This window comes from Colossoma macropomum, unplaced genomic scaffold (assembly GCF_904425465.1).
Source record: "Colossoma macropomum unplaced genomic scaffold, Colossoma_macropomum, whole genome shotgun sequence".
NCBI lineage: Eukaryota > Metazoa > Chordata > Actinopteri > Characiformes > Serrasalmidae > Colossoma > Colossoma macropomum.
The window spans coordinates 16,175,283-16,428,970 of NW_023494802.1; the positions used below are offsets into that span (position 1 = coordinate 16,175,283).

Consider the following 253,688-nt stretch of genomic DNA (forward strand, 5'->3'; position numbering starts at 1 on the left):
CACATGCATGTGCCCTCACATTGACCACTGCCTGTCTTGCTGCCTTTGCCTCTGACCATCACTCCAGAGTAAACCACACCTAAGGCCTATGGCAATGATACAGGCCTTTAAAACGTCCCTAATATTTTTAATTTATTCATTCAGTATTGTTCAGCACGCTGGATTTAAACTAAAACAATAACTATAAACCCAGTACGCAAGCTTTAATCGGAGACTATTTTCATAGTGCCCCCATTTCAGTGAAGCAGGAGAAGAAGAAGGAAGCAAGATCAATTCTGCTTATTGCTCTTCACAGCATCCTTCATAACAAAGACATCAGACAGAGCAATGTGCCCTGTCATTAAATGAAAAAGCTAAAAGAATAAAAGCCTATGTGAAAAATAGGGCATAGTACAGGGTGATTCAAAAAGATTAATCCTATCCCAAAATGATTTATTTCACTGGTAAATCATTACAGATCAATGCAGTAAACTGTAAATGGTTTAAATGAGCATAAAGTTTATTATGTAATTGTACAAGTTCTCAGTATGAACCTCCTCCAGCTGTACAGACAACATCAACACCATAGTCAAATTCATCCCATACTGGATTGAGCATGTTGGGTGTCGCTGCACTCACGACTCTTTCAGTGCGATTTTGGAGATCATCCAGTGTTGTGGAACCAACGACGAACGCTCTGAGCTGTTGGAGCTTCACTGCCCACGAAAATCACACTGCACAGTTATGATGGATTCACTCTTATTGAAGTGGAGAACGCAGAACGCTTTCTGCTCAGGGGTCTCATCTCCTCTCAGACTGAAGGGAGCTATCTTTCAGTGAGAGTCAGAAACTCTATGTCCCCCTCTTTCAATTGGTATGTGATTGGTTCCTAGGCGCCTCATGGTTGTTAAAATATGGCGCTTTGAAATCAGATTTATCTTTTTGAATCACCCTGTATTTTTAGTATGTGCAATAAACTATGTTATTTACTTCACACTGCAGGGTAAATTGGATTTGTTGATTTTTGACCAACTGTGCAAATTTCAGGTTACAAGTGACCAAATCTGATTTGAATGGTTGGACTGTAGTCACACTTGCTTGCATATTAACACTGATTGCCATAGTAATGACCCACTTGTGCATGTGCTGACCAGGTAGTGGCAAAACTTGGCAAACTTAATGACAATAACTAGCAAACTACTGTTTCACGACAATATTTCAATACTACAGCATGAACAGAACATGACATTAGTGTAGGCTGACCTGGTCAACAGACTGCTAACGAGCTGCTGGTTGTAGCAGTAATATTCAGAGACAGGCTTCAAGTACAAATCCTTTAATGAAGCAGTCACTGCAAACTACAGAAAGTAAAAAATATGTTTACTAAACAGCAGTTAAAAGCTTCTGCTCTCTGTGTTTGAGCTGTAATATGTGAATACGCACCGCTGACTTGACATGAACGTCAATGCCAAGAAAAAAAAAAAGAACTCTGATCTAACCGGTCAAACTGAGTTTCATATCCAGAAACTTGATTTGAATCAGATTCAAAACCACTTATAAATGTGACTTGAATCTGATGGGAAAAAGTCAGATTTCATGTGACGTTTTGCTGTTCAGGCTGCAGAAAATCTGTCCTGCTCAAATCAGATACGCCGAAAATAAAACCGATCTGAGCAGCCTGTCTGAATATATTCATCAAAGATGCCTGAGCAAGAATTGTGATGTTTATGTAGACCGTGCAGACAAGGGAGAGTTGATCCTTAATCAAGTAAATGACCACTGATGGTCCACTACATTTCTCTTATAAAAATGATGCATTACTGGCGCCATGTCCAAACTGAACCTTTGATTAAAGCCTCAAACTGCAGATGTATTATTTAGTTATTAATCTTATTATCCAGTAACTACTATACATTTACAGTAGAAATATGTAAATTAGTTCATTATAAGAATGAGGAATTTAAATGTGAGCCCACATACAGGTGCTTGGGGTAAAGGGGTTAAATAGCCACATTTATCAATAGGTTATTTTGCATTGCACCTTAATTTACAATTAAGGGTTATAAAAACAGAGCTATACAAATATTTGATTAATTATCATTAATAAAGTCAATACTTTTATTGTTTTATTGTTTGTTTACATTTTGTGACGTCCAACCTAGAGTGAGTTAACTCTTAACCTGAAAAGGGCAGCAATTTACTTATAGCGCTGTACCAGTGTGAGCAGATAGTGAACGAAAGAACATTTATGGCTGAAAGTTTAAAAAAGAAGTCTGGAAACATTTTCTTAAAATAAATAATACAGTCACACACAACATCTAAAAGTCTGCACAACGTTACCTTCGGCCACCACTTGGATGTATTTAGCAGGTTCCTTCAAAAACGTTCAGCAGCTCATCTTGTCTCAGCCTTACATACATTACCTAGACTATGTACAACTGGCTAATTAGCTTAAAGTACAACTCATTTTAAAGACAGTTTTCATGTGTAAGAAAATGACACCCGATCATCCTGGAAACAAATATAGCTCATCGAGTGAACTACCACATTAAAATGTGAAAGTGTTTAAAAAATGTTGTATACTGCTTATTATAACTCTTAATTTCAGCTATAGCTTATTACTTACTGCAGCTCAAAATTACAGGCAGGCTTAAATAAAGCGCCATGTGTTTTTATCATAGGGGAAATTTAGCTCTTGGTGAACACGACCTCAGTCTGTCAGAACATTGCTAAACATTTTGTTACAGCTCTTCACATTTACAGGCTGATTAATCGATTAATAGTTGATTATCAAGTTGATTATCACATGAATGACTGCATATCAAAATATGCTTTATTTTGCAGCCCTAGTTATAAGTGCAGAGTGTTGGTAGAAAACACTGTAGAGAGGTACAAGAGGACTTTATATCACTGCTGTCTGAACAAAACAAAATCTCCAAAATGGTAACTTTACAGGAGAAGGACAAAACATACTTTACTTTTAATGTAAGTCAATGGAACCAGACTTTTTTCCAAGTAATACTGGGCCGTTTCTTTTGGTCCAGTCATCATGAACTTCGCTCACAATGTAAACGACAACAGGCATTTTCGAATTGTGTCAAAAACTGAAAAACAACAAAAATGAAGGTACAAGGTTTTGCTATGACAACCGTGATATGAAGTTTCATAACTGGCATCGACAGCTCTAAAATGGACAGGAAAAACACTGAGAAGGTGAGAAGAGTCTCCATGGAGACGGTCACTATTCTGGAAAGTGAGCTGCCCAAATGCAATGACAGTTTCTCAGTGTGTTCTGCTAGTGGATACTAATCATTCAATCTTGAGAATGCTCTGGAGGATGAGATTTTGAATGAGAAAGACAAGCAGGGAAGGAAAATGTGAGACTTTACATAGGCCCACCATTCAAGGGGCTTGACCAATAATACCGGATAAGAGGACACGCTCAGTCAGTTTAATGTGCCAATATAGCTACGAACCCACAGGTTCAGACTTCTATCACTCACTCCTAACCCAACAACAACACAATCCTTTTGCGTTTTCATAGAGCCGCTGAGCAACAAGCCTTAGGATGTGGACATTTGTGAATGTTAATGGGTTAAGCTGATGGCACATTTGGAAAAGAGGGCATATTTACAGCACAAATCTCATTTATATTTACGGTATTTAACAGACGCTCTTATCCAGAGCGACTTACAATTTGATCATTTTACACAGGTAGGCGAAGGCAGTGTTAGGAGTCTTGCCCAAGGACTCTTACTGGTATAGTGCAGGGTGCCTGCCCAGATGGGGGACTGAACCCCAGTCCACAGCATAGAAGGCAGAGGTGTTACGCACTACACTATACCAAACACAAGGCCCGCTGGCCAGATCAGGCCCGTGGCACAATCCTATTAGGCCCAAAAATTATTTTAATTTTCTAGTAATATTAGCCTGTTTCACTATGAGCTGCACTACAATCCCCAGCATGCACTGCAATGTAATTTGCGCTGGCACCAATCCCCAAAAACAATCTATGGGACAGCAGTTTTCTCCCTAATTTCACACGTCATATTACCAAACACACCAGCTGCGTTTCAGCTGCAGGTCAACCACCATAAAGACTATGAATATTATAAACATTATAAACACTATAAACACTCAGCAGCTCAGAAACTGGTCAAGAATTAATGAACTTGCAGCAGAAAAATGTCAGGTGTCCAGATAGAGGACACAGGTAGGTTTAAAAGACCTACATCCTGGGGGCATTTAAAGAGACTTATATCTGTATCTAATGTAACCTAAATATATCAATAAAGTAATATTGGAAGGTTTATTATAAGCAGCTATATTTTGCTGTTGATGTTTAGGCATATTAAAATATAAATGCTTTCCGGTCTTTGACTTTGTTGGGATTTTTAATATGGCCCTTTCAAGTTTGACACCCCTGGTTTAGATGAGCCCAGCTGGACATGAATGACCACTGTGAGAGAGAATTCAACAAGAAGAAAACCTTCAGCACTGTAAATGTTTATTCAGCGTTGGGGATGTTGCTGTGTGTGTTCCACAAGGTCACACCAGGCCCTGAAAAACGCAGAGCATCCTGCACCTGTCACGACACACCGAGCGAGCGAACAGCGGACACCCAAGCGCCCTCAGACCAGCAGCGCACCAGCAACGCACCGAGAAACCACCCCTGAGAGCACGAGCCCTGGCTTAGCAGCAGCGGGGCGCGTCACATTACGCACGTGCTACACCTGGAAAATAAAACACACGCGCACACGCGCGCGCGCGCGCTGCAGGCGAACGTCAACATCTGCTGTGCGCACTCACCGCAGTGTCAGCTGCACGCGCGCTGCGCGATTCTGACGATGCACAAAATGCATGAAGCCGGACTGCAGCGCTGCGTGCATGTTAAAGATGGCAGGGCCAGCGGTGTGTCCTTCGCGCCAGTCCTTCGCGTGCCCTACACGCGGAGAGATGACCGTGGCATCCTTCCCCCTGACGACGTCGCTCGTTGTCAGAGCCTGATCGAGGCTCCTTCAGCGCTTCCTCATCGCCGCCGCGGTCCTCTCCCACCCCCCGAGCAGCGGCTCGCCGCCGGTTGGCTGATGAGAGAGTACGGGCCAGTGCAGCAATATGAGGGAGGGATGCTGGCCGGCGCGTGAGATCTGGCCAGAGGGCCGCGTGAGGAAGAGAGACGACAGAGATGAAAGCAGCTGCGTAACGCTACGTTGGATCTTCTTAAAGGGGAAGGCAGCGCTCAGGACTGGAAGGCGAGAGAGAGAGCGAGGGAGAGCGAGAGAGAGAGAGAGAGAGAGAGAGCGAGAGAGAGAGAGGGAGAGAGAGAGAGAGAGAGGGAGAGAGCGAGAGAGATAGAGAGAGGGAGAGAGAGAGAGAGCGAGAGAGAGAGAGAGAGAGAGAGCGAGAGAGAGGGAGGGAGAGAGACTTTGACTTTAAAACCCCTTTAATCAACCATTGTCCACAGCGTAAGAGTATCACAACCAACTCGAAATAAAATCACAAATAGAACAAAGAAGAAAAAAAAGCAAATAAAACAAAAACCAGCTCAGCGGAGCTGCAGAGATCAGTTCACACATTCAACACAAACCCACTGAGTTCATCAGGTTCACAAAGCAACCCCCCTCCCCCCCATTCAGCAAAAAAATAGTCCACATTGTCAATAAGAGTGTAGTAGGTAAAATCAACAAGGAGTCTTTTCAAGATCAATCCTCTGACCATCAGTACTGGGTCAGTACCCCCACGGTTCTCTATTCTATTCCTCCTAGTACACCAGATCGCTAACTTAGCAGCACCATACAAAAAATTCAAAAGAACTACCATGTTTCTTTTTGAAACGGTGTACTTTGGACCATAAATAAATAGAACATTGTCAAAAAAGCCTAAAAACTTCAAACCCCATTCCTTAATTAAACCCATAATGGGGCCCAAGCGTGCACAGTGAAGAAAAACATGAAAAACTGTTTCTGACGTCCCACAGAAAGGACACCCATCTCCCACTAATGGATCAATCCGCGCCGCGTGCCTGTTTGTAGCTAAAATCCCGTGTACAATCCTCCATTGGAGGTCACCCACCCTCTTCTCGATGGGTCTTTTGTACAGGGACCGCCAGCTACCTTTCGGGGAAGAGCCAGCCTGAACAACCTCTGTCCATTTAGACTCTCGCACGTCTCTCAAGCTGTGAAAGTGCAGTACTTTAGTACATGCAATGTACAAAGCCCTCTTGGTGAGAGAGCTAAAGAGACCAAGAGTCAGTGTTCCCAAAGACAAGAGCTTCCCCTGACCCTCCTGCCAGTTTTGCATCTCCGAATCTCTCAAATCTATCTCCAGTTCAGGAAACACAGGCTCTTCACTCTGGCACTGGTCTACAGGGGTCATGTCCAGGTAGTCCCGCACAGGAGAAGACAGATCAGACTTCAGCCGATTCAGCATCTGTAGCGCCAGTCGCACTGACCTGAAGCCACCCATCTCCGCCAGCTGTGCTGCTGACACCCAGTCCACACCTCTCCGTAAGTGGCGGACTTTGGAGATGCCTCTTTCCAGCAGGGCCACTCTCAGAGCCCCTGAAACCTGGCTCAGCGCTGGAAACACTGGGTTAAAAAACAGAGGCTCTTCAAAAATCCACATAGACGGTGTAGCACCACTGTCCCTAGAAAATGAGAAGAGCTGCCATGCCTCCACAGCAGCTGAGTAAAAAGCAGTCAGTCCACCTAAATCCACTGCTCTCAAAGAAAGAGAGAACAGGTGTCTGTCCAGGCCCAGTCTTCCAGCAGCCCTCAGGAGAGCACAGGCAACATCCATCCAGCTGTGACGGCCATGATACAGCAACCGCTGCACCGCCTGCAGACGCAGAACAGCCACTCTGGACCGAATGTCTATTAGTCCCTGTCCTCCCTCCTGCACAGGAAGATACAGGACTGCAGCTCTCAGCCAGTGCTGTCCATTCCAGAAAAAGCTTAACAGTTCCTTCTGAACATCATGGATCAGTTGTCTTGGTGGATTAAGAACAGTGAGCTTGTGCCACAAAGCAGATGCAATGAGGTTGTTTGCGACCAGGACTCGACCCCTATAGGATAGCCGGGGTAGCATCCAAGACCATTTTGACAACCTGGCACGGACTTTCTCCACTAGCCCTTCCCAGTTCCTAGCCTTTGCTTCATCAGTGCCCAACCATACCCCTAAAAACTTTTGCCCTGTCCTACTCCACTGAACCCCACCTGGAAGTGAAGGTAATGTAAAATTCCTACTACTAGCACCACACCAAAGAGCCTCTGTTTTCTCCCAGTTTAGTTTTGCTGAAGTAGCTAAACTATAAATATTTAAAACATTTTTCAGGGATACAACATCTTGCTCGTGGCGTATTATTACAGTAATGTCATCTGCATATGCAGAGACCTTAATTAGACTATCATTAATCTGTAGACCTGCCAGACTTTTCCGAAATAAACTGAGTAAGGGCTCAACTGCAACTGAGTACAGCTGTCCAGACAATGGGCAGCCCTGCCTAATCCCCCTGCGCACTAGAACAGGGACACTCAAACCCCCTCTCACCTTAATTAGACAAGAGGCGCCTGTGTACAACAACCTGACCCAAGACATAAAAACATTCCCAAACCCGAAAGCCGTCAGAGTGTCGAACAGATAGTTATGATCTACATGATCAAAAGCCTTCTCTTGATCAAGGGAGACTAAACCAAACTCCAATTCAGACATTTTACCATAATCAAATAAATCTCTGATTAAAAACAGATTATCATAAATAGATCTTTCTGGTACACAGTAGGACTGATCTTCATTTACCAGCATTCCCAGAACTCTTTTTAGTCTATTTGCAATACAGCGTGACAGAATCTTATAATCTGAGCATAGAAGTGACACTGGTCTCCAATTCTTCAGGAGACAGAGGTCTCCCTTCTTTGGTATGAGAGATAAAACGGCACGCTGACAGCTTTTCGGAAGCACACCAGCATTAAAACTAGCCAGCAGAACTTCAAACAAGTCCCTCCCGATGATCCCCCAGAACGCCTTATAAAAGTCAACTGGCAAACCATCCACACCAGGCGCTCGCCCAGAAGTGAGCTGAGAAACAGCCTTGGTGACTTCATCAAAGGTCAATGGACTGTCCATTTCCTGCTTGTGTTGTTCATCCAGCTGAGGCAGATCTTCAAGCAGGGCCTGGGAACACTGCTGATCCAGGGCACTGGCCGCAAACAGTTCAGAGTAAAACTGTACAGCCAGCTTCCTCACCTCAACTGGGTCTGTTGTGACTGTACCGTCATCTCTACGAACTGACAGCAATGTCTTATTGTGGGTGGAAGACTTTTCCAAGTTAAAAAAGAAAGCCGTGGGAGCGTCCATATCCTTCACAGACAGGAACCTGGATCTGACCAAAGCTCCCTTTGCCTTCTCATACAAAATGTCACTCAGCTCCTGTAACTTCATTGTGAGCTCTGTCCGCAAATCAGAAACATTTTGATTTATCATTTCATTGTGTATCCGTGTAATGTCTTTTTCCAAAGCACCAACTGCATTCCTCAGTTTGGAAGTAGAATAAGCTGTAAAATCTTGACAGAATACCTTAATCTGAGCCTTCCCCACTTCCCACCATTGCATTAGACTCTCAAACTCTTGTTTTTTTCCAACCCATTCCCCCCAAAAAAGTTTAAAATTTTCACAAAAACCTTTATCTTGTAAAAGTACCTTATTGAAATACCACATACAACTTCCAAAAGTGTGAAATGTAAAAGAAAATTCCACGGTACACAAGTGGTGATCCGAGAAAGAAGTGGGCTGAATACTAGACTGACTTACCATATTCCGCGCACCCTTCGAGACATAAAATCTATCCAAGCGCGCTGCATAAACTCCCCCTTCAACAATTTTAACCCAAGAATACTGTTTCACAGAAGGGTATTTTTCCCGCCATACATCTATTAAATCAAAATGGGACACAATGTTAGCTAGAGTAAGAGCAGATTGAGGGTGTGGCTCTTCTCCATTTCTGTCTTTAACAAAGTCTAAAGTGCAGTTCCAATCCCCTCCCAACACCACAGTGTCTTCTGGGGGGAGTGACTGCAACAACTGGTTCAGTCTAATAAACAGCTCATTTCTATCTGGTCCCCTGTTTGGGGCATACACATTTATAAAAACAAAGACATGGTCACAGACCTTTGCTTTTAGCATTAGTAGGCGTCCCGCTACAACCTCCTTAACAGACAGTACATTAACCATAGCTGATCGTGAGAACAGGATGGCAACACCAGCACTAACATTTGAACCGTGACTCAGAAAAAACTCCCCCTCCCACCATAAACCCCATTCAGAAGCTGTATTATCATCACTGTGAGTTTCTTGTAAAAAACACACATTTAACTTTTTTAAACTACAAAGTTCAGAAAAGAGGGCCTGTTTACGTCTGTCCCTGAACCCATTAACATTTAAGGAGCCTACCCTAAAAACCCCCATATAGACAGGGAAAAGTGAGAGAAAGCAGTAAAGCAGAAAACAGGCTGAGAAAGCAGGAAAAACCTTCCCCCTACGTGCACTGTGCTCATACATTGTCCTGGTCTAAAACGGGTTGCACGCCCATCTTTACACATTTTGCCTTTCTGATTGCGGTTATATGCTTTTTTAAACGGAACCGCTTCTGCTTTGGGAGAATGTCATAACCAACACTCTTCTGCACCTTCAATGCCGAACACACAAATCTATCCAAATCAGGGAAAAAGTCTCTTACATCTACAGACTTACCTTTGGTTTCATCTAAGAAAGAGTTAATCTGATCAACAGAGTATAATATCTCACTGCTGTACTGACTTCCTCCCACATCAGACACCTCAGACATCCTGTCCTCCTCCATACCCTCCTCCTGAGACACAAGTAAACCTGACTGAGCATCACTCACTGGCTCAGATTCCTGCTCTTCAGCACTGCTCCCCCCTACCTTCAATCCAACCTGCACCTGAGCACCATCTTCTCTGCACACCTGATCACCAGCCTCACCAGTTACCAGAGCACCCACTTTGCCCCACACCTGAATACTAGCCTCTCCGCTCACTTGAGCACCATTCTGAAACCCACAATCTGAACTTTCACCTGTTCCTCTGCTTGAGTGAGCACTAAACTCGTCACTCACCTGAGCACCCACCTGACCCCTGACCCCATCATCAACCACCCTTTCACCATGGTCAGCCTGCTGCTGAACACCCACATCATCTGAAAACTTGTTCATTAAGCGCTCACTCACCTCCTGTCCACGCTCTGCTCCTGACGCTGCAGTAGTGGATGAACCCTCACCTGGCTCCTCAGGAGCGGTACTCTCAGTACCCCCCTCCGGGGCCCCACTCGTTTCTGCTGCAGTGGAGGCCCGGTTCTCCTGCGCGCTCCTGCGCTCATTTAACGGACACTCAAACCGTTTATGCTTAACGCTCCCGCACTTAAAGCACTTCAGATCGTCCGTGCTGGCGTACACCATATATGACCCGTCGCCATGAGACACACGGAACGCGGCCTCGAGCGTTTTATCCGCGCTATTCAGGAACATAAACACCTGCCTCCTGAAGGACAGGACATGCTTCAGTGCCACGTTCTTACAGCCCAGCGGAATCGACCTAATCTCACTCGCTAACTTTCCAAAGCGATTCAGCTCCTTGGCGATCAGTTCATTTGAGATGAAAGGAGGAATATTGGAGACGGTGACCTTCGTTGCCGGCGTCACTAACGGAGACACCGGCACAAAAGTCTCCAACACCCAGATTCCCCCTTCCACCAGTTCATTCACTAAGCGCGCCTCCTTCACAAACACCACTACTGCTTTATTCATTCTAGATGCAGAGCAGATTTGGTCGTAACCAACTTTCTCCCCCACCGCGAGCAGCACGTCCTCGACTGCTGCTTCAGCCGGCGGGACACACCTGAACCCGTTCGAGCGGGAGAGAGACGGCGTCCCCCCCGAAAGGCGAGACGCCATGACCCACCCACTCGCCGCCCTTGGCGGTTAAAACGGCCTACAGTGAAGAGTGACCAGTCAGAAATATAGAAAACCCTCAAAACCAGGGAAAACTAGGAAAAAGAAGAGGCACACTTCCCTTCACACACACCACCGCTCACTCACACGCACTCGCCAACGCTCCGCCCACTCCCAGCATGCAGCAGAGAGAGAGAGAGAGAGAGAGAGAGAGAGAGAGAGAGAGAGAGAGAGAGAGCGAGAGAGAGAGAGGGAGAGAGAGAGAGAAATAGAGAGAGGGAGAGAGAGAGAGAGAGAGAGAGCGAGAGAGATAGAGAGAGGGAGAGAGAGAGCGAGAGAGAGGGAGGGAGAGAGAGAGAGAGAGAGAGTCTAAATACTATACTGTTCAATAAGAGTTAATCTCTGCACATTTACAGTGAAAACCTCACACATTATTTTTAATAATACCATTGAAATCTTAATCTTGTTAGGGAATAAAAGCATTGCCTGTAATGACTGTTGAAAAATTACTGATCCCACTGTGAAAAAATGGTTGCATTCCCTCGTAAACGTTTGCGCAAAAATTACGGAGCCCCGCTGGAGACATCCTGTATAAATATTAACGCGTGGGAACGAGATCCTAATGCGTGGATTAGGATTAGCATTAAAAAGGTTTAAGCATTTGATTTTGCTCAAAGGCTCCATACCAACCCATTCATTTTGGACTTGCTCGGGAGCGCCCTCTAGAGTTTGAGAAACCTGGAGGACATTGCAGAGTGGTAATCCTCTCTACAAGTTCTCTGCTATTGTAACTGAGAAACTTTGTATGTCGTGTTGCAAACTGTAGCGAGTTCATTTTTAAGGACCCCTAAGACACCCTGGTTTGAAAAAGACCTTGTGTTGTCTCTAAATAATTATGCATTACCTTGAGGCTGCAATGGATTTTGTGAATTTTGTGAATGAATAAAAATAATGCGTGACCTGACTTAGTAAGGCGTGGGAACAAGATTACGGCTTACTAAGTCATGGCCATGCATTAGGATCTCATTCCCACGCCTTACTAGGTCGTAGCCACAAATTATTTTTATTTATACAGGACGTCACCAGCGGGGCTCCGTACAAAATCCATTGCAGCTTCAAGGTAATGCATAAATATTTAGAGACAAGGCGAGGTCTTTTTTTCAAACCACGGCGTTTTAGGGGTCCTTAAAAATGAACTCACTACAGTTTGCGACACAACATACAATGTTTCTCAGTTACAATAGCAGAGAAAGAGGAGAATTACCACTCTGCAATGTCCTCCGGGTTTCTCAAACGCTAGAGGGCGCTCCCGAGCGAGTCCAAAATGAATGGCATCAAAAACGACAGCATAAAACATTTTAACACTGTTGTTATATTTTTAAGAGCTTTTAAACTCGAGTTGTAGGAGCCTCATGTACGTCCATGATGTCTGTGAGCCTGAACAGCCAATGAGCTGCTCCGCTCGCCAATCAATCAGCACTCAGTAGCAGTCATGCCAGTGTTCTGTCGCCCAAAACCTGTTTGCTGTAGAAAAAAGGAAACAGGTAAAATTCCTTTGCTTTTTAGTGAAATACATCCTTCTACTTTTTGTTTTTAGCCGTTGAGCGCCTTTTACTCCCATTCATTAAGGACTCACTCGCGGGCGCCCTCTGCTGTTTAGCAGTCTTGTTTTTTATATAATGGGGGAAATAGGAAGTGGCCAGGCTCCTCATAAACCGGCTCTGACAATAACATTAATGGATTTCGTTTGTAATGAATGATAAAGTTTATTGCTGACAGTTTCTGGATTGTAATGACATCATAAACAGTCTTAAGAATCTTAGCAAAATTTGTTTATGCTAGCTAACTAGCCAAATGTTAGCTGAAACAACACCACCAGCTTACGTTAGCCTATCTGACTAGGTTAGCTAGCTAGCTAACTCGTTAGGATAATGTTAGCAGGATGCTAGCGAGACTGCTAACTGAAAGTACTTAAACTGTTTGTGGCCAAAACAATCTGCGCTGCACTTTTCCAAGCTAAATACACTAAATTCGACCTACCTTTGTAGTTCCGCTTGTGTTCTGGTATCACTCACTGTCTCTCGTGTGAAACTACGAATCCACTCTTCTGTGTTACAAACATTCGAGACACCTTGACTGCTCTTTTCCTCACCTGACAGTTTCATTTTAGGGGAGTAAATAAATCATTATTTCATAATTTAAGATTTAACTTTAATAATCTCAAAATTACATTGACAAAGTCAGTTTTTGAATAAAATTTGGGGGTATGAATGCATATTTGCTCTTGTTTACAAAAGTGGGCTGCTCCACCTGCTCCTCAAACACCTAAACTGAAAATAACAGTTTTTCCCATTTACAGTTATTTTAATCTGCTACTGTTTGTTTCTCTCTATGATAGGACTATGGATAGGTGGAAAGATTGAAAAAGACTGAAAAGACAATTGTGTTTGAAACGGTCCCCTAATCACTATACCTGTTTAACACTAATAGGGAACTGAATCTGTGAAGGTAGTAAAGGATTTCAGACACTGCGTGAAATGACTGTAAATGTTGGAAATGAATGACACTTTTTATATTTTATTTTTTCCAACATGTTCAACTCAATTTCACTAAATTGCACAGGAAAATGCTATTTTTATAGCCAGGCATGACTAGGGATGTTCAAACTTTATGTCTTGTAATGCTCTCATATATGCACTAGACCCTCACACCGGCTAATGTCATTTTACATTTGACTTCTCAAACTAGATGAAATTAATACTCTCCTATTGTTTGTTTTCTCTCTTTGATAGGAGTGTGTATAGGTGGAAAGATGGTGATGGTAGTCCTCAAAAAGTCAAACTGCCTCCACTAATGTGCACCAACATAAGATTCTAGTCACTGGATTCACTGTGTACACCAGTTTAACGCACAGCAGCTTGTATCACATAACCCACCAGTAGCCATCACGGACGAATCCAGCAGTCCTGTCTCTGTAATGTAATACACTATTGCCTGACTGATTGTATTAAATGCTGGGTGGTGCGACACACGCGGCCTATTTGATACCCACACAAGGACCATTTAGAGTGATTTAGTCTGGTAAGAGACTCTGTGAATAGGTTTTATTTAAAAATAGCTTATCTGGGTTCACTTGAAAAAGCTGTGAAGCGCTTCTGGTTGATCAGTAGATGTATCTGAATTCTGTAAAAGTAGACATCACACTCTTAATGTAATAACACAGCTGAATGGGCTGGAGATGAGGCTGAAATCAGAAGCATGCACTGCATGACAGCTATGGACAGATAGACCCCAGCGAGGTTTGAGCCCCTGCCTCTTTGCTCTTAGACAGTACAAGTGCCCACTTAGTTGCTGTATATACCAATCAGGCATAACATTATGACCACCTATGTTTTTACGCTCATTGTCCATTTTATCAGCTCCACTTACTATATAGGTGCACTTTGTAGTTCTACAGTTACAGACTGTAGTCCATCTGTTTCTCTGCATACTTTGTTAGCCCCCTTTTACCCTGTTCTTCAGTGGTCAGGACCCCCATGGACCCTCACAGAGCAGGTACTATTTGGGTGGTGGATCATTCTCAGCACTGCAGTAACACTGATGTGGTGGTGGTGTGTTAGTGTGTGTTGTGCTGGTACGAGTGGATCAGACACAGCAGTGCTGCTGGAGTTTTTAAACACCTCAGTGTCACTGCTGGACTGAGAATAGTCCACCAACCAAAAATATCCAGCCAACACCGTCCTGAGGGCAGCGTCCTGTGACCACTGATGAAGGACTAGAGGATGACCAACACAAACTGTGCAGCAGCAGATGAGCTATCCTCTCTGACTTTCCATCTACAAGGTGGACTGGTAAGGTAGGAGTGTCCAATAGAGTGGACGGTGAGTGGGCACAGTGTGTAAAAACTCTAGCAGCACTGCTGTGTCTGATCCACTCGTACCAGCACAACACAAGGAGGTGGTCATAATGCCTGATCGGTGTATAAAAACCAGCCATTTTATTTACCTGGTACACCTAACTTGTATCTAACCCCATGTGTCTAACACAAGGCCCGGCCCGCAAAAGTTTTTTAATTTTCTGTTAATATTAGCCTGTTTCACAATGCGCTGCACTACAGTTCCCAGCATGCACTGCAATGTAATGTGCACTCTGACTGACAGCAGTTACATCTCAAATCTACAAAGTTCTAGAAGGGTGTAATATAACTGTGGGCCCACCGGTGGGTCCTGGCCATTAAAGGGGTTAAAATGTGCAGGGCAGGGTGAACTCTAGGACCAGGGTTGGGCACAACAGTTACAACTGATTTTACATAAACAGAACCTAACAGCAGTCTATTATCATGTGGAACCCTTTTGTGCAAACTTACATTTGTAGTTTCTGCTCAGGCTAATTAAAGGTATCTCGGAGATTTAGCAAGTATTTAAAATATTGTATGGAATGGATCATTTTTTACAGAGGAATGTTTAAGTGACTGCTGAGTCCAGTTCAGTTTCTGCTGTATTGATATTTCTTGGACAGTTACTACCTCAAATACTGCTCAGGCACCACTGACAGTTACTGTTCCAAATGTCAATCCAGCGCATATGACAGTAAAATTATAGTGTGCAAATACAGCTCAGCAGACTGGGTCTGATGGGTCTGACCACAGGGGTAGCTTTAATCACCAGCTCCACCAGTTTCATAATAGATGAATGGCTTGCTGGGTCTGCTGGGGCCAATGACATTAATAGAGATGACTCTAAACTGGTACTAAACAAACATGTGCACAGGTTTTAGCACAACAGTTCATGTGGCCAGACTAACTGGTCAGGTTCTTCTAGCCATTTGGTAGCCAATAGCCAATGGGAGATTTCACTTTAACTTACTGCATGTTGCTTTACATACTATTGTACATCAGAGTCAGTTTGGCCAAAATGAAATTTTCTCCTTACCCTAAATCAGGGGTCGGCAACATGTGGCTCCGGAGCTGCTCTTTTACTGCCCTGTTGTGGCTCCATAGGAGGATTAGATTTTTAGGTTAAATTACTGTAAATTAATCCTCCTTTACAGTAAAATAAAGCTCTGCTGATCGTTCAACACAGTTTAACAATAAATGGTCTTAAAGGCTGGAGTTAATGTAGAACTGCTAATTCACCCTTTAACCCTGAAGGTTGGCGCACAGACTGCTGGCCATCATAGCAACGTAGACAACAATCTGGCCTAGCTAGTAGCTAACAAAAAAAACAGAGAGAGATTTAAGACGAACCGATAATTTGGAGACAAACTGACTTATTTGCATTTATAATCACTCCAGCTGGTTTCCTGATACGTTTAATCTGCAACGAGAAACTGTCAAACACTAAAAAGTTTCGACGTCTCATTTGCCAGCCTCTCATTTGAATTGTCCCATTCCACCTTAAATGGTGCAGCAGTTACATTCTGGTGCCTCAGGCACCATTTAAGGTGGAACAGGAAGCTGGCAAATGAGAGCTGACTTAAAAAATCAAATGTTGAGAGATATTTTACAAGGAACTGTTCTACTTTTGAGGAAAAGTTTCCTGCTGGAGATGCGAGAAAAGCAGCTATAGCTGAGCTAAAGCTTAAAGAAGAGCAAAGTACGCCTGCATTTTCGTTCTTTTATATATTTAGTCTATACTAGTACATTAGCACATACTGAGACATATTTACAGCCAAGATGGTAAAATGGACATAAAATGTTGTGGCTCTCAAGGTGGTTAGATTATTGTTAAAAGGACAAAATGACTCTTCTTAACATTTGGGTTGCCAAGCACTATTGTAAGCTTACACATCACCAGGCTAGCATCCATCTTGATGCTGGAATCACTTTCTTTTTCAGCAAATAGTTTGATATCAGTCTGCACAACTCAGATAACACACTGGCAGACTCTGACCTCGAAGACAAGGACATTTTTCTCACCAGGCAAAATACACTGACAAGGAAATCCAGTCTTTGATGCCTCGTGGCTCCAGCGTAAAATTAAAAAAGAAACTTTAGACAGCAAAAATGTTTTGGTTGATCAACTAAATTTGGGATAAGAAGAAACTTGTGTATATAGGATGTTTGGCCAAACTATTCCTTTAAGTAATAAATGGCTCTATAATAAATCACTCAGCACACTATTTGTGTTTACCTTTAATAGGGCAATAGTTGCTCAGTCCAAATGAGTCTGACTCTCCTCTTTTATGGATTTGACATGGATATAGGTCAGAAGGGGGCTCTGAGAGAAGGACAGGAAGGGGAGGATTAGTGTTCACATTCGGTCTTTGCACTTTCATGTGATGGACTTTTTGTGTATGTGCCCTAAGTGTAAGGCTTGGGGCCGTAAGTGTTGCTGTGATGATATGTCAATTGAAATATAATCACTGCATGTCAGCTTAGGTTTTATAATTCACTTCACCAAAAGCCTCAAGCCATTCTGATAGGATGTCACTACCTAGTGCAATTCCCCTCATCACTCAGGGTTACTGTAAGCCAAGGTTGACAAGAAGATGGGTGCAATAGTGGATCAGGCACGTAAAAGTCTGCAGGGGAAAATGTGAATAAGTGCCAAAAAGCTACTCTAACCTGTGAGCACCTGAAGGATGAGTGCTCTCAGAAGAGTCTTCTGCTGAACGGTGCTGGAGTTGGGAAACGAGCCATGCAGGTGTAGTTTGTAAGTGAATCCTCAGCTACAATACTGGAGAACAGTTTTGATCCTGGACTGGTAGCATTGCTAGCACGGCACAAAGAAAGGAATGAAAAGGGAGTTTAGTGCACTTCATTCAACCTTTGTAGAGTTTACTGGGCCTATCAGAAATGACTTGGCACTATTCTAAACATGACTGTGACCATTGTTCTTTCACAGTGAAGGCAGTCGGTGCTCACAGCTGTTCATCCTACTGGAGGATTCCAGGGCAGAATAATAGGAAATCCCACAAACACGGACGCCAGCTCCAAATACTCCTTCAGCCACGTACGAGCCTCATAACAAAAGAGAGATGGAAATATATTAGAGATGGAGATTATGAAATTATTTTAATGTTCATTTCTCTTTCTGACTCATGAACACTTGTAAAAATAAACGCAGAAAGAACGACTTTCGGTTCCCTACAGAATCTTTCAATGAATGTTTGTAAGTGAGACGTCTGAGAGTGAAGAAGCCTTTAAATCTAATGTAAAGGTTCTAATTAACATTTTTTTCGTAGAACCATAAGCCTAAGCCAAGAACATTTAAAAAAAAAAACATTCATTTTAAAAAATTATAGGAGTTTGTACATTAATTTGTATTGTTGAGACTTACTGGAGACGCACAAACGAGAGTGTCAGCACCCAGCCGAGTCAAACTCATTAGTAGCTGTGCACTGGTACACACCCTCATAATCATCGGGACAATTCGAATCTCCAGTGTGCCAGAACCTCTCTTCATGGAGACCGGAAAACCCATTTAGAATCCATCACGTAGCTATGTGACGCAACAGCAGCAGACAGAAGAAGTGCACAAGAGTTCAGTTTGTGTTGTGCTACCCCTGAGACATTTCACAAATCTCTACTGCTAACTAATTGTGGAACTTAAATTAATACATATTTATACTATACTTATTGTCACTGTCATAAGAAATGCTAAAACCTCCAGTTTTTATTTCTTTTACACCATTTTGAGTCAATAGAAATACTGTAAACCCAAAAATCCCAGTGTTTTAAGAACATTTTTCCATCTAGACAGTTAGTATTTTGAAGGCTTTCTTATGATAGCAATATTATGTATTTAAAAGCAGTGTAAAGATTTCTTAAGAAAACATCTCTAAATTGAAGGATAAATGATAAAAAGAGGGGAACACTGCCATAAACATAAATTTTTGTCTCACACATTGCAATTTCCAGTGGCCTCATGCTCCACTGTGACTTTGCCTTGTTATCATTGCAGGCTCTCTTACTATGATGGGGATTTATGCATGCAAAGACACACTATCACAGACATGACTGTCTCATCTCCATAGAAATGCATTACCAATAGAATGGGATACTCTGGAGCAGCAGGACATGAGGCAAAGTTCACCATGCCTAAAGCCAAACATCAGCTAGAGGTGTACAACAACCCACAGCAGTGGGATGTGAAGCAGTGGAACTGCAGTCCCCGGAGTGATAAGGCTCCATCCAATACCATTGGGAACTGGAATGTTGTTTGTGATCCAGTACTAATTATCATATATTAGTACCTGACCTTACTAATGTACTCGTGGCAGAAGGCAATCAAATCTTCACAGCAATGTCCAAACATCTAGTGTGATGGAGTCATGAGTTCTCTGAACAGGGTGGCATTTAGAATGGAAAAAAAGCCAAACTTAAATTCATATGATATTTTTGAATATTCTTTGTTAACACTGTTATTGAGAGCAGAGCTTAATGCAAAGGCAAGCAAGCAAAGTTTATTTATATAGCGCTTTTTACAACAGGTGTTGCCAAAAAAAATCAGCATTAAAGAAAGAAAACCGTGTCCGAGCCCCCATGAGCAAGCCAGTGGCGACAGTGGCAAGGTGAAATGCATTTTTTGATATTTTATTGAAAAAATCAAGATTGCCACATGTATGTCACTGGTGTTTTACACTCTAAAGAGTGGTGTGTTAAATGACACTCTTATCTGTCTTACCTGTTTTAACACATGACTTGAAATAAACTGCACAGGCTTTCAGTGTAGAGATGCACGATGATATCAGAATCATTAGAGGGACCTTGAACCTGTTAGCTAACTGTAGGTTTTCTAGGATAGTTATTCATGTTTGATGCCTATGCTCTGGGTCCATCCCTGTTCAACATGGTGACAGCAGGTTATGGTCGCTAAACTGCTGGCTGTCCAAGTAGCACCCAGAAAAGAAATATATATATATATATATATATATAAATATTTCTTTTCTGGGTGCTACTTGGACAGTCAAGAGCACGGAAGTTCTCAGATCATCATCTCTTAAAGGCTCCCCATTCAAAGAAAAAGCTAAAGGGTGACCAGGCTCTCTCAATAGCAGGCCCACAGCACTGGAACAGCCTTAACAGAATGAGCCACTGACTCAAGTCGCCGAAGAGAGAAAATGATTAGCAGTGAACAGCAGAGGTGTCCAAATGGTAGAACACTCCCTAAAACTGTGACAGCTCACTTCTAATTAACTGTTCAGCAGGTCCATATTCAATATAACCCGAGTCCTGATTACTTAGATGCACCGAATTCCGAATGAATAGTGGATTTCTTTGAACTCTGTTTCATTCGGTTTGACATCCAGGTTGCAGACTGCATCACCGGTCAGTCAGGTTTTGCTGCAGTGGCTCTAAATCCTTACGTTCTGCAAGCTGTTCATGGCACATACCGGTGTTATATCCGATTCCGGTGTCATATCGAATATGTCCTTTGCAGACAAATTGGTCTACTCTTGACGGCAAGCCTGGTCTTTTGAGTTGGGACAGTATCTATCCCTCGCAGGAGGCTGCTGTTCTCATTTCATGCAGTATAGCATGTATTCTGTCAGTCACTGGCAAACGAGGTCTAAGGCCAGGCAGTGGATATACTGGCTAAACCGAATGTTTACTAGCTGCCTTGAGATGCCAGGTGCCACTCAACTGAGACTGTGTCTGTTCCCTGAATGAAACGAAATTTCAGAAAAACTTAAAAAATGTGTTTTACTAACATAATTAATATTAGACTAGTTTGACCGGTTTGCAACGACAGTCCTAAAACCAGGACTGCTGAACGTAAGATCCCTTACACCTAAGGCCGTCACTGTAATTAGAATCATTACTGATTATGCTTTTGATGCGCTCTGCTTCACAGAAACCTAGTGCAGCCCTGAAGAATACCTTGCTCTAAATGAAGCCACCCGCACAGGCTACAATTATGTACTCAGCCTTCGTTTAAACAGCCGAGGTGGAGGCATAGCAACCATTTATACAAGTGCCTTAGGCGTTAATCAGAAAGTAGCCGCTAATTCTTTTCTTTTCAATTTCAGATTGAAACCATTAAGCAAAAAATTCAAAACACACAGTTAACCGCTACAAACCTGCTGCCCTAAAAAGCCTATCCAGATCTTGAGCACAGTGTAACTATAGAGAGAGGCTGGAATCATTTACCTTACTTCAACAAACAGCTGGTTAAAATGGTTTCCTCCTTAAAACCTTCTACTTGCATACAAGATCCAATTCCTACAAGTTTACTCAAAGAAGTTTTCTACCAGAAACAACCCAGCCTCTTTCATCAATAACAAACTCTTCTCTTAACCTGGGCCATATATATATATATATTATATATATATATATATATATATATATATATATATATATATATATATATATATATGTATATATATGTATGTATATATACATTCATATATATATATATATATATATATACACATACATACATACATATATATATATATATATATATATATATATATATATATATAGATATATAGATATAAAACCAAGACTCTACAGGTTGCAGAAAAGCTAATTCATGCTTTTATTACCTTGTGGCTGGATTACTGCAATGCCTTTTGCCTTAACAAGCTTCAGTAAGTCCAGAATGCTGCAGCCAGAGTCCTTACAAGAACTATATTATATTACACCAACCCTAGAATCCCTTTATTGGCTTCCAGTTCAATTCAGAATGAAGTTTCCACTGTGGGTTTTTAAAGCTCTGAATGGCCTTCCCCTCATTTATATATCAGACTTGTTTCAGCTTTATATGCAGTCAAGAGCACTGAAGTTCTCAGATCATCATCTCTTAAAGGCTCCCCATTCAAAGAAAAAGCTAAAGGGTGACCAGGCTCTCTCAATAGCAGGCCCACAGCACTGGAACAGCCTTAACAGTATGAGCCACTGACTCAAGTCGCCGAAGAGTTAACACAGTGCCAGAAAATGATGAACAGTGAACAGCAGAGGTGTCCAAACGGTAGAACACTCCCTAAAACTGTGACAGTTCGCTTCTAATCATCTGTTCAGCAGGTCCATATTCAATATAACCCGAGTCCTGATTACTTAGATGCACTGAATTCCGAATGAATAAGGTGGATTTCTTTAAACTCTGTCTAAGTTTCATTCTGTTTGACATCCAGGTTGCAGATGGCATCACCGGTCAGTCAGGGTTTGCTGCAGTGGCTCTAAATCCTTACGTTCTGCAAGCTGTTCATGGCACTTACCGGTGTTATATCCGATTCAGTCCCCCCCCAAATTCACGTTACCCTTAATAAACTGAAACCTCAGCGCCGCACTCACTGAACATAAATCAATGGCAAGCAACACTGGAACTTTGGAAAGTGGGAAAAATTTTTGAAAAAGGCTGTACGGACGAGAGGTTGACACAGTCAGTCACAATGGCCATTTAACCTCAACCTATTCGGAACCATTTCGCTTTCTGTAGTTGAAGTGTTGCTTGCCGTTCATGTCTGTTCAGTGAGTCGTGCCCGAGAGTCCGAGTTGTGAAGGGAAACGTGAATCAGATGTAACACCAGCAGTTTTATGGAGACTCGCAAGAATCCTCACTTAATCGGTTCAACATCTTTATTACAAACTAAGCTCAGATTAACTGGGTTATTTACAGTTGGTACAGACAGCTGGCATATCGCACCCTTGTCACCTTTGACCTTCATTACAGGCACTTTGACAGTCCAACGAGGTCCTGCAACCAGTGGCCCTACCTTTTCTGAATGCACGCTCCAGTGCGCTATTCCAACAGGACAACGCTCGCCCGCACACTGCTGCCGTCTCAAGAGCTTGTCTTGAAGACACGGATACTGTGCCATGGCCAGCCACATTGCCAGACCTATCCCTGATTAAAAATGTGTGGGATGCTATTGGACGTGCTGTCAACACTTCACCCCTACCGCAAAATCTGCGTGAGAATATTCAAGATGCAGGGGGTGGATTATCACAGACTATCACACGGCTATTTGGACCATCATCATTAGGAATCTCTACAACTCCATGCCGAGACGTGTGGCATGTTGCAAACATGGCGGCCCAGACGCCATACTGAGACACTACTTCTGTATGTGTAGCTCAATTAATATTGCCTAGATCAGTCTAAATTTCTAACCATTTATCATTCCTGGTACCTTTATCTTCCTTCTGAGTAGCATTGCAGTCCGACACTTCCTTCTGAGTGCAACTATTTTTTTGATGATGAGTGTATTGAGCCAGTTCTGCTCATGATTATTCATTTAGCAGAGTATGATGAAATGTTTTGTTGCTTTACACCACCAAACTGAAAAAGCACCACACACCAATCTGTTTTAGTGTCTAACTGTGTTCCAGCTTGGGTCCTCCAGAGTCTATAATATCCACATAAAAGCTATATTCAATACATTTTAAACATTTTTTGTTACATTTTTACATTTTAAATATTTGTTCTATTATATATATATATATATATATATATATATATATATATATATATATATATATATAATATTCATTTTATTCTGAGATAATTTGAAGACAAATTTAACACTTTGACTGTGAGTGAAATCAGAGCTGGATTAACTCGGGCAACAGTCAGATTGACTCTCTACTCTCAAACATTTCATTAACCCCTGATATTTAACTCTTGCAATTGTAACTAGCTGATTTTGCTGTGATCATTTAGATCATTTAGTTAGACAGCACTAGAAAAATCCAGATGTTTATTAGGGACTTGGCGTAATTCTTAACCTCAAGGTCATTAACACAGGCCTGTGTTCTAGAACACATTAACTATTTGGAGATAAAGTACAATCAATTTTTGAGATACAGTACTGATGGGTAACTGTGGGAGTAGTGAGTGGTGGCTCCTCAGTCTTGGCGCTAGAGGGCAGCAAAACTTCATTCTTAAGGAGAAAAGAGAATGCACTTCCACAGATCACCTTCCTGAAATTCATCTTGGTTGTGGTTCCAGATCACCACCGAAAAACATAACCTAACAGAATATATCAAAAACACATAAAACAATGACGGCCTCATTCTAGATTTTCAGTATTTAAAAATGAATATGAGCTCCAGCTGCGTACCTACCTGCACACTCTTAAAATAAAGGTGCAAAATGGTTCTTTAGAGCGGTATCTTTCAATGGATGGTTCTGAAGTTGCCGATTTCTCCTGATATGATGCTGTCCCGACTTGGCTTGGCCTGGCGGTCCCCACCCCAGGAGCCCTTTATTACTTTTCTAAATGTGGAGATCGGCAGTGGAAGACAACTGGTGGAAGTCCAAACCCTATGGGGTGATATTTGTTTCATAATTTGAAAATATATAACAGGAGATCTACAAAAATGATCACAAATAAATAGCATGTGATTCACAAAAGAAAATTAACAAATAAATAAGACAAGTATTTTTCTATTTCACAAATAATTGCTTCACAAATGTTGTTGTCGTTGCTTCCAAAGTGTTTGGCACTCACAAATTTGTTTTCCCAATGAATCGATTGCATTCATTTGTGGATTTTGGAAACGTTTCTACCGCCGACTGCATGCACATCAGTTCACAAATGAGTTATTATTCCCAACAATCAGAATGTTAAAAGACTGTTTAACAAAACAATATAAATGAATATGGTATAATACAATAATCGACTGTCCCAAATGAAGCTTAAGACATGTTTTAACAAATGTATTCTTCAAGCAATTGTTTTGAACAAAACCCCCAAGATTTTATCGTCTGGATAAACTCTCCATAATGAGCTGTGGTGCTGATATATACACAACTGGAAAATGATGCCGGAAGCTGACCAAATCTGATGTGAGCAGTTACGGATATTGTAAGCTCTACATATTTGGTCAGGCAAATATTTGAAGCTCAACAAATCTCATCCTAATATTGTCTGACACTTTGTTTTTCTTTATGAAATGTCTTTACTTAGTGCACAATTTCTATGTATTTGCTGAGAAAAAAACAAAAAAACAATGTAAAATATGCCATCATTTTTGCACAGGCTACATTAAGTTTTACTTTGTCCCCCTAATATGTTAAATTCATAAAATAATCAGTTATTGTGCATTAAAATGTGCAGAAATGTGTTCTCAGTTTAAGATGTGTTAACTTATTTTCACCTAGAAAATCAACAAAACCATGTCATTTGACCAGTAACGGCCAAACTTTGTCATGCGACTGTATGCGATTACCTCACTGTGTTCTAAGAGAGAGTTACCCGTCTGTACTTTGTACACAAATAGAAAAAGATTAAATGCGTTCTCGTCACAGCCTCCTCAAGCCTGTGGGCTGCTATAATGAGCAGCATTGAGGTGTACTCAGTAATGACATTAGCTGGTCAGACTGTGTATATCTGTGTCTGTAGGTCAGAGAAGCCCTGGTTTAAAGATAGCCTGAATCTATATACAGCCTGCTTTAACCTCACAGCATTAAGGCTCAACACACACAGCCATTCATCTCTTTAAGTGGGAGAGAATAAGAATCAACCTCATCAAAGAGAAGGATATTAGAAGGATCAGGTGACGTCCTCAAAAAGCCGAATAAAACATGAAGAACACATGTACCTCATCTGAATTGTTCTGGATGACCCTTAAGAGAATTTTAGGGAGACAAACTTTCTCTGAATAATGTTTTCCGGGTTCAGACACTAGAGGGCGCTCACAAGAGAGTCCAAAATAAATAGGCTCCTATGGAGCTTTTGTGCAAATTGTAATTTGTAAATGGTTAATACTTTTCATACACACAAATTTACTCTTAACAGCATAAAATCGTTCAACACCTTCACTGACATAAATTTGGAATGCTTTATTTTCACTTATAGGACTAATAAAGGTCCCCAGTCATGTTAAAGGGTCCCCTCTAATGTTCACTTGGTGGGCACCTCAGCAATGCCCCTTGGCAAAAATTTTCAGTCACACAAGACTGAGCTCTGAAGGTCTGCTGGCTATCCTGAGCCAAAAGCTCCCAACAAAGTATCAGGTCTTGGGCCAATATTTTACTTTTAAGGCTCAGGTTTGTTTCCAAGTGAGTCATTTTTTTTTCATGTACTAGTTTTGTCTTTATTTGAAAGAATACGTATGTATGTATGTATGTATGTATGTATGTATGTATCTCTAATAACGTTATAGTCTACAGGTGTGTTCAGAATAGCTGCCGAGTTTAAGGACTGGGCGAAGATGCTCCTCAATGAAACGGGGATGAACTTCAATAGTACTATGGATGACTGAACATTGTGTGAAAACCTAGAAGAATATTTATTTTTACATTTTTAGCTGTTTGGCTCGATTTACCCCCATTCCTTGAGGAGCTGCTTTATGGGTACCCTCCGATGTTCTGCCTTCATGCTTTTATTCATGTGATAATGGGAGGAAGAGGATGTGGTCAGCCTCCACTTAAACTGGCTCCACCATTAAGGTCAGTCCCCTTTGATTTTGCAGCTGTGATCCCAGAACTGTATGGTGTCCATAACATCGTGGACTCAAATATCAAATATTACATTTTAGGTTAAAATTCAGTCAAGAAGCTCAGACGGGGTTGTGGTTGGACCTTATAGTAGGACAATAAAGCAAGGGATACCTTCATATCCACACAAAGAATAATCACTAACCCCACCACAAATCCTGTGGGCTGAGCTGCAGAGGAGATTCCACAAGTGAGGACCGAAGACTCCAAGCATCTGGAGAGATCTGGAATAGAATCATAGATCACAGCCAGTGGTGTCTCTGGCACAGAAAGCCTGGTGGGGCAAAATGAACTATGGGAGCAGATGACTTGTCAATGAAACTACACACAAGCCTATACACACAAACACTATCATTGAAATCACACATTCTCAAATTAACATAACGTGGTGAAGGAGTGAGTGGAGATGGGAATATGAATGATATGATAACATTAGATCTCACAAAACCTTGTTATACAGCATCACATTACAAATCCAAAGTTATCTATCAGTAACAATCACTGTCGTCTGCAAATACATATTCAAAGCAACATATCAAAGCAGAGAAACACGCTTTCCAGGCATTAGGAATAACACGACCTGTAATAATGCAGAATGACTCACCAGTGATGGTCACTGCTCGAAAAGAAAAGATGTGCGACAATCTTTCATCTGGGCAAACTTGTCAAAAACTTTCAAAGTCCACCAATCCATGAATGAATTCAACAGTAACAAGAGCAGGCAAGAAAAGCAGGGGAGTGTTTTTAGCTAAACTCAGTTAGCCATGTTTTTCTGTTGAACCTCTCTGCACTGAAGGAGCAGTTTTTGTCCTTTCCAGACTGAAAGATGTTGAAATCCTCTGGCTGGTGTGTCCCAAACGTCTAACCTCTAATTTCTGCTCTAATGGCTGGTACAAAATTATTTTTATTGACTCATTATATTGCCTTGCTATTATGAGTGGCTACCACAACTAATGAGGAACAATGGCTGGCTGTGTAGCAACGTCCACACTGTAAACAACGTTTACTAAACGTCTGGATGTGTCATTTTTTTTACTGGCTGCATTCGGCATTTCTGCCTTCCACCCAATGACAGCTGGGGTAGGCAATGTGTGTGTGTCTACCTTCAGCATGGGGCCAGCGTGACCGGCTCCACAGCTGGTTATTGAAAGCGCGTCGAACATGCGCAGTGTTTAACAGCTCACTCGGTTAGACGAACGCTGACAGTGTCAGTCAGCAAACGAAGACTGCTAGGAGAAATAGGCTGACTGCTGCCATTTACACAACAGGTACAGGAAGATATCTGGAATGTATGGACAGCCCCAGCATTGTCATATGTAATAAACGCGCAACAATGTTAGTTCCGAAAAAAAATATATACATGTATATTAGTTGTTATACTGAATTATTGATCATGTTGTGCGCTGCTCCACAGCGACATCTGGTGCGACCAGGCTCCACCAACCCCTAATGTAGAGAGACCACTGTAAACAGCATAGAAAGAATGGCCCTAATAAAGAAGGTAATGAATAATTCACTTATTCAACGTAACAGTGATTCAGAAAATATATTTTCAAAAGTGCTCTTAGTATTATATATTAAACAATAAAAACAATACAGTATTTATCATACAGGTACAATATATATGAAAGCAGGTGTTCATCACAGGAAAACGTAATGACTAATACAGAACATAAATGAGTTGAGAAATAGAAATTCAGCCGAGCACATAGTGAGGTGCCTGTTTGTTCCACTTTTTATACACAATTTGCAACACATCATTTGAAAAGGGCACGATAAACTGACCATTATAATCTAATAATTATTGTTGGACTGGAAGTCTAAAGAAACAGCCTGTCCAAAATACTGGGAGCACAATTATAGAATCACAGGAGGAACTGGGTGAAACAATATACTGTATCTCCACATCAGCCTAGCTTATCTAGCTGCACTATATGAGCTGAAGTAGCCAATAGCATTGAGTTTTTGTTCACAACCTCCACATATGCATCTCACTCGACAGCACTAGGTGTTATACTGCCTACTCATTAATGCAGGACTCACATGAATTAGTCTTGAGGATTAAATAAATATAGTGCTACTGTTGGGAATCAGAGCCTCATATTTACAAATAATCAATAACTCCATCAGGCACTTACAACAAGTCATTATGAAGCCAAGTCTGGGTTAACCTAGGGCACAAATCCACAGTCAAAAAGTCTGCTTTTTACACTACTCTGCCGAAACTGACTCTCTCAGTCTGATCAGCAGTTCTTAAACAAATAACAAAGTACTTTATCTGAACCATCTGGAATTTGCATATACAACCTGAGAGGGGAAAAAGATTTCACACCACAAAGCAAAACTGTCTTATCAGCTGTTTCCTCAGTGGCATGACGCACATGGTTATTGCCAACGTTTACCACAAGATGGTGCCTGAAGTGCTACAAAATATCACTGTGAACACAAGTCTCATTTCGCACAGGTATTGCATAATGATAAATATCTTAGGTAGAGAGAGAAAGTACCTCATACCAGTCCCTTTAAGGCCCAAAGAGGAATTGCACCCACCCATATACACAACACTCTGTTGTGTATATTTACCATAAACTCAGCAAGGCCAGTTTCAGCAATTCCTTACTGGGACATTAATACTACAATACAGCTTAAACACACCACACAGCTAAAGTGCAAAGGTCTGAATTGGTTGTAGTCTCTGATCACAGTATATGCAGTATTATGCCAGTCAGAGACCACCCTTCCAGTCAAAATGGCCATTAAGCCAAGTTGATTTTTAAACATCAGGGACAAAAAAAGAAGAAAACCTATATTTAACAGCAAATTACACCTAAATATATATAAATATAATATATTTAGTGTGTTAACTCTTTGCCTTTAATACAGACTTGATTTCAGTTTTTTGAAGAAATCTGCAGGGATATTTTCCACACCTCCAAAGTTCAGATTTTTATCAGATTGGCTTGCTCATCTCACAAAGATGAAAGCTGTAACCCATGTGTGGTGTTCAGGTCTGTGGGATCCATTTTCAATGTTGCCCAAAAGTAAAAAATGATGCGATTTATTATTATTAATTATTTCAACCTCAGATTCCTTGGTTTTTGCTCATTTTCTGTGAAGAACACATAAAAAACCCATTTTCAGTGTCTTCACTCTGTTCACCCCCCACACATTTATATTACACATGTGGTGTTGGGTGAACCCGTGGGGAATAGAAGTTGGAGGTGCTGTGTCCTTCACTCTGTTCTCCTCCTACATGGCCTGCTGTTAGTGTGTATGTGTCTGTGTGTGAGGGTGGACAACATAGACAGGCTGCTGATTGGCTAAAGGAGAACCCTACGCTGGACACTTGTGATATTTTAAACATCTGGTATTTTTACAGAAATTGTTATGGCTGTATTGATTTAATAATCAATAATGAGGTGGATCAACACCACACAAGGGTTAGGTACTGTTTATCTGATGGTGACAGTTGTGGTCTACCACTGACATTTACAGCATTTGGCAAACACTCTTATCCAGAGCAACTTACAACTTGATCATTTTACACAGGTAGGTGAAGGTAGTGTTAGGAGTCTTGCCCAAGGACTCTTATTGGAATAGTGTAGGCTGCTTCCCCAGGCGGGTAACTGAATCCTAGTCTACAGCGTAGAAGGCAGTCCAATAGAGTCCAATTAGAGTCCAATAGAGTCCAATTTTTTTTGTGTATCTTTAAATATTTTTTTGCTTTCCAATTCCTTATGCAAGTGGATTATCTCCTTTGTAATCTCCTCAGATATATCACCTGAAAAATATCAAATATATGTTTAATGACTGTTTTGAGTGGATATTAAATAAATGAATGGTGGTCTCTAACCTTTGCACAATACTGTGTGCAGGGAACATACATGTAATTTTTACTTAACATTAATATATATATAAAAATACCAATACACAACAGTTATTGAGCACATGTATGGAGACAACTGTTAATGACCGTCAATAAATATAAAAAAACAAAAAGTGCTGGAAGACAGGAATTGAACAAGATACTCTAATCATCATGATTTTAAGTCTGACAGTTCCACCCTTATCAACTGCACTCTCAAAATAGATGTGTTCAAAACAACAGGTAGGACCTTAACTGGACACGTCTGTTGCTTTAAACACATTAACACAGTGCTGGAAGCTTTTTTATGTGACAAAGGACCGAAATCTCCACACAAGCAGAACCAGCAGTCAGAATTTCCACCACACAGACTTCTAGAGTGTCTGTGGAGTGTCGGGTCAATCACAGTGACGAGATATGCTTGGAGCAAATCGAGAGAGAGTTCCATTAAAGTTGGTTAACAGACAGTATAGAGAGCAAGTGCTCCCTAATTTGTGTGTGTTTAGTATACTAGAAGAGGAGGAAGCACTCTGCCGGTTTCATTTTGGCTACCACATTTGATAAGTATAGCACAGACACCACAGTGACATTTTCAAAGCAGAGATGAAAATGCCAGGGTATATATATATATATATATATATATATATATATATATATATATATATATATATATATATATATTACATCCTGGAGCCATCATAAACACGGCACTGAAAAATATAAACCACATTTTTAAAAGTCTAAGGGGAAAGAAAATTGAATACCGAAGCACAGTAAACGTGCTTTAGTCTGAATTAGCTCTAATATAGAGCACTTCACAATTAGAGCCTTAGTGCAAGGCCTTATAAATCTCATAACACAGAATACGGTCATACTGGTCACTCACAATGCTACCAGGGTGTGCTACCAGTGATCAATACCGTGCGAGAAAACTCATTGCATAAGATTACATGGATGAATTACCTGAATCTAACAATAATACAGAGTAATAGTAAGTTAAACGAGTTGCTTCAGTGTGGGTATAAATATAATATGCAGTAAAGTGATTACAAAAGGAGAGTTCTTTTTTTTTAAATTATAAATAGTTGTTTTGTTTGGTAAACTGCCACGGAATGTTAGAAAACAAACAAACAAACAAACAAACAAACAAACAAAAAACTCTATGTGCCCACATACACGTCCACACAGGATCTGGGAAAAGCTTTTCCCTTGACGTTTAAAGTCTTTAGAGTTGATTTAAAGCGTCCTCTTCACATCCACTGCCATTTCATCTCTCGAATTAGTCCCATGTGAAATAAAAAAAAAAAAAACCAAAAACAAATCTTAACGAAAAACCACAAAGGCTCAGTGCTGGCCTGGAGTCTATAAATAGATCCCCCTCCTCAGAGCTCAGTGTAGATATACATCAGTGCTGAACACGGAAAAAATTCAACGCACAGCAACATCACGTTTTGCAGCCTCCTGTTCAGGGGGATCTTTAGTACTTCTCTGAGCTGCTGTATTGAGGCTCAGGCCTGCTGGACCAGTCTGCGGTAGTGTGGCATGACCTTACTTTCAGGCAGGTAGAGGGCCATCTCTAGAGCCACCAGCACAGTGAACTCGACTGAGATCAGCTCCCGTCGGCTGATACGAAACCTCTCCTCTAGTTTCTGGAAAGAAAAGAACGGAATACAGAAATTAACCCCTTAATTCACGTCCTGAAGCTCAAAAATGGCAACGTCAAAGACGTTTGTGTTCAGAGTTTCGTAAAATAATTCCGTAATGTAGGGCAGAGCAATAAACATATTTTGTTTTTTGCTTGATCATTCAAGTATTTAGGCAAGATTAATTTACAAATCAAAAAGATTCATCCAATTTCAAAGCGCCATATTTTCAAAACCATGAGGCATCTAGGAACCAAATCACATACCGATTGAAAGAGGGGGTCACAGAGTTTCTGACTGTCACTGGAAGATGGCTCCCTTCAGTCTGAGAGGAGATGAGACCCCTGAACAGAAAGCGTTCTGCGTTCTCCACTTCAATAAGAGTGAATCCGTCATAACTGTGTATCATGATTTTAGTGGGCAGTGAACCTCCAACAGCTCAGAGCGTTCGTCGTTGGTTCCACAACACTGGATGATCTCCGAAATCGCACTGAAAGAGCCGTGAGTGCAGCGACACCCGACATGCTCAATCCAGTATGGGATGAATTTGACTATGGTGTTGATGTCTGTACAGCTGGAGGAGGTTCATATTGAGCACTTGTAAAATAACATAATAAACTTTATGCTCATTTAAACCATTTACAGTTTACTGCATTGTTCTGTAATGATTTACAAGAGAAATAAATCATATTGAAATCGGATGAATCTTTTTGGATCACCCTGTTCTTTCCAGAAGAAGCAATCCACGCATCTCAGCTACAAATAAAAATGTAAACATTGTTTCCAGCACCTACTGTTTATGAACAATTTAGCCCAAAGTGGTGTAAGTCGACATGTAGCAACTTCTCCCATAGATGGGATTAGTTGTGATAGACTTAGGGCACTAGTTGTAACAGTCACTAAAATATCTGGTAAATTAAGGCAAAAGATAATTAATTCAATACGATTCTAGGGTTTTAGAACCAGATGAGCTTTCCAACCTCAATACATTATACATTATACAATATATATTCAACAAATTAAATATGTTTAGTTAAAAGAGGCTGCGTTGAATGTGTCAATTGTATTTTTGACCACAAACTCAACACATTTTAGCACAATAAAATTTTAATAAATTTTATTATCATGGCATCTGTAGCACATTTTTGATGAATCTGCATAAAAGCTTGCAAAATACTGACTATGTTGAATTTTTGTGGGAGGATGATGACTTTGATTCAAAACTGTGCTAAAACATCACTGTGTGAAGGCTGTACTTTATCCTGGCTAGCCCACCCTGTCAGTGATTTACATGCTCCAAAATGGTGCTGCATTACAGCCACCAGTGCAACAAATAAAACAGTACAGGAGTGAATTCTGATTAAAACACAACTCAGTAATCAAAAAATGCTTCAGATGAAAAAGATCACTTTTATGGTACAAAAAGATGAACACTGAGAAATATCTTTCCGACTGCTGTGAAAATTCCCAATTAAAGTTACTATTGGAATATGAAAACATGACTAAAATCACTTCAGATGCGTTGCTGCCATCAAGTTGTAAATGAGTTAAGTTTTCATGCAATGGTAAAATGTCTCACTTTCAACATCTGATATGTGTTCAATGTTCTTGCAACTTGCAAATCATTGCAATTGTTTTTTTTTTTTACATAGAAAATATTGAAAATTGTATTGAATACTGACCTCAGAATCCCAAACTGTATTAAACCTGAAGATATGTGTATCATTACACCCACTGTATAGTTTTTTTTTTTCGTGTACTCACATCAATCAGCTGTTTGACCTCTTGTTTCTTGAGATCGCTGCTGATCTTGGCTGCCAGCAGAAGGCACGCGGCTGCTACCAGCTTTCTGTTCTGCTTGTTCAGATGGCCCTGCAGCACCAGCTTCTCAAAGTAGGCGAATGCCATGGCTATAGTGACCGGCTGTAGACTGCACTCCTCCCCCACAACACACATCTCTCTCTTCAGACTGATCATGCAAAAGACAAAGAGAGAAAGACTCAGACAGAGAAAATAAGAAACATTTAAGAGCCAGAGTTAACACAGGTATCAACTTTCAGAGATTTTACTGCAATATAAAATTATGTCCGGTTAACATTTAATATCTTTATATCTACAAAAGGTCTCAAATAAGGAGGAGTTCATTTAAATGCAGTTTTTAGTTCTGCAGGGATTTTCTGATCCCTGTAAAATCTAATTTTGTTTCACTTATAGGGATTCAGGTGGATTTTTTTAGTGAGATATACAGCTCAAAACTCCTCCCGGCTCCCAGCTCCAGTGTCATTAGAAAACTCTGCAACAGCATGTTTACGGTCATTACTTTTCTTTATTCAAATCTTGTTCAAATTCATTTTTTTAATATATAAAAACACATACATTTCTTTAGAACGATATTTAAAAAAAGCATTATTATCATTTAGACTTTCATTCCCATATGCTGTACTTTTACTTGTAACAATTTTAGATATAAGTGACAGAATAACAGCTGATGTTTAATGGCAAACTTATTTTTATATTTCTCTAAAAAAGGTGGTATTAATCATAATATATCAAATAATATTTTTGCACATGTAAAGCCCACACTCAACAATGTGTATATGAAAGAAAAAAAGAAAAACTTAAGTGTTCTATAATGTGGAACTCTTCATATACTGTCAATAAGCATCTATACATTTGTGCTGCAAAGAACTCTTTTCTAGTGAATGTACTGATATCTGCATGAGAGAGAGAGAGAGGGAGAGAGAGATAGAGAGAGAGAGAGAGAGAGAGATAGAGAGAGAAAGGGAACGTGTGTCATCTGTATTATTACATAAAAGCACTGCTGTATACATCCCACTTACACACGTGTCCAGCTTTGATGATGGGCGCTCATTCATGTGCGATCACCAAAGGATTCTTTATAACAATCTAGTAACTGTTCTCTATAAACAGCAAAGTCCCACATACCGTGTAAAACGTCTGACTGGTCAAAATCAACCCAAAGACACTGATTTTTCCACAAAGGAATTTAATTAAAAGTGTCTCGCTTGTCAAAATGCTGAAACAGAAGTACTCAAAGCCTTGTACCACAGATGATTATCAACAACCAAAGCGACTGGTTAGATTAAAAAAGGTTAGGCGAGGTGAAAGTGAAATCAAGTATGTTGTTCACTGAATCAATTATCCTCAAAAACATGAAAATGGCAGCCAGCCCAACCAGGCAAGTGATTTTCAATGCCGCTGTCCCCACTTGACATTTTACTTGCCCTAGTCGAATCAGGCAATTATTAATGCTGAACACTGCATGATACTAATACTTAATACTGACTGACGAAAGATCAATTCAACCATCACTCAATCAGGGTTTTGCAGCTCAGATCAAAATGATGGACAGTGGAAAAATGTCAAAATACGCTGTAACCTAGTGACAACATGTAAAGCCAAAGTGACTTGAATTTTTTGTCTTTTCCATTTGATTCAAAATCAAGGTCAGCTTAACTTGCTAGGCACTTTTATACATGCCACAGCGCAGAGTATCATGCAGTTCACCTCTCTGGAGGCATCTGCACTCACGCTGTGTTTCTCCACTCATTTATTTTCTTCTTTAATTTGTCATCTAAAGCTGGAGAAGGTGGGATAGTTTTACTCTAAAAAATGAAAACTCTCAGCATTCCTTATTTAGAACCTCTAAAGGATCAATCTGCAGACCTTTCGGACATGTTTTCATGAGCTCTAATCTAAAAAAATAAATCAACTAAAAAAAAGTATACTCTTCTCTGACTAAGTCTCTGACAGGAGCTTCATTAAAACATTTTAAGCAAAAACATTAGACAAAAAACATAATTACAGAGAACTGAACACAGAAGATCATTTGATCTATGCCAGTTGGCTACACCTTCATCTTTAAGCATGATAAGCACCCAAAGAGAAGCATATGTACATATATAAATACAGGTGAAAACGTAGAAAAATCTTACCAGTATGAAACAAATCTAATGAATACATTTAGAACAAGTAAACTAAAGATCAACCCTCACCCACTGATGGGTTTGCAGCTCAAATCAAAAGGATGGAAAGTGAAAATGTGTGAAAATACACTATAACCTAGTGACACCATGTAAAGCCAAAGTGCCTTGAGTTTCAGTTATCTTAACCGTTTTAAAAACAATCTTAATTCACAGCAGTTAAGAAGAAAGTACTCTGATCCGGAAAGCTCACCCCTCTGACGTAAAGATCTAGAACTACAGGGAAAAGTTTTCTGCCACAACACTAAGGACCACCGGGTTGGTGTAACGAGGCAGGTTGACGCACAGATACAACTTCAAATCAGTGCATCACTTCTACTAACTGCTGATCTGTGTTTTTGCTGTATATCAGAAGTAGAGTGGTGCCCTTCCTGTGTGCTTTGTGTGGATGTGTGTGGCCTACCTCCTGATCTTGCTGAGTGTGAGCTTGATGTGAGGAAACTTGTCCTTAAAGGTCTCGTTCATGTCTTTCTTCAGATCTGACGGCTTCACATACTCTATCACTGTAGTCTGAAAGAGAGAGTGAAAGTTAGAGAGGAAGTAAAGTGTCTGAGTTAAACACAAATAGAAAAATATTAAATACGTTCTCGTCACAGCCTCCACAAACCTGCTATACTATAACGAGCAGTATTAGGGTGTGCTCAGTGATGACGTTAACTGGTGTATATATCTGTGTCTGTAGGTCAGAGAAGCCCTGGCTAAAATATAGCCTGAATCTATATGCAGCTCAACCTCACAGCATGGAGGCTAAACAACAGAGCAGAGAGATGGAGCGGTAGGGTTAGTACAAGAGAACGGATCAACCCGAATATGACCCCCTCAAAGACACCAAAACAAACCAGTCACAGACTGCTGTCAAGGTCTAATTCCTTACTAACGCCAACGTAGAGAAAGACAGACAGGAAGCCTGGAGAGTGTCGGAGCAGAATGACTGACGATGCTCTGCCCACAAATGTTTTTTCCCCCCCAGTGGTTGCAAGGTTGAATAAGCTTTACAGAACATGGCCAAAAGTCCTATTCAGCACAATGACAAATTGTAGAGCACTTTGTTTGGAGTCCCTGCATAACACTGAACTAGAGCTGGGCGATATGGCCAAAAATGATCAAGATAAAACATTTCATATCAGTTGATATCAATACATTTCGCAATAAATGTCAAATCTTTATTTCTTGCAAGGTTGAAGGCTGAATTTTGCTTCTGAGTGGTCAGTTATCCTTTATGGTCAGAATGTGACAAACACTCACCGAACAGTGGAACATTTCACAGATCTGTCATGGGACAGTGGGAGAAATTTTCGGGTCAGCTGTTTTTACCAGCCTGAAAAGCACGGCCACAGTTTTTGGAATATTCATAATTTAAGAAAGAAAACAGATTATTTTAGCTGTCTGGTGACGAGCGCTCGGCTATCTGGTTACAAGCGCTAAACTGTTTAGTTTCTCAACAACGTCAGCTTAATAAGAACAGCAAACATTATCTGGCTCGGTACGTCAGTGATGGATCACACCGCCTTACTGTCGTCACTCCCACCACATCCATGTCAGAGCATATCACAGTATTCAGACACCAGCTAGCGACGCCTGGGTTTCTCTATTCTATCGTAGTAGTTTGAGGGGTGAACTGCAGTATATCTGACGCTCACTGTGTAAAAGCATTAACTGCAGTGTGGATCTCTAACACCCGACAAAGAGAGTCCTTTTTAGGTACGTTTAAACTGAAATCGGTTTTGTCTTGTTTGACAGTAGCATCGACAGTAACATCGATTCGCCATGCTGTGTGAACGACAGAGCACTGCTTCAAGTTAGCCAGCTGCTAAAAACAGCTAGCCTGGGAAGCTAACCTTCTCCCACTCTCTAATGGTACACATACAGCATCCTCAAGTTTTTTTTTTTGTTTAAATCAGGTCTGTAACTCTCATGAACCCATTTCTTTGTTTTACTTTTGCTGCTTGGGAATGCACTAACACTAAAATATGACTGAGCGCTTTAGTTGTGTGGAGCAGATGTGATTTTACATTGCTAAAGCTTGTTAGGATGCTAGGAAAGAGGTGAATTTGCTCTGGGCCAGTATAGTTACACCACTTATCACTCATACTTGATCACAGGAGAAGAGATCGCCGGTCACTCCACTCAGACAGGGAATATATAACTCCACCAATTGAGACGTTGCCAAAGTGTATTTGGCGACTCATTTTACTTGTCACCCCCTCCCTCTCTAATCACGTAGAAAAACTCGGAAGTGCGCCCTCTCGTGGCAACAGCAGAGTAGTGTCACTTGCCTTGCAGTAGAAAATACCACCAGGGCAGTCACTAAACATAGAAGTATGAGAATTCTCTATTATATCGAAGATTTCTTATATTTCTATCGAGGAAAGTTATATCGCGATAATTATTTAACGTTAACGTTTTATCGCCCAGCCCTACATTGAGCTTACAGTCTTAAATGATACCCTTCTGAGCTACCATCCTAATGTTAACTCGCTTACATCATAAAAAAAAAAAAATCCAACCTTTTTTCAACTGTGACTGTTCAAAGACAAAAGAAATATCATTTGAAATTAATAACACACTATGAATCTCAGCTCTTTGCTACAGTCTATCATTAAACTGAATAACATTTTTTGCCAGCATTCTGCTGGTCCAACCTTGCAACTCACTATGAAAGATGTGTAGCTGGAGCATGAACAGATAAACTGATCAGGTATAGTAAGAGTGGCTCTTTCAAGTAATTCAACCAAAAATGCTACGTTCATTTAGCCTCCATAGCAGGTCCTTCTCATAGAAATTGGAGCACCAAATGTTTACATGTTGACCAGTTCCTTTAATGAGTACACTGATAAGAAAATTACAGTCCAGTACCAATAATCCGTACGCCCTATTACAGTCCATATTTACAGTTTAGCATCTATAGAAATACCACATTAAAAAGCTCAGACATCCTTATTTCATATTGCGTACATGCCATCATTTATATCTCTTTTTAATCCCCAAATCCTTCCCTCTCAATTACCATGTAGGAGGCAAAGATCAGCACTCTCTTGTGCTTCCCACAAGGCCACTGCGGGTCACTTAGCAGGTTGGGATCGTAATCAGTGTCATCCAGACCTGGAAAAAAAACAACAAAAACAAATTTATCTTTATTGCATTTAATAAGTTGCCCACACACTGAAGCTAATGTAACTTCATCCAGTAAAACGGAATGGATTTTCTTCTGTTGGAGAGCAAGCAAATGTCCCCACAACACAGGACTTTTTCACAAATTTTGTCCCCACACAGAAAGACGAGTTAAAGTACCTGTAATTTAAGTGTACCTGGCTCCGAGACCCTCCCTTATACTGCATTTCACTTAGAAATATGGACAGTATGGAAGCAAAATGTGTTGATTTCCGATTCAAGTTGACTTTAACAAGAGAATCATTAACAGACTTAGGCTTCAAATAAGTTCAAAAGATGCTCAGTCTAAGAAATTCATCTCTTCATGCAAATCCAAAAATGGAAAGATGTCTCCAGCAGGTCTCTGTTCTCTCTGGCCAAAACCCTCTTGGTTGACGACAACATTACATCTGACACTTCACTAAGGCATGAGGTTTGATTTCACCTGCCTCTCTCTCCAACTCTCAGCTATATTCAGAGATTGATCAGAGAATATCTCTCTTTTCCAGCTTTGTAGTGATTTGCAGAACCCTCTCCTTCTAAGGGGACAAGCAGACTCAAACCATGCCAGCAAAAATGTCCCCCAAAGCATTACAGAGCCACTGGTCAAGCCTGTACCGTTCTTTTGATGTACGCCACACATGCACTCGCCCACCTGTGGAGAATACTGAAAGATGACTCATCTGACCACTACTTTCCACATCTCTGTAGACCTATGTCTGCGGTTTTTGCCCAACTGAACTCTCAAAAGTGCATTCATGTTTGTAATGAGGAGTTTCCATGCTGTAACCTTTCCATTATATCCTTCTCTATATAGCTGTGGACAAACTGTTTTTGCTGACACAGTCTGATCACATCCTTCACTGACATTCTCAGTCAGCTGAGAAACAGTTGCTCTTTTATTTTTCATTACATCTTAAACAAAAGCCCACGCATTACGACCCCTGAACATACTCTCCCAACCAACCCTATTTGCTAATGTTTTTCCAGTGCAGTCTCTTTAGTCACTGTTCCTATTGCAACACTAGCCAGTTGAGCAGTCTTTGTAACTGAGGCTCCTGCCAATAGGCCCCAATAATGAACCTTCTTTCAAAGTCATTTAGATCTTTTCCACTTGATTTAAAATCAAGGTCAGCTTAACTGGTTAAGCATTTTTATACACACAGCATGACAGGATGTTAATTGCTAAACTGTATCATGCAGTTCACCTCTCTGGAGGCATCTGCACTTGCGCTATCTTTCTCCATTCATTTATTCAGGTTTTCTTCTTTAATTTGTCAGTCGTCTAAAGCTGGAGAAGGTGGGATAGTTTTACTTTAAAAAAGAAAACTCTCAGCAATGCTTCTTTAGAACATCTACAGGATCAATCTGCAGACTTTTCAGACATGCTTTCATAAGATCTAATCTAAAAAAATAAATCTAAGGAATATACTTTAGATTAAGTAAACTATAGTATAATCTTTATTTAAAGTACATGCTTTCTGTGCCTATTAGGCTTCACAAGGACTTTTTTAACATCTGGTCTAGTAAGTATGTATGATGTAGAACAATAAATCAACTTTGCAAAAGTGCTGTGCACTGTTAGAAATAAAGGTTCTGTGCAGGTTAATTTTTTGTTCATCAAGGTACAAACAATGTAAATGTTCCCTCAAAAGGTACAACAGTGGTTTTAAGGTCCAACTATGCACCTTAAGTAAGTTTTTCCAGGTGAAAAGTTTGTATTTGTACCTTTTCAAAATCTAATGATTTAAAACAGAACAATAAAATAAAAAGCCTGGAGACGAGACGGGGTGTGTGGAGTCAGTACAGCTTAGAAAATATAATTTCAGTGGATTATGGTACAGTTATGGTTCAGTTATGCTCCCTGACTAAAGGTACTGATACATCCCCTTGAGGGAACCACCTTATTGACAAGAGGGGGACTGCCCCAGTGACAGTTTACTACCTTTATTTCTGAGAGTGTGTGATGTGTCACAGTTGCCAAACAGCACAACAAGGTTTACCATCTTAATCTTTTTAAATCTCTTAGTCACACAAAGCCACTTATTAAAAATCAAATAAATGGTTAGAAATTTGTTTATTAAGGTCTGTTCTGTTTACCCTTTTTGGATTGGTAAAATCCAGGACTTAAGTTTGTTTGTCTTCATCAACCTTTGCAGAACACTTGCCAATTTTCTAACATGAAATTCTTTTCTTGAGAAAATTATCTTCAGGCAAATTGCAGCAGCGTTTGGAATGCAGAAAACATCTCAGACCGTAAATGGTTTGCTTTACATGGATCAAAAACGCTCCTATTTTGGCTCTAAATTGGATATGTTTATCAAGAATCTTTGGAACAGTCCAGAATCACTATAGATATAATACAAAACAACATCTTAGTCATGCCTGACTATGGTTTATGTGTGTAGTAAATGTGCATAATACTGAATGCTTATACATATGTGTACTGAATGTACACAGTAATGAACATAATATAATACATACATAATAATGGATCATTCTCAGCACTGCAGTAACACTGATGTGGTGGTGGTGTGTTAGTGTGTGTTGTGCTGGTACGAGTGGATCAGACACAGCAGTGCTGCTGGGGTTTTTAAACACCTCAGTGTCACTGCTGGACTGAGAACTGAAGACATCCAGCCAACAGTATCCTGTGGGCAGTGTCCTGTGACCACTGATGAAGGACTAGAGGATGACCAACACAAACTGTGCAGCAGCAGATGAGCTATCGTCTCTGACTTTCCATCTACAAGGTGGACTGACAAGGTAGGAGTGTCTAATAGAGTGGACAGTGAGTGGACACAGTGTTTAAAAACTCCAGCAGTACTGCTGTGTCTGATCCACTCGCACCAGCACAACACACACTAACACACCACCACCACATCAGTGTTACTGCACTGCTGAGAATGATCCACCAACCAAATAGTACCTGCTCTGTGAGGGTCCATGGGGTCCTGACCACTGAAGAACAGGGTAAAAGGGGGCTAACAAAGTATGCAGAGAAACAGATGGACTACAGTCTGTAACTGTAGAACTACAAAGCGCACCTATATAGTAAGTGGAGCTGATAAAATGGACAATGAGCGTGGAAACAAGGAGGTGGTCATAATGTTATGCCTGATCAGTGTATATATATGCATAAGCTGAATGTGTAGTACTAAATACACTGTGCTTATACGTTTGCATGTACTGAATGCACTATGCTAAGCTTTCCCTTTTTCATTCAAATACTTTATTTGGGTATTTGCTCTGCCTCCAAATATACACTTCACTGACCCTAACGCACACACACACACACACACACACACACACACACACACAGAGCCGTCACGTGTTTTTCTTAATGAAGGGCTGCTAAATCTGGGAAAAGGACGCAGAGAGCGATAAGAGCTGTGTCAATGACACACACACTCTCACATAGACACATACAGGAAACACAAGGACAGATTGATACGCACACAAATGCTGCTCTGCTTGAAGTGCTATATTAATGACCAGCTGTAGCAGGTTCCTTGCCACTTCCCTCCCCATTCAGTGAGTCACACAACACACTGGGACCTATTTTAAGCTTCCTTAGTGTGTCCCTTTTGTTTGTCTCGAAGTGTGTGTATGTGCTTGAGCACAAGGAAACAGGCTTCATTTGATGCTTTGGACTCACAAAATAATAGGGCACCAAGATGACCATTATTAGAGTTCATGAAGGATCAAGGGACTGCATGTATAGCCATGTTAGCTTTGGTCACAGGTAGATAAAAATCTGATAAATCCAGCACAAGCCAGGACCACACAGTGACAAAGGTGTTCTTTATAAAGAGCATGACCGTATTTGTTTGACGGAGATATAGATGCGTACTACCCTGGTCCAAGGCAAAGTGCTGTTGTAGTGAGAACAAAGTGGTTGCACAATATAGAAAAAGTAGCATATTACATTTACATACCTACATACTGTGATTTGCCTTAGAGTATATTAAAAATACACTGTTGAAGATTTTATGTAACGTGACTAACCTGCATTATTTTAAACAAAATTTAGATTCATTCCTCATCTCATTCCTGACCTGAATCCTTCTAGACACCATAGAATTGCATTTGGATCATCTGTGATTGGTCAGGACGCTCACAGCTAGGCCTGTCACAATTATTACAAAATCACCTGATCACAGTTATCTGAGATTATTACAATTATTTTCCATAGACATTATGTTTTATGATTATGTTGCATCACAAGCAGGATGTGAATTGGGTGTTTTCATCAGTTTGGTTGAGACAAATAACCACAAAAAAGAATGCAAGAAACACATTCACTGATATGCATCAGTTAACTTGGTCCTATAATACGTTTGCAGGGTTGAGACGAGTGATGTTTGTTTATTTGTTCGCTAAGTAGCTAATTCTAATGATGTTAGCACATAAAGAATGAATATTTTTTTTTGAGAACTATGTAAGCTTTGCTTGACTGACTACACAATTCTTTGTAACTCCAGGCATTTGCATATCAAATTCATGTTAATACAACATATTAACTATAAGGAATTTCATGTTAATACAACATATTAACCATAAGGGATGTGACTGAAAAGGCAGAGACAGTGTGGCTCTATCAGGCTTGTACCTGCATAACACACTATGGCTGTGTTTACATGCAAAGGCTTTTGCCAATCCGATTAAATACATTCCGATTATAGATTAAGACTGAGGTGTTTATGCTCACTCTACTCAACAATCTGATGGAAAATCTCTGTTTACATGCTCACAACAAGTAATCTGATCCAAAACGAACCACTTAGTGTAGATGTTACCATGACATCGAGCATCACGTGAGTCCAGTCAGAGTGAGATGAGCAGCAGTGAGCAGTGCTTGTGTTTTTAACTGCTTTAAAATGATGTCAGACTCAGGAAAACGTCCTTCACATGTCCTTATTAAAGAAGGCCGAGAGGAAGACGTCGTGTTCTGAGACACGTAAGCTGGACGTCCGTCCCACCGCGGTCTTTTAAAGATCAGAGCATAAACTTTGTCTCCTCTGCAGACCAGTTTCTGCTCCGCCATGTTGAACGTTATAAACTTTCACTATGACGTGACGAACATGATCAGAACATACTTAAAACTTCAGATTGGGAATCTAATCTGATACAGAAATTTACATGGTTGTTATTCTTCTATTTATGGGATTATTTACAGGATTAATCACCTCGTTCAATCGGACAGAAATTCCGAATGACCTCAATCGGATGTATTCTATTCTGATTGAGCTATTAGTCTGAAAATTAACGGATTAGTAGGCTCTCTTTAACGTGGCTTAAGTTAGAGCAAAAACATGGAAAAGTGTAGTGTGCACCCAGGACTGGGTTGAGAAACACTGGGCTGCAGGAATTATGTGCATTGTGTATTGCCTTCTACAATATCAGTAAAAGGCCAATATTGTGAGAACAATTAAAAACCAACATAATGGGCAGCTCTATCCAGTTCCAGAGCTACTGAAGAGCGACATATGTACACGTGTTAATGTGTGTGTCGTACCCAGGTCGAAGCCTACAGTGCTGTTGAGGCGTGATGGAGGGAAGCTGTGTGGGATGCTGTTTCTGGAGTAGGGGATCTGTAGAGCAATCTCTGGTGGCTTCTCACGAACTAAAGCATTAGTGGGGTACAGGAACTGGGCATAGGATACCGTCTAAATGGATAAATAAATAGAATTAAAAAATAAACAAACAAACAAATAAATAATTCACACACATGTATATTAAATCACTGAATCCCCAAAATCAACCAACCACTGTCAGTCTTTCATTTTTATACATTAAGATGTCACCAGGAGCTTTCTAAGGCCCATCAAACATCAGTGAAATAAGCCTTTCAGCACTCAGCAGGCTGTCAATCAAACATGTCACTCGACGCTACCACCACCGTGCCGGCTATGACAGCTCCACTGACGTCTGGATTAATCCAGTGATTGGCTGAGCTCTTACCCTGCCGTACATGCCCAACTCAACACCCTCCAGCCCAGGAAACATGTCCAGTGTGGAAATCCCTCCGGACGAGTGCCTCCGCCTTTGGGTGTTCAGCGCTGGGTCACTGAGAGAGAGAGACACAGATAGAGAGAGAGAAAGAGAGAAAGAGAAAGAGAGAAAGAGAGAAAGAGAGAAAGAGAGAAAGAGAGAGAGAGAGAGAGAGAGAGAGAGAGAGAGAGAGAGAGAGAGAGAGAGGGGGGGGGCAAGAAAGAAAGAGAAAAAGAAAGAAAGTACAAAGGAAAGAAGGGTGTGGGAAAAATACAGAGAGATATAGACAGAAAGAGGGTGAGAGGAAGAGAGAAAGAGAGAAAGAAAGAAAGGAAGAAAGAAAAAGAAAGAAAGAAAGAAAAAGAGAAAAAAGATAAAAAATGAGAGAAAGAGAGAGAGAGAGAGAGAGAGAGAGAGAGAGAGAGAGAGAGAGAGAGAGAGAGAGAGAGGGAGGGGGATAGAGAAAGACAGACAGAGAGGGCAAGGGCAAGAAAGAAAGAAAGAAAGAAAGAAAGAAAGAAAGGTGAGGGAGGAAGAGATAGACAGAAAAAGGATGACAGACATAGTGAGAGGAAGAAAAACAGAGAAAGACAGACAGAGGTTTAGAGAGAAAGAAAGTGAAAGAAGAAGGAGAGAAGGAGAGAGACAGAGAGAGAGGGAGAGAGAGATAAAGAGAGAAAAAGAAAATTACATTGAGAGACAGACAGAGAGACAGACAGAGAGACAGAGAGAGAGAGAGACTCTAGTTTTCCTGTGTGCTCAGTCAGTAATTAGCTTTATCATTCTCAGAAGGAGAAAACTCCCTGAAAAAAGCTGATTATCTCTACATCTGGCTTAACTTAGTCACACGTAAAACACGGCAGCAGGAGCAGAGGAGCTCTTTATAGACCAGATCATCATAAATTCTGCATGAGAGCGAGAGAGATTATCTATTGTATAGTGTTGCAACAGAGATGAAAGATGAGAGATGAGAGAGGACAGAGTGAAGAAAGAGAGGACAGTAGCAGTTCAGAACAGAAGCTGGTCTTTTGAAGCCCCTTGGCTGAAAAAGCCGACAGGCTTCCATTGATAACATTCATTCCAGTACAGCCTCAGCGAGCTCACCTAACGCACCCTGCTTCAATAGGCTCATTCAGACAGACACGCACACATTTCAGTAGGGCTCACCTATCACGCAGCACCTTCTACGTCTAGAGTCTCTAAATAATTCGCTCCTTGCTGCTTGTCTCTTCGCTCAGACTGAGTTCTCTGTCCTACTGGGGGCTGTACAGCCTCCACAGGCTACAGACAGCAGCTCTTCACACACTGACAGATGGGCATAGAAACTGACCTGAATCAGTCTGTCTAACACTGAGGCTGTCTTGACCCCACACACAACACACAAACACACACAAGCGGTTTTATTGTAAGCCAGGACGTGATGCATATTAGAGACGTGAATTTCTAGGCACCACATGATTCTATTTGATTTAGCTTCAGGGGGCCAGGATGCGTTTATAAAACAGCTTTTGATGTACCCTGACGCATCTGCATTTTGGAAATCCACTGACCCCTTAAATGGCCAGGGCTCACCCGCAGGCCCAAAGTTTTGTTACACACTTCTATAACCTAAGAGCAGCTCAGCCAGTTTGCATTGAAGTCTCTGTAGTTACTAAATACTAAGCCTTAATATGTATTAAGCCTGAGATTTTAAGGGGTTAAGTACATTACGTTTTTTATACATCACAACTTATGCAGCAGACATATCACTGCTGTCGGAAGAAAACCTTGCATCTCCATTTTTGTCATTTTTTAGTTTTTGACATGATTCAGAAATGCCTGTTGCCCTTTACGTTGTCTGTAAAATTCATGATGAATGGACCAAAAGAAACGGCCCAAAATGACCTGGAATAAAGTCTGGTTCCATTGACTTACATTAAAAGTAAAGTAGGTTTTTTCCTTCTCCTGTAAAGTTACCATTTTGGAGATACGAGGTTTTCTTCCGACAACAGCGAGATATATTTTACGATATAACATTAACTGATTCAATGATGTTTACTCTAGTTTAGGGCCGTTTTACCTCATCCAGACCAAATTTGTGACCAAATTTGTGACGGCAAACATGCGCGCATTAGTCAGATCCCGCACGCTTTTTTTTTCTCTCCTTCAAGCCGGGCTGTTCCAAAGTATCCTACTTTGTAAAGTCTCTGGGCGTTTATTTTACAGAAGTGGCAACGCAGACCTATATTAAAATCCAGTTAAGATGTTTTTGAGAGAGAGAGAGAATTGTGATGCATCTAAGTATTGATTATTTTTTATTATGTATGTCAGACAAAAACCTAGCAGACCATTTCTACTAGTTTATCCAACATGAAACTTTCACACAATTCTCACATTCTTTCACACATTTCAATTATATTTAAATATGTTTAAAAAAAAAAATGAAATAAAATTAAACAAAAAACAAAAATGAAGACAAGGTTTTGTTCAGACAGCAATGATAGCACATTGTATGATATTAACGTATGTATTACAAATACACAGTAGAGTTTAAAAGTCTGACACCATGATCTTTTTTTTTATTTATTTTTTTTTTACTTTTTTTTTTTTCAAACCTGGAAATAAACAGAAGGTTTCAAAATGTTAAAAAATTAAAACAAAGACAAGTAAAATGAGATATTTCTAGGTCATTATTTAAATTTAAGCAAATTAGTCTTATGCCTTCCAGCGAAACATGTGTTCAAATGACCCACCATGAGTGTGTTTACATGCACTCAATAACCTAAACATAATCGGATTTCTGCAGTTATCTGATTATTCAAATGGTCATGTAAACAGCACACTCGGATCTAGAAATCCGATTAAGAAATCCGTTAAACATAGCTGGACTTTAGTTTAGTAATCAGATTTCAGTGCATGTAAACTCTTACTCTGATTTCTTTCATATTTCTCAGTCTGCGCATGCGCAAAACAGACTGAAAATAAGCAAACAGCGTTGACGTCAGACTCAGCAAAACACTTTTGGAGCGATAATGAAACCAACTACATTCTCGACAAAATGAAGGATTTAAATATTCTTCATCTTCAAGTGATGTGATGGTTTTTAAAAAAGTCATGAAGTCTGAGTTCGTTACGTTTACGTCACGTCTTCTTCTGTGAGTTTATTGGCTGGTTGTATCCGATTACTGTCTGACTCATGTAGATCCAGAGTTTCCACATTATCTGATTATCTAAAGTGCATGTAAACATGTTGAATGTATTACTGACAAAATCTGATTTTCTGCAGTTATCAGATTATTAAATGCATGTAAACTCACTCAGTGCACTCAGATCTACTTATCAGAGGCTTTTGGGCAAACTATGTATACTGTTAATTAAAGCAAAAGGGGCACATAGAGGTCAAAATTAGAAGCCATAAAAAACAAAACCCTAATCTCAGTTAAAAAAAGAATTATGGATTTTCTCCTTTCGGATTAAAGAAATTAACATGCCATTTTTGTACAAAAGCAAGTTCCATTTTGTTGGTCCTGATGTTGTAGGTTAGCCCTGTTAAGTTCCTGGGAAGTCAGGACATTTTTGAGAGGATATTATTTTTCTGAAAGTCGGGAGATTTCTGTCCTCAAAAATGTACCAAAACAGACACACACACACACAAAAATGTATGACACCATCATCACCACAGACTTGTCCATCCCCCATCCATCTCTACCCTTTTATCAGACCTCAAGAGAGAAGAAAAACCTCTCGCTCGTTTACGTAACGTAACATAGCTGTGCAATTTCCTCTCTTTCTGCATGTCCGAATAAAGGATGGAGAAAAATGAACAGATGTACTTCGCTTCCTAGAGCCTGTTCCCTCCCTCGCCTGAGCTTTACTGAGCAGATCTGGCAGGATGAGTGGAGCAAAGGGTGGGAATGGGCAGGGAGGTCGCAGGCCAGGTCATGCCCATCTGGGCTCGGAACTGTGGGAAACATTCCTGCCTGACTCATTCGTCCAGTTTGGCTACTGAATCCCAAGAGGAAAGCCCTGATATCCTGCTCAACACAGGATTCACATTCTAATTCTTGCTCTCTGTGTTTATGTGGCGTCTGGCCGCTGTTGTTTATATACAGAAAATGTTGAGAGAAAAGTTTTAGAGAGGAAAGATAATAGTTGTGCAGAATGTGGAAAAGACAGACTGACTAACCGACAATGTGGGACTATAGGACACTAAGAAAAGTGACAAGAGGAGGGAGGATTTATAACAACATCAGTCAGCTTGGTAGAAGCGCTTGGCTGAAAGGTCCTGGGAAGTGTCTGTGTAAAGTGCTGTGGATCTTGGTTCAGGGCATCTACAGGTTTATGCAAATGAAAGACTTTTCAAGATCTTTTAAAGCCAGTTGTAATGAAATTTTGAAATCAGTAGCAAAAAAAGATGGATTCTTGGCTGCCGTTTCACATGTATAATAAATAATGTTAAGGAAAGTAAAATCAGTGGTAAAATTTGTGGTTAAATAGGGAACATTGTTTTGCCAATGTAATAAACTGCAGACGAACAGATGACCTCAGGCAGAAAATATAAAAATGTAAGACTTTTAAACTAATGACCTTCTAACTACCTGCATTTAATGACAAATGGACCAACACAAAGGGTCTTAAATTGCAGAATCAGCACAGGGTCTTCTACTAGGTTTATGTGTTTCCTCCTCACATAAAATCAAAATTTTAGATTTTTGTTACAGCAGAGATATTTTGTTTGTATGCGTGTATTTGGTACCTTATGTGGAAGCTCTCTCCATATGGCAGCACAGAAAATGCAGCACACAGTGATCTCTTAGCACAGATAAGCACAATCCTGCAACAGACAAAGGCACACATTAGAAAACACATACTCAACTTTTTCTCTTTCAGGGTCAGAAAAACGTTTGTGCACAAGCGCAGAGATAAAACATGTCTTGATGTGACCGTAATATACTAACAATGTGTGACATTAACGTTCGATTTACTAAGACTGCAGCTTATCATGTAGCCTCACCCATCTGCTAGGTGTGGGTGATAGGAACTTAAATTTATATTACGGTATTTTTTTTACTATTCAGACAATGACGATACAAAAAAAAGTGGGCGGCACGGTGGCGCAGTGGGTAGCGCTGTCGCCTCACAGCAAGAATGGCCTGGGTTTGATTCCTGGCCGGGTGACCAGGGTCATTTCTGTGTGGAATTTGCACGTTCTCCCCGTGTCTGCGTGGGTTTCCTCCGGGTACTCCGGTTTCCTCTCACAGTCCAAAAACATGCAGTCAGGCCAATAGGACATGCTAAAATTGCCCCTAGGTGTATGTATGTCTGTCTGTCTGTCTGCCCTGTGATGGACTGGCGACCGGTCCAGGGTGTATCCTGCCTTCCGCCCAATGACAGCTGGGATAGGCTCCAGCACCCCACCGTGACCCAGAATGATAAGCAGTTTAGATGATTGTAGCACGGCGTGTGCTACCCCGGGCTCAAGGAGGACGCTGGAGGCAGGGTTTAGGGTTGCAGCAGCCATCTCTTTAATTCCTCGCTCGCTGCTCCGCCTCCTCGTCACCGCCCCCAGCTGGCGGCTCAGCCGCCCGGGTCGAAGGTGAGGTGTAGTGGAGCGGCCTCGCTGCGTAACAGGGGGCGGGGCCCAGGTGGCGGAGCTCGGGACTCGCTTCTTCCCCTGGTGCCTCTCGTTACCGGCACCGTCGTTGTCTTCCTCCTCCCGCCGTCACTCGCGCCACTCTGAAATACTTGGGCTTTTTGCTCCGCCCCCTCCACACTCGTGGCTCTCTTCCTGCCGTCCTGGCCGAGGTTCGTCGCCGCTGGGTGTTCGGGCCCCGCCTTCCCGCCGACTCTCGCGGCCGTCATAATCGGGGCCCGGGGTGCGGGCGCATGCCACACCCTGGTGCCTCTCGTTACCGGCACCGTCGTCGTCTTCCTCCTCCCGCCGTCACTCGCGCCACTCTGAAGAGCTCGGGCTTTTCGCTCCGCCCCCTCCACACTCGCGGCTCTCTTCCTGCCGCCCTGACCGAGGTTCGTCGCCGCTCTCTCGCGGCCGTCATCGTCGGGGCCCGGGGGGCGGGCGCATGCCACAATGATGTATGTATGTACAATGTGAAAAAAGTTACAATAGTAACAGTAAAAATAACAAAAATAAAATAATAATGCTAGCACCATTATTATTGCTACTGCCGCCTCCATTATTATTACTATTATTATTATTATTATTATTATTATTATTATTATTATTATTATTGCAGCAATAGCAACTGTGTAAATACTACCACACTCCAGTAGCTTCTTCAGTATAGAAGCAGTTTTAAGCCATTCTCTCCTGCATCCTCTCCTCATGTTTGTCTTTACCTTATCAGTCCTCCTTAGCTTCATTCTGCACCTTGTATTTGTGTTTGCCATATCTAAAAAAGATAACAAGCCTGGAATGGTGGGCTAAGTTTATCACATGAAGTTTACTCTGTGCCCGTTGGACGCGTTTATGAGCTGACTGGTTCATCTTCGTCGTGCTTAACAGGCTTGACACGACTGCTCAATCAGAAGGCTGTCCAGGGTTAAAAAAAAAAAAGCACTGTGTTCATTTGTGACAAATTTGACCATTTATTCATTTGCTTAAAGAATATCTGTAGAACTTTCTTGCTGCCCCACTCAGCAGTACAAACGTGTGGAAGACCAGCGCATGTGAGCTCAAGCAGTCTTCAATACCCAAAATGTGACTAAACGTACACGTCACGGAGAGTAGTCCAATCAAACAACCAAACAAACAAACAAACAAACAAACAAACAAACAAACAAACATGTTCCTTGCCACTGTTTAATTTTATGTACACTGCACTTTAAATGTAGCTGGATTTGTCAGGCAAACGGCAAATCTGGCAACCCAGAACGACAGGATGAATCTGTTTTGTCCAACACACAGCCAGGTCCTTGCTCAACAGAGATAACCAAGAGTTCAAATGGAAAGCCTCGCAAAAAAGTACAAATAATGTGCAAACACGCAGCGTTACGGGCAAAACTGAACTTGTTCATGATGCTTCGTGCACGTGGCTCACACCAAACAACACTCACTTTATACGCACGCCTGTGTTAACCTGTACTGATTAACATAGGAGCGACTGTAAGCAGCAGTCAGTGGTGCAGTTTTGTCTACATCACCATTTTGTTTGTGCTGTTTGTGGTTCACTGTGTTTGGGCTAATCACAGTAACCACGGTACCGCAAAATTCATATCAGGAGAGAACATAATACCAGTATTCACTTTTACAGCGACATACCGCCCACCTCTCCCACCTACTGTTCACTTGTGAGATCAGAGTTCTTTAATAGTACTACCAAAATACTCCACACGGGTGTCTACTTCAGCTAAGAAAGCAGAATTTGACTACAGGCACACACTGCAGCCGCATCACAACACATTTTTCACTGTGTCTTCTCACAAAACACTTCTGGTCATAAGAGTTTAAACAGGTTTTCTGATGTAAACATTCTTTCAGCGTGTGTCCTAAGCTCACTCCTCCATCTAACCGCTATGTCTGTCATCGCTAACGTCTCTCAACACGTCTTTTCAGATTCTAGTCTTGCGGGGCCAGGCGCGGTCACTTAAAGAGGACACTTTTGGGAACAGCTTGTTAAACTGTTAGTGCTGGACCTTCTCTAATCCTATACCCTCTTAATGCCCAACTAAAAACACAAGCAAAACAAGCTAGTGAAAAGCTATAATTAGCTATACACTGTTCAAGATTAGTGTTTCAGCTACACTGAGTTTTTTCTGCGGTGTTCTCAGGGCACAAAAATCTCAGATGTGCTCAGTTCTACGAAAACACTTCAAATATTTTGTTTGGAGACAGTCACTTAGCTATCTGATGTCTTCTAAAGCTAAAAAGCTAAAAAAACTATTTTGCAATTCTTAGGTTCTTAGGGGAACTTACATCACATCCATGGGCTACGATATGGGCTAACAACAGCTTGTTATGGACTAACGATAAGCTTGTTTTCCATCTGAAAACGTTGACGAGTTCACCATCGCCCTCTACTTTGAGCTCCACTTTCACATTCCCACGCACATTTATCCCAAATGTTCTAATGGTTGTCCACAAATGTACTCATTACAAGATCACATCTGGCCCACGAGATGATTGAGGCCCTAATGCAAATTTAAGTCTAGTTTCAAAAGGAAAATCAACACAAAACTAACCGCCGCAGGTTTCGCTCATAACACGCCGGGCAGAGTGCGTCCAATGTGCGCCTGTTTTAGTGGTAGGCAAAAGATGATGCTGGCACACACTGACAGATACACTTAAATTTACATTTATAGAGTGAGAGTAAATTTAAATTTAGATGCCAAAGCCGTAGATCATGAAGCTACTGCAGTGCAAGCTAAGCTAAAATTAGCGCCTGGATGCTATTGTGCTAACAAAAACAAATCTTCAAAGCTTTGACAACAAACCACGTTATTTACAGCTATACTTGTTCACACAACACGTTTTCAGCAAATTAGAAGCCAAATATGTAATATACTTCAGGAAAAACGTTGTACATCAGTAAAATAGATTTGACGAGGCTGAAGTTGGCTTCCTATTAGCCAGCTTCTTGTTCGAATTTTCCCGTTCCACCTTAAACGGTGCAGCAGGTACATTCTGACGCCTCAGGCGAAATATGGCTCATGTGTTTCACGTCATTGATCAGCTCTTGGGATCGGCTAAGTTAGAGAGATATCGGCTGATCGCATATTTGGGCTGAAAATCGGCCAATTCCGATCAATCCTTCCATCTCTAACCACAAGATACGTATTGCCACTCAATGGTAAGACTATGGTTATGTTTCTTTGCTTCAGCAGTCTGCACAGGCTGCTCAGTGGTGGTTCTGTGGAGATGCTGACCATTGATGAATGGTAGTAGAGGCTTTTGTTAGTCTGACAAAGGGCACCTATTTGGTAAGTGGATCTGATAAAATGGACAGTGAGTGTAGATACAAGGTGTACCTAGTACAGTGGCTTCTGAGCGCACATTAGTGAACATTAATTAAATACGTTACATCAACACTGCTGCTGTTTTTCAGTGTGTGTGTCTTAGCAGGAATCCAAAAGAACCCACAAATCTGAAATATGTACATTTAAAGTGTCAATATCATAGAAAACGAAATTTCTCTCCTTTTTCATAATACAGAAATACAGGGCAGCCAATCAGAGCCCTCTCTGCATAGGAGTCTCTATAATTTTCATGACTCTCCATTGCTATGAGTAATAACACTTATGGCTGGCAATAATTTAGCATCAAATCTCTTTGTGTGTTTATTTTCTCCAAAAACATCCCCGTAAACTCACTCTTAGGTCCACAATGCCTGCAGCGCAGTGCTGATGTGCTCTGTTTGTTTGTGGCTGGCAAGCAGCCTCAGCTGCAAGACAGGAGGAAGGAGGGGAAAGGGTTTGGGACAGATGTCGAGGGTTTGAGTCGGGGGGATTTGAGGGTTTGTGTTATGCTTCTTATCCCCTGAGCTCTGCGGTTCCTCCAGCCATGGAACGACAGCTATGTTTATTAAAGGCTTATTATAAACAGTCCCACACTGTTACTGACACTTTCCACTGCTTTTTCCCAAGCTTTGGCTTTTTTTTGCACAGGCTGTCATACTCCGGCTAGTGGAGGAAAGGGAAATGAGTGATTGGAGAGGCTGATTAGATATTTTCCACTGGCTGGTGGCCAAATCTTGACCTAAACCTAACTCTGAGTGACTTGATTTTCTAATAACAAACCATTTTTATATAGTTTATAGCTGCTCACCCAGCAAAAGCTAATATGATCCCAAAGCCAACTGCAACAGGTTTGATTATATTTCCCAGTCAGGGCATTCTTAGGGATATGTTGTGTGTGTGTGTGTGTGTGTGTGTGTGTGTGTGTGTGTGTGTGTGTGTGTGTGTGTGTGTGTGTGTGTTTGCGCGCATGATATAAAGAGAGAGGGTCAGGTGCAGAAGCCTGATTGAGATCAGTTCTCGCATAGCTCACTGAAAACGAGTGCGCAGGTGCAGTGCTGTGTGTGTTTATGTGGGAACCACGGAAACATGAGCAATTTCTGTGGTAGGAAGTTGGGAAACGTGTGTGTGTGCACGAGTCAATGAGAAAGATGTGGAGTTAAAGGTAAATCATATGGTCACTCTAATGAACACAGGTGATCTTCAGGGCTGTGAGAGTGAGAATACCAGCCCATCTGTGAAGCAGGAGGACTGTTTTGCCCTGTTAGCTGCGCCGGTTGTGTAGGCCCTGGTTATGTCAATGACCATGCTAGCATTTAAGGAAGAACATGAAAGTTGAAAGAGTTGAAAGGCCTTAAAATGGATAAGAAGGTTGCTTTGCTTGACATGTGGATAACATTAACTTAACATTAATTAACATTAATTAACTAGGTCAGTACTATTTTGTCCCATTTGCCAATGTTTGTGGTTAACTTCACAGTAGCAACTGTAGTACGTTTGCTAACCCACAACCTAGTTAACGTTACATTACTTACGCTGTTGTTTGCTCTAATGTTATATCATGGCAATTGACTGTACAACATTTGTGAAGGGTTTTATGGCCACAAAAAAGTGGGGAAGAGCTTCTGAAGGAGCACCGCAGGGAGGGGTGTATGTGTTTTGCTGCATCTTTAAATGTGGCCTCCAGCCCCAGGCTCGATCGGTATTGGCTATCGGTAGATTGTAATGAACGACGATCGGTATCGGCCCCAAAAACATTCATCGGTCCATTTCTACTTTTGATTATGCTAAAAGTGGGCATAAACTGTAGTCATGAAGGGGCAAACCTGATTAGCAGTGATGTTCAGATGTGTCACACTGTTCAGATGTTCTTCAGTGGGTATCATGGATCTTAATGGGTGCCAGGAAAACATTCCCCACTCATCACGCTGCCACCACCGGTCTGTACTGTTCACACCAAACAGGATGGCTTCACTGACTCAGGTTACTTGCACCAAATTCTGATCCTTATATCAGCATGTTGCAAAATGAACCTGGTTTTGTCCTACCACGCAACTGAGACGTTATACTCTTTGTGGGCTGTTGTGTTGGTGACTCTGGCCATTCTCCTTTGATCCTTTTCATCCACAAGCATGTTCATCCACCTGATCTCCAATCACTTACCAGTTTTTTGATTTTTACACTTGATTTTTATACTTGATTAAATTTCGAAGCCAAAGGCAAAAAGGCCAGAACGACAACAGTTTTGGAGATGCTAGAACAAACACGACTCGCATCACTATCATGCAACGTTTAAAGTCAGTAGGTTATTCATTTGGCCCATTCCACTGGTCAGCTGAACACTGACTGATGCTTGAAACACTAGCATGCCTGACTACACACACAGCAGTCACACAACGTATGACAGGAGCCAGAATCTGTGAGGATATCCAGACATATCCAGTAATATTTTTTTAACACACTAAAAAAAATCAAATGTTATAGGGCTCTAGTGCTGCACTGATAATGATACTGTATTGGTGCCAATACTGGCACTTAAATACAGTATCAGCATTTTCAGCAGAGGACACTGAAACCCTGAATCAATATGTGCCTGACAGGGTCATGCATGTGTGCCAGTAGATGGACCCTGATATATACTCTATATATATATATTATATATATATATATATATAGATATATATTCTTTCTAAGAGGTATATTAGGTTCACTGGCATGTCACCAATAAGCACAAATAACCTGAAATAAATACACAATGCAAAACATGCAAACATGCATTGCTCCTTTCCCTGCCTAGCAAGGTCAGGCAAGTCAGGTATCCTTCAGCAATCCATCATCTCTAGCTGTGTAGTCAGCTGCAATCTGAGTTAATGTTAGTCCAGGTTGTTGCCGAGGGAGCAAACACCGGAGAGATAGATGGAAGGAACAGATGGTCACCTGGGGTAACGAGCCTTTAGCCTAGAGTTTGCCTTTAGCATAGCAACTCCTAGCAACTTCTGTATCCTTTAACACCACCTGCAGGGCGTCACCATTGGACAACTACACCAGACAACATCCATGGCTCATCATCTGCTACTGACAGCATGAAGAGCTGTAATATTTACTGAACTCCAACACCATCTGATGCTTGCAGATGTCAGAGACTGTACAGAACACACGTATGAGACAAACATTACTTCAGAAATTTGGATGTTAAACAACATTTAGGACTGTTTTTGCTGGGCCCATAGAAACTGTTGTGTGCTTATGCATTTGTACCACAGCTTAGTCAATATCTTGTTCAGTGCTGTTCTCACTATTTCGCACTGTAAAACTACTGAATTTACTTCAGTTGTTAAATATGGCTCTTATTAAAAGTAAAGGGGCTATTCCAGGGGTCGGCAACCCAAATGTTAAGAAGAGCCATTTTGTCCCTTCAACAAAAATCAAACTACTTTGGGAGCCACAACATTTTATGCCCATCTTACCATCTTGTCTGTAAATATGTCTCAGTATGTGCTAATGTACTAGTGTAGGCTAACAGATTTAACATAAACGAAAACGCAGACTTACTTTGCTCTGCTTTAAACTCTAGCTCAGCTATAGCTGCTTCTCTCGCATCTGTCTCAACGTTTTGTATGAGGCTGAAGTCACTTCTCATTCGCCAGCTTCTTGTTCAAATTTTCCCGTTCCACCTTAAATGATGTCTGAGGCACCAGAATGTAACTGCTGCGCCATTTAAGGTGGAACGGAAACATTAGAATGAAAAACCGACTTCAGCTTTGCGACTTTTTAGTGTTTGACAGTTTCTCATTGCAGATTAAATGTATCAGGAAACTAGCTGGAGTGATTATGAACGCAAATAAGTCAAATGGTCTCCGAATTATCGATGTTCGTCTTAATTCTTTCTCTTTGCTGTTTCATTAGCTACTGGTTAGGTGAGATTGTTGTCGTTGCTATGGTGACCAGCAATCTTCAGGGTTAAAGGTTGATGAATTAGCAGACATAGCCTACATTAACTTGGGCGTTTAAAACCATTTATTGTTAAAACTGTGTTAGAATGATCAGCAGAGCTTTATATTTTTACCTAAAAATCTAATTCTGCTGTGGAGCTGCAACAGGACAGTAAAGAGCTGCATGTTGTCGACCCCTGGGCTATACTACATTATACCAAGTAAGTTCTAGGACTCCACAGGCATTGTCCCAGTGCTGTTGCATGGATAAATATACACCATGCATACACATACAAGTACAGGGGTAACAGAAAGAGCTGTCTGCGCTGTGAGAACCTGCTGCAGAAAAGCACCAGACAGGATAAGGCTCATTTTAAGCACAGGTGGGTATCATCAATTCTGTCTGTCTGCACACAGACCTCTCATCTATTACACTTATGCAACAATAGCAACAACAACAAGGGCAATCCAGCAGATACACAGAACAGAAAGACAGACAGATAGGGCTGGGCGATAAAACGATAAGTATCGCGATATAACTTTTCCTCGATAGAGCGATACAACATGTTCGATAAATGTTCGATATAATACACCCTTCTCACACTTCCACGTTTTAGCGCAAGGAAAGCGACACTACTCTGCTGTCGCCAGGAGAGGGCGCACACTCGGATTTTTCGACTTGATTAGAGAGGGAGGGGGCCACGAGTAAAAAAAGGGTCGCCAAATATACTTTAGCAACGGTTGAAACACGGAGTTATACATTCCCTGTTTGAGTGGAGCGACCGGCGATCTGCTCTCCTGTGACCGAGTGTGAGTGACGAGGTCAGTGGCGTATCTGTACTGTCCTACAGCGAACTCACCTCTTTACTAACATCGTAACAAGCTTTAGCAGCGTTAAATCACGTCTGCAGCGCCGTGTTACAGCGCCAAACCGTCATATTTTAGTATTAGTGCATTCCTAAGCAACGAAAGTGAAAGAAAGACGTGGATTCATGAAAATTACAGCCCTGATTTAAGTGAAAGTAAACTGAGGAAGCTGTGAGGCATTGGGAAGAGAGAGAGCGCTGTCTTTCCAGGTTAACTGTTTTTAGCTGCTGGCTAATTGCAGCAGTGCTTCGTCACAACACGGTGAACTGATGATACTGTAGATCAAACAAGACACAAAAGCACCGCTCTCAGTTTAAACATACCTAAAAGGAGGACTCTGTGACTGGTGTGAGAGATTCACACTGCAGATAATGCTTTTACACAGCGAGCGTCAGATATACTGCGGTTCACCCCTTAAACTACTGCGATAGCATAGAGAAACCCAGCCGTCTAGCTGGTGTCTGAATACTGTGATCTGCTCTGACATGGATGTGGTAGGAGTGACCGCAGTGACCTACCGAACCGAGTTGACGTTGTTGAGAAACTAAAGAGTTTAGCGCTGTTGTTGGCCACTTGTTTAGCATTTGTACCGGGGTAGCCGAGCGCTCGTCACCAGACAGCTAAAAATAATCTGTTTTCTTTCTTAAATTATGACTATTACAAAAATTGCAGCTGTGCTTTTCAAGCTGATAAAAACAGCTCAGAAACTTTCTCCCACTCTCCCAAGACAGATTTGTGAAATGTTCCACTGTTTGCCGAGTGTTTGTCATGATCGGACCATAAGTGATAGTTTAAAACCACAATTAACCACCCAGGAGCAAAATCAGCCTTCAAACTTGTAAGAAATAATGATTGGACATTTATCGCGATATGTATCGATATCGAACGATACGAATTTTGTTTATCGTGATAACATTTTTGGCCATATCGCCCAGCTCTACAGACAGAAGAAGAAAAGGCACTCAGCCTCTTAGTTGTTTACATTGAATCAGTGTGGGAAAATCAGTCATGTTTATACACACCCATACTCTTTCATGCCCACACAAAGAGAGTAATATATAGCCTCTAATAAGTGGTTCTATTACGACTCAGCCTAAGGCTGTTATCACGGGCACGAAACCCACAATAAAGAGGATTAAGCAATAACAAACACGCAATAACAAACACTTGCACACACCTGCTGCCTCTGGTGTCATACTGTCTCATGTTCTTAATGAAATGGACTTTCTTCAGGGAGCGCGGCCGAGGAGAACCAGACAGGTTGCGGGTCCTGGCAGAGAGACAGACAGAGAGAATTGTTAATATAAAACATCAAAATAAACATTTTTTATGGACAAAATAAAGATGTCAAGTTTAGAAAATGACCACACACATATTGATAGTATCTTTCACATCAGTTGACTGATTGCAACGCTGCGTTCGTAATCAGAGCCAGCTCAATTATCTGCGCTGTGGAGAAGCATTAAAATCAAGCTGACCAATCTGAACTCTAAAGTCATGGATGCAGTCCAAACAAATGTGCGTCACAATGGCAGCAAAACAGCTCATCTTGCTTGTGCTACAGCACAAAAGTGTAAAAAAAGCAACAGGTTCACTATGAAAAGCAGAGGGTAAAACAAATACAGTGTGATTCAAAAAGATTCATCCAATTTCAAAATAATTTATTTAACTTGTAAATCATTACAGAACAATGCAGTAAACTGTAAATGGTTTAAATGAGCATAAAGTTTATTATGGAATTTTACAAGTGCTCAATATGAACCTCCTCCAGCTGTACGGACAATATCGTCATGGTCAAATTCATCTGAAACCCGATTGAGCATGTTGGGTCTCTCTGCACTCACGGCTCTTTCAGTGCAATTTCAGAGATCATCCAGTGTTGTTGGGAGTGGCACATAAACAGAATCCTTAACGCACCCCACAAAAGCCACAGGGCGTGAGATCTGGTGACGCTGGTGACCTTTTTCTTGGAACTGTTGGTACCAACGACGAATGCTCTGAGCTGTTGGAGGTTCACTGACATACTGCCAGTCAGAAACTCTATGACTCCCTCTTTCAATTGGATTGTGATTGGTTCCTAGGCGCCTCTCGGTTGTAAAAAATATGGCGCTTTGAAATCGGATGAATCTTCTTGAATCACTCTGTATATTGTGGACTACCATATATACCATATATATCATAAATCTTGCTGTATCTCAGTCTGTTCATGCCTGGCCTTTTTTGTTGAGTATTATTTACCCTTTGTGTGCCTTTTAGTTGCAGTGCTTAAAATAACAATGATAAATTTGTAATAGGTAATAGACATATAAAAGCCTCCCATGTTTTTGTTATGTGCATTGGATTTCTCCCTTACTTTAGACAGAACTGGAGGATACATCTTCTGTGCTTTTATAACTCTTGTTCACTCATCTATTTTACATGATGGTCTTTAATTGCTGTCTCTCTGGGACCAGGACTCTGCTGCAGTTATGAATGAAGGGTAATGGCTAGAGAAGTGGTTTCCTCTTCCCTGTGGGCATCTCTCATTATGACTAATGAAGCTGCCACTGACCAGCTCCACACCAGCTCGTCAATCATGGCTGTAACAGACACTGGGTGCATATGCAAGCTGGCCAGCACAGACATATTTGTGACTCTTCCTTTCATCGTATGGCTTTGTGTCTGCCAACGTAATTATTATTGCATTAAGTCAGTGTTTCCCAGACCTGTTCCTGGACTCCCTATGCACTGCACATTTAAACGTACTTACTGCCCCCAACACACGATTCAACATTAGCCAATGAAGTGCTTCAAGAGGTTGAAATGGGTCTGTTAGAGAGCAAAGGGAGTGCAATAAAATGAGCAATGCAGGATTACACTGACATGTTTAACCTCAGAGAGTTTAGCAAAAGCCATCAGCTCAACATATTGAGGCACAACTGACAACCAACAGATATTAAATAAATATTTTTGCTTTTATTTATTTATGATTCTTCATATTGTTCATTTTTGTGAAGGATAGAGTTTATATTTGTATCTTATTTTTTTAATTAATTACTTGCTTCTAATTAATTGTTGTGAATTAATTAATTAATTCATTCATTCATTCTCTTCTTGTTACTTCTTGAGTGCCGTGCTCTCCCTTTGCTGCTGTAGCACTGAGAACCTCCCCACTGTGGGACTAATAAAGGATTCCTTTCTTAAGGTTCTACATATTTATTAGTGCCTCACTATACATTACGTCTTGTTTCAAGGAGACCTGGAGTTTGCTAGCACTGTCCAGCGTAGTCTGCCCAGTTACTGCTACTGCTGGTATCTGTAGTGTTTTACCTGTAAATCGCTCTTCAGACTCAATGTAGTTTGGAGATAAACAAATTCACAGAATCACAGTATTTGGAAATAACTTTGGTTTTACCATAAGAGAGCCATCGACAGAACTTGGCATTTAAAAGTTGTATATGAAAGACAGCTACAGTCAAAGAGTCACAGCGACAGCAAATGAGCAGATGGGCTTCAGGTTGGAACTACGGATGTCTGAAATGTTCAAACTAGTTTAATTGGATTTAGTGTGGTGCAGTTTGTAAAACAGTGAATAAAAATCATTGTAGTAGTTTATCATACATGCATGTTGCTGTTGTCGGAAGAAAACCTTGTATCTCCAAAATGGTAACTTGACAGGAGAAGGAAAAAACATACTTTATTTTTAATGTAAGTCAGTGCAACCTGACCCTTTTCCAAGTCAGTTTAGGTCATTTCTTTTACTCCACTCATCATGAAATTTACATACAATATAAAGGGTAACAGGTATTTTCATATTATGTTAAAAACCGAAAAACATCAAAAATGGAGATACGAGCTTTTCTTCCGACAACAGCGATGCATATGTTGTAAATAAAACCATTTCAGATGCTTATTGTGGTGACAGTATTGTGTATTGTGTTAACAGTAGCTTTAATTTTTAACGGACCTTTCATTCAGGTGAAAATCTCAGTCCCTTCACTTTTAATAAGAACCACATTTAAAAACTAAAGTAAATTATTCTTATTACACAAAACAAAAAAAACAGGACAGAAAAACATATAGATAAACCTATGGTGTAGTTCCTGCGGTGGTTTCTCTGGGTCTGGCAAAAATGGTACTAAATGTTTTACATCATCTGATGCTGCTGACCGATGGAGGCATCTTCTAAAGTTCGCTCCCTCGATAACAAACTGGACTAGCTTTACCTCAGACTGTAATGGACTACACACTGGGAGATGAGGGACTGCTGTGTTTTTCGTTTTTACTGAAACGTGACTAAAACATCCCTGACTCAGCAATTTAGCTGAATAGAACAACCTTTTTTGGCACTGTTTTTATGTTATCTGCGCTTATTTGTGGTACAAAACACTTAAAGATAAACTCAGTATACCAGATGCACTGATACATCACCCACCACTACTCTAATCTTTTAATGGTCTTATGTTATTATACCACTCTTTACAGCAGGGTGAGAAACAGAGGGCCAGAGCCCAGCACAGTTTGGTAATTTCCCTGCCCCAGTTAAACCTGGCAATTAACTGAAGTGCTTAAGCAGCTGTTTCTGAGCAGAAAAATCCAAAAAGTGTGCTGATCCCAGCTCTTCAGGACAAGAGCTCCTCACCCCTTCTTTACATAGACTACAACATTAGCAGTCACCAACTGCTCACCTTTATTTCTATAGCAATGCCGTACTTTTAGATCCTTAACAGATTTTTACCGGTGATAATTTTCAGTCATGGCTGGGAACATATGATGAATGATACCACATCAGTCCACATTAGGAGGTCAAACCCCAAACCAAGCACCTAAATCTGGCAATTTTCTGTTCCTATTATAATTTGTCTCCACTCTTATGTAACAGTAGGCCTACATGTGCAGACTGCTGTGGGCTGCATTGAAGGTTGCAAAAGGTTAAAGAGTAGATGACTGTTCTTAGAAATGGCCTTTTCAAAGCCCACACAAAATTCTGTTCTGTGTTTAATCATTGTGTCATCTCCCGTGCTGTTGCCCGTCTCGCTGTAACAGGAGTTGCACAACATGTTACCCTGCCTGTCTCTGCTTCTCTATGAGAGATTTACAGATTTTAGCTAGATGCTTTGGCTGGGGAACCAGGGCGAGACCACCTTCTGTTCCATATGAGAAAGTGTTACACAACCGTGCTTTGCAGGTCTAGCACAAACAAACCCTCCACGCAATCCCCCTCCAGACAGGCCCTTTATCTGCTCTGCTTTTCGAGCCACCGGCGACCTGATGCCTTGTGCAGGAATTTAAATTACCACTATCCAAACCAGACAGGCAGAGAGCACATGTCTGGACAGAGGGAGGGGGAGACCCAAATGCATTCTGAAAGGTTTTCTCGTCAGAAACGTGTCAAACCTAAGACAAACTTTGTTTTCCTCTTATTCTTAAATGCTATTTAGATAATTCCTTCTCTGTTTATCTGTCTTGCTTAGTCCTGTTGCCTCCTTAATACCCCAGTCCTGGTCTTTCTTTAAATTCCTCAGTCCTTTTACTTTCACAATGAGCAAATGAGACAAAAAAGAAAAAGAAAAAGAAAATGCACTGGAATCAATGACTGTAAATGTCAATGTCATTTGAAATGTCAAATCATTACGGTTAAAATAATCAAATGAATGTGAACATTTGGCTTTTCTATTTTTCTCTCTCAATGCAGTTTGTAACCACAAACACTGAGTTATATTCAAAAGCTGGAGAAACTATTTTTGGACCGTAAGATCAGACAGTCAGTTTGTCTTCCATTTTCTGAAGTGCACGTCATGGTTTTCTCAAAAGATAAAGAAAACCACAGACATGTCCAGTGCTTGAATCTCAGAATAGATCTCTCTATAAAAAGAATGTGTTTCCAATAGAGCAATTCTAACCAGACTGTTAGAGATGAACACAGGGCTGAGCTAGAGGAAGGATTAATGCACTATCCCAGCATGGACAGAATCTCTCTCTCTCTCTCTTTTTATAATCTCTAGTCCAGTGGATCTCTGTGCCTCAGGACATTGAGTGAGTGACGGCTCCCGGCCAGCAGATGAGGCTGGACATAGGCAGGCCTTAGGCACGTCACTGGGCTTTGGGCTAAATACCCCGTAGTAATCCGCCCCCGGCTGGACCACGAACGGTATTAGAGCGCTTGGCCTGCCGGCCCAAGGGACATATGGCCTGATTCCATGGTTGAAGTGCCCTGGAGCACACAAGCACCTCACTGAGGGATTCTGACAGGCATTTAGACTGGACTACCAGTGTCACAAGGTCAAAATAACAGTGTGGAAGAGAAGAATTCTTAGAAGTTGCGGTTACTGTCAGTGCTAAAAAAGCACTGTAATTTTATATTAATGCATCTCTTACAGAATTTTTTGAAAAGAGAAGAAATGTCTGCCAAAAGTGCAAATTCTAAACGTTCAATCTACGCCACATCTGTGCCTGCACGTATAAGATATTAGGAATGTGAGATTTTATTATGATCTCAATTTGATGAACAGTTATGGATGTGTAGTCATTGTAAAAGCAGTAGAGCTGCCACTGATCTGATATTAGGCATCAGTATCAGGCAGATAATCAACAGAAAATGCTGTATTTTGGATCAGAGGGAAAAACAATTAATCTAATTCTATCCTGTAACATGCTGCCTGAAATAACACACACATTGTATAATGTCTTGTTGTTTAGGGCTGAGTATGAAAACTCAATACTTTTGTGGTACCTACCAAATTACTTCAATACTATCAAAAAGCTCAATGTGACTTAGTACCAGGTATTCAGTTCAGGTATCAACATCCATGAGCCAATAAGTATGCTTGTTCAAAAATCTAGACAATCTAGGTGATTGGCTGTTACGTTATAATCTGTAACAGGTGTGTAAAGATTTTACGATCCGATAAATTTTACGATACAACAGATATTGTAATATTTGCATCATAACATGAAACATTTTTGATACAGAACTAGAAAAGAAATGTTAACTTCAATGCTTATTTTTGTATTTATTTATTTTTTGGTCATTTCCAAAAGATTTTATTCGTAATTTCCACTGTTGTCTCTAAAAGATAACAGTGATTCTTGAAGAGACAACTGGCACAAGTAGTTTTCTCTAAGAATATAAACCAAAGTGGAATATTCATATAAAATATTAAATAAAATAAAAAAAATGTAAACTATTAAACTACGAAGCTACATCTCAATATACAAGTTCATTTACAATCAGATCTTGTTGGGATCTTTCGTTCTTGCTGAAATGGGTAAGAGGGGATTTTCTAACGTTGCTCAATCATTTCCAGCAAACTGTGGAATCTAAAACTGAATAGAGGTGGACTCCATAACCAAATAGAACTGGACTTAACAACTGCATAAATTTGCTAATTGGTACCTGTTAACACCCCTAGCAAGTTATTTGTTTTGGCTTTTCAGCTGCTTGAATCCTGAAGGGAGAAGTAGCTGCTGAGACTCATGTCTTCTCCACAAGACCAAAGATGGCTTCCTACTTCTTATTCTTATTATTACTTCCAGCTTCTTATTACAATTAGCTGTTCTATTTAAGGTGCAACAGAAAACCTGAATATAAAGCTGGCTAATTTTAGCTTTGCATTTTCCCCTTGTTGCGGTAACTGACACATTTGGGTGATGTCTCCACGAATGAGTTAGCGCATTTGAGGTGTTTGTTCAGTCTACCACTCTTCGCTCATTATTACTGTAATCAACTGAGAAACTTCACCATTTTAAACAGCTTGGCTAATCAACCATTCAAGGTAGGCTAACCAAATTAGTTTTTTTCCAGTTTTGAGAGCTGCACAGAGGTTTTTTTTACCACACTGATGGTATCACGAATTTTACAGCATGAAATCTAACCATGTTCGATTCACAATACATACTGTCTTGAGACCCCAGTATAGAAAAACTGAATGTGTATTGTGACACCCTTAATCTGTAAGCATGTTATTATGTATATGTCAGTGCTTGAAATATGTCCACTTCCAACACTTTACACTTATTTCTGCTTGAAGTCACTCCCACTTTGGGTTTGTAATACAAACAAAGGTATCGTTCAGTAATCATTATCGCAGTCAAGTTATCAGTACTGATTTTAGTATAGAAACATTTTGAATAATACTCAGCCCTAATGTTGGTAGTTGTGTGTTTCTTCCTGTGAAGCTTCCTGTGAAGAGTGTTGGAGTAGTTTGTGCATGATATCCTACTTTTAGACGCTCATATTAAGTGAACAGCTTGAATTTCAAAGAGCTCATTTTAAAGAAGAAAGATTGAAACAGCTTATACTCCGAATTTCATAAAAAATGGGGTAATGGGACATGTCTAAAAAGCAGTCCTCATAAAAACAGCCGTGTTTGACATTTTGTTGCATTGGAACAAATGTAAAAAAGCCAGACGTGCAGATTCTCCTAAATTCAGAGATGTACAATTCTACCCACTCCCTAGGTCTCCCCTAATTACACGATACTACCATCGCTAGGAGGGTGATGGCTACTACATGCCCACTCTGAGTCATGTGAAGCCAGCCAAAACATCCTTTCAAATCATTACCGATATCTAAACCGATACTGTTGTCTACCGATGACTAAAACCAATGACATTAACCCAACGTCACTAGGCGGCTCATCACACACGGAGGAGAACGCTAACTGCCAGTTCACAATCATGCTGAGGGATGACGGGGGCGGAGGGAGGGCCATCCTACCCACCCAGAGAGAGCAAGGCCAACTGTGCTCCCTTGGACTCCTGGCCACAGATGTATGCAATTCATTGTTTACCTATTTAATTAATCAAGTATACAACTGCACAGAAAAACAGTACAAGCGAGTAACAATAATACATGTAGACCTCTAAGGGTTAAAACACTTGACACATAATATCTGGGGCTTTACTGGAGGACAAGCGGTGGGTGATGCACCATTAAAAAGGCACAAGTGTTTTCTGAGGGTTTGGTTATTTTTGTGGCACTGTCTCTTGGCTGAAGTGTGCAACAGCAGGGCTAAAAATACAGATGCAGGCATTTATCTTTGTACATTATATTCTCCTGAGCTAATAGTGCTGCACATGGACTTGAAACTCAACTGCAATGGTTCTAGTACTACACTTGAACTCAAATGGCAAAAGTGGCCACATGTTTGATCTCCAAAGAGGGAAATGCATTTTTTTAGCCATAATAGCCAAAAGTAATTTCAATTATGTACGTGTATTATACAGACGCACACATTTAAAGTTGGTTTGATTCAGTTTCCCATGTTGTGAGATACTCCAGTCATTTTGCTATATAGTATTCAATAGTATTAACATGTAATAACGCAAAGATGTGTAATTACGTAGTGAGTTATGCAATGAATTACTTTTACCTTCTGTATGAAAAGGTTAGAGTCTGTGGTTCCCTATCATTTCCATTGGTTTAGATTAAAACAAAAATACAAAAATCTGGTAAAATAAATGTTTTTTTTTATGCAAAATAAGAATGCACCCTAAAGAAAAACATACTTTTTTCAAATAACTTCTGCTTATAATCACAAATGTTATATCAACGGAACATTTAGAATCCACACTTCTGACAAAATTTCTAAGCCACAAGTGAGAAATAAATACCTAATTATACCTCCAATGTAGGGCTGAACGATTACTGAGAAAATATCTAATTGCGATGATACCGAATAATATTGTGACTGCAATTTAAATTGCAATATTTTATAAATTGATTTGCACTCTTATTAGGCTCAATTTCCCCTCTAAAAACTGGTGATGATGGTTCTTCAAGGGTTCTTTAGTAAAGACAATGGTTCTGTATAGAACTAAACACTCCACAACCCATGTGCATGCTTAAAAGTTCTTTGCATGGTAAAATGGTTCATTAGATTTGTGGAGAATGTGTTGTATATGGTTCTGTGTAACATGTTCTGAAAAGGGTTCTATATAGCACCAAAAAGTTCTTCTATTGTTACAAGCTTGACATCCTAACAATAGCAGAACCCTTTTTGGTGCTACATAGAACTGTATACAACACATTCTCCATCATTTATTTGATTATACTTCATTTTTAATATGACTTTTGGCATCTTTTAGCTATATCTTAGCTAATGTTTTTACTTTTATCTCTATTTTTATCTCTATTTTTTATCATTCTTCTTATTCATTTTATTTCTTTTATTAGCATTCTTTTTATTTATTTTATTATTGTCAGTTTATTGTCTTACATCTATTTCTTTTATTTCATTATGTTTTTTTATTTATTTTATCCCTATCTGCTCTGTTACTTGATAAGTTGTTATATTGTAATTTTAATAGTTTATTGATTTAACAGTTTACTGGTACCTTCTTATTATTAAATTTTACTTTTACGATTTTTATTATTAAATTATAGCATTTGCTAATTTTTTTACTGTACAACTTCTCAGTCCCGGATTCCTGTATTACTCAGCTACATTGTAAATGAGGGTCTCCCTCAATGTATTCCGAGTTTAAATATAGGTTGATTGATTGATTGATTGGTTGATTCTGAGGAACTATTTCACCATTGCAAAGAACCACTTAAGCATGAAAATGGTTCGTTTAGTGTTTATGGTTCTATATAGAAACACTGCCTTTTCTAAATAACCATCTTTTTTAAGAACCTGATGGTCTTTTTTTTTAAGAGTGTAGGCTTTAATTAAAAAAATTGCAGCTCTTGCGATTTGAAAATGCAATTTCAATATAAAAAGGATTAATCTTTCAGCCCTACACCAATGCATCACAAACACACATTCAAAGACCCTTTAAATAGAAGGCAACCATTGGCGTACAAATCTTTAATTGCACGTCATGCCACTCTTCCATCTGACCTTTGCTCTAGCCGCTTACTGCATTGTCTTAATCGGTCATTAAGGGTGGCAATTTGCTCTAATTCACACTGTTGTAAACACCAGCCTATTTAAAGCACCCGACTGGAAGAAAGTGTGACGTGAGTAGGAGAAGAGGTGAACTATGCATAGCCAGAACAGTTAGACCAGAACAGCTAAGGTCCAACACTGCAGTCCTCCACTTTGACCAAGCACACTTTGAGTCTCAGGTACAAACTCAGGTTGTACTATGGACTTGACTGATACAAGGCCATGACTAAGTCCTGTAGCATGTCCAGAACTGCCTATTTAGCAAACACTTCTCATTCTCTCTGAAACACCGACATAGAAAAGGTCACAAGTTATCAGTCTTACACATCACATGTTCTTCAGCTCTGAGGAAGTGATGCTCATTTGCGTAAGAGTAAACATCTGAAGTAGTGGTGAAACACTGAAGATGTTGGGAATGTATACTGCCTTTAACTTTATTACTGATTAATAGAACATAGAGCGAGCAGCATTAACCAGGTCAGCCCAATTTTTGGAACTGTAGCCAAGAGAACTCTTGGTTTCCTAGGCCAATCAATCACCAAGGTCCTTTGTTCACTATTGATGCTGTTGATGTGGCGGAAGGAGAAAGAAAGGGGATGTACTTTAATACAGATTAGCAGAAGCTGAAACATTGCTACATACCTAGGGAGAGCCTATACCAGCAGTGGTTGTCATTGCTTTACCCAGTGTTTCTGCTATACATCTTTTGTAGCTGCTTCAGCATTTTATTGTGGTTGGGGGCGAAGGGGGTCCTGGGGCTCTTGCCTGCCACCACTGCTGAAAAACATGCTAGAGGAAACACTGTTACCTTTCTTTTCTTTTTTTTTTTTATTTCTACATTCTTACTGTGATTCTGAGAAGTGTATGTGGGAGGAACCACAGCGATAGTGTGCAAGTTAAAGATTAAAGAAAAGAACAGTCAAATAAAAGAATAGCATAATGGTGCAGTTCAGCAAAAGCTGTGGTTGTAGTATATTGCTATTTTTAATTTTATCATGAAACTGTAATTAATCTAGTTAGAAATAATCGAACAGTCACACTGACTTTACTGCATGAGGCTGTAGTGTCTGTGGACGCTCAACACGAGGCCTTTTTATCTAAGGTCATTTCAGCTGCCGTCAAAATCAGCTAATGTATGAGAGTTGAGACAGTGTTTTGTCTGATTTGTGAAACCTGATGCTGTGGTCTGAAGTCCCAAAATGTACAAGGTACATAGAAATCTTTTGTACAAACATGATATCTGCTGGCTGTAACACCACACATTGCCCACCCCCCAGACTTCCCCTCCACACACCATCACCAGGCATTGGCCTAGCTATCACTACAGATTATATTAGTAACTGCATTATTTACCAATATTTTTGATAATTAATCAAGTAATCAGAAGTTTTTTGTTAAATACTTCATTGGAAGAGGACAAAATAGAAAGCCCTTCTGTGGCAAAAATGTGAACGTACACCAAGATCATACATTTTTTTATTTTATAAATCAAGTAATCAAGTTTAAGTGCCTAATCGTGACAGCTCTAGCACCATCCACAGCTACTGCCACTGTAAGTGAAAGAACTAATGGTATTCAGTCCCAAATCAATCACTAGTATTACGTGCACAACCTCACATCTGAAGCTGTTTCCCTATGCTAGCGACTTCCACTAACGTTCGAGGGGTAATATGTTCAGGCCTGCAGATGTGACTGTGTGTTTTGTGTGCTTTGATCTCTCCAGGCATTTGGTGTGAGGGTGTGTGCAAGCCTGTATGTAGAAAATGCCAAACGTCAACTATTCACACACTGCTGACTTATCGTCCACTTCCTAGTTTTGTGATGAAGCGAAGCAGATGTGCGTGCGTGCGGGTGTCAACGCCAATAATGACCACACCCATGCTATAGAAGGAAAGGGGAAGAGAAGGAAAAAGACCACCCGCTGCTCAACAAAAAGCAGACATCAGGCCCTCATCAGCCTCAGCCATACAGGATAAACATTACCATAAGTATGGCTCTCTCAGTTCCTTCTGTCAGATAATGTGATTTAATGTGAAGTTTACCATGTTTCGCCCAAAGAATGGCCAAGTTTGGGCAAACGCAACCCGTGTCATGATGACGTCGTCTGAGTTCCTGAGAGGATCAGGGACAGAGGGAGCTTTTTTGTGCTCTTTGCAGGACATTTAACCCTTGTGTGGTGTTGGGGTCTGTGGGACCCATTTTAAATGTTTGCCAAAAGAAAAAAATATGCAATTTATAATGATTTCAACCTCAGATTTCTTGGTCTTCGCTCATTTTCTGTGAAGAACATATAAAATAACACATTTTCAGTGACTTCACTCTGTTCACCCCCCCACACATCTATATTACACGTGGTGTTGGGTGAACTTGCGGGGAGTAAAAGTGTGGAGGTGCTGTGTCCTTCACTCTGTTCTCCTCCTACATGACCTGCTGTTAGTGTGTGTGTGTGTGTGTGTGTTTGAATATTTGTGTGTATGTGTGAGAGTGGATAACATCGACAGGCTGCTGACTGGCTACAGCTGCTAAAAGAGAACCCTACGCTGGACACTTGTGATATTGTAAACATCTGGTATTTTTACATAAATTGTTATGGTTGTATTGATTTTCAAAAACAATAATGCAGTGGGTCCAGCAGACCACTGAGTAACACACACATCAACACCACACAAGAGTTAAACAGAGGAATATGTGGGAGCAGACTGAGACTGAGCTTTTGCTTCTGCTGACGATTTTAATATGACTCTTCAGTCATAATCAGATGCGGTTTAAGGTCTCAATCATCTGCAAGCAAGTCTACTGGCAGCTGTTTGTGCAAACAAGGCGTCCTTACTGAAAAGAGGCTTTGAGCAGCCTAAAGAAAACCACACAAACATGCCGATTCACATGCAACCGAGCAGAAACTGCACCAAATCAACTGTTTCAAGCTGTGTTTGGTATTTTACAACTAAAAGGCATCAAAAACATAACATAAAGCAGTATAAATCAGATGTAAAACACTGCAGCCTGTGTGTCACACCCTCCAGTGTGATTCAGCGTGAGCTGCTGCCTCGCCAACCACCATGTTCAAGCTGAATTTGTTTCATGGTGCAGACGTGGATAAACGTCGCCTAAAAGTACATTCAAGAAAAAAAGTACTGTTTCTTCAGTGGATGAACTATTCAAATAGAAGTATTACAACACTTTGGGTTGGAGTGAAACAGTATTAGGCCAACAACTCAAGTTCCGTAGAACTGCAGTGGCACTTCTGAGGACACACTCTCAGAAATAAAGGTAGTAAACTGTCACTGGGGCAGTTCCCCTCTCGTCACTGGGGTGGTCCCCTCAAGGGTACATCTCAGTACCTTTAGTCAGGGAACATAACTGTACCATAATCCACTGAAATGATATTGTACCGAAGTTGTATTGACTCCACACACCCCGTCTCGCCTCCAGGCTTTTTATTTTATTGTTCTCTTTTAAATCATTCGGTTATGAAAAAGGTACAAATACGAACTTTTCACCTGGAAAAACATACTTAAGGTTCACAATCAGACCTTAAAACCACTGTTGTGCCTTTGAGGGAACATTTACACTGTTTGTACCTTGATGAACCAAAAATGAACCTGCACAGAACCTTTATTTCTATCTGTGCACCCAGCACCTTGTCTACCAACCCAGAGACTGAAGTTTGTCCAGGTAGTCTATATTCTTTTCTTTTTTTTGGATCCTGTTTGATCCAAAATGAAATGCTAAAGCTGGACAGTGAGATCTGTGTGCATCAGCAAAACAGTCCAGATGATGAACCAGCACAGCAGAATAAAATTAAACCCAAAAAAGGGGGAACTAAACGAGAACTTGAGTGAAAAGTACTTATTTCCTCACAAATGAACCTGAGTTTAGGTAAATGAATTATGAGAAGACCCTCAAAAGTACAACCCCTTCAGAAAGTGAAGCTGCTGAAATAACGTTACATGGAGCTGAGGAGAAGTTAACAAGCCACTACCCGCCTCTGACTATAAACAAAAGACAGATTCATCCATACGGAATAAGGAAGTGAGCGCAAAACAGAGCAAAGTCTCATTTTACAACATGAGTTTTTAGTTAAAAAGATTAACTCGGTACAGAAAACAGACCCTGACTGCCAAACATCTCCGGCTGACGCGCTTCTTCTGCCACAAAATTACTTTTGAATGGGAACCGTTGACACGTAGCGAACTGCGCTTAACCTCAAGCCCGAACATCTCCAACTCGCCCCCAAACACTGAGGCGCAGTCTGCGTTTGTTACCCACCTCGGTCTGGAGTCCAGAGAGGAGCCGCAGCTCTGCACGGAGAGCAGTGTGGGGGACTTGCGCGGTCCGAGCGGAGTGGGCTGGAGGCTGGACGGGGACAGGAGGTTCCCCTGCGACGAGAAAGAGCCGCTTTCCCGCTCGGAAAACACCTCATGTTCGTAGTCCGAGTCAGACGGCAGCACGAGGATGGGCGGCACGGTGAGGAGCCCGAGCGCGCTGGAGGGGCTGAGGCCGCCGCAGCTTCCCGAGGGAGAGAGGCTGGGGAAGGTACCGCAGCTGCTCGCCGTCGGAGAGAGTTCACCCGCGGCGGAGCCCAGGTCGCTGGCCTCGAGCTCGGGTCCGCTGAGGGCCGCGTCGTTCAGCTGCAGCACCGGCCGACCGTCGAGGGAGATGTTGGTGAGAAACAGCAGCGCTGCTCTTCTCCTCCGGGAGTCTCGGCTCTTTTTCGCGGGCTCTCTGTGAAGTTTGCCCGGGCAGCCGCTCAGCGTGCTCTGCGTACTGCACGCAGCAGCCGCCATTCTCAACTGAGGGATGCAAGACTTACACTCAGCGCCTTCTACTCCAGCGCCAGCGACCTGGACACACCCACTGCGGTCTGATTGGCGCTCGGTTTCTGATTAGGGTAAATAGGCGGGGAATGCGCGGAGCTGATTGGTCAGGAAACAGTGAGGCGTCACAAAAACAACATCAGAGGCTTTCCAGGGGATCTCTGAGGTGCAGTGGCAGTTACTTTGGCGCCGTTTGTGCAGCAAGATTTCTATGTTTGTTGATTAAACGTTATAAAAAGGCTTGACTGGACAGACCAGGAGCACAGAGTAAGGTCTGTATGTGCAATACATTAGTGTAGCATCCTAATACAACAAGCTATAATGCTTGATTTTATGTCCTTCATAAATACACTGTTCTGTATTTTCTGTTACTTCTGTTCTTATTAATATAATTTTCACAGCATTATTCTATCTGGAGAGAATGAGCAGAACAGTGCTTAACAAAATGTTAACAGTTATGTTTTTTAAATGTTATTGAGCATATTTAGCTGCTAAATGGAGGTTTGGTAATTAAATGAATGCTACTGTGCATTTATTTCTTCCTTCAGTCTGAAGCAGAGCATTGTAATGTCAGAGCACATTTGCTTAGAAATCACTAAGCTATAATTGATATTTTTGAGAACACTTTTAAAATTTCATGCATGTAGATCACACTTGGCATAGCCTTAATCTTAAGATATACTAGACCATGTGTGGTTGCTCTCCAAAAGTTAACATGGTATTAGAAAATTGACATATACAATGTGGCCAAAAATATGTGGACAACTGACCATCACACCTATACGAACTTGTTGAACATCCCATTCCAAAACCATGAGCATTAGTACGGAAAAAGTCCTTCCACAAGATTTTGGAGTGTGTCTGGCAGCATTCAGTCAACAGAGTATTTGTGAGATCAGGCAGTGATTTTGGATGAGAAGACCTGGCTTGAGGTCAGGGCTCTGTACACACCACTGGAGTTCCTCCACACCAAACTCGTCCCACTTGTCTTCATGGAGCTCGCTTTGTGCACAAGGGCTCAGTCATGCTGGAACAGGAAGGTCTTCCCTAAATGGTTGCCGCAAAGTTGGAGGCATATAATTGTCTAAAATGTCTTTGTATGCTGTAGCATTAACATCACCCTTCACTGGAACTAAGGGGTCAAGCCCAAACCCTGAAAAACAGCCCCGGACAATTATCCCTCCTCCACCAAACTTTACTGTTGGCTCTATGCATTCCAGTGGGTCGCGTCCTCCTGGTATCTGCCAAACCCAGATTCGTCCATTAAACTGTCAGATCATCAGTGCATCATGTTTTATCACTCCAGAGAACATGTTTTCACTGCCCCAGAGTCCAGTGATGGCATGTTTTACACCACTACAGACAGTGCTTGGCATTGAACACAGTGATCTTAGGCTTCTGTACAGCTGCTCGGCCATAGGAAGCTGCCAATGCACAGTTCTGGTGCTGATGCTGCTTCCAAAGGCAGTTTGGGACTAAGTAACAAGTGATGCAACAGAGGATAAGCCATTTTTAAATGCTTTGTGCTTAGCACTCGATGGCCCTGTTCTGTGAGTTTGCATGGCCTACTGCTTTGTAGCTGAGGTGTTGTTGCTTCTATTTCATAAATATAGCACTTACTGTTGACTGGGGCAGATCTAGCAGGGCAGAAATTTCACTAATTGACTTGTAGAACGTACCATGTTTAAGGTCACTGACCTATTCAGTAAGACCCATTCTGCTGCCAATGTTAATCTATGGAGGTTATTAGCACTGGGTGTGGCAGAAACATCAATAATTAGCAGGGGTGTCTGCATACTTTTGGCCACATAGTGTAGTACCTATAGTAATCATAAGTCAAGACATTTGTATTTGTGTAGTTTGGACCTTGACTTGCTATTACTAGATAATGCAATGACCCGAATGACTGGCAATCTTCTAACGTAGTATTAGAAGGAGGGGATTTTTAAACACAAACTCAGTACAGGATGCCATATGGTTGTGGACTTAAGAAGGATTTGCAGTAGAAGACAGAAAGACCTGTAATAAAATCATCATTGTCATCAACCTGTGTTTTTATACAATCAGTATCCAGCTCTCCTGAATTCCACAGTGAAACTGTACCAAATCCTACTGTTATCACATAATTCACAATGGCTGGGACTTGGTGAGACTAGATCTTTGATGATATATATTTATCTCTGTATAAATGCACCTCAATGATTGTTCTATTTTTGTGGCTGTAACTAAAACAAAGAGCAACCTTTCAAACTTGTAGCTTTTCCATAATAGTAATGGCTCAAAATAGCAGTGTGGTCAGTTCACGGCTGCCAGCAGGGACTAAACCTGCCTTCAGCTGTTCTATTCAGAGAAGTAAAGAGACAATAAGCCCAGATGTCTTTATGGCATAAATTTGGTTTCTCGCCATATAGTTGCATCAATTCACACCCACTGAAACAGTAACATTTATTGGTATGTTTCACCAGAACAGGCCATCCACAATTGACAATCTCATAAAATCGATTTACAATATTTTCCAGTTGCATATTAGCTCTAGTGTCACATCTTTCCTCTCCAAAAAGGAGTTGCCACCACACGTGGCCTTCAAAATTCTCAGTGTATTTTACCGAGATTTAAATATCACATATGCAGTCAGGGTCATAATCATAAAACTGCCTCTGTTTGGGATTTGACTTTATGTCCAGGGTGAGAGGAGGTACAATAATAATGCTCCCCCTCCCGCTCGAAAAAACCTGACAGGCTGATTACATAAGTCGTGATTAGCCTCGCATATGTAGGTCCCCTTTGATAACCCTCAGGGTCCTTGTGCTCAGTACTCATCAGCCCTGACATGGACCGGAGGCTGCCAGTGGACTGCAGCAAGGTTATGGTGGCACCAGAATGTCAGCAGTGCTGGGCTTTTCATCCTTTTTTCCCTTGTGGACTGCAGCGCTGCACAGCAGGCACAGTCAGCCGGCCCCAGGCTCTAAGAGATTAGTGTGGACTAAGCAAAAACAGCCTCTCTCTCTCTCTCTCTCTCGCTCTCTGTTTTGAACATATGTGCATCAGAAACATTTTGTTACTCTATCACTTCCACAGTGCTTCCTGTTGAAAGTAATGCACTGAATATAGTTGATTGATATGTACATAATTTCCACATTAACAAAATATGTCAACACAATGTTGTCTTTCAGTTCATTCAGTTTTGGTAATAACAGTGCTGATGTAATATATTTTATTCATGTGGAAATGCCGTACACATTTACATCAAGCAAATTCAGTTTTTTACTGTATTCTCCAAAGGCAGGGGTGTCCAATCTTATCCACAAAGGGCCGGTGTGGGTGTGGGTGTTCATTCCAAACAAGTGATTTCACTCGTTTAATGAGTCAGCCTCAGTCTTTTAACAACTGAGCAAAGCTTCTGCTTTGTGCAATGAAAACCTGAAGCCACCCCGGCCCTTTTGCAGACAAGACTGGACACCCCTGTCTAAAGGCTTACTCACACCAAGTTTGATTTTTGCGAACAAAAAAATTCTAATATATAAACATCTATAACACTGTGCGTATAAATACATTTGGCATTTTACTTTATATGCATGGCACCTCATAGGCCTGGCTTTCAACTCACACTCATTTAACTTTGGCAGGCTGACGGTTCTCCACAAGGGGGAGCTTTTAGCACTCAAGCAGCCTTTATTTGTGTCTTTAGAATGGTGGAATCTGCATAAATAATGGTCAGTACTGGCTCAAACATAAACTTCTATGTAGGGCTCAATGGCTGCTAGGGGCGCCCTAACAACTTGGGGTTATTATTGTAGTATTATGTTGTTTAAGATGCTTGAGTGAGGGGAAAAAGCAACTGTTTAATCGTGTCTTCCAAAAGAACGAAAGCATCCAGAGCTGAAAACCAGCAAAGAAAACGAGAAAAGCTTAAAGGTGTATTGGTAGATTAGTTGGTGAAATAGTCAATCTGAAGTCTCGTTCAACTTAGACAGCCTTTCTGACTAATTTTCAGCTTCACGAAAACCTAACAAACCCTGACGCAGTTAATTTATTTTACATAATAATAACTTAAAGACTCCTCATGTTTCACTTAGTACTTTACTACTTTGTACTACCTAAATTTGTAGAAAGTCAATGATTTATAAAGGTAAAAAGCAGCGCCATCACCACTGCCACCAGGGTTAGATCCAACTAAGTTTAAAACTAGCTGGGTACATAACAATAACTAGCTGCGTTCCAAAGCCAAGGCTGCAGCTGAGGTAGTGTGGGTCCTCGGTAGGACTGTCCTATGAAGGCTCCTCCTAAGTAGTCTATTGGTCACACAGATGTAACAGTACTAACGAGGCTACGTCACCAGAGTGGCACGAAACACCTGAGGGAACTGGTGAGAGAAAATGGAGCCTGTTGCATTGTGTTTGTTGCTTTTTCAATTCTTCACGAAATGGAGGAGATGTTCTTATGTAGTACGTTAAACGACATCGCTGCTGTCGGAAGAAAACCTGTCAGAAGAAAACCTCGTATCTCCATTTTTGTCGTTTTTCAGTTTTTGACATAATTTGAAAGTATCTGTTGCTCTTTACATTGTGTGTAAATTTCATGATGAATGGACCAAAAGAAACGGCCCAGAATGACTTGGAAAAAATTCTGGTTCCATTGACTCACATTAAAAGTAAAGTATATTTTTCCTTCTGCTGTAAAGTCACCGTTTTTGGAGATACGAGGTTTTGTTCTGACAACAGCGATACTAAAACTAGTAAATACTTCTAAATAAAATACGATACAACCTACATTTTAAAACAAGTTCTGCTCCAACGGCTTTGTTTTTCGCCATTTTCATGGTACTGTTTTTTTGGTCCCACTTTATATTAAGTGTCTCTAATAAATGTGTAGTTACACATGAATAACCTATGCAACAACAATGTAACTACTGATGATTTAGTCAATGTTACAGATGGATTACAGAAGTACAGCCTATGTAATTACACATGTGTATCAACTTCAGTTTTGCCTCATGTAATTACACAAGTGTATCTTTTAGATACGCTACAGATCAGAAGTCTTTTCCAACAGTAAAAGGAAGCATGTTTTATGTAACATTGCATTTATGTACATAACTGTGTGTAAACAGGGTAAACTAATCACATCACATTGATTAATACCACTCTGTAATTACACTGTACCTATATAACAACTACACAGGAACTTTCCTGTAGTGTAGTGTTAAAGTTACACTTTAAAATAAGTGTAGTTGTTATGTAGATACTGTGTAGTTGTTATGTAGGTACTGTGTAATAATGGAGTGGTAATATAGACACTGCTTTGGGGGAAATGCAACACATAGGTGGACGTCTGCTGTACTGTCACATTACATTACTGGTTTAAAGTTGAAACTGGTTACAGCCCTAGCAACATAAATGACAGCTACATCTTAGGAAAGCTGGCAGATATAGTGTAAGCAAGTTATTACATACTTCCTTTTGCTGCTGGGAAAAAAAGCTTCTGAAAACAATGGCTGTTTCAGTCTGATTACAAATGTAATTACATTTCTGTTATTACCCTTCTGTAATTACATGCGAGAGAATTGGCTGTTACAACTATTAAGATACACTTGTTTAATTACATGAGGCAAAACTGAACTTGATACACATGTGTAATTACATAAGGCATACTTCTGTAATCCATCTGTAACACTGACTTAATCATTAGTAGTTACATTGTTGTTGCATATGTTGTTCACATGTAAGTACACAGTTATTAGAGACACTTAATATAAAGTGGGACCTTTTTTTTCCTGTTTTTTTTGTCCTTCGTGTCATTTGTGTGCAGAGAACTGTGGGTATCCAAAGGCCTGGAAGGATACACACGATGCGTGAAAGTGAAGGACTCTTAGTATACAGCCTAGAAATGCAGCCTACGTTGAAATGTAGCCTGCATTTCTAGGCTGTATACTAAGAGTCCTTTACTGTAGAATGGCCTGCTATGACGTAGCGGCCGAGAAATGCAGCCTAGGCTTTGGAGCGCAGCCACTGTGTTGTAAGACAGACCCTGGACCCAGAACGCTGATAAGGTTATCTGTAATTTAAATTTTAACTTATTAGAACCCTAAAGGAGCACCTGATTATCAGCAATACACAATAAGACAGTACGGTATCAGCTAGCAAGATGGGGGCTTACTAATAAATGGTTATGTGTCAGCTGGCAAAAGATCGCCAACTGTAAGTGTTTCAAAAAATGCATCAGACTAGATGTAATGGCTCCATTATATTAAACATCGCATCTTTTTTTTTGTCTCACAAAATTCATACTTGGTGTGACTGAGCTCTATGTCTCCCTGCTTCTCTGTCTTGTGACGTACGCGCGTTCAAAATGTTCTGCGTGTGATTCCATCACTGTTGCTGTGCTCTCTGTACTGTTCTCTAAGTCTCTCTCTCTCTCTCTTCAAGGCAGATCTCCTTTGTAATTTGGCCACATGCAAGGCCTAATCCACCAACCAGCATGCAAATAACATGCAAATCTGCAGATGCAAATGAACATAGGGCCCCACCCACCGATTGTAAACACTGGCCAAGTATGTGGCATACAGAGGGATGGACATGTTGTTTGACCTTGACTTTAACCTTATAAACTGCTTATTATTCAGTTATTAATCATAACAGTTTAAAATTTAGTAACTACTGTGAATTATCACATTACTGTAAGGGAACTAATGAGAATTATGTAGTTACAGGTGTGAAGAATGAACGTCCAGAACCATCCTCAGAGTTTAAGGAGTTAAAAGGCCATGATGTTTGCGTGATGTTAATTCTGATTCATTCTACGGGGATTCATACATAAAGAGAGGTGGATAAACTGTTTCTCTGATTCTGTCTCTCTGTCTCTCTCTGTCTTTTCTTCTATCTCTCTGTTTCCCCTCTCTGTCCTTCTCTCACTCTCTCTCCCCCTCTCTCTCATGTCTCTCTATCTCTCTTGCTCTCTCCCTTTTTTCTCTCCCTCTCTCCTCTTCTCTAGACATGAGAAACTCTTTTGTCGCCCTCTCCTGTCTTTCTCATGTTTTTCCATCTCTTTCTCTTCTTCTCTCTCTGTCTGTTTCCTCCCTCCTTCTCTTGCTCTCACTTTCTTGTCTCTTTCTCTGTCTCATGTCTCTCTCTTTTATCACCCTCTCCCTCTTTCTGATGTCCCCCCTCTTGTCTCTCTCTCTTTCTGATGTCCCCCTCTCTCGTCTCTCTCTCTTTCTCATGTCCCCCCTCTCTTGTCTCTCTCTTTCTCATGTCCCCGTCTCATCTCTCTCTCTTTCTCATGTCCCCCGTCTCAACTCTTTCTCTTTCTCATGTCCCCCTTTCTTGTCTCTCTCTCTTTCTCATGTCTCTGTTCTTCCCACTGTCCCATTTTTCACATCTCTGTCTGTTTTTCCCTCTCTGTCTTTCTCATGTCTCTGTCTGTTTTTCCCTCTTTCTTTCTCATGTCTCTGTTTTTCCCTCTATCCCTGTCTCTCTTGTCTCTCTCTCTTTCTTATGTCTCTGTCTGTTTCACCCCACCCTCTCTTTCTAATCTCTCTCTCTCTCTCTCTCTCTCTCTCTCTCTCTCTCTCTCTCTCAGAGGTAGTAGTCCTCCTCCTCAATGTCTCCGTCTCCCTCCTCGAAGCCCAGAGCCTCTATATCATGTGTGATGTCACTGATCCGCTGGTTAAAGTCGTGCGAGCCACAGGGCAGAGAGCAGCCGTCGTATCCCCGCACGGCGGTGGCCGAAGTGCTGCTCATGCTGCGTTTGATCCGGCCGAAGCTGTCCGTCAGGATCCCCCCCTCGCGGATGCCAATTCCTTCCAGAAACGTCTCGAAGATCCCCACGTCCTGATCAGGGATAAAGGGCCGCATACCTGCCCACAGACAGAGACAGAGAAAGAGAAAAGAGAGAGCTGGACTGGATAATAATGCTTGCGTAATAATATTTTCGTTACAGTGACGGGTGGCGCTGCGTTTGGCTGGCCGTCCTGGTGTCGCTGTCATTAGGGATGGATTAGAGCCGGAGAGGATCAGTGTGATGAAAATGAGCACAGCGCTGCAAAAATAAGCATTTCTCTGTAACGAGAGTAAGGGAACAATCTGCAATGCGGTTAGAGATTAATACAGATTAGATGTTGACAGCAGGGATTGGTTGTCAACAAACAGGCAAACACACCAACTCACAACTCCACTCTTCTGCGTACATGAGCTCCACACCTGTTCATACAGAAAACAGTGTCTACTAGAAGTGTGTACGTCATTTCCTAGAGGATAAAACACATTATGTCAACATAATCATTGTGGAAAGTAAGAAAAATGAAAGACAGACTGTGTTGATGTAATATATTGTAAGAAAGAATGATGAAGTAATCAATTCAACGCATCACTTTTTTCAGAGTTTAGGATTTTCACAAAAGATAAACACATTTTAATATATTTATGTGATTTTAGCTGCACTTGAAAATGTTTCTATTGGATGTGAAAGGAGTTGTGATTGTGAAGGAGTGTTTATTGTGCTATACCACAGTACTGTGCAAAAGACCACCCTTCATTTAATTAAATTTAAATTCTAGTCATTAAAAGTCTTTCATTTTTTAGAAGTAATTCTGAGTAGAATTGAAGATAATAAACTTGTAGTAGAAAGGAGAAAGTCAAAGGAAATATTGAAGAAAAGTTTAATTTTATTAAAAGACATAAATGGATAAATATAAAAATCATTAAAGGTAATAAGAAGAGAAAATGGCACTGCTAACAACCATGCAAGACCGCCAAAACTGTCAGCAGCTGTCATGAAGCCATGACTGAGAAAATAAGGAAATGTGCAACTCAGACAAACAAGCTGCTGGTGTTCTCTGAACAACAGACCGTCCACCCCAGAGTCCAGACCTCAACATAACATCACTGAATGTTTTTGGGATTACTTTGATGGTGAGGAAAAACTGAAAGAAATTCTCCCAAAAAGAATGAAAACTGTGATAATGCAATGTAGGAGGTGATGAGGCTGGATGCAAGCGTGAGCTGCGGAAACTGAGTAGCAGAGGTTTGTAGAACAGCCAAGTCCATAATGAAACAAAACTGAGGAAAACAGAACCAAACGAGACACAAAACCTACAACAAGATTAGTGACAACAAGCAACAGGGTAACATAGACAGTGCAAAACAAAGAGACTGAGCAAACACAAGCGTATAGATACACTGAGGGGACTAATCAGAGGGCTACAGATTACAGGGAGGTGGAGCAGATGACAAGGGGGCAGGACCAGGGAAGAGACGCTGACCAAAACAACAACAAAAGCACATGGCACAAGAAAACAAAGGCACATGGCAGACGTAAACAAAAACACCTGGCACTGGGAAACTAGAAAACCAAGGCTAAAATTGAAAAGACAGTACGGAACAAGACAGGACATTACAAATAAAGACAAACCGTGAAAAAAATAATATTTTAATGTGTAATTTTGTGTAATTTTCTGTTAAATATATTGTCGCTGTTGTTGAAAATCTTTGATCTTGCCATGGAAGAGATTCAGGAGACCGGGGTTCGCAGAAATAATGATGCTTCTATTAAAAAGAGAGAGCTCAGTATACCTGACTTAGTCTCTCCCCAATCTGAACAGCAGCTCAGGCACACAGTTTTTATGCTATGCAACTGACCCCCCACCCCCAATAGAGTCATACAGAACAGAGTGGGACATTCGAATCCTGTCGTAAATACCTTACTGTGTTCTGCCCCAGCACATCCTCCTCAGGGGGTGTTGTAAGGCCATTTGGTGTAATTGTTCAAACCATGAGAACAGAAATGGAGGTGGCTACTGAAACCCTTCAGCATTAATACTGTTTAACAATGAATAACAATTAAAGCAAAGAAAAATAAACAGAAAACTAGAAAATATATCAAAATAAAACACTGTCCAAAGAAAAACATGTATCTCCATTTTTTTTTTTTTATTTTTACTTTTTTACATCATTTGAGCTCGGCAGCTGCTCTTTACATTGTGTGACAGTTTCATGATGAATGGGTTAATAAAAATGCTCCAAAACTGTCTGGAATAAAATCACTTTACATTACACGGAAAGTAAAGAACATTTCTGGCCTCTCTTGTAAACTTACCATTTTGGAGATGCTCGTTTTTCTTTGGACGATGTGTTCTCCGCTTTCTTTCCTGACAGTGAAAAGTCTCTGAATGAGCACCGTACTGTACTTGCTCTAAAACTAGTCAATTGTAGGTGTGTTATGAGGACATATCAGAATATTTCTAAATCTAATGCATTCTGAATCTTCAGCTGATAAAATAATGGAAAGTGCGTTTGGTCAAATTCACTAATGTTCTAAAAGAAAACAATCAGCTTGTTCGAACTCTGGAGAAAAAGACCCATAATGCATGTGTCCCAGTGAATCGACCTCACCTGAGGAAAGAGCATGTTAGCGCAATTGTTGAATTTCAAAAACTTTGAAATAGGCTTTAAATTAGTGTCTTGGTATGAAACTTGAAAGCAAGTCTCCTGAAAAGAATGGAAGCTGTAATAAAGGCAAAAGGTGGACACACTAAGTACTGAAAAGATTTATATTATATTTATTGTAGGCTTTTATTTAATTATATGCTAAATATGTTTTCTGTTGTTTTTTTTCTGATGCTGAAAAATGAAACTTTTTTACTCAATGTCTGTTTTGACTGGATATTAAACATGGTGGTCTCTGACTTCTGCACAGTGCTTTATATTCATTGCTCCACTTTCCTACTTACGGCTCGAAAGCCCTGCCGCTCTGCCTCATTTCACAGGCAACTGCACAGATCCGCCAGCAGAAAGAGTGCTGACACATCCGCTTGGTTCTGGGTTACGTTTGATGGCGATGTGAGCAGACAGAGGTAGAGGCAGTGCTGTCAGCGTGTTATATAACTGTGTCACTGTACTGCACACTCTTGGCAGTTTCAGTATAGTCTGAATGCCTCGTACTAGAGAACAACACAAATGCCTAAAGGTCTTATGCAGATCCGTGAAAATCTTTTTTTTTTTATGAATCTTTTCATTGGGTATGCAGAGTAAACAGGGACAAACGATGTTAAGCAGAGAAGTAGAGAATGACCTTTCTTTCCTTTTTATAGACCAATGATTTTAAATAAACAAATAAATAAATAAACTAAATCAAACTAAAGTATAAGTGAAATACATAAATGAGCTGTGAAAATCTTTTTGAAATCTAAGAGAATTATACACTCGCCGACCACTGCGGTAGAAAAATCTAGCTTAAAGATTTACTTTCTTGGTGTAAAATTAGAGACTGCAGATCTTTTTCCATGCGCAGTTTGTGTTTATGAATGTTTGTGAATGGTCAGAGTCACTGTAGACTGGTTATTAGCCCTTAGAAACCAAAGCCTGCAGTTTGCGGGCAAAAATGTAGTTGACTTCTAGCCTTCATAACTTCATAACGGTTTAATCTACAGACATGATACACATATCAGACCAGTCAGCAGGCCCGGCCCTTACTAGCTAGTGTGACGTCATCGAGCTGTGATGTCAGCATCTGTGACGGCAGCATCTGTGAGTAATTCAGCTCGGAAAAACACCCAAAATTCTCATGTTATCGCTCTGTTTTTTGGCCTTCATATTTCAGCAAAGGGTTAAAACAGCGACATGATTCACAAATCAGATCACTCACCAGACTCTGACCTCACCATCCAGAGTGATTTCATCCACCTGTGACCGTCCATCAGCCAGCAATCCAGCTCCAAAATCACCCAAAACCCTACTCGCTACTGTTATATCACATCTCTGCTTTTAGCCTTCGTATTGTAAACAAAGGGTTAAAAACGGTGATGATTCACACATCAGAACACTCAGAGGGACCTACCATCACTAGGCAGAGTGAAAGAAACCAGCTCTAACATCCCACAACCCAGAAATACAGCACAAACACACAGCCAGATCACTGTAGAACCTGCTATTAGCTCTCTGATTTAGCCCTTATATGGCAACGAGGGTTAATAAATGATGGTGTAAATGTGGTGGGAGACAAAGGAGACAAAGTAGCAGGACGCAAGATCTATTCAGAGCCAGTCCTGACCTCCATGGGGCCCTAAGAAAAAAATCTAACGGGCTCTCGTACCCGACCCGTGAGCCACGTAAACCATTCGCAATTACCACACAGGCACACCTGACACCCCAGTGCTCCCACCACAATCCTCCCTCCTTTAAACCAGTTGGCTCCATCTGTCGCTCTAAGAATACGTAGATCTATCCAGAATAGAATGAGATACAAACAATATTTATCAATCAACATTTACTCCTCTACTCACAAACCTAAGCGTAGCACCTGAAATATTATACATAATACTATTATTAATTTTATTGGCTGCATCATGTCCTTTTAAAGTGGCTCCCCCAGATTTCCCTTTAGGCTTTGGCTTGGCTGAATACTTGATGGTCATTATTTACTGAGACATGTGCATCCATATTGTCCAGTATGCCTGTCTAATCATCATTTTAGATTCAGTATTTAATCAATAGTCAGTGTCAATCCATTGCTTTCCATTTTGTATTAGTCCAGAACTGTAACTAAACCCTGACTGAGAGACTAGATCAGCAGTGTCAAACTCATTATATTAAAAATATATATAAAAATCTCAGCAAATCTGTGGGCCAGCTGTGTTTTTATTTAATTTTTACTTTATATTTTGCCACGACCCAAACAGGCTATTGTTTATTCAAAATAAGTCAAAACTGCAACAGCAAAATAGGCACTAAATGTTCATTCAAAAATAATTCTAAACAAAAATAAATTGTTTTGGTAGTTTTTTTTTAAACTGCCTATTTGCTTGAACTAGAAACCAGGCATCTTTTCTTTTTGTGTAACCACTGGCCCATAGACTGATGTTGGGCATCGGAGCACACATTATGTTGCACTGCATGCTGGGGACTGTAGTGACATGATTCACAGATCAGATCACTCACCAGACTCTGACCTCACCATCCAGAGTGATTTCATCCACCTGTGACCGTCCATCAGCCAGCAATCCAGCTCCAAAATCACCCAAACCCCACTCGCTACTGTTATATCACATCTCTGCTTTTAGCCTTCGTATTGTAAACAAAGGGTTAAAAACGGTGATGATTCACACATCAGAACTCTCAGAGGAACCTGCCATCACTAGCCAGAGTGAAAGAAACCAGCTCTAACATCCCACAACCCAGAAATACAGCACAAACACACAGACAGATCACTGTAGAACCTGCTATTAGCTCTCTCAGAGAGAAACGAGCTAATAATAATAGAAAATTAAAAGAATTTTGTGGGCCTGATTCGGCCTGCGGGCCTTGTGTTTGACACATGGGGACTAAATAATCATTGTCCTGTTTTAAAATGATGTGGGCCTATGAGGAGTGTGCAATCACACCCATATACTGTCTGGACTGGACTGGTCTCCACAGAGGTTTCTGCTGCAAAGCGCAAGTTTCAGTTTAATTTTTGTGTATGTGCATATGAACACATCATGCGGTTCTCTTTTCTGAGCTGCATTGTGTAAACACAGTTGCCCCTTGGCAGTCATCAAATGTAAAAAATAATTGTATGTTTCTGCAATGTTTTATTTATTTATTTTTTGTGACCAGAATCATAGTTCTACTTCATTCTCTCATTCTTGACACAAGGGGGAGGTGGGGCCCTTGTGTAATTTGCAGAGCCCTACTCAAATGGGCGTAGTGAGCGCATAGGGCTTACCAATTCTAGATTTATTGATGTCCATGTTGAAGGCAGTAAGGAAAACCCAGAAACAAAAGAAAAAACTAGACAAAAACCAACAAAGAAACTAAAGGAACTACCTCACAATGTATGCTAAAACAGAACAAAACAGACTCTAAAATGCTACGATTAAACACACAAAATTAGAATCAGCAAATGCATTATAACAATCAACAGCAAACAAAGAACTGGAGAAACACAAGGGGTGTAAAGAGGGGGAGATAAACAAGAAACACCTGGGAACAATTACAGGGTGAGGCAACAGACACAGGTGAGGGGCATGGCAAAGGGGCGGAACAAGGAAGGAACAGGAAAAGCAACACAAAAACAGAAGCACATGTCCAGAGACATGAGGGAAGGTAAACAAAAGGGAAAAACAGACAAAGACAAGGACAAGGCAAGACAGGATGTTACAGACAGACCACTCAAAGTCAGATCAGTAGGAATCCTGTAGTCAGAAACTGACCAATGATGAAGAGGGTAGAGGGTGGCTATTAAACAGACGACAACAGATGGGCAACAGTCTCTAACTGGACACTGAAGGAGAGGCTATAGGGAGTCAGACTTAAGCATTTTAGACAACACACAGGCAACTTCCAGCAATAAAAAGTTGCCGTAAAGTTATTAGACAGCACCCTGGTGGCCGCAGGTCCCTAAGCAGCCGCTTGTGTCTCTTATTAGGTAGAATCATCTCTATTTCTGGCTGTGTAAACAATCCATAAGACTGCAGAAAGAAGAAGAATTTCACACGATGACACATCTACAGAAGAACCAGGCAGGTGCTCATAAATATTCATCGATCGCATGGGATCTAATCAGTACAAGCTAAGTGCACGTTACTCCCAACCCTGGACAGGATGTCGAGTATGACAGCTCATGAATATTCAAAACGAATGTTCACACATATAGACGTGAGTTCACCGAACGTGAGGCAGATCTGACGGAAAAGGACGGAGGAATGCTGCGAGGTTTAGAGATGAAGAGGAGGCAGATTAAAGTGAGAGGTCTGCAGTGACTCAGGGCTGCTAACTTTATGAATATTCACCACAGATTTTGCACTCACCTAGCAGCAGGAACTTGCGTGAGTCTCCATAGAGCTGGAGCAGGTCTGAGCAGAACTGATGTATGGGAGCGCCCACGCGGTACTCCCTCAGCAAGAGAGCGAACTGCTGGATCTCCTGAGGGGTCAGCTTACTCCGCAACTGAGCACAAACAGGACCACACCAAACAAATACACAGATCAGACATAACATTATGACCATCTCCTTGTTTCTATGTTCATTGTCCATTTTATCAGCTGCACTTACTATATAGGTGCACTTTGTAGTTCTACAGTTACAGACTGTAGTCCATCTGTTTCTCTGCATACTTTGTTAGCCCCCTTTTACCCTGTTCTTCAGTGGTCAGGACCCCCATAGACCCTCACAGAGCATTTGGGTGGAGGATCATTCTCAGCAGTGCAGTAACACTGACGTGGTGGTGGTGTGTTAGTGTGTGTTGCACTGGTCTGAGTGGATCAGACACAGCAGTGCTGCTGGAGTTTTTAAACACCTCAGTGTCACTGCTGGACTGAGACTAGTCCACCAACCAAAAATATCCGGCCAACAGCGTCCTGTGACCACTGATGAAGGACTAGAGGATGACCAACACAAACTGTGCAGCAACAGATGAGCTTTACATCTACAAGGTGGACCGACAAGGTAGGAGTGTCTAATAGAGTGGACAGTGAGTGGACACTGTGTTTAAAAACTCCAGCAGCACTGCTGTGTCTGATCCACTCATACCAGCACAACACACATTAACACACCACCACCATGTCAGTGTTACTGCAGTGCTGAGAATGACCCACCACCCAAATAGTACCTGCTCTGTGAGGGTCCATGGGGGTCCTGACCACTGAAGAACAGGGTAAAAGGGGGCTAACAAAGTATGCAGAGAAACAGATGGACTACAGTCTGTAACTGTAGAACTACAAAGTGCACCTATATAGTAAGTGGAGCTGATAAAATGGACAATGAGCATAGAAACAAGGAGGTGGTCATAATGTTAGGCCTAATCGGTGTATACAAAGCACTACAGAGTGGCTTTAAAGCCAAAATTGTGTGGAAACATGGTTTACAGAACCTCTCAAGCCTCAAATAGTTAAACACATTGGGATGATACAATAAATTTGGCCCGAAAAGGAAAGTATTAAAGGACACATTTAAAGGAAGACTGAAGTTTGATGTACTATATACACTCCACTCCCCCGTCCAAAAAGTGCTTAGTTTCCGTATAAGTTGCAAAAACAGCTTATTTTGAATTGATCATAGCTGTGATGTCACTACCATGAACACATTTACATAGTATTAAACTTTGTGCTGTTTCCAGCTGTTGAAAAACAAAAGAAAATACACACTATATTGCCAAAAGTATGTGGACACCTCACCATCACACCTATATGAGCTTGTTGGACATCCTATTCCAAAATCATGGACATTAATAAGAACTGGCAGCTATAACGGCCTCCAGTCTTCTGGGGAAGCTTTCCATAATATTTTGCAGTGTCTCTGTGGGAATTTGTAGTGTTCCCCAAACCTGGATTCGCCTGTCAAACTGCCAGATAGTGAAGTGTGATTCATCACTGCAGAGAACGTTTCCACAGCTCCACTCTAGCCAACGCTCGGCATTGTGCATAGAGATCTTGGGCTCGTGTGCCATGGAAACCCATTTCATGAAGCTCCAGATGCACAGTTCTTGTGGTGATGTTGCTTCATGATGCAGTTTGAAACTCTGTAGTGAGTGACTCAACAGAGGATAAGCAATTTTTATGTGCTACAAACTTCAGCACTCGGCAACCCCGCTGTGTGAGTTTGCGTGGTCTACCGCTTCCTGGCTGAGCTGTTGTTGCTTCTAGACATTTCCTTTTAACAATAATAGCACTTACAGTTGACGGGGGCAGATCTAGCAGGGCAGAAATTTCACCAATTGACTTGTGGCAAAGATGGCATTCTATGACAGTGCCACGTTTAAAGTCCTAGAGCTCTTCGGTTTGACCCTTTCTACTTCCATTGTTGGTCTATGGAAATTGCATTGCTATATGCTTGATTTTATACACCTGTTAGCAATGAGTGTTCACATACTTTTGACCATATTGTGTATTATTGCAGCCTTCCAAATGATTAGGACATCTGAATTCAGGATTTGAGTCAACTTGAACTCAAAATGTGTCTTTTTTACATTGTTATTTTCATATTTGGCATAATTCACTTTGTAAAAGATAAAATTCTTGTTTTCTCATCATCTTTAATGAAAATGTAGTGACTCTGATTTTTGCTATGTTGCTAGAACCTGCCATGCAGGCAGAAAAAATACCATATTTTATGCAACCAATAATATTGTGTTTCACATCCTTCTGCCACCACTTATCAGTGAGCAAAATGCTCAGCTAGCTCAAAAAACCCTCCCTGATCCCAGGGCACACCTATTTTACACAAGGGGCCATTCACTGAGGCTAACTGGCTAATCGGTCAGTCATGCAAACTTGTCAATGCAAACCAATTTTGAAATGTTTGAACATAATGTACAAAAAATTTGCTCTGTCTAGTTAAAGCTACATTTTTGTTGGTGTTGTTAGCCATGTAGCCTTCAGCATGCTAAGTTGTATCAGTAGTTATTTATAATAGATGGAGTAGTTTGCAATCTAAAGCCCAGCAAACAGAAATGTTATGGTTTTGAAATATCAAACATTTTAACCTTTTTCAACTCCTTGAGACCACCGATGGTTCCAAAATGCACTTCATCATATTCTTCATAACTTTCATATTTCATAAGCTACATTCAAAAGGTGGGGGTCGTATGAGAGCTGTAACTGTCTTCTTTCCAGTCAGATAGATGGTTGATGTAATTTTAAACCCTTATAATAAAAGAAGCTGAACTCAATTTTTTTTCTACTGAAAGTCGACCCATTTTTCCACAAATCTGGGCTATAAACTGTAAACAGATGGCGTCTCTTCAGTGATCTGCTCTGTAAATTTTTTTTATAAACAAATACAAAGAGCGTCTAAGATTTCTGGCTTTCAGCAGTAAATTGTAAGCATATAGCATTATGTGTATGATCAGAAAACACGTGTTCTGTTCTGTTTGAGGGGAACTTTTACAAAAAATAAATAAATAAATAAATAAAATAAAAACAGTTATTTCATGCAGTTACTGAATAATTTGCCTTGTGATTTGGTCATGTAAATTCAGATGGAAAAACCAAAATATACCCTGGTCAATAAAAGTTTACTGTGATGGCATATAAACAGCTTTGTTTGCCATTATTTCTGGGTTTGAATTGAAAAATGTGTCAGTTCGCAATGATTTCTGGGCAAATTCTGCTGTCAAATCAACACTTCACTTAATCCCTCGCCTCGCTCATCTAACACACTTCACTCAAACTAATAAAGTAATGGCAAGGCCCTTAAGACGGTATTGGGGAAACTCCCAGAGGGGCCGTGATGAGGCCAAGTGGACAAGGACATGTTAAAACCAGTACTAAAAGGGTGAGGTGTTTCAATCAGCAGTGTGTCATGTTCTGATTTACTGTTCCCACTGACTTTAACTTGCTCCATCTATACTACCAGCCTGGATTGCTTTTTAAATGAGGCACAATACAGGGCAGCCAATCAGAACTGAGCTCATTTACTATCAGTCTTAAAGCCATAGTAACAAAAACAGCCTGTTTAATTCTAAAGGATAAATAGAGGTTACAAAATAGCCATGCTGATGATTTTGGCACATAAAATTGGACAAAAATAATAAAGATAAAACAAATGGAGAGTATGAGCATTTAAACAAAAGTGTCTTTGTGTGTATGTGTGTGTTCATCTCACCGTAATCATATACTCCTGCATGAGCTGCAGGCTGGCGTTACTGGGCTCTGAGTCGCTGTGTATGGACGCCAGGCTGCGATGGGAGTCCTGATAGGAGAGAGAGGAGTTGTCGCTGTAGTTCTCACTGTAGTAGGGCTCGAAGGTGTCCTGAGAGCCATCGCTATGGAAAAAAGAAACACATGCAAGCAAAGCTGAAACATTATCAAGGGATCTTATCAGACTCTGACCTATACACAAGGGTGCCATTAGAAATCTGAGGATAGCCTGCATGCATAAACAAACGCCAACATGTTTGTCCATTCCATTGTGGGTAGGTACAACACTATTGTCCTAGGTGTTTTTCTATTAACCATTACTGCAGCTAAACAGTGCTTGACCGAAGTATAAAGTATTGAAGTATAAACAGTGGACGAACTGTAAAAAAGGTCAAGTGGGATGGTGAGTTCAAACAACCGAGTGGAAGTACAGGTGGGTGTGATTTTTGTCTTTTTTAAAGGAGGGTGATGGCTTCCCCTTACATCTCCCCTCAAAATGAGCAAAACTACTTTATGCAAATTTACGCTAACCTACCTACCTACCTACCTACCCACCTACCTACCTACCCACCTACCTACCTTCCCACCCACGTTCCTACCTACCTACCTACCTACCTTCATACCCACCTACCTACCCACCTACCTACCGACCTACCTACCCACCTACCTACCTACCTACCTACCCACCTACCCACCTACCTACCGACCTACCTACCCACCTACCTACCTTGCCACCTACCTACCCACCTACCTACCTACTCACCTACCTTCCTACCCACCTACCTACCTACTCACCTACCTTCCTACCCACCTACCTACCTACTCACCTACCTACCTACCCACCTACCTACCTACCTTCCTACCCACCTACCTACCTACCTACCCACCTACCTTCCTTGCCACCTACCTACCCACCTACCTACCTACCTACCTACCTACCTTCCTACCCACCTACCTACCTACCTACCCACCTACCTTCCTTCCCACCTACCTACCTACCTACCCACCTACCTTCCTACCCACCTACCTACCTACCTACCTACACACCTACCTACCTTCCTACCCACCTACCTTCCTTCCCACCTACCTACCTTCCTTCCCACCTACCTACCTACCTACCCACCTACCTTCCTACCCACCTACCTACCTACCTTCCTACCCACCTACCTTCCTTCCCAAATACCTACCTACCTACGTACCCACCTACCTACCTACCTTCCAACCTAGCCACCTACCTACCTACCCACCTACCTTCCTACACACCTACCTACCTACCTACCTACCTACCTACTTACCTACCTACCTTCCTACCCACCTACCTACCTACCCACCTACCTTCCTACCTACCCACCTACCTACCTACACATCTACCTACCTTCCTACCTTTAATTTAATCATTTAATATCATTCTATCTATATATCATTTAAACCTGGCAGCTGCTATTTACATTGTGTGAATGCTTTATGATGAAAGAACCAATAGAAATATTTCAAAATCACTTGGAATAAAATCTCTTTGCCTTAACTTACATTAAAAGTTACCGTTGTAAAGTTATCATTTTGGGAAAACACGTTTTTCTTTGGAAAGTGATGATATTTTTATCATTTCATACATTTTTCTGCTGGCATACTGTTTTTATTATTGAAAAGACTGATTCCAAACATTTGAACGTTAGTGTAACTGAAAGGAAACTTGGTTTAACTTTAGGTTTTTGCAAATTATGATGGTGGAAAAATTCACTTTGAGTACCAGCACTACGTCTTCCTGATAGATATTCTTTGTTTTCTAATGCTTGGCAGCAACAAACTGAGTAAAAGTACAAACACACACATACAAGTCAGTGGAGCATGGTCTGGATATGCCTGTCACTCACTATGAGCTGCAGCAGCTGAAGTCTGTATCATATCCGTACGTCATGTCTGTCAGGCAGCTGTCACCTTGGAAACACAAAGAGACGAGCGATCAGGAAGATGGAAAATCTGCACATTAAACATTACGTGATCATTTCCTTCCTTCTCCTGAGCCTCAACTGATTATATGCTTGTGAGCACATGATACAATGATAAATAATGAAGCCACTCTTGTGGGCCTAATTATAGAAAAAAGTGTTGAGACAGCGTAGAGGTGGCGGGGGGCTCAGATCGTGGTGTGATCAACAGAATGGAACTTGATCCCATTTAGATACTAAAAACATCAAATAAATAATAAATTAAATTAATAGTCATGGTTCTAAAATGTGAACAGCTAAAGCATGATTGAAGCTACTGTAAGATGCTTGATCTCATAATGTATGTAGCATCCTCACCAATCACGAGGCTGATTTCTCTCTTCCTCAGTTTGATTCGAAGGAACATACCTAAGTGTTAGCTAAAGCTAACAATGAGTAAAAGCTAACCTAGCAAGCCTAACTGAGCTATCAACCTGGCTCATCTGGCCTTTAGGTCACGCCAACATTTCCTGGAAGCACATCCAGCAGTAAAGTGAATAAGAAGTTCACCTTCTTTAGAACATCGCTATATAAAAGCTGGGTAATGTTTTAGCGAGCCTTGAAAACAGAATGGTCTACAACACTGCCTGCATGTGTAGAGCCTGCACTGAGTGGCTTATTGCTAAAGGCGTAAACAAAATATTAGTTGCCTTTTTAAACAACAAGAAATCAGAACAACAAGGAATCAAAGCATTACATCAAAACTAAGAGGTGGAAATTAAAATAATAAAATATTTGGAACAAAAATCTGCTGATTCCAATCCGCCAGCTCTGATTGGCCAGTCAGATTAACTTATTAGTTTATCACAACAATGTTGTGTATTTTAACAATAGGTAACACTCTAGAGAAGGTCTAACAATAACAAAAAAAAAAGTTTAACTTAATCACTGTACTGGTATTGAACCTCTGCAAGCACTGTAGTACTACTCTTATTTGGCTGTTAAGTTTTGATCGGAACCAAAGGATTAAATTCTTGAAACAGCCAACAGAAAGTTGTTCAATCAGGATTTTTTTCTCTGTGGTATCTAGGTAGATACAGCTAAGCAAGCCTCTCTATTGGTTAAGACCACAGGAGCTGAACTCAAGGCCTTACCCACTTCGACTCACCACTCGGGTGTGCAGATGGCCACTCAGGGCAGAAGTGGAGGAGAGGACAGCGAGGAATGCACTCACTCTCAACAGGTTAGCCTCAGTGAGCTAATCGGCTAGCCTTTCAAACAAGACCTTTTTTTAAAGAAGCTTTAGCGTAGCTAGTTTTTAATCTCCTCAAACAGATTTTAAATGCTCAGAGACTTTTATTTTGAAAAAACAAACTAAGACAAATATTACAAACAACTGAGAGAAAAAAAAAAATGACTAGGTCTAACGTAAAATGATTTTAAAGAAAAACACTGAGCTGGATTAAAATCGTTTACTAATCTAATTTATTAAGTATAACTAAAGAAAGGAGGGAGGGAAAAATGAATAAATTGGACTGTGAGTGGAAAATGAGCGACGATAAGTGGAATTTTGTCTAACCAAAAAAACACTGAGCAGAACGCCAGTGGACCGCCAGCAGTGGGCCACGACCCTACTGCTATCATGGCCAGCACATCGAATGTTATGATATTTTTAAATGTTAAGCATTTTAAAGTAGTTTACAATGAATTCTAGGCAAGTTCTGATGAAGTCGACACTGGTGTTCTCTCCATCCTTCGCCCCTCTGAGGGCTCATCTAACACCCTTCACCTGAGCTAATAAAGTGATGCAGTAGCCCTTGGGATGGTGATGGTGATTCCACTGAGGGCAACTGATCGGGTTAAGTGGACGAAGCCTTGTTAAAACCGGTATTGAAATGGTGGGCTAATGTGTCAGATTAACGGCTAACAAAATTGACAGTAGAATTAACCAATCACATATTGATTTACAATGAGTGGGAATAAATTTATGAGAAAAAGCCTACTCTAGGCCTTCTGGAAGTCTGAGATACATCACTGACCATATCAGTGGACCGTATCACTGACCAGTGCGTTTCAGTCAGTTGCTAGAAATGTAAAACAGCAGCAGCTCCATGTCAGAGCTGTTTACTAAATGAGTCACTTTAAAACTGCAACATAGAAGGAAAAATATATGCTAATATCTGTAACCAGCTTGAAATATAATATATGGAATTATTTTTTCTTCTGTGTTTAATCTAGAATGCCCAAAGAAACTTCATGCAAATCGTTGTTAGCTTAGCATTAGCAGAAATTTGCACCGTTTCATCGTTTACCGTTCACCACTGATTTCTAGGGCCATTTCAGCTCAAGCACTCACTTCTCTGTAGCCAGTAGTGGTCAGGCATGGTGTAGTGATATCCCGCTCTGTCCACACACTCGATGGTCTGGTGTCCGTAGATGATTTGAAACATCTGACAGATGAGGGCACAGTACTCTTCCGCAGCATCCTGTGTGTTTGAGTGTGTTCGTGGGTTTTAATGTGGAGAGAAGGATATTATTAGAAGATCAATAGGAGATCTAGTTAAAAAACACAAACACACACGGCTTTTACACACATTTACAGTCAGATTGAAATCTAGGTCAGCACAATACCGTTTATATCATTTCATTGACTGCTGTCTCTGATTCTCTCTCTCCTGTTTTCTGTGTGGGTCTCTCTCTCTCTCTCACTCTCTCACTCAGATCCCTGACACAGCACAGCGTTACGTAAGCCTCAGTATTACATCACAGCGGGAGTCCACTCTGAGTGCGCTGTTTACATCACTGCTGTCACAACTCGACTCGTCACCACCGTTACTGCAGAGCGAAAGAAGGTAGTGAGAGAGAGAGAGAGAGAGAGAGAGAGAAAGGCTGCAAGCTCTCTTCCCCATCATCTCCACTCTCGCAGACTGCACTGGATTACACTGCGTAACCACAGGATTAGGACATTTCTATACTCCTCCATATGGAGTGCTGTGATCTGGACTGGTTGTAGGAGGTTTTAAGGTTACCAGGTTTAACCTATTATGTAAAACATCTACATTTCTGTCCTTCAGTCCATCCAACCAGCCAAACGTCCAACTGTGTCCACCAAACCATGTGTCCATCTGACAATCAGTCCTTCTGCCCTCCTCTCTATTCATTCATCTCTTCATTTGTCTGTTTGTACATCCTTCCACCATCCATCCTTCTGCTTGTCCATTCATCTGTCTGTCTATAAATAAATACTTCCATCCGTTCATCATACATCTTTCTCTCCATCTGTTTATCCATCCAACTATTCATCTGTCTGTCTATTAATAAATCCTTCCATCCTTTTATCATCCATCTTTCTCTCTCTCTTCATCCAGTCAACTATTCATCTGTCTGTCTACACATCCATCTTCTTTATCCATCTCTTTAGATAGGCATCCATCTATTCCTCCATTCCTCCAGCCATTTGTGTGCATCCACCCATCCATCCATCCATCCATCCATCCATTCATCCATCCAGCTTTCTCTCTATCTATTCATCTACCCATTTTCACCTCTGTCTACACAACCATCTTCTTTATCAGTCTATGTCAATGTATCCATATATTCCTCCATCCATCCAGCCATTTGTATGTTCACCCATCAATCCATCCATCCATCCATCCATCCATCTATCTGTCTATGCATCCATTTACTCTTGAGTTCATCTATCCATCTATCCTCTTCGCTATCAATCAGCCATCTGGCCATTTGTCTGTCTATACATCCATCCGTTTGTCTATGCCTCCATCTATTCATCCATCTATCCACACATAGTATTTCTAAAAATGTATTTATCCGTCTGTCCGTCTACCTGTGCCTCCTTCTTTCTCTCTTTCTGTTCATCTGCATGTCTATCTCTCTCTTTTTTTACCTATCTATCCATAAATCTATCTTTGTTTCTATCCATTCATCTATCTGCCTGTTCATGAGTCTGTCTCTGAATCCATCCATCCATCCATCCATCCATCCATCCACACATGTTCATTTCTAACCATCCATCTACCTGTCTGTCCTTCTGCCTGTCTATACATCCATCCTTCCAACCTTCCATCTTTTTCTCTTTCCATTCATCTTTCTATTTTTCATTCATTCATCCATCCATCAATCCATCTTTGCTTCTATCTAATCATCTACCTGCTTGGCCTTGTCTCTGTTTACGCATCCATGCATCCATCCATCTTTCTCTCTCACCATTCATCATCTGTCTGTCTTTTGTCCATCCATACATCCATCCATCCATCCATTCATCATGTAATTTCATTTCTTCCCTTTCGTTCTCTCACCCGGTTCTCCACGGCCAGCACGACCAGGTTGCAGTAAGCGTCAGGGCATGGTGTGGGCTCCAGTGGGTTGTGGTTTCTTCTCTCCCAGCTGCCATAAGCCTTGCCCCTCTCCCAGCTTCCCATGCAGGCATGCCTGCGCTCCCAGCTGCCCCCCTGCCCGTGCTTCCTCTCCCAGCTTCCTCCTGCTTTGCCCCCAGGTCCATGTCTCTTCTCCCAACTACCCCCCACCCCTCCTCCTCCACCTCCCCCTGCAGGACCACGGCGCTCCCAGCTGCCCCCAACAGGCCTCCTCTCCCAGCTCCCGCTCATGGTTCTCTTCTCCCAGCTCCCTCCGCACGGCTTCCGGGTCTGCCGCCTCTCCCAACTTCCTCCCACCTGCCTCCGCTCCAGACTGCCACCTCCGCCACTGCCCCCTCCTCCTGCTGATCCTGGTCCACCCGCGCTGGTGCCACTCTGCTTTGACTCATGGCGAGAGGATGGCTTCCAGTCCACGCCACAGATGGTATGACGCCTCTCCATGGTGCCCCCTGCAGGCCGAGGGTCAGCATTGCTCATGGTTTGTCTGCGGCCCTCGAGGCCAGTAGGCCGTTTTTCCAGGGATCCACCAGCTAGAACAGTGTCCACATTCAAACCTGGGAGATATATAAATAAAAGAAGTCAAAGACAATTAATATAGCTGAATGAGAGTGTCCAGATATGAATACATCCAACATAGTGCATTATTTTTATTATTATAATTGCATATATGGAAATGTGTACAACTGTATATATCAAAGCCTTTATGTTTTTTATTTCATAACTTATAGTACTTTACAAAAACTGTACATTGGAATGGTGCAGTACTGTGTGCATACAAATGTGTATATTGTGTATATGTGTATATATTTCGAGTCTAATGTGTGTGTGTGTGTATATATATATATATATATATATAGTATATTTAAGCACTACAAGAAGGCTACTCACCTAAGGTTTTTGTACTTGCAGTACTCAAAACTTTGGCATATTAACATTCAGGCTTCAAGTTGGCTGCTATTGCCGTTTTTAGCTATGCTACATCCAGCAGGTATACAAGGTAATGGAAACACCACATGAAATATTGACACTCATTGGCCATTTTATCAGAAACTCCTACCATATATGTTAAGTTAAGTGAAGTTACCCTTATTACTCCCACAATGGGGGAATTCACTTCCGCATTTAACCCATCCGTGCAGTGAAACACCCATATACACACTAGTGAATGCACACACACTAGGGGGCAGTGAGCACACTTGCCCAAAGCGGTGGGCAGCCCTATCCACAGTGCCCGGGGAGCAGTTAGGGGTTAGGTGCTGTGCTCAAGAGCACTTCAGTCAGGCACTGTCGGCTTAGGGGATCGAACCGGCGAATCTCCAGCCCATGACTGCCCCCAACATGCGTGTGCACTCTGTAGGTTTACTGTTTCTGACTGTAGCCCATCTGTTGCTATGTACAAATGTTGCACCTAAATAATATCTGGTCATTGTGTGGTATGGTGGTCTTTTTCCATTGATGTACAAGGTAGAGGGGGTGCTGATAAATTTTGAAGCAACAGATGGGCTACAGTAAGTAACTGTAAACCTATAAAGTCCACCTAAACAGTATGTCTTTCTGATAAAATGGCCATGGAGCCAACTTTCTATTATTTTGTACACCTACTGTACATTTGTCCATTTTTTATAGATAAATGTTTTAACATGACAGACATGCACGTCAGCAGGCATGGCTTGAGGCAAGTGATGATTTATGCATTCAGTTTGCACAATGCTAATTGGTCAGGATTACACTTCTATTATTTTCTTAGCTATAGAACTAAACTAAGCAATCTTCAGGCATCAGATATGACCAGCTACATTTGGGAAAACTGTACAAATCTGATTTAAAAGCTTTGAATTTCTGTTCACTTATTCAGTTGCCAAAATATGACAGAATATCTGATTCAAATTCATATATATGTAAAGTGCAGTGCAACTTGATCAGGCTGGGCATGTTGAGAGGACTCTGATTGCTGCTCACCTGTTTTGAGCACCAGCAGGTGCAGTGCGTCGTCCCGCAGGTAGGAGGCAGCAGCGATCTCATGCGTGGGGATGCGCAGCAGCAGTTTCTCATTGTCTCTCCAGGTGAGCAGCAGGCAGCGCGCAGACAGACTGAGGATACAGTCCTGCTCCACACTCGTCTGCAGAGGCAGCACCTTCAGCTTCTGCAAGAAAGAGAGAGATAGAATGAAGGAGTGAACCTAGAAGGTCTGGTATGGATTACAGCTGTCACTGTAATGTCATCACTTCCCTGAGAATTGGTAGCTAGCAGTGAAATGAAAGTGTTCTCACCCTGGCAATGTCAAGCAGCTGCAGCAGTTCATCCCTGCTGGAGGGATTGAGGGAGCACGACACCCACGTCAGATGACCCAGGAACTGGGAGTTGCATCAGAGTTATGTGAGTCATTAGTCGTGGACAGTGACATGTATACTTACACGTGCAGAATCTGAACATTTTATAAACTTAACAAATATTTGGTTAATATTTTAAATGGAAACTGAGTCTAAATCCTAATTGGACTTGCCATGTTAAGGTAACACTACTCTTTATGTACAGTATCCTTGAGGCGAAGCTTTAGCATAGCTGTAAAACCAATACAAACATTCAAAAGGTGCTATCACAGCTAGGGATACACGACGATAATAGAATCATATTGGCATTGCGGCATCATACAGATGCCTAAATTTGGCCAATATTTCAAACAGATATTTGATGATGTATTTATTATACTCCACAAGAATAGAATGTTTACGTAATGCTGGGCTACAAAGAGCTAAAACGTAACCACATAAAAATAAATGTTATCTTTCTAAAATGCTAGTCCATGTAGATCTAGTCCCAGTTTATACATTTTATGAAATGTTTATCATCAGACATGTACATGAAAAGCATTAATTATCAGCCATGGCCCAGAATTTCCATATTGGTGCATCCCTATTTACTAACAGACTTTATGCTAAGGCAGAAAAACTACACTATGTAAGTTTTGGGATTTGGAGCCCTCTCTGGTGGAAAGGTGTAATTGCATGCAGGAGGAATTTAGAGTGGAGGAACATTTTGTAACATTAGTTGTGGATTTGGACACCCTTCCCCAAGCATATGAATCTGGTGACTGCAAACGCGTTGAAAGAGTATTCAAAGAGAGCAACATGCATGTAATGTTGATTTTGTATCGAGACCAAAACATTGAGCTGGACCTTCTTTATGAGGCTGTGCATGTGACATTAATACACAAAGATGTATGAAAAACTCCCATTAAATCCGACTCGAGGCTGCTGACTTTTAAAGTATTATTTCAGGCTATACAGACTGACTCGCAGCAGCACACACCATATTTCGGCATGTTTTTTTTTCCTCCTGACTCAGTAATGCTACTTATCTCAATTTTAGAGGGGACCAATTGTGCTTTTTTTATGCTGTTTTTCATAATTGCTGTAATGCTGTAAGTTCATAATTTTATTTTTGGGGTCTACTAGAATAGATTTACACGATTTAATGTATCAAAAACACACAATTTTTTCTCATACTGTACATTTCTATTCACACTCTGTCTGAAACGCTCTGTCAGAGCTCCTGTGTCTTTAAGCCCCACCTCCTGATAAGCCCAGTGTGCTCTGAATGGTCAGCTTGTCCACTCTGTTCTGATTGGTTAAAGGCCAGAACCATTCTGCCCGTACATGTTCTGCCCCTGTCTTGCAGTCTGCAAAAAGACCATTCGCTCCTAAGCAGCTGTAAACACTGCTGTGGCTATTTATTCAGTGGCATCTATTCGGCCATATCAGTTTGAGCCAGAGTCCGATCCTGAAAGTCAGGTCAGCATCCTTTCGACATGGCTACAAAACTGAATGAACTTATCCTGGCCTGCAGTAGTTGCTGTGCATTGTGTGAGGGCGTGCCAAGCTTGCAGGTAGCTGGGCAATAGGGATTGCATCATCTTGTAATAAAGGAAAAGGGCTGGAATTCCAAGGAGGTGTTTCAGGAAGCTGAGAAAAGTGGTTTCCGTGGGAAAGAGTTACTCGCTCTGGCGTCTACTTTGAGCTTTGTAATTTTGCAGACCGTTTACATACACAAAAGCTACCACACTCTAAAGCAGAGGTCGGCAACCCAAATGTTAATAAGAGACATTTTGTCCTTTTAACGAAAATCAAACCATGCTGAGAGTCACTTTGAGTCCGTTTTATCATCTTGTCTGTAAATATGTCTCAGTGTGTGCTAAGGTCCTAGTATAGGCTAACAATATAAATGAAAACGCAGACTTACTTTGCTCTGCTTTAAGCTTTAGCTCCAGCAGGAAACTTTTCCTCAAAAGCAAAACAGTTTCTTGTACAATGTCTCTTAACATTAAATTTTTTATGAGGCTGAAGTTGCTTCTCTTTCGCCAGCTTTTTGTTCAAATTTTCCTGTTCTGCCTTAAATGGTGCCTGAGGCGCCATAATGTAACTGCTACGCCATTTAAGGTGGAATGGGAAAATTGGAGCAAGAAGCTGGCAAATGAGCTGCTGACTACAGCTTCATGACTTTTTAGAGTTTGTCAGTTTCTCATTGCAGATTAAACGTATCCAGAAACCAGCTGGAGTGATTATAAATGCAAATAAGTCCATTCGTCTCAAAATTATCGATGTTCGTCTTAAATCTTAAAGCCTTTTCATTAGCTACTAGCTAGGCAAGATTGTTTCTGTGGCTATTGTGACCAGCAGTCTGCGTGCCAACCTTCAGGGTTAAAGGTCAGTGAATTAGAATTATACATTAACTCCAACATTTAAACCATTTATTGTTAAACTGTGTTGAACGATCAGAAGAGCTTTATTTTACCTCAAAGGAGGATTATTTTATTTTTTACCTAAAAATCTAATTCTATTGTGGAGACACAACAGGGCAGTAAAAGAGTCGCATGCGGTTCTGGAGCAGACCCGGAGAAAAACCGGAAAAGAGTAATTGGTCCCCTTTCACAAAAAAGTCTTACATAGTGTAGCTTTAGTGATAAAATGTCAAGGTTGAGGTTGACCACTGTGGACCGTTGAGCAAGGAGAAGCAACCCTCCCTGAAACCCAATGCATAAATCTATGCGAGCTAAATCAAACTGCGCTTAGATTACCGACCAGAATTTACCTCGAATGAGCATTGATTAGGTTGACTTTTCTGTTTCCACAGCAGACCCTGAATTCACCATGCATTCTGTATGTTATGTATGAGCCAGTGCTCAGTGATGTTTAGTGCGTATGAGCTGCTGACCTTGACCTCCTTCTCCACGTAGTCGTAGATGAGGCGCTCGGGGTGGATGAGGAAGTCAGGTGGGTAAAGAGGCACCGTGTGGAGAGGCCTGCGATACACACCGCCTTTGTCTGCCTGCCGCCGAGCTGACTTGGGGAAGACCAGGCGCTTAATTGGTGAAACAAATCCCTTAAGAAAGAATCACAGGAATATGTGAGGGTGTAAGTGGTAAAAAGACAGGCCAGCATTTGTGTCAGTGAAGGAGAATGGCAGAGGAAAATATGTGAGAACAGGAATTCAAAAAACGAGAGAAAATGAGACTCCGAACAATCGTGCAAGACCTGGTAGACACCAAAACTGTCACCATCAGACAAACAGTACTTAAAGCTTTCATCTCTGAGAGAGAGGAGAAAATCAAGCTGCTTCAGATCTGAAAACATCCACAGGTGTTTCTGTCCATCCTTCCACTGTGAGAAGACGACTCAGCGCTATGGGTCTGACAGGATGTGTCAAGACGCTTATTATTGAGAAAATGAAATAGACGAAAAAAGAACATCTGTAAGTGAAACAACGATGCAGCTGATGTTCCTCAGAACAATGGACTGACCAGCCCAGAGTCCAGACCTCAACATTACTGAATGTGTTTGGGATTACGTGAATTGTGAGAAGCAGAAAATCCAACCAACTTCTAAGACTGAACTTCATAGGTGTGGAAAAATATCCCTGCAGATTTCTTTGAAAAACTGAAATCAAGCCTCTTGAAAAGAATGAAAGCTGTAATAAAGGAAAACTGTGGACAAACTAAATACTAAAACATTAAATATTATATTTAGTTGTTGAGTCCTTTGTGTAGTATTGTGTTAAATATGTGTTCTCCACTTTTTTCTGGCACTAAAAAATAAATAGCTCGTACTTAATGGCCGTTTTGTTGGTGTTTGACGTTTGCACATTATTATTCTTGCTCTAAAACTAGTTAGAAGGTCAGACATTTGTAGGTGTATGATGCTATACACCGATCAGGCATAACATTATGACCACCTCCTTGTTTCTACGCTCATTGTCCATTTTATCAGCTCCACTTACTATATAGGTGCACTTTGTAGTTCTACAGTTACAGACTGTAGTCCATCTGTTTCTCTGATACTTTGTTAGCCCCCTTTTACCCTGTTCTTCAGTGGTCAGGACCCCCATGGACCCTCACAGAGCAGGTACTATTTGGGTGGTGGATCATTCTCAGCACTGCAGTAACACTGATGTGGTGGTGGTGTGTTAGCGTGTGTTGCGCTGGTCTGAGTGGATCAGACACAGCAGTGCTGCTGGAGTTTTTAAACACCTCAGTGTCACTGCTGGACTGAGAACAGTCCACCAACCAAAAATATCCAGCCAACAGCGTCCTGTGGGCAGCGTCCTGTGACCACTGATGAAGGACTAGAGGATGACCAACACAAACTGTGCAGCAGCAGATGAGCTATCGTTTTACATCTACGAGGTGGACTGACAAGGTAGGAGTGTCTAACAGAGTGGACAGTAAACGGACACAGTGTTTAAAAACTCCAGCAGCACTGCTGTGTCTGATCCACTCATACCAGCACAACACACACTAACACACCACCACCACGTCAGTGTTACTGCAGTGCTGAGAATGACCCACCACCCAAATAGTACCTGCTCTGTGAGGGTCCATGGGGCTCCTGACCACTGAAGAACAGGGTAAAAGGGGGCTAACAAAGTATGCAGAGAAACAGATGGACTACAGTCTGTAACTGTAGAACTACAAAGTGCACCTATGTAGTAAGTGGAGCTGATAAAATGGACAATGAGCGTAGAAACAAGGAGGTGGTCATAATGCTATGCCTGATTGGTTTATAAGACTATGCCTGAATCTAAAGCATCCTGCGTCTTCAGCTGCTAAAAGAACGTAAGTCTGTTTGGTCAAATTCACTGACGTTCGAAAACAAAGCAATCAGCATGTTAACTCTGCACGATAAGACACATGAGTCAGACACACACCTGGAGTAAAAGCATGTTAGTGCAATAATCAGACATTTAAAAGCTTTGAAGTAGGCCTTGAAACAAGTGTCCTGCTATGAAACCTGAGCTGACACTGATGTATTCAGCGAGGGGGGAAGTATTAGTCATGTAATAAATGTATAAAAATAAATGCTAAACAGATTCCCAGACCGACTCTTCAAGTGATTCAGCATTAGCTTCAGTTTAGCCGCGAGGATGGCCATTAGCTTCCGCTATGCTCCGCTATGCTCGGGTTCACGTAATAGTAAACATCAGCAGAGTGCCTGTAGCCCCCGCTGTGACATCATCAGAGAGACAGCTGTCAGAGAGCAGAGACGTCTCCTGCCGAGCGGCACAGATCAGATAACACATGCCCCATTAGCGACCTGCTGATTTACATGTGTATATAAGCGTGTGTGTGTGTGTGTGTGTGTGTAGGTGTGTGTGTGTGTGTGTGTGTGTGCTCACAGTTATGTGTGAAGTAGTTAATCAACTGGACGGAGTGTTTTGGTGTGTATGTCAAACTTTTGCATACAACTTGTTTTTTTGCATCAACTTTTTTTTGCTTTTGTGTGTGTCACACAAATACACTGACCAGCAAATATAAATTTCGACCAGAAAAATGTTTTGGTCAGAATTGGTTAAAAAATAGTACGTCTGGTTTCGGCCACTAATGAAAAACGATCGTTTTGACTGAAAATAACAAAGATTGGTAACACTATGCCCGGTTACATATCCCTGATTGATTCCAAGTTGGTCTGTGCTGGTTTATGCTGGTCTGGTGCTGGTTTAGCTGGTCACACAGGATGGTCATACTGGTTGTCCAGCATACCAGTATCCAAAACACAATGGATGCTGGTTTTGGTGGTGATCAGCATATCAGCGTTCATAAAACAACATGCGCTGCTTTTGGAGCAAAACCTCGTATCTCCAAATAGTAACTTTACAGGGGCAGTTATGGGCTGGAGCAGTCTGGGGCAGTCATGGGCTGGAGCGGTCTGGGGCAGTCGTGGACTGGAGCGGTCTGGGGCAGTCATGGACTGGAGCAGTCTGGGGAAGTCATGGACTGGAGCGGTCTGGGGCAGTCATGGGCTGGAGCGGTCTGAGGCAGTCATGGGCTGGAGCGGTCTGGGGCAGTCATGGGCTGGAGCAGTCTGGGGCAGTCGTGGGCTGGAGCGGTCTGGGGCAGTTATGAGCTGGAGCAGTCTGGGGCAGTCATGGGCTGGAGCAGTCTGGGGCAGTTATGAACTGGAGCGGTCTGGGCCAGTCATGGGCTGGAGCAGTCTGGGGCAGTCGTGTGCTGGAGGTTAGGGAACCAGCCTTGTGACTGGAAGGTCGCTGGTTCGATCTTGAGCCGACAGTACGTGACTGAAGTGCCCTTGTGCAAGGCACCTCACCCCCAACTGCTCCTCAGGTGCCGTGGATAGGGCTGCCCACCGCTCTGGACGGGTGTGCTCACTGCCCCTAGCGTAAGCGTTCACTAGCATGTATGTGGTGTTTGACTGCACAGGTGGGCTAAAATGTGGAGGTGAAATTTCCCAGACTAATAAAGGGTTGCCACTGGTGTTCTGGGCCCCTCATCCAAACTTGGTCCGGACATGCCACTAAGTAAGACACCCAAGAATGTCTACACTTCAGAGAGACAACATCTTGCTCAGTATGCAGAATACAGCGAAACAACACAAGCAGAAAGTCACAGCTAGCGTGAAGATGCCATCTGTCACCTTTTATGAAATAATAAAAATGAACCATAGACAGTCCTAAAGTACAAAGGATAACAAAAAATAATAGAACTCATTGCCGTATATGAACTGTTCTGTTTTGTTGTGGACGCTGGGCTTAGTGGTACATACTGTAGCCTACATACTGTAATCATTTCAGTAAGTTTATTTTATATAAACTGTATATAATTCTTGTCAGCTTTTTTTGCTTTTTGTTTTTTTAGCCAAGAGTTTTCATTTCAGTGCATCACTAGACTGTGTGTGTGTGTGTGTGTGTGTGTGTGTGTGCGTGTGTGTGTGTGTGTGTGTTCTGCAGCACTGCATAAATGATAAATTAGCCCCAGTCTTTTATCATAATCAGAATCCATCCCTCTCATTAAAGGGAAATAAACATTCAATTTGCATATTCAATTAAAACGCTTTGCTCAGAGAAAACTGCAGTGTGAAAATGCAGGAAGGAGGGCAGCTGCTAAAATTAGTGCCGTTTGTTTGAAAATGAAATTGTTCATCTCGGCTTAAAGCGCAGTAACATAAACGCTATCCCTGACAACGTAATTCTTCCTTCTAATCGCAAACCGCTATCGGAAAGTGTTTTAGCACACGCCCCCTGCTTTGATTAGCGCTAAAGGAGATGGAGGACACTGCGCTCAGCCTGTGTGATGTTTAAGTTGCAGAGCTTCTTGTGTGTATGTGTGTGGCAGGAAGGTTCTGCTTCCTTAGAATATGCAACAGTCCTGTAAAACCAAAGCATAATCAAAGAAAATTTAAAGCTCTATGTTTTGCCCAAAAAAACATCCACAAACGAGCTCATCCACAAAGCCATTAAAGAGAAGAGAGTCTGACAGAAAGTGGGAGCCTGTCTGTGAATAGAAGATAAGGTAAGGACAGCAGTGGAGCTTGTATACAGAACCAAAGAGGCAAAGTAGTTTAAAGCAGGGCTGCCCAAGGTTGCCCCCCAAGGAGGTTTGATTTGACCCACCAGAAAACTGCCCTGATGCGCTTACCACTTCACCAAATGAAGGAACATATCGCTGCTGTCGGAACAAAACCTTTATCTCTTTTTTTTAGTTTCTGACATAATTTGAAAATGTCTGTTGTCCTTTACATTGTGTGTAAATTTCATGATGAATGGACCAAAAGAAACGGCTCAAAATGACTCGCAAAGACATCTGGTTCCATTGACTTACATTTAAAGTAAAGCATGTTTTTTCCTTCTCCTGTAAAGTCACCATTTTGGAGATACGAGGTTTTCTCTGACAACTGCGATATACTAGTACAGTACACAGTATGTAGTATAGTAGTACGCCATTCCAAACACAGTCAATGCCAACGAAGGAAACAGGAAACTCAAGCTTGCTACTCAAGTAACACATCATCTAGTTAGTTCATCATGTTTGGAGTCTGCTAACTAGCTTTGCAAACTGTTTTTGAGCTAAAAGGTACCAGGGGAAATATATTATGATGTAAGCTGGTGATGTTAGTTGAGTAAAGGGGGAACTGAGATGTGCATGTTTATCTGGGCTTAATTTAATGCAGTAATAGGGAGGTGCTGCGCTCAGAGACATTGAGCAGTGCTGGAAGTCGTTGATTGGCGGTGCGTGCTGACGGCTACTGTGACCACCTTCATTAAAATTATTGGTTGGAGATTTTCGAATGCTGTGCTCCAACAACATACATACATACATACATACATCATCTAAACCGCTTATCCTTCTGGGTCGCGGTGGGGTGCTGGAGCCTATCCCAGCTGTCATTGGGCGGAAGGCAGGATACACCATGGACAGGTCGCCAGTCCATCACAGGGCAGACAGACACAATCACACACACCTAGGGGCAATTTCATCATGTCCAATTAGCCTGACTGCATGTTTTTGGACTGTGGGAGGAAACCAGAGTACCCGGAGGAAACCCACGCAGACACGGGGAGAACATGCAAACTCCACACAGAAATGACCCTGGTCACCCGGCTGGGAATCAAACCCAGGCCCTTCTTGCTGTGAGGCGACAGCGCTACCCACTGCGCCACCACTCCGACAACAGTGAGTTATTTTTCTTTTAACATTGCAGTTAACATTTAGTAACAAGACAAACAACCCTTTGACATCATGCAATCACATTGACCTCGCTGTCACTGTATCAAAGTAATTTATCAAAAAATAACATTTATTACAGAAAACAATGACGTTTTGCACTCATAACTTTATGTGAAACCCACTTAGCTATCTGCTTGCTGTTTTGTCTTTTTGGCACTCGGCACACAAAACACATTACAGTTTGGTCTCCAAACACACCTCTGCTTTAAAAGAATGCACCAGCGCTTTTAGTCTAATCTACAGTACCATGCAAAAGTTAGAGACCACTCTTTCATTTGTTTCTTTTAACAGAAAATTACTGACACCTTAACAGCTAATTATAATAACTATATATGTATATATTGCTGCTGTCGGAAAAAACCTCATATGACCAAAATGATAACTCTACAGGAGAAGGAGAAAACCTACTTTACTTTTAATGTAAGTCAATGGAACCAGAGTTTTTTGTCATTTTGGGACGTTTGTTTTGGTCCATTCTTCATGAAATTTACACACAATGTAAAGAGCAACAGGCATTTTCAGACTATGTAAAATACTGAAAAACAACAAAAATTGTAATACAAGGTTATCTTCCAACAGCAGCGATATACCTCTCAATAATATTTAATATGTCCACTCTTCTCCTTTAAAACAGCCTCCGTTCTTTTTCTGAAACCTACTTTCAGTTCAAAGACATCTATGGGATTATGTTTCCACACCTCTAAAGTTCAGTCTTGGAAGTTGGCTGTATTTTCTGCTTCTCACGATCCAAATAACCTCAAACACGTTCAGTGATGTTGAGGTCTGGACTCTGGGCTGGTCAGTCCATTGTTCTGAGAGCACCAGCAGCTTCTTTCTTTGATTTGCTGATTTTCTTCTTTTTTGTCTATTTCCTTTTCTCACTAACAGCTTCTTGACAGCTACACATCCTGTCAGACCCACAGCGCTGAGTCGTCGTCTCACAGTGGAAGGATGGACAGAAACACCTGTGGATGTTTTCAGATCTGAAGCAGCTTGATTTTCTCCTCTCTCTCAGAGATGAAAGCTTTAAGTTCTGTTTATATGATGGTCACACTTTTGGTGTCTACCAGGTCTTGCATGGTTGTTAGGAGTCCCATATTCTTATTGCTTTGACTTTCCCCTTCCTTATGAAAGCACATTTTTTTGCACTGTATATAAGAATTCTACATTGTATCTAATTTATCTACTGAATAAATGAATAACAGTGTGGACAGTGTTTCAAAACCTGCCTTTCGGTTTCCATTATCACATTTTTTTCAAGTAGGTTTTGTTTTATTTTTTTGTCTACGTGCAGAGAAACATCATAAAATTATTAACTGTGATAAGCGATTGTACGTTACAGACGCAGCAGATACAGGTCATGCTGAAAACCTGGACTATTCCTTTAAGTGATGAAGAAATGCCTGGGAACAACCACAGAACGAGCGCCATGCTTGTTCGAAAAGATAAAAACCCTCAGAGTGACTCTACCGGTGAGTCTGAGTGTATCAGGTAAGCTGACCTACCGCATAAAAAGCAACGTGAATCATAAAACCTACAAAACAATGACGCAAGCTGAAGAGGAAATGCATACAGTGGTGAGGTGTGGGATAAGGCTAATCGGACAAACAGACACCTATACACGTGAGACATGTTCACAAACATATTGACACTGTTTATCTACACAGACGAAGATGCAACGAGAACAAATTGGAGCCTAAAATGTTTAAACATTTCCGTCAGTCAAGCGTAGAACATCCAACTCGTTGAATTACTTAATTGAAAAGCGGGCAAATCTTACCTTTTTAACCTTCTTGGGTTCGTAGTCCATGTCAGCCGGTGGTGTGTGTGAGTGTGTTTGTATCTGTGATTGTGTTCAGGCATGTGAGTGTGCGTGTTTGTGTGTGAGCAGGGCTGGCCTGATCTCCTCTCAGCCCCCTGGAGCCAGGCAGGACACCACAGCTAGTGCAGGAAATCAGCTTCCTGTTAGAGAGGAAACTCCACCAGAGAGCCCAATCTAAACTCTCCACCGGCACCTCTAATCTTAGCACTCACAACTCACACACACACACACACACAGCGAGGAGAGTCGAGTGTTCAGGCACTGTTGTTTTTCTTATTGAATATACTCTTTAATATGTATTAAAAATGAACAGGCCGCCCTCCTCGTCGAAAAGGACTTGTAAAGTAAACAGAAAGAGTGTAAAGACACTCATATAATCTGCAATGTATTTATTAAACTCACAGATTGAGCACAGACGTGTTTCAGCACGCGGCCCTCCTCAGCGTGCTAATAGGATTCTAGCCACCAACTTAAATACTGCCACACTAAATACTGCAGTTAAGAAAAAGTTCAGACAGCACTTGTATAATTGCGTCAATGACATCACAAGTGGGTGGTTCATGACCTCGTGATGTCATTGAGGCAATTATACAAGTGCTGTCTGAACTTTTTCTTTGTATTTAATAAACTTGCAGTGCAGATGTTCAAATTAATATATCAAGGCCATAAGATAAGTTTCCTATGGACACCAATTAATATATTAAGATCACAAATGAACATATTGAGGCCACAAGATAAGTTTCTCCTGGCCACTAATTAGTATATTAAGACCCCAAATGAACATATTGAGGCCACAAGATAAGTTTCTCCTGGCCACTAATTACATTTACATTTACATTTACAGCATTTAGCAGATGCTCTTATCCAGAGTGACTTACAAAAAGTGCTTTGTCTATCCAGAGAAAGTATTAGTATACTAAGACCCCAAATTACCATATTGAGGCCACAAGATAAGTTTCTCCTGGCCACTAATTAATATTTTAAGACCCCAAATTAACATATTAAGGCCACAAGTTAAGTTTGTCCTGCTCATTATTAAAATATTAAGACCACAAATGAACATATTGAGGCCACAAATTAAGTTTCTCTTCACTACTAATTAATATATTAAAACCCCAAATTACCATATTGAAGCCACAAGTTTCCTCTGGCCACTGATTAATATATTAAGCCCCCAAATTAACATATTGAGGTGGCAAGTTAAGTTTCTCCTGGTCATTAATTAATATATTAAGACCACAAATTAACATTAACATATTGAGGCCACATGTTAAGTTTCATCTGGCCACTATTTAATATATTAAGACCCCAAATTAACATACTGAGGCCACATGTTAAGTTTCTTCTGGCCACTGCTTTATATATTAAGACAGAAAATTCATATATTGAGGCCACATGTTAAGTTTCTTCTTCCCACTATTTAATATGTTAAGACCCCAAATTAACATATTGAGGCCACATATATATGTTGATTTGTAATAACTCTTTCAACATATTAAACCATGTCTTATTAAAAAATAATCACCATGTCATCTTAGGGGCTCCACACACACACACACACACACACACACACACACACACACACACACACAGTCAAGACAGTCAACTTTTTCTAAAATCTGTACATTTTCATCTTCTTCTGTTCTTACCCTGATTTATTATTTATGTGCAGGGTTGGGATGTAACGGAATACAGGAATTGGGAACTTATACTTATTACAGAATACAAAAAAGGCGTATCTGTATTCAGTCCAAGTTACATTTTGTGAAAGCAGGATTCAGAATATAGATACCTTTTATATATTTAGGAGAACACTTTTAGAATACTTACCCATTAAGTTTTAGAAAACGTATACCATCCTTAAAAGAAACACAATCAATGCTTCTTTATTCACGATTTTAAAATCAGTGCATGGTCTGTAAAGATGTACTCTAAAAAAATTCTCTCTAAAAGCTCAGAAAACAAAAGGAACTCAGAAAATGGATTCTTTACAACACTTGTTGACTTGTCATGAAAGGGAAGTGGGATTATGGGAGCAGCAGAGGACTGAATAAGGTGATGATAGCCAAATTAACATTGGAAATTTTGTATTGATTTCTGTATTCATTTGAATAATTTTTCATGACACATAATATCAGTAGAATCACATGAACAAAACTGCCAACAGCGAGGGAACAGTGTGATTAAAAAAAAATTACAACAGCCGAACAAACATTTTTGCTCATGCACTTTATCAATATGTATTCTAAATGTATTCCGAATACATTACTTTTTATGTATTATAATGAAATACATTACTGAATACATTTCAGACGGTGTTTTCAGTGTTCAGCCATCTCTACACAAGTACTTTGCCCAAGCCTGGTTATATGCTGCACTGAAAAAAACATTGCTGACTAGCTAGTGCTGAAATGTGACATAATCATAACAGTCAATACGCTACAAACTAATTACTAAGTAAGTTAAGGTCAGCAATTGCCCACCTGCTCGGATATGTCCTCGTCCTCCTTAAGTAGCTTTTTCATTCGTTCATTCTTGTCTTCTGTGTGACCTCAGTTTTTTGCAGTTCTTGCTGCTGCTGTCCATCTTCACATTCAAGTGTGAAAATTGCTACATGATAATGCAAAAAAAGCACTTCCTGTTGTGTCAATCAGCACCAGTTTCACACCATCTCATTGAATTTTGACATGTTAATCTCTCAAGGTCGATGTTAGCTTCTTATTCTTATTTCTGTTCTGCCATTAAATAGTGCAGCAGTCACACAGTAGCGCTCGTACAGGCGTCTGAATGTAACTTCTACATCATTTAAGCTGGAATGGGAAATGAGAAAAAGAAGCTTACTGCAACTGTATCAGCAAACCGGAGCTGTACCACATTATTGGCCCACTAGGAATTGTCCCGACTCTCCTGATTACCAACTCCGGCATTGGACACCACAAATTAATAATATTAACATTGCTGCATTTACAGCTTTGAGACGTCTACGGCACCTTGAGACACTTTTTGCAGCACTGTGGTTCAATTTTGTCCCATTCCTCCTCCTTGTTTTCAATCCCCCCAGGTTATGAGGGTCCTTCTGATGTAGTGTTTCTCAAACTAGAGACCATGACACCCTTGGGGGCTGTAGGGGGGCATAAAGGAGGCAACAGAAATGTTTTAGAAGTTGCTTCTTAACTTATTAAGTGTTGATTTAGTCAGTTTATTAAAACAGCAATACAATTCACACATTATAGCTCAGCAGGACTTACCCTGTGTGTCCAGAGTGACTTTATGCTCATTCAGCGAAGTAATCCACTCAGTAATCCATTTCAAAAACCACTTCAGATCCTGTGTTTATGTCCATTTAAATCCTCATTTAAATCCTCATTTAAATCCCTACAGCACATGTAACTTCTCCTCATGTCTCAAACAGTCCTCTGATTGACTCAGACTCTGAGTTTAGTGCTGATAATCAGAAATTTATCCTAGAGGACAGAAAATCAATAAAGAAACATGGCCGCCTTATGCTAATTGTTTATTTATTACTCATAATGACCAATAGAATGAATCACCATCAGTTGTTTAGCACTTTCAGCTCACAGACAATCCAGACGAACAATTTCTGAAAAGGTATCTAAGGTGCCACTTGTTTTTAAGATCTGTATAAGCAAAAAATTATAAAATTTTGCAGGCACTAGGTAAATTTCGGATAAAAAATTAGCGAAATTCATGAAGATATTAAATTTCTGTTAGCATTTACATGTCGAATAATGGCATATCTGAGTAGCCCAGGGTCTCTTGAAAATAAAAACATGGCATGTGTGACTGTCTCTGCAATTGTAATGGTAATTGACCCAAAATACCAAAAAAAAAAAAGAAACCCAAAATTTCTAGGGTTGTAAGGGTTAAAGCTGTTTCTGCCATATCTAAAAAAGCACTTTAGAAAAAATGGTAGATGTTATTTAACTTTATTAAAATGAAATACATGCCAACTAATACACCTCACAGCAGGTCCGCAGCAACTTAAGTTATCGGTGATGTCATAGAACAGTGACATGTCTCTCTCTATGTGCAGGTCAGCAGTAGCTGCAGATAAAGCTAGCAAAGTGGGCAAAGTTCTGGTAAGACCTGGTCCTTCTTCATTTACTGATAGTAATGACCAGGGGGTGGGGGTGGGGGGCGGGCACAGTGGCCTCTACTATCCACAATACTCAAAAGTTTGAGAACCTCTGCTTTGATGGACTCACTATTTCAAAATCTTGCATACATTTTCCATGGGATTAGATCAGGAGATTAACTAGGCCATGCAAGTACATTCACTTTCTCTTTGAGGAACCTGTCGAGTTATTTTGGCTGTATGTTTATTGTTGTTGGTTATCTTCCTTCATATATCTCCTGGTGCATCACTCCATTCATGTTCCCTTTGATGACATATAATGACATCTAATGCCTCAGAAGCAGAGAAGCAGCCCCATATCATGATACTCCCACCTCCATGCTTCACTGTGGATGTGGTGTTCTTGGGATCATATGCTCAACCCTTCTTTCTCCAAACATGACAAGCTGAATTATTGGCATTTTTGATTTGTCTTAGCAGAGTACACTGTTCCTAAATCAGTTCGGACTTGTCTAAATACTTATGTGCAAATTTTAGATGCACATCTCTGTTCTTCCTTTTTTAGCAGAGGAGTTTTGCTTATTGTTCCCTGTGTAAATGTTGTTCCTGATGCTTTCAGGTCATCCAGCAACTTTTTGAGAGACTGCTGGCTTCTCTCATACCATCTTTATCATTAGTCTGTAAAATCTTGCATGGCGCTCCTGTCCAGGGAGGATTGTGGTTCCATGAACTTTTCAATTGGATATTATCAACCAAATTGTAATTACAGAGATGTTTAAGGTCTTTGCTATTGCTTTGCAGCCTAATAACATCAGGTGCAATTTGCAAGTGACAGTTTTTTTGGTAACACTTTCTATGAATGCCATGTTTGTAAGCATCTATAAACACATTTATAACATGTTATAATGCATTAATAAGGTATTATAAACAATAAATATTTATAAAAATGAATTACACTGAATTACACTTTATAGCCATGTTTATTATACATTATGAATTGTTAATATAATGCATTATAAATAGTGTTAATGACATGTTATACTGTCAGTGCCAAAGATGTCAGTCCCAGCTTGGAGAGCGTAAAGTAAAGACAAATACAAAGTTTATTTACGTCGTTGGATTTCCAGTATGTTATTTCTCAGTGCTGGTGCTGTTAGAGCTGCATCTTCAGGGCTTCAGTCCTGAATATTCAGATGCTCCAAACAGGCTGTCCAGCCTAGAATTACTGCTACAATGTGCTTTTCTTACCCAGCGCTCTCACTTTAAATGTTACACTACATCACAGCAAACCAAGTACCCATCAACCCCTCCTCTGAACCCCCTCTGACATCACACTAAGCGTGAAGTCAATGTGGAGTGAAGGCCTGGAGAGGGAGAGGCGAGATAGTACAGTGCTGTCATTGTAATTTGTTCCCTCACTGGTTCTAACGTCAAGCGCTAGAACCCTTCACTCTGTAACATCACACTACACTACAGTACAGTAAGGCTAATTTCTGCTAGCATTCTACTGGATATGCAGTGTTAAGTTAGTGCCAAGCTAACGGTGGTGTACATTAACTTTCCCACATTGAGTTAAACACTGATGACAGCACAAAATCTGACCTTTGAAGCCTGTAATATGCTTTATCGTGAATGTTTTAGTGTTTCAGTAAATCCTTCAGTAAATACTTCAACTTCAGTGGACAAATACAACTTACGAGCTATTATAATGTGTTATGAACAGTACTTATAATGCATTATGTTAATAATTCATAATGCATAATAAGCATGGCTATAACGTGTAATGCATTTTTGTTAATATTTATAGCCATGTTTACGAAGCCTTATGAATGCATTATAACATGTTATGAATGTGTTTATAGATGCTTACAAACATGACATTCATAGAAAGTGTTGCTGTTTTTTTTTTGTTTTTTTTTTGTAGCAATCATGTCCAAAACTTGATTGATTTTTATGTAATCTTTACATATATTACATATATTTTATTAAATAGTGTATAAATACTCTGTGGTGGACTGGTGACCTGTCCAGGTTGTTTCCTGCCTTCCACCTTTCTGACCACTGGGATAGGCTCCAGAAACATAATGTGCAAAAATATAAACTGGATTTTTTTTAACTTTGCTTTTTTTGGTGCTATAGAACCATTTCTAAAAAGAACCATATACAACAGGTTTTTCTGTCATAGAGAAGAACAACATGAAAAAGAACCATATAGGCATTGAAATGGTTCTTTGAGCATTCGCAGTTCTATATAGAACCACTGCCTTTACTAAAGAAGCCTTAAGGAACCTTTTCTGAGGGTTTAGTACTGAATTACAATTAAGGCTGTAACGATTACTTGATTAAAACAAAAATCATTGATTAAAATCTGCCTTCTCAATGAATTTGCAGTGACCCGTTGAAAATTTGCATGATGGTAATGCACATTTTCTGGTCTCTCTAAGAGTGGGAAACATATGGAGGAGTTGGAGGAGAAAAATCACCTGTGTGTTGTTCCTCTTTGTTTCTGGCATCAGTGTTTAAACATTTCGACTTAGTATCTTGAAATAAAGGCTTGCTTAAAATTTCAAGAAAGTAAGTAATTATTTTGGAATAATAAGTCAAAAATCTGAGAAAATTAGTCATTATTTCGGAATATAAGGTCTACTGCTATCAGACACAGAGAAGGAGGAAAAACCAATGGCAATTTTTAACTCCTCTGCTTGACACCCTGATAGACACCCTGTTTATATCTATGTTTTGCCACATAGTGGTTTTCAATATTTAATGAATATTGTTTTAAATACTTCCTAACTTCTTTTTTGGAAACTTTCAAAAACTTTTGTTACTGCTCATTACATTCAGTTGTATTAATATTTTTTACTTGATCAATCACCAAATGAATTGGTACATGACTTGGTTACTAATATAATCAACAGTTCCAGCCCTAATTACAGTGAACCATTCTGTAGAGCCTCAGTCTGTAATAGAGCTGGATTGCTGCAGTTCTCACGGACGGCCACAGGGGGGCAGTGTGTGACTGGAGCATCTGTGCAGAGGGGCGTGGCGCCTCAGTGCCGAGTTACTCTGTGGGGGGTAGAATGGACTCTCAGCACCTACTGTTAGCCACTGAATAAATAACCACACACTGCCCTGATGTCAATACCAGCACCTTTCTTAGTCTCTGGTTCTCTGCTTCGATGAATAGGATACGACTGGAATGTTTTCCTTACATGGACTCAGAGCTTTACCCAGCATTTAACACCAACACTAATTTACCTCCTGTTACAGTGGAATGTGACTTCTCAGTGAACTAAGTGTGAGTTTCTTAAAAAGCATCATGAGGGCAGCAGTTCAATCCATTTCCGTGTCTTCCAAGCTCTTAGAAACCTGATGCGGCTCATAAAGCCGGGAGAATTAGATGTCGACTCAATTTGGCTTAGTGCTATGATGCTTTTAGGAATATTTGAGCATTCTTTAGTGCCTGTGTGAAGCTTTATGGGCTATGCTGCTTTAAACCAAACGAACCCTGCAAAACCTGAAACTGAGCTAAGCGAGTGTGTAAGTGTGTGTGGTAGAATATTGCAGTCTGCAGTGTGTGTATTAGGGGTGGGAGGATCAATACTGAAGTATCGATACTTCCTGAAGTGTTTTCTTTACGCAGTGTCTGTATTTTCCTAAACCGAGTGTCTCTGATGCTGTGGCTGTAGGCAGGGTGGTTTCTTCTCTAAACGCTATATGCAGACACATAGGGCCCCCAAACTACCAGGGGGTCTTAGGTGTGAAAGTTTGAAAGTAAGTAAATCATAAAAAAGTGCAGTAAATCAAAGTCCTTACAGGAAAGTCTGCCCACTCAACAGTCATCTTAGCAACACCCTCGGGCAGTTATTAAGACTAGAGGCCTGTCTTTTAGAGTGGGGAGAAACTTTTCCCAAACTAAATGCCCAAAACTAAGCATATTTAGAAAATGTGGCCAAAATAGAATCAATAGTTTGTAGTGTTTGGCTCGAATAACACACAAACATGCACTTTTCTTGTTCTGGCTACTGAGCATGGGCATATTTCCACAGAGAATGAGTACGAAGTTGACGAGCTCATTTTAAGGCAGGAGTTTTTCCCGAAACAGATGCCATGTTGAGCTTTACAAGCTTTTCCATTCATTCTCCAACCAGTGACCAGCATCCTCCTTTATAACATCTCTGAGTGAGTCTAGAGATTTTCTTATTTTTTCCAAATCAAAAGGAATTAAAGGGGAATTCTACCTGACTTTTCAAAATTTCTGAGGTGTAAACAAAGGAACCAGGCGTCGCAATGTCTGCAACACGAATACAGCCGTTTTATTTACTCTCCAAAACCACCAGTGAACCTTAACGTCTTCTGAGTTTTTATTTGTAATGGTGTTGATGGTAAAATAGTGGTAAATTTGAAAAAACAAGTTTTCTTTAGGGACTAATTTGCCTTAACGTGACTGGGGCGACTGAGGTGCCCCAAAGTAGGATGTCACTCAATGTTCAGAAACAGAAATGTGTCAGCTAGGAACTACTTTTGCTTCTCCCCCTCTACTTCACTTGTATATACATCTACTACATGGCCAAAAGTATGTAGACATCTAACCATCATACCTATATGGGCTTATTGGACAGTTCATTCCAAAACCATAGGCTTTAATATGGAGTTGGCCCTCCTTTGCAGCTGTAACAGCCTCCACTCTTCCGGGAAGCTTTCTACAAGATTTTGGAGTGAGTCTGTGGGAATTTGTGCCCATTCAGTTAAAAGAGCATTTATGAGGTCAGGCACTGATGTTGGACAAGAAGGCCAGTGCCTGGTTGCATAAATGACCTTTTTAACTTAAGTATGCACCTTAAGAAAGTAGGCTTTTCCCTTACCGAAGGGGCAGGCAGTTAGTCTATAGTAATTGATGCGGATGGAGCAATTTTTACATGCTTTGCAGCACTCAGTGGTCCTGCTCTGTGAGTTTGTGTGGTCTACCACTTCATGGCTGAGCTGGTGTTGCACGTTGGTGCTTCCATTACACAATAAAAGCACTTACAGTTGTCTGGGGCAGATCTAGCAGGGCATACATTTCACAGACTGACTTGCGGCAGAGATGGCAAAGGTGGCATCCTATATCTGTGACACATTTAAAGTCACTGAGCTCCTCAGTGTGATGAAAATCCCATTCAGATTTCACATTCACATGGCTGATCTTATACACCTGTTACACAATGGATATGGATGCAAAACATGAACTCAATAATTAGGAGGGGTGTCCACATACTTTTGGCCACTAATTGTACAGGCACAGACATGGCACTGAATAAATGCTCTTTAATGGCGAATCATGTGAAGTTATTTATAACTATTTTCATAACTATATATAACTCCACTTAGCAGTCCATTTGTCCAAATGTAGCTACACATTTAGAATTCCCCTTTTTTTGTGAGCAAGAAGAAAGTAACAGCACCAGATTAAAAAAAGAAAATGGGCAGTATCGCCCATCCCTACTGTTTATATGCACTAGATGCATATGCAGTTGATGTCATCTGAGCCATAGAGAAGTGACTGTACAGGTACTGGTGTTTTTAGAGGGAAAGTGTGTGTATGTGGTGTGTATGTGGTGTGTGTGTGTGTGTGTATACATGCAGCAGAGGGTGCTGTTGACCCTGGGGCTCACAGTAAGAGGGCTACAGGAGTGGAACTAATGACAGGTCAGCTCTCTGGAGAGACGCGCTACTCGAACGCTCTTCAACAGGGAACCAACAGAGCTACTTAACCAGTCCATGGTTACCAAGGCAACCCGCCAAAAGATGTGCCTTCGAGTGGCTGCGCGTCTGCGCGCCGAACGCCGCATTCAGCTCTCCACCAGAAAAGCTGGAGTCATGTCACTGGTAATTACCCTCTATAGCTCTGGGTGCTGCGCCGCCATCCCATTCATTTTTGATGCAGACTCACCCATCAGCTAATGTCGCGGAACAGTCTGCAGCGAAGTTGATTATTCTCCAATTTTAGCAAGCCAAAAAAAAGTTTCACAAGAAGAGAGAGATGGCTGAAATTAAGGGTCATACCTCTACATCTATGTTACACTCTGTATGGTCCTTGGCTTTTAAGATGAGATGTAAACATGACCGCAGATGGTCAAATGGGCTTTTGCACACACCATATTCCCTCAGGGTTATTGATACAATCTCCCTGTTACCCTAAATGTGGCTGATGCAGTAAGACATGTTTGGTATCCGAAGTTTGCTTTGGTGTCCAGTGTTCGCTTCTGGGGATTTTAGGCCAGTCCAGTTTGTTGACATGTATATACAAATTGATGAAACTATGTCACACAGCTAAAAGCCATAGTAGCAGCCACTTGAGGCCTGATTTTCTCTGTCTATTTAAGATTATTAAAAAGCTTGAGGCCTTTTTTAAGGAAAACGTGGTGACTGCACAGTGCAAATTGGTGGGGTATAAGCTTCCATTACTAGTTAGCTAAATTACCGTTGTAGCTGCAGCACAAAGCTACAGAAGCACATCAATTAATTAAAAATGTAGACCTATAAATAAATGAAGATCTTAGGCTACGTTCACATTGCAAGCCTCATTGCTCAAATCAGATTTTTTGCTCGTATCCGATCTCTCTGACACGATGATTCACACTTGTTTAGTTAAGTGATTCAAATCTGTCATTAATGTGACGAACCAGCGTCCTGAAATGACCCACATGAGCACATCCTACTCAGTAACGTCATGTGAATGAATCACGTGCATCATCAGCACAAATTAACGAGCAGAACGAGCTTCACTGAAGATCATTAACTCTGATCAGCTCTCAGCTTCATTATTAGAGCGAGACGAAGGAGAAAAAGGTGAGATGAGCTGCTTTTCCACCGTTTACAGGCTTTAACTTCTGTTCGGCGCTGCTGCCATGGTAACGCTGAATGATGGCGCACGCGCAGTGGAAAAAAGCACATGAATTCCGATCTGAGCGTCACATTAAGGTCACATGGCCACAAATCGGATACGTATCCGATCTAGGACCCCATATGAAAGTGATCAGATTTGCGTGTCCACACAGCCCTGAAAACATCAGATCTGAGTCACATCAGGGCAAAAAATCAGATTTGTGCCACTTCAACCTGGTAATGTGAACACAGTGTTAGAAAACTGAAATTCTTTTTTAGCCTCATAACATATTATGCCTCAAATTCCATCCCACCAAAGTTGGCCTGTGCATAGTTATGTCTAACCAAGTTACCACGGTAACAGCGCTCAGTCACGGCAAAAACTCACTCATTGCTGGTTTTAAAAATCTGTCCTGATTTCATGCAAACGTAAGCAAGACAGTAGTTTCCCCACAAGAACATCACAATATGTCCAAAAGTTTGTAGACACCAGCTGATTGAACGTTTCATCTGAAACCAACGGCACAAACAGAATGTTTGTACCTCTTTGCTGCAGAAACAGCCTCTACTCTTTTTTATACGCTTCTAGTCAACGCTTGGCCATGGTGACCTTAGGCTCCTCCAGAGCATCTCATTCTACCAGCAGTACTTTTCTATGGAGATTTCACAAGCTGCGTGCATGCAATGGAACGTCTATGGCAGCAATAAATGCACCTTAAAGAAGATGACTTCACCAATTAGAAGGTAAGGTAAGGTAATCAGGTAAGATGAACTTTTAAACATGCTGAATGAACTGATATTCTATATTAATAACACATTAATTGTACCCAGCACAGACCGAAACATGGCTGCACTAGCTAAACACCCTCGGTGCTGCTGACATATAACTGTATGCAAAGCCGGCTATGTTACAGTGTGTGTTTTAGGACATTCTCAGACCACAGTGTCAGGTTTCAGATTGGAAAATGCTTGGTCTCGAGCAAAAACACAAGTAAAAGCTTCTGTATGTGTCTAAGGGAAACTGATGCTTAGGCTCAGGCTATTACTCAGCTCTCAGTGCTACCTGGCTAGGCTACTTTGTTTACTGCTAGGCTCACACCATAAATATCCATACCTAGATGCCGGGTTGGGTCCATCCAGGCACATCAACAGCACCACCATTTTTGGGCGGTCAACATCGCTGCTGGACTGCATTCAGTACCATTACAGAGCGGCAGTTTGAGAAAGATACTGTCCAAAATTACACTATTTCAAGAATATTACACTCTGAAAGCGGGATAGGAATACATAATGGAGGGAACACAGCGATCCACACTCATGTTTGTGTGATGTGCATTGTTTGTGTGGTGTTTATGTAGATATGAACCTGTTGATGTGATTGTTTTTCCTCTGGTTTTATATTAAGCTTATTTCTTTTAATAGTCTATTCAGGGGATCTTAACCTTATGTAGTAGTTATTTATTTACAATGAAGGTTAAAGCTTTGTAGCTGGGTAAATTATAGCACTCCTGAATCCGTGTAGATATTCATAATAGATTAACGTTTGCAGCTTCTTACACAATCCTGAAGTTAGCTTCTTATTTACCAGCATCTTGTTCTAATTTTCCCGTTCCACCTTAAATGGTGCCGCTTCAGTCACCAGAAAGTGACTATAACAAAACAAATTTGGTGAACATCGGTTGAGTATTAAGGAAGTTGTAGTTAATCCTGAGACTCATCGTCTCAATACAAGTGAATTTGTTCACAAGTGCTCCAACGTGGTGGACGTGCAGACGTATCGCCTCAGATGATGAATATTGTGAGTGCTTTCTCCTGCGTCTGCCAGGGATGGGGGAGTAGCTAAGTAGCGCGCTACTTTTTGTAGTTAACTACAATTTTTTGTAGTTCATAGCTGTAGACGCTACAGTTTTATGAAATGTAGCTAACAGCTGTACAAATTTTTGTGTAGCTATAGTGAAAATTTTCGCCACAATTTTGCTACTGGCTTCAGGCAATCCAGGCAAAATCTGAACCATAGAGCACGGTCGGTAACTGGGCTGGTGGCGATTATGCAGTAATGACTGAGCCGTGGACAGAGCAAACGGGCATGCGCTGATCACCCCTTTCTCGCTGGCTTAGCTCAGGGGTCACAACCGAAATGTTAAGAAAAGCCATTTTGTCCTTTCAACAAAAATGAAACCATTTGTTTCTTTCTGGCTCATGATTAAATGCAGCGTCTTGTTCACACTATCAGTTGGGCTTGTTTGGTGTGTCAGGTGGAGATTCACAAACATTCTGACTATCGTGCTTTGAAAGTAGCGAAAAAGTGCTTTTTCTGGAAAAGTAGCTAAATTGTAACTAGCTACTTTTTTGGGAAAGTAGCTACAAAGCTACTGTAGAAAAGTAGTTACTGTACTACTAATTACTACTGCTAATTTTTCAGTAGCTGTCTCAACCCTGGCATCCGCTTTAGTTTAAGGTCCGTCACAAAATTACCAGATGAAACTATATCACAATGGAACCTGCACCCCCCCCACCCCCAATCTGATTTAAGCATTTGGAGCATTTCCCGTGGTTATTTTCCACATGGTTACCAAATAAGGGTCTATTACCCGCAAAGGCCTACACCACAGCTCAAACACCCAATACAACGTGTACATAGAGGTGTAATAACTCTTCATGACTTGCATGGAGGCCAAAGCAACAAGTGAGCTGGTTAGTGAAGAGGCAGCACCACCACGCTGTGAGGCACTGAGAAATACATCAGTCTAAAATCCGCCACCTTCATCTTACGTCTCTGCATGTCAAACGCCTCCTGCTATTCAAATCAAATGCCGTCCCACAGAGAGCAGCAAACATCTCTGGAAGAGTGCTGTCTCCTTTAGCAGAGCCTGTGCCTCACAAGCAAGAGAAGAAACTTGGTTAAAAAGAAAGACCCAAACGACACAAAGTCTGTTTTCTTTTGGGTTTTTTTCCCGAGGCTGTCGACACAGCCGTTTTTACTACGACAACGTTTTTTTTTCCAACTACATTTTGATCATAGCTTGATTTTTTTTTTTCTTTGAAGGTACTTTTCTGCCTTTTATCTTTACAGATAAACAATGCAGTATGATCAAGACCAACTGAACGTACAGACAACCCAAAAACATTCATACCAACACACTGGCACCATTCCAATATACCGTATACATATAACAAAAAGATTATATGTATACATGGATATACCATAAGAAGAATTGTATCATGGCCACAGAGTAATAAAAAATAAATCTAATAAATAGATCAATAAATAAATCAATTACTCGTTTAAGGAAAATGGATGATTTAACTGGCTACTCTCACCATTCACAGAAGCAAAGTAATACACAACTGGTACTGTTTTCAAGTCACTATAACAATAAAGATTTAGACCAGTCCAGCTCTCAGGGAGATCCTGGTTTAAGCTTATTGGTCAATTCTTCTAGCTTTTAACATGTATCATCGGAAAACTCATACTTAGCATCATCAAAATCATCATCTTCATCACCACCGTAACCCCCACGGACGTGGTATTTCTCTTTTTGGAACAGTACTTAGCGCTGGCATTGTGGCACTGGTCTCTGCTCAAATGTCATTTCCATTAGTAGTCAGTCCTTTACCAGTTGACCTTTAAACTCTAACCTCATTCATGTTCCTCTTGTCTCCATCAGAGACTCTCTCGCAACCGCTGATCGTTGCCAGGCAACGGCAAGGTCCCGCGCCCCATGCATGCACAGGTCCAACGTAATAGCACCAACTGCATTCTGGGATGCCGTCTCCCAGTGTGTCCCACTTGCCTTGCTCTCAGTCTTGTCTCTACGCATTAAAAGATGCATCAAGAGATGGAGAGCCACAAGCGGAGCCCCCTGGTAGTGGGAGGTCTGAATTGCACTACACAGTAGTCTCGTACTCTGTCACCTCTTTGGGGCTGCTGAGGCTGCGGTACTGGATCCGTGGCGTCACTGGAGATGTGTTCTCTAGCACCAAGATGGTCTTCCTCAACCTGCGGTCGATGAAGTGTGCATCCCAGGCAGGGTAGTTCTTCCTGGGAAGGTCTATGCGAATCACCGGACCCTCGATTTTGGGGGTTCGGGGGGAAGGTACCGGAGGCACACTTGGCGGCCTCACCTGAAACACGGGCAGGCAACTGTCCCGGTCCCCAACCCCTGGCTCACGCTCCCCACCCGTAGTCCTCTGTAGGGTTCTCGGGGGACTGGTGACCACGTCCGGCTGGGGTAGAGGCGTCCCGAGATCGCCCATACCCCCTAATCCTATGACCCCCATCCCTTCCTCTACACAGCTCCACTGGGTCCCGAGGATAGGGCCGTCTGGATGGAGCAGACAGTAGTAGACGAACATGAAGAAGGTTCCCAGAGCGTAGCTGCACACCACCACACACACGATAATGAGGGCATAGAAGTCTGAGGTGTGTGGCCCCCGGTAGATGTACCAGGCCCCTGTGAGGGCTGCATTCTCCACCAGGATCACGCAGTAGTAGACGCCCAGGCGGAACCGCGCCGGGCCTTCCTTGACATTAAACCAGCAGAAGATGTAGATGATGCCTACCACCATGTTGTAGATGATCTCCTCCCACTTGGACATGCAGAAGTCCGTCTCACCCTGGATGATCCAGAAGGTCATGGCACACCAGTGCGCCACGATGAAAATGCCGAAGTAGAGCTGGAAGACGGAGGCGAAGAGTGCGAAGGCGATGGTGCGTGCGCCGATGGTGAACAAGTGCCACAGCATCTGCACAATCACCGCCTTGTAGGACATGGGGAGCTTGTCGTCACGTGAGTCGCGGAGGACCTTCTGGTAGGAGGCAATCATCCAGGCCAAGGAGACCAGAGAGGCGGAGGCAGAGAGACCTGCCCAGAGCAAGAGAGAGAGAGAGAGAGAGAGAGAGAGAGAGATTAAGCAACATTGTCTTGGAAGTAGGGGTGCAAGATTGCATTGAGATGCACTGATTCGAAGGTGCTGATGCATCAATTCATCACTCATTAGAATTGATTATTGTATATTATTAGTATGAACTATTATTTTGGGCTGAAATAAATTCTCAGGTTCAAATGTACAAATACTTCGTGCATTGTGCATTGTTTCTATTGTTTATATTCCACGTCTGTCCAAATCTTTAAGACATATTTGTGCAAATTACAGAATTGAATCGAATCGTGGTGAATTCATGACGCACCGAATCATTTCCTAAAGAATCACAATCCCAATGAATTATCCTGAGGTTACAGATTCACTCCACTAATCATAAATTTATAATAGTCCCAGAACATAAAGGACACGGTTTTCTCCACACAAGCTCAGCTGGAGCCAAATAAAGACATGCTTTGTTCGTTTCATTAAATATGCTCTAAATGGTCGTTTGCCATCCCAGTCTTATCACTATTAAACTTCAATTTGTCCTGTGGTGCTAAATTTAAAAGCTAATCAGAATCATTATGAAAAAGAAGTGCATTTGCGCATTCTCAGAACCCCACCCCTCAATATTTAATTAGATCTGATGTGATTCATTGCTAATTGGACATGCGACTGAATTATTAATGGAAGAACAATGAATAATTCATGCATTAAATGATGTCTCTCACCGCTTGTGGCTCATGACATGCGAATCTGTGAATATCTGCTGCTCTTCGAGCGAGATCGGAAATGCTGCTTCTGAGAAGGTTAGCAACTCTTTACAAGTGTTACATAACATTAAAGACACCCATTACAGGGACACGGCAGGCTCTCTTTCAGGCGGCGAAGGGACGGGGGACGCCTGAATCCACAGCTGAATCTGTGAAGTGTTTGTCATGTTTGCAACTCTTGCTTTAAGGCTTACGTTATATTTCAGAGAAGTTTTAGCACCTGCAGAAACAACAAACCATCACTCTGCTTAGCAAATGCCTGGGATGATGCTTCCCAGGAGCGTATACACACACACACACACACACACACACACACACAAACACAAACACACAAACACACACACAGTTTATTAGTTTGACAGACAGATGCTTTGTATTTTGTTTACAGGTACCCTGGGGTATGCAAGAGAGTGAACAGGTGAAATGTGTGTGTGTGTGTGTGTGTGTGTGTGTGTGTGTGTGTGTGAGAGAGAGAGAGAGAGAGAGAGAGAGAGAGAGAGAGAGAGAGATAGCAGTGGTGAACTCCAGGGCTTCTATAGGGCTGATGGTATCACTAAGATCAGCTCTTTAATACATCTAGTCTGTTTGACTGTTTACCTGCAAGGTCCCTGCAGACATCCTTTGTTCTACTGCTTCTGGCCCTTGCTATCTACACACACACACACACACATACACACTCACACACACACTCACACACACATGCTTATCTTTGCCATTGACTTCTGTATTACTTTCTATATACTGCTAGCCATTGCCTGCATCTTACTTAAAGGGGAATTCCATCAATATCTTTAAGATTTCTGCATAATACAAATGCTGAGATATATGAAATTGTATGGAAACTTACTCATTTCTAGTGATAAGAACCAGGAGTCACAGGCTTTACAGTGCAAATATAGCCATTTTATTTAACCCTTGTGTGGTGTTGATGTGTGTGTTACTCAATGGTCTGGTGGACCCACTGGATTATTGTAATCAATACAGCCATAACAATTTATGTAAAAATGCCAGAAATATCACAAGTGGTCAGCGTAGGGTTCTCCTTTAGCAGCTGTAGCCAGTCAGCAGCCTGTCCATGTTGTCCACCCTCACACACACACACACACACACACACACACAGACACACACACACTAACAAGGCCATGTAGAAGGAGAACAGAGTGAAGGACACAGCACCTCCACACTTTTACTCCCCGCGGGTTCACCCAACACCACATGTGTCATATAAATGTGTGGGGGGTGAACAGAGTGAAGACACTGAAAATGGGTTATTTTATATGTTCTTCACAGAAAATGAGCAAAGGCCAAGAAATCTGAGATTGAAATAATAATAAATCACATAATTTTTGTCTTTTGGTAAACATTCAAAATGGGTCCCATAGACCCCAACACCACACAAGGGTTACTAACCAAGATGACCAGTGAACCTACATGTGTTTTCTGAGTTTTCATTTTTCATGTAATGTAAAATGTGGTAAAACAGTGGCAAATCTGCAATCAATGGATACTATTTTGCCTGACAAAACTCTGGATGCATGTATGCAAATGTTTGGGCACCTCTGGTCAAATTTCATGGTTTATTGGTTTTCAAAGTGAAAATAAGTTAAGACATCCTCTACAGAGAACACATTTAATTATGACGTTTTTTGCAAACCTTAGTGCACAGTTTATATTTCTTTGCTGAGTTTAACATATTGGAAATCAATAAAAACATAAAACATAACATTGTTCATTTTATGTTTTATTTTTTCCAACATGTTAAATGCAGCAAATAAGCAACAATTGTCCATTCGGATGTGCAGAAATGTGTTCTCTGTAGAGGATGTGACAATATTTTCACTTAGAAAATTAACAAAATGTACTGTTTGAACCAGAGGAGTTCAAAATTTTGCGAACGACTGTACCTCTCCACCATTACTGAATTAACAAAATATGTTTTAGATCAAAACCTTCATCTCAGAACTACTGTAAAAACAATGAGTGCGTTTATATGCACTCAATAATCGCATTATTCAAATGGTCATGTAAACACCATACTCCGATCTAGAAATCTGATTAGGAAATCCAATAAAGAGGCTGGATTTTAGCTCAGTAATCAGATTTCTCAGTGTGTGAACTCTTACTCTGATTTCTTTCGGATTTCTCAGTCTGCGCATGCGCGAAAACAGCAAGCAGCATTGCTGTGAGACACTTGGAGAGGCGCTGAAAACAAACTCGAAATGAAGGATTTCAATATTGTTCATCTTCTAAATGATGTATGTTAATATTTTCAGATAAAGTGGTGCGATGTTTAAAAAAAAGCAGCGGCATGAAGTTTGAGTTTTACGTTACGTTTACGTCGCGTCTTCTTCTGTGAGTTTATTGGCTGGATGTAAAGCAAAAATCCGATTACTGTCTGATTCATGTAGACCTGGAGTTTCCACATTATCTGATTATGCAGATGCATGTAAATGCGTTGATCAGATTACTGACAAAATCTGATTTTTTGCAGTTATCAGTGAGGGAGCTTTCAGAGGCATTAAACTCCTCAGACGTCTGGTTCCTATCACCACCACTGTAAACTATTCTGATACTGTAAGTTTCTCTGTAATGGTGGATTTTACATCCAACCTCTCTGAATGACTTTGTTTACATCCTCAGAAACCAAAAAGAAATCACTGGGCCAACCACAGTCCTTATAACATCATCCTGTTTTCTTATCTTTTGGTCCCAACAAGAGCTACTTGTCTACACAAAGGGATGGATTACTGACCATGCCAATGGGGTCAATGCACAGGGGCTATTTGTAAATGTACACAAAAACAAACAAAGAAATGTTATCTGCTCTCAGGCCCCACAAGTTTTAGATTGTTATGGACTCCATATGGACAGTTTGGACTCCATATCGACTCGTTTTGGCTTGAAAGAAAAACAGAAGAAATCGTGATTGAAGTTTGTCTTTGGACATAAAAAACACAGTCTGTTACAGTGTAGACACAACACGACACTGAACCACAATAATGAGGCTAATTGTGTTTATTTTTAAAACCCCAAAAAAATAAACACAGTCCCAGATTTGCTTAAAGCGCAATGAGCATGAAATGTTGTTTAATCTAGCTTTTCGGTGCATTTAATTTATTTATTTTTAGATATATTTATTTATTTATTTACCAGATATGCTTGTGCCCAGGGGCCTAAGTGCAAGACCATGGTCGGTACCTGTCCACACACACATACACACACACACACACACACACACACACAAACACGCACAGAGACCGAGGAATCATGACGACAAACCTTTTCACCTTGCTCAGCTCTTTCATTGTTTATCTGTCAAATAATTAAATAAATGTCCCATTCACTGCCGAACCCAGTCTTTCTCTCTCTCTCTCTCTCTCTCTCTCTCTCTCTCCCTCTCTCTATGTATATATCTTTCTTTCTCTCTCTCCTTCTCTCATTTGGAGCTCTTCCAGATTAGCAGAGCTCCTCATTAGTGCAAATTGATAGCATTAGCTGCTGTTTTCCCACGCATGCTCTCTGTTCGGGCCTCGCGCTCTCTGTTTCCGCCACTCTGGTGGAAGGTGGCGCCAATCTTAATGAAATCAATGGGCAGGACGCCCCTGATATTAGAGCCGCATCTGAAGAGAAAGGGATGAAATACGGACGAGAGAAACGAGCTGCCGATCTGGTGAAAGGAACAGCGTGTAAACTGGTTTAGTTCTCTAGGTGAGATTGTCTCCCTCACAGACAGTGACTGCGTTTACATGCACTCAGTAATCTGATTCTAATTGGATTTCTGCAGTTTGGCTCTATCTGCTCCAGACAGACCCCCATCTCCCACTTCACCTCTCCACCCGGCCTCCCTCCTGCCCCCTCACAGCATGGAACAGATTGTTATGTCATATGATGCTGCACAGTGCAGTGTGTACAACGTTCTGTTTTATTCATTAGCGGTAAATCTCCCGGTCTCGCAGATGAATAAGTCATGATCAATACAGTCACACAGGTACTCTGTCTTTCGCTCTCTCTTTCTTCTCCCCTGTCCTCTCCTCTTCTCCTTCTTTCCAACCTGGTTATTCTGCATGCACAGCAAAAGCATCTCACGCTGCAAGGGTAGAACATGCTTGCGGTGGTTCATGATGCTAAGCTGAAGCAGACGTTGAGGGTTGTGTTCATGTGTGTATGTGGGTGTGTGTTTATATAGAAGTGTATGTTCTCACCTTGCGGGATGCCATGAACACCAGCGTTCAAAAGATGGGAATCACTTGTCATATTAATAATTACTGTTATATCATTCAATTTTAACTTATACAGCCTACAACCCCATTTCCAAAAAAGCTGGGATGCTGAAAGAATAACGTTTCTCAACATAAAATAGCAAAGAATTTTTGCTTTTCATCATCTACAGTACATAATATCATTAAAAGATTCAGAGAATCTGGAGAAATCTCTGTATGCAAGGGACAAGGCCAAAAACCAGGATTTGCTGGCCGTGATCTTTGGGCCCTCAGGCGGCACTGAATTAAAAACAGACATGATTCTGTAGTGGAAATCACTGCATGGGCTCAGGAACACTTCTGAAAATCACTGTCTGTGAAAACAGTTCACCGCTGCCTCCACAAATGCAAGTTAAAAGTCTAAAATACAAAGAAGAAACTGCATATAAACAGGATCTAGAAATGCTGCCACCTTTTCTGGGTCTGCAGTCCAGACCTGTCACCACTGATAACATTTGGCGCATTATGAAATGAAAAATACGACAAAGGAGCCCCCGAACCGTTGAGCAGCTGAAATCCTGTATCAAACCAGAATGTAAAAACATTTCACTTTCAAAACTACAGCAATTGGTCTCCTCAGTTTCCAAAAAGAGAGGTGACGAAACACAGTGGTAAACATGCCCTCGCCCCAGCTTTTTTGGAACGTGTTGTTGGCATCAAATTTAAAATGGGCACGTATTTTTCAAAAAACAATAAAATCCTCAGTTTCAATATTTAATATGTTGTTTTTATACTATTTTCCCTTTAAAAATATGATTTTAAATGATTTGCACATCATTGCATTTTATTTTTATTTACATTCTGCACAGCATCCCAACTTTTTTGGAAATGGAGTAGATTGAAATACAATTAGCTGGGGTTTCTCAACCACTGTGCCCTTTGGTGATCCTCGCGCCTATACTGAGGGGAAGCAAGTGGTCCGTAGTGGGCTGTCAATGGCACTTTGTGATAAAAATCAATGAAAAAATGTTTACAAATGGTATAGAATATTAATGTAAGCCCTGCAACAGCGGCGCACCAAGACAGGTTCATCACATTTGTGCCCCTTGTCTCTAGAAACAAAATACACTCCCCATGATGTTTCACTAGTTCACTTGCGAGTGTCTTGCAGAACATTCTGCTTAATTTATGACAATTCTGCCTGATTTCTGGCACAAAACAGGCTTTGTTAGCTTAATCTGTTGATATTTTATGTTCAGTTACACATGTTGTATATTGCAAGGGTATTGAAAACTACCCAAAATGACATTTTTAAGCAAAAAAGATCTTTTAAGTAGTAATAAATACATGGGCCTTGAGGCTCACAACCTCTGCTATAAGCTAAACCAGAAGGTATTTGAAGATGCTTTATTCAATATTTCAAGTTTTTGAGAACGTCAAGAAGTTATTAAATGGTAATATACACTACAATACTACACAATACAATAATATACAAACTTCAGTTTCATGAAAGTTGGGACAGTATGTGAATTGCAAATAAAAAGCAGTGAAGTGTAAACCCACTTTGACCTGTATTTAAACAAAAACAGTACAAATACAAGATATTTGATCTTTTACTTTGTCATCATCATTGTTTTTTGTACATATATGCTCATTCTGGAACTGCTGCCTGCAACATGTTCCAAAAAAAGTTGAGACAGGTTAATTTAAGACTAGAAATGTTGTTCAAAAAATATCTTAAACAGATGATGCAACCATGCTTGTGTATAAAAGGAGCTTCCAGGAAAGATTGAGGCTCACCATTTTGACAAAAAAAATGTCAATGAATTGAACAATTTAAGAACAACGCTCCACACCTACAGATTCCAAGGATTTTAGGTTATTCACCCCCTACTGTGCATAATATTAGCAAAAAATCAGGGAATCCAGAGAAATCCCAATGTGTAAACGTCTTTTGATCCTTCAGATGGCACTGATTTAAAAACCAGCATGTGCCTGTGATGCATATTAAGGCTGTGATATGCTCAATAGAAGCCATATGTCAACAACATCCAGAAACACTGCCGACTTCTCTGGGTTCAAGCTCAAGACTGATGCACAGCGGAAATGTGTGCTGGGGTCTGCTGAGTCAACCTTTATGGAGATTGATGTTGTGTTCTCTGGGCAAAAGAAGAAAAGGACCGTCTAGATTATTACCAGCGTAAAGGTCAAAAATCATGGCATGGGTAACTTGCACAACTGTGAAGACCCCATTAAGGCTTACCAATAACGTATACACATTTTGGAGCTACATATGCTGCCTTTGAGATGATGCCTTTTTTTCATAATTTTATCCATGTTTCTGCAACAAACTTCATATTAATGAAAACAGTGATTCCAAAGTTTTGAATGGTAGTGTATGACTATACCGAGTCGCGTCCCCAGTTGAAAATGATATGTGTTGTATGTGTACTCACAGCAGCAGCGGTGTGGTTGCTATGGATGTAAAGGAATGCTAAATCATATATGAGTGAATGTCTATATGTGTGTTTGCGGATTTTCAGCCTGCTGGCTGTCACGGATCATGATTCTGAGCTGCAGCCCCAGTTGAAAATGAAATGCATGCAAGTGTGTGTGTGTGTGTGTGTGTGTGTGTTTGTGTGTGTGTACACCGCAGGAGCCGTATGTGGTTGCCATGGATCACAATGCTGAAGAACACAAGCTAAGGCCTGTGTGTGTGTATATGTTGGTGTGTGTGTATGGACAGTGTTTTTTTACTGGTCAACTACTCATCATTTACCACAGATAAAAAATAAAAAAAAAAACATTCCGAGATTCAGACACTCCCACCCACAGACCACCTTGTACATGACACATTAAGATGACCAGCTATCAGAATCTTCCCTCTCTTGGCTATCCACACTGCCCTCCACCAGCTTTCATCAGTCCAATGTGAAACAATCTAAACCATAGCTAAACCATAGCTAAAGATTATTAGCAAGAAGGCGCTTCTTCGGCATGCTGTGACAACAATGAGCCTTTTCGAGCAAGATGTAGTCCAGGGGTCAGCAACATGAGGCTCTTGAGCCACATGCGGCTCTTTTACTGCCCTGTTGTGGCTCCACAGCAGAATTAGATTTGTGGGTAAAAATAAAATAATCCTCCTTTACAGTAAAATAAAGCTCTGCTGATCGTTCAACACAGTTTAAACAAGAAATGGTCTTAAACGCTGGAGTTAATGTAGAACTGCTAATTCACCTTTTAACCCTGAAGATCAGCCCACAGACTGCTGGTCACCATAGCCAAGCTTGCCTAGCTAGTAGCTAACGAAAAGGCAAAGAGAGATTTAAGACGAATATCGATAATTTGGAGATGAATGGACTTATTTACATTTATATTCATACAGCTGATTTCCTGATACGTTTAATCTGGAACAAAAACTGTGAAACATTAAAAAGTCGTGAAGCTGTAATCAGCTTCTCCTTCGCCACCTTCTCATTCGAATTGTCCCGTTCCACCTTAAATGGTGCAGCAGTTACATTCTGGCGCCTCAGGTACCATTTAAGGTGGAACGGGACAATTAAAACAAGAAACTGGCGAATGAGAAGCAACTTCAGCCTCAATAAATCAAATGTTGAGAGACATTTTACAAGAAACTAACGTTATTCTACTTTTGTGGAAAAGTTTCCTGCCAGAGATGTGAGAAAAGCAGCTAAAGCTAAAGCTTAAAGCAGAACAAAGCAAGTTTGTGTTTTCATTTATATTTTTTAGCCTATACTAGTACATCAGCACACACTGAGACATATTTACAGCCAAGATGGTAAAATGGACATAAAATGTTGTGGCTCCCAAGCTGGTTTGATTTTTGTTGAAAGGACAAAATGGCTCTTCTCAACATTTGGGTTGCCGACCTCTGAAATAGTCGCTGGATTGAAAACACTGTTATTTAGGGTTTATGTTTAGTGTTAAGTAATCAAGATATCCTGGTGTGTTTGTTGACAGGCATATACCACTTGGTTTCCCACAGCACTGTTTTGTTCTAGTATTTTCCATTGTTCCATTGTTCTTGTATTTTCAGCCCATAGACACTCTAGATGAACAATTTCTGAAGAGATACTTAAATTGACAGCAATTTAAAAAATATTGGGAGCCACTACGCAAATTTAGGATCAAAAAATGGCCAAATCTTTAAAGATTTCAAAATTCTGTTAACATTTACATCTCAAATCATGAGGTATCTGAGTAGCCTTAGGTATCCTGACCTGGGTATGTATGTAAATAATTGTAATTACATGTAATTGTAACTGTAATGGACCAAAATATGAAATATTACTGCAAAATTAGCATGGGGTTCTAATGGTCAACTCTCCGGTGAGAGCTAGAGGTCTGACTTTGAGACTGTATTTCAATGACAATTCAGTTTCTCTGTATTTTAAAGTTGACGCTGATGCTTTTGCTCTGCAATATTTAATTTCTAAAATCAGGGACCGTCATCGACTACTTAACAGCCGGCCACAGCGCCGACTAGTGGATGTGTGTGTGTGTGTGTGTGTGTTCACTCACCCTGCAGGGGCAGTATGTGTCTGCTGTGGATCATGATGCTGAGCTGCAGCACTAGCTGGGGTGCACTCTTCAGGAAGGCCTCCAGCAGTCTCAGCATGTTGATGTCAGCCGTCTCGAACATCAGGCGCCAGTAGCAGTGGCGGCGACCCGGCTCAGTGTGCCACCGGCTCTGTACACCCAGGTACAGTGTGTGGACATACCTGCACACACACACACAAACGGGTTATCCAGGGTCCGACACTGTGGCCCATGTACAGTAGAGTCTTACTGTATCTTGAAATAATAGAGAAATTCTGTTAAAATTGTTTTCTGAACATTTAATCAATACTATATGTGTGTTTGTAAGCAGATGAGGAAATGTTTTATGATTATCGTTTACACTTTTGCTGTGTTTTTGTCATTTTTTTATGATTTTTGATAAAAGTGCTTCAACCTGTCGATGCAGGATGCAGATTTTACTAATCGTTTGTGCCGTTTGTTTTCAGTCTCTTCTTTTTCACTTGATTAAATTCATATATTTTAATTTTTGTTGATTTTATTGTGCAGCGCTTCGGTCGACACTTGTCTTTTAAATGTGCTATACAAATAAAAACTTGACTCGATTAAATCGAATGTAAGTGTTGCTGATCTATTACTGCTCCACACACAAACGCACTCTTTCCTAGTTATTATATGCTGTTATGGAATAACTGAAATTTGGGAGGAGGACCATGCCTGACACCCCTCCTCCTTCCAATCTAACACCCTATAAATTCCCTTCCCTGCCTTCTGTTTTCTGTGGCGAAGTTTTCACAGTCACCATCACCACCGCCCAATCTCTTCTCTGTTCCTCAGTCCTATCAGTCCTCCCACAGTTAATGAGTGGGGTCCATCCTTCGGCCTCCAGGCAGAAGCTACCCAGAACTCCAGCCCAAGTTCTCAGAGTTCCTTCCCCTCCCTTAATCAGTTCTCCTCACACCCCCCACCATATGTTGAAGGCACAGTCTGAACTCACAAATGTGAGGTTTAACAAGCTTAACAGAACATTGAGAAATATCCCACACAACATAATACACATCCAAATACCCACATACACACTAGTGATCGCACACACACACTAGAAGGCAGTGAGCACACCTGCCCAGAGCGGTGGGCAGCCCTATCTCTGGTGTCCAGGGAGCAGTTGGGGGTTAGGTGCCTTGCTCAAGGACACTTCAGTCAAGTCCTGTCAGTTCAGGGGATCAAGCCAGCAACCTTTCAGTCACAAGGCTGGTTTCCTAACCTCCAGTCCACGACTGCCTCCTTGTCCAACCTAGCTAAAGTAGCTAACAGGATAAAGAATAAAGGAGTGTGGAGTATAGACAGAACATTTCTTAATGTTTGGGGCATTGAGGCAGGATACATTTGTGGAGCTGCTTTATCTGGGGTAATCCAGCAGGCATCTCTACTGGCCGAGTTAAAGAACACAAGCAGGCCGCAACAAACCAGACAAATCCATACTCCAAAAAACAGGTACAAGCAACAGTCAACAACAGAAACACCAAACAACACAGCTCAGAACTGCATAGAAAGAACGGCAAACTGACAATTACATGTTTTAACTTGGCTAAAGTGGTAATTTGTGTTGTTACACAGGCCATTTAGACAGCAGGGGTGTTGCTGAGTTCATGATTTCAGTTGTTTTGTTTCATAAATAATTGTTAATCTTAAATTTTGAAACTTAAGATGTGTTTATAAATAGAAACAATAGAAATCATGAATGTATTCTTACATCTATATGCCTTTGTAACGGGTGTGAGCATAAAGGGGAGTCAGATTTGGTTGGAATTCATGTAACGCTTCTATCTGCTGCTTTATGCTACACAGTGAAGTTGTGTTCACTTTTATATCTCACAGTAAGTGAAGTAAGCACTGCGACCTTAACCACACTGACAAATCTGCGCAACCTCAATGAAGAGCTGAATGGGTCATTCTACAGAAACGTCCACTTTTTTATCTATCCATAGGAGTCACTGGTGTTCCCGATCGTCATTGGTGTTACACATAAGAAAGGAAACAACAGAGACATTTTTAATGAAAAATGCATTTAAAAAAATGGCTGCTACAGAGAATCAAACCACGTTGTCGATCATTGAATATCCACTAAAATATGTAATTTAACCCATTTGCATTCTATTTTTCACAGTTACCTCAGAATAAAGTCGGTCACACCAGTGACTTCAGCTAAAAGCTTCATATGAAATCATGAGCTGAATGAGAAAATCTCTGATAACTGAAAGACACAGTGGACTCACCATGAGCTTTTCTTCATAGATCCTCAGAAAACAGGTAAAAGGAAGTCAAGTGATGTCATCAGTGTGACTTTTATTTCAAAATAAGAGATTTTTTGTTACGCAGTAACACCAGTGACTCGACTCCTGGGGACAACAACTTTCATTACATATTTTATAATATTTTGCCATTTGTTTTCTTTATGTCATTTAATTCACATATTTCATAGTCATGTATAGATTATTGCAGTTAAAGTTGCAGAAAAACATGTTTTATACCTCAAAATATGGCCTCACACTTCACACATGACTGTGAAGATGAGCTCTTCTGTGGTTGGAATCCAATTTAACTGATTTAAAAACCAATAATGCTATATTGAGGCTCAAGAAGGTGTAATTGTTTAAATAACATCTTGTTTTATTTTAAAAGGTAAATAAATTGTAACCCTAACACATTTTTCTAATATATCTGTAAACGCACAGGCACAAAAAATGGGCATTTCTGTCCACAAGAAAAGATTTGGGTGACTAATGACTTATAGCCTTTGATAGCAACATTAGCCTATTTAGCTCCAGCGCTAAACTAAACAAACAACATTCAGACACCAAACATGTCTAGTCTGATCGTCTCCATCTGGATTGAGTGGATAATGGTGTAAATTCGATTTTTTGCCGAACCACGGCGTTAAAGTGGACAGAGAGCTGAACAGATGTGATAACAGTGCAGTGACACTTTTCACCTGTCAGCAGCTTTTAGACACAGAGAGCAGTAGAGGACAATCTGATTGCTCTCATTCACACACACAAACACACACACACACACACACACACACACACACATGCAAGCACATGCACGAGCAACAGCCGTGAAGCTCTGCATCACAGAATGTGCTGTGGCTTCAGAAAGAGCTGCAGAATTTCCGTCTCTCCCTCTCTCGTCTAATGTTGAACCAGCTTCAGGCAAGCTGCATTATCTGAAAGCCTGCAGAAGGGGCACTGTGCCATCCTCTCAGCTGATAGGCTGCACTGGGAAGAATTCTGGGCCATGCCAGCGCCTGATAGGCCCAGCGGAGAAGATTCTGTTTCATGCTTCTCTCTGATAGGCTAACGAGTTTAGGGGAAACTGGGCTTACATGGAACTCTATGGGAGATTTTAATGTGATCCTTTGCCAGGCAGTGCCAGTTAACCCCATTGTAAATGTGTGAGTTAACCCACAGTATATGGCTCAAAAAGCATCATCCAATGCCTGAGAATAAGAACGTTTCACATTCAAAACACTGAGCTGAAATGTGTGTGTGTGTGTTTGTGTTGTTCACAGGCCTACATGAGAAGATGGGCACCGAGCCAGCGACTCTCTCCACTCTGGATGAAAAGGCTGCATTAATCATGAGGTCTCCTCTGCTCGGAGGGCATAAGTGGTTTGAAGTGGTAAAACGGTAGAAATGCGAACAAACAGATGGAGACATGATCTAGTTTTTCCAGGCCTGTGACTCAATGACACCCACTTAGAGCCCGTCAATGTCTTAGAGCAGGGGTCGTTGACCGGCGGACCGTGTTCTGAATGCAGACCCAGGGGCGGTCTTTGCGTTAGACAAAGGTAGGCAGCCATCTAGGGCCCCCATGAGCCCAGAGCCCTGTACATGTTAATGTTAAATTACCAGTTCTGAAATATATGTATATATATATATATATATATATATATATATATATATATATATATTATGAAAATAGCTGTTGTTTCTGACTGTAGCAATTATTTTTTGTAATTTCAGTGCAGCTCCGCCCCACAATCATGGTTATAATGGACTATTATATGTTGCTACCTGTTATATACATAAATATATAGACAGACTGGTATGAAAAAGGCCATTAAGCCATAATCTATAATTAAGACGAGGTTCTTCTGTATGATTTTTTTGGGTTTTGAGAGACCAAATCAAATAAAGTCATCCAAGTGCAGTTGAGAAATGCTAAAAGAGGGAGAAAAGCAAAAAGTTTGTCACTAGACTCCCAAAGCCATGTGATTGGATAAACTGCAACACAGGACGATCACAGAAAAGCCATGCTTGTTCATGATCACGTAGCTGAAATACAGCCAATTTTTACATGAGTTACTCAGCTTTGCTAATTTTTCAAGGACTCAGTTTGGTCCACTGAAATACTCCTTAAATGGGTCCAGATTTAGTTATTCTGGATGCACAATTTTCAATTAGTTGAGGCTCTGGGCTCCCAAGTGGCACAGCTGTCTCCACAAAACAAAGTAAACAAAAATTCGCCCCATTTAACACATTTCAAGACATTTACTTGAATAAAAGTGGAATTATCTCACTATATTGGCAGATTTTTTTTAAGTTGAACTTATTTTAAGAAATATGCCTAGAATGCCAGAATGTCGTCTTGAGACAATTTGGGAGCAAGTAATGTAGAATTAATAAGTAACAAGATTATTTTTTATAGGAGGTAATAACAGAGACATTCTAAAGGAGGAGACCGGCCACTAATTGGAAAATGAATGGGAAAGCTCATAACGCTCAATATGACGTCTGTTTACAAGGAAAGCCCTTCCATAGAATGAGCCAATCAGCTTGCTGGTTAATCTGCAAAAAAGGAAAAGATCTCCCTTGTTGTGAAAGCAAGCTAAACATCATGTTTCTTGTGTGTTATTTGAGCCAAACGGTACAAACCGTTTATGCTGTTTTATAGGTCTCTCCCCATTCAAAGTAATAGGACTCTGGTTTTGTATGCATGGAAATAACTGCCCGGAGGCGTTGCAAATATGGCCGTTAAGTGGACAGACCTTTCTGTAAGGACTTTGGTTTACTATTCATTACAATAGTAAACATGCTGTCATTGTCATTCCTGGACACCTTATCAGCAGACAGGTAGCCATGTTCACAATACAGTCCAAGGCAGATAGACGTCAGTTCAGCTACATGAACTTGACCGTCTCTCTAGGGTTGCAGTGATATAGTGATGCTGGCACTTAAACACAGTATCCACACTGACGACAGGGATACTGGTACCTATCAGTGACACCACGAAACAGTTTCTGACATGTGCGCTGACATGTGCATGCGTGCCAGTAGACAACTCAACAACATGTCAGCAGTGTGGGTTGACAATAGTAGCAGTAAAAAAGGCCAGTAGTAGTGGTTGATGTACAGTTTAGGAATCCTTTCTCAGGTATTAGTTTCACAGACATGTCACAAATACACCAGACACTGCAACACACAGACAGTGTAAAACACGCTAACAGGAGCCCATTACCTCCATGGCTAAGCCAGGCTGCTTTCAGTAATCACTTATCTGCTGCTGAGTAGTCAGTTACAGTCTGAGTTTCTGTTAGTCTAGGTTGTTATTGAGGGAATGAACATTAGAGAGATAATGTAGAAAGAACCACCGGTCTCTCGGGGTAATGAATGCCTTTAGCCCTGATTTAACCTTTAGCACAGCAGCCCTGTGAGTTCACTAGCCCCACATGCGGTCTGCCTCTGTCAGTCAGTTGCATCACACTGCTGACAGCATGAATGATTTAATGTTTACTGAACTCCAGCAGAGCCTGAGACTAGAAGATATAAGTGTGAGTAAACGAGACACATATATGAGACAAATGATTCGAGAAAACAACGTTCAGCACTGTTAAGACAGAACCGATGCGTTTTTACAGATCATAAGTGTATCTGTGTACTGTTCGGTTCTGTTTTTAACTATTTTGTGGAGTAAAAATATTTACTTCAGTTGTTGAATATGGTTTTTTTTTTATGGTAAATACAAATACACGTAGTAAATAACTCCAAACAGGATAGCATTTGAAATTTATATGTATGCATATATATATATATATATTCATTCAAGTTTGGTATATTTCATTAGTGACATCGAACACAGCTTTTACCAAATAAATCATTTAAGAAGTCGAACTGTATAAATATCAGGACTTAATAAGCTAGTTAGGTTAGAATACTTAAGGATCAGGTATCGGTATCGGAAAAGACAAAGTGGGATCAGATGATAAAATGATAAAATGGACAATGTGTGTAGATACATGGTAGGCGGCTGGTCAGTTTATGTACAGGATACAATGATAAGTTAGTAAAATTTCTTTAATAACTTGAAACAGTTAAAAACAAAGGTCAGGACATGGCCCACGTGGTCCCCCTTATTCCATGGTCCATGAACTGTAACATAATGTCAGCAGCAGAAAAACACTATTAGAGAACTTTAATTAGACATTATTGATTCTTCCATAGCATGTCCTTGTTGTTATTCAGCCAGTGCCCTAAGATAGTGCAGACAGACTGGCTCAGTGAAAAACTGTGTTTGTTTTGTTTTAGTGTGTGTGGTGTGTGTTTAACTCTGTGTGTGTGTGTGTGTGTGTGCACTAATTATGACCTCTGTCCCCACTGGGTAGTGTGGAGAGCATTTCAGGCTGAGTCACCATCGTCTCCCTTTCATACTGTGCAGTTCTCAAAACAAACAAACAAAACTCTTAATATCTACTGCAGGACTGTGTGTTTCGAGTTCGCCTGGCCTTCTATTAATGTGTCTGAGACATGCTGTGTCAGTAGTTCGGTGACTGGCCACTGTTACTGGCCTCTTCTGAAGGCATATATATTAGAGCCAGTGTCCCCGCACTGACCTGTCCAGAGAGCCTCCATCAGCGTAATCACCACACTGTGCTAACTCCTAGGCAAGCTTTACATGGCAGGAAGTGGAGGTGCTGAGGGGGCTGCAGCAGACCCAGATTTCAGGATTGCAGCTGTTAACCCTTTAAAATCCCAAGCTTATTACATATCAGGGGCGTCACTAAAGGTTCAAGGATAGGGGGCTAAGCCTGTACTGGTGGGGGGCTGAGGGCATGTTCCCTCTTTTTAGTAAGAATCTCATCTGACTGACCTTCAGTGGAGCTGCTGCTTCTTAATTTCCATCTACAGGTTGAGTAATTGAGGGATATAAAACTGTGTTATGATGACCTTTTCACCTTTCCACCTTAAATGCTGAAGCAGTTGCATTCTGGCACCTCACAACGGGTCAGCAACTTCAGCTTCGCCCCTTTCACTGTCATTAACATGTTGTAAACAACAATATCTGGCAAATATTGGTGTCATTGTTACCAAATACTGAAGAGAAATCTAATAACAAAGAGCATAAAGAGCTGCCAGTAACGTTATTTCTATCCCTCTTGTGTTTGCATGTTCTCCTAGTGTTTGCGTGGGTTTCCTCCCACAGTCCAAAGACATTGGACATGCTAAATTGCCCCTAGGTGTGAATGTGTGTGTGATTCTGTGCGTATGCCTGTCCAGGGTGCTTTTTGCCATCCACCTAATGACCGTTGGGAGAGGCTCCAGCTTACCTATGTATCCCAGAAGGATAAGCGGCTCAGATAACGTGTGAATTTGTTGAATTCAGGTTATTGCTGTAGTGAACAGTCTTGTTTGACAGAAAGGAAAAACATCCTTTTTGTCAGTTCTTGACCTCAAAACAAACTTAATAAATCAGTAAAGTACAATCTGTTGATACAGAATGTAAACTGAATTTAATTGTAATGTAATTATATATGTAATTACAATGTAATTATATATGTAATTACATTTGACTAGTATAACAAATTGAAAGTACTAACTTAACTTCCAAGGATTAAATTGTGTGTGTGTGTGTGTGTGTGTGTGTGTGTGTGAATGAGACAGAGAGAGACAAACACAGAGAGATAAAGAGAGAAGTGGGCCACTGTGAAAGCGTTACAAAAATAGCAGATGTGTTATTCCAGTCTAACCTGATCAAAGAGGATTCTGGGAGATTGAGTGTATTGTTCTGCTGCACACATAAACACTGAATCTGCTTCACAAACTCAAACCACAGAACATCAATCGAACAGCAAAATGAGCATCACCAAACAACACCAGAGCGAGCAGAACAGAGTGACTCACTGAAAGTGAAAGTGAAGCGTGTGCACCTGAAGATGAGAGGAGCACGTGGAGAAATGCTGCCTGCGCCACGCTGGTGCGCGATTATCAGTTCTATCTAAAGCTATTGCGAGAATTTCTGCCAGGCTTTCATCCAGCCTCAAACAGTTTAACCTGCGTGAAGGTAGCTGTTGAACTTTTACCGTTTAATGGCCTGTTTTCTGCAACTTTCTTGTGTTTATTTACCCCCAGGAATCCATCTACAACATGTGGTTTTACGTCCCTAAAACAATAATCAATTGAATAAGTATTTTTATTTTTTAACTTCTTTAGCTTCCTTTTTCCCTTTGAATTCAACATACTGGTTTTTGTTACTGTGCCTTTGAGACTCATGTAAATGACCTCTATGCTGAATGGCTCATACCTTCACAAGTGAAATAAGGTACAGCATATGCAAAAAGTATGGAACCAACTGTTATGCTTGGACTGAAATCCTCAGCACAACATTTAATTGAGTGCACTCGCATGCTCTTAATAATCTGATCATAATTGGATTTCTGCAGTCATCTGATTATTCAAATGTTCATGTGAACAGCATATTTCGGTTTCTTAGATCGGAGTGAGGTCTAGAAATCCGATTAAGAAATCTGACAAAGAGAGCTGGATTTTAGCTCAGTAATCAGATTTCTCAGTGCATTTTCTCTCACGAGGATTTTTATTTCTAGTGGAAGCGCATCTGATTTGTGCTTGGCGTCGGTGAAACCATGGCAACCAACGGTCTGCTCGAGTTCAGAAATGCCCACAGGCGATGTGCGACCAGCGATCTGGGCGGCAAGAGGCGAAAACTCGCTGCTGGTGTGAACGTAGGGTAAAAGTGAACTAGGAATGGAGTGAAAGGATAAGTATCTCCTAGCATGTGTTATAATATTGTTGTACTGTAGAGCTCCACTTACTATATAGGTGCACTTTGTAGTTCTACAGTTACAGACTGTAGTCCATCTGTTTCTCTGATACTTTGTTAGCCCCCTTTTACCCTGTTCTTCAGTGGTCAGGACCCCCATGGACCCTCACAGAGCAGGTACTATATGGGTGTTGTGTTAGTGTGTGTTGTGCTGGTCTGAGCGGATCAGACACAGCAGTGCTGCTGGAGTTTTTAAACACTGTGTCCACTCACTGTCCACTCTATTAGACTCTCCTACCTTGTCAGTCCACCTTGTAGATGTAAAGTCAGAGACGATAGCTCATCTGCTGCTGCACAGTTTGTGTTGGTCATCTTCTAGTCCTTCATCAGTGGTCACAGGTCGCCGCCCACAGGACGCTGCCCACAAGACGCTGTTGGCTAGATATTTTTGGTTGGTGGACTATTCCCAGTCCAGCAGTGACACTGAGGTGTTCAAAAACTCCAGTTTTTATGGACAATGAGTGTAGGAACAAGGAGGTGGTCATAATGTTATGCCTGATGGGTGTATACAGACTGTATGGACTGGGGAGTGAACAATACTTTTTAAGGAAACATTCATTTTTCTTGATATGAGCCACTTAAAGTAAAGTAAACTCACACTATGAGTTGCATCTCTCCCGGTCAGAATTCCCACTGTTTTTCCTATTTTTCGAAGTCATCCAAACTAGAAAGAAAATTCTTTTCAAACACTACAAGACCACTTGATGTCCCATAGGCCTGACGTTTGGTATGCTTGAGGTCTGAAGATATTGCTCTCCTTTTGGAGAAGCTGACGTACTTTGCTGGTGCAGGACTGTAGAAAGTGGCGGAGATGAGGAGAGAGATAGTGACACACAAGGTAAGGCACTCGAGTCTGAGCAACAATTGCACATTGTTCTCTAAAACAATGAAACCAATTAGCCAAGCAGAAAAACACTAAAATATGCCTTAGCATTGAGCGAGCTAACAAATTCATTACTTTCCAGAACGAGTCAAGTTCAACGAGACTTTGCGATCTGCGCTGCGTGGAGCGTTCGCTCTTGGTGTTGCATGAAACAAGACCACATGAAATATGGAAGCACGTTTACATCTCCGGGTGGGAAGGCAGGGGGTCTTGGAGAGGATATTTGAGGATGTGGTCAGGTGAGCTCTCGAGTTAAGAGACTGCATTAGGTCAGAAGAGGCTTTCTACCATAGTAATGCAGAGATATGAAAGAAAAGAGAGAGAAAAACAGACATGAATCTAGGAGTTTAGAACAAACAGATGAAACAGCCAGCATTCACCCAGAAGGCCATTCCGATAAGAATCCTCAGATTTCTAGTGTTATCATTGTTTTGTTGTACTTTAGCCTCCATAATATAATTGTTTATATGTATCTATACAATGAATTATAGTTACTTACATAATGGAATTTTATTTTCAATCTGTAACAACAATTTTTTTTCCACTTTTTCCACTGAAAATGGCCAAAAAAAGGTCAAAATTTGACAGAGGTTTTTTTTTTCTTTTGGCAAAACAACACATGAACAAAGTCATGTAACATAAAACTGTCCTTATCTGCTTACATGCACCAATGAGGGATTGACTGAAAGTTGAGCTGTGGTTTAAAAATGCTTAAGAACTTTGTTAATGAGGTCAGTATTCAAACACCAAAATCACTATTTGGGTATTCATGGGAATGTAGAGTGGAGAAAACACATGATAACAATTCAGTCAAAGGCAATTTCATGTTTTAGTAGTACAGTAAAATGTGGGAGGGTTGACTATATTTGCAAGCAGGTAGGTCTATTATTTTATACTTTGCACTATGAAACAAGAGTGCCATAATGTGAGTGTGTTACCAAGGACACACATTGTTAAGGATGTGACTACTAGGAGTTAACTGATTATCCATGCATGAATCCTTATGGGAAAATCTGAGTCAGGCAGAATGTACACCCCTAGTACCGACAAGGTAGACGTTTCACTGAAATGGCTTTGTACACTTCTAAGTTCAGGATCCTGTCAATAAACGCAAGCTGACTGACACCACTGTAAGAAAAAGTTCATCCCTCAGCAGCGCTAGTTAGTTTAAATAAAGCACCAGTCTGGTTAATCTGTGCACTGCCTCACTGTTATTTACTCTCACAAATATTCTTTATGTTATTTACTCTCCCTATTATACATTGATATTCACTCTCGCTACAAAACGTTACAATATTCACTCTCACTACAACACATTACGATATTCACTCTCACTACAACACGTTACAATATTCACTCTCACTACAACACATTACGATATTCACTCTCACTACAACACGTTACAATATTCACTCTCACTACAACACGTTACAATATTCACTCTCACTACAACACATTACGATATTCAGTCTTACAACACATTACGATATTCAGTCTTACAACACATTACGATATTCACTCTCGCTACAACACATTACGTTATTCACTCTCACTACAGTACACTGTTATTTACTCCCACTACAACACATTACGTTATTCACTCTCACTACAATACATTACATTATTCACTCTCACTGCAATACACTACATTATTCACTCTTACTACATTACGTTATTCACTCTCACTACAATACATTACGTTATTCACTCTCACTACAATACACTGTTATTTACTCTCACTACAATACACTACATTATTCACTCTCACTACAATACACTGTTATTTACTCTCACTACAATACACTGTTATTTACTCTCACTACAATACACTACATTATTCACTCTCACTGCAATACACTACATTATTCACTCTTACTACATTACGTTATTCACTCTCACTACAATACATTACGTTATTCACTCTCACTACAATACACTGTTATTTACTCTCACTACAATACACTACATTATTCACTCTCACTACAATACACTGTTATTTACTCTCACTACAATACACTACGTTATTCACTCTCACTACAATACACTACGTTATTCACTCTCACTACAATACATTACGTTATTCACTCTCACTACAATACACTGTTATTCACTTTCACAATACACTACGTTATTCACTCTCACTGCAGTACATTACGTTGTTCACTTTTACTACAGTACCTTACGTTATTCACTCTCACTACAATACACTACGTTATTCACTCTCACTACAATACATCACGTTATTCACTCTCACTACAATACAATGTTATTCACTCTCACTACAATACAGTACGTTATTCACTCTCACTACAATACAGTACGTTATTCACTCTCACTACAATACAATGTTATTCACTCTCACTACAATACAGTACGTTATTCACTCTCACTACAGTACATTACGTTATTCACTCTCACTACAATACATTACGTTATTCACTCTCACTACAATACAGTACGTTATTCACTCTCACTACAATACAGTACGTTATTCACTCTCACTACAGTACATTACGTTATTCACTCTTACTACAATACATTACGTTATTCACTCTCACTACAATACAGTACGTTATTCACTCTCACTACAGTACATTACGTTATTCACTCTCACTACAATACATTACGTTATTCACTCTCACTACAATACATTACGTTATTCACTCTCACTACAATACAGTACGTTATTCACTCTCACTACAATACAGTACGTTATTCACTCTCACTACAGTACATTACGTTATTCACTCTTACTACAATACATTACGTTATTCACTCTTACTACAATACATTACGTTATTCACTCTCACTATAATATATTAGGTTTTAATGCACATGGTCCATCACCATGATCACTAATTTAAGAAACTAATTATTCTAAACATCCATTTCTTTATAAACAATGATGTAAAGTCAGAGTAAGAAAATGAATAATTGCATGAACATTTGTGATTTTCAAGATGATAACTACCTTTTGAATAGAACAAGAAAAACAAGAACAACACATTTGATTTGTTGATGTATATGAGCTGATTTGCATATTATATGCCACAGAGCAATTAGGTTTTAATCTGACTAGCCAGAGACACATTACCAAGTGACATAAGAGTAAATACATGTGGCTAAAATCAGATTACAATCAAGACAGTAGTGAAACAACCAGGTGTAAATGGAATTCTTCTCCAGAGTCTACCATTAGTTTGATATTGAGCATAAAGTTTTCTCTGAAATAAATAGCATTTTACGAAAGAGGTTCTTTTACCAATGGTTTAATGGTTAAAGTACTTATTCAGGCCATGTATACGGTCACTGTACCTGTGCAACACACACTAACAAGCCACTACCACATTGGTGCCACTGATGTGCTGAGAACGGTCCAACACCCAAATAATATCTGGTCCTATCGAGGTAGAGAAGGGTCGACAAACTGTGTGGTCACAGATAGACTGCAGTCAGTAATTGTAAACATATTAAAGTTCACCTATACAGTAGGTGTTTCTGATCAAATGGTCCATGAGTGTACCTAATAAACCGACAACTCAGCACTGCTGATCAGCCCCTTTGCCATTCTCACTTTGAGAAGCTGAACTCCTACTGCTTGCTAAGCAGCCATGCAGCTAACACCTCCTACCTAGCAGTCTACAGCTCATCCCACCTCAGTCCCACAGGCTCCGGAGCCGGAGCTCCAGTCATTAACATGATTAATGCACACATTGAGTGTGAATGAAGACTGGGAGGCAGTCCCACCCATAACTCTCTCTCTCTCTCTCTCTCCTTCACACACACTTATACCACACACACACTCTACCCAAGGTACTTGACTGCATTCGACACAGGGCTTGCTCTCAGAGCACCACTCTGGCTGGAATGGGCTGTGTAAGGGGGAAGCTCATTAACATGTCCAAATACGGCTAATTACACCAAACGCGCTGTACCAAAAAGCCAGAGAGGAGACAGCTGGGCCGGCTGGTGCAGGTTAAAAAGCCGTCCGGCTGGCTGTCTCTCTTTCAGTCATTCAGTCACTCACTCACTCACTCAACCACTCACTCTGTTTATCACTGTTTGAATGGAGTTCCTATTTTAATGAGCTGTGCATGGATAAACCTTTTTGGACGACAAAAATAGTGAGATGCATTAAATTACAATGGAAATGCATCTGCATATAAATCCGTAAATAAATGACAGAAGCTTTTTAGAAACCACTGAACTGACAAGGAAATTAAAGTGTATTATTTCCTTATATTATCAAGGAAAAAACGTGGTATTGGATGGCAGACATACATATGGTGCCTACAGCTGAATAATGGACATTTCCTGAGTGTCCCGTGTCTGCACTCTTTCAAAGTAAACTACAGCCATACAGTTAAAGTAAACAGCAACAAGAAGTTCCTCAACAGTAAAGATTTCTTGGTAAACTTATTCCATGTTTCTTAGAAGTTTTTTATGGACTTGACAAAAAGTTTTATTCTCTGGATGGAAAGGTAGCCTTATTCACAGAATTACAGAGCCCCTTATCACGATGCTCCCACCGCCATGCTTCGCTGTTCTAGGGATCACTATATTCACCGTACCTTTCTCCAAACATGAGACGCCGAAACATTGCCAAAAGTTTTTATTTCTGTTGCATGAGACCAGACCCTGTCCTAAAAGAGCTCTGATTTATCTCAACGCATATGTGCAAATTGTAGACTCTATGTTTTGTGTGGGGTTCTGGAACAGAAATCATTGCGGTTCAGTTTGGTACTTTTCTTTGTGTAACTGTTGTGTCATTGCCAATGTGTCTTCTCTATTGACTCCAGGTGCAATTTGCCTTTTTCGGAGCATTAATATCTATAATCAATTTTTTTCATATCAAAAACATATCACTGCTGTCAGAAGAAAACCTTGTATCTCCATTTTTGTTGTTTTTCAGTTATTGACATAATTTGAAAATGCATGTTGCTCTTTACATTGTGTGTAAATTTCATAAAGAATGGACCAAAAGAAACGGCCCAGAATGACTTGGAAAAAAGTCTGGTTCCACTGACTTACATTCAAAGTAAAGTACATTTTTTTCTTCTTCTGTAAAGTTAACATTTTGGAGATACAAGAGTTTTTTCCAGCAACATCGATATCTTGGTTTACGCTTATAAATACTTATTTTTATTGCCTTTTTGTTCATATTCATAAGTACAATGTCAAAGAATAAGAAGTCTATACACTTCTAACACTTCTACATATATTAAATACTAAAAACAAAAATGTCTAAATGCCTGTTTCCTCTCACTAAGACAAATTAGCACAACTGTGGGCAGTTTCATTTGACACAGATATGATTTTAGATGATTTAATAAAAACAGTAAATACTGTACGGGAACTCACCTGACTGGCAATAGAAAAAAACGCCTCGGTCTTTGAGATTTGTAATGAGTACTTTAAAGATCTGATTAAAAAACATATGGAGTAAAAAGTATGTTTCTTTTGGAAAAGTAATTGAGTAAAAGTACAAGTATTTAATTTCAGCAATACTCGAGTAAAGTACAAATCTCCCAAAATAGTACTTGGAACTTAATACTTAGTATTTTCTGTTTAATACCCAGCCTCACTCTCAGACACAGATACACTCCATCTTCACACTCATACCTGCACTTACGCACGTGTTCATGTGTTCAGGCGAGGATACTGCATCTGACAACATAAATAAGCTCTGCAATACGTTACTCTTTTGGGAGGCAACGCTAAAGCTAATTTAAGTGTCGATGTTTAATTTGGATCAGTTGGAGGGGGCTCCTGATTTGAAATCTGAAGTGTTTATATTGCAGTATAATGGGACAATTGAGTTAATTGGCATCAATGAAACAGAAGCACTCACACTGGGAGAGGGAGAGAGAGGGAGAGAGAGCTTAGTACTCCAGTAGAGATGGAATTATCTGTATAGGTTTAACTAAATGAGGGTAATTACCCAGAAAGGAGAGAGAGCCTGAGCTGCCTTTGACATAGATTAGAGGCTAAACTCAGGTAAGTGGCATTTCTCTCCCAATGACCCTGCTTCAGCTGTAAATTAAGCTCATGAAGCCATTATAGTGGCTCCATGGGTAGTAATGTGTGTGAGTGTGTGTGTGTGTGTGTGTGTGTGTGTGTGTGGGTGTGTGTGTGTGTGTGAGAGAGAGAAACTGGTGTTGGCTAAAGTTTGGCTGATGTGGAATAGTGGAGCGACCTGCTCTGGCTGGGCTGACTGACTGAGATAAAGAGCTCAGGGATGCTGTGCCTTCTGTTATTGATGCATGTGCTGTGTGTGTGTGTGTGTGTGTGTGTGAATACATGTGTACATGTGTGTGTGTGCATGCTTGTTTGTTTTTGTACATTTTTAGGTCACAAACATGGCCTCTACAATTGGACACAACATTATTTGTGTTCTATCTTCATGATTTTACATATCATATAGGTGATAATAGGTGTTGGAGTGTGCGTGCTTGTTTGTGTGTGTATTAGGGATTTACTGATATGCAAAACTCAAAATTCATTTTGACGTAATACAAGACAGTGGTATCCCTATACAATGCATTTTTTTCAGAGAAAGACCCCCAGGGTCTTCTAGGCCTAAAGAAAAGGCTTAATGATTTCTGGGAACTAAAAAGCTACATTTGATTTCCAGGAGGATGGGCCAATTTCATCACTCTAGAAGTTTAGAAGTCCTTTTAACAAAAATCAAACCACCTTGGGAGCCAAAACATGTCAATTTTACCATCTTGGCAGTAAATATGTCTCAGTATGTGCTGATGTACAAGTACAGGATAAACATATAATGTAAACGAAGACTTACTTTGCTCTGCTTTAAGCTTTAGCTCAGCTGTAGCTGCTTTTCTCGCATCTCCGGCAGGAAACTTTTCCGCAAAAGTAGAATAATTTCTTGTAAACTGTCTCTCAACGTTTGACTTTTTACGAGTCTGCTTCATTCGACCGCTTCTTGTTCAAATTTTCCTGTTTCACCTTAAATGGTGCCTGAGGCGCCAGAATGTACCTGCGGCACAATTTAAGGTGGAACGGGAAAATTCGAACAAGAAGCTGGTGAAAGAGAAGCTGATTTAATTTGGTGCATGATGAGGTGCTGCAGAGAAGCTGCTGATTAAAAACAAAACAAAACAAACAAACAAACAAAACATGTCCACCATAACCATTTGTTTTGGGAAATTCATCATGAAATTTTCACACATGTAAAAGCCGGTTGACATTTTTAGATTATGTAAAAAAGCTATTAAAATGTAGATACAATGCTTTGTCCTGATGACATATATATATATACATATATATATATATATACATATATATATATATATATATATATATATATAGGCATTTTATTTCAGTAAAGACCCCTGGCATAGTGCAGCCAATTGTTGGTTACCATAACTGGTTGATCGTTAATTTAATGTCTAAAGCCTTCAGTCCAGTCCTAACCAGTGGGAGAGCTCACTTGGCTGTATTTACGCAGATCCCACAGAGGAAATCATGATTAGATCATTTTCCATTTTATAACCTTTTAAAGGTTATTACCCTTTTGTTTCCGACCAAAATAACAAATGATTATTACTACAACAGTCGCAGAGTTTAAATACAAGCATGATGATTTATTTGTACAGTTCCCAGAAACCATTAAGATTTTCCTGAGGGCCTAGAAGGCCCTGAGGGTTCTCCCCTAGTGTAATCAGATGCAGAGAACTGCCCGCTGCCCGTTTCTCACTACTAGAAACTAACACTCCAGAACATCCACATTCTCCCTCTCTCTCTCTCCCTCTCTCTCACTGTCTCTCAGTACTCAGTCATCTTGATTCTGACAAAGTAATCATCATCATTCAGCTTTAATGAGAATAAATGTGCAGCTAACGACACACTGACATCCCGCCATTACAGTCCATAACACAGAGAGAGAGAGAGACAGACAGAGAGAGAGAGAAGCTCATTAAGCAAGCATGCCACCTGCACGTCCCTGAGAGAGAGAGAGAGAGAGAGAGAGAGAGAGAGAGAGAGAGAGAGAGAGAGAGAGAGAGAGGGGTGGGGTCTCTCCTCTTGGCCGCCCAGTATCATAACTGTCGCCACAACCTGTCCACTGAAATATACCAAACTAATATTTATTCTATTGATAATTATGAGCCTTGTGGCTTGGTAATTTTCTCCGACATGACAAATCCAAAAGGGCATGGAGAAGCAATGGAAAGATCATTTCTTCAAGGCAACGAAACAGAGAGAGAGAGAGAGAGAGAGAGAGCGAGAGAGAGCGTAGAGTGGAGCCGAGCAGTACAGTAGCAGAGCGAGCGAGCAGCCTTGCCAACCTGTGCTCTTTGAATGACACTAAATACAGCAGGTGCAAATGACTCTGGGAACAGCCGGGATCGCAGCGGAAATAAAGCAAACAGAAGGAGCTTACTGGCACTGAACCCTCTTCTGTAATACTACCAAGTCACACATAGAATACTCCTCATCAGAGACGCGATGTACCCAGTCACTCAGACAATACAGCTAATCAGATTCATAATATGGCAAATTGGATACATAATATAGGCAATCATAATGTATACTACCCAGCAATTACGCCGATATATAAAACCCACAGGCACGTTCGTGGGGCTTTGACGTTAGCGTCAAGTGAAAGATGTGGAATCAGAAAGGAACGTTTATGAAGGGCCTTGAGTGCTGCTTTGCAAAGGCAACTCTGGAAGCTTTAATAGCCTGAAAAGTTTCGAACATCTCTTCAAAGCCACCTTTCACTTTTCATAGTGTTATGATAGAAACTGAAAAAAAAGTCTGGCACATATATATATATATATATATATATATATATATACACACATATATGAATAGCGATGGAAGGAAAATGATGGAAAGATAAAAAGAAGAAGAGGCAGCTTAAGCTGCTGTCCACCTTCAGCAGCTGTAGTCTCCGTACCGCAGAAGTAGGAGGGTCTTTATAGAACCCATAGCCAATAGAGATAGTAGATAATTTCCCTGAGCTATAGAGCTCTAAAGCCCATTTCCAGGAGATGCTAGGTTTGGGGGCTCTTGCTTTAGAAGCGTAGGAGGAAAAAATAAAAACTAATGGGGATTAGAAGTGTGGGGATGAAAAGTGAGGATGATGAGGGAATAGAAGTGGGCAGAAAGCAACGGCGTGCTGAGAGCCAACTGCCTGGAGCTTCACGTCAAGTTTGGTGGTTTAGAGGTTCTGCCTTTGAAGATGTGGGGAAAAAAGTTTTGAAAGTGGCAATCCGACAGCTGAAAGTTAGTGGAGAGGGCTGGAAAACATGGGTTGTATATTTTAATGTTCATAAGTGGTAAATTGTGTGATTTTCTTGCCCCCTTGTTTTTCATTTCAAATGTGATAAACAAGATGTCAAATTTTTATGGCCTAAAGCCACAAAATGACCCCTATTTTCCGACCATTTTTTTTCCCACTGACTTTCATCTTTGTTCAGATTGTTGATGCAAGTCAACCTCAGTCCAGAGCTGCACAAACAACATCCCTTGTTAATCATTACCACGACACTGGCCTCTGCTGTACTGCTACGAAAGAGGTTACAGTATTCAAATGAGGCCTCTAACAAAACCACTGAATTGTTTAATGTCCTGTGAACATCTTGACCAAATGTAAGTGTTTCTGAGGGTGTTTTACTGAAGTGAGGTCAACACAGTGTAGAACAAACACAAACAAGGTATCACTTTAAGGAACACATACTGGGTGTTTATTGAGGTGGTGCAGTAAAGTCCTATATAGACACCTCTACATCACTGCTGTCAGAACAAAAACTTTACAGCAGAAGCAAAAAACATGCTTTACTTTTAATGTAAGTCAATGGAACCAGAAATTTTTATAAGTCATTTTGGGCCATTTATTTTGGTTCATTCATCATAAAATTTATACATAGTATAAAGGGGAGCAGACATTTTCAAATTATGTCAAAACCTGAAAAACAACAAAAATGGAGATACAAGGTTTTGTTCATATTCACTTCGCATTAAGCTTTATTCATTATGATCTGTATTTGTACATAACTGGAGGTCTGTTATGTGAAAACCAGTACTTGTTAGCTGTAATAATGCACAAAAAACCCTTTGTTAAGACTTTGCTATGTAAAATTTGGGGATTAGTCGTCGTCTAAATTTACATCTTATTAGTGAACATTTGGCGGTTTTTGATTTTTATAGGTTCTATTTAGTGTCAAGTTTATTGCTTAATCTCAGTTTATTATGTAAGAGCTAATGAGAGTTTAATGAGACACCAGTACTTAAAGATGTGTTTCGGGCTGAAGTGCAGTTTAGGCTGTTTTCACAGCTAGTTAGTTTCCTGAAGTCCAAACCAGAGTATGGATTTGTGTGACATTGTAGGCTTTTCATTTAGTTTGGTTGGCTTCACACTTCAGTGGCTAAATTGCACCAAATTACCCAGGTGGGTGTTCATTGATTGGTCAGAAATTTGGCTGGGAAACAAACAAACCTTGTTACTTTAAAATCAGAACCAAAAAATGACTTTTTTGATTTTTTACTAGTCCATCACTGGAAAACAAAATCCACATATAGATCATCTACAACATTAAAGCCACCTCCTTGTTTCTTCACTCACTGTCCATTTTATCAGCTCCACTTACTATATAGGTGCACTTTGTAGTTCTACAGTTACAGACTGTAGTCCATCTGTTTCTCTGCATACTTTGTTAGCCCCCTTTTACCCTGTTCTTCAGTGGTCAGGACCCCCATGGACCCCCCAGAGCAGGTACTATTTGGGTGGTTGATCATTCTCAGCACTGCAGTAACACTGATGTGGTGGTGGTGAGTTTGTGTGTGTTGCGCTGGTCTGAGTGGATCAGACACAGCAGTGCTGCTGGAGTTTTTAAACTTTTTGCTGGACTGAGAATAGTCCACCAACTAAAAATATCCAGCCAACAGCGTCCTGTGGGCAGCATACTGTGAGCACTGATGAAGGACTAGAGGATGACCAACACAAACTGTGCAGCAACAGATGAGCTATCGTCTCTGACTTTATATCTGCAAGGAAGACCAGAAAGGTAGGAGTGCCTAATAGAGTGGACAGCGAGTGGACCTGTGGTGGTCCTGTGGGGGTCTTGACAATTAAAATGAAGAATAATTATTCAAAATTCTGCACTCTTTCTTGGTCACTAAGCAGATGTAAGCAATATATAGACAAAAATATTGGGATATACCTCTTGTGTGATGTAAAGCGCCGCCATTGGACTCTGGAACAGTGGAAACATATTCTGTGGGGTGACAAAGCACGCTTCTCTATCTGTCAGTCTGATGGATGAGTCTGGGTTTGGCGAATGCCAGGAGAACGTTACCTGCCTGACTGCATTGTACCACCTGTAAAGTTTGGTGGAGGAGGGATGATGCTATGGGGTTGTTTTTCAGGGGTTGGCCTAGAACCCTCAGTTCCAGTGAAGGGGAATCTTATTGCTTCAGCAGATCAAGATATTTTGGACAATTTTACACCAACTTTGTGGGAACAGTTTGGGGAAGAACCTTTTCTGGTCCAGCATGACTGAGCCCCAGTGCACAAAGCAGCTCCATAAAGGCCTGGCTGGGTGAGTTTGGTGTGGAAGAACTTGACTGACCCTCACTGAGCCCTGACCTCAACCCCATCAAACACCTTTCGGATAAACTAGAACAGAGATTGTGAGCCAGGCCCTCTTGTCCAACATCAGTGTCTGACCTCACAAATGCTCTTCTGGATGAATGGGCACAATTTCTCACAGACACTCTCCAACATCTTGTAGAAAGCTTCCCAGAAGAGTGGAAGCTGTTATAGCTGCAACTTCATATTAATGCCCATAGATTTAGAGTGGGATGTCATAGAAGCTCCTGTAGGTGTAATGTGTAGGTGTCCCAATACTTTTGTCCATATAGTGTATCTTGCACACAAAACAAACAAAGAAAAATGAAGATATGGGGTTTTCTTCCAACAGCAGCAATATATCTATCTATTCAGCCTAAAGCAGTTTAGCTCTGCCTATTCATACTGAAGTTCTAAGCAGTGTTTCAGCTATTTGTGCTTTATAAATGAGCCACAGCCAATTAGAACAGAGCTCATTTATCTTGTGTCAGACTTAAAGGCACAGTAACAAAAACAGCCTGTTTAATTCTAAGGAAAAGGAGAAAAAATGTAAACAATGAATTATGTAAAACCACACAAATGTTATAAGTGGAAAAAAAATAAAATGAAATGTATAAAGGATATAAAATAATGTGGCCAAGAGCCGCCTACTTTGACAGGAAGGGGTGTTTGATTGACATGCAAACTCACGGAATCTGTTGGGAAATAGACTGCGGGAACCATGGGAAATTTCTTACTTACTAGCTACTAAAGGCTTTAAAGAAAACTCTTCAGTAAATTGGAAAGATGCAATGCTGTGAACTTCAGTAATGCTTTTAATCCAGCGACTGTATCTCAGGCTGGAAGGTTCAGTCACGGCGCTCAGAACCGGTAGCTCCTTAATTCCCATCTGACAGATACAACACGCTGCACGGAAGTGTGGGCTGCCATTCAAACCGAACTGACCCATAACCCAGTTATGGATAGCTTAATGCACAAAAGCTATCAAATACTCAGTTTATGTGCGGGTGGACTATTAACTACCAAACACACCTTTAAATAATGCCAAACTCTCGGTCACTCTCTTTCTGTCTGTACCAACAATTGGAATCAAGATCCTTTGTCAATTGGCTACGTTTACTGATTGAATACACTGAATACATTCTGATTACAGATTTAGACTGAGGTGCTTATCTGCTCACTCTACTCAACAATCTGATGGAAAATCTCCTTACATGTTCAAGTAATGAGATCCAAAATTATGCGCATGCGCAGACTACCACTTAGTGTAGGTTACCATGACGACCTGCATCGTGTCCAGTCAGAGTGAGATGAGTTTTTTAGTTAGTGTTTTTATTGTTTTAAATTTAAATTTGAATTATTAGTTTTTTCACATGTCCTTATTAAAGAAGGCCGAGAGGAAGACGTCGTGTTCTGAGACACATAAGCTGGACGTCCGTCCCACCGCCGTCTTTTAAAGATCAGAGCATAAACTTCGTCTCCTCTGCAGACCAGTTTCTGCTCCGCCATGTTGAACGGTATAAACTTTCACTATGACGTGACGAACATGATCAGAACATACTTAAACTTTCTGATTGGGAATGTAATCAGATACAGGCGTTTACATGGCTATTATTCTTCTATTTAACAGATTATTCACAGGATTACCCACCTCGTTCAATCAGAGAGAAACTATATTCCGAATGGCCTCAATTAGCTAGTCTATTCTGATTGAGGTGTTTACATGGATGTATTCTATTCCGATTGAGCTATTAGTCGGATTATTAATGGATTAGGCTGCATGTAAATGTGGCTAGTGAAGACATTCACACAGACATCACCAGACACAGGCTATCTTTCCTGGTGATGCTCTGCCAGGCCCTCCATGCTGCTTATTTTTGGGAGGCTTTTAGCCTCTCGACTTATTTTCGGCATGTGAAATGCATCCTCTATTGGATTCAGATCAGGTGATTGACTTGGCCAGTTAAGTCCTTCGGCCTCAGAAAACCTTTTGGGCTCGATTTTGGTTTGCATCTACCAGGCTGATCGAAGTGCTGCAAAACAGAAAGAAGACTGACCGAGCGTATCCGAGAGGAGAGTTCTTGAAGAGGTACAGTACTGTGCAAAAGTCAGAGACTAACCTACATTTATTTCATTTCCAGTCAAAACAACCATTTTGTACAAATAATTCACTTTTCAGTGTCAGGAAAAAATATAAAACAACAGAAAACACATTTAAAAGGAAATTTCACAGAAGCCTCAACAACAAAATATAATGTAGTGTTTCCACTCTTTACCTTTATCACAGCTTCCATTCTTTTTGTGAGTTTTCAGTTTTTTCAAAGAAATCTGCAGGGATATTTTTAAACACCTCCAAAGTTCAGTCTTGAAAGTTAGTTGCGTTTTCTGCTTCACAGGATCCACACATTCCCAAACACATTCAGTGATGTTGAGGTCTCTGGAGTGGTCAGTCCATTGTTCTGGAAACACAAGCAGCTTTGATTGTTTTGCATTTTTTTGTCTTTTTTTTGGATGGACAGAAACACCTGTGGATTATTTCAGATATGAAGCAGGAGTGGAGCTTGGTTTTCTCCTCTCTCTCAAAGATGAAAGTACTGCTTATATGATGGTGACAGTTTTGGTGGTCTACCAGCTCTTGCACATACTATTAACATAGAATCCTATTGTCTCTGTATATTTGGAAAAAATATTAGAACTCCAGTTTAGGAATCTCCTATTTTTTCACTTATTTTCCTTTGCCTTCCCTCTTCCATGTGCATATGTGGATTATTTTATATTTAACCTCCTGAGAAATATCTCCATATAAATTGCTTACTTAATGGCTATTTTAACTGAAAATTAAACAAATGAAGGGTGATCTTTGACTTTTGCCCAGTGTTGTGTATTATCGACTCAGATCTTCCTGTATGAATTGTGCATGTCGCTGTTGTCGGAACAAAACCTCGTATCTCCAAAATGGTAACTTTACAGGAGAAGGAAAAAACCTGCTTGACTTTTAATGTGTGTCAATGGAACCAGACTTTTCTTCTAGTTGTTTTGGGATGTTTCTTCTAGCCCATTCTTCATGAAATTCACACACAATGTAAAGGCCAACAGCCACTTTCAGATTGAGTCAAAAACTGAAAAATAATACAATAGGGAAAAAAATAATACAAAGGGAAACAAAAATGGAGATACAAGGTTTTGTTCCGATAGCAACGATATGGTAGACATATGGGCCAGTATAAAAAATAGTAAAATAAAGTTAAAGAATAAAAATGGCCAAGTTGTGTTTATACAAATTAGAGAGAAGAGCGTTGAATAAACACAAATTAAAGACCCACATACAAGTGAAACCTGGACATGGAATTGAGGGAGAAAGCACAGTAAAGTCTATTACTCACAACTAGAAAGTCTGATCTACTGCTTGCGTGACAGCCATAAACTCCAGCTTCAAAAAAGTGTTGAAAGGACAGTTACGCTCACGGGTTAGATTTCTAGTTACAGTTACACAAAACTACAACTACACAAATTTATACACAATGTTCTTCATGTGCTACGTTTGCCCCTTTTTTGCCATCATCCCAGCAGTTACATCATCTCTATGTTCTGGTTCCCATTACTCTGGTATGGACTGTTCTTTCCTGCTTTAATCAGTACCACTGTTCTAGATCAGAACAGGCTTTCTGCATCTTTGTATCTGAATGTAAGAAGACTATTCTGCTCTTCTGAAACACATTCATGGTTTGCACCTAGTATTCTGTGAAGTCTTAGGCTGTTTTCACACCTAGTTTGTTTGCTAATGTCTGAATCAGAGTTTGGGATCTTGTGATGTTGCACCTTTTTCATTTGGTTTGGTTGGTTTCACACTGAAACATAGGGCTGGGCAATATGACAGTATGTATCATTAAAATGACAAATTATGTCACAATACAACACATTATGCTTTTCTGAACATATTGTGGACATTGTCAGTACATGTAGAACACAGACCAGCTGCATGTTTCATTATATATAGAGGATAACAAGTCAGTTTAACTGGATTTAGTGCATCACAGTATGCAAAATATTCGGTAAAAACCATTGTGCACACAGTATTTGATATGATTTTTTTTTAAATGTAGCACTACTGCTTCTTTTTTCTCTGTTCCAACTGATCTGATGTCTGAAAAAAAAAATATTGTGATATATTGTGTATCGTGAAAAAAGGATCGCAATATTAGATTTTTGCCATATCGGCCACCTCTACTTTGATAGCACCAAAAAAGTGCACCCAATATACATGAGTGCTTGTTATTGGTCAGCAATTTTGCACCATATGAGCCATATGAGTGGAGCAAAAACTCCACTTTCCCTGAAAATAGGGATGCTTAATGTCTATATGTATCACAGTCAAAGCAATAATAATAATAAACCTGATATCTTTATACTGATATCTTGATATGCATCATATCTGCTTCTTAATTATTAGGTTTGCCAATTTGAATGTAACCAGGTCGCTGATGCAATACACTCCATGATCGATGTGACAAAATTGAAGCCATTGCATCACTACTATTTTAGTGCACGTCTGCCGTGATTAGCGGCAGCTTGTGCTGGAAGGACGACATGAGCATCTGTGAAGAGTCAGACATTGAAACAGGCAGATTATGCGGACAGTTCAGCATTGAGGTGCTGCTGGAAGAAGCAGAATAACATGCTCTCGTTTGGTGCAGATCCTCACAAAAAAGCTTCCCCACCAGCAGCGAAGTGACCCACGGAAGCGTTCATTTGGAAACGAACCCAGACCTGCGATTTCAGGCGAACCACAGTTCATTTGTTTCGTGCTCACCCGAGTATGAGTGGAGTGTCCACACCTGTCCGATGGACAGCTCCATACAAAACAACTGTCACTGGGGTGGTCCCCCCAAGGGTACAGCTTTACTTAGGGAACATAATTGTATCATAATCTACTGCAATTGCAATTACTGCTATTTTTAAAACCGTACTGACTTCACACCCCCCGTCTTGACTCTATGCTTTTTATTTTATGGTTCTGTTTTTAAATGTTGGGTTACAAATATTGAATTGGATTCAGAACCATTAGCCAACTGTGTTTTGCACACAGAGAAATTAGACCTCTGCATTTAACCCTGCATTTAATCTGTGCAGTGAAACACCCACATACATGCACACTAGTGAACACACACACTGGGGGGCAGTGAGCACACTTGCCCGGAGCGGTGGGCAGCCCTATCCACGGCACCTGGGGAGCAGTTGGGGGTGAGGTGCCTTGCTCAAGGGCACTTCAGTCATGTACTGTCGGCCAAGGGGATCGAACCGGCGACCTTCCGGTCACAAGGCTGGTTCCCTAACCTCCCCTCGACTGCAAACCTTTTCCCTGGAAAAAAATAATTAAGGTGCGTAGTTGGACCTTAAAACCACTCATGTACCTCTACAACTGTTATTCTGATTAGTTTGATGTAAAAAGCATGCAGATTTCTTTACAGTGGTGGTGATAGGAACCAGGGATTACAATGCATGTAACACATTGATAGCCATTTCCTTTACTATCCAAAACAATCAGGTAACTTACATGTGTTCTGTTTAATATATTTACATAGGTAACTGTAAATATATTACATATATTTATATATGTAATGTTGGAAACAGTAAAAGTGGTAAATCTGCAGAAATATGTTTTCTTTGGGGACTATCTTGACTTATAACGCGCTGCATGTACCTCCACACCATGAATGTATTAAAAAAAGGTTTTAGGCCAAAAACTTTTCTTAAAACTATTGTAAAACAATGTTTCAGGTGTCAGACAGTAGAGGTCTGCAAGGGGCAGTTTTTTCAGGGCCCGCTCCCGCAAGATTTAATCCTGCTCCCATAGAAAATCAGAATCATTTGTCCCGCTCCTGCCTGCAACCGAAATGTTTTGTCTGCTTAATTTGTTTTACTGCTATCAATTTATATTGTTTATATATCATTCAGTGATCGTTCTACTTTATTTAGGCTATTCATTAATTATGGATTTCTCTTCATGCATGCTTCGGCCCACTCCTGCCGACAGTGGGCAGTGCAGCACTGAAAATTAGTCCCGCGCTGCAAGATATTGTGGCGGATCCTGCAGGAACCTAAAGGAGTGCAGACCTCTATCAGGCAACATATTCATACACATTCCATGTAAATATTTTCTATGAGGGAGATTTTAGGGGCTTTAAATGCTTTGGACGTCTGGTTCCTATCACCACGAGAGGATTCATAGATTGAGAAGAGGTGGTACAGTGCAGTGAATGTCTCATTCAAAGTGTGGAAAATGGTCACAAAGCAGATGTTAATGAGTGGCAAAAAAGGAGTGACTGTATTTGGGCACCAAAGGCCACAGTGTGAAGGAAGTAGCTGAATTTGCAGGTGTATTGAAGCATATAGCCATACAGATCAACCAACAGTGCCAAAAAAAGTCCCAGTCTGCAGAAAATTCTCATCAGAATTCTGTCCGGAAGACGAAAGTGATGGACAGGGACCGCCGGCTTGTGAATAAAAATCACTTCACTAGAAGTCAACGCAGGTTCTCAGAACAAATTTCTGAATGAACACTCATGCACCTGCATACCATGAACATATGGAGCAAAGCGGCACGCAGGAGGCCTTCGCTCACTCCTGCTCACAAAGTTGCCCAGTTACAGTGGGCAAAGAGACACAAAAACTGGACTGTTCATGACTGGAAATGTGTTATCTGGTCAGATGAATCTCATTTCTGCCTGTATGTGAATGATGCTGGGCATCGTGTTCATCATAGACCTCAGGAAGCCTTCAATAAGGACTGCATGCAAGGTGTGGATCAAGCTGGAGGCTCTGTGATGTTCTGGGGGTGTTTTAATTATGCAGAAATGGGTCCTTTTGTTGAGGTAACAGTAAATTTGAAACACAGTGCAACACTGAGCTGCTAGACAACCAGGTTTTGCCTTTTTCTTATCATCTTACCGAGGAACATAACATTCCCATCCCTGTATTCCAAGATGACAATTCTCGCATTCGCAGGGCTGCAAATGTGACTGATTGACATGATGAACATCCAGGAACATTCACACATCTGGATCAGTGCACAAAATCGCCAGATTTGGATCCTCTTGAAAATCTGTGGGGCTACCTGGAACAACGAGTAAGACTTCAGGGAAGGCTCCACAAAATCTGGCCAAACTGCATAATTCTTTGATGCAAGAGTGGCTGAACATTGATGTCGACTACGTCGAGAAGCATGTCCAGTCCAGGCCGAATCGAATCACAGCTGTTACTCGAGCTTGTGGAGGTATTACATACTAGTGGGTACGTTTCGGTCACAGGTGACAATTTTTTTGTCCGGTGAGCTCACTTTCATTTTAAACCTTAATATTACTGCAGGTTATACTACAGGAATTTAACAGTGGGAGCTTGTGTCTGTGTGTGCTGGTGTGTGTGTGTGTGTGTGTGTGTGTGTGTGTAAAAGAGAGAGTGAAGGAGAGCTATTTAACTGAGACTTCCTTTTATGTCCTGTTTTGCCAGCTTTTTCACACCCCTCCACTCAACTGTATTTAGATGTGACGGGAGAGAAGTGCATGCTGACAAGTTCACGCAGCCTGGGAGTGTGTTTTGTGTATGTGTGTTTTTGTATGGGAGAGAAAGAGTGTGTAAGTGTGTGTGTGTGTGTGAGAGAGAGAGAGAGAGAGAGAGAGAGTGTGTAAGTGTGTTTGTGTGTGAGAGAGAGAATGTGTAAGTGTGTGTGTGTGTGTGTGTGTGTGTGTGTGTGTGTGTGTGTGTGAGAGAGAGCGAGAGAGAGAGAGAGAGAGAGAGAGAGAGAGAGAGTGAGCATAGTTTAATGCTGAAACGGAATGACTCAGAGTCTTCCAATCAATTGGATAAATGCAGTCTCTTCATTCCTTTCATCCCTTTGTCAGTCTTTCTCGAACACGTCGTGGAGGTTGAACGTCATAAAACAATCCCGCTGAAGCGCGCTATCCGTCCATCTCTGCCTTCTCCCATTCAGCGCTCCTGTCACTCAAACGCGCCGATTATTATCTCCATGGAGACTGACAGTTCGAGGGAGGCGTCAACAAGAAACAGTCAGAACAGCAGGTCGTTTAGAAAGTTACTCACTCTCTCCAGCGAGCCGCTTCAGCTTTTAATGCTTTACTGATATCAGAAAATCTATCAGAACTAGTAAAGTTCTGAAAAACATAAATTACATTTCGACATGTTGAAATTTTAATTATTTTAATGGAACAGATTTTGCACAAGCGAAAATGTGGCTGTTGCAGTTGTGAGGTGGCAGGAATGATGAGCTAGTAACCAGAAGGTGGGGGGTTCAATTCCCAGCACTGACACTGGGTATCCTGGGTTGTGTACTTGGTCAAGGTACTCAACTCTGCAGGCATAGATAGGTTGCAAGATGACAGATTTACCTTGTAAGATCAATAAAGAATTTTCAGGGCCTGAATTTCATACATACATACATACATCATCTAAACCGCTTATCCTTCTGGGTCACGGTGGGGTGCTGGAGCCTATCCCAGCTGTCATTGAGTGGAAGGCAGGATACACCCTGGACAGGTCGGCAGACCATCACAGGGCCTGAATTTCAGTGCAGTTGAATTTCATCGATCCACACAAATCTAACATTTACAATGTTGGAAATTCCTGCAGACATTTACAGCAATGTTTAATAATGTTCAGCCAACGTTTGCACCAGTGTGGAATGCAGGACGACTGGCCGAACGGACCAACTTCCGGTCTGGACAACACACTTGGCGCTCTTTCTCCCTATGAGCGCCCTCTGCTGCTGCTGCAGCACTTCTCGCTAACATTTACAGACAGGTTTCAGTGATGTGGACTTGAAGGCCTGCAAACACCAGAACCTGAAAGGGCCATCGTAAACAGTGCTAGCGATATCAGCGTTAACAGTGTTAATCCTCAGGATCCTCAGTCAGGTAACAGTAACGTTAGTGAGGTGAAGCAGCAGCACAAAGACACGTTTCAGACTAACTGGCTCAGAATATTTCCATGGCTCAAACTTAACAACGGTGAAACGAGCTGCTTCATTTGTAAAACGTATGGAGCTGCGTCTTTTACCAGCCGCTGTTACAAAACTTTAAGGCGCCACTCGGATGGTGCTTCTCATCATCTTCACTTTTATTCATATAGCCCCTTTCTCTCGCTCAAGGTCACTGAGTAGACGACAGAGCCTTAAAAAGAAAGCGTGAGGCAGGTTCGGCAAAAGAACGTGATGGCTAATGCTACTGAAGTTGCGCAGTTGCAGTGCTAGGAGAAAACGAAGGGGCTTCTTAAAACCGCCTACTTTATAGCAGAAAACATATGGGCTGATTCAAAATTTGGTCATGTGGTTAATTTCATCAAAGAGATGAAGTGTCCTTCTTTCCAAAAGAACAGGACAATGTAAGACCTATAATTAAGCTCACAAGTAGTACAAAGTGTATAAATCCCCTCTATGTAAAACATTCAAGAGGGTGAATTCACCCCATTTTGAAAAATGAATTTTAAGGCCCTGATATGATTTGTAGACAACAGAGCACATACTTCAATAAGCAGTTCAGATAAATCCGACAGAAATCTAGTCTGCATAGGAGGAGGACGATAGATTAGCATGGCAAGTAATGGAATCAGACCTGATCATTTACATACAAGATGTTTTAAAGAAGATCTTCTGTAGGAGTCTATGGCAAGAAAGTTTAAATGATTATGGAATATAACTGCTGAACCCCCACCTCTACCTCTGAGTCAAGGTATAGAGAGGTAGTTAAAGCCAGGAGGAGCATGTGAGTTCAGGTGCAGGTGTGCAGTTATTCTCAAGCATCTTTATAAGATATCTTCAAGATCTAATCTTACATGCTAAAATATAATCCCTACTGAGATGTCAAGATGTGCTGAACCAAAGCCAGTTAAACCTGACTGATTATGTGCTGTTTTTAATGAAATGTGCACTTGGTCGGTGATCTGTACTGCTGATATCCATGACATGCCCAGAAAAGCATATTGTGTATCACGGTAATAAAATTTACCACGATAACGTTCAAATGTCCTCATCTTGCCCATGTCTAACCTGGAACACATTCTCGAAACACACAATGCATCATTGCAAAGCTGTCACTGGAGAAGAATAAGTACAGATGAGAATTGTGGCCTTTTCTGTATAAAGTTTCGAGCGAGCATTCATGTTTCCTGATTTCTATAACAGTTCTAAACATAGTTTGGATGTAGTTCAGTGATATGCAAACACAAGCGTGTGTAATTCAAAAGATATAAAAGATTCAGCTGCTCTTCCGAGCCTCATGCAGTAAAACAAAGCACAACATTCATTTTGACGTTTTTCACTTGCGAAACCTAAAACGCAGCGCTGCACATACATGACAGAAACATTCAGCTTTCCTGAACATGATCGAGTCGCCATTGTTTTCCATAATTTATCGGCTTCTTCTCCCATTAATTTTGCAAGAACTCTACTAGGTCTCAACTACATGTTCACACTTAACCTCGTCTCATTTAATTACAGTCAAATTCCCACATAATGCACATGTGTGAAAGGAGTGTATTAGAGGTCTGTGCAAGATTTTATCTGCACCATTTGTCCCACTCCCACCCGCAACCGAAACGTTTTGGCCCGCTCCCGCCCACAGATCTGCATCAGGCACCAGTGAAAGTGAGTTCTGTAAAACAGACTTGCCTTTAGTCGGCTCTACTGTCGTGAATTCACCGTTATCATGAGCACTTTCCACAGCTGTGGCCATCTGACTGTTAAAAGCAGGGGTTGCCAAACTCAACCACTAAAGGGGCCATATCAAAACATCTCAACGGATCTGTGGGCCAGAGAACACCTATCTTTTCAACCTACCTATTTGCTTGAACTAGACACCAGGCATTTTTTCTTTGCTGCAAGTTCAGAAATACTTGGACTCAATTTCTGAGCTGCTGAGCTGACGTTGGGTGTTTATATCGGCTGAACTGCAGTTAGTTGTTTGGAGATACGACTGGTGTGGAACTGTGTAGAATTGAGGTGTAACCACTGTCCTATAGATTGTTGCTGGGGTGGTAGAGTCAGAGCACACATTACGTTGCAGTGCATGCTGGGGACTGTAGTGTAGAGCATTGTAAAACAAGCTAATATTAATAGAAAATGAAAACACTTTTGCGGGCTGGATAGGATTGTGTCATGGGCCTGATCTGGCCTGTGGGCCATGTGGTTGACACATGGGGTCTAACCACATACTTCACGTGATTCACATGATTGATCACGTGATTGGTTGCTGCTATATAGAACTAGTTTAGATCTTCTATGTAGAAAGAGTTTATTCGTTTTTGTTATTTTGCTGTTACATATTATTTATATATCATATTATTTAGGCTATTGATACGTTTGTGGGATTCCTCTACATATATGTTTGTCCTGCTCCCACCCGCACTGTGCTGGCTAACCGACAGCTCCCAAGAGAGGTCAAGGACATGAGAAGGCGTTTTAAGTTAACATCCTTTTTTCCATTTGAATTTTTTATACTTCATACAAACAGAATGTGTCATGCTGCACTATAATGAGGTGAGAGACGACAATATATACATATAACTGACACATCAGACCGCTGATGCACATCCTCTCTCTGCTCTCTCACTCTGGACAAACTTTATGCAAATTAATTGTCACGTCAAATCAGATTCTTGATATGTTAATGCTGGAACTCACACTGAGCAGGAGAAGCAGTTGATAAAACGCTATTATTAAGATTAAGTTTATAAACAGTCCAAGGCTGCTTTGGGGTTCAGAACTGGCCTCTACGTCTGTAAAGCCCACAATTTCCCATCTTTGAACCTCAACCTGCATGTGTTTTAGTGACGCACCCCCAAGGTGGCCAGCTGTTGTCAAGTGAAGCGATTCAGCTCGCTGCAATGGAAGTTCAGCGTTAACTTAACCAGTGTAGGTATAGAAGATATATTAAAAAAAATAGAAAAATTCAAATTCCACTCTAAAACAAGCACACAGTAGTCTTTGCTATGCTCAAGGTCAGATCCCCATATTATTATTATCGTTTTTGACGGTTGCAGTCCTGGTACTAGGGAGTGCTGCAGCCCCCACAGCACCCCACTTTCTGCGTCCCTGCCATAAGATATTGCGGTGGGCTTCATGGGACTCCCACGGTAATGCAGTCCTCAAAGCATATGTCTTGAGTTTTTTTGGAAATGGTGGGCGATATGGAAAAATATTATATTGTGATACTTTAGGAATCTACAAGATATGTACTACAAAAAAAAAAATCACGATACACAATATGCATAATAATATCATATTATATTATGATTATTATATTTCATTAATAAAACAGTATATTTTGTTTTTCTGAGATTTAATGAGTTGGAACAAACAAATTAGTGTCCTATATACTACACTATAATAATACACACACACTATCTAAGTCGCTTATCTCCTAGGTCGTAGGGGGACCTGGAGCCTATCCCAGCGGTCATTGGGTGGAAGGCAGGAAACACCCTGGACAGTCCGCCAGTCCATCACAGGGCAGACACACAGACATATACACATAGATTCACATGTAGGGGCAATTTAGCATCTCCAATTCACCTGACTGCATGTCTTTGAACAACCGCCCTATACAATAACAATAATAATAACAATCATAATAATAAAAAGTACACCTACAGAGATTTTTATTCAATGTTTTACAAACTGTACTGTACTAAATCCAATTAAACAGGGCTAATCATGCCCACTTTGTAGTTAGTCAGTGTCCTTTAAGTACTGATGATATACATGATACGCTCAGCAGAGCATATTGTGACTTAATTTATCATGATAACCATAAAACTTCATCATATTATCCAGTTCTACTTTCTTCCTGGAATCCAACACTATCTAGCACTATCTGGCTCTCAGGCTGCTTTAGAACTTTTGTCAAACTTTCACAAATAAAATCAGGGTCTGGGATTTAGAAAAGAGGCGTCACATGATTTTGCGGCGCATTAATGTATTTGTTCCACCCCCCCCCCAACTCCCCGTCCCCCCCCCCGGGGGCTTGTGGAACAAATCCGTCCAATTAGCAAAGGCAGTGGTCTGGAACAAAGGGACGTGCGGAGAGTCTTTACAGCATCCAAGGCATTGTTTTTCATGCTGGATTTTCCTCTCATTAAAGGATGGGCTATGCTCGGCGGTACGGGCCCAAGAACACACACACACACACACACGTGCGCGCGTGCAGCATTTTTCCATACAAATAAAGCACCCCTCCGAAACAGCCTACATGTTGACGTCCCCCACATTCAGCAAGGTAATACCACCTGCATGAGTCTGAATTCATTTAAGTTTTTCTCCACTTTACTTTTAGAAAAAAAGAAACAGTAACAGGTGGAACTGCTGTTAATTACATCAGACTGACAGCTGAGCATCAGACTGAATCTTTGTATGACGCTTCTTTTTTAAAATGATGACTGTTCTCTCTCCCTCATGGTCTGCCACTTGATGTCAGCTCCCACCCTGACCTCCACGGTTTCCATGGCAATCTCTGAGTAGTGCCATACATGGCTGCTTAATAATTAATACGTCTGGAGAGCGGGGATATTTTAAAAGGGCCACTCAAGATGACCGGCGCTCCTAATGGAACTACAGCTAGGGCTGAATTATAGTGCAACGCTTGATCAGTAACGACCGACGTTTGGGTCATAAAGCACTTTTTCAATGGGGGGGATGAAAGCGCTATTCAGATCAACGCGCTGTGTTGACTGTGCATGTGTGCGTATGGACCCTCAGGTATTGACGGTGTTATTTACAGAAGCTTTTCTCTGTACTTAAAGCCGCTAACTGCCACCTTCACTCTCATTCTTACTGGAAAACCCAGAGATCTATCCATCAAAAGGACGAGAGAGAGAGAGAGAGAGAGAGAGAGAGAGAGAGAGAGAAGGGCAAGCAATCAATGTGTTCTGCCAAACCTCTCAGCTCTGATAAGATCTCTCTGTGAGCTGTACTGTTTAATTAGCCAGAGAAATCAGACAGAGAGAGAGCTGAAGACAGCATACAGAGTGTGTGTATGTGTGTTTGTGTGTGTGAAGGTGCTATAAGGACACAAGAAGGACCTCTAGCGAATGCTAGCTAACTTCCTAGATACTTAGCACCTCAGTAGAATCTGACCAGCAGCACCTCATGTCTCAGAATTATGGTGTTTAAAGGGCCCACATACACCGACCAGGCATAGCATTATGACCACCTCCTTGTTTCTACGCTCATTGTCCATTTTATCAGCTCCACTTACTATATAGGTGCACTTTGTAGTTCTACAGTTACAGACTGTAGTCCATCTGTTTCTCTGATACTTTGTTAGCCCCCTTTTATGCTGTTCTTCAGTGGTCAGGACCCCCATGGACCCTCACAGAGCAGGTACTATTTGGGTGGTGGATCATTCTCAGCACTGCAGTAACACTGACGTGGTGGTGGTGTGTTAGTGTGTGTTGTGCTGGTACGAGTGGATCAGACACAGCAGTGCTGCAACACTGTGTCCACTCACTGTCCACATCTATTCTACCTTGTCAGTCCACCTTGTAGATGTAAAGTCAGAGACGATAACTCATCTGTTGCTGCACAGTTTGTGTTGGTCATCCTCTAGTCCTTCATCAGTGGTCACAGGACGCTGCCCACAGGACGCTGTTGGCTGGATATTTTTGGTTGATGGACTATTCTCAGTCCAGCAGTGACACTGAGGTATTTAAAAACTCCAGCAGCACTGCTGTGTCTGATCCACTCAGACCAGCGCAACACACACTAATGCATCACCACCACTTCAGTGTTACTGCAGTGCTGAGAATGATCAACCACCCAAATAGTACCTGCTCTGTGAGGGTCCATGGGGGTCCTGACCACTGAAGAACAGGGTAAAAGGGGGCTAACAAAGTATGCAGAGAAACAGATGGACTACAGTCTGTAACTGTAGAACTACAAAGTGCACCTATATAGTAAGTGGAGCTGATAAAATGGACAATGAGCGTAGAAACAAGGAGGTGGTCATAATGTTATGCCTGATCGGTGTAAATATAGACAACTTGTGTATTTTTCACTACTTTAGCTAGTAAGTTACTGGGGCGGGGGAGCTTGGGACAGGCTGTTTTTGCAACATAGTTTACATATATAGAGTGGACAATGAATGGTATGGTCATGTGCATAGAGCAAGGAGGCTGGATGTACGTGCAAGCAAACTTTAATAAAAAAAAACAAACTGGCGAAAGTACAAAGTAACAAACTACAAGGTTTAAACAAAGAAACACAAAGAGCAAACAAACCTCAAGGCAGTCACACAGCCACTACATAAGACAAAGTGACAAGTAGACTAGACAACCATGCACTGAAACAAAGGGCTTAATATACCTACAAACAATAGGGAACACCTGGGAGAAGGAGGAGGCAGGGAATACAAACAGGTGAGGATCCTAATAGGGAAGGTTGGGGAAAAGGGCAGAACACAAGAACCAAAACAAAACACGAGCACATGGCTAAAAAGCACATGGCTACAACACAGGGGAAGAACCATATGAAGACAGAGGGATAGAGGAAACCATGAGAGATACAGGGAGATTCACTCGAAAGAGGCCCTGAATATTCTATAATAACTCTTGTTAGGACGAAGCAATCTGAACGAAACAACGTGCAATGAGCTCCTCAGTATATGGAGCTTTGAACAAGGTGGGATGCCCCTGTGTCGGAGCGATGAGGTAGGCGCTGGACAGCCGCCGCGACGTTTAACCTCCGTTTGCAACTTCTGGGTGCAGACCCCCGTACCCCTTCATGTGTCTGGCAGAAAACGGAGATCACTTCCAGCATCGCATGTAATGCAGTCGATTACACATACGTCAAGGTATGTAGCGCATTTTTTTGGTTCAGATTGCTTCATCACAACAAGAGTTACAACAAAATATTCGGGGCCTCTTTCGAGTGAATCTCTCTGTAAATGTTGAAACTTTAACAATGTTCACATATGACTTCAAACTCCTTTATTTTCTAAAAGCAACGGAAATTTAGTTTGCTATGATTTGGGCCCTTTAAAGCAGAAGTTTGACCAAGAATCAAATTTAAACACTTCCTACCACAAATAATGTAATCAAACAACATATTGGTTGCCTAAACTTTGCTTCTTTAGTTTTGCACTGGAGCTAAAATGCTGTCTTAAACAAAGACAAAGTCGGTCATATAGTGAAAACAGTAGCAGCAGCCGTCTCGAAGTCTTACTTTTGTGTGTACTTTCTTTTTTTTTAGATAACAGTCTGCAAAACATAGTCAGAAAGTCACATAAGCAAGTCTACCTGGGATTACTTATGGACCTGACTGAGCCCAGCGTGTGAGGGTTTGAGGGTTTAGACACGTGGTTTGCACAGTGCTAATTGGTGGATATACAGTACTGTGCAAATATCACAGACCAACCTCTGTTCATTTAATTTCCAACCAAAATAGCCATTAAGTACAAGTTATTCATTTTTCAGCGTCAGGAAAAGACGCCTCAACATGTAAATATAATTTTTCAATATTTATTATGTCCACTCTTTATCTTCATTAGAGCTTCCAGTCTTTGCAGAAGACTTGCTTTCCATTTTTCAAAGAAATTTGCAGGGATATTTTTTCACACCTCCGAAGTTCAGTCTTAGAAGTTGGTTGCATTTTCTGCTTCTAATGGTCCAAGTAATCCAAACACATTCAGTGGTGTTGAGGTCTGGACTCTGGGGTGGCCAGTCCATTGTTCAGCTTCTTTGTTTGATGTGTCCGTCTCCTTTTCTCAGTGAGGTTCTTCTTGACAGCGACACATCCTTTCAGACCCACAGCGCTGAGTCGTCTTCTCACAGTGGAAGGATGGACAGAAACACCTGTGGATGTTTTCAGATCTGAAGCAGCTTGATTTTCTCCTCTCTCTCAGAGATGAAAGCTTTAAGTTTTGGTGGTCTACAGTTGTTAGAAGCCCCTCTTCCTCTGTATCATTTAATAATTTTCTGAACTTCAGTTTTGGAAACTCCTTTTTTTCCTATTGTCAGTTCCTTTCTTATACAAGTGGATTATATGTAATCTCCTGAAAATTATCGCCTGACAAAAGGCGATTTTATTTTATTTTGTACTTAAAATGTCTGAAAATTAGAAAAACGAATGGTGGTCTCGTGGGTTCGATTCCCGGCCGGGCGACCAGGGTCATTTCTGTGTGGAGTTTGCATGTTCTCCCCGTGTCTGCGTGGGTTTCCTCTGGGTACTCCGGTTTCCTCCCACAGTCCAAAAACATGCAGTCAGGCTGATTGGACATGCTAAACTGCCCCTAGGTGTGAGTGAGTGTGTGATTGTGTATGTCTGTCTGTCTGCCCTGTGATGGACTGGCGACCTGTCCAGGGTGTATCCTGCCTTCCACCCAATGACAGCTGGGATAGGCTCCAGCACCCCCCGCGACCCAGAAGGATAAGCGGTTTAGATGATGTATGTATGTATGTATGGTGGTCTCGGACGTTTTCACAGTACTGCGTGTTTACATTAATTGTTAGCTTGGTGACTTCATAGCTTTGGTCCAAATCTAAAGACACAAAATTCAGACACCAATTAGGCTACGTCTGGTTCAACTACATATGGGACACACAACACAGAACACTGCATGAATCTGATGTGATGATGGGCTGATTCAGGTCAGTTTGATCGGATTTTGTTGGATTTTTGTCAGTTTTGGACTCAAAACTTGAAGATGTGATTTGGGGTGAGTTGGATTTAGCCAGAATTTTGTCAGGCTCAGGTCAGATACACATTCAAAATGCAATGCTATGTATCGGTTCGGACTCAGATGGAACGTTTTCTTGCTGTATTTTCATTCAGACCAACTTTCAGGCCTGACTGAAGCTCTAGTGTAAAGCATAGTTTGTATATCGGAAGGCCATGAGTATGTGGTTATACATGGTGTATATATAGGGATATATGGCATTATGGATGTCCACCGTTCTGGTGCGTTATGTGTGTGTGTGTACGTTTGTGTTCCTGCAAGACAGTAAAAGTCAGGCTGTCAGTTTAAGTGTATGTATACCTGTCACTGTTGAATGGACTGGTTGTAAAAAGGAGAGAAGAGGAGGTCAGTTAGTCCAGACAAAAATCAATTCTCATTTAAGATATTAGACACACACACACACACACACACACACACACACACACACACATAGAGCTTCTCACATTCATATGGCCTTGGCTGGACTAAAGTCAGCATGACTGACAGATGTCACTCCATAAATACAGAGAACAGAAGAAACACAGCAGTACTGACCCTCTGCTGGGCTCAGGAGTGGGTTTTCAGGCCTAGTGCACACTACAGCATTCAGATATTTGGGATCTGTGCTGGTGATGATTGGTAAGCCACAAAAAAAGCAGATAACAACATACACACCATTCAAAACACGCTAATTCCCTCCTGTGTAGTGAGTTGCAGTCTAAGTTAGTTCAGTATATTGGAGCAGACATCAAAATGTAATGAGTTAATGAGTTAAAGGGGGAAAAGAAAGTAGAAGAAAAAAAGCTGGTCTCTTAGGGTTAGCCATTAGCCTTTAGCCTAACATGGAGACTAGCCAGATTTTTTTTTTTCACTAGGCAAACTTTATCATGGATCTCGCCAGGTAAAAGACTGTGTTATGTGCTATGATGAGAAACTTTTAGCTTTTTTTTAAGACGACAGTACGTCTATAATCACGTAAGTGAAATTACTTAACAACTCAACACAGTTTGAGACAAGTGGGTGTTGATTTAGGCATGCAGTTAGCACAACGCTCATTTTCTGGGTTATAACGCTGTGTTTGGGTGCTCATCAGAAGGATGTATATATCAGATGGTTAACTAGTAAAAATGGCTTCACTCCGTTTGGGTGCTCGTTCATAGATATGCATGGAGGTCCGGAGAATACAGTCCAGCTTTTTCTTTGCTGTGTTAAAAAACACATAGATCTAGAAGTTTCACATTCACAACAATTTAAGCATATTTCACTTGTGTAAAGGGTTAAAGTTTGCATTATACGTCACATTTCATAAACCCGTGTAACATCTGGAACCCTGAGTTTAGTACATGTAAATATGACTTTGTCCATCATTTGAGTGCAATTTAAAAGTGGGACATTTGGCATTTTCCAGTTTCTGACACCACTCGAATGCAGCATAAGCTTCCATCACATGTTACATTAGCTTTGCAGTGTTGGCAAAACTAAAGAAACAACCTTGGACACCAAACTATGGATACTGATCCACTACATTTGAAACAACGGGATGCTTGTAATGATTTTGTATTTAACTATTCCTTTAAGAGTGTCTAATGACTGTGTCTGAGCTCCACCTGTAAACAGCACTGACATCTACATTACATTTCTAATACCTTTACGTTCATTTGTCCAATTGGAATGACAGTAGGTGGAGCAGCTGTTCAGTGCATTATGTTAGACTAAAAATTTTACATTCAAACTGAGTGTTAGAGAAAAGACAAAGCTGGTCTTACAGTTTTGTGTGGAAAAAGTGATGCAATACATGGTTCATTACACTGTTAGAAATGAAGGTTCTGTGCAGGTACATTTTTCGTTCATCAAGGTACAAACAATGTAAATGTTCCCTCAAAGGTACAACAGTGGTTTTAAGGTCCAGTTGTGTACCTTAAATAAGTTTTTCCAGGTGAAAAGTTCGTATTTGTACCTTTTCATAACCGAATATTTTAAAACAGAACAATAAAATAAAGAGCCTGGAGACGAGGCGGGGTGTGTGGAGTCAGTACAGCTTAGAACATATAATTTCAGTGGATTATGGTACAGTTATGTTCCCTGACTAAAGGTACTGAGATGTATCCTTGAGGGTTCCACCCCAGTGACAAGAGGGGCACTGACCCAGTGACAGTTTGTTACCTTTATTTCTGAGAGTGTAGAAAATCATGTTTAAATAAAGGTTTTTAAGGTTTAACTCATTTTTAAAAGCAGTCATAAAATGCAATACATCTGTTTTGTTTGGAGGTCTTGAGCTATACAATTTTATCTCTAACACAGTTGAAATTTGTATGATTTATGAAACTGTATGTGAACTGTTTTCTGTCTTCGTAGGAACGTCAACATTTATAAAAGTGTTTTTATTGGGTGTGGATGCTGTTTGTTATTGTGGCAGTTGTATGTCTTTTTTGATATGACAAAAGCTGCAGTTGTGCTGTCTGGTTTATCTCAGCACAGCCGTCTTTGTGGAGAGATGTGGATTGTTTTTTTTTACAGCAGGGAGTTTTTACCCCTCCCCTTTCAGCTCTCATTAGCCACGTTTACATGCAGCCTAATAATCTGTTAATAATCCGACAAATAGCTCAATCAGAATAGAATACGTCCATGTAAACACCTCAATTAGAATAGTCTAGTTCAATTGAGGCCATTCGGAATCCAATTTCTATGCGATTGATCGAGGTGGGTAATCCTGTAAATAATCCGTTAAATAGAAGAATAATATCCGTGTAAACGCCTGTATCTGATTACATTCCCTATCGGAAAGTTTAAGTCCGTTCTGATCATGTTCGTCACGTCATAGTGAAAGTTTATACCGTTCAACATGGCGGAGCAGAAACTGGTCTGCAGAGGAGACGAAGTTTATGCTCTGGTCTTTAAAAGACGGCGGTGGGACGGACGTCCAGCTTACGTGTCTCAGAACACAAAGTCTTCCTCTCGGCCTTCTTTAATAAGGACATGTGAAGGACGTTTTCCTGAGTCTGACATCATTTTAAAGCAATTAAAAACAAAAGCACTGCTCACTGCTGCTCATCTCACTCTGACTGGACTCAGAAGTCCAAGAGGTGATGCTCGTTGTCATGGTAACATCTACACCAAGTGGCACTCTGCGCATGCACGTAATTTTGGATCTGATTACTTGTAGAGAGCATGTAAACGGACATTTTCCATTACAGCGTTGAGTAGAGTGAACAAATAAAAACCTCAGTCTTAATCTATAATCGTAATGTATTCAATTGGATTGGCAAAAATCTTGGCATGTAAACACAGACATTGCTTACTAGCAGCTCAACGCAGAGTCACAACATTTGACACAACCTTTCATCTGATAGCAGATTTATGGGGAAAAATATTTTATTTGATTAGTTGAGTTAAACCCAGAGTCAAAAATGGGTTAAAGAACTTCCACATAATGTAAAGTTTCTAGGAAGATCCCTTAAGTTGGTATTTACATTTATAGTATATGAACACTTTCTTAAACCTTTAAAAGGTTCTTCACATTCACAAATCTCTTTTCAAACATGGGTCTTTAGGGAGCCACAAGTGGTTCTTCTTTTACATCCCTCAAAGAACACTTTGTAGCACCTATTTTTTACAAGCATGGCAGCTGTGCTCTTCAAGCTGGACAGAACGACAAAAACAAAGACAAACAACATAAAGAACAAACCTAGTGAACAGCAAACAAAGGTCAAAGCACCAGCATTGGGAGCCACTCCTAAAAATAAAGGTTTCTAAATGGTTCTTGGCTTGGATACACAATTCTAGGATGTACCTGGTACGACTGGTATGGAACCTTTACATTATGCAGTGGTTCTGTAAACACGTAAGGTTTTTTATTTTGGAGTTAATGTTGTGCCAAAAGTTTCAAATAGAATTATAAAATCCACAAGCCAAATGTTAAGTATAAAAACTTTCAAAATATGTTGCAAATACAAATAATGAGTGTTAAACTTAATTTTTCAAAAAGGTTTCTACTCATTTTCAATCCTTCTGATATAAATTTATTAGTCATTTTGCCATTTTTTGCATTCATGTCTTTTTACTTGCTGATTTGGTTAATACAGTATTTTTTTAAATTGCTCTTTTGCTTCTGAAATCTTTCTCTTGCTTCTGACTTTTGGCACTTTTTTAACAGGGGGTGGGTCTTAACAGGGGGTGGGTCTTAGAAGAGGGCGTTCACCTGCGCTCTCTACTGGTCAAATGATTTGGAATGACAGGTCTTCTTTGTGTTAGTAATTAGAATACGAGATATTTTATTATGACTCAAATTTCGCTTTTGTGTGTTCAATCTTGCTTTGCAGACAGAAAAAACATGCTTTCGATTTTTTTATGATTTCCATGTTTGGGATGGTTTGACATCAAAACAAACAGAAAAAGTGTCTGAAGTGCAGACTAGAACTTGTTGATACAGAATATAAGTTGAATGAATGTAATTCATTGAGTAACTAGCTATTGTATAATTGTACAATTATGTAATTACACTTAAGTAGATATGTAGTTTATGCAATATAGCAGAGGTCATTCATAGGCAGACCGTGGTCCGAGTCCGGACCCAGACACTGTCCTATGGGGACCTGGACCTATAACTGATAAACTATGGAGAATTCTTTAATTTCGACAGGGTGGTCCTGTTTTAATCGGCGTAGCTTTTCTAGTCTTTACGGTAGCTTTAGCGGCCCAGGAAACTCACAGACCAATCGCATGCATTGTAAATATCACACGTGACGCTACTCAGCCAATCAGATCTGTGCATTACGATGAGCACTGAGACTCGTGTGAGTGGCGCACACACAGGGGAGAGATGAGGCAAGAAACAGCAGTCAGAGAGGAAAGTGAGTCAGAGGGAAGTTATTTCACATGTCGTGCTCTAAAAAGAGAAAACTAACAGTAAATGTTGTTGAAATATGACTGAATTGTACTTTATTTGATTTGATATTCCGTTGTTGACTGTATAAGATGTTGATATAACTACTTGGCTACTTCAGTAAACAGTATATGGCACTGAATCATGATGCAGGTTAGACATTATGATGTTCCGGACCTTTGCTTGAGGATATTTTCTCTAACTGGACCTTACTGAATTTTAATTAGACGACCCCTGCAATATAGTGTATATTGTCACTGTCCTAAGAAAAAACAAAAATTATCCAAAATGGTAACTTTACAGAAGAGGGCAAAGAAGTTCTTTACTTTTCAAAACTGAGACACTTGGCTTCTTTTGGACAGTGACAATATCAAAACTACAACAGCAGTTCTAGATTTCCAAGCGTTAATGTTAAGAAAGACAGGCTGTGATGACGTTCCTGGTCACTAGAACCAGACACGCCAAACATAAGCCTTATTCTCCAGAGTTAACTGACCAATACAATAGCACATTTGACCAAACCTTACAATGCAGGCTATTCTGAGTGCAGAACACACTCATACGCACTAACGCTCTCCTCTCCTATTCCATTTGTTTCTTGTTTCCCACGAGGCAATTAAAAACCCACTGATCCTCTCTCTGCGAATCAAACTCTGTCAAAACCTCTTTCTCTCGCTGAATATCCACTCCACCTGCCTTGGATCTCGTTAATTGGACCTACTCTCGTCTGACACGAGACTGATGCAAAGCTGATGCAAACTAAAACGAGGCCGAGTGAATTAGAAACCAATGTTTATTGTGGTAACTCGGAGAAATTTGTCACGACGTGTAGCCTAAATAACGCTGTCAGGGTTTCAAAATGCCTTCCTGACAGCTAATGTTACAGTAAATAGCATCTGTCATAAATCTGGAGTAGAAAGCTGCCCTCTAACCGGGGTCGTGTTCTGCTCTCTGTACGGTGAAATGTGCAGTGGGTTTGAAAGGCAGCGAGGGTCAAACGCTGCGAGCATATGAATACAGTCCAGGATGTGTCAAGCTCGGTTTGAGCGTTTGTGTAGTTGGCCTGCAGGGCTGGAAAGGCAGAGGCGTGCAGGGCTTAATACATACGCTACCTATACATGCTGTGATAGAGATAAATAGAGGCTTTTAATTGTCTGAAGAAGACAATGAATACAAAGCTTTGTTCAAGTCACATTGTCCTAAAAAAAATCCTTTGTTCTCCAAACACCTTCTAAGAACACCTGACACCAACTTTTCACAACATTCTTCCTGTGGGAGTAGTTGACAAAGAGAGAGAGAGTGTGAGAGAGAGAGCTCTATTTACATGTACAGTTATTCCCGTGCTCCATCCTTTCCCTCTGTATTTCTCTGTTGACTTTCCAACCTAGATATTTCATAGAAAAAGGAACATGCAGCCCTCAGGCTCCATTTCTGACTGTACTTACTGACTAGTAGGAGACCTTAAACTATCAGTGTCAGAATATCTGCAGGTATCAGCAAATATAATGTTTTTATGTTTTCTTTTTAATGCCAAAACTTTAATGCTGCTTTCAGCCAGTCATTTTATTAACTTGTCACAGGCGTGCATATCATTATAGCAGTGTTTGATCTAGAAATCTGCATTTTATATGTAACTTGACTACCAACCATACAATAACGCTAATTTCTGCTAGTGCTTTAGTGGGGATTTAGTTCGCACCAAGCCAGCAGTGGTGGGTTTAACTTCAGCAAGCATAGACATTTGAAGTGACTGAAGCTTGTAACAGACATTCAAGGCTAAGTTCACATTACCAGGTTGAAGTGGCACAAATCTGATGTTTTTCCCCTAATGTGACTCAGGGCTGTTTTCAGGGCTGTGTGGACATGCAAATCTGATCTTTCCAAATCCAATCTGAGCCACTTTCATATGTGGTCCTAGATTGGATACGTATCCGATTTGTGGCCATGCGACCTTAATGTGACGCTCAGATCGGAATTCATGTCCTTTTTTTCCCACTGCGCGTGGATCATCATTCAGCGTTACCATGGCAGCAGCGCCAAACAGAAGTTACAGCCTGTAAACGGTGGAAAAGCAGCTCATCTCACCTTTTTCTCCTTCGTCTCGCTCTAATAATGAAGCTGAGAGCTGATCAGAGTTAATTATCTTCTCAGTGAAGCTCGTTCTGCTCGTTAGTTTGTGCTGATGATGCACGTGATTCATTCATGTGACGTTACTGAGTAGGATGTGCGCATGAGGGTCATTTCAGGAGGTCAGTTCATTCACATTAATGACAGATTTGAATCACTTACTTAAAAGATTGTGAACCATCGTGTCAGAGAGATCAGATTTGAGCAAAAATCGGATTTGAGCAATGAGGCTTGTAATGTGAACGTAAGCCCAAGTGGCATATGTTGTATGTTGCTCTTTTACAGCGAATCCTTCAGTAAAGCATAACTGAATATTGTTGGAGGAGCCTGTTAGCTGTTTGGTGAGCTGTTACAATCTGAAACATGAAATTTGTAACTACAAACATACATGGACATACAGGGGCAGGGATGCAGCCTCACATCCTGCTCTAAAATGCAGGGGTGTGGCTAAAATAAAGCTCCGCCTATGGACTAAAACATTTTGTGTTTCCATAGTGACATGAAAACGTGGGACAGCAATTTGTGAATCAAGTTTTTTTTATTTAAAAATTAAACTCACGATAAATCTACATCTTTCAACTAATATCCTTTAAAAACAACATTAAAAAATACAAAAACTATTCAAGTATTAAATACACATGTTAAAATCTAGAGGTTTGGGACCTGCTAATGGAAAGCACTCTAGAAAAGATGATTTTTTAAATGTATTTAGCTTATTATTATCTCTATTAATGCAAAGGATTTAATAGATCATAACATCATTCTTGTAAATATCTATGATCTGATTATTTCACTGTTTTTTTAATAACCTTTTTTTTTTTTTACCCAGCGAGTGCATACCGATCTGAACAGTGCTCTGAATAAGCAGAAAAAATGACATAGTCAATGACAAAGGATGCCTTGTGCATCTCTTGTACAGTGATAGTGCAGTGTGATGGCTGGCTTATCCCAAGTGGTTCCTTTGTTTAGATAGCAGAACACTATGGGGTAAGCCACAGGCCAAGCACAAGAGATGGACTCAAGTGCAGAGTAGTTCAGAGTCAAGAACGTGGAAAAAAGAAAAAACATGGCTGCACCGAGCAAGACTCGAACTTGCAACCTTACGACACGAGGAGGAGTGCATTACTGCTGAGTTATCACTGCAACACTGTTTTGCAGGAGTGTTGATTAAAAAGAGGGGAGTTTAAGGCCAAACAGAAGAAACGCCAGAAGAATCTAAAGAAAGTTTCAGAAAACGTAAGGGGAACGCAGTCACCAAAAGGGCACTCAAAGGAGCGTCTTCAAAATAGCGTCTTCAAACTATTTATACTTATGCTGAGAGACACTCAAGAAACCAATACTCAAGACTCGAGAGAGGAACCAAGACCGAAATTACCGGCTTTGTCACAGACATGCATGAGGCAGCGTGGACTCAAGACTGAGCAGAAAGCAGCGTGTGAGCACCTTAAGTACGGTGCCCACAGCTTCTACTGCTCAGCCCTTATTACTCCTTAGTGGTGCCTTGTCTCTCCCTAGTGGCTGGAGGTGGCCTAGGACGAGGTTGGGACATTACAGATAGGGCAGCATGGCCAATGTAGCCATGCTGTAACTTCTCTGGTGGCAGATTTGAGTTGAAGAGACCATCACCAAAGTCTCAGAATGGATCACCAGTGATGTGTATTGATGAAAGCCTAAATATCCCTGTACTTGACAATAAATGTCTACATATCTATCTATGCTGTACACCTCAGTAGACTGCTGTGTTGATTATTTATGGATCCTATGTGGGAGCTTATAGTTCATAATGGAGGGACACGAGCCTGCGTGTGTGGGTGTGTATGTATGCATGTTATTAAACGAGATTAAGACTGTGTGATGTATATGGATATTCAAGACTGAAACGGATTAAAGTGTACAAGGGTGTGCATGTAAAGTATGTCTGTGTCTATTAATAGCGCCCTCTCCAGTGCCGTTCAGTATGAATCAGCTGTCTCTCCTGAAGCTGCTGGCCCACTTGCCCACTCAACCACAGAATGACTGCTCCTCAGACCCCCTCCTCACTCACACTGAGTGTTCTGAATGTTTATTTAGAGGGCTAGAAAACTGATCAAGACCCTCTGACAGTGTAACTGGTCCTGTTTAAGCTAGGGCCTCATAGTCCCAACCCATAGGCCTCATACGGGGGATCACATATTTACAGTTTATCCTAAATTCTAGCCTGCAAATAATTTATTGTATTTTTCTGTGGCAAAATATGAACATCTAACTGGCAGATTTGCTTCACTCTCCAAACAGTGCGACTATTTATCTTTCATAAGATATTTTAAATTAGCTTAGGCTGATACGCTGTTAAAAACAAAATTTGAGAGCTGTGTGCAGGATGGGACAGTTCAAATGAAAACCTGACACAGCATAAACGCTGCACACTGGGCAGGCATGGCTGTAATTTAGTTGTAATTCACGTAGCTATTATTCTGTTAAATCTGCCTTTGTGGATTCACACAGTGGTAGAAACGATAAGTTAGAATTAAGAGTAGATTTATTAAATAAGAACAATGGACTGACCGACCCCAGAGTCCAGACCTCAACATCACTGAATGTGTTTGCCAAAAAATGCAAACAACTTCTAAGACGGAACTTTCGAGGTGTGAAAAAATATCCCTGCAGATTTCTTTGAAAAACTGAAAGAAAGTCTCCTGAAAATAATGGAAGCTGGTATAAAAGCGAAGGGTGCAAAAATGATCTGAAATTTTCTGCTTTTTTTCCTGAAGTTGAAAAATAAGTAAATAAGTATATTTAATGGCTGTTTTGACTGGAAATTAAACGAGGGTGGTCTCTGACTTTGGCACAGTACTGTATGTGTAACTTACCCTAAACATTCATTATTTTATGTTCTGCTAACTTATGTATGTTGAAAAAATTATAACTTTTAAAAAGACTTCAGCTGCAGTAGTAAACCACTGAGGCCACACACACACCATCAAATCCAATCACATTCAACCAGAATTTTTTAAAAATCCAATGCAAACTTCATCCATACACACACACACACACACACACACACATATAAACTCAAATCCAATCTCACCCAACCAGAACTTTTTAAAAATCCAATTTGAACTACATTCATTTACAGGCAAAGCTCCAAACTTCCAACAAACGATCACATGTCCTTTCACGCCAATACACCACACTTAAACCTCTTCAGATAGAGAAACAGAACTCCCAGCTGGAGTCCACAAGTGACTGGACCAGAGAAGACTTTCCTCTGGAAACCTTTGAACCTCAAATCGAGGTTCTTCAGACTGAGCGCTAGGTTGAAGGTTTGTTCTATTACGGCTGAAATGGCAGTAAAAAAGCTGAAGCAGTTTTCTTTTGGAGTTCTTCTCGCAGCAGCAATGATACATCCAATTAACATAGCTATGAATGGTAATAATGAATAGATGATCAAGCGTTATGACTTCAGACGGCTTTGTAAGTTCATTATGCATGAAGCAGAAAGAGTTTTTGTACTAGCTTCTTTTTTCAGCTGTTCTTTTTCAGCCGGCTCCCATGGGAAAAAACAGTGTGCAAATGATGAAAAGTGCTTTTAGAATACATTAGCCTGTCCTCCATATACAAACAGCTCCCAAGAGGACCCAGAGTGACCTTTCAAAACTCGGACATGCTGAGTTTATCTCTCAACTGGGCTAACTTTTGGGCGTTCTCCAACAGAAGAGCTTCATGATGAGCAGTGCTAAACTGCTCCTCAGTGTCCAGTGTGTGCTGGAGCTATTATCCCTTACATGTCATAAATCTTGGTACTAGTTTCCATCAGCTGTTGTTTTTGTTTAGTAAACATCCGTAAGTAACTAGTTCTACTGAATCGTTCTGTTGCACTTAAAAAAGTGATATTAGTTAACAGAAGTTTGTTGTACTAAGAAGTACATTGTCACACTTTGAGTATCAGCGTTTCTTCTGTTACAAACTGAAAAAAATTATGCAGCTTTAAAATGTAGATAAGTATGTAATCAGGTTAACTTTAATTGTTGAGTTAACTAAACTTCAAATAATAAGTTAACAAATGCAAAACAATATTACAATTGGTAACTTAATATTATGAATTCAGTGAACTCAAATTCCATGTTAACTTGGTTATTTTTCTAAAAATTTTTAATTTAGAGCTGCATAATTTTCCAGTGCATTTACATGACATTTATGGAATTTGGTGGACGCTTTTCCACAGAGAAACTTAAAACTTTAATCACATTACAGAGGTAGGCAGTCGTAGTATTAGGCATCTAGCCCAAGGAATCTTATTGGTATACCATGGCATGTTTGCCAGCGCAGGGCATTAAACCCTGACCTCAAAGTTCATAGACTTGCCTCATCTCATGATGATTCCTTGGTACAGGAAATTGCAATAAAATCATTAGACTTATCTTTTTGATTTTAAGAAAGAAATCATTTTAAAGATTAAAGAAACTTGCTGTTGCTCTGAAGTTTTTAATGGGGTTTCACATGATACTGGCCGTTAAATGCAGTACTGGTATCGGCAATAGAGAATACTAATGATATAAAGTCATTTAAAACATGCGTACTACTGAATGACACGTATATGCGAAGCAGTAGATGAAACTTATCTAAAAGGAGCAAGATGTTGGTTGTGTAACCTGACAAGCAGCAGCAAGAGTGATATACTGGTTGGAATTCTCCATAAGGCATTAGTTTCACCGGTATGCCACAAATAAGCCAGATAACGCAACATACAAACTGTATAAAACATGTTAACTGTAGGCTCCTTTTAGTAATCCCTCATATCCTGTTGTGTAGTCAGTTACAGTTAATGTCGGTCTAGGTTGTTGCAAAGAAGCATACATTAGTGAGATATATGTAAGAAACCACAAGTCTTTTGGGATACTAATACCTTTAGCCTATGTTTAGCCTTTGGCATATCAAAGGGCCACCCTGTGCTTCATCAGACAGCAGCATGGTCTCAGGGCCTGGTACTCACAATAAGCTGAGAAATCTGATAAAAATGTGAATTTTTGTAATATTTACTGAACTCCAGCAGAGTGTGATGATTGGAGACATGTGTGTGTGTATATATATATATATATATATATATATATATATATATATATATATATATATATATATGCCCATTCATCCAGAAGAGCATTTGTGACCAAACCCTGAAAAACAACCCCATAGCATCATCCCTCCTCCACCAAACTTTATAGCTGGCACAGTGCAGTCAGGCAGGTAACGTTCTCCTGGCATTCACCAAACCCAGACTAGTCCATCAGACTGACAGATAGAGAAGCTGATTCATCACTCCACAGAATACGTATCCACAGAGTCCAGTGGCGACTTGCTTTGTTTAAAAATGGATAAATTCTGTTGGATTCCACACTTTCAAATCATACACACATTTATGTTCGTAAGTAGACGAGGAAATATTTGAATGTCATGAAAAATTGTGTGTACAGTCTTGGTTTGCAAAAAAACAAAATCCTTGACTTTTTATTAGTCTTTTTGTCATTTTTGTCAACAAAACAAATGCAAAAAAAAGTCAGTGCAGACTTAAACCTGTCAATATAGAAAGCATCGAATGTAAACGTACTTTATTACATAATGACCTATATAATAAATAATGTTATTATATTTAAATAGCAAAATAACACCCTACACGGCTAAAGGTTAATCCAGCTGTGGTGTATCTACTGAGAATGCTGACCAGTCACTTGTTATATACCTTACAATTCCCATTACCAACAAACGTCAAATAAAGGTCAGTTTATGAGTGGTGTGGATCGATTTAATCCAGTAATTACACTGAATCCCATTCCCTTGATGAAACGGAGACATTGACTTAATTGAGATGCTGTAAAATAGCATGGCTTCTTCAGCACTGGTCTGTTCAGCGTCAGCACCGAGCGGTCAGACAGGTTAGCAGAGGAAGAGGCGATGGATTCCTCGGGCGAAGAAAAGGAGCCAAAACCTCCTCCTTTCTAAAGCCTGTGTGGGCTAGGGGCAGTGAATATTGCCATCGATCAGCACAATTATTCACCTGCACGCCATTAGAGCAGGGGAAATGAGGCTGTCTGTGGCAGCGTCTGGCTTCGCAGGCCCATTCGTTTCAGTTAGAGGCCCGAGCGAGACAGGAACGAAGTTTCCACAGCAGTGAGCGTCTTATTAGAGCCTGAATTACACCTCTCCCCTTTACCTCTTTTACCTCGTCTCTCTCCAAGCCAGGTTATAGTGTCCATCTTGCCCTTTGACCAAGCTTAAATTAAACCTTAACTGGGGAGAAATAAACTAATTTCTCATGCAAAAACACATTGGAATAGTGACTTATACAGTATAGCTTTGTTAGGCCCACACAAGTTTGTTTTCCTGTCTTCATGGGGTCCTTTTTCTACTGACTTTTGTATTATTGTAGCTAAATACTGCTTTGCCCACAACTAACTCTGCCTGCATTCTCCAGCATGGCCTCTTCCACGCACTTAGTGTTTGAGGGCAGTCGTGGGCTGGAGGTTAGGGAACCAGCCTTGTGACCAGAAGGTCGCTGGTTCGATCCCCTCAGCTGACAGTACGTGACTGAAGTGCCTTTGAGCAAGGCACCTAACCCCCAACTGCTCCCCGGGTGCCGTGGATAGGGCTGCCCACCGCTCTGGGCAAGTGTGCTCACTGCCCCCTAGTGTGTGTTCACTAGTGTGTATGTGGTGTTTCACTGCATGGATGGGTTAAATGCAGAGATCTAATTCTGATGGCTAAAAAAGGTTCATTTCACGGTGGCGCAGTGGGTAGCGCTGTCGCCTCACAGCAAGAAGGGCCTGGGTTCGATTCCCGGCTGGGTGACCAGGGTCGTTTCTGTGTGGAGTTTGCATGTTCTCCCCGTGTCTGCGTGGGTTTCCTCCCACAGTCCAAAAACATGCAGTCAGACATGCTAAATTGCCCCTAGGTGTGAGTGTGTGTGTGTGACTGTGTATGTCTGTCTGTCTGCCCTGCGATGGACTGGCGACCTGTCCAGAGTGTATCCTGCCTTCCGCCCAATGACAGCTGGGATAGGCTCCAGCACCCCCCGTGACCCAGAAGGATAAGCAGTTTAGATGATGGATGGATGGATGGAACTCCTGACAACTAGTAGCTGCCAAGAAGCCTTGCCAAGAAGAAAGAAGGAAATGGACAAAAAACTTGCAAATCAAACAAAGAAGCTGCTGCTTTAATCAGAACAACAAACTGACCACCCCAGAGTCCAGACCTCAACATTACTGATCAACAGTCATTACTGTTGGGATTACGTGGATCGTCAGAATCAGAAAATGCAACCAACTCCTAAGACTGAACTTTGGAGGACTGGAAACTTTGGAGAGGCATGCCACCCTCAGGTTCATCAGTACAACAGTGTAATTCTATGAGAAACTGGAAGCAAGACTCCTAAAAAGAATGAAAGCTATAATAAGGCAAAGAGAAAACACACTAAATACAATCATCATACAAAACACACTACAATAAAATCGTCACTGTATGTCGATTTTTCTACATCACTGGAGCAGCGACCATTTGTATTGTGTAAAAATTTCCTGCTGAATGGACCAATAGAAATTCTCCAAAATTGCCTGGAATATTTTTTTTTTTACATTAACTTATATTAAAAGTAAAGAATGTTTTTGCCTTCCTGAAAAGTGGCCAGTTTGGAGATTTATTTTTTGGACAGTGTCATGCCACCCTCTGGTTCATCAGTACAACAGTGTAATTCTATGGACTCCAGAATGAAATTGGAGATCATGTGACATCATCCACCAATCACAAACTGTTTCAAATATCAGCTTCACCTGAATACTAATCCACTACACCTACTTGTCAATCCATAGACCCTTATAAAAACTGTTTTAACCTATCTTTGCAAAGCATTGCCACTGTTTACAGAGCATGCCAAGCCTTTTTCCCTGTCTTTGCTTATTGTGTATTTTCACCTTTTTGTTTGTATTTTTGAGTACGTTTTTGCACCTGTGCCCTTTTTGGTCGCTGTGTTTTTGAGCTTCGTTTTTTAACCTGTATTTTTGTCTTCACTATTCTCTGGATGTCCCTTATGGTTTGTTATCACTTTTCTCTGGCTTTGACCTCAGCATGTTTTCTAATAAACGATTTTGAATCACAATTCTTCTAGTAAAACTTTGTATAATTTTATCCGCAAGCATCTGACTCATTGTGCAACGTTACGGACAGCAATGATATATTTTCAGCTTTTTTCTGATGCTAACTTGTAAATAATGGCCGTTTGACTATAAATTAAATAAATGCACAGTTCTGTGTTTACACTAAAATGCATCTTAGACCACTTCTGTTTAAATCTGTTTTGAATTGTATTGTGAATTACATGCTTTGCGGATTTTCTAAATGAAAATAAGTTAACACATCCTGTACACAGAACAAGGTACATCTTATATTTCACTTTTTTTCTAATACGTTAAGGTCAGCAAATAAATAGAAATGGTGCACTAAAATTCACAGAAAAATACCGTTTTTATTCCTACTCAGAAAATCAACAAAGGATAGAATTTGACAGGGGTATTTAAACTTTTGCACATGACCATCATCCTCATACTCAAGAAATAGGAACCATCCAGGTGTAAACAGGGTCTTAGTCACCACAAAGAGCCAAATACACAACCCTACATACATACATGTGCACACTCTTACACGCATTACATTCCATGCACACAACGTCTTCCACTACAGACTCACTGTTAACTGAAAAACTGACGCCCATCCACTTAATGTTCTCACAATAATACTGTTGTTTACTTCCTGAAATCTACATATTAACTGTGGATAGAAAGTAATAAATCAACAAACTAATGCATGTTTCCATCTCTGGAAGTAAGACTAAAAACACCAGGCCATCAAAATGTAATAATAAGAGTTAAGGCAGATATGGAAGTACAATCAGAGTCATATTAGAACACAATTGTTTAGGCAAACACACACACACACACACACACACACACACACTAACCACAGAAGCTGCATAAAATTACTGTTCAGATATTGGTTACCTCTCTCAACTTACTTGTTATTGGAAATGGCATATTTATTGGCCATTTAAATTCCCCTGCTGTTACAATAAGGGGAATGATTTTGCAATCTATGAGGGTAATTGAGTAATAATAAATGCTATTTCTAGTCACTGACACATCTCTAGAAACGGGGAAAATAATTAATAGAGGAAACAACACAGAACAAACATTTCCATTATTTAATATGGACCATTAATGATTCAATACAGCAGAACGATTTCAATGGGTTCATGCAGGGTCTGAAGATTGAGGTGTGTGTATGTGTGTGTGTGTGTGTGGTTTATACAAGCATGTGCTGTGGTTTCACATAGCTCCACTGAATAAATAAACAATATTCCAAAAAAGTTCTACACCTCTATGATAATGCTAATTTCTGCTAGCGCCCCTATGGGACTGCAGTAGTATGTTAGTGATGTGTAAGCCTAGATGCCACGTTGGGTCCAGCCAGGCACGTCAACGGCGCCACCATTTTAGGGCGGTCAACATTGCTGCTGGACTACATTCAGTACCATTACAGAGCGGCAGTTTAAGAAAGATACTGTCCAAAATCAGACTATTTCAAAAATATTGCACTCAGAAAGTGCGATAAGATTGTATAATGGAGGGAACGCAGCGATCCACACTCATGTTTGTGTGATGTTTATGTGTAGATATGGCCGCTGGTAAAAAATAGTGTATCGGCCAGCTTCTTGTTCGAATTTTCCCATTCCACCTGGTTTCTGGTGCCTGAAGCTCCACCATTTAAGGTGGAATGGGAACTTCAGCTTCCTCCTTCTTACTGTGTTTTGGGAGGTTTATTTTATTTTTATGTGTATTAAGATTAGAAGTGATTCACACATTGATGGATTTGCTGATGTGTCTGATTCTCGTGCTAAACTCGGTTTTTAACGTCAGGTGCAGACTGAATACTTTCCTGCTGGTCCGGACGGCTAATTATCACGATCAGTTATTAAAGTAATAAAAGCTACTGAGAGCAGACCCGTGCAGCCTGGATTATTCTGTGTCTGAAGATTATAACAAAACAAATGCGGTGAAAATCGGTTGAGTAATAAGGAAGTTGTGGCCGATTTAATCCTGAGACTCATCACCTCTCAATACAAGTGAATTTGTTCACAAGAGGATCTTGACCTCTCCAACATGGCGGACGTGCAGACATATCGCCTCACATAGAGAACAACAGGTAACGTGGCCTCTAGGTATGTATATCTATGTGCGTAAGCTTGAGGGGCTCCCGAACGCAGCAACTGTCTAAGCCCTGGCCCTTTCGTCACAAGGTTGTGAGTTCTGTGTTTGGGAGCCCAAGAGAGCATAATTGGCCTCACTCTCTCTTAACTGTGAGAAAAGAAGTGTACTGGACACCATTTATTCACCAAGGTACAATCAACATAAAAGTACCTTCAAACGTACAAAAATGGTCTTCAGGTCCAGTTCTACCTCAAATACCTTAAAAGTGCCTCAAATGTGCCACTTTCCAAAGGGAAAGGTGCATATTTGTACCTTTTCATAACTTAATGATTTTAAGTAGAAAATTAAAACAGAAAGGCCTGGAGTTAAGACAGAGAGCATGGAGTCAACATAGCTTATCTAACTGAAAGGGCTATAAAATACAGTTCCAAAATATGTGGAACAGAATATGGTACTATAATGTTCTCCAACTAAAGGTATTGAAGATGTATGCTTAAGGGTACCGGCGCAGCGACGTGAGGGGTACAACCCCAGTGACAGTCTAGTACTTTTTTCCGAGAGTGTGGGTTGGTGGGATGCCCTTGAGCAGGCAGAACTGGGAATTAGTGTTCTCCCCCAAGCGTGTTGAGCTCTCTAATGACACTGCGTTAGTGGCAGTTTGAAAAGCTGCAGTGGCACTTTACATGTCTTGAGGGAAGCACATTCTAGCCTTTACTCTCCCAGCTTGGTAGCAATGAATGGGTACGACTAAATTAGGGAAAAAAACTGGCAAGGAAGTCATTAGGATGCCCTAACTCTGATCCTCCACCATGCTTAACTGATGCTTGTAGATAAGGTTCATAGAGTCTTTGTGTCTGCGGTGTACACACCACTTTCTGTTACTTCCAGAGATCTCAAACTCACTGACTATTTAGTCCATAAAACCATATTCACCATCTCAGATGTCCAGCTTTGATGCAAATTTCCTTTCTCAGTAAAGCCTTCTTGACAGCTACAAATCCTTTCAGACCAATTGCACTCAAATTCCACACTGAGTGGAGAGTGGAGCTTGATTTTCTCTGACTTTTGAAAGATGAAAGTGCTGTTTATCTGATGGTGACAGTTTGGGTGGTCTACCAGCGGCCTGTCTCATAAAGCAGGATTTCTTGCTTAGTCAGCTTTAAACCCAGGCCATGTTAACTGATTCAAATCTGTCATTAATGTGATGAACCGGCGTCCTGAAATGACTCTCATGAGCACATCCGACTCAGGAACGTCACGTGAATGAATCACGTTCATCATCAGCACAAACTAACGAGCAGAACGAGCTTCGCTGAGAAGATCATTAACTCTGATCAGCTCTCAGCTTCATTATTAGAGCGAGACGAAGGAGAAAAAGGTGAGATGTGTTGCTTTTCCACCGTTTACAGGCTTTAACTTCTGTTCGGCGCTGCTGCCATGGTAACGCTGAATGATGGTGCAGCGCAGTGCAAAAAAAGCACATGAATTCCGATCTGAGCGTCACATTAAGGTCACATGGCCACGAATCTGATACGTATCCGATCTAGGGCCGCATATGAAAGTGGCTCTGGTCGGATTTGAAAAGATCAGATTCGTGTGTCCACACAGCCCTGAAAACATCAGATCTGAGACACATTTGGACAAAAAATTTGGATTTAATGTAACGCTGGATTTTGTGTTTTACGACAGTGGATCACTATTTACCAGCCTACACCACCATAGCAACTCATGCTGCATGCGTAACCTGCTCTAGGGCAGGTTAAGATCAGGGTTTCGGATCAGAAACAGCTCCTGGGTCAATCAAAGAGGAGCTTCTGACCAGTTGGGCACTGACAGAGGTGGAATCCGTACATCCTTACGAACTCTCTCTGTGTTAAACTTGTGAACTTGCTTTTTTCCCTCTGTATCCAGTTTTGTAACCTCCCTATTTTCCTTTGACTTTTCCTTCCTTATGCAAGTGGATTGTCTTACATCTAATCTCAGAAATCTCTCCTTTACTTATTTTAGATGAATATGAGAAACAAATTGTCAGAGCAGTTACGCTGAGTTTGGGTAGTTGCTTGTGTGAATGTTAGTCATTCACAATGTTAGTGAAGGGGAACATAACGTCAGCGAGAGTTTTGGGAACATCTTCTGTTGGGACGACATGGATGTAACTCATTGGTTTTAAAGATAGAAGAGCTAAAGTGGCATTACAGAAGTAAAGAGTGGGCAAATTTAGTGTTGGAGGCTTTTATGTCACTTCACAACTTTTTTCTGACACTGAAAAATTAATAACTCATACTTGATGGCTGTTTTTGACTGGAAATAATTAATAAATAATAATAACAATAAATAACAATAATAAATGCATGAAAGGGTTGCACAGTACGGTATATTTGTAAAAAATATACAAAATAACACACTGTTCAAATGAGAGATCTGCTCAACTCAAAATGATATAGTAACTAATTACATGGCCTTTTTTGAGTTGACTCAACTTGAGGACACAAATGTTTACGCTACTCAGACTTAGTTGAGTCAAACGTTCTCTTCATTTTTCAGTTTCTCAGTTTGGTAAATAAAATGCACTTGTTTTTATACTCAACTTCCCTACCAGCCAGGACTCTCTCCATCACACAACTCTGCTAGACATTTTTCCTCTTGGGTACATACTTATGGCATCGCTGGGGCTCAAACTCACAACCTCCTGTTGGAGTGACGGCTTAGTCCACTGCACCACTCAGGAACACATGAAGCAGCTCAGATTTTGTGCCTACAAAATACTTCTTGTTCAAACTTAAAAACACGGCATCGTCTCATGTGGTGCGACTGTCTAATAATTCATCCCAACATCAGGAGGTTGTGAGTTTGAATCCCAGCAATACCACAGCTGCTCATATCTGGAAGCACCAAGAGGAAAATATGCCAGATGGGACTGTGTGATAGAAGGAGCGCCAGCTAGTGGGGAAACTGAGTAAAAAAACACAAATTCAGTTTTGTTTATCTAACTGAGATGCAGAGCTAGAAACGGTTGTGTGAACTCTGGTGTCCTCAAGTTGAGTCAACTCAAGAAAAGCCATGTAATCAGTTACTATATCATTTTAAGTTGAGCAGACTTCTCATTTTTCACAGCATATAATGGAATAAGTTTGTTACTACGCTGTTCATAAAGTTACTATACATTGGTTGTGGTTGTTTACAGTCTCTCTATAATTGTTCTCAATCTGTCCTTACGATACATTCAGTTATTTAGTGTTCTAGACGCACTGGCCCTGTCCATGATACACTCAGAAAAGCACATCATGATGTAATTTATCATGATAATGGTAAAATATCATCATATCTCCCACCCCTAGTGTGAATCAGTGTGTGTCTGTGAGTGTGTAATGAGGGATGATGTTGAATGAGGCACGTCACAAAAAGCCATTAGTCAGGCAGTGCTGATGCATGGTGGGAAAGTTTATGTCTGCACTTTCCTCTCTTTAATCAAAATAGTCACTGTCTTCAAGATTATCATCACAAATCTCTCTCTCTCTCTCTCTCTCTCTTTTCGCTCCCTCGCTCGACCTGTTATCAGCCAAGGGCAGAAGGACCCTTTTTAAATCCCTCTCTCTCTCACACTTTCTCGTCTGTCCAGCGTCTCTTTCATTGTTCTAACTACTTCCACCACTGCGTCTGCTAGCATTCACTCTAATCATCAACACAATCATACCCACACACCTCATTACTGGCCTGCTGAACTTTAAGCCAATAGGATACGAGTCCTCTCATTACCTGTAGAATGCTGAAAGACCATTTGGTCAAACACACCTACAGACAGACACTAAACTCAGAGGCAATGTGCCACTAAAGGCCTGATGTTAAATACACTTTGGTCTGGCCGTGTCTGAGTGTGTTTGTCTATGTCTCCCAAGCACCACAACTGCTGGTCAGTCAACCCTTTTAAGGATGAGCGCTGCATTGGCGACACACTCAGAACTAGGAATGTGCATTCTGACTAATTTGATCCATTTTATGTCCAAAGGTTTGTAGATACTTGTTCATCCAAAGTTTCTTCTGAAATCAAAGGTATTATAGTGAATCTGACCCCTCTTTGAGGCAGTAACAACAAAAGACTTTACCTAGATGTTGAAACACTGCTGTGAGGACTTTAACTGGACATGACTAAATTAGAAAGAAAAAATCATAAATAAATAAGTAAATGAATATTTGTATCAATCAGCATTCATGATGCATCCACCCCAGCAGCACTGCTGTGTCTGATCCACTCCTATCAATGCAACACACACTAACACACCACCATCATGTCAGTGTTACTGCAGTGCTGAGAATGATCCACCACCCAGATAATACCAGTCCTGTGGTGGTCCTGTGGGGGTCCTGACCACTGAAGATCAGGGTGAAAGGGGGCTAACAAACAGATGGACTACATTCGGTAATTGTAAAACTACAAAGTGCACCTATATGGTAAGTGGAGCTGATAAAGTAGACAAAGAGTGTAGAAACAAGGAGGTTTTAACTTAGGCCCAATCCTATTTCACCCCTCGCCCCTACCACTGAGCCCTTACCCCACTGTTTTGCGCATTCACGTCTAGGGTTAGGGTGTCCCAATTCTTGTTGAGATAGAGGGGTAGGGTGAAGTGTTGGGGCTACATGGCCCTTCAAACTGAGGTTTTTCAGAGACTCCAAACAGAGTGTTATGAGAAAAACAGGAAAACTGGCAATATTGCAGCCCAAGCGACTAAAGAAACCCACAAATGTGTTCTCTGTTAAAAATTACGATAAGGATTGTATTGTCTTAGTTTAATGTTGTTCAGGTATTATGGTCCTTTTCTTCAAAAAATCGCTTGTAGTTTGCTAATGTCTCTTTAGCTAGCCAGCTAAATTTCCTGTTCCACCTTACATGGTGCAGCAGTTACATTCTGGTGCCTCAGACATTAGAACTGCTGCTCCATTTAAGGTGGAACGGGAAAATTCGAACAAGAAGCTGGCGAATAGCTGACTTCAGCTTTAATATTACCTCACCAGCAGTGAGGAGCTGAACGTTACCCTCCTCTGCTGTCACTGCAGACTGGCAGGGTCGCTTACAGACCAGCGCTAGTAGCCTTTTTATTTGAGGGTTGTTCCATTTCGTAGGAGACCACTACCCCTTTTATCTCAGTTGCAAGGGGCAAGGAGACACTCAAAAACAAGGGGTAGGGGTAAAAATAAGAACTGGGATTGGGCCTTAATGAAGTAGCCATTCAGTGTATACTGCATAACTACATTACAATTATAAAATAGCAGCCAATTCTAGGCTTAGTCCTTAAAGGGTTAATGTGTGTCAGACTTTGGCCCAATCCCATTTCTTATTTTTACCCCTACCCCTATGTTTTCGAGTGTCACCTTGCTCCTTTGGAATTAAGTTATAATGAAGAAATGGGGCCCTTTAATAAAAGAGTACATTACTTCATTATCAGGCTACTAACGCTCCTCTGTAGGCGACCCTGCCAGTCTGCAGTGACAGCAGTGAGAGTCATATGCCTCAAACAGGGGGGATGCGACAATTATTTATTATCACCCACCACTAATTCTTCAGTGATATGAAGCTCAAGTCAGCTATTCTCCAGCTTCTTGTTCGAATTTTCCCGTTCCACCTTAAATGTTGCTGCAGTTGCATTTAAGATGGAATGGGGAATTTACCCAGCTAGCTACCGAGACATCAGCTACTATTAGCGATTCTACTACTTCGTTTGGAGGGCCATGTAGCACTAACATTTCGCCCTACCCCTCTATCTCAACAACAATCAGGGCACCTTACGGCATGAACGCGTGAAATGGAGGGGTAAAGGCTCAGTGGTAGGGGCGAGGGGTGAAATGGGAGTAGGCTTTTGTGTGCTACTGGTGCAATAACTTCAACAGAAAGCAGAACTGAGAGCAAACAAGAGAAATACATGCATTTTTTCATCTTAAAGGGGATGGATTATGTGCATTTTCAATGTTGATAATTTTATATTTTTGGAAATAGCTTTAATGTTCCAAAAACACATTATTTTCTGTACTGTACATCTCTATTCACCCGTGTCTGAAACGCTCGGTCAGAGCTCCTGTGTCTGAGATAAAAGGCTTGGGCTCGGTAAGAGTGTGTGCTAAGTTCTCTCTGATTCAAATGGGACTGTTCACTTGTACCAAAGCTGTCTGTGTTTTAGCGGCTGGGCCCGCCCCCTCATAACACCACCATTACACACAACATCTCCCACATTATCGTCTGATGTTTTATTAAACTACAAATCATCATAAAATACCCAGTGAAATGCAATCACGCATATGCTTACTCTCTCTCCCCCTCTCTCCATCTCTCTCTCTCTCTCTCTCTCTCTCTCTCACACACACACACACACACACACACACTCAGTTATGCATACATAACGTGAGATCACAAAACGGCAAGTGTTTGCATGAATATTCATGAAGTGCATAAATGATATCTGTATTCCAAGTTGAGAGGTTAAACTGCAAGCCACTGTGTGTGTGTGTGTGTGTGTGTGTGTGTGTGTGAGCGAGAGACAGCTAGATAGAGAAGAAGAGAGGGAGTATTCATTACTCTAAATTACACTTACCAGCTTGCACGATGATTCTGTGATAAAAATCATAAACAGGCCTGTTTTTTATTCACACTTTGGCCAAAGGCTTGTGAGAGTGTTTCTGTTTGTTAAAACTCAGCTGTGTAATTCCCCGAAGAACATTCTGTCCATTGTTCCTCTTTCTTTGCGGGACAATGCCTGTCTTTTCTCTCTGTCAATTCAAACCTCTCCAGAATTAGCTGTAGAGAATAGTGCTGTAGACTCTCTCTCTCTTTTCTGTCTATCTCTCACTCTTTCTCTCTCTCTCCCTCTCCCTCTCTTGCTCGCTCTCTCTCTCACTCTTTCTCTCTCCCTCTATTGCTGATATTTTGCTATTTGCTTAGATAGACAAAGCTCTTTTCTTAAGCTGGTTAATACTGCCACTGGAAGAGCTCTGGGCCTCTAAACACACCAATTACTAGTGCTGTTGTGATCAATATTTAAGGCAAGTCTGAGTCAAGACCAAAACTTTGTAGCAGTCGAGTCAGAGTGAAGACAGAGACCAGATTAGTCTTTTTTCCAAAATGTTAAAAAATAAAAAGAAGATATATGTATCGTCGCTGTCCAAAGAAAACTGTTATTCTATTTTTGTACATTTTTATTTTTCTACATAATTTCAACACACCAGCTGTCCTTTACATTGTTGTGAGTACATTGAAAGGTAAGAGTGTTTTTGCCTTCTCCTGCAAAGTTATTACTGTTCACTGACATACTGATAGTCAGAAACTCTATGACCCCTTCTTTCAATTGGATTGTGATTGGTTCCTAGACGCCTCACGGTTGTAAAAATATGGTGCTTTGAAATCGGATAAATCTTTTTCAATCATATATATATATATATATATATATATATATGATGAGTTGTAGTTTTGTAAAACATCAGACGATAATGTGGGAGATGTTGTGTGTAATGCCTCTAAAATACAGACAGCTTTGGTACAAGTGAACAGTCCCATGTGAATCATATATATATATATATATATATATATATATATATGTATGATTAAAAAAGATTTTTCCGATTTCAAAGCACCATATTTTTACAACCGTGAGGCGTCTAGGAACCAATTACAATCCAATTGAAAAACGGGGTCATAGAGTTTCTGACTGTCAGTATGTCAGTGAACCTCCAACAGCTCAGAGCATTTGTTGTTGTTACTAACAGTTCCAAAAAAAGGTCACCAGCATCACCAGATCTCACGCCCTGTGACTTTTTTTGTGGGGTAAGTTAAGGATTCTGTTTATGTGCCACTCTCAACAACACTGGATGATCTCCGAAATCGCACTGAAAGAGTCTGCTGGAGGAGGTTCATATTGAGCACTAGTAAAATTACATCATAAACTTTATGCTCATTTAAACCATTTACAGTTTACTGCATTGTTCTGTAATGATTTACAAGTGAAATAAATAATTTTGAAATCAGATGAATCTTTTTGAATCATGTGTGTATATATATATATATATATATATATATATATATATGGGAAGGCTTTACACTAGATATTTGAACATTATTGTGAGGATCTGATTGCATTAGCGAGGTCAACTACTGATATTGTACGATTAGTTCTGGATCACAAACTCCACTCTAACATATCCCAAAAGGTAACTGATGGAGCTCCAGCACTCCAGAGAACACAGCTCCACGGCTCCACTGCTCCACAGCCCCATGCTGGGGGTTTTATACCCCTCTAGCCAACACTTGGCACTGGACATGGTGACCTTACGCTGCTTCGGAGCATCTCATTCTACTGCCAACCCTTTTCTATGGAGGTCATACAAGCTGTGTGCACACAATTGAACACTTGATTCAGCAATGGGTGCAGCATTTATAGCCCTCTAGTCATCAGACATCATTCAATTCACTAATTTTAAAGGGTGTCTGGATACTTTTATATATTTTCCTCTTGGTACCACTTTAAAAATAAGACTACCTTTATAAAGGGTTTGTGAATTGTTTAAAATGAGTTTATTAATGGTTATTAATTGTGTCTTAAAGACCTTAAAATGAACAAGGAGCATTTACAACACATAAATAAAAAGGGTAACAGTGACCTTTTGTTTGCCTAATAGTGAATATTTATTCATTCATACAGTGAAATCTCAGTGATTTTGATGTTTACTGATCTTATGTCTTCTACATCTTTTTCTTAGGCTAGCATTAAACCTGTCAGCTTCATTAAATATTCATTTTCATCAGATGCAACAGTTTAATTTGCCCTTTTTATTAATTTATTAATGTGTTAACCATTCATAAATAATATATACAATTTAGCATGCATATATATATATATATATATATATATATATATATATATATATATATATGTGTGTATAACTAAAAATATGATATTAAACAATATAGATTTTTTTAAACAGGTAGTGAAAGGACTGTTTAATTCTGTTTAAAGGTATTGTGGATATTCAATAATAGTAGAAAAAATTCAGTTTAGAATCACCTCAGACAGAGAATCCTACTTGGCTGGTCTCGAGAACAATTACCCTGAGACTGAGACACGACCAAGTCCAAATGATGTCTAGATCAGTACTGAGACAGAGACCAGACTCAAATAGTAGACACAGTCAGGCACCATTTGCCCTTCAGAACCATGGACAGCGCCCAAGCTCAACTTTTGCTGACATCAGAACACGAGAGCAAAGCCAAGCTCTCTGCTGCATATACTGAGGCAAACTGAACAGTAGGCCTGGCTTCCTTCCCCCGAATGCTGGCAGCTCTACTTATTTACAGCTTTATCAGCTTAGCATCACAGAGATAGGAAAGGGAAACATGCACATGAAGCCACAATGGTCTCTGAGTGAAACTGAACACATGCAGTACTGTTCTGTAACTACTTTAGTTACGTAACGTTAAATAAGTTTCATTTATTTGGTCAGAAAAACACTAATATTTGAAAATATACAATATTAAGATAAGTAATAAGTAGTAATTGTATGCATGTCAGTGTGTTATATAGAGATATAGTTCTAAACACGACAATCAACAGTAAAATTCATAAAAACAAAAATAAACGGCCAAGATAAACGGTGTTAAACAAATGCTGAAGCGCTGTTAAGGATGTCATGATGATCGCTTTATTAACACTGCTGGTTTAAATCCGATTTTGCTACAGTCCCGCTGTCGGCCTGCTGGGCCCTTTAAATAAAGCCTGGAAACCACATAATGTGATAACGTATCATCGTATGCAAAAGTTTGAACACTCCTTGTCAAATAATGTGAACATGTCTGCACATTTTAATGCGCAATTACTGTTTATTTGCTGGATTTCACACACAAAAAAAAAGATGGCCTGTTCACATGTTATGGCACATTTTATATTGTATATATTTCTTCTGACATGTTAAACTCAGCAAATACACAGAAACTGTGCACTACAATTTGTAGGAATTTGCAGAAAAGTGGGTTCCTTGTAGAGGATGTGCTTCTTTTTACTAAGAAAATCAACAAAATGTCATTTAAACAGGGGTGTTCAAACTTTTGCATGCAACAGGATGTGAATTATGATGTGATAGGAACCGTCTAGCAATGAATTTACAAGTCAAGAGACATAAAAACCTTGATGTTTACTGAATTTCTAAATACAGAATGTTTTAATTCACTTGGTATAACTTCTTTTTTCATTCTCTTCTCCTCGTCTGTTCTCCTGCTGATCCATCTTAGTTGACTCATCATAAAAGAATGCTGGGGATTTGATGAGCAACCATGACCAGTACTGGCTAATTTTGAACAACCGGCTGTGAAATTAATTGACTGCTCTCAAAATTGTCACACAAAACAAGTCCAACCCTTCTGACGAGAGATCTGTAACTCAGTGCACTCAGGGTGGATATTCCATTCTTTTCTGGGTGGGTAACCGAATGGTGGGAGGTGCTAGGCGGCATCTTCCCTTGGGTGATGTCCTGTCTCGCTGAAAGTCCCAAATGACATTAGAGTCCATGATTGCTTTCTAATTAGGTTAATGTTGGTCTTCTGAGCTCACAGTATGCAGGTACGAAGTTGGCCCTGCAAATAACTTCCCAATGTCTACATGTACTTCGCCAGAATTTCTCCCCTTCTGATGTATAATCTATAAGCTTTACCCTCACCAATCACAGAGCTGACGTTCACTGTCCCTCCATCACAGCTCTGCAGGTCTGCTTTGATGACTTCGCTCTCTGAGTCTAAGCAGGAGTAAAACTTGACCTACAGTGATAGTTCTGCCAGAACTCATAAAGGCGGGTTATCTGGTGGTTGAACTTCTGTCTGATTGGTGGTGGTCGTGGACAGAGAGATCAGGTCAAGCCCAGGCAGTGCTCTTATAGGTCTGATCAATGAAATCAGCTATTATTTTTTTGTTTTACTTCATTTATCAAAGTACAAACAATGTAAATGTTCACTCAAAGGAACAACACTGAGTGGGCTTACATGCACTTCATAATCCAAGACTTGCAGAAAATCAGATTTTGTCAGTAATCTGATCAAAGCGTTTACATGCACTTCAGTAATCAGATAATGGGAAACTCCAGGTCTACATGAGTCAGACAGTAATCAGATTTCTGCTTTGCAATAAACTCACGGAAGAAGACGTGATGTAAATATAATGTAAAACTCAAACTTCATGCCGTTTTTTTTTTTTTAATCGCGCCACTTTACCTGAAAATATGAACATACATCATCTAGAAGATGAAGAATATTTAAATCCTTCATTTCGTTGAAAATGTAGACGGTTTCAGCGTCGCTCTAAAAGTGTTTTGCTGCATCTTGCAGCGACGCTGCTTGCTTATTTCCAGTACGGCTGTCTGTTTCCGCACATGCTCAGACTGAGAAATCTGAAAGAAATCAGAGTAAGAGTTTATATGCACTAAGAAGTCTGATTACTGAGCTAAAAACCCCTCTTTATTAGATTTCTTAATCAGATTTCTAGACCTTACTCCAATCTAAGAAATTGCAGTGTGCTGTTTACATGACCATTTGAATAATCAGATAACTGCAGAAATCCAATTATGATCAGATTATTGAGTGTATGTAAACACAATTTACATGTCAACTGTGAACCTTAAGTTCTTCCCAGGGGAATTTGCACCTATCTATAGCTTAATGTTGTAAAACAGGACAAATTAAAGGCTTGAGAAAGGGCAAGGTGTGTGCATTTGTGGACTTTTGTGGACATTGGTGGTCTGAAATATGAAAAAGTGGGCCAAAAGGAACTGTTTATCTGCTTTATTCAGTAAAAACCTGGCTACCTGCTCGTTGTAATGTCCTAACGCTGGACTTACCAACCAGGATGAGCTACTGTTCATGACAGTATATCTTGTTTGTTTACAACTTTACAGCAAGAAAATGTATTGAATGAAACAGGTAAGACTTACAGTGGCTGGACAGTAAAGAAAAGAAGCTGAAGGGGGTCAGCTGAGGGTCTGGCCTGCCACCACTGCTAAAGAAAACACTGCAAAAGGGGTACCACCCCCATGATAAGAGGGGTACCACCCCAATGACAGTTTAAAACCTTTTCTTCTGCGATTGTGTCACATTTCTATCTAGTTTTTTTTTTGTTCATTTAAACTGTACCGATGTTATTAGAACTAGGCCTGTGCCAGGAACAGACTCCTCTTACTCAGGTAACCGTGTGGCAGGTGTGTTTGGCCTGCTGGGATACTTCTAAAGCACGCTGGAGAGCAAATCTCTGAGGCTCGATAAAACCACCTTCCCTCTTCTCATCTCCAGAGTGAAGCCACAGGAAGAAATCTTCCTTCCTCCCCCTCTCTCTCTCTCTCTCTCTCTCTCTCTCTCTCTCCCTCTCTCTCTCTCTCTCTCTCTCTCTCCCTCTCTCTCTCTCTCTCCTCGTAAAATCTTTAACCATACCAACAAACGGCACTGCAGCTTGTAAATGGAAGCGAACAGAATAGCATCTTGCCGCTATCAGTTTTCACCTATGGAGGTGACGTTCTTCAGTGAAGAGGTGAGGCTGAAAACGCCGCTGTGTCAGATCAAGAGGTGCTGAAGTGACTGCAGTGCAACGTTTAAGATCACAGCATTTAAAACTATGTTAGTGCATTATGATATCAACTGATATTTAAGTTTGCATTAATAAAGTTAATGAGCCTTATCTTCCTGAGCACGGCTTCTCTATACATCTAATATATGTGGGAATACTGCTGTCTTGCTATGATTTAAACAAAAAAAATCAATAAATGCACAGCTTTTTTTTGGAAACTGGCAGTAAATGAGTTTTTATCATCACTGGGGGCCGTTACTGTGGTAACTCAATTAACTGTCAGTGGGATCAGGCCTAAATATAACACTCAAATTTTGTATCACACAAACATTTTTAATCGCTCACACTCTGTTCTCAGGGACTTTATCCCTGCTGAACTGAGTGTTTCACTGTTAATCCATTCGGAGACTTTGCCAAAGGCCCCTTAAACTCATTTAAATCAGCCGCCAGACGAATTATGGAGCACTCATGTTCACGTTGGCCACAGTGAAACATGTCAGCGTGTATCTGAGCTTTCTGTGTGCTACATTGTGTCTATCACTGCATAAAACATGCATAAGGCTTCCTTTTCTGTTGGAAGCACTGTGATTTTTTGTGAGCATACAAACTGCGTTCACATTACAAGCCTCGTTGCTCAAATCCGATATTTTGCTCAAATCCGATCTCTCTGACACAATGATTCACACTCGGTTAGTTAAGTGATTCAAATCTGTCATTAATGTGAACGAACCGGCGTCCTGAAATGACCCTCATGAGCACATCCGACTCAGGAACGTCACGTGAATGAATCACGTGCATCATCAGCACAAACTAACGAGCAGAACGAGCTTCGCTGAGAAGATAATTAACTCTGATCAGCTCTCAGCTTCATTATTAGAGCGAGACGAAGGAGAAAATGGTGAGATCAGCTGCTTTTCCACCGTTTACAGGCTTTAACTTCTGTTCAGCGCTGCTGCCATGGTAACTGAATGATGGTGCAGTGGAAAAAAAGCACGTGAATTCCGATCTGAGCGTCACATTAAGGTCGCATGGCCACGAATCGGATACGTATCCGATCTAGGACCACATATGAAAGTGGCTCAGGGCAGATTTGAAAAGATCAGATTTGCATGTCCACACAGCCCTGAAAACATCAGATCTGAGTCACATTGGGCCAAAAAATCGGATTTGTGCCACTTCAACCTGGTAATGTGAACGTAGCCTTTGAGCGCAGCGCAGGAAAGTAAGCACTTTTTCATTTAGAGTAATAATAAAACACTATTATATCATGTTCTTTACATATCAGTCGCAACAGCAGCACTGTGTGTGTTGGGGGGGCACTTGGAAACTGTCGGAAACTTCACAAGGAAACAACAACCGCAGGACATTACAGAACGAGTCTGGGGTAAGCACTCAGAGAGAGAGAGAGCAGGAGTGAGAGAGTGCGCAATGGAGAGAAAGAGGGAATTCTATTAGTATTCCACTCCGATCAAGAGGGATTATATCCTTTATATGTATGAGCACCTTCCTGTACATAATCATCACAACATCAGAGAGCAGAACTGCAAGTGATACCACACTGCTGACAACATGAATTATACACTGTGTGCACAGATAAGATCATACCGCACCTCCTCACACACACACACACACACACACACACACACACACACAGGGCTGGAAAATAAAGCTTGGATGACATATTTGGAGGAGCTTTTAGCCTGTCGTGAATTCACAGGAGGCTTTGCATTAGGGCACCGCTGTGTCATCTGTAATACTTCCCATCATCCTCCACTGATCCACTAATACGTTTACAGGTTCATTAGAGACGTGTCGTTTTGTGTCTGACGCCCATCTGCTGACCAAAAGTCACACACGCACGTTAGTTTTTGCGACTTGTTAGGACACAGAACACAGGACCCACATCGCTGTTGTCGGAAGAAAACCTCGTATCTCTGAATTGATGACTTTACAGGAGAAGGAAAAAAACGACTTTACTTTTAATGTAAGTCAATGGAACCAGACATTTTCCCAAGCAATTTTGGGCCGTTTCTTTTGGTCCATTCATCATAACATTAACACACAATGTAAAGGACAACAGCTATTTTCAAATTATATCAAAAATGACAAAAATGGAGATATGAGGTTTTCTTCCCACAGCAGCGATATATTCATACATTTTCAATATATTCATAGTTTAACCCTAAATCTAATGCTGAACTTAACCTTACTAACCAAAAAATGATTTTGCTCTCATTATTTCTCTATTTATTATTAGTAGTATTTTGCATTAGTTATTTTTTTAAACATACTTTACCAAGCAAAACTCTTACATTTACTTAATTTTAATATTAAAGTCTCGACAACTAAATAAAATAAAATTTTTCAGTAGTTAGTATGTTAACCATTTGATTTTATTACAGCTTCCATTCTTTTCAGGAGACTTTCAGAACTCCGAAGTTCAGTCTTAGAAGTTGGTTGCTCTTTCTGCTTCAACAATCCAAGTAATTCAAACACATTCAGTGTGTCCCAGTTCAGAGGCTGCATCCTTCGAAGGACGTGGTCCATGAAGGCGTGTCCATTGAAGGCTTTGTTGACCTGCGAAGGCTGAACCGAAATGAGACGGTCTGCTCCACGGCGGATTTCCTGTTTGCGCCAAAGCACCGCTGTTCCCGCCCTTACCGCTGCATCACAAAACGACCCTGTCAAGTTCTTTAAAGACGGAGCCAGAAACTTTTATTTTCATTTCTTAGAGCTGGAGATGTTTCACCACCGGTTCCTGATGAGAGTGGGTTTTTTAAACATTTGTATCGTTAGCTATTCACCTCAGTTTTAACCCAATGCTTATATTAAAAGTGTCTCCTCAGCTGCCATTCGCTCCTCTGCTGACTACGCCATGTTCTCGAATCTTCGTCGGCATGCAGTGAACCTCGGGATACACTGGCTGGCGAAGGGTCCACCCATTGGATCCTTCGTTGCCATGGAAAAGTAGAACATCTCTCGGCTGCATATGAAAGAGCCCTTGAAATGGGACAGCCTAGTTGCGCCGCTGTGATGCAATCGGCCTTCAAATGCAGCCTCCAGATGATGCAGCCCCTGAATTGGAACACAGCTATTCAGTGAGGTATGGATTCTATTGTGGTCAGTCCATTGTTCTGAAAACACCAACAGTTTCTTTTGAAAGCGACATGACATCATTTCAGACTCATAGAGTTGATTTGTTGTTTTCCTTTGACTTTTCCCTTCCTCATGCAAATATCTCCTGAAAAATAACATCTTGTACTTAAACCAGTTAAATGGCCAGGCTCTACTGGTGGGCCCAAGCTTTATTACACACTTCTATAGCTCAACCAGTTTGCGCTGATGTTGCTGCAGTTACTGAATAATAAGCCTTAGTGTGTAATAAGGCTGGGATTTTAAGTGGTTAATGGCTGCTTTGACTGGAAATCGAATAGCGGTCTCTGACGGTTGCAGAGTACTGCAGCTTTAATGAAAAAAAGCCCTTTTTAAAACAAGATTGATTTCATTGGACCTGACATTATAGATTATCCCTGTTTTTTGTCCCGAAAATGTACAAAAACAAATATGTGGATTTCAAGAAAGATTCCAACAAAGAACTGAACAGAACAGAGAACACAGACCTGAGTGTCTGTGTCTGTTTTGCCTGCTGGGAATCTTCTAAAACACACTGGAGAGCTTCGATAAAACCACCTTCCCTCCTCTCATCTCCAGAGGGAAGCCACGGGAAGAAACCCTCCCTCCTCGCTGTCTCTCTCTCTCTCTCTCTCTGTCCCCTCAATTCTTTAACGACACTAAAAAATGTCCTGTTCTATGTTGCTGCTTGTATTTGAAACAGCATCTTTCCACTATCAGCTTTCACCTATGAATGTGAACATTCTCCAGTGAAGGAGTGAGGCTGAAAACACTGCTGTGTCTCGGTGCTCTCAAGCAAATCAAGAGGCGCTGAAATGACTTCAGTGCACTGTTATGTAGTGCCAGACAGTGCCGTTACCTCACACCCTAATAGCGCTTTGCTGTGTTTGAAAAGTTCAATAGCACAACATTTTCAAAATATGTTACTGTATCCTATCGGGTGATATTAAAGTTTACATTAATAAAGTTAACAATACTGTGCAAGGTGACTGTAAGTGTAAGAGAAGAAAACAGAACAAAACTGTTAGTTTGTGCAATTTAACAGACTACAGTACGCCGGATTTGTAAGACTTTATTAGGCCATATAGAGGCAGAGCTGAGGAAGCATGGGTTCATTAACCCTTGTGTGGTGTTGATATGTTTGTTACTCAGTGGTCTGCTGGACCCACCACATTATTGTTTTTTAATCAATACAGCCATAACAATTTATGTAAAAATACCAGATGTTGAAAATATCACAGGGGTCCAGCGTAGGGTTCTCCTTTAGCAGCTGTAGCCAGTCAGCAGCCTGTCCATGTTGTCCACCCTCACACACACACACATATACACGTACAAACATATACACACACAGACACACTCACTGACAGCAGGCCATGTAGGAGGAGAACAGAGTGAAGGACACAGCACCTCCTCACTTTTACTCCCCGCGGGTTCACCCAACACCACATGTTCTTCACAGAAAATGAGCAAAGGCCAATGAATCTGAGCTTGAAATAATAATAAATCACATCATTTTTTCTTTTGGTAAACATTAAAAACAGGTCTCACAGACCCCAACACCACACAAGGGTTAATGTTAAACAGAGCACTTTGCCAGAAAGAAAGTATTTTTTAGTTATTTAGTTGTTTAGTTAGTTAGTGTGTATTGTGAAGAACCCAGAGAATGACATACATTGTAAGTTCTTCAATGCCGATAATATTGTTTGCCACTAATATACACATACTGGTAGTGGTCCTGTTATAGATTCTGTAATATTGAGCTCATAATAGATCCAGTAATTTGTGCTTTGTGGGTTTAGACGTCTAGGGCCTGCCTCATAAAAAAGTTTTTAAAATTTTAGCGTAACAAAACCTAACGAGGGCAATACAGTTAACGGCAGCTGTTTTAGATACACAAGCTAGGATTAATCCTAGCACACAAAACCATGAGATTTATGATGAACTGCCAATCATGTAAAACACAAGAAAGAGTCAAGCAGCTGGTGTTTTTTTTTTTCATACTATGTACATTTGTAGAAAATAAAGCATTTATCTTTGGCACCACTGTCACCACATTAGTGCTTTTTGAGCAATAAATACTTTATATTCTTGACATCTATACATTATCATTTGCTTCCTTAGCTGAAAAATGACATTTTTCATTTGACTGACACCACAAATGTCACAAAAAAAGGAGTAACAGGACAGGGGCCGGGGTCCACCTCCATCTCTGACGGGTTCAAGAGGCATTTATTATCCAAAATCCTGACTTTAAACCACCTGAAAAGTGTAGGTGTGCAGCGTAAGTTGTCATGGTGATGCTGCCCAGCTAAAATCCAATTAGGCTGAAAGCTACACTCTTAAACAATGGTTAGTAGCAAAGACATTGGTACTATATAGAACCATGGACACTCAAAGAACCATTTGCATGCTTAAAGGGTTCTTTGCATCGTAAATTGGTTCATCAGATTGGTAGAGAATGTTTTGTTTATATGTTGTATAGAGAATATGTTGTATATATTCTGCTAATGTTACAATATCAAGCTTGTAACAATATAAGAACCCTTTTTGGTGCTGTATAGAACCTTGTTCAAAAGGTTCCCTAAAACACCATCATATACTACACAGTCTCTATCAATCTGAAGAACTATTTCATGATGCTGGTTCTATGGTTCTACATGGAAGAACCCTTGAAGAGCCACCTTTTCTAGGTGTGTAGCTGGCTATGCAAGAACTCGTGCTTCAGGTGAGACGCCCCTACCTCACAGCTCTTCATCTATGGCTAAACAGCATCCACTGTTAAATCACCTAGACCAGTGGTCACCAACCCTGGTCCTGGAGATCTACCTTACTATAGAGTCTAGGTCCAACCGCACCTCTCTGTCACACCTGCTTCATCTCATTAACTATTTCAGGCATCTTTGATTGGTTAGATTAGATGCATCAGTGTTGGGTAAGGAGGAAGTAGCATTTAAGATGGAGGTTGGAAAGTAGATCTCCAGGAGGGTTGGTGACCGTTGATCTATATGGTCTGGGGCCTGACCTCACGCCTGACCATAATGTTTGGTAGAACTGTATAAAAACCCATGTTGATCACTCAGTCACTAGAGTTCAGTGCTACAGTGCAAGCCTGGTACATATAGGCCAGTCGTATCTGCCAACATGCAGTTCGTTTCCATCAACCTACGAGTCATCTGCATTTACTGTGAACTTCTCAAAAAACTGATCAGAGAATTAGACTCCACACTAATTCTACATAATTAATGGAGCTGGTGTTCCTACCACACAAAACTGCTTTTAAATTTTAGGCTGAGACACCAAGACACAGATTATTTAGTTCAGTTGACCAGTTTTCCAGAGCAATTTCCGCTCTCTTAAACTCCAGGCCTGCAGCGTGTGTGTATATCTGCGTGCGGTCCAGAACGACACTCAGAATCAAAGTATCCCCTCCGTCCTTCTCTCTCAATATCATTTTTTGAGCTTTGATTATGGTTCTTTCATCTCTGTGTTTAATAAGGCAACACGGCAGGGATGTAATGAGGGAAAATTACCTCCGCCCCGTAGCTTCAGCTCTGCACCACAAGACTGGAAACCTTCCTAGCGTTCCTAGCTCGGAGAGGGAGAGCGTGTCTCAAACACAGTCATTGGGAATCAAATTTCCACCTTGGTCAGGTGTGGAAAGACGGAAAGGGGTGGAGTTGGATTGTGGATGTGAGCTGACAGCAGCGACTAGCTTCTCTGTCGTACTCTACATGGACATGACTACCTAAAGCCCCAACCCAGACAGTCTCCTATTGGCTGCTGTATAGTTACGCCAGACTTTAAAGGAAGGGTTTGGAGAAAAATCTCATTTACACAGTTTTCCACTTAACCCAGGTGTAGTTGTTCTACTCAGACGTGTGTGTTGTCCAAGTTTTGCTTCTTTACTTTTGAAATCAAGCTACAAGGCTAACAAGTGCTAGAAGTTAATAGTCACCAAATATTTTCCATAAATACATACTCAAAACTTTTCTCAAGCAGCTCAAACAGCGTCCAGCTCTTCATTAAGCACAGTATAACTTACAACACATTACCGTGAAGGGGAACACAATGGGCAGCCATTTTAGACATGCGCTGTGCTAAAGTCTGACTCCCCTGCTTAACAGAACTCCTCTTTACAAGCAGCGCGTCACACAGGGATATGGACTCCAGATTACTTTTTTTGCAATTTGTGTTGTTTACAGCACATAAATCTTCAGTTTAAAGATGATTAACAGTTATAGAAACAACAAAAATCACAAACATAATCTGTAGCATCCACGTGTGCACATATGAATTGGAGTTTTGGCACAACACCTGCTGCCTAAAATGGCTGCCTGCTGCATTCAGTTACATGAAGTTTTGCTCATTTTTAAAGTTCACAGTAAGTCCGCAACCATCCCATCTTGGCCCTGTCATCAGGACATCGCTACAGCCATCCGTGACCAGGAGTCCAAGACAGCACAACTGGCCTCGCTCTCTCTGGGTGGGTAGGATGGCCCCCCCATCACTTGCCATCACTCAGCATAATGCTAGTCAGCGCAGGCGTCTGTTAGCTGACGTAACAGACCTGGCGGTTGGTGTTCTCCGAGCGCGTTCAGCTGTCCAATGATGTTGCATTAGTGGCAGTTCGAAAAGTTGCGGTGGCACTTCAAATGTCTCGAAGGAAGCCTGTGTTAGCCTTCGCCTTTCTAGCGCTGGTGGTATCATGTGATTGGGGGAGTTCTAACTAGTAGGTGGAATTGGATACGACTAAATTTGGAGGAAAAAAATAAAAGTTCATAGTAGGTCATACCTAATCATACCTAAACCGCTACAAGCGGTTCGAGTGGATTGAGAGAAGTTTTGAGGATGTATTTCCGAAAAAGATTTGGGTGACTATTGACGAGTGTGTGTAGCAATGTTAGCCTTATAGTTTTGGTTTTAAACTAAAGAAGCAAAATTTTAAGACCAAGTCAAAGTGGATATATATATATATATATATATATATATATATATATATGTGTGTGTGATTTTTGCTGAACTATTCCTTTAACTCTGCTGAACTTTTTTAACCAGAAAAAGAGCAAAATTTTCACAAGCGGGGCATTTTTGATAAACGCCAAAGTGTCCTTGGGAACAAAAACACACACAAGCATAGAAACAGCCCTCATGTGAAGAGAAATGACTTAATGAATGGAAGTCCTGGAAGCAGCACACAGTGTCTTCCCTCCTTGCCAACTTTCTCAAAATTCTACCCAATTATCTTCACTGCTTGTCGTGACAGATTTGATCATCACCAAATCTCTGTGTATAAAAAACAAGATGTGCTTGTCACAGGTGCCTAATTTCCACAAACCCCTCTCTTCCTAAAACTACAATGGACTTTTGTAACCTTTCCTCAGTGTGCCTCTGAAAGTGCAGATCTCATGTAGAATTAGTCATGTACCAATATAAAAACTGAACATCATGATTGTTACTTAACCTTTTATCAAGCTTTACGATATTATCACATTATTAAGATTATCACATGTATTAAGAAAAATCACACATGTATAAGATGACATGTACATGCATGATGTGGTCTGAATGTCATTTTTCATAGCAATAATGCGTTAGGGATCCAGGAGGATAAGCGACTTAGATGATGAGTGAGTAAGTGTTAGTGCTTTTATTTTTTCGTGATTTCTGTCTTTTAAACTTCCCTGTCGAAACTTAAGCTTAGCTGCATAATGGCAGAGTCTTCATTCATTCCTGCGATCCTGTTGCTTTGCTGGTGTTAATGCGGGGGTGTCCAATCTTATCTACAAAGGGCAGGTGGGGCTGCAGGTTTTCACTCCGAAGAAGCAGGAGATCACCTGATTCCACTTGTTAAATCAGCTAGGCTCAGTCTTCAAACAACTGATCAGATTGGACACGCCCCTCGTCATAGAAAAACTTCACAGAAAAATAAAATAATCCTCCTTCACAGTAAAATAAAGCTCTGCTGATCGTTCAACACAGTTTTAACAATAAATGGTCTTAAACGCTTAAGTTAACGTATAACTGCTAATTCATCCTTTAAACCTGAAGGTTGGCGCGCAGACTGCTGGTCACCATAGCAACACAGACAACAATCTGGCCTAAGCTAGTAGCTAACGAAAAGGCAAAGAGAAAGATTTGAGATTTGCATTTATAATCACTCCAGCTGGTTTCCTGATATGTTTAATCTGCAATGAGAAACAGTCAAGCACTAAAAAGTCGTGAAGCTGTAGTCAGCGTCTCATTCGAATTGTCCCGTTCCACCTTAAATGGCGCAGCAGTTACATTCTGGCACCTCAGGCACCATTTAAAGTGGAACAAGAAAATTTGATTAGGAAGCTGGTGAATGAAAAGCTGACTTCAGCCTCGTAAAAAGTCAACTGTTGAGAGACGAAACTATTCTACTTTTGCGAAAAAGTTTCCTGCCAGAGATGTGAGAAAAGTGGCTATAGCTGAGCTGAAGCTTAAAGCAGAGGAAAGTAAGTCTGTGCTTTTGTTTATATTATATTTTTTTGCCTATACTAGTACATCAGCATGTACTGAGACATATTTACAGCCAAGATGGTAAAATGGACATAAAATGTTGTGGCTCCCAAGGTAGTTAGATTTATGTTGAAAGGACAAAATGGGTCTTCTTAACATTTGGGTTGCCGACCCCTAGGCTAGATACACTAACTAGCACGTAGAGTATGAAAGGACAGTCCTGCAACCATTTCCAAGAGATGTTCAATGCTATGTGAATAGATTCAGACCAATAAAACACTAAACCAGCTGTACAAACATCAAATAAAGCATGGGATCACCATGTGAGAGAGTAGTAGGACCTTGTGAAACCAGAGTTACTCTGCATATCTAAAACATTTCTAGCAAATATACAACTTGTTTGATGCACTGACATTGTTTCAAAGTGTCAATGATAACAATATTATGCGGCACACCTTATTTTTGAATATCAGCACCAAAAGTTTGGCGACTATAAAATTATATCTGAAAATGGTCAGATATGACACTTTCCTATATTGACCAGAACAGCAAAAATGCTAAATATTCTGGCTGGGAAGTTGTGCTGTTTACATATTTATTGAATAGACCTACAGTAAAACGTTTCCCTTATAACACTTCGCAAATCATTTCAGTGGCACTGCCTAAGAATTTTCACCTCAGTGAATTTGGTGCATTAGTTGTCAGATAACTGTGAGTTTTCCCTCACAGTGTGAGCTCCTGTATAAAGCTCAGTGTGAAGCAACCTCCTCCTTTACCCAGCAGCGTGGTGGAAAACACAACGGCAGGTCTGCCACTTCATTGATCAGAGAGCCCTGATTGTAGTTTTAAACCCATGCAGACCGTATCAGCATGGATCAATGGAAGGAAGGGGGGGTTGGTGCTCAGGTTTGCGTAAATGAGTGTGTGAGAAACCCGAGAAGAAGAAAGCAGAGCTGTCATCGCATCACCGGAATAGACTTTAATGGCACCCCCCGGTCATGCCAACGGTCATGCCAGTCTCTGTCTCTCTCTCAAAGCAGGTGTGGAAAACTTTTATATAGCTTAAGCAAGAAAACAGCTTTGATCCTGTCTAACAGTGCTGACCTGCTCAGCCTCTCCACTTCAACAAACCGCATCGCGCTCTCTTGAAGTGACAAAAGAAATCCAATTCATACAACTTTTTCCTTTTTTCCAGTACAACCGAGACATTAAGTACATTTTCAGGAAATATTTCTGAAGAGATTAAATACAAAACAACCCATTTGCATACGGAGGTGGAAAGTGAAAGTAAATGAAATCATTTTTAACCAGAGTTCAAAAGCTTTTTGAAAGATACAGAGAAAACAACCGTGCAAGAGCTGGCTGACCATCAAACCTGTCACCTCCAGAAAGCTTTCATCTTTGAGAGCTAGTAGAAGATCAAGCTCCACTCCTGCTTCACATCTGAAAAAATCCACAGGTGTTTCCTCACCTGCTTCCACTCAGAGAAGGCAACATTAAAGGTCTAAAAGGATGGCCAGCTGTCAAGAAGCCATTACTGAGAAACGCCAAAACTGGACATCTGAGATATGAAGTAAGGTTTTATGGACTGATTTATAAATTCATGGACTAAATTTGTAATTTGTAAAATGTAAAATTGGATCAAAAAACATAACCAACTTCAAAGACTGAACCTTGGAGGCGTCTACAAGAAGCAGGGAAAAATATCCCTGCACATTTATGAAAAACTGAAAACAAGTCACCTGAAAAGAATGGAAGCTGTGATGCAGGCAAAGTGTGAACAAACTAAATACTGAAAATTTAATATTATATTTTGTTGTCAAGGTGTGTAATTGTCTATTATAAAAAGGATAGTTCCAGTCCTAAAATCTGATTGGCTGATCTGCATTCGAAGCCATTGTATAATCCATGATATACGCGCACCTATGACCGCCTCATAGGAACCGAATTGTGTATCACTGCACCACACCACGAAAAACCCTTCTGCTGTTAATGGAGTAATCTTTGACTCTCATGCTGCTCACATGGACCACTGAGTATATAGATGAAGTAAGAACCCGTTTTCTGTTTAAACTGAGGGGCTGGCAACTTGTGTTCTTAACTAGAACTGGGCTGGTGAGCTAACTAACAGGCTAAAAGAGCCAACAGCCTAAACACCTCCATCATTAATGTCACAGGCTTAAATTAAAGTACTTACGCTATAATTAACTGTAAAACAGCAGTTTAAAAGTCTAAAAATATCACTTGAATGGATTACTCGCTTCAAATGTCCGTGTTTCACTCAGAAGTCGTGTCAAACCCAGGCTGAATCCCAAACGGCTCCGTACTCCCTAAATAGTGTGCTACCTATGGAAGTTTGGAAAGTCCAGCCTTGAAGCCAAATAGTGCATCATTTATGGATTTATGGATTTTGTGGATGAGTCTGAGTCCCAAATGACTCTTTCTTAGCTCTATTTTGCTCTGTTGGGCTGCAGGATCCAGTATTTAAATTCCTACGTAGTTCACTATGTAGGGAGCAGGGAGACATTTGAGATTCAGCCCCAGCGTGAGAAGAGGGCGCCACTGGATTGGTGCTAAATAAGACTTGTGGTGTTAATTTGGTGACCAACAAGTACTTTGTAACTTTCCTGTGTTATCATATGTTCATTGTTATACAACAAACAAGTTAACAATTCATGAAATGACCGCAAAATACCGCGATGAGCGACCAAACATTCTCCTCATTCAGCAGTCCATGATTGCTTGGCAACGATACCATAATCTAAAGGAACTACATTTCTTTCCAGAATACTTGTTTATATTGATTATTATTAATAATAACCTAAATTCCTTTTCTGAAAAATGGTGTTTTTTTATTATATTTTATGTTGGCTGCCGTTTTATAAAAGCAATAAGCCACTTAAGGCCATGCGTTACTGCGAATTTTACCACAGGGAAGGGAGTTTTAGGCTTCACGTTGTGCCTAAGAACACCCCTGCCCGTGATAAAACTGCAGTGACTCACAGCCTCAAGTGGCGTATTTCTTTATTAAATGTGTTCTGCTTTTTTCCTGAGTCTGAAAATTACATAAATGAAGACTAAATGAAGACTTAAGCACAGTACTGTATGTCAATCTATTGCCTTAAACACACAACACAGAACAGCACCTCCTCTCCTCTAAGCTGCCATGATGTACAGCGGAAGGAATACATGCATACTTTACACTGCGATGGAGAACGTGATCCTTTATGATGCCGATAGAACAGAACTACAGTGAGAACATATTGGAACTGGGATGTGTATCGGCACAAGAGAAATTTATGCAAAAGCGTGTTTCCAAAGGTGCACTGGGGTCTGCATTTGTATGAGGGTGTTTGTTCTGAGAGAAATGCAGGGGAGTTGTGGCCTCTGTGTACATGAAGTGCAGACTCTTCACTATGTATTGTTTGGCTGGTGAAACTAGCTCCACAGCAAACCCAGCACCAATGGGAATAAAGTATAACACTCTCCCAGCAATGGCCTTAAAATACACCTTCCACTCCACATTTATTTATATATCCATTTATCAGAACACCGAGGCGCAAAACCAAACAACCAGCAATAGTCCATGCTATTAAATCTAAACGCTCCGTTCTAACAGCCATGGCATTGTGTGAATAACGATGATAAAGGATGTGGTCAGACAGAACTTCTTGGCTCTGCGAGTCAGCCTCTGATTTGGAAACTCCAGACACCGTTTTCCTTTCTAAACCATTTATCTGCTAATTCTCATGTGATCGTACTTTTCGAAAAAAGGAACAGCACTGCGGATACAAGCTGAACCGTAACACTGTAAACTGGATAATGAGCCGGGGGGTTTGGCCTGTTCGGTCCTACGGTGTAATTAGAGCTGGGCGATATGGCCAAAAATGTTATCACGATAAACAAAATTCATATCGTTCGATTTCGATACATATCGCGATAAATGTCCAATCATGATTTCTGTCACGTTTGAAGGCTGATTTTGCTCCTGGGTGGTTAACTGTGGTTTTAAACTATCACTTATGGTCCGATCATGACAAACACTCGGCAAACAGTGGAACATTTCACTAATCTGTCTTGGGACAGTGGGAGAAAGTTTCTGAGCTGTTTTTATCGGCTGGAAAAACACAGCTGCAATTTTTGTAATAGTCATGATTTAAGAAAGAAAACAGATTATTTTTAGCTGTCTGGTGACGAGCGCTCGGCTACCCCGCTACAAATGCTAAACAAGTGGCCAACAACAGAGCTAAACTCTTTAGTTTCTCAACAACGTCAACTCGGTTCGGGAAGTCACTGCTGTCACTCCGACCACATCCATGTCGGAGCATATCACAGTATTCAGACACCAGCTAGACGGCTGGGTTTCTCTATGCTATCGCAGTAGTTTAAGGGGTGAACCGCAGTATATCTGACGTTCGCTGTGTAAAAGCATTATCTGCAGTGTGAATCTCTCACACCAGTCACAGAGTCCTCCTTTTAGGTATGTTTAAACTGAAAGCTGTCATTTTGTGTCTTGTTTGATCTACCGTATCATCAATTCACCGTGTTGTGCTGGAGCGCTGCTTCAATTAGCCAGCAGCTAAAAACAGCTAGCCTGGAAAGACAGCGCTCTCCTGCTTCCCAATGCCTGACAGCTTCCTCAGTTTACTTTCGTTTAAATCAGGGCTGTAACGAACATGAACCCATTTCTTTCTTTCACTTTTGTTGCTCGAGAGTGCACTAATACTAAAATATGACGGTTTGGCGCTGTAACACGGCGCTGTAGACGTGATTTAACGCTGCTAAAGTTGTTACGATGTTAGTAAAGTGGTGAGTTCGCTGTAGGACAGTACAGATACGTCACTTATCTCGTCACTCGCACTTGGTCACAGAAGAACAGATCGCCGGTCACTCCACTCCACTGCTAAAGTATATTTGGCGACCCTTTTTTTACTCGTGGCCTCCTCCCTCTCTAATCAAGTGGAAAAACTCGGAAGTGCGCCCTCTCCTGGCGACAGCAGATTAGTGTCGCTTTCCTTGCTGTAGAAAACGCCACCAGGGCTTTCGCTAAAACGCGGAAGTGTGAGAATGGTGTATTATATCGAACATTTATCGAACCTGTCTTATCGCTCTATCGAGGAAAAGTTATATCACGATACTTATCGTTATCGTTTTATCGCCCAGCCCTAGGTGTAATACTTCAACCCGAAGTCTACAGTCAGAATTGTTGTTTTGCTGAACTATGTGAACATAAGTATAGAATTACTTCATTAAATACATTCTTATATGATGAATCACATTAATATTAAAATTACATTATGTTTTAACAAGCTCAAGTCTTTATTTCTGGCTTTCCACTTCAATGTCAGCATATCACCTCAAATAATGTGGCAAAACTAATGTTTATTCTTTCACTTCAATTAATTTTTATTTATAATAGAATATCTTTTCTTATACTCATGAACATAAAAGTAAATCCACAATTTATTAAACAGATAATTCCACTTCTAAAATCTAATTGGTGGCTTTTTAAGCCATTGCACATACTCAATAAATGCATAACTATGACAGCCTCACAACTATTGGATTTGAAATTAATAAACCAATTCACAAAAAAACATTTCACTGTTAATGGGCATGGACCACCAAAGAACCCTGTGCTGTTTAAACCGAGGGGCTGACGACTTATTTTCTTATTAACTAATGTTAGGCTAAAAGACAGCTTAAAAAATAGCTAACATGCTAAACCACAGGTTAAACTATTAATATTCAGAGGTATTAACTGCAAAACTGCTTCATACAAAGTAAAGAATATGTTACCTTAATGTCTAACAAGTCTCAGATGTCTGTGTTTTGTTTAGATTGGCTTTTAGTAGTACTAAACCTAATGTGTGGCACTGTTAGCTTGATGCTAACACAGAAGGAAATGACATAAGAGTGAGGTTTCTGCATTAACACTACTCGCCACATCATATTTCCATTGTTATATGGCAAAAAATGCTCATGAAATGACTGCAATATATAATAAATAGATGATTGAAAGTTCTTGGCCTCCTTCAGCAGCCTATAGTTACTAGGCAACAACAGCATACTCTAAACAAACTACAACTTCTTAGTGGAAGAATCATTTTTTGTATAAAGTCTTGTGTATTTTTTCATATTTATGCTGTCGTCTATTATTTTATAAAAATAATAAGCCACTTTAGGCCATGCGTTACAGTGATTTTACCACAGGTAAAAAGGTTACCACCGACACTGCAGTGTTTATGACCAAGTGGGAACCTGGAATTTTCCAAGCAGGAAAAATCCACTTGAACATCCCTCGTACTCGTAATTCCCACCTTGGAAAGTTGAAGCTTCTCAAGAGCTCTGATTTCTCAGAGTTGCTGATCCATGACATCATTTCAAGCTCCCAGTTGTCACAGTTGAACACAGCATAAGAACGTCCCTTATTCATTATATCATTACCGTAGCGCACAGCCTCAAGTGGTTTACTGCTTAGAATCCACACTTTTGACAAAATTTCAAATTAAAAAATTATATGAGATACCAAATCATAAAAATTGCTTTTGTCATCACTGTTGTGACTTCTAAAGGCCACCACATACCGAAAGCATCATGTAGCGCACTGTATTGTACTGTCATGTAACACAAAAGGAAATGACTTCGCATTCTACACACTATGTTCTGGTATTTTCATTGTTATACGACAAAAAACATATTAAAAGTTCATGAAATAACTGCTATATACAATGTCTGGGTGACTGGGTTACTTGGTGTCTTGGTGTCTGGTTACTTGGCAACAACAGAATAGTCTTAACAAACTACAATTTCTTAGTGGAAGAATTATTTATTGTATACTGTATCATATTTATGCTGTCGTCAGCACTTTGTCGACTTGTCATCAATGCCTTTAACAGTGACTTCTAAGGGCCACTGCATACTGGATGTGTCACTGTCACGTAGCGTACCGTCATGTAGCAGAGCGCTGCTACAAAATGCTAGCAGGAAGATTCGATAAAAGCTAGGTTTAAGTTAATTTATACTTTTTTGTACTCCTATAAACTGAACAAAGCTTTCAGCATGATGTATCAGTCTTGGCATCAGTTTACCACCTCTTCACAAATGTTCGAGCTGAAGAAGGCTAGGATAGTAATGTTAGCTGAGGTAATCGAAATTTCAAGCCACATGTGTTCTACTGTGGCTTTCTGTGGTCTTGATATGGCTTTATTTTAACATAGCACTGGCAAATATGCTGCTTGTTGCTCTATGATGTTCTGAAAGAGTCATGGAGCGCCAGTGTCGCGTCGACACAGAGTGTCGCCACCTGCATGCACATCTCCATTAAAAAAATCGGTTTTACAATTTTGTACGATGTGTGACGCGGCGCATCCAGTGTACGGTGGCCTTAAGGGTTAACTAATCTTTTGACATATATGGAATATCATACCATATGCAATAAACTGAAAAATGCAACCATCATATCGTCGCTGTCCAAAGAAAAACAAGTATCTCCAAAATAGTAACTTTACAGGAGAGGGCAAAAATGTTTTTTATTTCAATGTAAGTTAATGGAAAGAGATTTTATCATAAACCATTTTGGAGCATTTCTATTGGTTCAATCATCATTCACACAATATAAAGGAGAACTGCTGAGCTTGAATGATGCAGAAAAGTAAAAATCGCAAAAAATGGAAATACATGTTTTTCATTGGACAGCAGCAATATGTATTGCTTGCTATTCGGGCAAGATCTGACATGGGCTTGTATTGGTAAAGCTAGGAGTGCTGATCTAGGACCTGTTCCTGTCAGTAAGGTCAAAGTAAATTAGGAGAAATCTGATTGTAGACCAGGGGCGGCACGGTGGTGCAGTGGGTAGCGCTGTCGCCTCACAACAAGAAGGGCCTGGGTTCGATTCCCGGCCGGGCGACCAGGGGTCCTTTCTGTGTGGAGTTTGCATGTTCTCCCTGTGCCTGCGTTGGTTTCCTCCCATGGTCCAAAGACATACAGCCCATTGGAAATGCTAAATTGCCCCTAGGTGTGAATGTGTGTGTGATTGTATATGTATGTCTGTCTGTCTGCCCTGCGATGGACTGGCGACCTGTCCAGGGTGTATCCTGCCTTCTGCCCAATGACAGCTGGGATAGGCTCCAGCACCCCACCACGACCCAGAAGGATAAGCGGTTTAGATGATGTATGTATGTATGATCGTAAACCAGCACTCTGAGAAGCTTTATGAATACTGGTCCTGATCTAAAATGATTCAGTTTCTCTCTTTTACACGCACACACACACACACACCCACACACACACACACACACACATATACACACTCAGCCACTTGTAACACTTTATTCTATTGAGGCCTTCAGGGAAGGCAAATGACAGATGACAGAATAAGAAAGAGTTTTCTCATGATTTACTCTACTGCACAGCCTAGAAAGCACAAACGTATTTCCATCACCATAACTAAAGATCCATCTGGGACTGAGAGAGAGAGAGAAAGAGAAAGAGAGCGAGAAGAAACAGAGATCAGCACATTCTCAAAACCGGCTTTCAGAGCTTTTGCGCATTATTCAGAGCGTGTATAACTTTTTCATTTGATGAACCATCTACCACCAGACTGTCGGTAATTTTGGCTTCTCTGCACTCTTATTAGCTCATTAGCGCTAAGTGAGCTTGGCACTGACAAAAAAACTAAAATAAGACAGTCAGAGGGAAGGAAAAAGCAACAGACAGCGTAATCAAACCTCAGCCCTGATGAACCTGAATATAATCATGAGGCCATGAATATGTATAGGGCTGAGTCAAAGAGAGGTTACACGCTGGGAAACTTCTCCTCCAGCCTCTTTGTCTCGCCACTGCTCTCTCGCTCTCTCTCAGCCGTGTTGAGAACTCCTTATCGCTCACTTCTGTAAACGGGTGAATCTTTCTTTGAGGCCCGGAATGAAAAATGACTTTACGACTCGCCGCTCCACTTCTGTTCTTCTCCATTCTTCCCCCCCATGGGACGTTTCTTCCTCTTTCTGTCTGCCTGTCTCTTTCACTCTCTCTCTCTCTCTCTCTCTCTCTCTCTCTTTTTCTGATGACAACGGAGATATGTCAGAGGACGCCACAGGGGAGGCCCTACTGTATTGCTGAAAGGTGACAAAAATAGAGAGCATAAAAGTGAACGATGGTGATGTAAGAGAGAGGGGTGGGGAAAGACAGAGAGCAGCGCCAGGGGGATTTTGATATTTAACATAACAGATGCCCGCGCCCATTTTATGGAGCAAATTCATGTTGGCACAGTGCCACATCCACTGGTGGAAATGGGGGGAAAAAAAACCCTTCAGCACGCTGCGATCAGAACAAACAGCCAAATAAAGCGGAATGACGGCTCCGCTCTGCGGCGTAAAAGGTTTACAATCTACAGCCCATTGTTGCAAACGTTGAAACGAGAGAGAGGGAGCGAGAGAGCGAGAGAGAGAGAGAGAGTTTATTAAATTCATAATCCCATCTGGAAATTTCAATCCCTACAGTTTTCACAGGTACACTGGATATGCATGCGTGTGCGTATCCGTGCTACGCAAACATCGTTAATCCGCACCTGCGAACTGGTAACTAATCCAGATGTTTGCCGCACACAGCCGTCACAGCCGATCACTGTCTGCTAATATGATGGAAGGGTGTAATGGTGAAAAAGTGATGGATCGGTCGCGAGGGAGAGGAACGTCCTCCATGCGACATTACAGTAAACGCTGAAAGCTAACCCGCTCCTCACTCGAGCGCTTAAGCAGATTATGAAAATTAGCACGTTATTTATTATTTTTTTACCAGGATATTTTGATTCAGTTGTGATGGTTTCAGGATAGCGTTCCAATTTTTGGAGCTCGCTCGAGGGAGAAGATTTCGGCCTTCAATCCAGGCACGTGCAACACACGCGCGCATACTTTAAATTATACTTTAAATCGTAAAGTTTGACTGCTGTCCTATTAACCCCATGATGTCCCAGATGAAAACTGCTGGCTCCAGTGAGCAACTGTGTTCTGCAGGGAGCTGCTATACTGTATCTGCACAGCTTACTCGACCATAATGTGCCTGCAGCCCTGTGTCTACTGGCCCATACTAACATCTACTGCTGCTTCAGGATGAGTAGAACCTGTAGGGCAGGATTACTAACACACACACACACACACACATTCTCTCTCTCGCTCTCTCTGAGTCGTTTACTGACTCACTTCTGCATACAAGTTAATACTAGCGATGTTAACAACACATCATGACCACACTATAGCTGCGTTCCAAAGCCGAGGCTGCAGCCGAGGTAGTGCGGGTCCTCGGTAGGACTGTCCTATGAAGACTCCTCCTTAGTAGCCTTTTGGTCACACAGATGGAGCAGTCCTAACGAGGCGGTGTCACCAGAGTAGCACGAAACTTGTGGGGGAGCTGGTGAGAGAAAACGGAGCCTGTTGCATTGTGTTTGTTGCTCTTTCATTTCTTCATGGAAATGGAGGAGATGTTCTTATGTAGTACGACAAACTACACATATACAAATACTTCTAGATAAAATATGATATCTCGACAAATTCTTTAATTAATCCATCATTTTACACTTAATAAGGTAACCAAGACGAATTCAAGGACGTGAACAACTCACAATTTAAAACAAGCTCTGCTCCAACGGCTTTGATTTCCATCATTTTTGCTGTTTTTTTTCCTTCGCGTTGTTTGTGCACAGAGAAACCGAAGGTAACCGAAGGCCTGGATGGAAACATCTGCTGCGTCCTCGAAGTCCCTTAGAAGGCTGCATTGCTAGGCTGTATATGAAGGATCCTTCACTTTGGAACGGCCTGTTATGACATAGCAGCCGAGAAATGCAGCCTAGGCTTTGGCACGTAGCTAGTGCAATGTAACAGTGCACATCATGGAGGCAGCCAGTATCAGCTGGATTCAGTTAACTAGGCCCTTTGACATCAGTTGGCCAATGTTAGCGATTCGCACATTACCGGCATTGGCCAGTAATATTACCAACAATGTGCATTTTTAGTCGTGGCATCGCTCCAATTTGAACTTACAGTCTCCTGATGATGCTAAACCTTACACCATTACGCCATTAGGCAGCTCAGTTTAAGGCACTCCCTGTTTAACTATATAACAATGAAGAACTGGGGAACCAGAACACAAAACACTGCTGTGGTATGTATTACAAAACAGACAGAATGCATTCAAATCTAACCTTTAGCATGAGACTAACATATCACTGCTGTCAGAACAAAACCCTGTATCTCCAAAATGGTAACTGTACAGGAGAAGGAAAAAACATACTGTACTTTTAATGTAAGTCAATGGAACCTGACTTTTTTCCAAGTCATTTTGGGCCGTTTCTTTTGGTCCATTTATTGTGCATTTGGCACACAGTGTAAAGGGCAACATGCATTTTCAAATTATGTCAAAATATGAAAAACAACAAAAATGGAGATATGAGGTTCTGTTCCAACAGCAGTGATAAATAATAATATGTTTCCATATTTATATTGTTTGAGACTCTGAGTTTTTGTCATTTATTTGGGTTTAAACAGTGTGACAATTGAGAAATGACAATTATATCTGTCAGTAAAGCACATTTTAACAAAAACTGTTGAAGTATAAACATAAATATTGTATAATTTAATATTATTTCAGCTGACATCATCAGTTTTTAGAATTTTTAGCTGCCTAAAATTGCTATTAAATAAGCTCCCCAGACCACACGGCATAAATTCTTCTCTAACACTTGGTTAAGCATCTTTCAGGTAAGGTTTACACCAGTCTTGAGAAAGCTCTGCTCCATTTTAGGCCAGTCTTCCACCTCTTCACTTCTTCTTCCACTTCTCTGTGCTTCATATCCGAGCATAACACAACACTGACTGCAGGAGGTCTGTGTGTGATTGGTTCAACAGACATGATGAAATACTGGGGAAGTTTGACCGACCAGCAAAATCACCAGACCTCAATCCCACTTCTCAATTTGAAACAGCAGGTGAAATGCTGAAATAGGCACACAGACTGTGGCTGAAATGTGCACCCAGTTTGTGGAAGAGTGGGCTAAAGAGCAGCAAATCAAGCGACTGGTGCAATCTTTATCTGACAGGACTGGCACTGTTAGTAAGGCATGGGGACACATAACCAAGCAAAAAAGAAATGATTCATGCAACCACTTTTTGTCCAGTGAGCTTATGCTGTCTAATGCAACAACGTGACACAGTCATAATTGTTCTTCACGGAAATCAGGGCCTGAAATTCAGTGCGAGATTGTGCATAATTTCATTGATTCCCACAAATCTAACACTTACACTGCTGGATATTCCAGCAGACGTTTACAGCGATGTTTAATAATGTTCAGCCAACGTTTGCACCAGTGTGGAATGCAGGATGACTGGGATGGACCGACTTCCACTGGACAACACACTAGGTGCACTCTATCTACGAGCCTATGAGCGCCCTCTGCTGCTGCTGCAGCTCCTCTCGCTAACATTTACAGAAAGGACTCAATGATGTGGACTTGAAGGCCTGAAACATGGACCGCTGGCTAAAACGTAAATCTACATCATCTGAAGTGGAACCCGCTCAGATAAAACACCGGAACCGGAAAGGGCCAGCGCGAACAGTGCTAGCGATGTCAGCGTTAATCCTCAGGATCCTCAGTCAGGTAACAGTAACGTTAGCGAGGTGAAGCAGCAGCACAAAGACAAGTTTCAGACTAACTGGCTCAGAATATTTCTGTGGCTCAGACTTAACAATGGTGAAACGAGCTGCTCCATGTGTAAAATGTACGGTGCTGCGTCTTTTACCAGCTGATGTTACAAAACGTCAACTTTAAGGTGCCACTCAGATGGTGTTTCTCATACCGCCTTGGAAAGAAAGCGTGAGTCAGATTCGGCAAAGAACGTGATGGCTAATGCTACTGAAGTTGTGCAGTTGCAGTGTGAGGAGGAATCAAAGATGTTTCTCAAAACCGCCTTCTTTATAGCAGAAAACAGAATTCAAAATTTGGTAATCTGGTTCAGTTCATCAAAGAGATGGAGTGTCCTTCTTTCAAAAAGAACGGGACAAGACAGGGTAAGACCTGTAGTTAACTTCACAAGTAGTATCTCCCCCAAAGTGTATAAATCCCTCCTATGTCAAACATTTAAGGTGGGAATCCCCCCCATTTTGAAAAATGAAAAAATTAAATATAGTGAAAACATTCAATCGTGAACCTAATATCGTGTCATCAATCATATCACATCACAAACTGAATGTGCCGTTGCAGTAATACACACGAATGGTCAAACACACACTTGGCTCACACTTATACAAATCTACATACTTCATTTAGAAGAAAAGGACCTGCAAAAATGCTTTCAAATCCTCTTGATTTCAGCAAGAATGCACAGTACTTACTAACACAGCAGCTTGCCAGTCATATAAATCAACCTTCTCGAATGAAAGATATCTGCAAACATTCCACACACTCGCACATCAATCTTCATGTCACTCCGCTATGATGTTTGTGTTTCCAGCATCTGTAAGGAGCTAGAGAGAAGTAGGTCAGCTCCTGCAGCCTCAAAGTCAGAGAAAGAGAGCGGAGAGAAAGAGAAAGAGAAAGAGAGAGCGAAAAAGAGAAAGAGAAAGCGAGAAAGAACAAAGACAGGAGCTTGAAGAAGAAGAAAAAACAGGGAGGCTGTGGACCAGACAGACGAGAGAGCGTCTCAAAGCTGGGAAAGTGGAGTGACATCGAGAGCCGGCATTTATTAACGTATTCCCATGGAGAATGACCAAACTCTGTAAACAGCCTAAAACATACAAACAGTATAAACAAACAGACAACATAAACAAACAGACGCCACCAACCGAGACAGGCAGGCAGTCACGTTCTGGGTGAAGGGAAAAATGTGGCGTTGACGAGCGCCTGAGAGGTGAGAGGGCCGAGCGAGGCCGTCCTGCTTTAGCATTCTCTTCACGGCCGCCGGCTCTGCTCTGCTGCCTGCAGCTCAGAGAGACCATCCCCATCAACTCCCTTAATGACCCCACGGACACACGCCGCTGCCTCCCAACACCTGCAACACACACATCATGCTCCCACCACAGCTGCTGTGCGAGTGTGCGCTGCACATGTGTGTGTGTTTTCAATCAGCCCACTGTTTCTTCTATGAAGCTAGAGCAGCACTGGAAGTGAACTAGGCCTGAGCAGACTATGTAGTGCAGTCTCTCTCTGCACCTCTTCTGAAGCTGCCGGATGCCGGAGCACTCTCAAGACTCTCCTTTCCAGCAGATCCGCATCTGATCATGCTCGGCTGAACCTCCGCGTCACTCTCTGGATGACAATTTACACTTTCGCAGGCGCTCTTTTTTTTCGCAGACTCTTTTGGCAAGTCGGCTGGTGCGTGCCTGAAATGTGAGAAGAAGTGTATGAAGTGGGAGCACATGATCAGAATCAGCCAGGATCAGAACTGGCGGATACTGGTTCCTTGACGCACTATTTGGTTTTATTTTGGCCACTCAAGTGGACATTTGCTACACTTAAATACTGTGTATGCACTGTGCATGAGTTAGGCCTATGTGTTATATATTATATAGTGCATTCATTTAGGCTACGTTCACATTACCAGGTTGAAGTGTCACAAATCTGGGTTTTAGCCCTAACGTGACTCAGATCTGATGTTCTCAGGGCTGTATGGACACGCGAATCTGATCCTTTCAAATCCGACCTAAGCCATTTTGGCTACGTTCACATTACAAGCCTCATTGCTCAAATCAGATTTTTTACTCAAATCTGATCTCTCTGACATGATGGTTCACACTCGTTTAGGTAAGTGATTCAAATCTGTCATTAATGTGATGAACCGGCGTCCTGAAATGACCCTCATGAGCACATCCTACTCAGTAACGTCACGTGAATGAATCACGTGCATCATCAGCACAAACTAACGAGCAGAACGAGCTTCGCTGTGAAGATAATTAACTCTGATCAGCTCTCAGCTTCATTATTAGAGCGAGACGAAGGAGAAAAAGGTGAGATGAGCTGCTTTTCCACTGTTTACAGGCTTTAACTTCTGTTCGGCGCTGCTGCCATGGCAACGGTGAACGATGGCACACGCGCATTAAGGCCATGCGACCTTAATGTTAACGCTCAGATCAGAATTCATGTGCTTTTTTCCACTGCATGTACGCCATCATTCGGCGTTACCGTGGCAGCAGCGCCGAACAGAAGTTAAAGTGTGACGCACGTGATTAATTTACGTTACCTTACTGGGTAGAATGTGCACCTGTGGGTCGCTTCAGGACGTCGGTTCGTTCACATTAATGACAGATTTGAATTGCTTACCTAAACAAGCGTGAATCATCGTGTCAGAGAGATCGGATACAAGCAAACAATCGGATTTGAGCAATGAGGCTTGTAATGTGAACACAGCCTAAGATAGCCTGAGCTTAGGTAGCCCAAGCTTCTGGTCAAGTCAAGTCAAAGTTTATTTATATAGCACTTTTACAACAGGCGTTGTTACAAAGCAGCTTTACAGAAAAATCCAGGTCTGAAAACCCCATGAGCGTCGCCAGTGGCGACAGTGGCTAAGAAAAAACTCCCTAAAAGCAAGAAGAAGAAACCTTGAGAGGAACCAAGACTCAAAAGGGGGTAAATAGCCAATAAACAATGTTATAGTGTTTGTTGCCAATTTGTCGGAACAGTTTTGTCTAATAAAAATAGTCCAACTATAAGGAGCGAAAGGAAGTAACATACATTTTCCACTGTCACTCAAAACGTTGCTGACTTGCCAATTCCGCCGCGCAGCTGAGCTCTGTTGATGCCACATGTGTCGCATGTATGTGTGACAACAGAAGTGGCTGCCTATAAACAGCAAACATGGAGAAATATAGCATAAACACATTTCTGTATGCTGTGGACAAAGCACACACATATGCACATTAATCCATGCGGTCCAATCTAAATCCTTCTTTACTTTGACATGTGTAAACACTCTACTTATACAAGGGTGCACACCAACCAACAGAACCATGGACCAAAATCTTGGGTCTCTGTCTGTTTCCTTGGTTCAGTTCACTGCTGGCACACACCAAATGAGGGGATTCAGCACCAGAGCATGTTATTCTTCTTACTCTGGCAGCACATCAGTGCTTTACTGTGCACATAATCTGCCTGTTTTAACATCTGACTTTTTACAGATGCTCATGTCGTTCTTGCAGCATGAGCTGCTGCTAATATTGGCAGATGAGCAATAAAATAACAATGAAGTACTTGATTTTGCTGCATGGGCACTGGATCGTACTTTTGAATGCTGGGCCAGGCATCGGCAACCTTCTTGCATCTAAATGGGAAGGAATATACATTTTACCAATAATATATCTGAGGGATATGTCTGGATTTTATACTGTGATAGGCTAATAAAGGTTATAGGCTAATAAAAATAGGTTGTTTTTGTATAATCTGTTGACAGATTGGTGAAATGTTCCACTGTTTGGGCAGTGTTTGTCACATTCTGACCATAAAGGATAGTTTAAAACAGCAATTACCCACCCAGGAGCAAAAATCAGCCTTCAAACTTGAAAGAAATAACGATTTGACATTTATGGTGATATGTATCGACATCGACTAATATGAAATTTTTTATTGTGATAACATTTTCGTATCGCCCGGCTCTAGCTGGGGCAAATTAAGTGCCTTGCTCAAAGCACAATGAGGTATACAGTCAATCCTGGGATTTGAACCTGTGACTTGTACCTTGTACCCTGGTTGCTGACACCTTAATTCCCCTTATATTATAATTCTGTCATATTGCTTAAGTGTGAAAAGAGCCTTGATGACATATAACAGAAAGAGAGAGGGAGGAAAATAGAGACTATGAGAAAACCTTGACAAGGCATAGCCGGACTATAATTCCACACTAGCAGGCATAACAATGACAGTCCAACGAAAGAGAAAATGTCAGCGAAATGAAACTGTACCACTGCTGCACCACTTGTACCCAATACATACAGTTATTTGAAATAGCCCCCCAAAAAATCCACCACAAACAGCCATATTTGGCAAAATCCCTAACGCAGTGAAAATATCCTGTCTGCCAGGAGAATAGTAGTGCTGTACACTGCCAGCACAGTATGTCCTTGCCTGCCCCAGACCGAATGACAGTGAGAAACCCTGTTACGCATGGACGAGCGAGTACACACACACACACACACACACGCACGCACACACACACGAGCGCATACCTAGATGTGATTCTGTGATAAATATTGTGACAGCTTAATACCTGCCGCTTATGCTCAGCGTTTGTATTCGGCTTGCTATTATCACTGATGGGGTTACGACATCTTCTAATTGTAATTACCGCCTCCTCGTACAATTAGCATTGTTTCAACGTTGTTTCGTCTCCTGATCTGTTACCGTTCTTCGTTTAAACGTTCTTGAATTACCTGAGTTAGGGTAGAAAAGCTAGTCTGGCCTGAATCGGAGAGAAAGAATGAAAGAGGGAGAAAGGAGCAAGAAAGAGAGAACAATTTCATTTAGGAGAGGGATGACAGGAAATGCTATATCCTCCCTTAGACAATCGCTGAGGCACACAAGTTCTCTGTAGGTCCCTGTTAATAATTCAACACATAACTATCAGTAAAACTCTCCCTCTCCCTCTCCCTCTCTCTCTCTCTCTCAAACAGAAGAGAATTACCTCCCCGCCCAGGCACTCACCCAGTATGAGAGATCCCCTGTGAGTGAAGGCTGAGTTTGGGCTGAGGTCCAGATTCTCTCTCCTTCGGCGTCTATGGTATGCCAGAAAAGACTCGGTCTCTCTTTGTCCTGGGCACATGTTTAACTTACTCTCAGAGCTATGAGCTATAGAACATACACGGAAGAGTACAGAAAGCTCTGTTTATCGCGACAGCTGCTGTACTTCCTGGGGTCCCGGAAGACCATACATACAATACATTACAAAATAGTGCTATAACAATCCACGAAACAAGTCATACAAAACATGAGTGAAAAAATAAAAGAAAACAAAACACATGAAAAATGGAAAATAACACTCTCAGAAATAAAGGTACTACGCTGTCACTGGGGTGGTCCCCTCAAGGGTACATCTCAGTACCTTTAGTCAGGGAACATAACTGTACCATAATCCATTAAAATGATATTTTCTAAGCGGTACTGACTCCACACACCCCGTCTCGCCTCCAGGCTTTTTATTTTACTGTTCTGTTTTAAATAATTCGGTTATGAAAAAGGTACAAATACAAACTTTTCAGCTGGAAAAACTTATTTAAGGTTCACAACTGGACCTTAAAACCACTGTTGTACCTTTGAGGGAACATTTATATTGTTTGTACCTTGATGAACGAAAAATGTACCCATACAGAACCTTTATTTTTAACAGGGTAGTGGGACAATTTAAAACATAAACAGTAGAAAGACGATTGAAACCGGAAAAGAAAATTTGGTACAGCTCACAAAAACTTTAGCCAACTCTATTCTAGTAAGTATCTACACCCCTGCCCACCATGAAACTCCACCATAGTATTGTTCCAGCCGTCAAGGGCCTATGTACCTAACTGATCTTTACATCTGTTAAATTAAGTTTGTATTTTTATCAGTTTACCCTGTTTTAAGCAGTGAGACCAGTAGGGAATTCCACTCCTTTACTGTGATAAACTTTTCTCTCTCTCTGTGTCTGACTCTGTGTCAGGTACACGTATACTCTCAGTATGCACTCACAGAGCTTCAGAACATTTCCAAACAATACAAAACGTAATGCAACAGACATTTCTGTCTCACAGACACACATGCACACACAAAAGCACAGCGAGCGAGAGCGCACAGCAAGACTTTTGACCTTGAACAACAAGAAAATCTTACTACCAACTTCCAATAGCGTTTCTTTGTTCACTCAACTGCTGTAAATAATTAGCTACCGTGACTGACATTCTGCTGTCAGCAGTAAAAGAGATGTTCAGCTAACTTAAGCAGTGTTTCTCTACACTTGGGTCGCTCTCACAAGTACAGGGTGATTCATAAAGGTTCATCCAAATTCAAAGCGCCATATTTTATAACTGTGAGGCGCCTAGGAACCAATCACATACCAACTGAAAGAGGGAGTCAGAGTTTCCGACTGTCAGTGGAAGCAGTGAACCTCCAACAGCTCAGAGCATCTGTTGTTGGTACCAACAATTCCAAGAAAAAGGTCACCAGCATCACCAGATCTCACACCGTGGGACTTTTTTTTGGTGGGGGTACGTTAAGGATTCTGTTAATGTGCCACTCCCAACAACACTGGATGATCTCCGAAATCGCACAGTGACACCCGACATGCTCAATGGAGTATGGGATGAATTTGACTATGGTGTTGATGTTGTCCGTACAGCTGGAGGAGGTTCATAATTATATAATATAATTACATAATAAACTTTATGCTCATTTAAACCATTTACAGTTTACTGCATTGTTCTTTAACGATTTACAAGTGAAATAAATCATTTTGAAATCGGATGAAGCTTTTTGAATCACCCCGTGTAATGAAAGTTGTGATCCCCAGGAGTCGTGTCACTGGTGTTACTGCATAACAAAAAATCTCTAATTTTGAAATAAAAGTCACACTGATGACATCACTCGACTTCCTTTTACCTATTTTCTGAGGATCTATGAAGAAAAGCGCATGGTGAGTCCACTGTGTCTTTCAGTTATCAGAGATTTTCTCATTTAGCTCATGATTTCATATGAAGCTTTTAGCTAATGTCACCGGTGTGGCCGACTTTATTCTGAGGTAATTGTGAAAAACAGAATACAAACGGAATAAATTACATATTTTAGTGGATATTCCATGATTGACAACGTGTGGTTTGATGCTCTGTAGCAGCCATTTTGTAAAATGCATTTCTCATTAAAAATGTCTCTGGTGTTACCTTTCTTATGTGTAACACCAATGACGATCGGTAACACCAGTGACTCCCATGGATAGATAAAAAGTGGACGTTTCTGTAGAATGACCCACCTATTAATACATGAGATAAGTTACATACAAAGCCTGTTCCCTGAGACATTGCCTTACAATAGTTCTGGGATAAGATTTTGGCCAAAAAGCCTTTTTTAAAATTCATTCATGGCACAGATGCACATGCATGGTGTTGGAAGGCAAAAGAGCCCCCAAAGAAAACTTACTTATCAATTTACCACTACTTTACCATCACCAGCATTATATATCAAACTCAGAAGTCACGTGTAAGTTGGTTGTTTGTTTTTGATACTAAAGAAAAATGGTTATATTTGCACTGTGGATGTTGTGGCCCCCAGTTCCTATCACCACCACTGTAAAGAAATCTGAGACGGTATGTTTCTCTATGGACCATTTTTCACCAAACCTCTCTGAATGACTCTGCTTGCATCTTAACGACCAAGGGCAGAAATTTAGAGTTATACTTTAAGACGGAATCTTTATAGGTTGAATAAACCTAGAACTTAGTGTTGATTTCGTTTAACTGAACTGAAATGCAGTCATTCAATCTTAAGTTAAATGTTTTGCCTTTACCCAAGGCACAGTGAGGGAGTGAGAGAGCGAGTTACACACAGTGAGAGAGGCGCACCAGTTTCACTGGAGCCGTTTCTTCCTTCAACTCCATTTTCCTCTCTAAACTGGAGAACAGAAACCCTCGAGCCACTGAAAGGCAGATTAAGACAGGAAAACGACAGAAAGGAGGCTGCCTGCGAGGAGAGGATGAGTGAACGATTCCTCTCAGGAGAGAGAAAGCTGGCCGACCGAGGAGGCGCTTTGAACGAGCGGCTCGAGCCTCCCTCCAGTTAGCATTAGCAAACACGACGGAGCGGCGAGACGGCGGCCAAATCTGAGGGGGCGGACTGAAGAGGAGTGAGTGTTCTCTGTGTTCTCAGAGGGAGACTCGGTGTAGTCCCACATTCATTATTTATCACACCACTTCTGAAGACTGTGGACAAAACAGCCAGAGAATCTGAGGAGGAGGTTTTTCTGTAACATGAAGTTTTAGCAGCGGAAAGTGTAGCCAGTTAGCTAACAGAGCAGAGAGGCTTGATCTGAATGTAACGCTATTAGAACGGACCGATCAGAACTCAGTAAAAACAAAAACAAAAAAAAAACAACTACTAAATAAGACTATGGAAGTCCATGAGCTGTTGCTATAAATTTCTGGATTGTTATCGTGAGATAACAAGATAAGTTACTCATTATTTCAAGATAACAATTTTCTTATCTTGAGATAACAAGATAAGTAACTTCTTATTTCAAGATAACAAGTTTCTTATCTCGAGATAATAAGATAAGTAACTCATTATCTCAAGATAACACTTTGTTATCTTGATATAACAAGATAAGTAACTTGTTATTTCCAGATAACAATTTTGTTATCTTGGGATAACAAGATAATTAACTTGTTATCTTAAGATAACTTTTATCTTGAGATAACAAGATAAGTAACGTTATTTCAAGATCATTTTATTTTGCGATCACAAGATAATTAACTTGTTATCTTAAGATAACAACTTTTGTTATCTTAAGATAACAACTTTTGTTATTTTGAGATAACAAGAAAAGTGATGATATTTCAAGATAATAATTTTGTTATTTTAAGATAACAAGATAAATAACTCAAGATAACAACTTTGTTATCTCGGGATAACAAGATAAGTGACTTGTTATTTCAAGATAATTTTGTTATTTTAAGATAGCAAGATAAATAACTCAAGATAACAACTTTGTTATCTCGAGATAACAAGATAAGTGACTTGTTATTTCAAGATAATTTTGTTATTTTAAGATAAAATAAATGACTCCTTACCAAGACAACAACTTTGTTATCTTGAGATAACAAGATAAATAACTTGTTATCTCAAGATAACAACTTTGTTATCTTGAGATCACAAGATAATTAACTGGTTATCTTAAGATAACAACTTTTGTCATCTCAAGATAACAAGATAACTAGTTATTTCAAGGTAACAATTTTGTTATCTTGAGATAACAAGATAAATAACTCGTTATGGCCTCTCTGGACTTCTGTAGAAGACTTTGAACATGCCTGATTCAGACGTGCAGCACAACCTCTACAGCAGTTTCACAGAAGAGTGTCTTTCAGCTGACTTGGGCTGCTTTTGCTGCTAATGGTGCTCATGTGTTGTAACTGATAGAGCTCGTGTGGAGCTGCTGTTCTCCACAGACCTGAATCAGGTAAATACAGGTTTTCAGTGGAGGCAGCTCTGTCTCTCTCACAGGTTTTGCTTTTGTGAGAAACCCTACACCAGCGCACAGAGCAGCCGCCTTCGCCAATCGTATCCGTTTCAGCACTAAACTGTGACACTCGGTGGGAGCCCGCGGACACACACACCCCAGTGTGTATTCCTGTCTTTGTAGGGTATTTCCACTGCTGCTGCTGTATTATCCCCAAACTCAAACAAGCACATATCAGTCCACTGCTGGTCCACCCTCGGACCACCCAGATTAATGTCCAGCGTGCACGGTTTAACTGGTTGTTAAACAGATTTTAAAGGCCCACAGACTTTTATTTTGGAAAATGAACTAAGACAATTACCACAAACAATCGAGAGAAGAACAATTAGCCTAATCACTAGGCCTGATATAAATGATCTGTTGATGTTGACACTGCACTAAGCTGCAAAACCTTTATAACCTAACCTTAATAAAGCTTTATTAATGATATAACTGTAAAAATAATTTACTAAATTAGTTTGCAAAGAAATTAAGACATGGAAATTGGACTGTGAGTGTGAAATGAGCATTGAAATGTGGCATTTTGTTGGACACTCTGCTTAACCACCAACAGTGGCCCACCATCCTCTTACTATCTTGGCAACTTCAATGACCAAAATTCAACATTTTGCGCTTTAACTTTTTCCCCCCACAAATAAAAGCTACAAAAACCCAACAAAATAGTATAAATAAAATAAAATAAATCAATTATCCTCATGAAAACCAGCATAGCATCATGCTTTTCACCATATTGGGAGCACTGGTCCCCACAAAGAGCTGAATACATGTTCAACACACACACACACACACACACACGGCGAGGTCCAGCCTGGCAAGCATCGCGCGCGTGCATCCGAGGCAAGAGCGATCGAGCCGCGCGCCCATCTGTCTCCCAGAACTAGCTACTACAGCGAGCACACGTACGAAGTAGAAAGCGCGTGAACGCGCAAATCAAAAACACGCACAATTCCGCTCGTGCTGCGAGTGCCCTCGCGATCAGCTACTGCACGCTGGTCCAGCTGCATCCCCTTTCTAGCCACGCCACGTGAGGCTGCCTCACCTCCAGACCTGGCCCAGCTGCAGAATGTGTACGACGGACTGGAAGAGCCACATGCACGCCCTGCAGCACCGCATGGTTCGGCTGGTCGAGCGCGCCGCCGAGCCTCCACCTCCTCCTCCTCCTCCTCCTCCAGCGCCTCCTTTACTCCCGCCGACGAGATGGCAGTCGCCTCCTTCGGCCGTCGCCTCCTGCTCCTCGCGCCTGTCCTCCGTCTCCTCCATCTCCGTGTAGTCGTAGACGAACCACCTGAAGCTGAGCACCTGCACCACGGCCGAGGGCACGGCCACGAACACGAGCGTGAGCGCGAACCACCAGTAGTCCCGCCGCGCGTAGTAATCGGCGGCCAGCCACAGGTCCGTGGCGGCGTCCGAGAAGAAGACGAGCAGCGCGCACACCACCCAGCAGCAGTCCAGCAGCGGCGAGCGGCCCGCGCGCGCGCTCTCCCGATTCTCCACATCCTCGCGATTCTCCCGCTCGCGCTCCAGCTCCGCCACGCACGCCGCCGCTCCGTCCGACTTAGCGGCCATGTTCGTTGGTTGGTAGAGGGGGGAAGAGAGTAGGGGAGAGGAGCGCGAGGTAGGATGAGAGGGGAGGGGTGTGTGTGTGTGTGTGAGAGAGAGAGAGAGAGAGAGAGAGGGAGCGCTCGCGTGTATGCGTGAGAGAGAGAGTGAGAGAGTGAGAGAGAGAGAGAGAGAGGCTGTGTTTCTTATGTTTGAGTGCCTCACTAGGTTACTAGTCGCTCTTCGAGGAACTACAAACACACACTGACTCCTCTGAGAGACGAAGCATCGATGATAATGATGATTATTATTATTGTTGTTGTTATTATTGTAAGTGAATGTATTCATGTATATATATATGTAAGTGTATGTATTCATGTATATATATATACGTACACACATATACATTATATGTATGTATATCTATATGTACATACACATACATATATGCATACATATATACATATATATATATATATATATATATATATATATATATATATAAAGAGTCATACAAAGGTTTGAACACCTTTGGCCAAGTTTCCTTCATCCTCACCACGTAACAAACTCAAACATCTTTCTGCAGATTTTAGTGTGCTGTTTCTATTAATTCCCAGAAATTAACGTATTGGAAACGTAAAAGTGCCAGAACTTTTGCACAGGCCACATTTTATGCTTTATTTTTCCCCAAAAATGTTAAATTCTGGAAATAAACAGTAGCTGTGCATCAGAATGTGCAGACGTATGTTGTCTGTAGAGGATTTGGCCAGGGGTACCCAAACTTTTGAATATGACTGCACACACACGCTCACTACATATAAAAATAGTATGTGTGTGTGTGTGTGTGTGTGTGTGTACACGGCTGTGAGGCGATATATGCGTGTTCTGTATACACACATACACACACACACACACACACATATATATATATATATATATATATATATATATATATATATATATATATATATATATATTAATAACAGCATTTCCCCATGGTATCCATTAAAAGGGATGTTTCCCTTAAATCTCTACAGTAATAATTAAAACTGGACGTGTTAATAATTAACGATTTAATTAGGAGTGAATAATTAATCAAATTAGTCTGCTCTTTGAAGTGGTTGTCGTATTGTAGTAAACAAACATCAAGTCACAAATAGATTTGCTCCTCAGAAGACCTCGGCCCTAATGAGGCTGCTCGGGACAGTTAAGGAAACCACTGAGAGATAAAGCCTGTAATAAGCCAGCAATCAGAACTCCTATAAGAGTATAAAGGGCGGTTTCATTCATCTGCTAGGCCTGTGTTTCCGTGTGCTTACATCCAAAGGCACTGTAAATCACAGGTATGGTAAAGCACCTTGCTCTCCACGTCTCTGCCCCCCCCAAATACCGAATGCAGCGGTGACATCACAAAGTCGCACAAAGCTCCAGGCCTACTGAATGTGCTGTATTAACATAAGCTGTTTCTACAGTTTATAGACACCTGATCATCATTGTTTCTTCCAAAATCAAGGGTATTCATTGGGAATTTTGCCCCCCTTTTACCACAGTAACAGCCTTTACTCTCTTGAGAAGGCTTTACACTAGATGTTGGAACTTTGCTGTGAGCATTTGATTGCATTCAGCCACAAGAGCATTAGTGAGGTGAAGTACTGATGTTAGATTAGTTAGTCACTTGTTAGTCCACCTTGTAGTTATTCTCTTATCCTTCATCAGTGGTCACAGGACGCTCCCCACTGTTGGCTTGATGTTTTTGGTTCGCAGTCCAGCAGCAACACTGATAGAGTGGACAGTGAGTGGACACAGTGTTTAAAAACTCCAGCAGCACTGCTGTGTCTGATCCACTCGTACCAGCTCAACACATACTAACACACCATCACCACGTCAGTGTTACTGCACTGCTGAGAATGATCCACCACCCAAATACTACCTGCTCTGTGGGGGTCCTGTGAGGGTCCTGATCATAGAAGAACAGAGTAAAAGAGGGTAACAAAGTATGCAGAGAAACAGATGGACTACAGTCTGTAATTGTAGAACTACACTTACTATATAGTAAGTGGAGCTGATAAAATGGACAATGGAGTTCACGTTATAGCAAGATGTTATTTAAAATGAAATAAAAACAGAGACGTTCTCTGGATCATTGATTTGTTGAGATTTTTTAATACGGCCATTTTAGTGGTTGAGTTTGACACCCCTGTTTTAATGGGATAAGCAATCCCTCCCTAAGTCCATATAATCTCAATGCAATATCAGCCTAACCTGTGTGCTTGAGCAATGTGCAATAGGCCTAATGATCCTTGTTTCCATTAAGTCTATTAGGGCTGTAGCTTACTCAGTGAACTGGCCCAGTAGTTGCGGGGTAAGCTCTTTAACATCCAGCAGACGTAAATCCTGCTAAATGTTGCTGTGTGACTTACTGATCCGCCATAAACCTGCACAAAAGGCGAGAGACAACCCTGGATTTAACGTCTCACACTGGCCTGGCATGAGAAGGGCCATGGCCCTGCTGTCGCTGACGTATGGTCATTCCTGAGGGACGCTTGGAGAAAACAGTCCAAATAGTGAGAGCATTTTTAGTTCTAAAAAAGTTATTAGGCTAGTTATTGCTTTCATTTTGCTATGCCATTCAGAAGTAATCATATAATTGCATATTTAATTACATAGTGGGTCACGCACAGTGGTGGACCTAGAAAATGTTATCAGGGAGTTTAAGCAGGGTGATGATGTGAATGTGTGAGGAGAGCAGAGGTTGGACAGTTGTTCCACAGATCGCCAATAGCAAAACAAGTCTCCTCTGAAAGGCTCAAACTCTTGCCTCACAGCGAGGTGGCAGAAATTTTGGGGTGGCCTGTCAGATTTCAGGAGAACCCACCCCTTTATAACCGTGCACGATTACGCAATGAACTACAGTTTATTCACTTTACATGCTGCATCGAGGCTGTGTTTCTTTTTCCATTTGTTTTAAAGTCAAAAAAAGACTTTTCATCAAATTCAAATCAGAATAATATATCTGATGCTTACAAATGTGGTGCCTATTGAAAGATTAGAATTTGCACATCTAATAGAATTTCTCTGCTTCTTTCAGTGAGCTAGGAGTCAGAAATAATCAATATCAAATTACACCATGCTTTTGTTATCACCAACGATAACTGTGACTTCTAAGTGTTAAAACACACTCCAGGTAAACTTCCAAGGAACTTCAAAAGTGGTTTACTTGGCTACATGTGTTAAATTGTAGATGTATTTTCAAACGTGATGAAAATGACTTTTTTACTTATTCACATTTTAGCCATTACATCATTAGTCAGTCTTCAGTTCTACAGAGAACTTGATTGACATTGAATTACATGTTCCTGGAAAAATATGATGGGGTGGTTGTCATGAGTCACACTCAGCTAATTTAAAAAAACCCAGGGAACCTAAATCTTTGTCTAATTAGGTTAATCTTGTTGTTGCAGGCTAACAGTAAACATGTACTAAGCTAACCCTCTGAATAATGTTCCAATGACCAATAAATGGCCAGTATATTTCAACATATTTCTCTCGTCTCGATGTAAACTGGACGGTCCTAATTTTGGGTAACGTTTCCATAAGCATCCCCTTACTAATCCCACGTCTGTTGCCCCGCCCACACAGTTTCAGAGTCAGAGAAACCAAAAGCTAGCAGGCTACACCACCTGTCTGTAGCTGCCTGTCACCCGTTCATTCGTTTATCCGTACATGAACACGTCCATTCCTTTATTCACATGTTGCTTCATCCATCCGTTTGTTCATCCACCTGTCCGTCTGCACGTCTGTTCATCCATTCCCTAGCATGTCGCTTCGTCCATCCATCTGCCAATTTGTGCATTCAGCCGTCTGTCCGTCTGCGTATCTGTTAGTCCGTGACTTTTTCGTCCAGTTACCGTCACATAAAAGCTGGATAATGATTTTAGTTCTGTATGAGTGGCCGAGCAGGCTAGGAGTGTTTGACTGAGCTGTCAATCAAGCTGCTTATTAGCCACGCCCACACAGGTCTCAGATAGGTCTGAGTAGTGGTTTTTAAGCAGTGTTCTATCATATTTATATATTTTCTTATTCAGGCTTTGCTGGATGTTTAATATCACATTCAAGTTTAGTAAAAATGTTCAATATGTAAGATGTCAACCCTGTCGAATTCATTCTCCACGTAGTCCCTCCTCCTCCTCTTCACTCCTCCCCCATTTACTTATTAGTCAAGAGGAGTGTCAAACTTGCAAGTTCAGCATCAAACTTCATCCCTTCACTCACCAAGAGCTGTCTTGCCAATGTTAACACGTCTATTTATGTCACGTCTTTTCTTTGTGGTTTCTTGATTAAACGGCTGTGCTACTGCTACATCCTCTCATATTGGACTGATGGCAGACTCAACACTACAGTGACTCTATATTGCCTCTTGAGGTACAAAGTGGTATTAAGAGACAGGACGGGCCAGGGCTAGCTGGTTTGCATGCAAACCTCAGTAGATATCTCTGCAACACAATAAATGAACGTCTTTACTGTTATTTCTTCACATTCTGTTGATCATTTTTGTCCTATTATCAACCGACACGCCCACTTAGATCACAAGGTGCTGCTCATTATTAGTACCCAGAATAAATAAAGTTACGTCAGGGGGAGGAGCCTTTTCATACAAAGCCCCCCAGCTTTGGAATAGCCTACCAGTCTGTGTTCGGGACTCAGACACAGCCTCCATCTTTAAGTCTAGGCTAAAAACTTACCTGTTTAGTCGAGCCTTTGGTTAATTTGTTTTCCTAACTATGTCCCTCTTATCCCCCCCTCTTTCCCCCTCCCCCTCTCTTTCCCTGAGCTGAGCGGCTGCCTGTCCTAAGAGGGTCTGACGTGACCGATGCGGCCGGCGCACTGCACAGTGGTGTTAAACTGTATCCACTTATACTGTTTTGTGTCTGTGCTGTTATCCGGTGTCGACCAGAGGAGGATGGGTTCCCCTTTTGAGTCTGGTTCCTCTCGAGGTTTCTTCCTCCTGTTGAGGGAGTTTTTCCTTGCCACTGTCACCAAGGCTTGCTCACTGGGGGCGTGGACCTGGATTCTTTGTAAAGCTGCTTTGTGACAACATCTGTTGTAAAAGGCGCTATATAAATAAATTTGACTTGACTTGACTTGACTTTTAGTTCATTTTGAAACATTTTAAATTAAAAATCTTAAAAAAAACCCTGCATCGTTAAGAATCAGCATTTGTGAGCTACTAGCGAGCCTACACATTGCAGTGGTGACAAACTCACCGATTTCAAGCTAAGCATCCTAAAACTGTGTGTAAAAACCTTGTCTGAGATCCTGAACCTTTGGTCCAGCACAGTATGTAGTAGTTACGGCTGCCTCGCCGCTAGTGGTGGTAACGTGAACCATTGGCAGTAGGTTGCTCATGGCAGTATGGCGCACTCAGTGTGAGCCACTCACCATTAGCTTCTGTGTCAGTAGCGTGTCAGCTGTCATGTTGTCTCTGCGTGGCCTGTCCGTTCATCCTGTCCTGGTCATGGCCGAGCGAGCCCTCAAGCAGTGAGAGAGTAATTCATGACGACAAACCTACCTCTCTGTAAAGGTTTGTGCTCTACCACTGAAGGCAATTGAAAGGTAGGATACGCAGACATACACAGAAACCCCTACTTCTCTCTTTCTGTTAATTTAATTGTCTTATAGAGCCCAAATTCCCAAAAGCATCATGACACTAAAGATGTTAATAAACGCTAACAAAACGCTAGCAGATAAATGATGTATGGAGATTTATAGTGCGTATACTTAGATTAAATTCTCTATGAAGAGACTTCTCTGCTATACTGGATCCATCACACAGCCTAGATTCTCATAGTTTTAAATGAAATCTGGAGTGTACATGTTAATAAATGATGAATTGAGAGCAACACTTCAATGAAATTGTCTCTGAAGAGCCTCCTTCAATATACTGGGTCTATTACATAAACAGGCTCTTCACATTGTTTAAATGAAATCTGCAGCGTAAGTGTTAAAAAATGAGAAATTGAGGACTATAACGTGTATATCTGGATGAAATCCTTTATAAAGAGCCCTTTTCATTATGTTGAATCCAACACAGAGTCTAGCTCTTCACATTTGTAAAAAAATCTACATCATAAATGAAAGTAAATGATGAATTTAGAGCTATATTGTGTATACTTATATGACAACCTCTATATAATAAGCCTATTTTTGTGGGATGCAGAAACAGGGTGTCCACACTAGGGATGGGTATCGTTAGGATTTCATCAATACTGAAATCGGCACCGATCGATGCTTATCGATACCGATACTTATCGATACTCTTATTAATATTACTCTCCATAATTTCGTGGAAAGATGTGGTCATCTCTCTACAGCTGAAAATATTAACCACAAGAAGCAAGACAACATTAGTTACCCCTGGTTGTCAGGACCAAGTTCAAACTTAGCCTACCTAGCTGTTAGCGATTTATACTAGGCTAGGTAAGCTACTGAATTTCAACAGACTCGGCTTAACATTACTGCTTCCTAATCTTAAGCTGGTTTAGGCTATCAAAATATCCTATTTAGTCTTTTAGTGATAGAACCATTTGCTGATAAGGACATTTAGATATTCAAACTATCCTACCTGAAGTTTTAACACAAGGCTGAAGTTGACTTCCTCTCCATCAGCTTCTTGCTCAGATTTTACCGTTCCACCTTAAATGGTGCAGCAGTTATAACACCTGAGGCGCCAGCATGTAACTGCTTCCCCTATTTAAGGTGGAACTGGAAAATTAGAAGTAGAAGCTGATGGATAAGAAGCTGATTTCAGCTTCGTAGTTTTAATGCTGGTAGCATTAAAGTGAGTAAACTATTAAAATATCCTACCTAGAGGTTTAATGTACAGAGCTATCTATAAATATGCGCTACTGTACGACGTCGACAAGGTAGCACAAATCATCAACACCAGGATGCTGCACTGAGGACGTATGTGCCTGAGTCACTTTGCTAAAGCGAACGTGCTGCACTGCACACGCAACTACCGCTTTACATATATTGCATTTAGCTGCATTATCAGTAGTAAAGTTAGCCCACACTTTTGAACATCTTACCCTCTTAGCCATGACGGAGAGCACAGTGATGGTAGTCAGAGGCATACAGACGTGTTCATCACATGGAGCGTAAACAGAGATAGCAGCACCGTTTGTCCAGGAGCTTATCGATATTTCGGTACTGAACAGTCAGGAACTGGTACCAATTTAGTACTGGTTCTCAGTACCCATCCCTATTTCACAGTTTCAAATGGCCACCACCTTCAGCACTCATAAAACCTGCTGTGCTGTGATTTTTACGTTACGTGCCACCGATACATATACTAATATTTCAGTACTGACCATTTAGGAACTGGTACCAAATTAGTACCAGTTCTCAATTCCCATCCCTAGTCCACACTTTCAAATGGCCACCACCTTCAGCACTCATAAAACTTGCTGGTGCCGTGATTCTTATGTTTTATGCCAAACCAAGTCAAACTTAAATCTCAAAACTGTTAAATCATTCAGATTAATTGAGTAGTCTCTTTATATGCTGTCCCTATGGTCGCTCTGTTGCTTAAAAGGTTCTTGTTGTGCTGTAGCTTTGAGCAGTATTGATAAAATTCAATATTGCATTATTTTTCAAATATGGTACTGTGCAAAAGTCAGAGACCATCCTTCATTTATTTAGATTACAGTCAAAACAGCCATTAAGTACAAACCCAGTTAAAAAAGTTGGGACATTATTTTGATTTTTTGAAGACCCAGACAATTTTAAACTGCCTGTGTATCAGTTGAGGGACCTATTCATATTGATAGTAAAAATGTATGACGAAAATCTTTGGTGTGGTATAAAGAAGGCTGTGGTGCTATGGAAACCAAGGAACATTAATGAGCTGGAAGCTTTTGCACATGAGGAACGGGCAAAGGTTACAATAGAGAGATGTCAGAAGCTTGTGAGCACCTACCGGAAGCATTTATTGGAGGTTATAAAGTGTAAAGGATGTGCTACAAAATACTGACTTTGGGGGTTGAATAATTTTCCAGTTGGACATTTATGGAGAGGTGGATTTTTCATTTAAACTGTTAGCGATAAAGTCATCTTTACGTTCTCAAAATCACTTGAACATGTAGTAATAAACTTTCTTTGACTGTTTACTGAAGACTTGGTTGATAGATAAACATTAAATTTTTATATTACCAAACTGCCTTGAACTTTACGGGGACTGAATAATTTTGAGTAACTGTATATACACCGATCAGGCAAAACATTATGACCACCTCCTTGTTTCTACGCTCATTGTCCACTTTATCAGCTCCACTTACTATATAGGTGCACTTTGTAGTTCTACAGTTACAGACTGTAGTCCATCTGTTTCTCTGCATACTTTGTTAGCCCCCTTTTACCCTGTTCTGCAGTGGTCAGGACCCCCATGGACCCTCACAGACCAGGTACTATTTGGGTGGTGGATCATTCTCAGCACTGCAGTGACACTGACATGCTGGTGGTGTATTAGTGTGTGTTGCGCTGGTCTGAGTGGATCAGACACCTCAGTGTCACTGCTGGACTGAGAATAGTCCACCAACCAAAAATATCCAGCCAACAGCGTCCTGTGGGCAGCGTCCTGTGACCACTGATGAAGGACTAGAGGATGACCAACACAAACTGTGCAGCAGCAGATGAGCTATCGTCTCTGACTTTACACCTACAAGGTGGACTGACAAGGTAGGAGTGTCTAATAGAGCGGACAGTGAGTGGACACGGTGTAGAAACATGGAGGTGGTCATAATGTTATGCTTGATCGGTGTATATTTGTATATGTGTGTGTGTGTGTTTGTGTAGCTCACCCAAGCCACCTGAGGATCATTTACTGGGATACATTTCAATAATTTGCAATAAAGGATTAAATACATAGAGCAGCCTCAAAGCTTAGACGTCACTGTAAGGAGCTTGGTCCAGACATGATAGACCAAATAAGCAGGCAAACTCTGTGACTGGGGTACAACAATGGCCTCTGGCTTATGTGTTCTGTACCATCCGCCTCCATTTACTGAAGGCCAGCATGAAAAGTGGATAAACTAAGGACATTATCAATGGAGTTGATAGGAGGCCTGTTATAATGGCACATGCAATCATGTACATTGTGACCACGTTCATTATCTCAGCAGAAGAATACACAGCGCTGCCGTATCGAACGCCATTCAAACACTCTGGGGATAAAGGGAATGAAATCTATGGCCAAGATGATTTGCCTGTAGCCTAGAGACTTCATGTTTCTGTGTTTGTTATGAGGCCTTTAGGACTTTACCATTGACCAGGCTTACAAAAAAATGGAGCTGAAATGGATCATTTGGGTTTTTTGTTTTTTTCTTTCCTTCTTTTTTTTTTTTGAAAGTGTGGCCCATTAGCTTCTACCGTAGCCACTGGAGACTTGCTGATGCTGTAAATGACTCAAATAGCTCCAGTCAGCCTAATGATTGAAATGGGTTTCTGGAATGAATAAGCATGGACGTCATTAGAGAGCAATTTGATTTGCAAACGTCAATTGAATGCAAATACGTTTAATCGCCGAGCATATGATTTGACACGAACTGTATTTTGGAGCTTCTTTTCCAGCCACCGAACACCTTTTACTCCGTGTGAGTGAATGCACGGGCGAGAGAGGGAGGAGAAGAGAAAGTCAGAGAGAGTAAAATGAAAGAGGTCTTAAAAGACAGAATTGAGTTCACACGAGATTGAGTTCACACAGCAGGAGAGAGAGAGAGAGAGAGAGCATGAAAGAACGACAGACCGGGGAGAGCTGTTGGAGATGAAAATAGAAAGAGAGGTGTAGGGAAGAACGGGGGCTCGGTGATGAATTAATGGGCCATTAGCGGAACAGGGGGAGAAGTTTTTATCAAGTGAAGGAGATTAACTTCAGGAAGGCATGGACACCCCTGTCAGCAGTTCGCCAGCATCCAGACCCATATCTTAATGAAAGCGGTCTCTTGGCTCTCTCCGCCAAGCACACACAGGATGCTCACTGCCGTTCCCAGCTCACTCAGCTTATTGAACACTTTTTATTGATGTCTTATTTGTTTCTTTACCTCTTTCACCCACTTTTTTATTTTGAATGCATTTACTGTGATTACTAAAGCAGAACTCGGGCGTGGCGCCCAGGGCGGCCTCAGATGCTCCCTCATCAATTAGAAAAGAATCCTCTCTTTTGTTTAAAGTAATAGTTTAGTTACCTTTTTTCCTTTAGCTCAAATTTTGTCTATCAGCAAGACCCCCCAAATGTTTCTTATTTTGTCTTGCAAGCGATTGCTTGCTCTGCACACCATGAGCCTTTCAGTGAAGGTATATTTTAACAGATTGAAAAAGGTTTGTGAACGTCATAAAACACAGAAATGCTGTTTACACCTTGTGCCAACATGTGTTTGCAGAGATCAGATCATGGTTGGATTTCACTGGACCGCACAAAAACCTAAGTGTAAACACACCCACACTGATGCATTGTGATTGGATCATGATTGGATCTCTTAAACCACACTTGGAGGTGGTCAGAGACGGATCTTGACCACATTCAGCACAAGTATAAACGGAATGCATTTTTAATACTCACACTCAATCACATTACACCGGAAATGCATCTGCTTAGTTGTGACTCTCAGGTGAATGGATAAACAAGGAAACGCATGATGGAAGATGTGCTAGAATGGAGTTATCCCAAAAACAAGCACCTTCTTGCACTTTGGGCTAAAACCAAGCTTGTCGATTTGTACTATAATGACGGAAATATTTTATCTTGTCAATTTAGTAAAATGTAGAAATGGAATCGGGCCAAAGAATCTACAAATCTGCAAATGATACGACCAGGAAACACATTAATGCAAGGTGTAAACAGCCCCAAAGCTAAAAACAATAGTATCAGCCATCTTGAACACTGAATTGTATCCATACTTTTGTCCATACTGACAGATAACGGTAAGCCAACTGTACTAATACTGTAAGATTTCTGTAGTACTGTATAATTGAACAAAAGGATCATCCAGATTGTTACCAGCATAAAGTTCAAAAGCCAGGGTCTGTCATGGTACGGAGGTGTATTAGCACTCATGGCATGGGAATCTTGCACATCTGTGAAAGCACCATTAACACTGAGAGATATATACACATTTCAGAGCAACATATGCTGCCTTTTAGATGACGTCTTTTTCAGGAATGTCCGTGCTTCACTCAACATGACAGCACAAAGCTAGGTAACATTCTGCATGCATTATAAGAGCTCAACTGAGTAATCAGAGAGTGTGGGTGCTAGACTGGCCTGCAAGCAGTTCAGAACTGTCTCCTTACTAAAAACGTGTGCTGCATTATTAATTGCCAGTTATGACGATGAAGGCGCCTAATGGTTACACAGCTGAAGAAACGGCAAAAAAGTCCCACATTCAAAACTGGATCAGTTGGGGTCTTCAGTACCCAAACGATTATTAAGTTCATAAGGGATATAGTGGGTGTCAGGAACCACATAAACAAGTCAATCTGAGATTATTAAACAACTTTTAGGAATGGAGTTTGCATAATGCTAAACCACACTTATCTACACGTTTGCTGTTAGCCTCATAGCTAACAGTGCAATTCTAAATAAGCAAAACCTCTGTTGCAAAACATGTCATGGCTCATTACATTTTGGGGTAAGGGGTAAGTGGAAAGTTGTGTAAAGTTGATTTATTTTGCCAGACTGTTCATAAGAGCAGGCAGAAAAGATGGAGGCAGCAGAGCTTTTTAAATGTGATGTGTTAAAGAGACGCCCATGACCTCTGCTTTCTTCTCGCCCGATTTAATTAAAGGCCCTCCTAAACTCATTTCCTGCGAGGGGAGGAAGAGGAGGATTAAGGCAGAGAAATAGAGTGAAGAGAGTATGAAGTGGCTTCAGGCTTTCACTGCTAATTTTTCTCCGCTGATCTGGGAGATGGCGGTAAAACTTTAGGCATTTGTCACAGGTGTGGGTTTGAGTGTGTGTGCGCGAGTGTGTGTGTGTGTGTGGTGGATGTTTCAGTGAGGTAATGAAAGAATACACTAACCATCTGAGTGATGGATGAAAGAGTTGTGTGGATATAAACTGGATTATAAACATTCCTATATCCTGAATTCTAAGGCATGAGCAAACGCTCTGTTTACGCGGTTGAAATGTCATTTATACAGCGCGATGCTGTCATAACACACATACACACACTCAGCACTGTGAGTGACTGCAGTGTGATACAGACACCGCAAAATCTCATCAGAGCAGTGAAGCAGAAGACTGTCGTCATTCTAAGCCAACCCCAGGAGAAGGGAGAGAGAGCAAGAGAGAGAGAGAGAGAGAGAGAGAGAGAGAGAGAGAGAGAGGCTGTAACAGAGGGAAAGGAGATAACATTAAAAAGAGAGATGTGTCTCTGTAAAGCACTGGATGAGACATTACCTCAGGTACATTAAGGTGTGCACGGTGTGTGTTTGTTGGATGAGCGGAGACAGAAATTAATACAAAAGTAATACAAAACGAAGCTGCGAAAAGTTGGGGCAGTTTGTGAAATGCAAACAAAAACAGAAAGCATCTACTTTGACCTGTAATTAACAAAAGTAGTCACTGTTTAATGTAAATACACACTCATTCTGAAACTGATGCCTGCAACACATTCCAAAAAGGTTGGGGGACAAGGGTAATTTAAGACTAGAAACATAGTGAAACTAACTCCATCTCCCTACCTTTTTTTCCGAGTAAACGACTGCCCACCTGTCCGGCCGGACACTGATGGATGATTGTCTGTCGAGCTCTCCTGCTACCCGCTTCAGACCGCTTCAGACAGCTACCGCCACCTGCCTTGGACTGGCTGCCCACCCTACACTGAAGTGGACTCCTAACTACTACTCTTACTACTATTAATATCAGTAGTATAATAATTTTGTAGGTAGTTTGACCAGAGGAGGATGGGTCCCCCCTTGTGAACCTTGGTTCCTCCCAAGGTTTCTTCCCCAGCTCTGAGGGAGTTTTTCCTTGCCACTGTCGCCCCTGGCTTGCTCACCTGGAGGATTTACAGTTCATGTTAAAACTTTGTCCTTGATGGATTTCTGTGAAGCTGCTTTGTGACAACATCAGTTATAAAAAGCGCTATACAAATAAATTTGACTTGACTTGACTTGAAACACCTTAAACAGGTGGTGCAGCGAGTAGTACAACATCAGCAGGTAATCCAACAGTCTAAGAACAGCGTTCCTCAATGACCGAGTGCAAGGATTTTAGGGATTTCACCCTCTGTAGTACATAATAACATCAAAGATTCAGGGAATCCTGAGAAATCTCAAAGGGCAAGGGTGAAAACCCCAACTAAATGCTTGTGAGATCCAATCTCTCAGACAGCACTGCATTAAAACCCGGCATGCTTCTGTGATGGATATCATGGGATATTTTGATAAAGCATTGTCAACAAAAAACATTCATTGCTTTAACCATAAAAGCAAGATATGACAGTGCTGTGCACAGCAGAAGGCATATATCAACAACGCTGCCGACTTCTCTGGGCTCAAGCTCATCTGAAACAGACTGAACTGCGCAATATAAGCGTGTACACTCCTGTGCAAAAAAATGTGCCCAAAAATGTTTTTACTGATG

At 40.9% G+C, this 253,688-nt stretch overlaps 3 protein-coding genes across 3 annotated transcripts; all 3 read right to left on the minus strand.

Moving 5' to 3' along the window:
• Positions 1-30,888: 30,888 nt before the first annotated feature.
• cables2b (Cdk5 and Abl enzyme substrate 2b) lies at positions 30,889-74,393 on the minus strand. Its single transcript, XM_036591450.1, has 9 exons — positions 73,876-74,393; positions 59,913-60,005; positions 49,723-49,800; positions 44,958-45,063; positions 44,512-44,662; positions 38,851-38,945; positions 36,247-36,353; positions 33,604-33,808; positions 30,889-31,845 (listed from the first exon to the last, which is right to left on the minus strand). The coding sequence occupies exons 1-9, from the start codon at positions 74,391-74,393 to the stop codon at positions 31,705-31,707; spliced, it is 1,494 nt and encodes a 497-aa protein (XP_036447343.1). The 3' UTR covers positions 30,889-31,704.
• Positions 74,394-81,876: 7,483 nt separating this feature from the next.
• ccm2l (CCM2 like scaffold protein) lies at positions 81,877-112,264 on the minus strand. The gene is made up of 10 exons (XM_036591449.1): positions 112,150-112,264; positions 104,567-104,734; positions 101,626-101,709; positions 101,315-101,498; positions 99,278-99,909; positions 97,318-97,447; positions 94,908-94,971; positions 92,999-93,158; positions 89,206-89,344; positions 81,877-82,278 (listed from the first exon to the last, which is right to left on the minus strand). The coding sequence occupies exons 1-10, from the start codon at positions 112,177-112,179 to the stop codon at positions 81,998-82,000; spliced, it is 1,872 nt and encodes a 623-aa protein (XP_036447342.1). The 5' UTR covers positions 112,180-112,264; the 3' UTR covers positions 81,877-81,997.
• Positions 112,265-125,956: 13,692 nt separating this feature from the next.
• On the minus strand, positions 125,957-240,073 carry xkr7 (XK, Kell blood group complex subunit-related family, member 7). The gene is made up of 3 exons (XM_036592296.1): positions 239,547-240,073; positions 137,535-137,734; positions 125,957-128,019 (listed from the first exon to the last, which is right to left on the minus strand). Exons 1-3 carry the CDS (start codon positions 240,071-240,073, stop codon positions 127,043-127,045), a joined length of 1,704 nt encoding a protein of 567 aa, XP_036448189.1. The 3' UTR covers positions 125,957-127,042.
• Positions 240,074-253,688: the final 13,615 nt, after the last annotated feature.

Coding starts and splice junctions, on each gene's coding strand:
- cables2b (XM_036591450.1), bottom strand. CDS start 74,393: ATGGCGGCTGCTGCGTGCAGTACGCAGAGCACGCTGAGCGGCTGCCCG. Junction 36,354..38,850: donor TGATCTTTGCCTCCTACATG/GTAATTGAGAGG, acceptor TCTCTCTTTCAG/ACTACAGTGATAGAGTATGT. Junction 31,846..33,603: donor AGGTCAAACAGCTGATTGAT/GTGAGTACACGA, acceptor TTTTCTTTCCAG/AAACTAGAGGAGAGGTTTCG.
- ccm2l (XM_036591449.1), bottom strand. CDS start 112,179: ATGGACTACGAACCCAAGAAGGTTAAAAAG. Junction 99,910..101,314: donor CCTGCTGGTGCTCAAAACAG/GTGAGCAGCAAT, acceptor TATATCTCCCAG/GTTTGAATGTGGACACTGTT. Junction 94,972..97,317: donor CCACTACTGGCTACAGAGAA/GTGAGTGCTTGA, acceptor TGTGTTTCCAAG/GTGACAGCTGCCTGACAGAC.
- xkr7 (XM_036592296.1), bottom strand. CDS start 240,073: ATGGCCGCTAAGTCGGACGGAGCGGCGGCGTGCGTGGCGGAGCTGGAG. Junction 137,735..239,546: donor CAGCTGGGCCAGGTCTGGAG/GTGAGGCAGCCT, acceptor GTGTGTGTGCAG/GTATGTCCACACACTGTACC. Junction 128,020..137,534: donor ACACATACTGCCCCTGCAGG/GTGAGTGAACAC, acceptor TGCTCTGGGCAG/GTCTCTCTGCCTCCGCCTCT.